We start from the raw sequence: 288358 nt of genomic DNA, 5'->3' as shown, positions 1-288358 counted from the left end.
ACTACCACAACTCATCACATGTTGATTAACATTAATGCAAGCATTTTGTAGTATGGCTATAATCACTTTAGACTCACAGATAGACTATGCTGAGCAGAACAACTGTAGTTAACTGTTGTGGTGTCTGTAGTCTTAATTCTAGTCTAACAATCTCCCCAGCCATTTCAATTCAGCTGAAAGAAAGCCTGCAAACAACCTGAAATGCTTTAATAATAATAATAATAATAATAATAATAATGCTAGAAGAAAACTTCAGAAATCATCCAGTCCACCCTCCTACTCTTGTATTTTTGAAAATCTCAAAGCTGTTGATCAAAATGATATGGGAGGGGCTTTTTTATTGGCATAAGGATAATTATCACATTAATTCTTTGCCTATCAACAGACAAAGCGTGTATGTGGGGGGATTAATTCACTAAAGTAGTTACTTCCCTTTCAAGCTGACAGAAAGTCAGAAAACTTTTTAATAGTGCTTTTCCTCCTTGCTTGTTTCTTTGTATAAGGCACTGCAGTCTGCTTGTTTTACAAAATCATATTTGTTAAGTGTCATTTACCCTAGTTTTGCTACAAAATTGTTTAGGAGTCTCAGACTGTTATGGCCTAAGCTCCACTCAAAGTGAATCATCAGTGACAAGCAAGCTTTAAAAATGAGATACTTCTAGGTCAGCCAAAACCAGAAAACCAATCCTTCCCTCCCCAAAACACTTGAAACAAATTGGCAATTACAGCAATTGTAATGATTTTTCATATATTAAGCTTTCCGTCTCTTGATTCTTAGTTAATTAGTTCTCCAGCACTGAAGAGGTTTCTGCCGTAAATAAAATGTCTAATTTTAAAGTAAACAAAGAGAGATAAAAAAGCAAATACTTCTTAACCACCCCCCTCTTTCTCTCTCTCTTAAAAGGAAAAAAACTTTGCTAGAGAACCACTAACTTCCATGAGGGAGTTTTCTAGGCTGCAAATTAACAGTCCCTCCCTAACTCCCAGGAAGGCTCTGAGGATTAAAGTTTATAAAACGCATTGAACATGGAAAGGCCACTGTGAGGTAGTATCACAGCATTCCTATTACCTAGCTTATATCTCTGTCTTTTTGCAGAACTACTAGAGCTTTTTTTAACGCCATTTCACAAAGATTTCAACTCAACCTTTTATGAAAGGAGAACTATAAATAACCTCTTAGATTAAAACCCTTAACAGCTGAGAAGGCTGGAAAGGGAGGTAGATAATATCCACCTTTCAGTACTACAAATTGGGGCTGGAAGGGCTTAATTACCAAGATATACTTAAGAACACACTAAGGGCTGCTATAAAAATTACTCCAATTACAGCAGCTCCACAGACATCGCTCCACCTGGGAGAGAGGAAACCATCGCTTCTATCTCTTTCCACATACCTCTCCTGTACCCCATGCTAATAAAGGGCATCATGAACACACAGCAGCTTCACGCCATGCAACAGTTCTGCTGCACGTGTAAAGTCCTTTCTCCCAGGTGGCTTAACAGAACCTTTCACACCAGACAAGCCAAGGATTTGGCTGCTTTTGTTTTCACTTTGAAATCTCAAAGTGGAGATACACTGCTTGCATAACCTAAGGCAGCAAAAAAATTTCAGCCAATGTGTTGGCTTAGAAGTCTCTCAGGCAGAAAGAGATACTTTTAACCCATGATTTGGATTTGAATGTGGAATTCACGATTTCATATGAATTACACACTCATTGTCCTGAAATGGAGAATTCATGGTTTTCCTTATGATTTCATCTGTGATGATGTATTCTTATTTATGATGTCATTAATGATTTTTATAATTACAAATAAATATGCAATTCACAATGATTGTTCAGGGAAATAATTTCTGCTAACAGTCAAGAAGTCCTTGTGGTTTCAGTACTCCTGCGCTAAGCTTTTTGCAATGGTGCTTAACTGGATATTTGAAGTTCCTTCATATATTGTACCTGAAATCAGAAGAAAATAAATTAGAAGACTATAAAACCACAGTGAGTATATGAAAAGAGACCAAGATATTGTTCTAACAGTCCAGTCAGAACATTTACAATTACGAAGTGATGACTTACGGACCAAGTTCTAGAAACAGAATTATTTACATAAATGTTCATATTTTATTATCTGCAACAATTAAAATACTCTTCCGCTGGTACAATATAATGACAAGATGCTTTCCTGAAAAGCAATTCCTAAATAACGAACAAAAGTTAAGTATTTACAAATGCTATCAGCAATAAAAGTCAAAGGGTAATATTGTTAGAAATGTCAAACTGTTAGGCCCAAGAATTATACTAGTAAACAAGGAAGTCTTGAAAATAAAACTCCACATAGGTTCAGATCTTAAAGCTGAAGAAAGTATTTTCAATTTTTTTGAACTGGAATTTTCTTAATAGAATGAGAGACAATGTGTGTCTCTGTATTTTATTGGTATCTAATGAAACATTTTAACTAGCCTTACATACACAAGTATATATACCTAAAGATTTACCTTCTTATATCTGAGCCTTTGAATCAGTGTTGATTACAGTCTCACTTAAAAAAAATATCTTAAAAAGCTAGCCAGTCATTCATCCCCAGACTTTAATACTACTAATGCTACAAGAAATACTTGTTAAGAAACTATCACTCACCTATCTTGCAGTCACGGTAGTACTTTTCTATTGGATAATTTTTTGTGAATCCAACACCACCCATCCATTCAATACATTTACTTGTTGTCAGTGTTGCAACCTATGAAAATAGTTTCAGAGTTACAATTTCAGGATTCAACTTCATGCAGGTGGTAGTAAATTTTATTCTTTGTGGCTATTTAAAGTGAAAACAAAACAGCAATTAAAGCAGCTACTAGAACAAGTGGGAAGAGGAAGGACTGATATTTTTGTATTCATCTTATTTATGCAAGTTATTTTAGAATAAAAATGACATTTTTCTAAATCAGAGGACATCAAGAATTCAATAACCTTTATTGCAACAGTTCACATGCTGCACTATGAAAAAGACTAGCAGTGGTATGCAAGACAGCAATTAAACAGAGGCAGAAGCAATCCAGTTTTGAATCACATTAAGACCCACAGTTGTGACTGGCAGAGTTGAAACGGTCACAAATGAAGTCTCACCATGCCACTTCTTTAGCCACAAAAAGAGAATTCTGAGAAAATGCAATCTCTCTAGATGAGCAAAAATACTAATTCACTTTCTCTTTTAATGTTGCCTGGTTTTCAAAATTTTATTTAGGTGCGTGAGCAGTTCATTCTTTAGTGGCCTTCTTGACACTCCATACGTGGACTGAGAATGAGGAACAAGGTAAAAGTACATCCACAGATCTCACAGCAAAACATGAATTGAAAGTTATACATTCAGTAACAGAAGAAACTTTTAAACAGCAGTGAAATAAATCTACTGAATAAAGAGACTGTAAGGTACCTCAGCAGTGTAGTATTTGGCCATGCTGGCCTCCTTTATGAATGGCCTTCCTGTTTCTGCAAGACGGGCTGCGTTGTAGGTCAGCAACCTTGCTGCCTCCAACTGCGTGGCCACCTGAGCTATCTGATGTTGCATCCCCTGTAATAAGCACGCCGCAAGTCAGACACAACTGCTATCTAATACTCAACTGGAATTTCTAGCAAGAACCATTCTTTTCACCAAGGAACATACCTACACTCTAAAATAAAAATACAAAATCTAGATGGTCTAGTAAGTCTGCATGTCTCTGCATCTATGACATCGGTTTTGGAAAACCTCTGGACCACCAAAGTCCTTTTAGGAACGGCACTCCCATTTTCTCCTTCCCTCTTCTTGGATTCAGGAGCATTGGGGAACTTCTTGCCTGACTGGCTGGACAGGAGGATTCAACAGGAACCTATCTGCACCCATGAATATCAAGGAAAATTTCAGCCAAATCTTAACATTCTCCTCAGCACTGCAGAGACACACGTAGGTCAAACCTGTATTTTTATTTTGCGTCTGTCTATTGAGAACATTCATACATTAACAAGGCTAGTTCCCTGATGAGCTTAACCGAGAAAGACTGCAAAAAAGTAGCTGTTAAATAAAGTGGAGAACTAACAAGGTGACAACCCCTTCTTCCCATATTCCATAGCCATGAGACAAGAGTTAGGATCAGCATTAAAGTATAGAGGACATGACTGATGAATGAATTCAAAGAGAAGGAAAAAGGTGATGGAGCTGACGTCTAAATGGTAGATATTACAAATGAATGGGTTTATTTAAGGAGACCCAAACATGATGACTGAAAACGAACATTTAGTAGCCTAACTTGGTCCTAAACCACAATGAAATCTTTCATCTTATTAGAACATTAACACTGCTCCCTAAAATTTGCAAAAATATAAATGCAGGTCAAAATAACAAAATGATTCAGCAATTATAAATTCCATTTCCCATTCAAAAGACACAGTTCCAATAATTTCCTAGATATCTGTGGGTGCTTCCTAAAATTTGTATAAATTATGAGTAGTACTAATGTTCCTTCTCTTCAGCTGAGATGTAGGTTTCTTTTAACAAGAAAATTACTACAGTAATTACAATTATATATCTTCCTTATTAAACTATACATCATTTTTGCAACAAAGAGTCTTTTTCTATTTAAGATACAGATATTATCATGGAAACTAAACGTCTTTGTATAACACAGGAAATCTAATAATTCAATCAGTTTTCCTCATCTTTTTATAATTTCTAGTGTCTCCAGAAAAAGGCCTTCCCCTACACTCATGAAAGGGTATAAAAACTAGAACACATTCAACATACTGTGATATTAAAATCAGAAGAGAAAGCAGTTCCAGGTATATTATTTTCAAAGGCAGTGAATATATTATCAAGTAAAAGGAGTTATGTTAATAATGTTTTGAAGATTTAAATGATTTCTACGGTACTTGCAAAGGCACATAGCACTGAATTTATATATTTTACATGGCAGATGAATGGTCATCCAAAATTATTCTGAAAAATTCTCAAATATTGAGAAGTAGAGACATGACACAAGGTGGAGCATAAATTATGCAAATTGGATTACTCATTTTACTGACTTCACCTACTGTGGTAACTACTACTCTCTTGGAGGACACTTCCCATGTGTTCACTAACAAGTACCTGGAAATCGAATACGCTTTTCCCAAACTGGACTCTCTCCTTCGTATAGGGAATCGTATGGTCGAAACACCCTTGTGCCAGTCCTAACATCTGTAAGAAATAAGACATATTGAGGTGAGTTAGGACAAAAAAAACCCCAAATTTTGAGGAATAAGCCTATTCCATACTATTCAATACCTGAAAGAAACTTTCTTACTAAAGGCAAAATATTTCTGAAAACACTATCACTAATTTTTGAACAGATGTTATAGGTCAAATATGGTTGCACAAATATTAAGTGTTTCTGGCAAAATTCTTAATTACATGGGAAAATTACTGTAAACTAAAGATCTATAGATCTACATTATGCCATTAAAGGAAAACTAATTTGGATTATTATTCAAAGCTATTTTCATAATCAAAATAATTTCTCATTTTATAGAAGACACTAGACAGAAATAGCAATTTATTTCAGAAGTTGGAAAATTTGTATAGTGGAAGGAGAGATAACATTTGTTCCAGCATTTTTGAGAAAAAAACCCCAACTCAACAGAACAATTTTAGAAGAGCCATTGTCTTTTCACACACTCTTTTCACTTGGCAGCAAAGACAGCAAAACACAATTGTTATCTTGGAGGATAATATCTGGGAAAACTACATACAAACATTTACAAAGTAACTCACACCTACACTAGTGTCTGATTTGTTAGCCTCAGGAAACATTATGAAATCTGGAAAGCAAACTGGTTTTACTTTTTTTTTTAACTACCAAATTTCGAGAAGTGTATTCCATTCTAAACAAGACAGTAAAGAAAGGACCCCACCTTTCATATATTTGGGAATACATAGCTATTAGTAAATAAGATCAGTTGGTTTCATTATATAACTACTATCCACCTGAATGCATTCTTTCTACCTAGTTTCTTTCCTAGGAAAAACAAAGATAGGAAATCAGATTAGGGGAAGCATCAGAGAAGTTAAAAAAAAAAAGGAGGGGGGGAATGAATGGCATGAAGAACTATCAAAAAGCAAGGTAACAGTATATGGTAAAATTGGAATCTCATAAAACTTTTCTAAGTCAAGATGGGATACTACAACATGGCAGTCAGCTGTCATATCAACCAGCTTAAAATATGTTTAATGATGTACAATAGTGTATGGGTATTTTTGGATAAACCCACATATTAAGCTGAAAGCCAAGGTCCCCAAGAAGGTAAAAACATGACTCTGGGTTCAGACATCTATTCCTTAATCATTTAAGGCTCTAGAAAAAACCCACAATACATAGGAAAATTAGTATGTGGGAAAAGAACATAATACAGTCTGCTGCTAATCAGCTGTACTACCAGATTTGTTGCCTTCTCATATAAACTCATACAGACAAACCAACTATATCAACTTCAGCACCTGTAGCAATATACGCAGCTACCTTGCACTAAAACTATCTGACACTGTTTTCACAGCCACAATTACATTTTATAAGATGTTCATTATCTTTTAAAACTATTACTACTGCAAAACTAAATTCAATACTACAGGGCTTTAGAACTGCTGTTCTTGTCCATTCAAGTCCTTTTCTCTTCATTTGAAGGTGCCACGAAAGTAGTAACTAAGATATAACAACTACCTGACCTTACCTTTTAATTAGGTTATAACTGTAACTTGGAGTAATTAAAAGTAAAATCCAGACCATGTATTTTACTGCCAGAGCCTCTATATTATTTATATCTATGGGAACAACGGGGCCCACAGCCCTAGTTTTTAAATGCCATATCAGACAAAGCTTAATCACAGATAATCTACAGGAATGATGGAAGAGCCAACCCATTTAGCAACATAGTATACTGCCATGTGGAAATTTCATGAAGATGATTACTTCTGGTCTGTCTGCAAACTTGGGCAAAAGATAAGGGAGATTGGTACTATAGACATATTACACCCTATACAGCACAATTACATCCACAACAAAGTAGAAACAAAAAAAGATTACTTTCAAAAGTAAATTAAAAATATAAAAACTCTTCGTAAGTCATTTTATTATAGGGCTGAGCCTGATTTCCATTGAAATCAGCAGCAATCTGAGATCCAAAGTGAGTTTATAACAAAATACAACACTCTGAAGTAACTCCAAGGTCAGCAAATATTTTCCTCTAAGATGCCATAAGGTGCAATTTTCAAACACAACAATGAACTATGACACTTCCGCTATTAAAAAAAACATATTTATTTTAAAAATAAGTTGTTGGGAAAACATCAGTTAGCATAAGGTTGCATTTGGCAATCCCATACAATCACACCTGGAAGTATTATTATTAAACATTTCAGTGTGTTATATTTTCTAAATCTAGCTTTCTTTGTAAAATAAATTTGCATAATGGAAGATAAAAATGTTGATATATTTCAGTAGCAATAAGTTAACCACCAAAGACAAACTAATTGCCATTTAATGTTTTCTAAATCTATTGGTTATGTCACTGAAGGAGAATTTTACCACTTACAGTTGTTTTAGTATTTTACTGTAACTTAGATACAGGAATAGTGACATCTAGTGGCAATTTAGTTTTTAATAAAGTATTTTCTAAAGTTTATTCTTATTAACTTTAAATATTTTGTAATGGTCAATCCAAATTCAAAGTTATATACTGGTTGTATTCAGTATTAAACAAAATTACCCACCTGTGCAGCAATACCTATTCTGCCAGTATTTAGCATTCCAATTGCATACTTATAGCCTTGTCCAACCTGTCCCAGGATATTGGTCTCAGGAACCTAAAGAATAAAACCACTCAGTTATTCCTCTTCTGTTCTGCTTTGCAACTGCTGGTATGGATCACAGGTGAATCAATGTACATGTTTTATTTAATGTTCCTCATAAGTGAAGGCATAAAACATAAACCAGACATTTGATTCCCAGAATATCTGATTAGAACATTTTCTGATTCATGTGATTATAAACTGATGACTTAGAAAAACTGTATCAAAATTTAAGAAACCCAACCCCCCTCAAGACTTCTGTGAAAGAATAGGGAGGAAAAAGTTAAAATATGCCAAACAATTAGTATGCCTAAAGAAAAAAAATATACTAGGAATTTAGTTAACATTCTTTCCTTATCTGTAGTTGAGTTCCAATTATACACAAATTATGCTTCAATAGCTGAACAACTTACAATACCTTAACATTTTCAAATGTTACTGGGCAGGTAGAAGACGCTCTGATTCCAAGCTTGTCCTCCTTCTTCCCCACATGTAGTCCCTCTGTGTCGCGATCTACTATGAAGCAAGTAATTCCCCTGTATCCCTAGGATGAATTAAAAAATAATCAAGAACTGGCTTTTATACTAATATGACCAAATGGTGGTCTAAATATCTCATTCCACTACTGAAATTATACACCTGCTTAATACTATACTACTAAATAAAACACTGGCACCATCATCTGTTCCCTCTATGTCTGCTACTTATGGCTTAACAAAGGCCAGAGATACTTTCCTGTTAAAATATTCCACATGGAAAACATAATCAGAACAACATTAAAAGTTCTCTTGATAAGACAGGGGACTGGTATTACATAAACAAAACAGACAGGACTGTGGTGCCTGTCTGTAATGGAAATCACTGGGAAAGCAAGTTATTGCTGTGCAGTGAAGTTACTGCTTGCTGTTGGAACGTATGTCACAGGCAAACATTGGACTGCAAGAAGACATTGGGTACCTTTAGATTAAAGTTGTCAAATGAGTAATGGCTCTCAACCCATCTGTCAGATGATACTATAGGATGCAAGGTTTTACTTAAGCTCAATTACTTCAGCTACTTTTCTCATGGAATGCTGCACATATACTCTTCCTTTTAAGGTCATCCAAAGTAAGAGCACTGACTGATGAGACTGGCGTCACTAGGAACTGTGCATGAATATTCAAAGTGCAGCAAAACTGTTAGTATTTTAACAGACCTCATCTAACAGAATTGGTGCACTCATTCTCCTTGTGATTCCAGTTTTCAGAACATTGGTACCACTGTCTCTTCACTTTAGAGAGGTAGTGGGAATATAATTGCGTAGTCTGAAATCATTATGATTGTTATCAAAAAGCTCCAAGAGTTGATTTCGTATTCAGATAATGATCTGGACAGGACACTAAATAATGCAAGTAACAACACTTAGATTGTATAGGCAATCTAAATTCTGGCAGCTCCTACAGGCTTACAATCTTCATATCTTTGATGCCTTAAACTAGATTCTTGAAGTACAAAACGGTGATTCCTGAGAGCTGCCAGTTTTTCTTTTTCTCTCTATGTAACTCTTACTCCTAGTTCTCTCTCCTTTCCACCACTCATTCTTTTTCCCCCAGCCAGAACCACAGCAGCCTCTGTTATGCAACATACTACAGACAAACTTGCGAGGTGTTTCTGGCCATGTTTCCATCTCTTCCTGTCCCTAACGTCCACATTACCTCTTCTCACTAAGCGGGTAACACTGAGACAGGAAAAGTCCTGTGGTTCCTCTCAAAGAGTTCCCTTTTATTAGAGAGGAGGCTGCTGTTTCAATCTCACCTCAATGACAGCCCATCTCACCAAATGAGAGCTGCTACTGCAGAGTGTACGTTTCAGTACACAGTTCTACACTGGTCTGTTCTCTCATTTAAACTGACGTCAGCTGTTATTTAATCTTTGAGCAGCACTGACTTTTAATCTCCCTCTTGAATATTCAAAAGCAAATTTCTAACTTCAAGCAGACAAGTTATTATATAATTTTAAAACGTTACACTAATACAGAAGAAACAACTCCAGATTATATGGCAATGCACAGCAGTTGACAAATATAGAAACTGGCTTATCAAATATATTTTCATTGTATGTAGTACTCAAATCACCCACCAGCTTGTGAAGAGATGAATAAAAATTCAGAAAGTGATACGGTGTTAAACTGTTTAATACAATGAAAGAAAAACCTCTCTTCTTATTTAGTCAAAACCTGAAATTTTAGTTTTAAAAATAAATATCTTCAAGTTAAATTTTTAAGAAAGAGATACTGGAAGAAGTTTAAAAAATAAATCAAAGTTCTAAACAATTTAGTTTTGTATTTGATTATTACTCTACTGTATTGATATAGCACATTTTAAAGCCTGCAGCTGACTTTTCTGAATCGACTACCTATACGCAAATTGGTGACAAAACTTCAAACATGCATATTCAGCTACATATTTTTTCACCTGAACATACTTTGCTGTTGTATTCTTGTTAGTTTTCCAGTGCATGTAGCCTAAGCTCTCTTTTGCCTTTCAACAACAGCAACTTGTCAGTTAAGTCAGAAGGGTTGGAAAGACTTAAGATTATCTGTTCTTCTGTTACTCAGAATAATACGAATGCATGCTGTGCTCTCCATCTAAGCAATTATGATTCTGACATTTTTATTTTCCCTGGTGGGAGGAATTTATTAAATTGCTCAGCAAGTTCTCAGTTTTTGTTGGGAAATATTTTTAAAGGTTTGCTGTCAGCTAGGAAAAGGTTCAAAGAATATTAACCTTTAACATCAGATTATTAATATAAAAATCCATAGTTTCATACATCATTAGCTGTCACTGAAATGCATCTATTCTTTAGCAACTTACTAAGGATGGATCTGTATTTGCCATCACAAAGAAAACTCCTGCATGTTCTGCTAAGCTAATCCACATCTTTGAGCCATTGATAATATAGTAGTCTCCTTTCTTTTCAGCCCGAGTCTTCAAAGAAAATGCATCACTGCCAGATCCAGCCTCCGAAAGACAGAAACTGCCTATCTGTCAATTGAAGGGAAAATTTAATTTCAATTTTTACTGAAAATATAGGCACAACATATAACAAATTCTACAACAAAAATAGTTATAAACAAGCACAAGTCTCTTCAAACATTTTAATCTATTGCATCAAAGTAACTAAGTTTCAGATATGGAGATTAAGAATAGAAACACTATGTAATTACATGTCTCTCAAAGTCAACTGCTTCAAAGTTCTCTTCCACAGCAAATTAAATTTTAATGAAACTAATAAGTGCCTTTCCACTTTTACGTCTCAGCTACTGACGACAGGACGTATCTATATCATCTCAGCTCTAACCAGTGTTTGAAAGTTCACACGTATTTTCCAATGCTGCGGTCACCCATTTAGTTACTGAAAAAAACCACTTACTATCATTACTTAACTATTAAAAATTATATTATAGTTTAGTAAAGTGAGAATGTGACTCACTGTATCTTTAGCAACTCTGGGCAAGTAAGTTCTCTTTTGTTCTTCTGTTCCATATGTGGTAAACAACTTATTTGTTAGTGTATTTTGGAGTTCACATAGAAGAGCTACGGCTGGATCAACTTTGGCCAATTCTTCTACCACCAATATGATTGAAAAAAATGAAGCTCCAGTTCCTCCATATTCTTCCCCCAGCTCAATACTCATCAGCTGCAACATAAATAGATCAATCTGTTGGTTTCCTGTCCACAACTTGTTAGTCCAAGCTGATACTTAAGAGATTAAAATGAAAACCACAGAACATAAGTATTTCCAGACCCTTCCCCAAAGACCTGTTTTCCTTCAATACCCTAAACAAACTAACAATTCTTCACAGAAGCTGACAGTCAATTCATGCAAGAAATAACATGTCCAGTATACAGGCCAATCATCACCCTAGTTTGATTACCATTTCCAGAACAATTGTAATCTCAACAGAAGTCTAATATTTAGCATTGTCATTGTACAAAATGACATTCTAAACATGTACAAGCTTTATGTTTGATAGCAGGAAAGGCTAAATTGCATCCAGGAACGAACATCAGGATATCTGCAACACAAGTCCTTGTGGTTGCCCATTAAGGACACAGAGGACTCCTGATACCCTTTCCCAGCAATGCTTATTGGAGTCATGGCAATTCCAGCATTCTACGCAATTGCACTTAGCCAATTTAAAAAAAAAAAAAAAAAAAAAAAAAAAGGGGTGGGGGAAAGACAAGAAACTCAAAGCAAAGATGAAGAATGTGGTACAGCAGAGGGAGAGATGGAAATAATATTACAGTAAAAGATGGAGAGTGATAATGCAGTAAAAAAGAAGAGAAAGTTGCCTTGCTGTTGATAAATCCAAATTTTTAAATGATTCATTAGTTCACTTGAGTTATAGCCCTCAATTTTTTAATCTAAATATCTGAAAAATGCACAGCTAGATTCATAAAATGATCTCACTTTCTGAATAAAAGATTAAGTAAAAGTGTGCAGACCCCTTGTTCAAACAATCCCTGTATTACAGAGTCTTCCATTTTCGAATTCTCATCCATTTTTTGCACCAAAGGTGCAACTCGTTCCTGAGCAAATTTTGTCACTGTAATGAAGAGAAGAAAGAAAGAGTGTAAATATTCTAACACTCTCCTTGAAGATCAATATAACAGTAATGTGGTACTTCTAACAGGTTATGAATGTATTCCCTGACTCTCCCAGACGAGTTAATAAAAGGACAAAAAGTTGCCCAAGTGAAACAAGGTGATGTGCCGCAAGGCTCAATTATAATTGCTTTCTGAACTCATCTGCAATCCTCTAAACCAAAACAAATACTTCCTATAAATTCAGAAACTTTGAAAGCATCTCAGCAACACTTATGTAACATTGGTTGACCAAAAAAATTATGTAAAATATTTCGAATACATCCCTTATTTGTTTAGCTGTATCATATTTCTTTATAAATTAAACCTGCAGTTTGGGAAGATGGTCTCAGGCTTTAAAGCATGTTATTTTGAGTGCACAAAATCCTGTATGAATGTTTCTGTTTAATCTGAGCCTTTTATAAGCTCTCTCCCAGATATGCAGGTCCTCACTCTTTCACCTTTGCTCTGAGGATCCCTTCTGAAACACTGTCTTCTTCGTGCAAGCCTGGCTGCATTGCAGACACTCACATCACATCTGTCACCGTTCTGGCTATACATGAAATCTCTGAAAACCGGCAGGGCAGTTAACTGTAGCTGAACTAAACACCTCAGAAAGGGCACTAGTCAATGCCAGGCAACTTCACTTCGGAAACAGCAAGCTTTAAACAGTTAATATTTATTTATGCAAAGTAAACTGCACTGTGGTATGTGGAACTGTGCTATGGTAACATGGAAAAAGAACATTACATTTTTCTCTTGTGAACTATAGCAGTTTTAAAATTAAGCACAATCCCACACAACAATGTCAACACTTAACTAGAATTAAATACTGAAAAGAAATTTTAAAGCTAAAATTTCCCTTCTAGTTGGACTTTCTGAATTTTAACTACACAGATAATAGGTACCCATATTTTTCAGCATTGTTTCCTCTTCGGTGAATGTTTGAAGCGGAGCACAGACAACTCCATCACTGGCTAGATTTGGCATGAGTTCCGATTTGGAGGATCTAAAGACACATGGAGAAGCTCTCCAAGGAGCCAAGTATGCTGGCATATTTCTTTTCAGCTGTTGACAACAAATACAGAACATGCAAACAGTTAATAGAATTTGTATTTGTATACAGACAGCAATACACAATTTTACCCAGTGTTTTTATTCAGTAAACGATTAGGAAATACAATTTACATTCAATGTCTAGTTTGAAAGTTTTTGAGAAGATATACCCCCCCGCCAAGCAGTGTCCTAAAGAAAATATCCCTTAATTATTCTTCTTTCAACCCCAAGCAATTTTCTTTCTGGAAGTTTGCTAACACAATGTTATGCTACAAACTATTCACAAACATTAATTTTAGCAATTTTTGGTGTTTACAAGCAAATAAACCCTGCTGATAGTATTTATTTTTATAGATGATTTTGCAAGTCTGCTGCAATATTCATAGTAGTAAATGTATATTTTGATAGAATTAATATCTTCATTAACAAATATGATAAGAGTAAATGTGAAATAGACTTAAGAATGCTTTTTACAGAAGACCTGTCAACTTTTAATGATAGACTTAGCTTTCTCCCCGGTTTTCTAGGGACCAGCAACTCTTGTTTCTAAAGCAATCTGATAGCACTTCATCTGGATTATTGCTATTTTGCTGTGAAAGGGCACAACTTCCAACAGCATCGTAGATTTTTGTATTCAAACTGAGTTCTTATCCACCACAATGATTTTCAGAATAAGCACACATTTCATAGACAAAGCCCTGGCATTTGAATGCCTCTGTACATTTCTGTACAGTTAGTTTAAATCCTACAGTTAGTATGTTGATAGTACTATGTAACTAATAATTAATGTGTCTTATTTGGTTGATTTATTTAGAAAGTAGAGGAAGGAACTAAAATTGAGTAATTTATGCTTAAACTCTCCCCATTTGTCCACAATATACAACAATTCAAAATGATATGAAGAAGCACTGGTTATCCAACCAAGAGAGCAGAGGTATTACGAGCATTTTACTATAAGGGAAATGGTGGTAAGCATATGAGGCACAAGGCACAAAAATGAACAGAACAGACAGTGGCTTTTGGAAGCAAGATATGCATAGTGATTGTCAGGTGGGTGAACATAGATAATGTGACAGGTAACTAATTTTGTACCTTGGAGAACTATAAACTACTTAGCATTCAAAGACTTACTCAAGTAGATAACACCAGGCTTAAGAAAGGAACACATTTAGTTTGAACATTAATATACTTTCCAATGACAGAATAATTTCTTAGGATTTTAAAAAAAGTTAGCATAATGAATATGATCTGGCTTAAAAAGTAACAGGCTAACAGTAGCTAAACTCCTGCAAAATGTATTCCTGAAAAGCCCTATTAAAAAAGAAGCACAGTTCGACTGACTGATCTCAAAAGAGGCAAGACAGAGAAATGACTTCGCTCTCACAGCTCCCAGAACGCAACTTATTCTGTGGCTAACGTCTACAGATCAGATCTTTGCTACAGATATCTGTCACTATTGCTACTGTCAGTCTAAAGTGTGGAGATATTAATGTCTAAGACAACTGCTGATACAAACCCCCAGTAGACACAGCTGTGCCATAATGTATATATGAGCATATGCCTGCCAACATGCATTTTTGCCAACACACGCTCTTAACCCTACAGTGAGCAGACTGACTGGCTGTGCTGTAACCAGACTGCTATTTAGCTCACAGAATGCAGGACAATTTTGCAATGCACACTGTGATAGCAGCATTCCTCAAAAAACGGCAGAAACTTTGGAGTCAGGAAGTAAAAATTCCTTTGATCCTTCCAACAATTCACTCTCTTTCATGTTGGCTTTCAACACTTGTCATCTCCCTGGCTGAAGAACTGATGTAAAACAGATCTACAGACTCTTCTTGTCTTAGAGACAAGATGCGTAAGTCTATTACGGTAAGGAAACTCCGACTTCTGCACAACCAGTCGTGCATGACAGAAAAAACAGTAAGAAGTGGCGATATAGAAAACAAATATTGCTGTGAATATTCAATGTTCACTCACATTCAACACCCCTGGTCACATAAAACAAATACTGATTAGTGGGGCTGATTCATGAACACAAAGTTCAGATGATCAGCAATAGCTGCAACACTTTCAAATGAAGACTTAAGTTACTGGAGCCACTGTAGGTCTTCACAGAAAAATAAAACAGGAGTTGCCTTAATAGAGATAAAATCCAAGGCAACCATGTTCTGGAAGCTGTCAGTCAGGAATGGATTATTCACAGAACATCCAGCTATGGTAGGATCACTCAACACCCAGATGTGCAAGACCATTAAGAATCCTCCAGCGTAAGTCCATATTCTTAGCAAGGTCTGAGAAGGAAAAACTTGAGCGTGCACAGACACATATATATATATATTTAACACAGTATGCTTCCTGAGCAGTTGTAGGATTACAAATCACACGTATTTCCTGCTTCTTCTACTACTTTATTTCCAAGTACAAAGAAAAGAGCATTTTTCTTTCATGGTGGCATAACCAAAGATGAATCACTGAGAATATTTCACCAGTACTAAGCAAGAGCTGTCAGGAAAAATACAGTGCCTTCTTAAGAATACAAAACTTTTCAAAAAGCTGCAAGTAGGTACAATCAGTAGCCAATAAGCCAGTACTTTTGAAACAACTGGTAGCACGCTGGGATTACCTCTACTTTAATTTGATGGCACCTGACACTTGCATGCAGAATTATCGACCATGCAGGTGAACACATCACTAAACGCATGCAGAGGACTCTGCTCCATGCAAAGTGGGAAGTACAGATCTTGTAGACCACAAAAACCCCACAGATTTTTCTCACATGCTTTCAGGAAAATGTGAAGCTGGACAAATTTGATTAAAAACAGTTCAGCAAGGTCAAGCACAAGCACATGGGGCTGTTTTGGTGTGATACTGCCAAATGCCTGGCTAGAAAGTAGAAGCTTTGAAACACAGTAAAGAGCTCAGTGTTTGTTACAGGTTACAGCCACCATAGCAGGCCCGCTCTTAGCAACAATGCCAAAGGTTTTGAGAAAGTTAGTGCCCACAGGAACTGTCCCTTCGTTCACTTAGCCTCCCTCCCCCTTAGTAGAAACCACCCCAGGCTTTCTCCCCTCCCCGAGCTTTCACTCGGAGGTTCTTCCACTGCAACCAACCCACTTGAGAGTCGTAAAGTGTCCTACTGCGGCAGGAGAAACAAAGGCAAACCTTCGCGTACATATGCAGATAGGGTTTGATAAACGCTTGTTTGATACCCAGTTGAGATGGTGCTAGAGGACAAAAGGAATATGCATAACAAGGTTACCTTGAAAAGTCTTAAAACCAGTAGGAAGGCCCCAAGGGATGGGACCTACATCGGCAACACCCACACACAGAACAGCAGCCAACAAGTATGCCAGAGTAATAGCGCAGTGTAGAAATGTTTTATTTCAACTTTTAGATTAAAAAAAAAAAATCAAGTCACTACATTATTGTTTGCATTTTTAGTCTTAGAAGTCACGCAGTCATATAGTATTACGACCTTTCAGATAGTTATTTAAAGTGCACGTATGTTACTGCTTTGATACTGCTTCCCTGCTTTTTTTCCCCTTCTTTTTCTGTAGGTAAGGTAGTGATTTATGCTGCCACAAGATTCAGACTGCTTGCCCTACTAAACACATGTATTTGAAAATTGGTTTCTGGGTTGCTGATAACATTGATTTTTCTGTTTATCTCAATTCTTACGTCCACCTCAGCTCTTTAAAGATCGGTTCTTTTGGCTCCCTACTGTCTGTTTTACAATCTAAAATGAGATTTTAATGCTGGTGGACCTGGCAGCAGCATTAAGATATAAATAAAAAAAGGCCAAAGCAATGTACTTTCCTAAGCTCACTTGGCTTTCCTTGATGATTTCCACTCCTGTACCTGTCCTAGCCATCTTCCAGACAGCTCCTGCTTCTCAGCAGAGAAGCTCCATCACTGGAAGCTTGCTTGCCCTCATTTATAGGGTTGGTTTTCTTTACTTCAGCTGTCACAACACATCCACAAACTGCAGGAGGAGGTCCCAGGCCAGCACGCCTTCTCACTCTGCACAGAAAAAGCGTGTGTGCGGCACAAACCCAGGTTTTCCGCTTGTTTCCTTTGTCTTTTGATTACCCCTACAGTGCCACAAGTCTGTTTAGATAACCAAAGGAGACATCAAAGCACCTCTGCTGCTAGGACTGTGCTGCCTCCTCACAGGCATATCTGCCACGGGCTGCTCCAACTACAAGCCGTTTCACAAGACTTGCAAGAACTTTTTTTAACAAGAAGTTACCTAATACCACCCCTCCATATTAAAAAAAAAAAAAAAAAAAAAAAAAAAAGGCGCCAGACAGAAGTGGGCCTTCCCAGCTGCACAGCTGCATTTAGACCGGCCGAGCAGACCCCGCACCCCGCCAGCTCCGAGCCCCCCAGCGAGCGGCTCCCCCAGCGGGGAGCCGGGCTCCCGCAGCCCGCCCTCGTCCCCACAGGAGGGACCGGAGAGCCGCGTAACGGAGACGCGGAGGGCCTCCCCGGCAAGCGCCACGCACCGGCGGCCCCTCTAGCAGCCTTAACCGGCGGTCTGAGGTGACAGGCGATGAGAAGCGAGGCGGGATCCCCCCCCCTCCCTCAAACTCGGACCCCCCCGGCCCGCCGCTCCCTCAGACGCCCGGCGCGGTTCAGGGGACCCACCCCTCTCCCGCCCTCAGGCGCCCCGCTTCACCTTCGTGCAGTTCCTCAGCCAACCGCCCGCCGCCGCCATCTTGCCGCCCCCGGTGCCACGCCCCCCGCCGCGTTCTCGCGAGGCTGCGGTGGGCCGGGCCGGGCCGCGGGAGCCACAACAAACATGGCGGCAGCGGCGGCGGCAACGGGCGGCGGCCGCGGCGCGGGGTGGCGGCGGTGAGTAGTCGCCCTTCTCCTTCTTCCCCCTTACGCCGTAGAAGGGGTAGCTCGGCGGCAGCATGACCCGCAATCCTCCCTTCCTTCCCCGGGGCGGTGGCAGCGGTCCGCCGTGACACGCTCTGCCCGCCCCGCGGCGTCCCCGCTGGGGCCTCCCTTTAGCGTGAGGGGGACGGGCGGGAGCGCCTCACCGGGGGAGGCTGCTGTCGGTTCGGGCGGGTGAGGAGAGCCGTGCTGCCGGTGCAGCCCCTCGGCTTCCCCCTTGTTTTGAAGCCGGGACGACGACGAGGACGACGAACGACCCGTGACCGTGTGGCTTCCCGCCCACGCGTGAAGGCGGCGTGGGTCGGAGAAAGGTGGAGGAAGCCGGAGGGGTTCGTGCGCGGTCTGGCGTGGAAAGGGGGTGGCGGAGCAACCGGCGATTTTCCGTGGCTGGTGACAGGTCGTAGGGCTCGGCCCGGCAACCGCCAACGCTGCGATTCCTCTTCCCACGCAGAAAACTCCTTCAGAAGGAGCAGGAAGGGCTTGGATAGAGTTTGGGATCCTTCCTCTTTGTTTTTTTTTAATTTGAAGTCATTTGTAGTGGAACATGTGAGACTGGGGCAGAGACAAGCCCCCTCTCCTCCCCCCCCCCCCCCCCCTTAATTCCTTAAAAGAAAACAGGGTGCATACATGTGCCCGTAGTCATTTTATTCTCTTATAATTACTGCGGTATGAGTTCTTACTGTGTGTGTTAAACTACTGGTTTTTCTCTGAATTATTTTCTTTAGTATAATTCTCTAAGCAAAATATTTGCAACACCTTTCATCCTAGCACATCCTATGGCACTTCTTAGACGATAAACTTAGTACACATCAGCACTGGAACTGGTGTTAAATCCAGCAGTTGAGCCCATGTAGAAAACGAATAACCGGTATTCTACCTGTCAGTGTACAAAGCTGGAGAAGATGTAGTTGTCTATGTAGAAAATGTTCTGTGTAAGTAGAACTTGAGGAACATCTGGTGTGATCAGCCCTTTGAGTGCCTGAAACGTGAGCTGGTCTGCTCAGGTTTCTAATAATTAGAATTGCATTTACTGGTTTGCAGTAGTGACATAGCAAGCATCTGATCTGTATCCTTCTCCCTGAAAAGGAGAACAGCTGGTTGTATACCTACAAAAAATACCACGTAAAATCACAAAAGGTTCTTTTGTGCACACAAATATAGAGGTTTGAGGCAGTGCTTAAATTGTGGTGACTCACCTACATTGACATAAAAAAAAAGGATGAATGTTTTCAGATTAAATCAATGAGGAAGAGAAAGGAAGTTTTATGCAGTTGATCACCAAAATAAGATCTTTTCCCCAATCAGATTTTTAAAATTTTCTGTAATTTTCTTTAAATGTCATTATAAAAGTAATTGATGACATAAGTTTTTGTGCCTTACACAAAGGGATACACGGATTCTTCTGTGAAAATACGGACCTTTAACATTGTTTCATGTTGAACCAATCAACATTTAGAGTGGTTTAATATTAAATTGTTTTTTCTTATTATAATTTGGCGAAAGTTGACCTGGTCAGGACTTTACATTACATTGTTCTGTTTTTCTCTTCCATATCTTTAATTCATATCCTGGTATCTTTGTTTTATTGCAGGAGACACCAACAAATGGAATACAAATTAACTTAAGCCTACACGAGGCTGGTGACACCTGAAAGAGGGTAGGCAAAATTGATATGTAAAGATGTGTTGAAAACTAACTTAATGGTGTTAATAATGATAGTAGTTGAGCACAGTTAGGTATGATGTGAAAGAACATACTCATCTGGATGCTAGAAATGAACTAACACTTGTAAATAACTTTGAAAATACAAGAGGATGTGTTTAAATGTGGTCTTGAACTCAGGACTTGAGTTTTTGTCGGTCACCTGATGCCTTGTTTAGTAGCTATTGGAAAATGAAAAGATACTGCAAATGTAGCATTATAAATTATTTCTGATTATAATCTGCAGAATGGTAATGTGACTGACTCATTGTCCTCTTTCCAACTGAATCCTAAATTCTGTCTTCACAAATTCATTGCAAATTGACACTCTAGCGGTTTGTCATTTACAGTCCCAGAAAAGACCATGACCAGTGACTTCTAATGAATAATTTTCCTATTTCAATGCAAAATAATGAAATGGATTAAGAGTTTTATGCAGGATAGGAAACTAAAATCTTGGGAGAACTCTGAAATACTGCTTTCTATAAGGCTTCTTTCCATTTTTGCTGATCAGCGACATTTGCTTGGTTTCCCAACATTACAGTTACCGTAACTGACTTAGCCAACTCTGGGATTTTTTGAAGCCATGTGTTCACCAGAGGAACTATTCAAATGATCAGTGAGATAGAAGTGTCTTTCAGTGAGATAGATGAAGGAGTGGATGCAGTCTTTGAAAAGTTTTTGCTGGAAATGTAATTGTTTTAATAAAACTTACAGCAGTAGAGTGTTAGAACCTGTCTTTCAAAACACACATATTTTTTTCAAGTTTCTTTCTTACAACTCATGGGGGTTGGGAAGAATAATGGACATATGTTTCCTTTTCTTCCTTCCAGGGAAAGTGGAGAAGCTGTGCTCTGTGCTTTCTGTCTGACCTGCTGGGAGTACCTTTTGGAGCATGTTTGCTACTTAACAGGGAACTGAAATTCAGGTATGATCCATTTAAAAAAAAAAAAAAAAGACGACAAGTTGATTTTGATTATTATGTCATTTTATCCCATTTGATACTGTCCTTATGTTACTGTTGCTGAAATCCATTTCCCCAGTCATACTTATTTGGTGATCTTTAATAAGTTAAAAATCCTAAAAAGAATATTCTTATCGTTATCAATTTGTGCATTGATTCATGCTGTATGATAAAAGTAATCCTTCACTTAAAAACAAGGTTTTTAAACTTTTTTATGAATGCATTCAAATTCAATGACACTTGTGTTTTGAAAATATTTTTCCTTCTAGGCACAAGTGGTTGTAAACATAAAGAGGGAATATGGGTGAAAAGAAGCCAGAACCTTTGGACTTTGTAAAAGATTTTCAGGAATATCTTACACAACAGACTCACCATGTAAATATGATTTCTGGATCAGTTAGTGGAGATAAGGAAGTAGAGACTCTTCAGGGAGGTAAGCTAATTTCAGTGCTATCAAATTTTTATTTTTTTTTTGAGAATGACTGCATTGTTTACGTTCCAGATAATTATGGAGGCTATTACAATTGTATGGAGGCATCTCTGATAGTCGTTTTCACATCACAAAAGATACGTATGTACTTTTGTTTTAATCATGGTATGTTGTGTATTTAAAGACCAAGGGCATAGAGAAGCAAAAGTTATTTGGCACAATCTCACAGCAAAATAGATAGTATCCCACTGATGCTTGACTGAAATCTCTTGCGTTATTCACAGCTGGGACAGAAGGTGATCAGAATGGTCTGGATCATCCTTCTGTTGAAGTTTCACTGGATGAGAACTCAGGAATGTTAGTGGATGGGTTTGAAAGGACATTTGATGGAAAGTTAAAGTGTCGATACTGCAACTATGCCAGCAAAGGAACAGCACGGCTTATAGAGCATATCAGAATTCATACAGGTATGAAGTATTCTGCAGTACTTTGCTGTGAGGCATTGTGATACTAACTCAATGGTATGATTTGCAAGTGAGGAGTTGGCATCTTCAAGCAGTGTGATAGTTCTTGGAGTTACTCAACAATTAGAAGCGTTTAGGTTTTTTTAATAGACTGTTTTTTTAAGAGTGTGCCCTGTACCTATTTAAATTATGCAAATTTCTGCTTACATTTATTATTGCAACTATTGAATTTGAAGTAACTATATATGGGAGTAAAGTTTAGTGTGAAAGCATCAGTGTAAATTGAAGGGCCCTAAATGTAACTTTTAGTTTTTCCTTGCTAATCAGAAAAGTGAAAAATGTACATGTTGCCATGTGGAGATTTATAGGGGCTGCTTCTCCTCTGTTGTTTAGCTGTGAAAATACTACTGTTTTGTACAACATTCTAGATGTGGAAGTATAAAACATAGTAATAAGAATAAAGTTTTCAGATTGGTAGAATATTCAAATGTGAAGGCATATTGTCAAATAAGTGATTAATAACAGTAATGAAAAGAAAAAATACTTACTGTGGCTTCTTTAAGAGCATTTGCCACTGTTGGGTTTATAAAGCTGAAAAGCAGAACTCTTAGTAAAGGTTAGAATATCCTAAACCGTTCATGAAGTCAGCTCTGACTTCTTGGCAAATGAGAGAAAACAAACGAAAGGTCCTTGGTGAAGTCTGACTTTGGTGCCTGCCCAGTGTATTACACCAATACAGAAGACTTTATGGCTGTTAACTAGAGTAATAAGAAAAATTGTATTCTGCAAAGAATGGAAGTTTCTACAGGTGTCCAGCCTGGTATGGACTGTCCCAAAACTTTTAAGCATATCGTTTCAGTGGTCTTGGGCAGGTGGCCTTCTGGGACTCCCTTTGAAGGAAATGCATTGTTGTAACTTGGATGTAATTGTAGCTCTCTTCGGGTACGATTATTGTTAATCACATGCTTGCTTTGCTGTGAACCATTGCTTCTACACAGTAACTCCCAGGATGTATTTTGGGGAAGTCAGTGCTCCTTGCACTGGCCCTGCAGTGTTGGCTTGTTTTGACAAGGCATAACAGGATAGAAAATGGCAACCAACTAGAAGTCAAAGAGTTCTGAGGTTTAGACTCTGAAGATCTTGTAAATTCTTCTCTTGTGCTACCATGAGCTACCTCTGTGTGTAGCTGTTGCTGTTTTCAGATTCTCAGTGGAAATTTCATGTAGATCCAATAGTGGATAAAATACTGTGGCTTGTGAACCTGCATTTGACACAGTGTTAATGCTGTGGCTTGCTGCACATCTGCAAAGCAGTGGTGTGTTTTGGAGCATTATTTTTGTCTGGCTTTTCATAAAGCAGTTACAGCTTCACCTACCATTTGCCTCATATGGTCTGTGAACAACAAGAGATCTTTTCTTTTTAACAGCTTTACTCTGCGCAGTGCTATTTCTGAGCTTGTGAAATGAGGATGATGCAGTAGTGGGAGAAACTGTACTGCAGACTTACAGTTCATTTTTAAAAGGTACTTAAAGGTGCAGAAGTAACATCAACTTTAAAATTCCATGTCTTTTCAGTAGCCTGTGGCCTATAGCTATTGCTATCTAAAAACTAGAATCCCCAAGCCCACAGTTACTACTGGCCAGTTGTCAACATGAGCAGATGGACTGCTAGAGCTGTGATGGGAGACACAAATTACTACTTGAAGAAGTTGGTGTTGTGCGTTCGCTGATTCTTGAGAAGTTTTTGATGGCTTTGGTGTGCTTGGGGTTTCTCAAACAGAATGACTGAAATAACGTGTTGTTACTTAATGCCAAATGTCATAAATTATAGCCATACTAGAGAGCAAAAATTCAAATCTTCCTCCTTTAAGTATCAAAGTGTAGTTATTGGTATAGTGTCAGCATTCCTTCTCTTGCTGTAGGAAGTTGCCTACCTTTCTTATACTCTCAGATCTTAGCTTAACAGTTCTTTCGTGTTTTCAGAATGCTTTCTTATCCTGCTGCTACTTCAGGGAGTAGAGGTTGCTAAGTGGCCAGAGGTAGCAGAACAATTCCTGGTGCAGATTATGACCATTTCAGCATGGTTGCAACATAATATATACAAAAGCAAGAAGGATTCCAACCAAGAATTGGGATGCTAAGAAACATCCTCAAAAATCTCTGACCCAGTGGTCATTATTCAGAAGCAAACATTTCATGAGCTACACAAACTCAGTTTTTAGGGCAAAGCGTAATACTTGGGGTTTGTGCCTTGATTAACATTTTGAGTCGTTTCACATGGTCACAGTATATGGTATTGTTAGCATTATACCAGAAGAAAAGAGCTTTACATGTGGGGTGACTATTGTCTCAGTGCAGCTGCAGGTATTCCTGTTATCCGAGGGTATACGCATGACTCGTTTCATCAAAGAAACTCACAAAGGTGCTAGGAAAAGGTAGCCATATCGAAGGCGCACATCGCTCTACTGCAAAATCACACAGTCTGAATTATTTCCATTTTCAGAAAGCTAACTAGCAGTGAGAGAGGGATACAGGGGGTGTCAGCCTATCGTCTACCAAAGAGCTTCAGCAATTTGGACACACCTTCACACAGTGAATGCTTTGTAGCCAGGTTACTGGTTTAAACATGCCTGATGCCTAATGAAATACCAATAACTGTACAATGATAACAGTTCATTTCCCTATAGCAATCTGTTCAGCTTTATAATATAGACAAGAATCTCAGGCTGTCAGGGGTTTATTTGTTTTTCTGTATAGTTTCCCCTTTGCCTTTTTACAATACGTTTCATATCCTTAATTTTAATGCACACTGTGTGGTGTCCTGACGGCAACACCATTTTGGCATTAACTTAACGGCTCTTCGGAAAGCCCCACTTTGTTTCTTTGTACAGAGACAGAGGGCTCCGGAACAAGCAAGGGTTTTTTTGGTGTTGGTTTTTTTTTCTGGTTTTTTTTTTTCCACTTAAGGACAAGGACATCCAAGACCTGAGTGTAGTTTTGCTCAGAAGCATAGTGGGGAAGCTGCAAGGGGCCAAGAGATGGATTGCACGGACTAGGAAGGCTCAGAGTGACTGAATCAGCATTAAAATAGGGAAGTGATAGCTGCCTAGTAGCCTCAGAGCAATGTAAGTAAACAGGTAATGCATCCTGGATAACATGCAAGTGCAGCAAGGTATCTGCGAAAGTAATTATGATCCAGGCATGATCATGCAACCATTATCAAGTGCAACTTACTGCAGAATTAACTTCATGCTGAGTCTGACAGCAGTATAATTAGTAGTTCATCAGCTGTGGTGTATTAAGGGTATGCGCACGGGATGCAAATCTTTATCTCTGTGTAACCAGTTTAGAATGAAATTAGCCCATTCAGATTGACAAATTCTTTGTGAATGCAGGGAGTTTGTCAGCCTTTTTACATCACCGTTTGTACCAAATCTCCAGATCTTTACACATACATTATCTGAATACATTTATATGCTTATGGAGAAATCATGGTTTCAGTTGGTGCAAATAAGGTACCTAGAGGCAGCACAAAAATTGCTTGCTTTCCTCTTGAAGAGCCAGTGATGTAGGAGGAAAGAAAAATCTATTCAGTATCCCAGATTGTGATTCCAAACTGTAGGATGCTCCACATGGGAAGGGCATGCCATCTTATGGGGCCTGTATAGTGCTTGCAATGTAATAGTGGCCCTTGCTCCCTTCAGTCTCTGGGTTTTACAGTTGTTCTAGATGGGTTTTGAAAGCCAAAAACCAGATGTATTGCCCTGTATTTAAAATAGTAGAAAATACTTTTAAAAAAAAAAAAAAGGCTGAAGAGAAGGAGCCCACTCACATTTTTTTGGAGTTTGTCGTGCTGTGTGGCAAGAGAATCGGTTGCTTAACAGTGATTTAGAAATTGACCGGCATTCTAGATAGGAAGATAAGATGATGTTTCATTTCAGCACCTGAACATGCATCAAATCCTTTAGGCATTTCTAACATTGCAGACCTGGATCTAAAAACTCCTAAAAGATCAGTCTATGAACGGAAAATCAAAAGTCCCGAAGTATTATGTTACAGATGTGTTGGCCTGTAATTGTTTGGAAGTTTTCTAAATACTTTTAAAAGTGTTAATGTTATTATCTCTAAATATCATTTAATAGAAGAGGAAAGTTCTAACTATCAGAAAGGAGAATAGCTGGTATTATCATGTCTGAGAGAGCACACAGTTGTCCAGGGCTTAGCTGGCTTTTGTTTTCTTTAATAACTCTTAAGCCACAGGATCCTTTTTCAAAATTCAGTTCTTGAGAGGATGCATGTGTACGTGGGTTATTTAGATAATAGTTCCGGGATGTTTAAAACTAGGAGTGTTTGGAAGATATTGAAAGGATACTCTCCCTCAATGTTTAAACACAGTTACCATTAAGAATGATTACATTTTGGTGGTGCAGACATTCCTGTAGCCAACTGCTTATGTGCTTTATAGGTGAGGTAGAGTTTGGATCCAGTTAAGAGCACTGCACAAACATCACTGCATTCAGTCCTTGGCATCATTGCTGCAATTCCTAGTCAGGTTATCTGTTATGCTAATTCTGGTCACATTTTTTTTCTTACACTTATTGTCACTTGGGTGAGGCAGAGATGTCTAAATTTACTTTTCCACCAAATAACCAGCTAAACTCAAGACTAGCAGTGACTCTGAAGCTGAACTGTTAGATTAGCAGCTCCCATTTAGCTACTTTCTGTTCCATTAAAAACCTTTTTCAGGCACTCTGAGATGCTACAGTTAATCTGTTGTAATTTTCCAGGTGAGAAGCCTCACAGATGCCATTTATGTCCCTTTGCATCAGCTTATGAACGTCATCTGGAAGCTCATATGCGATCGCATACTGGTGAAAAACCATACAAATGTGAATTGTGTTCCTTCCGCTGCAGTGACAGAAGCAACTTATCTCACCACCGCAGACGCAAACATAAAATGGTGCCTGTCAAGGGTACAAGGTCTTCCCTAAGCAGCAAGAAAATGTGGGGGGTTTTGCAGAAGAAGACCAGCAATTTAGGGTACAGCAGAAGAGCATTAATTAATTTGAGTCCACCTTCCATGGTGGTTCAGAAACCAGACTACCTTAATGATTTCACTCATGAAATCCCAAATATCCAGACTGAAGCATATGAGAGCATGACAAAAACAACCCAGAGCAGTGGGTTACCAAGAGATCCGCAAGACCTTATGGTAGATAATCCTTTAAATCAGCTCTCTACATTAGCTGGACAGTTATCTAGCTTGCCACCTGAAAACCAAAATCCAGCCTCTCCTGACGTTGTTTCCTGTCAAGATGAAAAGCCTTTCATGATACAGCAGCCTGCTGCACCTGCAGTAGTTTCAGCTGTGTCAGCAAATATTCCTCAAAGTTCATCTCCAACCAGCCCAGATCCTCGGCCTACACACAATCAACGGAACTATAGCCCCGTGGCAGGTCCCAGCAGTGATCGCAGTGCCCACACCAGTACTCCCAGCATAAGTAACAGTCAACCAAGTACTCCAGCTCCAACCCTTCCGGTTCAGGACCCTCAGCTTCTGCATCACTGCCAACACTGTGACATGTACTTTGCGGACAATATCCTTTATACTATTCACATGGGATGTCATGGATTTGAAAATCCTTTTCAGTGCAACATATGTGGGTGTAAGTGTAAAAATAAGTATGACTTTGCTTGCCATTTTGCAAGAGGCCAACATAGTCAACATTGACTGAGAACGTGCTTTCATTTAGTTTTTTAACATATTACAGTATATTTTTCATACTTGCTGAAGGAAAGCTTGCACATGCCCATAAGGAATCTTCACGTTAGTCAATTCGACAAAGGAGGCAAACTTATTTCTGTGTTGTTGTAAAACTTGCCAGGGAAATTTTGTGTAAGATGTAGTTGTTATTTTATATGTAGCCTTTCAAAAAAGCTGAGTGAGTGCTGTAAGAATTGGAATGCATTTACATGCTTTGGTTGCTAAATTTAAGTTGCTTGCACTTAATCCCAATAAATGTTCTACAAATGTAGAAGCAGAGTGTGTCCTGAAATGTAGGTTGCAATTATCAGACTATTTACTAGGCAAGACAAAATATATTAACCATAAAATACGAAAGGTTAATGCAGTGACACATATGGTTACTTTGGAGACATACTTGTCCTTAGAAACCTAGTTACTCCAAATGGGAAGAACAAACAGAAACAACTTTCACATACAAATTCAATTTGATGTAAAACTTTCTGTAATCTGATGAAGATTAATAATTTAAGTTTTTGCTTAGTATAGTCTAAACTCTTCATGCTAGGGTTCAAACACTAATTTAACTATTATTTTTAAAGCTCATCACAAAACTGGAAGATAACAGGTTATTGTGAATGAAACTCTGGTAGGAAAAAAAGAGTTAAAAGCTTGTCATTCACTAGTTATACAAAAGAAAAATTAAATATGACACCTTATTTTAAACTACACTTACCAAATTTTATGTGTCATTCTTTTTAAAAGGAGGTTATTTTAAACAGTCATAATAAAGAGCTTGTAGAACTAATATATATTCCGTGAGATTTTTAACTGCCTTAAACTAATTTGTACAGATATTTAAAATTTGCACAATTAGACTTCTGTCTTGCTGATAGAAGTTCTAGTAGAAACAAACAAGAGGTTTACAAATTAAAAATCATTTGTTCAGTTTTATCTCGGGCCAAACTACAACTGATAGGTTGCCTGCAGGTTTGAAAGTTGTATAATCTAGTTTATTGTAAACTTCGGCTAACTTGGAAGTCAGTTTGTCTTGTCCTCTCCCCTGGATTTGTTGTCCGTTCAGTGTCCTAGAAATAAGGGGAAGGGCTTCTGGGTTTTCTGAACTGTTCATATAGTAGGGAAAGGAATACCGGCTGACTACATTTGAAGTCATTGTGATTAATAATTGTAGGTGGCAAATGGTAACTAAAGATGTACGTGAAGTCCATTGCACATGTTTATTTTTTTTATACTGTACATCTTACTTTAGAAGCACCTAGGCTAATGGACAGGCACTTTAATGTAAACCTAAATAAAACTTCCTAGCAAAAATTAATGAAAGCTCTTAATGTGCTACACAGGAATTTGTAATGTTTCAAAAAAAAAAAAGTGAAGAACTGTTACTTTTCCCATATTTAGACATGCACTTTTACCTTAGTTTGTCTTACTTGAGACAACTTAAAGCTTCCCTTATATATTCCCCTTTTACTATCAGCAGATTATGTCAGCAAATATGTTTTGTTAAAAGCAGGAAGATTTTATTAATGTTCTGCAAGTCAGAGGTTGGAATCTGAATAGCATACGTTTGGCTTATTCAAATGTATATTGTTATGGGAGCTAAAGCTTCCTGAGGCCAATAGAAAAACTTACAATGACTTCAGTGTAAGATCAACGCAGGAAAAACTACCATTCTGAGAATTTTAGCTTTAGAAGTAATTTTGACTTCAGTGAACTAGAAATTTTCAAACCAAATATGTTTCTCTCTACCTAACTTACCTACTGTTGAATTTTCCGTGCTTAAGTAACCAGCTGAAGGAACTGGATTCTTGGCTGCACGTAGTCTTGTAGTAATGAGGTCAAAAATATGCCATTGAAGTACTTCCAATATAGTGAAGATAAATGATAGCACAGTATCACTCTTAAAAATGTCTTTGGTTTCAGGCCTGGTTCAAAATCCTTTTCAGTGGATTTGTAAAACAGAATGTAATTTCTATTTTTCATAGTGACACTCTTTATAATTCCAAAATATCTCTTTATTGCTTTATACTTTCAAAATTTATTTTAAAAGCAACACTGCAACTCTGTGTGCATAAACATAGAGAGTCCTTTATTTTAAGGACGAAAGTTGATTGAACTGGAATCCAGTTGGAATTTACTGCTCCTATACAGGTTTTGTAACATGACTGTTCTAGTCAAGAGAGTAATGTAGAAACGATAGCTCTCTTTTGATCATGTATTGACACATTCTAAAATCTAAATTTGGTAAAAATACAATATTAGAGCAACAGACGTTAGTGTTGAAGACCATTACAATTAGTAATTGATAGAGGTCACTTTCCTTGCCTTTTGATACGTGAAGCGAGCTTCTATTCCTAGGCTCTAGCAACTCCAAGGAAACTTCTGGAGTGGGGGTGCTCCAAGGAGCACCTTCCAGGACTGAACGATGCCGATCACAACAGCCAAGTTCTCCTTGGTTTGTGGCTCCAGCCTTTCTTCCTCTTGGTATTGGTAGGGAGGTTAACTCCGATGTGCACAGATGTTTGAGATTTTGTCCTTCCATTCCATTTACGTGGTTTCTTGCCCATTAGGACTTTCACTGGCAGTGCCTGTAAACATTACAGACTTTTCTTTTTGTGTTGGCTAATGATTTGGTGATTTAGAAAAATGACTTCTGAATCACGATGCCCCTGAACGAAATTTCAGGTAAGAGAATAGATAGGTCACTAATAGAGGTAGCTGCTAGCAAGAGGAAGCCTGCATGATCTTACTGAAAAGGGGCCCTCATTTAGGAGGGGATCCTCTGTTATGGGGGGAAGGTGGAAGAAAACCCACCCCAAAAGCCCCTAACCCCAGACCTTGCAAATTGTTGTTCAAAAGTATTTTAATAGTGCTGACTTAATACCATTGTTTCTGCCTCAAAGTACCTAAGGAAAAGAAAACGAGCTTGAACACCTATGAACTGTTGAACAATGATAAAAATATTTTTCCTTCTTTCCTTGTGCAAGCTCCTGTTTGCAGGAGGGGGTTCTTAGGCAGCAGCAGGCTTTGGTGTTCATCCCTTGATCTGCAACCAGACCTGCGGGGCAGATCCCTGCTGACTCCCCCCCTGGACTAGGATTCTTAAATTTTCAGCATAATACTGTGTGTTCGGTTGTGCCAAACAGTACCCCGACTATATCTGTTTCCTTCTGTCTACTGAGTAGGATTGGAAGGTGTATTTTCGTATTGGTTTTTCACAATTTTGTACATACTGTTTACTATAATTTAAAGACCAGAATAGTAGTGGAAAATTGTTTTAGAGTATGATCCTGATGATTCCCTTGTACAAGCAGGCCTTGCTGAGTCAAGGAGGGATGCTTGTCAGGAATTGTGGGATCGAGTCCTTGGTTAGTAGGACTTGTCATATTGAGTTCTCCACGTGCTACACTGCACTACCTTGTTTTTGTTATAAAACCCAAATCCTTATATTATAAGGTGACAATTAGCATTTTAACTTGTATTAACAGGGAAGTTTGGGAATGAGCTGAAATTTTTCCATAGCTTGACTCTGTTAAGTTCTGTAGTTGCAAAACATTAACTTGTTGGGGTTTTTGTGTTGTAATAGATTATTTTATGGATTTGTTGACATTTTTAACATGCACTATTTATAGTACTCAATACAGACTTATTGTGAGACTGAATAGTCCGATGAACATGCAGATACTAGACTGAAGATCATAGGATATTATTATCTTGGTTAATACTGAAACCAACTGTAAAGCAGCTAATAGGGAAAAATAGTTGTTTTTTCACAGATACATGTTTAGATGAAGAGGATTTTGACATAAAGTGTTGATTGGCATTTTAACATAAAACTCGGTGCTGGAAGACACACATTCCAACAGTGTTTCCTAGCAAAATGATCTGTTGCTATTTGTTTTGTTCCAGAATGTTGGGGGGGGGGGGGGGTGTTGCTTGTTTGGGTTTTGTTTCTTTTTGACGAAGGGAATGTAATTTAGAAGTCTTCACTGGCAAGTTTTCTATTAATTTTAAGCTTCTTTGAAAATCTACAGCAAATGGATGTTCTGCTGCAGGAAATCTATCCCCTGCTGAAGCATTTTTCATTGAGCAATCTTTGTGTATGTGCTTCTAAGTACCTGCTTTGTTAATAATATGTATTTCAGTGTAAAGAGCATATTTTGTATGCGAAAATGAAACCCGTTAGAGTTGTAAAATAAATTTTATTGTGTAGTGAATGTTTTCAGATGACAAGGTTAATTCTGAAATAACTCGACTATATCTAGTGTAGTTCATGTTGTGAAGCTTTGCTTTTGTAAGATACGAATAAAATAACACTTTCTAATTAAGTCTCCTGTTAATTCTTAATTGCATATGCTTGAACAGGTACAACTGGTGAACTGCTTATGACTAGCTCTGGTCTAGATATGGTAAGGAAGGTAAGCTTACCTCTTGGGTAAGCAAGGAACAGTGCATTTATGTTTCAGTCTGCTTAAGTTGAAAACCAGGACATACTTCTACCCCTTTCCACTGTTAACCCTGCACATCTGGTCATCTTCCAAATCGTTTTTTTCATCATACTCATATTTCCTTCTTATCAAGAGTGCTTCTGTGTCTGAAATGAGAGTTTTTGTCATGGTGAGGTAGTTGTCACTGCATATGGAACTTCTGTGTATGTTGTTATTGGCAACTTTGAAGGTGGCACCAAGTTATAAGTACCTTATGGACACTGGAGTTAATCCCACATGTGTGTACATGCATGCAACTCTCAAGTTTCTGGTTCTTTGCAGTTTTTGTCAGAGAAAGAAGCAGCAAAGCCAAGAGCCATCCATCTCGCTTCTTCCTGTTATACCTTCCTAGACATGTATTCTCTGGCAATGCTCAGGTACCTGTTTGACAGAGCCAAGCCGGTCACCAGCCAAGGTGCTCTTCAAAACCTCAGCTGGAGGAGGCTCTGAGGAAGCTCATCCAGCTTGAAGTTTGTTCCCCCTGTATAAGCAGGGAACAGGACTAGATGACTTCTAAGTGTTCCTCCCAGGCTAACTTTTTCTATGATTCTGTGGAATTTAAATAAAATCTAAGGACAGTTTGTTGTTGGCTTCATCCTCAAAGTGAAACACGGTATGTTAGGCTATTTCTCTTCTATAATGCAGGGAGAGGAGTTATTACAGAAGGCAGGATCCTCCATAGAAGGAAGCTGTATCTCGTAAGATGTTTTCAGCTGTACTGCTGAAAGAGTACTACATTTTAAACACTCTGGAGTTAAATACCAACAGTCTCCGTCACTATTTTAAAATATATTTATTAACTACATTGGTTGCCTCATGTTGGAATGAAGAAGTTACACTTGTAGCAGGCTCAGAACGTTGATTTTGTATGCAACTTTGGTTTTTCAACTCATTTCCTTGCCGCAAGTCTTCCAAAAATTCTGCTTTGAGTTTGTTGAGTTCTTCGGCCAGGCTCTTCATCTCACTTGAGGGCACGTTTTTATCTAAAAGAAAATTAAAGCTGAACTTTTAACTTCATGCTTAAAGACAAAATTTACAGACTTTGACTCGCATTCTACAAACAACTTTGACCAGACTTCTGAAGGCCTGCAGGTCTGGGATTTCTTAACAATTTACCCCAAGGAAATTTCATAGGTTTAGTCCTACGTTGCCAGCTAGCACCTGGAATATGCTACACGTACCTTTTGCGTCCTTCATTGTCTGAGAGATGATGCGTCTGCATGTCTGATCAGCCTGATGGACAGTACTAGCTGCACAGATTGCTCGATCGGCTTCCTACCCAGGGTGACCAACAGGAAGGAAGAATACATGCAAACACATTATATTTGATTTAGACTGTCATCAACTTTTGAAGTACTCTTTGAAAACAAGTAAAATGTTAGCAGCAACTCGGTGACGAGTGCAGTGCACACCTGTTCCTTGCAATGTGGAGGCGGGTATGTACAGCTGGTGACTGACTGCCAGAGACAGATATGTGTGACATTAAGAAGTGAACATTATTTTCCTCAGAGTGATGTGACAGCTCCAAAATCTTTTTACTACCCTAGAACATGTAACAGTATTCTTGAAGGCAGTTCAGTGGCTTAAATTAATAACATGACAGAAGTACCCATTTCAAATAGGATTAACTCTTCTGTGTGTGCTTTTGCAATCAAGAAATGCAGTAGCTATTTCTCAGTTTCTGTCATCATGGTGTTCCGTGTACAATTCGGGAATAACTAACTCATTCACCATCATCTGAAAGAGCTATGACTGTGAAGACAAGCAATGCTACCTTTTGTTCAGTGTTTTCCTCATTTTGCTTCACTGGATTTTCCAAAGCAGCAGCCAGCAAACTAATTATCTGCTCACTAAGAAAACAAACAAAAGAGTAAACCACATTAATCAAACAGCTTCACTGAAAATTTTTCTTTCATTTTGTACCGATGCCTCATCACAGGAAAAAAAGCAAGTTTTCAGTTAAATTCATGAAGCAATCAATGAAATAGTCTTTATACAGCAAGTTAGGTGAAAACCAATTACAGCTAGAACTACAGCAAATTATTTCCAGTCTTATGTTTCAGCCAATTTACATAAACTTTCAACACCAGTTCAGAAGTGCAGTTAGTTTTGAGGTTAACTCTGCGAAGAATGATGGCTGCGAGTTCCCAACAACTGGCATATACTGTGTGTGTAATTGCCTGGCTTCCAAAAATCACCATATGGAATATTTTTTTACATACTGTTTAGATGCAGTAAAAAGCTTCTACCCATCCGTTTATGAAAAGAGTACTTAGTGAAAACCCTAGCATCAATCCAGTAGCATACTTATCCTCTGAAGTGCAATCAAAACTTTTCAGAATGAGGCTGTTCTGTTCCCAAGCATTTTTCTTGAGATCTGGCATTTCTATTCTTCTCGCCATTAAACATATTGTCTGGTCAGGTAACGGATGACTTCTTAGACGATTCCTCTGCAAGCAGCATTCAAGTGGACACTCTAAAAATAACTGGCAGAAGCTCAAGGAATCTAAAAGAAATAAACAGACAATCTTACCTTTAAAGTGCTCAAGTAAAAATTTCTGAGAGCAACAGGCACAAGAAAGGCTTTACACGAATTAGGAACTGCTACACTCGTTTTGAGCCCGAAAAGAATACAAACCTAAAAAGAATACAAACAATTTTACCTTCAAGGCTGCCCAAGTAGTAATTTCTGAGATCAAGATACATAAGAAGGGCTTTAAGCGACCTAGCAATTTCTAATAAAACAGTACTAAAGTTAAGTTGATGCTTACTACACCGTGGGAACCTAGTGATTAAGAGTAACAAATATGCCACAGAAGAACATGCTAGAAGAAAGGCAGTTGAAGCACACCGAACTCCCTACGAAGCTGAAAACGTTCTTACGCATAGCAAGGAAGGGGAATTACATTTGCGAGCCAGCTGGTACACCTCGTATCTCATGCTCTGATAATAAAAATTGTCATCCAAGATCAGGTAGAGCGGCCTAGACGTGGCTGCGAGTGTCCAGGAACGGCCAGCTCCGGCGTCGCTTTCCGCTGAGGAGAGCAGCCCCTGCCCGTGGCAGCAGGCCAGGAAGCGCTCCCAGGCCGGCTGGGCGGCGGTGGCCGGGGCAGAGAGCGGGTCCCCGGTCACCACCGCCCGCAGGAACCGCTCCAGGCACTGCAGCAGCTCCCGCCGGCTCCGCTTCCAGCGGGGCAGCTGCGGAGGAAGGCAGCGGAGGGGTGAAGGCCCCCCGCACCCACCGCCCGCCCCAGGCCCCGCCGCGGGGGCAGCGGCAGCGGCAGCCGGGCGGGAAGGCCCGGCGTGAGGGCAGGGCGGCGCTGCCTAGCAACGGCCGCAGCGAGGCGCCGCGGCTGGCCAATGAGAGCAGAGAGCGGGAAGGAAGAAAACCGCCACTGACCAATGGGGACGGCTCCGCCGGTCCCGCCCCCGGCTCGGGCGGGCCGAAGGCCTCCGGCGGGATGAGCTCGTCGTAGTCGAGGAGAGCGCAGGCCCAGCCCGGCCGCTGCGGCAGGCGGCGGCGCAGGGCGCGGGCCAGGGTGGACTTGCCGGCCGCCGGCAGCCCGCACAGCACGCACAGGCCCACCCGGGCGCGCCCGGCGCCGCTCGGCTGCTCATCCTCCTCCTCCTTCTCCTCCTCCGCCGCCGCCGCCGCCGCCAGCGCCCCGTCCGCCGCTCCCGCGGGCCGCCGCTGCTCTGCGCATGCGCGGGGCCTTCGGCGCGGGCGGGGCGCGGAGGTTCCCTGAGGTGAGCGGCGGGCGGTGTGGAGAGCGGTGTGGGCGTCTGCGCGAAACAGCCGGGTTAACTCGGATTTGTTTCGGTAATAAATTCAGTAACACGCTCTAGCGAACCCACGAGCGTCAGACGGCTGAGCGATGCCGGGTGTGCCCGGCGGTGGTTTTTGTTACCGTCGTAAAATCGAGATACTAGCGAGCGTGCTGACCCTGATGCTTTATTTTAGATTACATTCATGTAGCATTATGTTTGCTAATGAGGCCTAAATGATAGGAATACTTGATGATAACAATTCAAGATTCTGAGGAATTAAGGAAGATGACACCTCTTCGGAGGACGCTCCTTGCCAGTGCGGGTTTTTGCCTGCGATATATTTTGGGTTCTTTTGTCCAGCTCTTCGGTGAAATGGCCATCTAGGGGATTAGAAATATTTTCTTGGTGAGGCCACTCCATAATTTATTCACTCTTTTTGCTAGTTCATATTCCCAAAGTTTGCATGCAAGCAGGGTCAGTGTGTGATTACTCTCCAATGTACAGATCGATCAGTATCCACAGCTTTGTTCTTGCCAGTGAGCTTTTTTCTGCGTGGCAGATTCTTTTCCAGTAGTTGCCATTTTGACAAACTATGTAACTTTACAAATTTTCTCTTAAATCGGTACCGTTTTCCAATTGTCCCATTTAGAGTGACAGAAATTATCGGTTGCTTTTGTAGTGGAACCAGTTTCTAGCAAAAATCGCAAGCTGTAATAACCAGTAAACATTAAAACAATGTTAAGTTGTATAATGTATTTCATGATACACCACATTTTCTATAACAGTAGAGATGGCTCATTTCTCTTAGACACATCATCTACAGAGTTTCTTTCCATTGCTAGTATCCCTACGTGAGCTTACTTTTCCAGACTACCTGAACTGGAAAGTAACGCACAGCTAGTAGGTAATGAGAGGCAGGATCTGGATCCCAGCTTTGATGGGGTTGCACTGAAGGCAAGGCTCAGAGCGATGCATAGGAACTGGCTGTGAGCCTGGCATGCTGGGTACAGCTGCATTCAGCTGGTGGCACACTGCTGAGGGGACGGTCCAGGAGGTAGGCAGACTGCAGACTTCCCAAGAGGACAGTCTATAGTCTCATTTTCACAGCTGCATATGACTAGAGGTGAATAAATTATGTCTGTAAATAACTGAATTTGCTTCTCTTTGGCCTGCAGGTAAGGCTGTTCTTCAGAAGAGTCCCGTTCTCTGATGCTGTTACAAATTTAATCTAACAAGAGTTGAACTTCAGGCTTCTGATTTAAAAAAAACAAGAGGTGAGGTAGAAGACGGACAAATACAGCCAGCAGCAATTAGCAAAATAATGGGATAACATCTGTGTTCAGTGCATCTTAGCACCAAGTCTTTTCCAGAGGTACATGCTTTCAGAAGGTGTTTTGGCTGTGCAAGGAGAGGACTGGAGGATTGCAATCTTTAATTTTTTTCAGAGCAGTTACTTGTCAGAATTGATGAGGGTTCCCAAGAAACTTTTCAGATGGCTGGTCTCGGTGGGACTGCGGGTCTTTGAGGTCCTGAAGCAACTGCAGGGAACTGGGTTTGTACTGGCTGCCTGAAGTGTAGAAAACACATTTTGTGAACTATTTCATGGCTTGAGACAACTGGTATTTCTAAACTGGTTCTTTACCGTTTTTAAACAGTTGTTAGCATTTATACATACATATAACTTTCTCTGCTCCTCCCTTTCCCTTTTCCTCTCCCTCTCCCTAGTAGCATTTACGTGTCCCATTATGCTGTTTTCTATACAAGCAGTAAAACAGCATTTCTCCTTCAAGCATTTAATCTATTATATCTCATATGATGCTGCATGAAAAATCCTCCTAAGCAGGACATGAGGCATTAGGAACTTCGCCTACAATGATGCAGCAATGTAAACATAGCAAACATGAAGAAAAGAAGGTTTTAAATACTACAAACCTCGGGCCAGGAAAATGTGATATGGTAAAAAAATCAGGACTTGACGTGGCAGGCTGGAAAAGATGTTGCAGAAAATCAAGATGACAAAACTCGCAGATTTCAAAGTATGGCTAAATATTCAGTATTAAGCTAGTGGTATTTTAAAACTCATTTTCATTTCCTGTGACATTCTTCATATTCTCTTGCAACATTTTGTTTTGATAATTTTTATTTTATTTTATCAGAACCAGATCCACAGCTTGGCTAAGTAGCTTCTCTGGTATTTGGCCACAGAATTCAATCTTTGGCTGTTCTGCTAAGTAGCAGCCTGTTCCATCCCGTAGTACAGCCCGTGTTGACAGGGCAGGCAATAAAGCTCATACTTACCCATACAGAAATCCTGTCTTAACACATTATAAATTATCATAGAATCATAGAAACGTTTAGGTTGGAAAAGACGTTTAAGATCATTGAGTCCAACCGTCAACCCAACACCACCATGCCCACTAAACCATGTCCTGAAGTGCCTCGTCTACATGTCTTTTGAACACCTATCTTAAATCTTTGAACACTTATACTTGGGAATTCAAATGGTTTTAACACATCAAAAAGCTACAAAGTCATCAGTAACTGTAAGAGAAAAGGCACTGTATAATTTGGATTACTCAATGCGAAATAATGCAAGTATGCATCGATCTTACCTGATTATTTCTTGTGTTATGACTTGGTCTGTTGTTTTGCTTTGGTTGCTCCACATTGTTATCCCTGAAATAAAAACCACATCCATCAGGCAAATCCCTGTTTGGTTTAACTACCTTCAGGGATGCAGTGTTTTTCAAGGGACGAGGCTGTGAAAGACTGAAAGAGTTAATGTCTCAAACATTGTAGTGGGGCAAGTTTTGCTTAAAGATGAACTCTGCCCAGCAAGAAACCAAGGTGAAAAGCAGCTCTGAGCACCCATCAGCACAGACATCAGCAACAGGCCTGGGAGGGTGTGCTGGGGTGGTGCACAGCTCCCTGTTCTGATAAGCTGTTTGGATACAAAGATCAAAAACAATGGTCACATCTGCAGGGAAGGGGAGGTTACTTCCCAAATAACCCCTAAGCCCACTGACCCATTTCCCGAAGGTTACACCTAATCAGCCTAATGAGTTTGAGTGCCTACCCGAAGGAGGGGCAAGGATGATAAAAGGGCATGAACTGAAGCACCAGGTGCGCAAGCCCACCAGAACTGGACCCCTCAGCTGACTGGAGCAATGCTGGACCCAGGACCACTGAAATCTTTCTCTTTCCCTTTTTCTCTCTCTGTCTTATTCTCTTTCATTTTCCACAATCCCTACACCTCATCCCTTTAAGACATAAACCTGTTGACCAAGTCTGGAACTAGGAGTGGATCCAGCCGCCCCCCAGGCTTCTCTCTGAGTAGTAGTCTAGAAAACAAGGGGGTCTGCTCTGAATCTCCTGACCCAATGGGAGAGATCTTATTCCCTGAATTGATGTATATGGTTACCCCAGGTTACATGGTTTGCTGAGAATTTCATGCCAGTTCCTCTTGTGAGAGACCCCACCACTTACTGTTACATGTCCCAAGTTCAGGCTGCTTCTGCCATGAATAAAATGTTCAACTGATTATTTGGTGTGGTTTCACCTTAATTTAGCCCGAGGGAATTCGGAATTCAATAGGACTCCCTGGTCTGTCCAGCCCGGGCCGTGACAGAGGCTACAGCTGAGAGATCTGGATTCTGTTTCTGACTCTGCTCCTTTCTGGCCTTGGCAAATAATTTCAATGTGCTATGCCCCTGTGTCCATGCAATACAGTTATCAATAACAATTAGGAAAGTGCGATGTATTTTGGGAAAAAATGCTTGAGAACTGGCAACTGGAGTATGTGGATTAAACTACCTAATAGCAGGGTACTAGCTATTAAACTACCTACTAATACTATTAGCAGGGAAGTCTTTTTCTTTTAGGAGGTATGGAATTCTTTGAATAGATAAAGAATCTACCTGGCTTGCTAAAATAATCTGGAGCATGCTCTCAAGTGTTGAAATACGCATTTGTAATAAGTACAATACCTGTGTTGTCTTCTACTTTTCCTGCAAAACTTTCTTCTTATTGCATCACGCTTAATTACTGCTAATACAGTAACAATTACTAATGGCAACACAAGGAGGAAAAAAATAAGCAGACCATCCCGAAGTGATGTATCTAGAGAAAAAGAATTGAAATCATGTAAGATAGTAATCTTGCTTAACCTCATATTAAAGCATTTTTTCTGCTAAAAACACCTTTCTGTTGTAAAAACTACAATCTTCAAATTATTATAGATTAAAACTAGTAACTCCACTGAAATTTGTAAAATGCTATGATCAGAAAAGTATGATTTGGCCTTATGTTATCAAAAGTTCTTTCTGCCTTACTCACCCCATGTTGTATGATATACAAACTTTTTCATTTTCCATATATTTTTTCAAGAATTCTAAAGCAGACAAATTCATTTTTCATTTGCTTACTCACAAGTGATCTGCACATCTTCTTTGTCTTCCTAAGCTATTAATAAATACAAAACATTTGCATGGTCTCTCACTGTGAAGGCCAGCAAAATCTACTCCATTTTCCCTTTGTAGAATTTCATGGCTCTTACACAAGCCAACTGCTGCTTGCTGCATGCACCTTGTTAACCCCTCTTGTTGCTGTGAGACCCTTCCCATACATAAAGGCTGCAGGTTTCATTCTCAAGCTATAGTCTTCCTCTATGACATCCATTTTATCAGAACTCTGTTTTAAATACCTAAGTAAATATCCAAATATCTAACTATTTAAAAAATGTAACAGTAATTCTAAGCAACTAATGTATTGCTTTTTCTCTCGGACAAAATAGAGGTCAATTTCTCCCTTGGACCAACTTCCTTGATCTCTTCTTTCTTCTTCAAGTCAGTCCATGATTAAGTGTCCCATGCAGTAGAAAAAAAAAAAGTTGAAAAGAGGCTGAAAAAACCCCTGGGTTTAGTAGATTATTTTATCAGACACTGGGGGCAGAATGAAGGCCAGTTTCAGTAGCTTACCTATGTGAGCTGGACCACTGTCAACACTGCCGCCGTAGCCTGACTGGTCACAGAACGGCGGTGCCCATCTAGAATTGCAGTGGCAGTTACCATTGTTGTTGCACACCTACAGTAGGTACGACAGGGATTAGTCAAATGAACAACACCTTACTGGAAGTGGCCACTTGCATAGTATTGCATAGAATACATGAAGTATTAACTGGGAATAAGCTCTCCCCCTCCATAACATCCCAAAACACTGAGTGATACTGATACCAGAAGTTCATCCTCTATAGAAGTTAACCTTTGTTTTGTTGTTTGCCTGCAATAGAATACAGTACAAAGAACTCAGTTTTACAACCTTTGGACTCCATTTTGATTTTTCATGGAGACATATATAAATCAGGAATCACTAGACTCAAAGGATATTTTCCTTTTACAATTCAACAGCTCAGTAATATCAGAAAATTCCCTAGGGAAATTCAGAAGAAATGTTTTTCAATGTTAGTGCTAAGAGGTTTACAGTATACTGGCAACATGAATTACAGATAAAAAAGCAGACTTAACTTTTAAAACAGATCCGAAAAAAACCAAAGCCATCTGGATGGTTATTGCTTTTATGCAGTGATTTTGCACCTATCTCTGTCTTCTAGAAACAGGGCATGAAAACACCATCTACTCACCCCATTATCATTACACTTCTGCTTTACATCACAGCTGTAGCCCAAATGACTTGCATCAACACATTGAAAATCTACACAGGCCTGAAAAAAGTAATTAGTGTCTTTCAAACACAAAACTTCAAAAAATACTATCCTTTTATAAATATACTATATAAATCTATATGTTTACAAGTCTACAGCTTTTACTTAAATGTCAAGAAAAAGGGATGATAGAATATTCAGTACTTTACAATTTTATAGCTGTATTTGTCTCAGGTTTTCTTAAGTCTGTGGATGCATTTTGATGGAGTAATTTGAATAACTGATAATGTAGTTAGAACTGATTTGTAGCATCCCAGTTTTTTAAGAGCTAATTAATTGTTTGTACATGTATGTGTCAAAAAGCAGATTTTTTGTTATATTACAGCATACAAATAAGAGAGCTATGTAATGCTTTTGAAAGTTAAAAAACTTTCTAATTTCTGGAATATATTCTGTAATGCTGCTGTGATTCATCTTACCTTGTTTTCTCCACAGGCTGTTCCATCATGAACTTGAGCAGGATCAGGGATATCTGATCCTAAGTCAAAGTCAGAAGACCAGCATAAAACACCAGATGCGTTATTGACAACACTCCAAGCAGGAAGATTTTGAAGACTAACAGATGTGCACTGGAGCTTGCCACACAGACTATGCCTGTATTGAATGAATGACACTCAGAGACAAGGTGAACAGAAAAAAAACAGTATCAGTGCAAATATGCCATCCAGTCAAACTTTTTAGCTTGCATTTCAGGGAAATATTCTTTTAAATCTCGTGTTGTAAGAGTTTGTAACAGAATATAGTTTTTACATTGCAGATTTTAGGATTAGTTTTATTTGCTGGTGACTTACTGAACAGGACATTTCTTGTACACTCCACCTCTCATTCCACAGTTTCCAAACCTATCTCCTTTAATATTTGCTTTTTCAAAGCATACATCAGGTGCTTTTCGTGCCCCTGTACAAAAAATAGTGAATCTTAGTAAGCCACTACACTGTCTTAAAAACAGGAGAAAGAAAAAGAAAAATTGGAAATGTCTATTAGGAGACTACAAGTCTTTTTACATTAAATTATAAACATACCTTTTCCATATATAGATTCACATTGTGAGTCAAAACTCTGGCATACTCCATAGTAGCAATATGCCTTCATGTTGTCGCATGGATAACCATTCATGATATAAAAGTCATCTGGACAGTAGGCATTGCTTCCATTGCAGTATTCAGGTAGATCACAGAAATCCATTTTTGGTCTGCACTCTGCTCCTGCCACTTTAAACTAGAACCAGAGAGGAATGCCACCCTACTTTTATTTTGCAACAGCAGAAGTTCTAGCATGAAACAATGACAACTGGGAACCTTCTGTGATTTTAAGGAAGACAAAATAGTTTTTCAGATCAGTATCTAACGAATATCCAAAACTTCCCTCAGTTTCATAAGGGTGTTGCTATAAAGTTTATGAGCTGAGCCTGCAGAGGACTTGGGTAGATCATGCAAATGCACACACAAGTACAAATTAAAAAGCAGCCAACTATCACAGACTTGGGTGAAGCTTGGTGTTGCATAATGGAGATCACTACTACTGAGTCCCCTGATTGCTCATGCCTCCTACAAGGTATGACACAGAGATGACGTTCCATTTCTAAGCTACTGGTCAAGAGTTGTTAGACACAAATTCTCTGCTTACTGTCTCTACTAGTGAATGTAGTTTGATAATGTGAAAATACGTCAAGAGTACTATGATAGCTCTTTTCAAACATTAAAAATTACTCGTAAATAGTATCAATTTAGCTTAGTAACACATAGCCTACCTTGCAATTTTTGCAGCACAGTCCTTGAGCGCATTGCGATCCAGGTGTGAGTTTGCAGGTTGCAGCATCACAGCAAGGGTTAGTACATTCCTGAAGAACAACCATGGACAAGGGGACAAAATGTTTTTACCTTGCTATATAGCTGGGAAGTACATCATCAAACCAAGTGCAGGGACGAACCAAACTTTAAATACACCGTCTCTCTTTCATGTCCTGAGGGCGACAGCATTCTGCTCTAACAGACACCAGCACACAGTTTTGCTGTATTTTTTTACTAGAAGTCATCAGAAAGATACCTGTTTTGATGTGTTGTGGCACAGGGGTATAGGATAGGTTTACACTTTAAATGGACACTAAGAGCAGAACACTTCGGTTTTTAAATAACACTTCTTGTCACCCCTCATCTTATTTTTCCACTACACTAGCAGTTTGATGTAGAGAAATGTTGGTATCTTTTCATGACTTAGAAGAAGGCCTATATGATGGAACCTGAGTTTGTTGGCAGCCTTTCGATTTATTGGTGTCTTTTTTGAGACACCTTTATTTTCTAAAGAATGAGTCAATATATCCCATTGTTTAAAGGACATTTTGGCAATGCAAATATGGCTAACAAAAGTAATTTCTCCCACAGGAGAAGTTTAAGGGTTACAATTAAGAAACCTATAAGTGCTCTACAGAGGGGTAGTCTCTTTTCTGTAACAGAAATATCCATGTTGCTAAAACCAGCACAAAAAACAGTGGTGTTTCTACATACTCTGTACTGAAATGCTTTTCTTTCTTAGGCTTTGGCTCAAAGTTCTGTGAAATCCAGTAGCCCTCAACTGAGTTCATGTCAAAATCAAAGTATGATTTTAGGCTTTTTCTAAAATTTATCCTCATATTGTTTGCAAAAATGTAAATTTAAAAGGAAGACTCCTCAGGTATTAATGCAAATCAGGTATACCAAAAGGCCAGTGTTATACAACAAATATAATATAATATAATATAATATAATATATACAAGTATCCAGTTGAATTTCATTCATTACCTGTGGTTTGCCACAGTCACATTCTTCATTGTTATCGACCACGTTATTACCACACACAGGTTCTTTGTAAATATTACTTGTTTTGGGTGGATTTCTAAGGCAGTTTCCTCCTCCATTTAGAATAAGGTTCTCAAAATCATCAGCACTGCAGGTGCTGAAATTCCTGGATCCACTGGAAAACATAATATTATTTTTTAATTATAAATATTTTGCTTACAGGAAAAAAACACAACTCAAGCCCTTAAAATATTGTCAATCTATAACAAATATTGTGTTTCATAATGCTGGGAGATCATGAGATACTTCATTTATACTTTATTTTGCATTAGAGTACAGTACTAGAAGTTAAAAATACTATGTATAACATAAATGCAAGTACTTTCAGAAGCCAAAGAGACAATCAGATTATCCATTCTGGTGTCCTATATAAAACAGGCCTTAGAAATTCCTTGTCTGTACTGAGTCTAAAAATGCTTGATTAAAAAAATACTTTCCAGAAAGACATTCACCTTAACTTGGAGTCCCTAAGAACTCAGGAATGCAGCTGCTTGTAGTAGTTTTGTCCAGTGTTCAATTGCCCTGATTTATTAATACAAATATGGATAGATAAAATAATATGATCTTTTTCTCTTAAGGGGAAGCCAAAGAACAAATGAACTGAAAGAAACATAAGCTGAGAGATTTTGTTTAAATTAACTGTTAAGAGAATTTGTGCAAAGGATGCATGTTTGCACAAACCCAGTGAATATAAGTAAAGCATTCTCAGCAGGGTAAAAAAAAACAGCAACACACTATCATTAAAAAAAAAAATAATTCAGAAAATCCAAATAAGTTTTTAGGAATGCTACAAATAAAGAATGACTCAATTGGAAAATAGATAACTTTTCAAATAAATTAAAATGATGTCAAGTCCTAAGTCAGTGAATTCACCTCTATGATTAAACTTTTCAAACAACTCCCCATTCACAACAGTTCTTCAAGATTCATGGGAGTTTCATAGGTTATAAGGCATAGTTACTGCAGATAGATAACAATTATTAAAATAAAATAACTGGAAATCTTACTTATCTGTGCTGTGCATAATATAGGATGCAGGACATCTTTTATCATCGTGTTTCATTCCGAGATTATGCCCCAATTCATGTGCAACTACTGTAGCATGACGTAACACATTGTTATGATTCAACTAATAAAGAGAATCAGTGTTAAATAAAAATTGTGAAACTAAAGAAAATACTGTGTTTCCACCTACTAATTTATTCAAGCCACAGAGCTCTCAGAGGCTATGAAGACAGAATACTAAGCTGTATTGCAAAGCAAAAGCAGCAAGAACAGACAGTTTGTCACTGTTTATTTTCAGGTAGGGCCAGATTCTGCTACTCTTCCTGTTCCTTCCATTAGGATCATATTCTGAATAATAAGAGTTGGCAGTTGGACTAGATGATCATTGTAGGTCCCTTCCAACTGGAAGTATTCTATTCTAACACAGTTTATCAGTCATGACACCGATTTCAATGGAGTCTTCAATGACAAATGTACTATTAAAGAACAGACTCTGCTTTTGAGATTGCCCACAATGTTGTGGCATCCATATAGTAAGGACAGGAACCTCTGGACATACAGGTTCTGCCCCAAGGGTGAAGGAGAAGAAAATAGTTTCTTACTAATTTTGCCATATTTAATTTTTTTGCCTGTTTACAGCCTTATTGTGGGGAATTCCAGACACTTGAGAATATAGTGCTTTATGTTCACTTTCTATCCATGTAAAAAGTAAAAAAATACATATTATTTTGTAGCTGTACTCCCATCTTCAAAACACTGTGGTTATGAACTTTAATGGTATATGGATGCACTTTTCTTATGCAACCTTTAGTTAGATGGATTAGAGAAGGCGATAAAAAAATATTTCAGGACTAAATCAGCCAAGTGGACTGGAATGTGATGAAAAGAGAAGAGAGAAATTAGAGAAATTTGGAAATACTCAAAAAAAAAAAAAAGTATAAAATATGTACAAGTCTTTACAAAAGAAATCCCATGAAAGAAACCATACATCTCCAAGCCTAGTCTCCAAGACCAGGGTGACTTGACCAAATAGTTCAGCAGAGTGCACATTATTTATTAGGATTTTCCAAAGGTACCTCTGGGGAAGCAATGTCTGACAGTAGGAGTATCTACAACTCTGGATTTTGTAAATGCACAGAGGAAAGCCTTCAATTGTTCAGGTACCTCTTTGTCCCACTAGCAGCATATCTATGATAGTTTAGCAGCTCCTGTGCAAATTTCTTCCATTAACCACAACATTATGTACTTACAGTGCTGATTGACCCTCCCTGGACTTGTGAGCAGACAGTACCTACAAAAGCCATTCCAATGGATCCATCATAAGAGCCTCTCCCTCTGCAACAAAGCAGTTTGAAGGTGTTGTTGAAAGAGGGGCTGAAAGTTCATGATTTCTACTAAAAGACACTGATGAGTTTGAAACAAATATTGCAAGACAAAATTTGGTCTTCTTGAAGTCGGGAAGAAATTTATCACCATATCAGGGTTTCACCGTAATTAATAATGAATATCTGAATAACAGAGCTTGAAAATAATGATCAATCACCTAAGTTTGCTGTGTCAGTGCCTTTGAGTTCACAGAATCACAGAATGGTTGAGGTTGGAAGTGACCTCTGGAGGTCATCTGGTCCAACCCCTCTGCTCAAGCAGAGCCACCTAGAGTTGATTAACTATAAAGAATTCATTGTAGTTTGTCATTTTGCCAGGTTAAAACAGTTTGGAAGTTGAGTGAATTTTACTCCAGTTATATTTTCATTCATAGACAAACCCCAAATCATATACATTAACAACACTGGCAGCATGGCTAGTTTTTCCACTGAATGAAAACTTACATTATGAGATGGCTAACATCATTTCGTGATCGTTTAAGAAGATCTTTCTGTCTCCAAGAAACAAATCTACTCAGTACATCTCCAGCTGAACCATCCATTACAGATATGTGGTTTGTGTCTGTCCAGATCTCTAATCCAACCAAAACAATCTGGATGTTTAATGCCCTATACATCTGAAAAAACCATAATGATAATTACTGTCCATCAGTCTGTTTCAATTTAATTATAAAAGATTACATCACTAGTACTGAGTAAACAATAAGCTGAACATACTGAGACATAACTTTAGTTTCTTTGAAACTAAATATAAAATATTTGTCTTTATAAACTAAAATATAAAATATTTATAAATTATAAACTAAATAAATATATTTATAATATAAAACTAAATAAGGAAAGAATATATGAATGAAGACAATCTACTTCCTGAAGGCACCTAAACACATCTTTCAGTTGGAGAAGTTGGAAAGACCATGTTCGTTCATTTCCTTAGCTAATTGTCTTCAGGAGAAACTGGGAACAGATGATCAGAGAGCTTATGGAATTGTTCAAAGCGCTGACAGTTTGCTTAATAAAAACCCACAAACATGTGAAATACTCTTCCTAGAAATATAAAACGTACTGGAGACCTCATGTTCCTGGAGCAGTCAAAGTCTGGGAGCACACAGAAATGGTTTAAAAAAATTTGCATCTCCCACCCTGCTTGCACCTCTAAAAGACTTGTGCATAGGTTCATGCTGTGCCTTAAATGTGTTACAAATTTTTGTATAACTTCCAAATACAGTTTCAGAACTGCATTAGCCACTCTTTTGAAAACTATGATAAAGTAGAAACTACTGAATCTAGGCAACTTATCAGACCTACCCCATCAACATAATTAATCAGCTCAACTGTTTCCTTTTGCACCGCAGCAGGATCAGATTTCTTCAGCAAAAACTGTAAAATACCATATGAAAATGTCAGAGAAAAAATTCAATGAAGTAATAAAATGTATTTAGCATTGGATGGTATCATTACCCTGTTGTTATCCACAACCATAAATAATTCCACATAGCTTTTCTGTGGCAGGACAGCTCGCCGCTTCTGCAAATTAGAAAGCACATTAAGTTAACATAACAATTAATGACTGGAAGGTTTTTTACTTATCTTTCTCATGTTTTTCATTTCATGTGTTTATAAAGCTATGATGCATTTTTTAACGTGGTCTCAAAAGTCAATTTGTTTTAGATTTCCAAATAAATATCTGTATGTCAGTAATTCAAATCTGGTCAGACACTGGGATGCATGAGCTGAAAGGCAGCTTTGTGCCTTTCCTGTCATACCCATGACTGTCTTGGGCAGTACTCTGCTCTTCTACTAAAGGATTGCTTCAAGCTATGTTAAATTCCCATTGTGCTGTTCTTCTGTTTCAGGGTTTCCTTAGCAGTACTGCCACCAGTTTGGGGTCCATGAAAACAAAGGCAATACAGAAGTGGTCTGCCAGGCCAAACCCACCTGCAATGACACCATGCCAAAGCAAGAGCTCTGGAGACCCTTGGCTGCTGGAACAGGCTGAGGAGAAGGCTTGGACTCAAGAGAGGAACAGAAAGGTATTTACCCTCAAAAGCTTTTCCCTGCTAGAGGTACTGTTTGATAAAAATGAGTATTTCACTGACTGCTTCACAAACATCTTCTCGTGATGAAGGCTGCCATTCAGCACACCACATCGGAAGGGGATATCCTGCATATCTTCTAACGGGTAAAACACGTGTTCAGATGTGCTGGATGTGTTGAGCGGCTCTATTCCATACCATTTACCATCAATGTAGAGAATTCCTCTAATAATCATAAAAGAATGAAAAATTATTCCACAATTTTCCCGTCATGGTTATGACTAAGTGAGTGAATGACAGCTGGATACTTAAAAACTAGAACTGTTCATACCATTATGTTGAAATAAATTATTATGTTAAACTATCTTAAGGTAGGGGGTAGGTTCAAATGCCCAACAGGATCTCAAAAAACAAAATAGAACTTACTTGAAGTACTTGATCCTACACAAGCGTGGGCTCCTTGAATCAGTTAGCAGGAAAGCCAAATAATTACTAAATGAGTCTGGATAGTGGGTACAGAGCTGATGCAAAGGGTCTCTCTTAGTCCTTATCTCTACTCTCACTCCTAGCCCCATGCAGCTAAAGTAATCTAGCATTTTAGCAAAAGATACCTTCTAAGTTGGAAAGAGAGGCTAAAAGCAATCACCAGGGTGTTTATGAGGGCAACAGCAGTATTGCACTGCTGAGTACAGCTAAGTAGAAAGATTTTGCATTTGTCCATGGCTCAGAAACACCTACCACATGCCCATTTGCTGTACCAGAATCTTTCAGAAGCTATTATCTTGTTCTCCAGAATCTCAAAACTATATTTAGAACAGGAAGTCTCTAGTTAATACCTTGTGAAAGAAGATCCTAAAAAATGTGACTAAAAGGTAACCAAAGGATTTGAGTCAGCGTAAGTCTGCAGACAGCCAAAATGAAATATCTGTTCTGCTTAGGGAGATCCAGCATTACCTGAAGTACCAGTATGTTGACAATTTTATTCTTCATTTAAAGGAATGCCAGGAAATGTCATAATTTATTGTGAGTGGCATCTCACTGTGATGCTATACATGAAAGATATCTGGGTGAACTTTATCCCATTTGCCTCTTCATGCTTGTCAAAAAACCATCAAACTGAACAAGGCTACTACAACCAACAAGTCTATCCAAAGTCCAGCTAAAGAGCCAAGCTCAGTGAACACAGGGAAACATGGGTACACTCTAAGCACATTCTGAATATCTGCACAATTTGTTGTGCGTGGCATCTCATTTTGCCAACTCACATGGACTGATTCCACAGGGATAAACCCCCATCTTTTACGCATTAATCAGGCCCATTTAGGTTTCTCGAATAAATGTAATTTTCTTGTATTTGAAACACAAAAAATTGTTTCAAATTTGGTCAAAACTTTTCCACAGAAATGGTTTTTCTTTTGAAACCTGCCCATTCATAAGACAGAATTGTTTGCAGGAGTGTGTTAAGTTTAGCAAAAGCTTCATCAGCATTTCTTCTAGAGAGGTACTGCTGGTCAAGACATTCACATCAAGTAATAGGGGCCTCAGTTCATGTCTGTGTTCTGCCTATATTTGGATTATGCTCTCTCTCATGTTATCTTTTTCTGTGAAGGAATTTTGGCAAAGGGGAAAAAAGTGGTAGTTGAAGGAAGATATAAAACCTCTAAAGAGTTTCAGCTTCATCAATAGGCGAAATATAAAAAAAAAATTGCAAGATAGGATGGTGTTTTCTCTCCAAGTGTATGTTGAATAGCAACTGCTTTTTGGTACTGCACAATGAATTACTGTGAAGTAAAAAGCAAGAGGTAATACCTAAGGCCATCGCATGTGCTAAGAGCAAGCATCGAGTCAGCAATCCCTTCAATAGTGCCATGATAATAACAGTGTGTCTGAAATGCAACAAAACCACATGATTAATGACAAAATAAGGTTGTTGCCTTCAAATGCAAACTTACTTTCTAACCAGCCTTTTTATTTGCATGACTTTAAGGCTGGCTGTTAAAAATTTACAGAGTTCCCTATTCTAAAAGTAATCCCAGCCTTCTTGGAGTAAAATATTACTTGACATGAGTACCTACAATAGCATTTGGTCCCTTGGTTCTAGGAAACAACCAGCTTTTTAGTTTAACCCATCACCATCATTTAAAAAAGTCTTTTCATCTACGTTGCTCATCCTGTTCTTAAACAGACTTCTTTCAAAGGCTGATCTGAGAAGATCTCCCATGCAGTTTCCCATAAGACTTAATTGCTCCCAATTAAGTCTCACTGAGCTTACATGCAGTTTAAAGTTGAAATTAAATTCAAAAGTATTTGTAAGGCTTGTTTGATACAGGACCTAAAAACTATAGACCTTTGATGCTGCAATTGTACCTTTAATTGCATACTATGCACAGGTGACCTAATCAGGTAGCTCAAATTCAGTCTTGACGTAATCTCCTGGCATCTCCTTTCACACCTTGGAAAACAGTGACGCTGTATCACTGTAAACAGCCCACTCCCTCAAAAGACATAGGACCTTATGTTTTGTATCAGTGGTAACTGTTAAACAGAAATGCTACAAATGTGAAAACTCACAAAAGCCTCTTTCCCAGCAAATATATTTTTCTTCTGTAGATACTTTATGTGCATCACTTGCATTTTCCCTTCCATTGCCAAAAATGTAACCAATTTTCACTGTCCTATTATAGAGATACGAAAACACCCAGAATTAATGGTTGTGCATTTGCTTTTGCTTTGAAAATACGTTTAGATGCATACACACCCTTGTTGTCATCCTTAGTTCTATCAAATTCTTAATATGGCCTTCAATCCATAAAGTTTGAGGAAACTCTGACACAAAAGGGGAATTTTATTATATACGATACCTTGTTTTTTGATTGTGTTGCCTCCAGTTCCCCATTTTTCCCATATGTATATAGCATAAAGTCTTCGCTAACAAGCTTTCTGGAAACAAAAATAAACTACTGCTCTTTTAACAGTCTAGAAAGCAAGAAATAAGTCAAGAATCCTAGTAAGTACTACATTCTGTTAGCAGCACACTCATGCTAAATTACTATTAAAATCCATGGACACGAAACAAAATACCTTAAAATGAGCTGCATTATTTGGAGAATAAGTTATTTTGAAATATTTTAACTAAAATTTCCATAGAGTAGGATCTGAGCAAACTATGTTGCCTCGGGGTCTAGACTATTACAGGCTCAGGAATGAGGAAGAGTAACAGACAAATTTCTTCAAATACAACATGGCTAACAACCCTCCCCCTGCTAATAAAAAGCTAATGCTGAACTGAATTCTAATTTTTCATAAGGATTTTCTGAAAAGTGTTGTGCTGCTAATAAAAAACCTAATCAAAATAAATTGCTTCACAGCTAGAAAAGATATTATTCCCTTTTATTTGCAAGCTAGTACCATAACAGAGATGCTATTTAACAGTCGTTTTGTAATTACTACTATCGGCCATGTAAGTGGTTTCTTCTGAATTTTTTCAGCATATAAATACTTGTCTATATGCAACTAACTCCCAAGATGGTATGATTCCTTAGAACACTCTAGCACATACTTATTTTTCTTCAGTTTTAGGAGATATGTTCCATTTCTGGTTTTAACTGAGTAAGAAAGATTGTCATCTGAATGCTCCTGAAAACAGAACAAAAGATGATACTTAATTAGGTGATTTTCTACTTGGCTGTGTCAGTTCCATGTTTTGTTTGAGAAGAGAGGTCCAGCTACTATGTATGTTTTGAGTATCTACCAAAACACAGATTCCTAATGCTCATGCCTTCTAGATTTCCAAGTCTCAGCAGCACACTCTACATACTTTCCTATGGAAAGTTTAAATGCTATTAATCTATAAATTTTCACGTAGAAGACAGAAGGGCACAGACCCTGTATGCACTCTGCCCAACCACCACATGTTTGATGACACTCCTTATGTAAATCATTGGCAACTGGACGAATGACTCACGGATTCTTCCTTCCTTAATCGATTTGCACAAAGATGACTAATGCTATTTCAGTAACAGTTATTTCAGTAATTGAACTCGATATCTAGGACAAAGGTAAGTTACTGCAGAACTGAAGAATTAAGGCTAAGATTTTTTAACTCATGCATTTAACCTGTGTGACTGTGGGACCATTTCTACAAAGTGAGCATCAGCTCTTTAGGTGCAACGTGATTGAAATCCTCTGGTTATCCAAAGACCAGGTACAATGAGAAAAAGAACATATAGAGCATGGATGTTAGTTCAAGTTCGAGTTCAGCATCTAATCTGACTCAGAGGAAATGGAAATATTCTTCATGTTCCTTTTCACTTCTGTCTTACAAGGCTGTTAATAGGACTGGAAGTTTGAAAGGTGCTAACTTAGAGTGCAATCACAGACCTTTGTGGGAACAAATTTACTCAAAACTAGTTGAAAACACTAAGAATCTGAAGAGATAGTGTGGGGTGCAATTCTTCACAAAAATAATCTCTATATACCATAGACTCTGTGCATTTATGTGTGTGTAATATAGGACAGTATTGTGAAAAACAGCAACATCAGAAGAAAAAAACAGATAGAATAACAAACCTCATGAAAAAATGGGTGATGTGTCTCTCTGCTCGTCAGACTTTGAGGAATAATTATTTCTAATGTAGAAAGTCTGGATGTCTGTTCAGAAGATACACCTAAAAAAAAGTTTGAAATTTCTAAAGAATCTGAAAGGATAAGTAAGACATTATGTTGGCATCTGCACAGTGGTGATTGCCGAAAGACCATTCTGATCTGTCCATAAATGGAGAAAGACCTGATTGCCCATGCTCAGTTTGGTCTATTCTGTCTCTGCTAGAGCTCTTGGATTATGCTGGGAAAATCGCAGAAATCAACATTTTCATTCATGGCTAAGTTACTCTGCATTTCTGAGTGTTTAAACCAAATAGTACGTGGCCTCATTCTCTGCAGAAATGCTGTTTCGACTGTACTCAAGGTTAATGACTACATCATCCCAAACACAACTGATGTAACGTGCTACAAACTGCAAATTCGAGCAAAAGTTTTCTTAAATGGGGTATCCAAAACTGACTGGCAATCTTGGCTTTAACTCTCAGTCTTAGTTACTCACATTATAAACTGGGATAATAGCTCAAATTTTTCTCATTCCTTCCTTAGGCAATATCAAACCAAATCAATTATTGTATGAAAAAACAATCCCTCAACCAATATGACAGTAACATAATAGAGAATCCCAAGAACAAGGAAAAAATAAATAAAAAAATCCTTTCCTGTATTCAGCACGTACTTTGATAGTGATGAAGAAATAGTTTAGGAATGGTCAAACTGGTTTAAAAAAAGTAACTTCAGATTAAAGCTGGGGTTTTCTGGAGCACACAAAGAAAAACTATCAAATGATTTAAACACAATCTTAATTCTCACATATTCTGGATTATTAACTTTGTAACTTTGTTGATAATTTTTGAAACATTTTTTCTTCTGTGACCTACACTTCTAACCTGATGTACCACAGAAAATTTATGCAGCTACCTTCTCTGCCCACCCACCTGTCCCCTCACAGTAATTTTTGAAGTAGCTGGCCAGTTAAAATCAACTGTGCAAGAGATGCTAACATCTCAAATGGAATTAAGTTCCTTCAAGCTTTGTGAAATCACCTCACTGGTGCCAGGAAGACTGTGCTGATCTGTAAATCTACAGCAAGGGTCTCTAGGAGTGGCTGATGGACCTATAGTACAATTATTTTGAATGGTGGATCCAACTTTGCCAGGCTGTTTCAGAACTTCACTAGGCAGAGAACTGGAGAATATTGTATCTCCAGAAGAATAAATTCAGTCCTTAAATACTCTGGGGAATGTTTTTTATTGGTTACAGAGCCATTTGCTGTGGGCTCACCTTCTAGCTACGGCTAGGTCCTGCACTTGCTCATCTTCTCCCTTTTGCTCGTGTCTCTACTTCCTTCTGTCCTTTCCTTGATTAAATCAACTCCCCCTTTAGCCCTCTCCTTCCATTTAAATCCCTTTACTCATATTCCTTTCTCCATTGCCCTGAATGAGGAATACTTACAGTTGTCCTCTGGGTATAATTCTGCTACCTGCTGAGTGTATAATCTTGGCTCACCGTGCTTGCCTCCTGCCATTGCCTATCGCTGCATTTTGTTCATTCCAGCAACAGTTAAACCTTTGCAAAAGGTCTGTAGCCTTTTACGTTATATCGGAACCATCTCCAGAACATCATGCTAATGCAGGAAGCTAAAGATAAGAAGTCTGCTGAGTATCTGGTTTCAAGTAAGCAGTTTTGTAAGGACAAAAACAACGACCAGTGACTTTTTTTAAAATTGTGTGAACTTGAATTCATCTTCCTTTTTCTTGTCTGCTCCTCAGTCTGGTTTGAGTGTTGACTCTGATCAACAGAGACTCAACCATTGCTTTTAAACATGTTACAGAATCAACAATAACATGGGTTTTAACAATGAAAGTGGTTTCTTCCTTCTTAAATTGGTCTTTCATAAGGAAACAAAGAGATTTCTTCTCATTTATAGTAGCACAAGGTCACCCTCAGCCTCCCACGTTTCTGTGAAAGGACTTCATAATTGCAAAGAAGACACAGAATCACCCATCCAAAGCAAGGAGGAGGATTCTTCAGTGTAATGACGATCTCTACCTGTTAGATAACATCAGGATTTTTAAAAGCTAGTTGCAGGTAGCATATGTTTACCATTAAAGACTGCCATTGCAATCAAAATGTAGGAGTTGCTATTAACAAACAGGTTTGCAAAAAAATACCAGCACTCAATATTTACTTCTGACTTTGCTCTTAATCTTCAATAATTTTATTATCTAAATTACAAAATCCATTCTGTTTCATGAGTTAAGTATATGTTGAACTAACAGTGGAAATGCAGTTCTAACAATTTAAATTTTGACACCTGAAAGCAGGAAACCACCTTTAATGCAAGTCATAAAAATATCACTTTCTAAGAAATATTTCAGGTGTTAAATCTAAACTTAAAATCTGAAGCCAAATCATAAATGGAAATGAGCTAATGAAGAACTAAAACAAAACTGTAGGAATTTCCTTCGCATTACCAAAGATCAAAATCTTTTTCTCCAGTCTTTACTGTCGATGAGAGCGACAGTAACTGCAGTTGTCACAACCAGTGTCCGGTAAAGATGATGTATTTACATACCTACTACATCCTGGAGAAAAAAAAAAAAAAACAAAACACAAAGAGCTCAGCTATAAAAAGCTTCAATCTGTAATCTTTTCCAGACACCTCTTTGTTGAACAAGATTTTGTCAATTGGCAGGTCAGCTAAAGCCTAATACCTGGGGAGACCAGTGACTCGATTTGAAAGGAGTGCATCATTAAAATCAGGACCAGAGAGTACAAGAAGACTTGGAGAAACTTTCTAAATACATAACAAAAACTGAAAGCTTACCTTTTATCCAAGAGGGTTTTCCAGTTAAAGTTAGTCCAAAAGTGAACAAAAATAGGCTGTGTTTTAACATGACTAGATTTCCCGGAGAAACTACTACAGTATCCGAGCAGACACCTGTACCTGGCTCTTAGCTGCTCTACACAGGCAAACTAGAAGAACGAGAACCGTCTGCTCTGAAGGTAAACAACAGAAAAAGCAGTCCGATACTACATCTGTGCTAAGGAAACGGGAAGTAAAATTTAATCCATTAGGCTTGCAAAAAAACTGGTTAGACAGCTTAACGCAAATAAAAAGCAGCACATTCTTAAGTGCTGATTGGAGAAAGAGCGCCAACCCATGCCCGGATCAAACTGGTTTATTCTAAAGGATTTTGATACCATGGTGAGATCATAAGAGATTAGAAACATAAAATATTGCTACCAGTGGATACAATGTTTAGGATGTTTATACTGGCTATTGTCAGCTCAGTAAAAAACTCTAGTATAAAACAATCTACTCCTTGAAATTTCAGCTTGTTGTTTTCCATTGTTTTCATCTTTAAAAATATAAAAAATACAATGCATACAAACACATGGAAGCCCCACGAACACATGGAAATCCCCCAAACAGGGATTTTACCCCATCTCTTCTATATTAATTATCCTCACCAAAAGTCTGCAATTTTGTGCAGCTCATTGTTCTTCTAGCATCCGAGTAACCTCTGGAGGCATCATGCAATCATATTGTGACCAAAAGCAGAAAATAGACGCTTCTAAAGCTGGATGAATTAGCAATGCATTTCATTAGTATCAAGCACATTTAGAAACTCAAAAAGGAGACTGAGACGACAGTTTTCATGCTAAAACATTTACATTAATTAATTTTAATTAATTCATTAATTAAAACAGAGCAAATCCATTTTTCCATTGCTAGTAGATCACATAAAATAATGGCTTAAGTGGCAAAAAGCAGGGATGCCGACTGCATTTGTAATACCAGCTTGTAGAAAGCCTGTTCAAGTCATATTTTGTATTTTTCACAAACCTAACTAACGTTCCTCAGTCGAGCACTGAGCAGAAGAACTCGATATCCGCGTTCCCTGGGTTTACGCCTGCACCGCAGTGTCAGGGGCAGCTTTCCCCGACTCCAGAAGCCAGCATCCTACTGAAAATTAAATGAACCCAATCTTTTATTTATAGCCTCTCTCCCATATGCGTGCAACTCGGAAGGGAGAATTCCGTCGCTCCGAATTCCGGTCTTTTATCAAGTCCCGTAGCACTGCCAAGCTTTTAAGGCTTCTCCATCTCCGCGAGAGCGCGTTATCTTATTAGAAAAAGGACTAATGCCGGCATTCCCCCACACCGCGGGTGTTACTTCAAACGCGGGGCCGCTCCCCTCCCTCTCAGCCTTTACCCCCCGTGGGCGGGACGCGGGGTGGGCTGGCGGATCCCCTCAGCCCCCACACCCACCACCACCACCACCACCACCCCGGAGGAGCCGAGGCGGTGTAGAGCCCTCTGCTCCTGGAAGGCGGGCTCCGGGCATGGCGGAGGGACGCCCGTTTGACCCGTCCCGTCCCCGCCACAGTCCCCGGGTGCCGCCGGTACCTCAGGAGAGCTTCCCGCCATCCCAACCGCGCATGCGCGGAGCTCCCGAGCCGCCGCCGCCGCCGCCGCCTTGCGCAGGCGCACTCCGCCCGGCGGCCGCCGGGGAGGGTTCCTGTCAGCGTCTCTGCCGCTGTCGCCGCTCGGTTCCGCCCGCGGCGTTGCGATGGCGAGCGGTTGCGCGGCGGAGGAGGCGGCCGCCGCCATCGCTGCCGCCGACCCGTGCTGTGTGGCGGCGGGGTGCTCCTGGCCCTGCGCGCCGCCGGACGGCCTGGCCCGGGCGCTCTGCCTGCGACGAGACGCGGGCGGCGGTGAGGCCAGGTGAGGGCGGTGGCGGCTGAGGGGAACCTCCGCCGCCAACCCGGGGGGCCGCGCCGCCCCGCTGGCTGTTCTCCTCAGGCGGCTGCGGCGAAGGGGGCGGCGTGAGGGGGGGGCCGGGCCTGGGCCTGGGCGGTGGGGTGGGAGCGGGAGCGGGCCTGGGCCTGGCGGGACAACGCGGCCGTGGCGCTTCCCCCAACCCCGCAGCACCGAGGCCGTCGTCGTGGAGAGGCGGACGGGCGGCGGGAGCGAGGCGCCCTGCGAGCTGCATCTGGAGTGCCGGCCCGCCGGCGCCGGGGAGATGGTCTCCGTCGGTATCCTGAGCGAGGCCCGGAACATGGAGGTCTACGTGGGCGAGGAGTACTGCGGGACCGGCCGGGGCGAGAGCCTGGGCGCTGCACGGTCCCCGGGGTGAGTGGCGGCCTCTGGCCGCGGCCCTGGCGGGCACAAGGGGGTGCCTGCAGCAGCGGGAGGCGGCCGTCGACCTGTCTGTGTGTGTGTGGGGGTTGCTCCTGGGTCCCTAACAGCGTCTGGCCCTTCTCTGACTGGCAACGTCGTTCTCTGTCTGTGTATCTGTAAGGTGCTCCTACTAGTAAAGACCTGATGTCTGCACCACGAAAGCCACCCGGTTTGGTCTTTCTGGAAGGTCTCTGCAAACCTGGTGAACGGGCACAGGCACTGCAGGCGCCTGGGATAACCCTGGTGTTCTCCTCACAGTTACAGGTGGCTTGCGCGAATGCTGCCTCCTTGATAAAGATAAAAAGCTGCAGTTACGCTAGTTACCTTTTTGTTCTTCTGTAATTAGCGAAACGTTCAATTCAGTAAGTTATAAAGTGCCACTCTGAAATTCTGCTGGGTAAGACTACAGAAGGAGTTAGGGCAGGTGCAACATTTCTGTATCGTTCAGTCTTTCTGGACAACAGATTTGCTCATCTCTTCAGCAGATCTATTTTAGTTGATCTTTACAAAAGATCTCCTGTCTATTTGATACATACTCATCTCGCACTTTTAAGAACAAGAGAGAAAATAAAAAAAACAAAGAAGAATTTCTTTTCCCCTTCAATGCTTCCTTCCATGCTTTGCCAGGGGAATTAAAGCAATGTCTTCTGTTTTGTTTTTAAGTCGTTACATGGCACATCTGCTGCTTAATTAGCTAAATAAAAACGGCCAACTCAGAGTCTCAGGGAAGATGTGTGAATAACGTACTGAACCTCAAAAGCTTCCCTAGTAGATAATGTACGTACACATACAAATCCTTTTTTACATACGTATCTGATAAGATTCTGTACAAGTTGCATAGAAGCATTAAAACTGCTATACCGCATTAGAAATATGTTCTAGTCGTTCTTGTTTCTTATCTAAATATTTACTGATACAGAGTATTTCTACTAAAGAAAAAAGTACTTTATATAGTGATGTCACAGCTCGTTTATTTTATTTTTTCTAGCGAAACTGAAAAGGTTACTTTATACCAAAAGTACCTTAAGTTTGAATGCCCTGCTGCCTCCTGTAGAATTAAGGTAGGGAGTTGAACAGAATTGTTTTATTTTTCTTCGTCTTTTTAATCACTTAATTGACTAAATTGCATTGCTCTTACTCAAGTTATTGTTTTTATACGCTTTATTGCTTCATATAATCACTTAAAAATCTCTTAGGTAGTACTTTGTCTTGACAGAGTTCTCCTTTTAAATTTGTATCACACTTTTCTTGTGAAGACTTATACGAGAGAGACAGTACAGTCTTAGAGGAAAAAAACTTCATAAACCAGATAAACTGCAGATAATCAACAGTTGCTATGTAATTAGAATTGTTAACTCTGATGGGGTTAAACAAACTTATGAAAATCTGTATGGCCACTGCTCTTAAGTGGTTAGAAGATCAAGGCCTGGTTTATCTTTGAGTCATGCAGACCACCTCTGTTACAGTCAGAATTTTCCAAAGAGTTCTAGCAAGGAGAAATCGGCTTAATTTCCCTGGAAAAGAGTTCAACATTGTTTTTCCCAAGACTCAAAGAATAATGCATTGTCCCATACATACAAAGAAAACATGAAACTATTTTTTCCCTAACCAAAATATTTTTTCTTCTTCTTGCAATAGCTGCTCTCCATTGGTGAGAAACAAAGAGTACTCATCAGTAAAATAATTGTTCAAGTGAAAGCAGTGTCTGCAAAACTAGCAACTGATTTTCCTTCACTAGGCTCAAGCATAGATCTAGACAGAGTGCAAACTATAATGGAGTCTATGGGATCTAAGTTGTCTCCAGGTGCTCAGCAACTCATGGACATGGTCCGATGTCAGCAGAAAGTAAGTCACTCTGCTTTTCCGTAAACATAAATAGTACTGGTCTGTGACCATACCTTCTGTAACGGTTAAGCTGATTTGATGAAGAAGATTTTTTTATTTTATTTTTTTTTAACCCATTTGCCTTTCTGCCAATTTAATCCTGGTTTAACTATTGCCACCCTTAAATGAGGGCAGTGAATAAAGATTGTGTACTCAGGGAATCACTGTGCATACATCAAGTCCAGAGTTAAAAACTCTGTGTCATCATCGTTTCAAACTTCACTGCCACCCTACTCTCCTTTTGTTCGTTTCCGTTGTCGCTGCTTGTCAAGGATGGTGGGCATGTTCACTGTAATGTCTGGGGTGTAGGTTAGATGGGCCAGTTTGTCTCCTTTATGGTTATTAAAAGGGTGTCACCTTCAACTAAAGGGAACGTGCTGTTACAGATTGTTTATTTGATTTAGATTCTAGTCCTGCAAAGTAGGCTATTTCAGCAGAATCCTGAATCCATCTGATGTTAAAAATTTTCTGTTCTGGGGACATAGCATGGCAAAAATGAAGTCAGTAAAACTGTTTTGTTACTTAGAAACTGACAAGATACTTAATGCGTAATATGTACAGGGAAAATATTTTCCTATGCTTTTTCCTAAGAATAGAATTCAGAACTACTTGTAAAATCTTTATAACTCAGCATTCTACTGCTGTGATGTAAGGTATCTATTGCTATTATTGTATAATTTCCAGTATATTTTAATACTTAAATATTAATTGTATTGTTTTTCTTTCCATCAGAACAGTCTACCTCTTGGAGACAAACTTAATTGGATCTTTGGGAAAAATTCAGACTTTGGAGGTGACCACGCAATAGATGGATTGCGCAGTGCAGCTATTCAGACATTGCTAGATCAATCAGTCAGTGAACCTTTGCCTGTTAAAAAGCAGTTAACAAGTGAAACAATATGTGAAGACGTAAAAATAAGTCATGATCTGAACACACAGGTACCCGAAAGAGGGAATACTTTTGATTCTGATGGACTTACTACCCAGCAAAATACAGTTGACCTCAGAAATGATTTTAAAGTCATGAGATCTTTGCATATGCAGGAACAAGTGAGCGAAACCCCAAATGTAGCTAATCCACAGGTGCTTCTTCCTTTTCTTCAAAACTTATGTAGTCAGGTAAATCGTCTTCGGCTAAAAGATGGCGATAGGCATTTTGGTAAAAATACAGTGACTAAAGAGGAAGGCATCCAGTGTGTTGGGTAAGTTAAGTTTCGTAAACTTATTAAAGTAGTAGTTTGACTGTATTTATTGACAAGTTTAAAAAATAAACAAGATCATCATGTAAGCATTTTATTCTCATTAACAGCAATTGTGAATCTTAAAATATGTGGTTTTGAAGGCTGTGTGGCGATGAACATGATTACAATTAATTTTTCAGATGACCTGCTTGAATATAGGAGATTTTTCAGAAGAAATCGCATAATTTGTTACTAAACTGTTTGTGTCTTTTTTGCCTCCATTTCACATTTTATGATTTAAAAAAGAAAGTATGGTCTTTCTGCAATTTCATATACATTTAGTTTGTCTTTCTTGTATGTTCCTACATTTTCATTTTGACTACTTCTACCTCCTAATTCTTATCTCTTCCTTTCTTCACACTGTGCGCCATGATCTTTCTGCTGTATTCAGTGTATCTCATCCCACCCATCTTTCCTGTCCCTCCTCATTTGTTGGCATTTACAGTGCAAACTTCGTAGTAGTAGAGCACCCAGTTTGATACCTAAGGAGCAATAGAAATGGCAAGATGTAGGAATTGGGGTTCTAACAAAGCCTGAATATCTCCAGCTCCTGGGAAAGCGCAGTATTTTTAAAGAATGCAGATGCAAAAATAAAGAATTGCATAGTTTGTATAACTCTTGAAATACTTCAGCTGAGAAGAATAAAGTCTGCCATACTGACAGAATTTGAACTCTGTGTATACTGTTGAGTTGCATGGATTTTGTCGTACATAAATAAGCTGTCTGAGCCTTTGAAAAAATCAGGTTGAAAGAAGATGGCTATATACCCTAGCATGTTTCTAAAAAAACCTCCTGAGATTTAAAATGTGGCAGGTGGGCAAGGTATTTTACTTGTGCTAAAAACCTAATACCTTCTGAAGTTTATCATCTAATAAATGAGATTTTAAATTTAAAAGAAGTTCAAGTGCCCAGATCTCTATCATGCTCCTTGCCGTTAAGAAATAGGTTATACTTATTCTTATATTTGCTCTTTTCACAGGGTAGAACAACAGCCTATTTGCTCCTATTTGGAAAAGATTATCTCAAAAAATATGGATCTGATGGAGAAAAGACTAATGGACTATATTGATCGCCAAATCCAGGCTCTTCAGACTCATATAGATAACAAAATGGTTCTTTTAATGGACTTGGTTCAGAACTCAAAGCCAAACAAAATTTCACAAGCGCACTATGATTCTAACGAAGGGTTCTCTAATGGAGAGAGATAGATGTATATAGATATAGGACTTCAGTGTAAGTACTTTAAAGGCAATTATACTTTACAAAGCTTAGTATTTATGGAGTTACAACTGTAAAGAACCTCAGTGTTGTTGACTTGCATTTTGTTACTGTAATTCTATCCACTATTGTACACATTTGCTAGTTTTATGAAAGTTCTTAAGAATGTGTGGTTTTTTCCTAAATATAAGAATTTTGTATGCCCTTTGTGGCTTATTTATTTAAAGAGCATTGTTAAAAGCCGTATGAAACAGTTTCCCAGTTTCAGTTCGAACAATGGAGAAGTACTCTAAATAAACTGAGTTACAGCTTATCTTTTTACCTATGTGTAATCAGTTCACTTTTTTGTTGTCTTGATTTTTTGTGTGTGTGTGTAACATGTTACCAGTAGAACAGAATGTAGGTTTTTTGTGCTTTTAGTTTATTTTAACGGCACTCCTGTGAAGATGTTTATTACTCCATCTATAAGAGGAAGGGTAGTACTGGCATTGCCGAACTTAGACTGTTTAAGGAGTCAGGTTTAGAGAGACAGGCTAACTTGAGCTAACTTTGAAAGCCTTGCTGGCTGTACAGGCACCTAAGTTAGGAATCTAGGCTCCTCAAGTGATGCCTAAAACAAGACTGTCATATACTTTTTCCCTCCTTAGTTAATTGAGCCATGCAGGAACAACTGAAATGAATGTATACTTGCAGACTTCTATTTATCCGTGTTTCATTATCCTAAGAAATGTAAGTACTTCATTCGTGGTTCCTCTCAAAGGGATTTTTTTGCCAGATAGAATGTGCTGGGGTAGGTAGGATCTGCTGCATTTCACCAGCCTTAGGCCAGAGAATTAGCCTTATTGCATCGTATTTACTTCAGCCTGTTGGGATCAGTTCTGCTGTCACTTGGGGAGGTAGAAATGTGACTTGGAAGTCCCTCTTGTGGAAGGTCAAGCTTCATTCTTCATTCTCTTTATTGCTCTTTGAATTCTGGGGTGCACCTTTTCACTTGGACTGTATAGAGACTTAATGGTAAACTCCTAGTTTGTATTCGGTGTCTTAAAATGCATTGAGCAAAAGCTGTTGATGGGGAAGCAAGTGTTGACTGAGCAAGCACCATAGGCATGTACAATCCGGTATCTTTATCTAGTCTATCTAGTATTTTCTTCTGAAAACTGATGTCTTTTGAAGACTGTCAGATCTTGATGGTAGCATCCCACAGGAGGAGATTTTTGAAGAGAGGGTAGTTTGCTTTGAACAGACATCTCGCGGTTGTCCCTCAGCTTAACTCATGCCAGGTGCAGTTTCAGAGTGATTCAAAAAGATAAAAAGATAATTTTTATTTTTGAAGAAAAAAGGACCTAAGTTATCTTGTACTTTACAAGTCCCTTTAGACCTGTAAAGTTAGTTTTTAGTTCCTTTATAAGAAACACCCTCCCTGATGTAGACACTTACATGCTTTTTCATCTCGGTGATTTAAGATAGAGTACTAGGTTGAGAGGTTTTAATTACAAAAAAAGTTGAAATGTGTTTCCAAGCATTGTTGTGTTCCAAGGCTGTTAGTTTATTGATTTTTTTGTTTGGTTTGGGGTTTTTTCCCTCTCCCCTCTTTGGGTGTCAAATCTGAATGGAAGTTGACGCAAATTCAGAATATCCTGAAGTAGTTAATATGAGCTCTGGATTTTTTGGTAGCTGTATCCTGTTTGGCGATTGTGGTATTTTAGTATCACAGCTACCACAATGATAACATTTGAAATTAAAACCACAAATGAAAGAGTGTAGAAGTTGTATTGTTGCAGGTTCAGGGTTTCTTCAGGATCTGTTTTAGTGAGGGATTCTGCGTAGAGAAAAAATAAAGTGGGATGTTCAGAGTTTGGAATACCATGTCATTTCAATGAAAATTAAACAAGCATTTTTTTTCAGATATTTCTGTTCTGAGGAGTTGACCCACACCAATTGCAAATTCTGAATCTGTAGTACTGAAGAGTTGTAAAAATTTGTAATAATCACGCAGAAGAGCATTGCAACGTTAACAGATTCTTTGTTATTGCTGTAGCCAAGTTTCTGCCAAGCAGTGCTGCCATTATCTTTAGAACCGGATAGATGGGAGACATATTGCTGAAGCAAAGCTGGGCAACAAAGAAACTTGTTGTTCTAACTCTGTCCCTTCTAATGGTTTACTAGCTGGTCCTTGGTAAAACTCATTATTTTCTGTAAATCATGAAAGATACTGTGAGAATTAATCTATATTTTATAATGCTTTGAGTGTGATTTATTTGCACTTGCATCCTTTTCACATTATTCGTGTATCCAGTTTCTAGCATATGGATGCAAAGTCTTTCACTATTAAAAGAGAAGGGAACATGTTTAAAATGCTGCTAGAGTTCAAAGAGGTTAATAATTATTTTAAAAAGGAAGAAAATGTTTATTGCTATTAAGAGTGTGATTAATACTTCTTAGATCTGACACCTGAAAGCATATGGCACATTGTTCTAACTTCTATTGAGCACAAAGCTTCACCTGAGAAAAGCACAATGAGCACAGTGGGAGTACCAATACAGGCTTTTAAAAATAGCTTTTCCATGTTTTGTAGTCTATGTTAGCTGTCTACTCATCTAGACCACTGTAAAGCAGACTGCAAATTGTGCGAAAGAGTATGTCAGATGGGGGCACTAAAGCTTAGTTGTCTTAAACAGCTTTGCTGCTCTAATTTAAAAGCATGGTGGTTTTGTGTTCTGCTCCAGTGGCTGTCCTCGTCATATTTTTGTTCTAATAGGCAATATGTACAGTGTGAGGATTTAACCTAGTGTGGAGTAAGTCATCTGTGTTTATCATCTGGCATTGCTTTTCTGTAGTACCAACAAGTAAAACTGAGTGAAATTGAGTGGACTGTTAGAAGATGCGTGGGTTGTAACAAAGCCTGGCTCTTATTTGGAATGCGTTCTTTAAGTAGTCTGTGTCTTTGGGAAATGAGCCCTGGTCCTTTTGTATGCCTCATCAAAAACTGTCACATTTGAAAATCTGAAATATTTTCTTTCATAACTTTTTCTGAACACATAGTCAGATTCTGCATGCACTGCTTTTATAACTAGGAGTGAATGCTGCTTTTTCTACTTCGAACGGCACACCTTAATCTAAAAAGCCATCAGTCTGTCGGTTTGAACGGTATTTCTGTGATCTCACAAAACTTTGTTGTGTGATCTCACACAAGCTTTGTTGAACCTGTTTCTCTGGTGCCACGTTAGTTTTGAACTAGTGTAATTCACTTATTTCATCAGTGGAACGAAGGTAACGGATTTACACCAAAGAAGAGCTTAAATCAGGGTCTTAATTTATGTATTCCTCTTACCTGAGTGATCAGCAGACCTGAGATCTCTTTTCAGGCGGATGGGTCCTACTATGGTATTAGTTTTCCACGTGTATGCAGAAATAGCTCTTTTTTGCCTGGAGATACAGCCTTCAGTACAGCGAGAGTTTGGGGTTTTGCTGTCACAAATTAAAATATCACACTGGAGATAAACAGATGGAGAGCTCTGCAGGAACCTGAAGGCATTAAATTTGAATCTTCCATAGTGTTCAAGTGGTGGGTAGGTTACCACAGTGTCATCTTTATTGCAGCTGCAACAGAATTTACAGAGTTGTTAAAGTAGTCCACATACAATAATCATTCTTGCTAACTACTGTTAACTGTAACCACAGCATTTTAACTAGGGCATTATTTTTACATGTGGGCACACAGTGCTGTGCTTTTTTGCCTCTGCCCAGTGCAATGTGGTGCTTGTTTTAACTAGCTCTGTTTATGTAATGCCTTTAAATTTCTGTGAAATTGGCTTCCAACCACAGTGTACTAAAGAAGGTAAGTGGAAGAGAGACAAAAGAACTACCCTTGACATTTAGATTATATTTCCTCACATATTAGGAGACAGTCAAAATAATTTAGGGTCTTACCCGCTTCTGATCAAGTCGTACGTTAGCGATCCAAAATCGGGTTGTGGAGATGCTACACAGGTATCGACAAACACCAAAAGATTTGCGTCAGTGGAATGAAGACTGACTTGAGCAAAAAGGGTTTGGTTCAAGTCTACGTAGTACGGGGACTCGGATACAGGCTTGGAGAATGTATCTGAATCATAGAATGACATGCTAACGCTGTATTTTCCCACAGCAGTTGTGTTTTGGATTATATTATTTTTTGTTATGTAAATGACTTCTAAGGTTGAATTGTTTTCCATTTTGCATTTTGCAATGATCTGTATGCTTTTTTGACGGGTGATAATATTGCCAGTTGCAGAGAGAGATATGATGTTGGTGTAAGTGATGCTATGACCTTCATCCTGTAAATGGAATCATACGAAGTGCTCAGTTGTGATTACACGAGCGGTGCTGCTGAAAGCAGTTGTACTAAAGTTACAAAGCTACCCAGCTACGTTTATCAGAGGCTCGAGCTACCTTTGAAATGTGAAACAGGTTGCAACCAAAAAACTGTTATCAACCCTCCTCCTGTTTTTTCAAAACGCTGAACCAGCCTGTGCAGCAAAAAGATTAAGGAATACTGCACGGAGTGTGGAAAGTCCCACAGCTATGCTTCGGTCACCCTTATCAAAACAATGCTATGAACTAGCTCTTGGGAGTCTTCACATCTTGGGGTTTTTCCCCTTTCCTTGTGACGCCATGACAAGTGCCAGCTGTATCACTTGCAGGGAATGTTTGAGTTGCGTACCTAACATTGTGCTACTTCTGATAAACTGGGTCGGAGAGGGAATGAAATACTTGGGGTGAATTTGTGTGGACTCCCCTGGACTTCCTTCAAAAGGCTCATTGATCATCAGGCTCTTAAAGAGGAAAAAGGTTCTTTCTACTTCAAGACTGGAAATCAGTAATGGGATGAGCTAAGTGAAAGTAAATCAGCTTGTTCACATGATATTCATAAACTGCTTTTACAAGCTCTTATCATTCATAAGCTTTTGTTAGGTTATTCACAGAACTTTTTCTCTCTTTACCTTTTTAGTTGTTCCACAGCTGGTTAATGGGAAAGAAAAGATCACTGAATCTGTTACAGCTGGACTGCAAGATGGATCATTCAGACGTAGGTGACTTTCATTATAACCAAGGGAGGTCAGATAAGACTTGCTCAGAACAATTCTCATGCTATCTGAAGAGCACGTAAGGAGTGCTGCCATTGAAAGAGAAATTAAAAAAACACAAAACCACCATGTTACCACAAACTGCTGCAGTCAGTTCTCAATTGGTCTAGGCACTTGAACCTGTTGCATGGTTCTTGATTTGTCAGTTTGAAATGGCTCATGCACGTTTAAGGTCATGCAGAAGTTGGAACAAAATTTCATGCTCGACTTAAAAAATGTTAGGTAAGCAAAACCATATAAAACTCATGCTGAAAGTTTAATTTTAAACCCGGAAACATAGAATGAATTTCCCTTTACAAAAGGGAAAAGGAATCAAAGTGCTAGTGCAGAACGGTGGGTGAGGAAATTGATTTATGGCAGACATCGAGGTTTTAGAGGTTTGTTTTCCACCTCTGTTAATGAGAGGATGGGCATGCAAACATGGAGCGAATAAGGATAATGGTCAAGCTCTGGGGGAAAGGAAATTGCAACACATCTAAACCCTGTTTGTCTAACCAATGCAGACCATTTTCCTGAGTATCTCAAGGAACAAAACCATTTAAACTTAACCAGTCAAAAAAAGTTTATCTCGGCATCTCTAGGATGGTAACAATGCCTGCTTTGTCCAAACCAAGGAAAAACTGAGATTTTCAGTGGTGCCAGCCAGAAAAAAGGACCAAAAAGTGAAAGAACAGGCTTTCTTTCGCAGATGGGTTTGGTGATAACTTATGCTCCATAGGTGAGATGATGCGGGATTTTTGTATGTAAAGAGGGTTAATGACTACCAATAAAAAGACTTAAATCCTTAGTATCAAACATCAGTTCTTGATATTTGTAAGGGAAGGGAAGAATCACATGTGAGAACAAGAAACAGCATCCTATTCATGTAGCGAGGGTACTTACTGTTGGGCTCCGCAGGAGCGAGCAGTGGAGTGCTGGTATACTGAGCAGAAAATCCTCTGTAGGAGTTGGCATAGTCTGTAGATAACACAACTGTCATAACATTTGAAGAAGATTCAAATGTGGGCTGAGCAAGACCACATACTTTTCCTATTAAGCCAGTATTAGTGGTGAGGCCATCATAGACTGCTGTGAAATCAAATTGGCAGTTTCGGTCTAGTTCCAGGCTGTAGACAGAGAAAAAATAGTTACAGGGAAACCTGAGTGTAGAGAACATTGCTCATACTGGATAGAGGATCCAGTGCAGATAAAGTGTCTGATGAATTCCAGTTGACTGAAAAAACAGAATGGAGAATAAAAGAACACATAAATAGACATTATTAAAACCAAATAAATCATGGAAATCCCTCAAAGGCAAGAAATGTTTAATAAGAGTGTGATTCTGCTCCCATCGAAATAACAAACATTTTGCTGTAGCTCTCCACAGAAGCTGCATCAGCTATGTTTTTATAGCTCTGATACTGTATATATTGATTGCTATTTATTTACTGAATGTAACCACACCTTCAAATACATATTTTTTTATATGTATGTAAATAATCCTGTATCCTAAAGAGCTTTTAAAGTGTAGGGTTGACTTAAGCAGGTCTCTGAAGCCTCTTGTGTATGTCACTAGAGGAAGGTTCTTGCCCTTTTTATGGATCTGCATGAGAGCTTATCTTGGTGCTTGCCACCCTTGATGAAAAGCACCAGCTGTACCGCGGTGGGTGGATGCCTCCAGAACAACATCTCCGTTCCTGATGGACCAGCAGATGGACCCTGAGCAGGACTGGTGAGAGCATACACGATGCGCGGAGTTCATCTTCTCAGAGGGCAGTGGTCAAGGTAACTATTTCCTATAAAATCCTATATGTTTAATACTGAATTCTTATACAGCATTCTGCTGTCTGAATATCTCCAGAAATGTTCTTGAAGATATCGCCCTTTGAATTACCTTGGTCTTGAGACTTTCCTCCATGCACAGTGTCCACTGGTGCAGGGAAAGCCAAAAAAGGGCTACCGGGCTGCTACGTATGGGAGACCAACCCTGATAAAGTGCAATATGGGTCAGGAAAATCCATGCCAGTGTGGTCTCCTTATGCCAATGCATCCATTAGCATTTATACCTGGAGGTACTTAAGCCAGTGCTACGTTACCTTCTTTGCCCAACGGCCAGCAATATTAAGGAAGACATACTTTGGGCAATGTTTGCTTTCTTCTTCTTTTGACCCTCAGTTCTAAATTGCAATTACAGTACACGTGATGGTTTTAAACATGTGCCTTATGTAGCAAAAGCTTTATTTGTACTGGTGGATTTAAATTCAGGGCATGCAGGCTAGCTTAAAATGGCCCTGCGCCTCGTGGCTGGTCACCTGAAATGCTTTCTGCGTTCCACTGACTGGCACTGCGGTAGCTATAGGGTAGCGTATGGTGATGGGGAACACGTTGCAATTACTTTATCATAAGAGTCAGCAAAGCACGTTTTAAAAGTGTATACATGTTGTAAAAGTTTGAAAGCACTTCTGGTTTCTGTATTTAAAAGTAATGCTTTTAAACAGAATGAAAGAAGACTAATAGAGCATTAGGGCATTTACTCACAAAAAATCCTGGAACTGTAAGTTTATCTTCGAGTTTTTTGCTGTTTGTATGTGCCAGACACAGTACGTAAATTCAGGGTAACGTTCTGGGTAGTTAGGGCTGGTAAGTGTCCCATTGGGACCAGTTAATTGTCCTCCACAATTTTCAATTTCTGAAAAGAAGAGTAGATATATTGGTAACATAACAGTATATGTAATGAGCCATAGAAAAATAAATTAAAGACCTGAAGTTACGTAACTAGCAGGATTGTTTCTTGAGGATTCCATTCCTTTGGAAATGATTAAAGGTACTAAAGATAAAACTTCTATAGAGAATGTCAGGTCAGGTGGATGTTACAAAATGAAGCCTGTTGTCACTATGGTATATCTGTGAGGCACAGTGCAATGACATCTGAGATGGCTGTAGATAAGTTAGCTTTGATACCGTGAGCAATTATTTATATCTACGTTTTGGGTAAATTAGGTGCCATCTTGAAAAACTGGTAATGAAGATGCTACACCAACCAAAAGGAACCCTGAGAAACTTTATATATTAGAGAAATCTGTGAGACCTTGGCCATGATCTATATGGAAGTGCAAAATTTTAAACTCTGAGAGAGATTTTAATTGACACGCAAAGGCATAGTAAAATGAAGTCAGCGGAAACCTCAGAAAGACAAATGTAGACTAGAAATAGGGCTCAATATTTCAGCAGCAAAGTTAAGCACTGGAGCAGCATAGAATAGGATGTGGTAACTACTCTGTAAAATTGAAGCTTTTAAGAGCTTAATACCATGTCACTCAGATCAGCAGAAGCAAAGGAACTGGTCGCAAGCCAAGACTGATTTTGTCCGAGCTATTCTTACCTTTTAAGGAAAAATGTAAGAAGCTTGTTGAATGAAAATCCTTACTGATTTCTGTGACCTGTACTCGGCAGGAGTTCTGACTACGTGGTCGTACTCTCTTTCTGGGTAAACGCTATAATATTTGCAAACTGAGTAAATTTAGTAGAAGCCTGTAAGTAAAAGTAGAGTTCCATAATCCTGCCTTTGCAATCATTTTTTCTGAGTAAAATTTAACTTTTTAGGCTCTCTGCAAGTGCACTGTTTTGCTGCCTCTTTCCTTTCACTGATTTTCCCCCACACCATTCTCTAAGGCCTGAAGAACTGAGTGAGACTGATTAAAGATTCTGTTAATAGTCTGTAATTGCAGTCCTAAACTTTCCCTTAATGGCAATGTTTCTTTTAATGGTATAATTCAAATGGTATTTAATGACTTACTTTTTTCTGGTGAAAAGTAGTAATAGAAGACAAAGAAGTTCCGTGTGAAAGCCATGGAATTTGTAGTTATATGAAAAGTTAAACTGTCTGAAGACGATTGAAGTACCGGGACTGCATCAGTGTCGTTACATATTTGTCCAAGAAGAGGTGAATTTGTTGAGGGACCATCATATACTTTAATACTTTCTGTTTCACAGCTTGAAGAAGGAGCAAATCTATTGAAAAAACACAGTGAGAACTACCTAAGCTCACTGATAGATACACAGGCTCATAGATAGATACACAAGCGGCGTTCCTCAGGGGTCGGTATTGGGACCGGTGCTGTTTAACATCTTTGTTGGTGACATGGACAGTGAGATTGAGCGCACCCTCAGCAAGTTTGCCGATGACACCAAGCTGTGTGGTGCGGTCGACACGCTGGAGGGGAGGGATGCCGTCCAGAGGGACCTGGGCAGCCTTGAGAGGTGGGCCCGTGCCAACCTCATGAAGTGCAGCAAGGCCAAGCGCAAGGTCCTGCACGTGGGTCGGGGTAATCTCAAGCACAAATACAGGCTGGGCGATGAGTGGATTTAAGAGTAGCCGTGCAGAGAAGGACTTGGGGTTATTAGTGGATGAAAAAACTGAATATGACCCGGAAATGTGTGCTTGCAGCCCAGAAAGCCAACTGTGTCCTGGGCTGCATCAAGAGAGATTCTGCCCCTCTACTCTGCTCTCGTGAGACCCCACCTGCGTTCAGCTCTGGGTCCCCAACATTAGAAGGACCTGGACCTGTTGGAGCAGGTCCAGATGAGGGCCACGAAGATGATCGGAGGGCTGGAGCACCTCTCCTATGAGGACAGGCTGAGCGAGTTGGGGTTGTTCAGGCTGGAGAAGAGAAGGCTCCGGGGAGACCTTAGAGCAGCCTGCCAGTGCCTACAGGGGGGCTACAAGAGAGATGGGGAGGGACTTTTTGCAAGGGCCTGTAGGGATAGGACATGGGGTAATGGTTTTAAACTGAAAGAGGGCAGATTTAGATTAGGTATTAGGAAGAAATTCTTCACTGTGAGGGTGGTGAGGCACTGGCACGGGTTGCCCAGAGAAGCTGTGGATGCCCCATCCCTGGAAGCGTTCCAGCCCAGGCTGGATGGGGCTTGGAGCAATCTGGTCTAGTGGAAGGTGTCCCTGCCCATGGCAGGGGGTTGGAACGAGATGATCTTTAAGGTCCCTTCCAACCCAAACCATTCTATGATTCATTGGAGTCCACAATGCAGATTCAATACGGAGAAATATTTGGATGCAAAATTATTCTGTGCTGTATTCTAATGGAGTGAAACAGTACAAAAGCATCTGGAGGAAATACTTACTTAAAATGGGAGAAAATGAGCCTAATTGTTTGATTGACATTCCTCTGAATTTGCCAGACACAGTTTGCATTTGCTTTTAGTTGAATCTTTAATGCTTTGTTGAGCTCGTGAAGTGAAGCACCACAGCGAGATACACCTAGTGAAGAACAGCAACAACAAAAATCAGCTTGCAAGGTTCTCTCTCAAGTTTCCTCTTGTGATAATGTTTCATCCTACACTATGCAAAGGCTCTGGGACAGTCCATTGTGAAACAGACATGCAAAATGTTGTACTATTTATTTTTTTGCATTTATATTACTGCAGTTTATGAAACGTGAAGCATTAAATAGTAAAAGAATATTAGAAAATACTTTTTATCCTAATTTTCCTAGTAGCAGAGAAAAGGGTAGGTAGGGGAACACGTATCACAGATGAAGCCAGTGGCAAAACTGGAAATGCCAAGTCATATGGGACACCTCAGCAACACTCTTCAGCAAGGTTTGTTGCCACAAGCATTTCAAGCCTCTGGTCTTCCCACTACACTCGATTCCTAAAGATCATTGAATCCAGGTCAGACTTTCAGCCCTTGACTTAAAAGCATTTGAAAACCTATGCTCAGAGAATCCAAAAGACTTTTCGGATTTGAGCTTCTGAAGGAGCATGTGTAGGATTACTGTGTATTTACTGCTGCATACAATTCTCATCCTCCATCTCTAAACAGGTACTGCTAAACACGAGAAGCTTTGGAGAATGGCAAGGAAGATGATCGAAAGTTCAGAATAGCTTCCAGACAAGGGATAATTAAATGGACTGAAGTATTTTAGGTCAGAAAGGGGAGAACTAGTGGGGAAAGGAGGTGCTAGAGGTCTGTAAATTGATGGAGAGCTTTAATATGAAATATTCTCTTCCAATACAGTAACTCAGTGGCCTGGAATGAAACCAGTCAGTTGTGGTTTTGAAACAAAAGGAACTGGCTCTTTGCACGTGGATCTTTGCTGCAGGGTGATGTGGATGGTAAAAGTAAAACATAGAACAGCCAAATCCGTGAAAGAAAAAGCCTTTGGTAACTATTAAACACAAAGAGCATTTCCTCTGTTTCAGAAGTCCTGAACCACATTTGCTGGTGACTGGGAGAGTATTCTGGGGAAGTATTACGCAGAATATGCATATTCTTGCCTGACCAGTCTCTGTTGACTGTTTCTGGGTTCAGGACGTGGGGCTAGCTGGACTTCAACCCTGTTCTTTTGTGAAAAAACCCACAAACCAACCATGGTTGACATCACTGACGTCACTTAATAAGTTATGGAGTAGTTGCAGTAATGGCCATTGTATAGGAAACTTTAGAGAAAGTTTATAATCCAGTTTGAGCATAACATCTCCTTTCTCCTTTAATATTAATCTAAAAAGAATAGTCTAAAACAGCAGGAAGAATGCCCTATACGGTGTATGCGGTCCCAGGTAAAAAGGTCAGACTCTCTGATGACCTCCAGTGGGAAAAGAAAGGTTTAGGAGAGACCTTTCTCGTCACCTGTGAAACCTCCTAATTGTAAAAGCATTACAAGGTCAGCCCTACCATCCCTCTGCGTCCCTCTGGACTGTTCTGTAGCCCAGCATCACTAGATCAGCTCTGCAGCAATACTTCATTATTGTACAGTAGCTACCCACCATTAATCAGGGAAATTGCTGATCTGAGCACAGAATGGTGATCCTAAATTGAGCAAGACATGACTCTTTATTGCTTCTGATTGAACAAAGGAAAAAAATAAACAAATCTCTTTTAAAAAGCAACCATTTCCCAGTTAAGTCACTTTATTCCTGTTACTCCAATATAGTATTAATCTATAAATGCAAATTTCTGTTCCAGAGTAAAAATCTCTTAAAAATCAAGTTCTTAAGTTAAAAATTTGCCATAGGCAGTCATATATTGATTTTTAAAATTATTTACCATTTTTAACTCTTGCTGGCATATTCGGGTGTTACTATTGTGCAGCAGTACATTAAAAGAAGATGCACTTTTAGGGATATGTTAACATTTTTTTCCCTTCAGTTGCCTATAAAATACCTATTGTGCAAAACCTAATAAAATTTCACAGGTGAAAAAAAAGACTAGATTTCCATACCCGTGTATTCAATTGAGTTGTCTTCAGCGAGAGCTAGAGCAGCGAAGAGAAGCAGGAGAAGGAACTGTCTGAGCACCTGCATTTTGATGGCAGCTAGGGTGGTTAGGCTTTTCCAACTTTTATACCCCCTGCTATTTCATAATCATCTCGTATTACGCGGTATCATGGAGGGAGGGCTTAATCTCTCAGTTACTGTTTCTTTTTAACAGATATAAATGAGAAAGTAACAGGTGTGCCCATTTTTTTTAATATGTACTGCGTGGAGTATGTTTAACTGTGCTTTTGTTGGCTCTTGTGGGTTCAAAGCACGTTTTTCGGTTGCTTTCATTGAGCGTCTGTTTGGGTGTGTTGACGTGAGCAGGAATGTTCTGGAAGGGATTGACAGACTCCCTTGGGAGACACATTCAGCAGTTTGCTCTTAGCGCTGCTCAGCAGGAGCTTGGGTTTTCCCACCTTCATTTTGACACCTTCCCTTTAGATTACACTGGGCAAATCATTCCCTGTCCTCACTGAGGATTCCTCAGGTTGAAAAGTGCAACTATCACAGTAGAGTTGTCATAAGTAATAATTTCCCATTGCTGAAACATTCGTGGATGAACAAGGCCAGATTCGTGTTAGTCCCAGGTTTAAAAGAAGATTGCACTGCACCCACTTTGCACGTAAAAGTTTCTTAGTCCCACAGCAGCAGCTACCAAAAAAAGGAATCAGCCTTTCCTTCCCAAGGTGAGGAAACAAGCACAGTCCTAAGAGCCTCAATTCCTTCTAGCACGAGGCTATTGAGTATCTGTTCCAATGTATTTACGCTACTTTGGCTGTCTTTCCATAAGGACCAAAGCTCTTGAAATCCAGGCTATTTCTTACTGCAGGAGCGGATTCCCAATCTTTAAAGCTTCTCGAGGTTGTGATAGTGCCAGTGCCACAGCTGTGCTGTTACCCTGACCTTTTCGGTGCTGTACCCGTGTGATTCTTTCCAATACAGAGAGCAGGTATCCTACAGCTGTGCAAACAGGTGTTCTGGCAAGCTTACTAGAAAAGTCAAATTGCAACGCAGACTTTCTTGAAACAGATCCAGGTGCTTTCCTTCCATAAACCCAATTTTTTTTGGTACAAACCCATATTTTTTTTCTTTTATAAACAAACTGAAATATGATGCATCTGTAATGATCCTATATTTCTAATCTCAGACCTATGCCTTCTTTACAATTCTCTCTGATTTTTAACTCACTTGAAGGATTTTGAATGCAACTCTCTTCATCATGACAACGTACCTATCCTGTCTTTAAACGTGGAGGCATTGAATACATGTATAAAGTTGCTGCATAGCGTTTGAATTCCCTTTAGCTTCTGGAAATGCTAAATTTGCATTTACTCTGTATAGCCTTTCGTTTCTTAAACCCACACGCATACTTGCAAGGAATTTTCAAATGCTAACATCCATTTTGTATGCCTTCAATGCCTGAACTGGCGTGTGGAGCCCCGCCAATCAACGCTGTGTCCATCAGAACCAAGAAAAAAATACCTCTGGCTACGGCAGCCTGGTAAGTTACTCTGGTAGTTACAGGTTGGTAGTCAAACTGTTTGGATTTACTTGTATACGAACGATTAGGAAATTTTCTTGCGCTGGAGATGATATGAAGGGACTAGACCCCTAAGCAGTGGCCCAGTGTTTCCGAAGGGCTGAGCCCGTGCTCACATTTGAGCCTGGCTGGCAGCTCCATCTTGTCTCTGAGTGTTCAAACTGTTTTCAAATCTTGTGTGTTAAGCCCAGGTTGAGGTAGTGTGATGTGTTCAGATATCAGGTAACGCTGAAATATTAATGGCCCACTTTGCATTTCCTCTCCTACCTCAAAAGAAAACGGCCAGCAAGTCTTCCTGAAAGTCCTTTAAGATGAGAATGACTGTGGGGAAGGTGTTTTACTATAGCAGATCCTTAGAAGAAATTAGCGTGCACTTTAGTACAAAGCAGCAAGGATTCAGCTGTTGTGACACTGTTATTTACAGGCACTTTCTCTCACTGCCGGCAGCCGGGAGTACAACAGCAGGGAAAATGTGATTTCAAGCACTTTAAACCGTTACTTGTGCGAAGCAGAGCAGCAGGGTTACCAGGGTGACGGAGTTTTGTATGAACGAAGTGTGATTAGGAAATACTCTGACTCAGGACGGGCATTACGGTCGTGCAGGATGAGGGTTTTGGCGGTGAGCCTGCTCAGGCAGTGCCAAGGCTTAACCACCAGGTGAGAGAGTAGATCTGGAGCCTTCATGGGACATCTGCGTGATTTTGGCAGTTGAGAGCTGGCTAAGTTATCCATGGAGAAGCTGAGTTTCAGAATGACTCTAGTCCCTGTTTTGAAGGGATGAAGCATAAAAGTTGCTGAAAAAAGTGGATTTTTTTGTTTTGTTTTGGCCTTGTGCGGCACAGCCTCGAGATGCTAGGCTTCCTTATTCAGTACAGGGCATCTCATTATGAGGTTGAGTAATCTGCACATGCTCGCCATATGAAAACTGAGTATTGGCCTTAAAGATGCTTTTCACAGGCTGAGTTCACCAGAATGTCCATATTTAATTAATCTCTTTCCCTGAGATGACTGATGTACTCCTGTACAGTTCTGCAATCGGCAAGATGTGTTTCTCTATTATGAACTGAAAATTATTAATTTCCTTTTTTTTTCTTTCACTAAGTCATTCCAAGGAGGACAATTTAACATTAAAGTGCAGAAACACTTTCTTGGCTCAAAGTGATATCATTTGAACAGCTATTGAAAGAAAAAGGATGAAGCAAATGCTTATAATGAAGTAAATTTACATGTACAATTTTTTTATAGTTCTAATCTCCAGTAATAAAACCCGACATATGGAAAGATTATAATAGTTTATAGGTATTGCAGAGAGTGTATCTCCATACATGTACAATATTTTTTCCAAATATTTTTGAGTTCCTATTTAAGGTAATTGCTCAGACATTACTGGTTAGGAGGGATGCTTATCCTTTCATTTATGTCTCTTTGAGAGCTCAGAAAACAGCCCTGTGACATGTGCATCTGTAATGCGGGTTAATCTTCCTTAAATGCCCAGTATTCGAGTTATTTGGTACAATGGGGAGAACTGGAAGAACTGTGAGGGAGAAACAAGTCTTGATGAGAAAAAATCAGCCAGCTGATCCAAGCATTCTTTGTCACTGAGAGCGTTTACTGAAGTTTAGGGTTTTACAAATCTGGAATATAGATCCAGAAGATCTAAAATTAAGGAACACAGGTACAGCTAAGATTAAAATACCTTTAGATTTACACCCCTTAGTATAATGTATTTGATAGAAATTAGCAGCAGATGTGCAACACACTGATCACCTATAAAAGTGATCAACATAATGTTACGATTAGAAGAAGCATTACTGGGGCTGTTATTATCTGGGGACGGTAATAATAATGACGCTGTCACTTGCGCTTCTTTTGCCTCTTGTCAGATAGCCCTGGTAGAGTTGGGAAGAATAACTGTATCTGTTGCATGCTAATACTTTGCACTGTAGGCAAACTCTTTGGTATACGGGAGCTCTGAACGTGAACCGGAAAATCCGCTTGCCTGGTGAATAGTAGTTCCCACAGGTTGGGTCCCTTACACACCTGAGAAAAGAAAAATGAAAAAAACCCCACGTATAATTGTCATACAAAAATTGTGATGTGGTCACTAAGCCCATTTGTTTCATTGGTTGAAAGAAACTTTCCTTCAGAAATTTCTAACTGTGATGTTAATCATAATTCACAGCACAGAACTCCTGATCACAGATGCAGCTATATGGAACTTAAATATGTATGTTGGTTTAATATGTAACACAACATATATACCACACATGTATGTAGATGTATAAATATAAAACACCTGATGGAATTTTAAAATATGTGAGAAAGAGTTACTGTGTAGGCCTTTTATCTTTCCAGTTTTTTTGTATTTCAACTTTAGGATTTCTGAAGAGCTATGAAGAAGCAATTCCATATCCCAAATCAACCAAACCCCCTTTAATCAGATGCTTCATCCTTCTCTAATTTTTTTATATAATTTGTGAAATACCTTCTGAGAATTTATACTCATTCTTCTTCCCTAGCAGAATATTAAGGTGAATTAAGCATAAAAAGCCAACTAACAAAACTGTGTGTTCTTATCCTAATAGCTAGTTCATTTAAAAGCCTGCTGCTCCTTGCAAGCAGGTACCTCAAATGTGTTTCAGGACTGGGTATCTTTGGTGGTTGTATTTGTTGTTGTCCGTATGAAGTCAATCACACATGAGGAACTATTTTGAAATGGTTGTTGAGATATTATCCTTACTCTCTTTTGACTAAATCAGATGCCACAGTCATAAAATCATGAGGATTTGGAGAGAGCACACATGCGTCTGTAAATAACATCAGATTTGGCTCTGTGCGGTAGAGGGTAGCACGAACAAACAAATCCTGGTTTGGCTGAACATAGTATGACGAAGCCCTCTCTGACTTTGAAAAAGATGGTGAATCATAAAAGGCAAACTTGACAATAAATCATCTAGATGGAGTTTCCCGGTCTGGAGACTGTAACAGTGGCTATCGTTCGGCCACCAGCATTCCTGTGTGTTTTGCAGTCGAGGTTTGGCAAGAGAGTTTGTATTTTGGGGGTAAAAGGTGCCAGAAATGGATCCTTCCACTGTGTTGGAACAGGTCATGGCTTGATGGGCCAGGAGTTTGGAGCTGCAAAGTATGGCAGAAATGTTTTCCTGAATGTCTCTAGAAAGTCGGGAAACCTAAGGGGTAACAGGGCTCAGCTGTCCATGCTGGGAGGATCCTGGGCCACCCGAGGTGGCCCAACCGCGGGTCCCAGCTGAGGACATTGCCGGGTTGTGAGAAAGTCTGCAGAGGTGTGTGCGAGATAAGAGAGGTGAAATTACTGACGAATCAGTTACTATTGATTTAGGTTCAGTTAGTAGCTCAAGGACTCGAGAGGGAAAAGACCAACATGGAGAGGTAGAAAGTCTTAAAGGGAAAAAACCATGGAGGAAGACAGTTGAGCGCAGCGGAAGGTCTGTTTCAAGGAACCATGGAGGAAGACCGACCCTTCCACGCCTGACCGTCACCTGGCTGGCAAAGGTTTGTTGGGAGTCTCCTCCGTGTGGTGAGCACGCTAACGCCCAGCTTGTCAAATCCTGCTCTCTGTTGTATGTCGGAGGGAACACGCCATCGCTTTGCATGTCGCAGCTGTACATAACCCATGTGCAGAGTGTCTTTCTTTTGGGGACATTTAGCAGCATAAAGTGACTTGACGAGGGAGGGTTACGAAAGGGGAGCGGGGTGGGGAAGTGTGTGAAGTGGTGAAGGTTGATAATATATAATTTAGAATAATGAACCTTTAGAAACATGATTTTGTTTTGGTGTTAATATAACATTCATCTATGCTCTGGATGTTCCATAACAACTTCCTGAGTGTTGGCATTTGCAAAGTCATGGGGGGGCACCAGGTGGTAATAATCTTTAAAAATATTTTTGAAATTTTTTTTTCATAAATAATTTTGGTAACGTCTTGGCACATGATAATTTAAAAAAAATACTTTCCTACCAGCCTTCTTGTGCCACAGCTGTTGTATAGCATGTGAAACATGGCATAGGAGTTGATCCTAGGTCTGCATCGGGGGTTGCTCAGGTGTCTGTTCCCTGCACGGTAGCCTCCGGCATTGGTGTAGGGTCTTCTGGGGGTCACTGTTATGAGAATTCCCTTCCCTAACTCTTGTATCAATCAGTCTTTAGAGGATTAAAGTGTATTAACAAAGTTAATAGTTAATTAGTTCTCATTATAAACTGTAACGTAATGAGGTAGTGGAATTTTACTGGAGATTCCAGTATTGATCATGCTTAATTAAAACAAACTAAAGGACATCCTGGCCCTGGAATGAAGGACTTTGCTTCGTGGAAGCTTAGAGCTGTACATGAAGGATTCCACTGGACAGGCAAGATAACGCCAGCATCCCAGCCCCTCTGACATGTCTTTGAAACTCTCCCAGCATCATCTGGCATCATAGATCAGTAACTCCAGCAAGACTGACTCCAGGGACATCTGGATCAATAGACAGGCAGCAAGGATGCTGCAGAAATAGAATTGTTTTGCAAAGTTTTACTATGATTAGTGATTGGTAGTGTGGGTATGAGCGATTAGTCAAATTGCGTTGGAAGTGGACGTTTGACGGGTGTAAGAACCCACTGTAAAACCACATTTGGGGTGCCCCAGTTTGGCTGGGACAGCTCATGTGCGTGAATAAATACTTACCCTTGTAATCTTACACTTTGCAGCCCAGGCCTCATCGGTTGGCACAGGCCAGCTAAGAATCTTAGTAACATCATCCGCATGTATTTAGGCAGATAAGTAAGGTCTGCTGGAAAAGAAGAAATGCAATGTTAATAAAGCATATGTAAGCATAGAGTAATATGCAGCATGTAATTAAATACTAGTACTCTTTGCAAATGCGAATGTGGGCCTTGCTGCCGTACCTGGAAGTAGCAGCTGAATGGAGAGGACCTGAATTTCTCTTTTTTTGATGGTGTACACATAAGCCAGCACAACCCCTTGACACCTACCAGGAAGGATGGTTTGGCTGCCAGCCCCTGTATCAGGGGCACGTGGTCCCAGGGTAAACTGTGGCATCCCCAAGCTCTCTGCCTGCTCCCAGCCTCTCCCGCTTCCCCCTTTCTTCTGCACTCAGACACCCTCTGCCATTAATCTGCCAGGCTTCCCCACCTCACATCTCTTACCCAGCATATACTGCCCTTAGGAAGAGAAATTGTTAACAAGAAGAAAGAATGAGAATACCTTACCTGGGTTTATAGGTGCTGGGTCTGTTTTCAGATGGGCTTTTAATAAAAAAAAAATATTATTTTTTTTTTTAAAAAAGTGAGACTGAATTAGGAAAATGTGTGCTTTTATGTAATCAATTAATATACATTGTAATCAGCTGAATGCATTAAGACTAGGAAATGTTAGTAGCAACAGTTCTGAGGAATAGAGTTGTCATGGGCAAAAGGCTTGTATTAAGTGTAGGGGCTTGAATACTAAAGATGACATATTACTCGCATTTAAGGGAATATGATTTAATTCTGTTTTTCCTTTATGTAGGCAGACAGTCCCATGCTCAAATGCATGCTTTGCATCTGAAGTTTAGTCTCCTGTATGTTGTCAACACAAGTCTGCATGTTTTACTGAGGCAGCTGAGTGCCCTTTACCAATGTGTAGCTGATAGGGCCAGACTTCAAAAGAAAACCTTAGTCTGCTATCTAAGCATCTGAGGCAGAATATTTTCAATTAATGAGCAGAACTTGCAATTCAAATTTTTCAAAAGATAAATCCCATTGTAGAAAACTAAGGTTCAAACCAAATACCACTGAATGTCAGAAGGATTCCCACTGACTCAACTTCGAGTGGGGGTGCAGGGAAGCTGACTTTCTAGGAGTGCGATCATCTTGACCAAATTTGAATTTGTATTGGTGTAGTGTGCCTGCCCCAGTGGTTTCCCCTTCCCTAGTACTTTCATCAGTGCGAGTATTTCTCCCAGATCAATACCACCAGCATTTTCTGTCCCTTAATTTGTATTGAAGCCAAAGGAATTATTCCCAAAGTTAAATACTAGATCCATGAGAGTATGGACACAGTGGAGACAGGGAGCCATGCCAACACATCATCAGATCATGACTTTGATAGAGAACTAAGGATGTAAACCAGAGTAATGCTGCATTACTTACAAGTGGTAATGGCTGCTGCTTCAGGAGTTGGAGAGGCTGGTAGAGTGGATGAGTTTGTTACTATGAGAAGAGAAATATGAAATTAAACATCGTCCATATTTTAAATACATTAAAGACTCACATGAAAAAAGGTAAACTGCTCACCATGGTTCAAGAAATGACCAGGAACACCTGTTTTTTCAGCTGTTGTGGACTCAGTCGGGACTGTCAAAGAGAAAGTAAAAGCCACGCTTCAGTAACTGTTCCATTATTGTGTGAGCAAAACAAGGGCTGTTAATGGGGAGGGAATCGGTTTACTCCCAGGATCAAGCATTAGACCAGTTCTACTAAAGCTAAAGCCATTCCTACCTGCTGCTTCAGGTGTCGTGTCTTCTGCAGGGGCTGATCCCAGGCATGAGAGAAAACAAAACCGCAGGTTAGACGTTGTCCCAGCACTGGGTAGGCACGAGTGTATTGTGTCTGTATGGCAAGGTTTTGGTGGCAGGGAGGCTACAGGGGTGGTTTTGTGAGAAGCTGCTAGAAGCTTCCCCCATGTCTGACAGAGCCAACGCCAGCCGGCTCCAAGTCGGACCCACCACTAGCCAAGGCCAAGCCCAAGCCCATCAGCGACAGTGGTAGCACCTCTGCTATAACAGATTTAAGAAGGAAAAAAAGTTGCAGGGCACACAGAAACAGCAGCCAGAAAGAAGAATGAGAACACGTGAGAGCCCCAGCCCTGCAGCCCCCCAGGTCAGTGCAGAAGGAGGGGAGGAGATGCTCCAGGCGCCGGAGCAGAGATTCCCCTGCAGCCCGTGGGGATGAAGACCACGGTGAGGCAGGCTGTCCCCCTGCAGCCCAGGGAGCTCCATGGGGGAGCAGATCTCCACCTGCAGCCTGGGGAGGACCCCACGCCGGAGCAGGGGAAGAGTGAGGAGTCCTCCCCCTGAGGAGGAGGAAGGAGCAGCAGAGACAACGTGAGATGAACTGACCCCAAACCCCATTCCCCGTCCCCCTGCGCTGCTGGCGGGGAGGAGGGAGAGAAAACCAGGAGTGAGTTGAGCCTGGGAAGAAGGGAGGGTTGGGGGAAAGGTGTTTTAAGATTTAGTGGGTTTTTTTCTCATTATCCTACTCTGATTTGATTGGCAATAAATTAAGTTAATTTTCCCCAAGTCGAGTCTGTTTTCCCCGTGATGGTAGTTGGTGAGTGATCTCTCCCTGTCCTTATCTCCACCCACAAGCCTTTCATTATATTTTCTCTCCCCTGTCCAGCTGAGGAGGACAGTGATAGAGTAGTTTTGGTGGGCACCAGCCATCCAGCCAGGGTCAACCCACCCCAGTGAGGTACCCGAACCACGGGAGGCCTGCAGGTCTCATTCGAGAGGTGATCAGCCACAGCACCTGGAAGATGCTGCTGCTGCAGCATCATGGTTAAATCCATGAGAATACGCACACAGTGGAGACAAGGAGCCAGTAAATACAAGATCAGAACTTGAGCAGACAACCAAGCACGTAAGCCAGAGTAACGCTGTATTACTTACGGGTGGTAATGTCTGCTGGTTCAGGAGTCGGAGTGACTGTTACTGTGAGAAAGAAAAGAAGAAATAAATTTTGTCTGCATTTTAATTGTATATTTTTGCCCCGAAACATCTCATGATGCCACGTGAGCAACTGGGAAGCCCTTGGCTGCATGGCTGAACGCGGCCCAAGCATCGCTGCCTACGGCCGTGAAAATAGAGCTGCGGCGGCACGGCGGCACGCATCTCCTCTGCAAAACCCTGCAGCGAGACCCTGAGCTTGGGCAGGGAAACAAATAACGTGGCTGGACGGGGCATGGCTCTGGCAGCCAGTGTTGCCTTGCCAGGAAGGCAGGTAGTCTGCTAAATCCTGAACCGAGACTGAAAATGTGAGTGTCTGAATTTCTTGACTCGGTCCCGGAGCGCTGTGTGAGCCAGGGATCCTGCTGCCCGTCATGGTCTGGCAGTACCGCTGCTCACTGCCGTTCAATAAGTGACCAGAAATAAATACCTGCTGTTTCAGTCGTTGTGGACTCGGTCGGGACTGTCAAAGAGAAAATAAAAGCCGCACTTCAGTAATTTTTCCAATACTGAGTGAGCAAAGCATAGACTGACAAAGCAAAGCAGCGTTATCATTTAGATGTAATTAGGCCTGATATACCGAGATCCCCAATTTACCCCATAATTTGGCATTTGTGTAAACGAGCTTGCGGTATTTCTACCGCCCTTGAGGGTGGATGGAAACCATATGTGTGGTTCTGTGTATCTCCACAGAGGCAAAAGAGCTCCGTGTGGCAGGACACCTCTGTCCGCAGATCCCACCAGTTGGTGTTCACCTGAGCGCCTTGAATTCCTCAGGGCTAACGATGCCGTAAAGGCTCTATCACCTCCGAGAAAGCATGAATTTTGGCTCAGTGGTGCTCAAGTCCAGGGGAATCAGCACTCTGCTGTGGGATAAGTTGCATTTGACTAAACCTGAGATAAATAAACAAACGCTGAAGTACTCCATACCTTTTGGTTCATGTACAATAAGCTCCGGAGGGACTGTCAGGAGAGAAAATAAAAACCATCAAAAGAAGGAAAGCCAGATCAATGCTTTCAGTTATAAAGTGAGACAAGCAGCAGGGCAGTCAGGGCTCTCCCCAAAACCGTGACTGAGGTTATGCTTTGTGAAGAAGCCTTGGAGAAGGCTGCAGGTGTTTCTGCCAGGCTATTTTCACTGCCACCCCATGCAACGAGTACGTCTGTCGACAGAGGGGGCAGAGAAGCAAACCTGGTGGGGACAGGTATAATTTCCATCCTGCGTCCTCACCCAGGCTGAAATCCAGTATAAATTGCTGTTTGCAGTGAGGTAGCTCCACCACTGCAAGATCTGCATGAGCCTAGCAGATGAGCTGTCCGGAACTCCTTTTAAAATTAAATAAATTACGTGCAGCTTGGGAAGGTTAATTGGGAAACAAGCATTTTGTTCTGTAAATTATTAAAATGTTTAAGCGAGTATGGCTTGTGCTGCAATACAGCCTCTTGATACATCGGAGGAGAAATGTCTTGCAGTGTGCTGGATTGAGCAGGACCGAGTGAATTAGGAATGTGGGCTGATAGTCTGAACACGATTTCTCCTGAAATGCTTCTCCTGGGGCTTGCAGCTTATGTACAGCACATCAAAGATTTGTTGCAATTGTTTCTCAAATATTCATTGTAATTATTTGTCAGTAACCAACAACCAAGAACAGTGCATGGTAGTAGAAAAAGGGGAGAAGAGAAAAAAATTACAAAAATAAAATCAAAGTGAAAATATGGGCCTTTTCAGAGGGGTACAGAAGCCTTATTCACTTCTTCAGGAATGCGTAAGTCCCACAGCTATTGTTGTTCATTATATCATTATAATACAGTATGACAGCACAGCGTGAGTATCACTTCCCTATAGGATCTCACTTTCTCTTGGACAGAAACAGCGGAGTCCACAAAGATGCAGTGGCCTGCCAGCCTACACTGATGGCTAGCGTCAGACACACCACATTCACCCAGTGCCAGAACCTCCAACAAAACAATTTCCACCTGCATCCTCAGCTGGCAGGAATTTTCTTCCTTTTCCTCAATAGACTTCACATAAATATGATGCAGATCTTTGAAAATGAGTACAAATTCATAAAGAGAAGAAAATACGTTTATAAAATTGCAAGTCTGACACAAGTACTTTGAGGGTCTTAGGCAAATAATCTTTGTCCCCAAAGCAGAGTCCAGGTTGGTCCGCCAAAACTTACTGGTGGTCCTCTCTGGAGGAAAATGCCTATAGCTCCACTTTTCCCTCTCTGCTTCCCCCAGACCTGGGTAGAGAAATCCCTTGGTGGAAGGAGGAGATGGCCCCAGGATGTTTGGAGCCCACAGGGGCTGGTCCCACCTGTGACCAGGGTGCCCGTGGCCATCCTTCTTGGCTCTCATCAGCCTCCCCTTTCCCTCCACGGCCGCTGCCAAGGGTCCCCATTCCCACAGTGGCTCCAAGCCTGCACCAAGCTCTTCCCTTCACCCATAGCAGCTTGCATGCATGGCTTAGGAAACTTAATTCACGTTAAATGAAATGGAAAAGGTGAATACCTTCACAAATAACACCAGCGTCTTCCTTGTGGTAGCAGTCGTGCGTGCCCAGCCCCCCGTGAGAGCAGTGCTCCAGGGAGGACTCATCCCCTCTGCACGCCACGTTGTCCAGGAGAATATCTCCGGTGCCTTCCCCAAAAAAGGCTTCGATTTTGGCCGAGACAGCCTTTCCGCAGCCCAGCTGCCTGCACACAACCGTGGCATCCTTCATGTCCCAGCCATCATCGCAGACGGTTGCCCAGCTCCCGTTGTGAAAGACTTCGAGGCGTCCCGAGCACACATCCCGTCCCTTAACCAGTCTCAGGGACATGTCTTGGAAAAGCAGAAGGAAATGCATGGACACTCAGCCTCAGAAAAGGGCTTTCCAGGTGCATTTATCGAATAGCAAAAGCCAACTTTGTTGTGTTGCACAGAAAGTGGCAAAACCATGAAATTAATCTTATTGTAACAAGCCACACTGTGTCAGTTCATCAGCTGTGATAAATCCTTACTCTCATAGTGTGCCATATATACCTGGGAGTAAATATAAAGATTTTTTTCTCTTTTGGGCTCCGATGTATATGTCTGTAGCTAACAAAACCATTCCTATCAATACCAATATTCTTTAATAGCAAAACTCCTAAATAAGCCTCAGGTATCTCAGAAATTCATCTTACATGCATTTAGTTGCTTTGAAATTTTTACCTATAAAATTTTTGCCTTCCTACCAGTGCTTGAGTTACTATATATAATATATCAGCTGTGAAAGCTTTGCAAGACCCATCTAGGGAGAACTCACCAGCTGGAATGGTCTCTGTTGTGACCGGGGAAGTATCTGGCTCTAGGAAAGGAAATAGAAAAGTTAATTTCTAGTTTTACTACAGAGGATGCGTAATAACCTTCTGCAGTTACTATGTGAAAAAAAAGAAACCAGTGGTCATATAGAGCAACTCATTCATCTCTGGAAGCATCATCACTAAAAGGGAAAAGGCTGCAAAGCCTTTTTTAAATGTCAGGTGTTAATGGTTGCAGTTACCTTGCAGGTGTAAGCTATAATTGTTTTAGGTGTGGGACATACTCACCAAACAGACACATCTGCTAGGGTTGTGTGTTTAACTCTGCTTGAGGTCTTTACTAAATAAACTAACTCTATTAAAAATTTGCTTTGATTTTTTTTCCCCAGGGGAAGTTATCCCTAGGATAAGCTGTAAACCAGCATTCTTTGTGCCAGGTCTCATCCACAACCCCTTTCACCCAGTTAGGTTTCACCTTGGACATTTCAGGCTCATAGAACGCCTGCCACGTGGATGAGCTTTGGCCGTGGACCACCACTTGTCGTAACACCGACAGAGGCTGCAGTGCCTCGGGCTCTCCAGCTACACATGTGTTTCCAGTCAGAATACAGAATTGCTGGAAAACTGGGAACTGATTAAGAAAATCCTAAAGGAAGTTACTGAAAATAATTTCCTACTAAATATGGGAAAAGGAAATTTGATTTACTAATCTTAGTTCATAATTTATGAAATCAGGACTAGGAGGACTGAAATATAGTAGTGATGATGTAAAATTATGATTCAAATAGTAATGCACAAAGCAGTCAGGTAATAGAGTAGGAAATGGCATCAGATACGATTGAAAATGATATTCCAGGTAGCCAAAGGATTTGAGAATTAAAATAAAAAAATTAAACCACAAACCTGTGTGAATAAACTGCATGAGTTAACAAAAAGAAAAAAAGTGGTAAAACACAGAAATTCTCGTAGGTCTTGGTTTCACGCCTGAAACAATTCCACTGATGGAAACAAGTTGTGCATCAAAATCTTAGCTGCAGGCAAGCTCTCGTTGCTCGCGAAGCAATAATTTCCCCGAGTCGTGCTCGCGTACCTGCGCAAATGACGCCGGCGTCCTCTTTATGTCGGCAGTTGTGGACGGCGATGCCTCTGTGGGAGCAGTCCCACAGGTTGTCTTCATCCCCTCTGCACCGCACGTCATCGAGGAGGATTTCCCCAGAGCCCGGACCGAACCGGGCTTCAGACACAGCTACCAGGGCTTCTCCGCACCCCAGCCTCCTGCACACCACTGTGGCGTCCGCCAGGTCCCAGCCGTCGTCGCAGACCGTTCCCCAGCCGCCGTCGTGATAGAGTTCGACGCGCCCCGAGCATCTCCCGTCGCCGTCCGCCAGTCGCAGGGTGGAGATACCTGCGGCGGAGAAAGAGCCCGTCCAGAGCATCAGTGGCGTTTGGCCGAGGCGGTGGCACGGCCCGTCTTCGGGGCAAGTGCCACCCCAGGGGAGACAGGAGCAGGTAGCCTGCAACGGAGTCTGCTCTGGCAAAGGACCCTCCCCTGAATTTCAGTGCCGTCGTGGGATAGATATTATAAATGCTCGAACCCATCTTTCTACATGCCCAATGGGCACGGACACCGTCCTCTTCCAGAATGTGCTCATCTCTGGGGAAAATGATCCTCACCTGGGCGGCTAGCTGCCACCTCTCCCCGCTTTGTGCAACAAAGGGAAGGTTTTCTACCTTTTCTTTGCCATCATTCTCAGCTGTACTGTAGAGCTGTCTAAAGGATGAACACAAATACCCAGAGCCAACCTTTTCCTGGGATACCTCGCAATCTAAGTTTCTTCCTTTAAATATCGCCTGGTTCAGCTTCTTTTCCCATCCTTGCTAACCCTCTGGCATAACAGATGGTTGGCACAGCGTCATTTCCCCAGAATAGTAGCAGAGCTATTTCTACAGACCAGGCTCATTTCTGAGAGCTGGGTACTTATGGAATACTCCACACATTTATCTCACTTTCAGAGGGAAAAGCTTTTAGGGATCTGAAGTTCCAAATTAGTTTTATGGGCCTGGAGTGTATTTTTCTTTTAGAGAAAGAAATCAGAGACACTGCCGACAACGTAATTGAGTTCCTCCTAGTTTGTGGCCATCATAAACTGTACCACGTATACACACCTGTCTTACTCCTTGGTGGGTCAGTGATTACAAGGTTTTCATTTTGGGACATTTTGCTGTCACCTGGCAGCCATTTGTAACCAACTAATTCACATCCATTCAGAATGAGGGCCATGTTTCCTAGGACTCTTTTTCTCCTTAATTCTCCTTAATTCCTTTTTGCTGACCATGATCAAAGCTCCTTCCATCCAAATACCATGCTTATCATTTACTTCTGCAAAAGTTGGCTGTAAAGAAATGCCAGCACAATGTGCTTGGCTCGCTTCCCAAGAGCTAGGTCAAATATGATTTCAGGGAGAAAAAATGATAACTGAGACAAAAGACAATTAACCTGTTGATCTAGGCATTGAGTATGCACCAGGGAAGGTGAAAGTTGTGAAATAAAATGTTTAAGAACTGGACTATGGTAGCTATCTAAATCCAGGTGGGAATAGTGAGAAAGAGACAGATTTAAAATTCTATATCCAGATCCAGATCTTGACTTAAATTACAGGCAGAAATAAATTTGTTGCGATCCAACTGATATTACAAAAGGCTTTATAGTGAGGGAGGCATCTTTTTTGTTAGTTTCTAAGTCAATGAAGTATTTCATTAATCTGAAATATCAACATCAATCTGAAATTTTGGGGGCACATTTTCAGAAAATAAAGGACTAAGTAGCAGTCCCAAGGATCTTTAATGTATTCTTGTGGGGTTGTCTACAGACAGCTGAAAGGCAACTTTTTACTTTCAGCAAATTAATAAAAGAATCGATGTTTGTATCTCTTCAAAGTCAATGCTTTGTGTCAAAGCTTTAAAGAGCTGAATTTAGGTTATGTGGGAAGTGTCTTTCACTTTTCTGAAGAGGGGCTTTGGAGAGGATGGCCACCAGTTCCTCTGGCTCCCTGGAGTCCACAGAAAGCTAGAAGAGCAGCTGTAGGCACTACAGAAAAGGTCCATCAAGAAAAGAACTTAGAATATAGTGTCCCACACATTTTTTTGCGTGTCTTGAAAATATCTGTCAAGTCCAGAGGCAAAGTACACATAGTCATCTCCCCTGGTGGAGATTTGCGTAGGAGTTTAAAACCTACCCACGCTACCAATTTCCGCTTGATTAGAAGAGGAGGCAGGACAGCATGTGGTGGATAGGAAGGTCCCAGCTCAGCTGACGGCTTATGCAAAATGGGCCTGTCTGGTGAAATTCTGGTTTTAAGATTTTTTAATACCTAAGAAATTATTTCCTAGATTCACTAAGACAGTTCATTCATTAAAAAACTTGCAAAGCATGTTACAGAAAAGATGCCAGAAGAAGAGTTTCCCCCACAAAGAGAATGGGAAAAGGTGGGAGATCAGGGACTTTCTGAGCCCCGGATGGTGCCTTGTGGGATGATGCAGGACAAAGACGTTGTTGCTCCTAAAGGATTCAAGGCACACAGGTTGTATCTGACGGTTCCTTACCTTCGCTCAGCGTGGGTGACGGTGTTGGAGTTGTTGATGGCTCAGTACTGTCTATGACTGCGGTAGATGTGATCAAGTTGTCCTTTTCTAGCACACAATGACCTGTTGAAGCTTTGAGGAAGAAACAAGAGGAACAATGAACACTAATGACCAAAGATGAATATGAGCCAGAATTAAATTTTTGGTTAAAATTGTCTGGATTTGTCATTTTGCCAGAAAAGTGTGCAAACAGAGGAAGCTTTGTTTCAGAGAACAAACACGGACTTATCCCTCGTTCTTCTACCTGAGTCTCTATCACCACATAATACCATGATAAATGAATATTTAAAATTTGGATTTTTAAGGTTCTTAGCCACTGGAGCAGGAAGCAATGTATTCCTAGCCCTCTTCATTAAAACTTCATGGCATACATTTTCCATACAATATGGCTTCTCCTTAGCTCCCTTACTTAGACTCAAAATTGATTTTGCAACTACAACTTTGTCTTTGTAAGCTGTGCTTAGGATTCCTGGTGTAGATACTCCCTCAGTGTCTTCATTTACTGCAGTGGGTGCAAAGGAGGAATGCAGAGATGTTGAAGGGACTGTGAGAGAGCTGAGGAAATACATTACCGGAGAAAACCAGCAATCAGTGATAGAAACTGGAGCTGATGATTGCTGATATGGTTTTGATTATGTCCTTGAAGGAAGAGTGAATTGGATTGTAATCTCTAAAATCTGGTAATTTGAGTCAAAACTTCAAGCGAATAATCACCCAGGTAAGGTGATATTTTGTTACTATTGACAACAAGGATCTGGGCGGCAGATCTGGGGGCTTAGGCAGCAGGCATCAAGTGAACTTTCTGCTGATGTTCTCCACAGGCAGCTCCACAGCACAAAACAACTACAGCGTGGTGTGCTTTACACTCTCCCATCATTAGTTCCTTGGTGAGAGAGTCCAACGGGGATGAGTGGGAAAGCGTAGAGAACCAGGTGGTGGCATCTCCATCTTTAAGATCGGGAAAGAATTGTCAAAGATTATTGAATCTGTAAAGTGAAGATGTCCCAGTCTGATTTAATGGTCGATGCTCTCCACTTCCCAGAAAAAAGCGTTGATATTCGGGCACTTCTGCTGATAGCTAAATTGTACCAAGAGCACAAGCGGCTTAAAGCTCCAAATTGTCCATCATTACATGTCTCTCGGACTTTGACAGCCCAACATTTTAGAAATGAAGGGTTTAGAAGCTGGATTCTTTTTGCACTTAGATGGAGCAGTTTACCGATACTAAACTTCATACAGTTACTGCAACCCTACCAACGTAATCTAGCTTAAACAAACTTGAACACTATTATGATTCTTATTAGATTTTTATGGCACAGTGTCTGTTCTTACCTTCAGTAGCTGTGCAAGTGGTTTCTGGAGCTGAGGGACTACTGTCTCCTGTAAGTGTGGTGGGTGAGATGGATGATTCTGCAGTATTTTCAGAGGCTGTGAGAAGAAGGAAGAAACATGGAAACGAGAGGCAGAGAGCATTCCGGAAAGGCTCAATGACTGAATTCAGCTCTTGATGAGTTTAATTGCCTCCAGGCTTTCTGGAAAAGGGAGTCTGTGTATGAGCTCTCTTCCACATCCCCTGGCATGGCTCAGGAATGGGTCTTCATGTTAATGCTTTGCATTACAAGCATCAAAAAGTTTCAGACTTCTTTCACTGAGACCGAGGAAAGCGAAAGGGGTGTGAGAAGCAAAACCAGAAATGAGTGTTTGAACTTGGCAGGGACATTTATTGCTATATAGTTTCCCAACACTGCAACGAGGCATGTCTTGTCAACTTTTTCAGAAAATAAAGGACTGATTAATTAACAGTCCCAAGGATCTTTAATGTATTCTTGTGGGGTTGTCTACAGACGGATGAAAGGCAACTTTTTTACTTTCAGCAAATTAATAAAAGAAAAGAATCGATATTTGTATATCTTCAAAGTCAATGCTTTGTGCTTAGTTAAGTGTCGAATATAATGAAAGGAGTCAGTGAGCACCTAGTTTTCCTGAGACTTTAACACAAACAACAGTTTACCGCACACCATAGATATATAAGATGAAATTGTTTGCTCACATACTTGGTTGAGCAGACATAGGCAAAGCACTTAATAGAGGCACATAGTTGCATAGCAATGAGGGTATTATTAGGAAACCATATATACCATGTATGTATTAAGTTCCTTAAACCTGCATAATAGCCAACAGATCACTCATTTCAGAAATTCACGTTCAGCTTCCGAAAGCCATGCAGATCAAAGTCAATCTTGAGGGACAACATTAATTTCTCAGTTTCACTGGTGTGTGCAAAGGAGTGCAAACTTCTTTCATTCAGCTGGAATAGAGCCCAGGCTGAATAAGTAAGCTAAGCCGCAAAATCTGATCAAAACTCTGTAAAATATTCTTCAAAGTAGGAAAGTTTTCATTTCTATCCTTTTGAAGGTCAGATGACTGGCAGGAAAAAGGTAGAAAAACACTGAAATTTCTTCTTCACTGTGCTGAAGATTTGTCTGTTCATATCTAAGATGTTTGTAGAAATTAGGGTGGATAGATCCTAGATCTTGAACATGAAAATATTGTTCAAAATAAGGTTAACGAGAGGAGCAGTAAGCAAATCCCTATTACACTTTCCAGTGCTGCTACCACTGGAACTGAGTCACAGCTCAGAACTTCAGACAGCACAGATAATAAGGCTGTAGAAGACAAGCAGTGTTTAAAAAAAAGTTATAGAGAGGAGTTATCAGTTGCCTTGCTAATTGTTTATCATGTTATGCAGCATCTTGGACTAACAGATGGTATGGGTGTTAAACAGCAGCCAGAGCTACCAAACCGTAATGAGATCCTCAGCCCTTGCCACTGAAACTGGAACGGGACAGATAGAGTAGCAGAAGGAAAGGCAAGATCTGTGCGCTCTCTGGAGGACACGATGAGAATTCAAAATGATCTTCATAAACTGAATAAATGTCAAAAATCAGCAAGCTGAAATTCAATAAAGACAGGTGGAATGGGCTGCTCACTGGAAAGAGAAAACCAATGCACAAAGGCAAAATCATCCTTTCAGCTGGCACCGAAGGACCACAGAAAAACTAGAAGTTGGTAATGTTAACGCTACAGTGAGCCGGTTCAGTCTCAGTCTTGCTCTCAGAGTGATATGTCGGAGCTACTTATTCTCCTTGGTGCTAAAGAGACCTCAGCTGCTCAGACGGTGATTGCACATTTAAGAAAGATAGAGATAACAGGGAGAGCTTGGATGAAAGAATCAAGAATATAAGAGGCTTGAAACTCATGAGCTCTGAGGAAAGCTTTAAAGAGCTGAATTTAGGTTATGTGGGAAGTGTCTTTCACTTTTCTGAAGAGGGGCTTTGGAGAGGATGGCCACCAGTTCCTCTGGCTCCCTGGAGTCCACAGAAAGCTAGAAGAGCAGCTGTAGGCACTACAGAAAAGGTCCATCAAGAAAAGAACTTAGAATATAGTGTCCCACACATTTTTTTGCGTGTCTTGAAAATATCTGTCAAGTCCAGAGGCAAAGTACACATAGTCATCTCCCCTGGTGGAGATTTGCGTAGGAGTTTAAAACCTACCCACGCTACCAATTTCCGCTTGATTAGAAGAGGAGGCAGGACAGCATGTGGTGGATAGGAAGGTCCCAGCTCAGCTGACGGCTTATGCAAAATGGGCCTGTCTGGTGAAATTCTGGTTTTAAGATTTTTTAATACCTAAGAAATTATTTCCTAGATTCACTAAGACAGTTCATTCATTAAAAAACTTGCAAAGCATGTTACAGAAAAGATGCCAGAAGAAGAGTTTCCCCCACAAAGAGAATGGGAAAAGGTGGGAGATCAGGGACTTTCTGAGCCCCGGATGGTGCCTTGTGGGATGATGCAGGACAAAGACGTTGTTGCTCCTAAAGGATTCAAGGCACACAGGTTGTATCTGACGGTTCCTTACCTTCGCTCAGCGTGGGTGACGGTGTTGGAGTTGTTGATGGCTCAGTACTGTCTATGACTGCGGTAGATGTGATCAAGTTGTCCTTTTCTAGCACACAATGACCTGTTGAAGCTTTGAGGAAGAAACAAGAGGAACAATGAACACTAATGACCAAAGATGAATATGAGCCAGAATTAAATTTTTGGTTAAAATTGTCTGGATTTGTCATTTTGCCAGAAAAGTGTGCAAACAGAGGAAGCTTTGTTTCAGAGAACAAACACGGACTTATCCCTCGTTCTTCTACCTGAGTCTCTATCACCACATAATACCATGATAAATGAATATTTAAAATTTGGATTTTTAAGGTTCTTAGCCACTGGAGCAGGAAGCAATGTATTCCTAGCCCTCTTCATTAAAACTTCATGGCATACATTTTCCATACAATATGGCTTCTCCTTAGCTCCCTTACTTAGACTCAAAATTGATTTTGCAACTACAACTTTGTCTTTGTAAGCTGTGCTTAGGATTCCTGGTGTAGATACTCCCTCAGTGTCTTCATTTACTGCAGTGGGTGCAAAGGAGGAATGCAGAGATGTTGAAGGGACTGTGAGAGAGCTGAGGAAATACATTACCGGAGAAAACCAGCAATCAGTGATAGAAACTGGAGCTGATGATTGCTGATATGGTTTTGATTATGTCCTTGAAGGAAGAGTGAATTGGATTGTAATCTCTAAAATCTGGTAATTTGAGTCAAAACTTCAAGCGAATAATCACCCAGGTAAGGTGATATTTTGTTACTATTGACAACAAGGATCTGGGCGGCAGATCTGGGGGCTTAGGCAGCAGGCATCAAGTGAACTTTCTGCTGATGTTCTCCACAGGCAGCTCCACAGCACAAAACAACTACAGCGTGGTGTGCTTTACACTCTCCCATCATTAGTTCCTTGGTGAGAGAGTCCAACGGGGATGAGTGGGAAAGCGTAGAGAACCAGGTGGTGGCATCTCCATCTTTAAGATCGGGAAAGAATTGTCAAAGATTATTGAATCTGTAAAGTGAAGATGTCCCAGTCTGATTTAATGGTCGATGCTCTCCACTTCCCAGAAAAAAGCGTTGATATTCGGGCACTTCTGCTGATAGCTAAATTGTACCAAGAGCACAAGCGGCTTAAAGCTCCAAATTGTCCATCATTACATGTCTCTCGGACTTTGACAGCCCAACATTTTAGAAATGAAGGGTTTAGAAGCTGGATTCTTTTTGCACTTAGATGGAGCAGTTTACCGATACTAAACTTCATACAGTTACTGCAACCCTACCAACGTAATCTAGCTTAAACAAACTTGAACACTATTATGATTCTTATTAGATTTTTATGGCACAGTGTCTGTTCTTACCTTCAGTAGCTGTGCAAGTGGTTTCTGGAGCTGAGGGACTACTGTCTCCTGTAAGTGTGGTGGGTGAGATGGATGATTCTGCAGTATTTTCAGAGGCTGTGAGAAGAAGGAAGAAACATGGAAACGAGAGGCAGAGAGCATTCCGGAAAGGCTCAATGACTGAATTCAGCTCTTGATGAGTTTAATTGCCTCCAGGCTTTCTGGAAAAGGGAGTCTGTGTATGAGCTCTCTTCCACATCCCCTGGCATGGCTCAGGAATGGGTCTTCATGTTAATGCTTTGCATTACAAGCATCAAAAAGTTTCAGACTTCTCTCACTGAGACCGAGGAAAGCGAAAGGAGCGTGAGAAGCAAAACCAGAAATGAGTGTTTGAACTTGGCAGGGACATTTATTGCTATATAGTTTCCCAACACTGCAACGAGGCATGCCTTGTCAACTTTATTAAGAAGTACAAAAAGTGAAATACCAAAGGGCATTCTGGTTCTATAGAGCGAAATGTTTATTACAGCTCTTCCTGGCTTATCCCACTGAACGTCTTTCTCCCAGGGTTACACTAGTCATTGGAGAAAGGAGGGAGAGGCCATTAAGACTGATACTGAAATACCGCTTTTCCTGCAATTGTCCACCAGATCTCCTTGCCCTGTTCCTAGGAGGTGGGAGCGGTGCCGAAGAGGGGAGGGATGCTGGAGGGAGAGCCAGTTCTCTGCTGGGCTGAGCCTGCAACGTCCTGGGCCCCAGGTTGGGAGAAGCTGAGTCTGAGCTGAGAAATCCTCGGGAGGGAGTACAGCACCTGCTGTTCATCCTGGACTGACTTGATAAGAAAGCCTAAGCCTGGAGGCTTATAAATTGTTTAGAATCCAGATAGGTAATGTTACAAACGGTGAGAAAAGTAGGCTGGGTGGCTTTTTCTGGAGTCATGCTTCTTAAAGAAATAAATTAATGATTTCCTTCAGACTCTGTGGTTCAAATTCTGCACCGTTCAGCTTCCCCTGAAGCAGGCTTTGCATCTAGCATTTGCAGCTCTCGACTGGAGTAGCGGTGGCAGTGTCAGTGACAGCCTGCCCGTGCTGCCAAAAAGCCAGCGGGTTGGTACCAAGCAGCTGAAGTTCATAGACAAGCATCAGCTGCACCGGGAGATGGTGATTTCCCAACATTTCTTGGCATCTCTACTGACGTCCCCTCCTAACCAAAACTCCTAACTACGTTTTTCTAACATGCCGCATGCTGTGCAAATGCCCTTTACCTGTCTGCAGCGTAGTCAGGGTTTCTGGTGTCTTGGTTTCCTCTGGGATGGCGGTGGAAGCAAGGGAGGCACCTGTGCTAACAAAGGAGGCTACAAGGATAAGAAATTAAATGGTTGCAAGTAGCAATTAAAAGCACAAAGGTGATTTGAGGAGCTTGTGACTTGCTTTAGGTCTCAGGCTTGATAAGAAACTGTGCTATCAGTCTGCTAAATAACTGGAGAGGCAGAGGTCCGACTGAGGGAGGGGAGCGCAAATGCCTGGCTGTGCTCCTTAATGTTTCTGGAGTTTTTATGGATTATAGACACACAAAATCACAATGAGTTGGACACTTTTGCTTTACAAAATTTTCTGTGTCATAATTATAGCTACAAGCTCAGAGGTATTAATCATTAAATGCATATATTCCTGATATGTCCTGACAGCCTGACATTTTTCAAGTGAAAATTTTGTAAGGGTGTTGTTCCTTCACAGAGTTATTTAATTTGTAGTTGTCTGCTATGAATATTTTACAGATTTATATGGTCACATCTTAATTTAGCTGAAAAACCTGAATTAACAGAATATTTGTATTAAATAGCACTTGCAAAATGGCTGTTCTTGCCTTTATAAACTGTGGTTGGGATTTTGGGAGCTGATGTGGCAATTTCCTCTGTGACAATAGTGGATGCGGAAGGTGTAACGAGGCCAAAAGAAAGTTGAGGAAATACAAAGAAGAGGAGAGATTGGCAGCAACTAGGAGTGAAGATGTGAACTGAAATCTTGATGAAAGTAAGTAGATTTGGGCTTTGCAGGACAGCGAGTCAATGCATAGCCTTTTATTTTTGCTGAAAAACAGACTTTCACCTTCATTTAATATTTAATAATAAAGATGGATATTTCTGACTGCATTCTTTTACTACTAGAGATGCAATAGTCGTTTGGAAAGATGCAAAGTGGCCATTGTTAGGGGAAATAAAGAATGAAATTTGCCTTGTGCTTTGGAAGTGACTATCAGCACGCAAGCATGCCTCACCTTCCTCGAGGGTGGTCAAGGTCCCTGGAGCAGACGGTGTCTCAGCCCCTCCTGGGCTTGGGCTGGATGCAGAGGAGGGATCTGCAGAGATGGCCAGGGGAGGGGGAGATATGTTACTAATCAGAATCACCAGCACGTAAAAGGAAGACATTTCAAGGATCTCTGAAATCATTAATACTTCAGGCATCATGGAAAAAAGAAAGTTAGTTTCTTGGACTTAAACTTTTGGTAATGTGGCTCAGAAGAACTTCTTCCAAGCAATAATTATAAGTGAACTTGGGAGGCAGATGCAACCGGTGCACCTCTCAGCAGGGTATAAACACACCTTATTTCCATTCTACCTTTGCACTAGTTTAAGAACCAGGAAAAATTAATCGAGATTATCTAAAGAATTGAAGGTGAAAAAAATATCTGGGTAAGAGTGCCTCATATAAATTGCTTACTAAATATTAGATGAGTGGCAAATACAGTTCCTATGGGCTATCCAAAGAACAGAAATAATGATACAGTAGATGAATAAATAATAATTTGGAGCAATAACTAGTAATTCAGAGCATGTACCCTTCTAGAATACTGTGTACCAAGGAGCTGTAATCACATGATTTCTGAGTTAAAAATTAGTCTCTGGGCACTTGGGGAGACTGCAAAGAGCTAATGGACTTATGTCTCAAAAGCCCTGCCCTACCTGACGGTGCAACTGTGGAGCATGCCACACCTGTGCACATCAAAAAAATGCAAAAACATTCTGAATCAACATTCTTTGCATACTAAACTCAAAACATAGCACTGTACCAGCTACTAGGAAGACAACTAACTCTATCCCAGCTGAAACCAGGACACATCCTTATGGTGTCCACGGTTATGTGTGCTCCAGCCAGCGTGCTGACGGTCCCAAAGGTAAGATTCAGTTCCACTACACTGCACATCATCCAGGTGGATGTCAACTCTGCCAGGGCCAAAGTAAGACTGTCCCAAGACACAGACAGCTTCACCACAATCAAGTTGTCTGCATACAACCCTCCGCTGTTCGTACTGAAGGGATCACCACAAATTGTCCCCCATTTGCCTTCATGGTAAACTTCAACCCTCCCTGCTCATCAGTTCCCCCCCAGATACCAGTTACAGTTGTGGATCTCCTGAAACTAAAACAAAAATTGTCAGGTAAATATCTCAGGATATCTAAACTTCTTATTTCTAAGCTTGCATCCCCACCCGTGCAGGGATGGGCTGCCCAGAGTTTCAGTGTCCCCAGTACTCGGGGCTTACTGGGGCAAGCCTGCAGCGTGCAAAGCAGTACAGGGCAGGGAGCTGAGCAGCAGAGCCCAAACCAGTGTGGTTAATTCAGCCCCCTTCGCATGGCTACAGGACCAGACCTGTCATGGTAGGTTATCGTTGGCTGTGCTGGCGAGATAACCAGCTCACCCAGAGCTGGCTCGTGTAACTCTACAGGTGTGCCCGGTATGTTCATGCTCAGGACCATGTCTCACCCTCTTTCTTACCTTTGGGGTTAAATTTGCCTTTTATCCATTTCAAAAATTTGTTCCATAGTAAGTTCTGACCTCCAGTTTCTGAGCCTTCCGGTGAGTTCCACCACGCACCACTTGCTGTGGGGATAAGAAAACATATTAGCATTGGTGTAACATATCACAATTCTACGTCTATTTTATGTTTTGCTGTGAGATTGTACCCGATGTGTGTCGATACAGTTAGATACAGTAAGTGTTGGCGTGTGATGTGTTTTCGAAGCAATCCTGCGGTTCCTCCCTGTGTCTGGAAGGACATGCTCTTTTCCTCATAGTTCAGTGGAAGATGACTGTAGAGGACCTTATTTCACAGCACCACAAAGAGCGAAGGGATCTGACCCCAGAAATCCCCGTGTACATCCTTCACCTTCAGTGAAGACATGGGCTTCTGGGAGCTGAGCTCTGCCAAATTTCACTGGGGCAGTGAAAGGGTTACTTACCTTTGCCATATGCGATTACCTCAATAACGGGGAGGCTGTGGACCATTTCTCTGTGCAGACCATGACAGTTGTTTTGGCTGGCAGCCCAGCATGTTAGCTTAAATCTTTGGAAAGCCTTGCTCAGGTCTGTGTGGGAAGCCCAACTTTGACTAACTCTACAGTGAAGAGTATACTATACACTACTTATTGTATTTAAAAATGTACGTTTGATTAAACCAGACTGTGGCATCATGGTTCAGATACCAGGGGATGAAATGGTCTTCCAAAACAAGATACAAACCTGATCATGTGGTTTTAATAATCTATAGTTTTAGTCACATAAATACCTTTGGAAAATCTACTTCTACTCACTGAAAGGAAAAAGGATTTAGGCTGCCAGGGGGTCAAAGTAATGTTTTCAAATGGCAGCTTTTTAAAATAATATCCTTGCTCTTTTGGAATTAGCATGCTCTGAAGAGCTGTGCCTGATTCAATCACTAAAATCAGGAGAAATTTCATTTGGGGATTTTTATTTTTATTTTCAAATTGGCATTTGATCTTCAGACACTCACTTTCACAGACTTTTCAGTGATACTAAAGTCTTGGGTTTGCAAGGATCTTAAGTGATTTTTCCAGTCAAAGTTAATCCAGTCTACATCAGGTCAAATCAAAGACAAAAGTGAACCTATGAAATAAGGACAAAGATTGTTGGGTTGCTGAAGTGCTGGGATTTGACCACCTTCTTGAAATGCAGCTAGTCCTCTTTGATGCTGAACTTCCCTCTGGATTGCCTTTGCTCTTGTCATAAATAATTCAATATAGCCAATCCCTTAATCTACACTCCATGAAATTATCTGTTTTTGTAAAGGATTGACAAGACTTTATTCATGGTGTCCATGCTGATAATTAAAGATCAAAGCACCTCATTCAAACTAGCAAGATTATAAGGCAGGTTTGGAGTTACTGTTGTTTGAAGTTTGAAGGAGCCTGGCACTACAGTAAAGTATATTTCCACCTGGGTCTGGCAGGCTGCTCTGTGTTTCTTTTTCTCTCTCTACATTTTTAAATGTACAGTATAGAAGAATTTAAATTCAAAACTAGAATATTAGAAGAGGAACATTTAGAGAAAAACTTCCCCAAACTATTGCCCTCATAGAAGAGACAGAAAGAAAATATTCTTCAGCACCTCCAGTTTTGGAATATAACCTATGGATTTGATCTGAATCTTTGAATTAGAAGATAAATTAAACCAACAATTTTATGGTACAGCAATATTGCTTGTCAGCAATATTCTAGGAGACTCTTTGCCACCAGTATTCCAGGAAACTCTTTGCCACCACTTCCCAGCAAGCCAGTTTGTATTTGTAACTAATTCTCTCTCTAACATTTCCCTGAAAGCACAAAAATATATTACGTACATTACCTGGTTCAGATAGAAGAGTAGCACTTAACACCAGCAACCAAGTGAGACTCACTTGAAGGTCCATTTTCACCGCGGTTGTCTGTTCTGACCCAATGAAGTTTCAGAATTTATACTAAATGGGTTCTGGTCTACACCAAAGGTGTGTGCTGTGCAATTTGATCCTTCTTCCTGAACTTCCAGATCAATGCCAAGGAAGTGATTTACTGAGTATTTTCATTTCACAGGGTACATCCCGACATCCGGATAAGGAGATCCAGACCACAGCGCTGTTCCGGAATGGCTACCGGGATCTTCCCAAACACTCCCCAGGCCCCTTTGTGGCCGTATGTTTGATGACGTGGTTGTTCCAGGAAGCAGTGATTTACTTTTGGATATTAGCCTGTTTGGTAAGGATTCTCATATCACCGGTTAAATCAATTTCCAATTTACAACCATACTAAATCAGATTAAATTAGGGTGAGAATTGTGCCAAAAGAAGATTAGCAACCTAAAAATGTCAGGAAAGTCTCAACAAAACTCTCTCTGTCTGCTACAGATCACTGCTGTAAGAAGTAGTTTCTATGCTTTTTCATACTCCTCTGACTCCTCTTTAACCCGGGACTAGATCCCTCCAGCATGTTTCAGACCTTGCAGTTATCTCGCTCTCACTTGCAGCCTACAGAGCAGCAAAACGGCTGTAAGAGATATTGGCCAAGGCATGGTTGGGTAAGAACTGGTTTTGGGGGTAAATAAGTAGGGCTAAACTATAGCAACCAAGGAAATGGACTGAAATAGGCCCAGAGGGTGCTAAATTAAGGTAAAACTGTGTTAAGGAGTCTGTATGTAATGGTAGCTGGTAGCTATTAGCAGCTACCGTTCAATGGTAGCTTTTCAGATTAGGTGTCTTGCATGAAAAAAGGGAATCTCACCTAGAAAGGCCATCCTATACAGCTGGAAAAGATTGGCCTCTAGCAAAGCCACGGATCCAGAAGAATCCCTCCAGCCACACAGTCATCTCCTTGGCATGAGGTGGTGATGTGACCTCTGATACCTCAAAGGATGCCTCCAGCTCTACCTCACTCTGTACTGTCAAGGACAAGACGGGTCTCAGCTAGAGAGAGAAAAAAAGCAAAGCTATATTTTCTTAGCCGATTTAAAAATGAACTTCAATTCTTTCTTTCCACGAATACTTTTCTTGTTTTCTTAGCACAGTACGATATGTGATATCTATCTAGATATCCATGTTTTTACCCTCACAGTACCTTCTTGAGCAAAAACCGTCATGTCAAGTATCTCAACTCCTAGTTCCATGGGGGTGTACTACTTGAATTCAGTGTAATCTCGTGAAGTGACTAAGTGGGTTTATGGTAGAACCTTATCAATGTATTTCTATCCACACAGCTCTAAGCTGGGCCTGAATAATATAGTATGTAGCAGTTTTCTTTCCTGGCAGCAATTAAGCTATTTTATACAAACATTTTTCACTTTTGAATGAAAAAGGAATTTTAGAAACAGTCCAAAACTCCAACTGAAATCTCATTAAGATCTTATTCTCAAAACAATGTCAAACAAATTCATTATGTCTTGTGATTTGACCCAGATCTAAGTGCTCTGGATTTCAAGATTTGGATCTGAACAATGTCACGTAGAAGGCACAGAAGTCTGATATACCTGTGCCACTTCAGTGCACTTCATATCCATCTTATAACAAAATTGTTTCTTTGGCTGCTGCTGGACTTTCAATAATACTCTCTCTGGGAAGTGTAGAGTCCTGTAGAAATAGCTAACGTGTCAGTCTGCTGACTCAGCCAAACAGTGTGCTCAGCAGTAAAGCTACTTGTCCAAGAAATCCCATGCAGCAGGAGCATGGGTGTTAATGGGAAGTGGGGACATAATTCACATTAGCTAGTTGTAGGCATCTAATCTATTTATAAACTAAGCTCTTAATCAGTGGCATTTCAGTGCACCTCTATTTGGAGACTTGATATAGGGATAGGAAAATATGGGGAACATGGCTGAATGCGAGTATCTTGAATATGAAGGAGCATCAAGATTTGCTTTTTTCAGCATTCCTCAGTCTCTTTTATAAAACACTTCCCAAAGAGGACATTAGTCCCAGTGAACATGCGGAAGGCTGAGGAGTCTGCTACCCAGCTCTCGCCTAGTGAGGCTGGATCTCACCTTCGGCTCTTTTACACCATATCTAAGAAGCGATGGTGGTAGGTGCCAATGCTAGCAGGGGCAGAAGATTCGTACAGCTAATCTGTAGTGATAGGTGACAAAGAATGACCAGCCTCCACATTAAACATTGCAGCTCCTGTCATGGGCGTTGAAGGTGCCATTGGAAAGGAGATGGCAAGACTTCAGTCCCAAGCTAAGCAAGCAGACCGATCCTGCGTGGCAAGAACCAGCAGTGATGACAGTAGGGCTGACTTTTGTGGTCTTGGAATAGCAAAGCTGTTTCCCAGAATACCTTCTTAAAGATATCTATTGAAATTTGCTCATAGAAAATGAACGGCATTCATCTGCAGTGAAATACCCTTTATGCTGGAGCTTGCTGTTAAGCTTTCCTCATGGAGTGATGGAGCTTTGCTGCATCGGCAAAACTGCCCCTCCCTGGAAATAGCTTCTTCCAGCTTTTTCTAGCTACGTACGAATTTCAGTGTGTATTTCGTATTGTGTGTCCTGTGTACACACAGAGGTACATACGTTCGTATATGTGACATGTGCGCCGTAAGACACCTTCTGCTAAGGATCAAGTTATCCATGTGGTCATGCTGCTCTGCAGCTCTGACCCGGCAACTTTTCCAGCATTTGCAAACAGAAGTAGGCTCACCAAAGGCATTTAAACATCTAATTTTCATGTGTTATAATTTCCATAAGGATCTGAGTCTAACATAGTTTGGGGGACTAAAAGCAATGGGAAAAGGCAAAGCTGTTCTGGAGGCTCTTGCCACTGGAGGGCAGCGAGGCACTGTCCTTAGGGAGGGAGCACGGTTTTTGGATAAGATGGTCTAACACCACAGGGCTTTTGTAGGGTCCATAGAGAGGCCTCCACTCTAGCAAATACCTTTAAAAGTCAGCAGAGTTGAAAATAAACGTGTGCAAAAGGGACAGCTAGAAACAGCAGGACAGTTGTTTCCATTCACCTGTCTCTTGCCAAGGCGGGAGGGTATGTCTCTGCCCAAACGGAGATGAGGGAGAAAGTCTGGCCCACCTCAGACATCCATCTATTTCATCTTCCCTTGCAGCTCTTCACTCCTTATCACTGAAAGATGTTATAAAGCATGACACCTGATAGCTCTCATATCTAATATTGGCAAAGAATTTCACTGAAGTGTCTTTGAAGGAATAAACTAGGACTGACTGCCTTTCTCCTATACGTGTATTTCTTGTACAAGTACTTATTTGTATTTCTTCTCCCCTGAAAAAAAGAAATTACTAATGTATGCGGACTCACAAAACGGTGCACTTTTTTCTGTGCTATAGTAATGTATTTGTTATTGCTTTAAATATACTTAACGCACTTTCGAGAAGGTTTCTTATGAAACAAATCCTAGGTTTTGCTGAACCCGTCACATTCCCAACAGCCTGTTAATGGCCATGTTCAGTGCCCTGCCACAGCAGAGGTGTTTGCAGTGCCATACAGAAACAGCCCTGGAAGCTCTCAGCTAGTGGGGCTGAGGGACCAGCGCGCCGAAATCTAGATCCCCACACAAGTGAACTCATCTGCCCCTTCAGGGCTGTTCTGGGGTGACAAAGGAAATAACATTTCTCTCAGGTCATGAAACCCCTTTGGTAAGGACCTGCTTAGCTGTTTGAAAAATAGTGTCTTTTGAAGCATGATGAAAAACGATTTAGTTAAATATAATAAGGACAAGCCAAAACACTGATTTCAGAAGAAATGTCACGCTTTGTTTCATCAGTTTTACCTTTTGTTTCTCCAAGCAGAGAAGGACCAACTTCAAAGGAACTTCTGAAGTCTTCAAGATGTACATATAAATGAAGGTTCCTTATTTTTTCTACTTTGAAAAACACCTGGAAACAAACATGGGAATGAAATAATACATTCCGCAAGGCGGAAAATATGCACAAGAAAAAGTGAGCAAGCAGAGGAGCCAAAGATGACTGTCTTCTCTTTTCCCAGCTCCAATCCCTGCCGCCTCACGGGCAGCAGAATTACCTGATAACAGCAGTCCGTGTGCTACGTACACACATATCTCTGCACACCTCAGGTTAGAGGTGTCTGCGTGCAACGTGTGTGCTCAAAGGATGATGAAAAGCTGTTGTACACCTTTGTGGTATGATCTGCATTTGGAAATGCAATATTCTGTTGAGGTTTGGAGACCCTGGGTATGTGCCTGGTTGCTTGCTCCTATTAAGGCCCCTGATGTATATTCACTGCTGCTGTTAGCCGTGCCACCTATGTGAAGCTGTGTAATGCCCTAATATTTGTTGCTTAGCTGTCCAGACATATTCTCAATTATAATTTAAATGCCTATTCTTTCAATGCATTTTTTTTTTCATATTTTCTCTCTGTCAGCCATTCCACTAAATTCAACCCCAATAAGTTCTGAAGTGAAAAGTATTTTTGTTCTGAAGCGAAAGGTATTTTTGCACATTGAAGAATGAATAGGGAAAAGGGCAAAGCCTAGGTGAAGTAAATCACATCCCCAATAACATAACCTTCAAACAGGTTCCCCTCATTTATGGTGAATTTATTGGTAAAGCAAAGCCGAAACTTTACATGTGAAGCCATCTTCTATGGACAAAACTGAGTATTGACTGCTGGCTCCGGCTTCCCAGTCCCAGAGGAGAATTGCCTTGGGATAAGGATGTCACCGTCCAGCCTGCGGAAGCCTCAGTCCACCCCTGTGAATCCTGCAAGGGAAAATCTTTGTCAGAGATGAAGGCTATGCCAATGTAAATGGGTTTCGGTGATCTTGGCTCTGCACACAGTAGGACAGGTCATTTCATCCTGTTACACAGCTAAGGCTTTGTGTCAACAGGGGTTGCTTATCTTGGTGTGTGCTGCATTCTTGCAGCTTTTCCTGCTTTTCACATTCACGTGGACAGTGGTATAGTCTTAATAAAGAGATTTTCTCAGCTTCTAGCAAATCCCTTCCATCTCGGCAGGTACCACAGGTGGGGGTCACACAGAGTACCAGTGCCGGTGACTGCCTCCAGCACCCTTGAAGCATTTGTTATTACAAAAATGGAAGTGGCCTTCTAGTGCATTGGGGGTGCCAGGGACTGGGGTGTGAGTAATACTGCCTTTAAACTTCTTTTATGTAGATTTCGATAGTAAAATCAATGCAGTAAGAAATGGGAATTGAAGCGCACAGTGTAACCGAATTGCTAACTCTGTCAAAGTCTGATTCCTTCAAGAAGTAAGATCCATTTATGAAAGCTACATTTTGATTTAGAACCTCATCTTCTGAGAGTTTGGTGATACCATAACAATTTGTCAGGATTCTGATTCAGAAACATCTCTATATAAGAATAATCAATACATTACTGTTAAAAAGTGCACAGAGACAACACAAAACCCAGCACATAAATGACCAACCCCCAACCCTAACAACTCCAAATTAAAGTCATCAAAGTTCAAATCACAGAAAAGGAGAGAGGAGTACCCTGAGCCAATGTTTCCACTGATTTTGATTAATTGACTCCTTCTCATACTCCTTCTTATGAGTGGTGTTCAATTAAGGGAAAAAAAAACCAATTAGGGAAATTCACAAATACTTCTCTGGAGAAAACACTGGGAGATGTGCCTACATAAAACTCAAGGATTTTTTACGCAATATTAGAGCCCTAGTAGAGGACTTCAGCAGAGTCTTTGCATGGTTCCTGCTGTCCATCAGCCTCAGTGGCACCTCTGAGAAAGCAAAGAGAATGGGTTTGGCAGTTTGATTTTCCTCAGGAAATGAATGTAGCAGTGCTCTCGGTCTTGATTCATAAGGCTGCTGAATATACTAGATGTAGGTGCAAAGCTGCATCAAATTTTGATACATATTTACTGGAAATAATAATGATAAATAGAACTGATGCTGACCTAGCTTAGTTTTATGAATTACTAAAGAAAGATGATGAAAAGAGTAATTAACAAAATAAAGAAGCTGAATTAGTAGAGAAAATAAACAACAGGAAACAATCAAGCTCACTACCTCAGTTAATTAGGAAAACTTTCTTCCCTGCGTGAGCCCTCAGTGGCTTGGATGTAAGAGGAAAAAAGTGCACTTAAAGAGATGTGTAGATCTTCTCTGTCCGTACACTGCTATTTTCCACGGTGCAGGCTTGTACACGTAAGGCTGTGCAAGCACAGAGGCACTAGGTATGGGAGCTATTAAGGGAGCAGCGAGGAGTGCTTCAGTGGGACATCTTGGAGTGACACCTTCTGCTGCCCCAGGAGCCTGTCTGCCCCAGGGAACAGCGTCGGGTGGTGGTGATGGGTGTAAGAGGTTGACAAGGCATGAGCGTGCTCTCCGGAGGAACTATGTGAAAAAGAAGATATCGTGTTTAACTGGGACATTTTGGGCAACTAATGCAGTTAGAGAATAGTATGGAAAAAAGAAGTAGTAAGCAATGTTACGCAATGGAAGCATTTATTACTTATTTCTATCTTATGGGCTGCAATGTATGTTTGCAGCCCAGAGAGCCAACCGTATCCTGGGCTGCATCAAGAGAAGCGTGACCGGCAGGTCGAGGGAGGGGATTCTGCCCCTCTGCTCCGCTCTGGTGAGACCCCACCTGCAGTTCTGCCTTCAGCTCTGGGTCCCTCAACATTAGATGGACCTGGACCTGGTGGAGCAAGTCCCGAGGAGGGCCACGAAGATGATCGGAGGGCTGGAGCACCTCTCCTATGAGGACAGGCTGAGCGAGTTGGGGTTGTTCAGGCTGGAGAAGAGAAGGCTCCGGGGAGACCTTAGAGCAGCCTGCCAGTGCCTACGGGGGGGCTACAAGAGAGATGGGGAGGGACTTTTTACAAGGGCCTGTAGGGATAGGACACGGGGTAATGGCTTTACACTGAAAGAGGGTAGATTTAGGTTAGATATAAAGAAGAAACTCTTCACTGTGAGGGTGGTGAGGCACTGGCACGGGTTGCCCAGAGAAGCTGTGGCTGCCAGTTACTGTGGATGCCAGTTACTGTTTTAATCTTCCCCGTTACTCCAGTAATTTTGTCTTTATAAGGTTACTTATATTTTTAAAATGCATAATAGCGTATATTTTGCAAATACAGTAACGTGTCTCATGAAAGATGTTTTTCTACATCACATAAAGAAATTTCTAGTTAGTTTACGATTCTCATGAGCAATCAGTTGAATTCAGTTTTAGTCAGGAAGGAATGGGAATGGCAAGAAGTATAAACTTCTGAAGGGCATTATACTCTACCAAAAAAAAAAAAAAAAAATAATGTAACTGTCCTGCTCCTTAGAGTTTATCATTTGGAGATTTTGAGTGTGGGGGCTAATGTGTGGGTTATGGTACTCTCTATTTGCTGAAATGCAGGGGAATAGTTTGGGATGTCCTGAAGAGTCTGGCAATGATTTTGGTAGTTTAGTTCCCTTTTGCTGAGCACCAGAATCCCAATCCAGCAGGTGTGTATAACATGCTGTTGATCGTTGACGTCAATAAACCAGACGTTATCTGCACAGATAACCAGAAGTTATCTGATGAAAAGAGTTATTGACGAACATCCGTTATGGAAGCACTGCCAGATGAGACCTTCACCCCCTTGGCATTGCACCTCATCCAGGAGGATTTCCCCTGTGCCGTCACCAAAATGAGCTTCTTCCAGAGCTGCAGAACATCTGTTCTACCCATTCACTAGCCTCAGGGGCAATTCTTTGGAAAAGCTGAGAATAGCGTAGCAGAAGGTCACTGCCATCAGCATTTCACTTATTGAATTAAAAATTGAATGCATGTGGCCCCTTAGGGATTACTTTTGCACTGTGTGGCTTCCAGCTGAAGATCTGCACAGTGAAGAGCACGTGTTACCCCTTGGCTCTGAACTATTTCCAGATTATTACCTGCATTGATTAATATTATTCCCAAAGCTCCCGGAAACTGTGTCACAGACAAACACCTCGCTATACAGAACAGATCTGCTGACACTGGTGTATCCAAAGCCATAATTCAGACCTAGGCTGTGTCTAAACTCTAGGCTGTGACTAACATGCTACACATATGCAGCTCACCATGTTTTTACCAAATTCCCACACCTGCTTGCTGGGGTCCCCTTTCAGTGTGTCATTATATTTTTGTCCAAGCCCCTCCAGTGCACTAAAAAAAATGACTGACTTACCATTATGTATTTTCTCCTGCAATGCATTAAAATACAACACAATACAAGTCTTTTCTACATCACATTAAAAAAAATAATTAAAATATTTGGTGGCATCTTTAATCCTCAAGCCCGCTAAACACCCATGATGTCTACTGGTTTGAGTGCGTTTTCATACAGGTTACAAAATTTGCCAATGTTGATTTTAGAGGAAAACACAAGAGAGACAGAGGTAGTGCTGAGTAGCATAAGGCACAGTACCTGACCCCTGCAGACATCCTCCATACAGCAGTAGCATCTGAATAGCGGTCAGCATGGGACTCATGTTAACCAGGTTCCCTGTAATGCTGATAAAACATGTTTCAGAATTTATAAGCATGTAGATTTAAAGGGGCGTGCTCTGCAGTTTGACCAGCCTTATTTATTTTAAGTAAGTTAGTGATTTCATACAATGGAGATACTTTTAACTTTTAAAAACATTGTCTTAATTTTTTTTGGCAAGAGTTTGTTTCTAATAGCTTGATTTTTCAATTATCTTAATTATTGTTTGAAGCCCTTCTCTTCTACGGGACCAGTGGTTAAACCCTCCCCTTGGCATATCCAATGGCAGCCACTGGCCCAAGAGGAGCCAGCTGCATGCAGCCAGGGAGGAAAATTAGTGATGCCAAGCAAAAAATGATGACAGATTTTTTTTTCACCTCTCAGTTTCTCCTCTGTCCTGAAGTCGAGCTGGGGGTGGCTGTGTCGCCCCATCCCCTTGCAGACCAGACCCTCCCAGCCCACATCCATGGTGGTGGCTCTGCCCAGGCTCCTTCGGGGTGGCTCTGTGGGCTGAGACGGTCGCAGGGATTTGCGGCATCTCCCACCCTGGACTGCTTGTGCTGTCCGGGAGCCTGGACAGGGTGAGTCCCAGCAAGAAAAGCCCTGGCTGGTGCACCTCTTGGGGCAGGGTTACCACGAGCTGGCTGAGGTCTCAGCCCCAGGCTCCCCTCAAAACTGTACAAATTCCAGTCTGTATTCCAAACAGTTAATTTTCAGCTCGATCTGTAAGTGTCATCCCAGCTGTCACACTTCACAGCCTTCAGGAAGCATCTCATGTGATGCCTGGATTAATCTTTGCAGTGTTGGCAGAGAGTAGTCCACTTGTCTTCCTCAACAATGCGTTCCTTAGAGAAATCCAGTGAACTTTTATGAAACAAAGAAGGCTTGTTTCGCACTGGCAAGGCTCAGATCAAGTGTTTACATGCCCAGTGTGCAGCTTTCAAATGCACGCTGCCCAAGCTGCCCAAGAGCTCTAAAAGAAACTGAAGCAACAGGTTTTGGCCACCCTCCTGCAACTGGGGCTTCACAGTTGGCTTTCTGAGCCTGAAACTAGGGATGGCAGGATCCAGCATTTTGGAAAGAAGGCCTGGTTTTGCCACATTAATATTGTCATCCTCCCTGCCACCACTTTGCATGGGAGAACAGAGCCCTCACGTCAGCGTAACTCAATTTTCATCATATCTCATGCAAAAAAAGCTCTGCTCTAATCCAGGCTTAGCAATGGAAAGTGGTGGCAACTAATGCCAAATGCTTCAGAAACACCTCAACATCACTAGCCGAACCTGTGTATAAACCTTTGTAACCAGGTAACTGCAGCAAACGAGAAGCCCTCAAGTTGGCGTCCTGCTGTGCTAACAACTGGTCAGGCACAGAAGAAAGGTCGGTCTTTGTACGGAGTGCCTAATTTTACTCAGTGCCTAAATTAAAGAGCGATAAGCAGAATTTACGAGGGAGATAAGGCAAGGTGTAACAAGATCTTGACATGTACCAGGAATATATCTGCATGGTTTTCAAGGAGCAGGGGTGAGAGGGAGCAAAAAGAAGAAAGAAAGAAAAAAATCATATGAGACGTCTACTAAAACCGTAAGAGGCTTCATCCCCATTCCAGTCGATGAGTTTCTTTGCAACCTCTGAGGCTAACCAGGCAACAATCACCTGACTGCAACTGGTCAAAACCCACATTTTGTCTATTCTAGTCACTCACACACCCACAGAAAACTGCCTTAGACTCAACAGGTTTGCATGACTATGTCTGAGGACAAAATACAGCTCTCATGGTCTTCATACAGAAAGAGGAGGAAAGACAGAATCCATCTCTCTGAAACTATAGTTACTGAAAACTGAAAAAAAAAACCCAAACCAAAACGAAGACAGTCATTCAATCTTGGCAGGCTTTTTAGAACAGCAGCAGTCCAATTAATTTCTACATTACAGCCTGTGATTAATTCACTTATTTCAGAAAGAAGAAGGAAAAATCTGCTTGGATGGGTACCAGGTGATTCAGGGCAAAAGAGGTGATCCAAGTGTTATTCTAGGAAATGAAAACAAATCTCAGTCCCGCTGACCTAGCTAGGTCACTGATGAGTTTCCTCAGCTAGGCATGATTTTGTTAAAATATGCTTTTTTTGTGTCATAGCTCTTGAGCCCGAGATTGAAAATCTAAAATACACAAGCTGCTGTGAGAATTTTAACATCTCCTTAGTTTTTTCCAGCTAAATATGAAAAAACCTGCCAAACAAATAAAAATTAAATTAAAAAAAAAACCCAACATGAAAAAACCCCTACTAAAATAAAGAAACCCTCTTCTCCTTGTAACATAAGGCTTTTAACAGAAATTGCGCAAAAAAATCTGGTTGGGTTCAAGGATGCTGGACAACAAAAGACCGCAACTCTTTTTTACCTTGAACTTGTCACAAACGAAGGGCAGTGGTGGGTCAGTCTGAAGAAATGCATTTGCTGTTTCTTCTGAGTTTATAAGTGTGGTGGACAATTCAGCAACCCAGCTGCAGTGGCAGTCTGCCTGGTTTCCCATTCAATTCTAGTACAATCCTGTTAAAAAGCTGGCCTGTCATTGGCGAGTCTGATGGAGCTATTAAAAAAATTAAAATTATCAGTCAAGTGAAAGTGATCCTCAGAGTATATTCATTTAGTTATTTAGTTGGAATTTGATGCAAGCATTCAGTCTCAGGCATTGAAGGACACCTAAGCCAGAACTGTGAGCTGAAGGTTATGCTTAGCTGCTTAATTCAGCTTGATGTCAATGAATATCAGCGGGCTTCTATGGCAAGGCATGGGGAGAAAGTAATGAAAACAAGAAAAATTTTGTTTCTTACACATACCCTGCAAACCCAAATTAGCTTTTTTTAGTCTTAGTCTACATGGGGGTTTGTTATTAACAACTGGAAAACAAAATCTACTTGCTAGCTATGAGATACAGAAACGAAACGATGTTTATTTATACCCAGTTCTAACTATTTTTATAGTATGTTCCTAGGAAGGACTACAGAGTTGAATTATCTGCTTCATACTCCAAAATTAGAACAGAAAGATAAACAAGATACCAAAGCACAGGAAATTCAGCATACAAACAAGTAAACAAGGACTTTGTTTCTGAGTTTTGCTTTAACCCCAGTGCTGGCCAAACAGGTTGCGTGGTAACACTGGGAACAGCGCAATGGCAGGAACCTACGGAGTCTGTACAATAGTTATACCAAAAAAGGGGTATGTATTTGAAACCAAATTGCTATGGATCCATTCTCTTTCCATGAAAAAAACCTTCTCAAGTGCCACTTCAGGAGAGTTGTTCAGGAATCTGCTGTTTCTTTGGAGTTAAGAATACTTGCAGCCACATGGCCTGGATATACGTGGTGTAATTCAGTCATTATCCTCTCCCAACACAGCTCATGCTACATAGATTGACATTTGTAAGGTATTTTAGCATGGTGTTGCAAACAACGTGTTTAGTTGGTGCTGAGACTGTTGGTTGAGTACGTACTACTCAGTGAAAAAGTACATACTACACGGTTGAGTAGTGACAGACACACTAGGAAAAAATTAAATAGCTTAATACCAAAGTCAGTTATTCAAAGCAAAAACCTGCCAAGCGATGGTCGGTGTGTTCTTCTCTGAGGGTGAAGGAGGTGACAACAACAAGCCTAAGTGCAGCCTCCAGAAAAAAGAGCAAAGGCAGTGGCCTCCACGCGCTCCTGGTTCTTGACATCCTTGTGTTTGCAGGCACCAGGCTTCACCATGTGGTTGGCATAGCACTGATCCCCCACAAAATGAATAAACAAAAAAAAACAAAACAAAAGGCTAAATAAACAATTTTCACTTACCTTTTGGCTTTAATTCTCTGTATTTTCAACTAGGACATGAAAGGCATAAATCCCAGGTCTTGCTTTTCATGTTTTCATGCACCAATGGTAAATGTTTATGTGGGATTCAGCTGTTTGCATTTTCAGCATATTTCAGCCTGATTTATGAGTGCAAACAACACACTGTGAAAGGCTGGGTAAGTTCTGAGAAGGCAAACTCCTCACAACCACAAAGCATACCACCATGGGAAGGAAATTAAATCATTTTATTGTGATCAGCAACCAAAAGTATTAAAAATTGAACAAAACTCTTCCCTCTGGAAAGCAGTTGTGAAATGTCTTTCGATGTTTAAATGACATTTTGGTAAAACCTGAAATGTGTCCTGGCTGAGATTCAATCTTCTGGATGAGATTTACGGTTTTGTCAATGGAAAGGCTTCCAATTGATTTGACAAGCCTTTAGATCAGATTGTGTGATTCAGCCTTAATTATTGCAAACAAAACACCTGCAACAGGTCAGTATCTTTTGAATGTGGATTTATTTAATCTAGAAAAGTGAAAACTTAGTGGAAAAACATCAATCTTCAACTAGTAAAATGCACCTAAAGAGAAAGGGGAGAAAATTACTCCCCATGGCCAGGAGGGACAGGGCAAGAACTAATGGGCTTGACCAGCAACGGTGAAAATTGAGGATAGACGTTGCGAAAAGCCTTGTCAACAGTGATGCTAATTTCAATAGTGAGTCTAGTTAAGCATGAGAAGAGATTGCCTAGGCAAGTTAGGGAAATGTCTGGTGGGAAGATGTTGGGCTGAGGTGGTGGTGCTGAGGGTGCAGAGGGAAGATCTGGCTGATGTGCTTTTTATGTTTTGGGCGAGCAGCAGTGCCCGTGGCCGAGGAAGAGGTGGCGCACGTGTGGCTGGCACGGACGATGGAGACAGCAGCAGGGACCTAGCAGCCCTGTGGGAAACAGGCTGTGGTGTTCATGGGGACAAGTACCGCAAGGTGGAGCAAGAAGGAGACCAGGGCTATAGCAGGGATCTCAGGAGCAGGAGGTGTGCATCATGAGATAACAGAAATCAGAAGAGAAAAGAGCAACGGTAGTTGCACTAAAATGGTTGGGGAACTTTTTCTAGACCTCTCAGGGCACGATGATTTCTGTGCTCTGTTGCTTCTCAGACTTGCAAATATGTCTATCATCAATGAGGAACCAAGGAGGCCTTCATGGCCTTCCCTGTGAGGTTTGGACATTTGTTTTACCTTTGCTGCTAGATTTTATTTTTTACCTACCTTTTACAGTTTAACTCTATTAAAATGCCTTGCTGTAGCCTCACACGCAGAGGTGTGCCCAACACTCATACAAAACAGAGGTACCTCACACCTCTTCACAGCAGTATGTAGAAGTGTTTCAAAAACGCGGTCCCTCTCTGGAAGGAAAAAGGAGACCTGGGTACCCAGGACATGAAGAAGGCTGAGGTACTCAATGACTTTTTTGCCTCAGTCTTCACCAGCAAATGTTCCAGCCGCACCGCCCAAGTCGCAGAAGGCAAAGGCAGGGACTGGGAGAATGAAGAACCACCAACTGTAGGAGAAGATCAGGTTCGAGACCGTCTAAGGAACCTGAAGGTGCACAAGTCCATGGGACTTGACAAGATGCATCCGTGGGTCCTGAGGGAGCTGGCGGATGAAGTGGCTAAGCCACTATCCGTCATATTGGAGAAGTCGTGGCAGTCCAGTGAAGTTCCCGGTGACTGGAAAAGGGGGAAAGGCAACCCCTATTTTTAAAAAGGGTAAAAAGGAAGACCCAGGGAACTACAGGCCAGTCAGCCTCACTGGAGGGAAAGCTTTCTCTCCAATAACATGGAGAAACACATTGGCTGTAGAGGACAGTTATTCCTCACTGACATGTAGGGGAAACTCCTGTCACCTTTCCTGAAGCCTTCACCTTTGGTGATGCTGTGGGAATAGCGGTGGATGTGGGGCCTGCTTGGACGGGAGAGGATGCTCAGGGAGTTAATCAGCCATCTGCTTCAGAGGGAACACAGGAGTGGGGGAAATGCAGATAGGCAGGTCCTTAGAAGTCCCCTGAACAATGTGGGTCATTTTGCTTTTGTGTGTGACACACAGGAGAAAGTAATAGAAACCAAAAGAAAAGGCATTTCTGAATCAAGAGTCAGCAATCCGGCTTCCTAGAGCCAGATATTTTCTGTGAATTTCTGCATATGCAGAAAGAAAAAGAATTGGCTCATTCCTTTTGTAACCCACATTAAGATATTTAGAAATTTCCTATGTAGTATTTCAGAAACGGGGGCTCAGTCCATCGCTTGGCGAATTTTTAATCCAACAGACCACACTCTTCAACACAGTAAAACATTCATTTGTATTTTAGTCACAGAGACATTAATTTGAAAGGCAAAAAAAAATTACTGCTTTGTAAACACTCCTCCCTTTGATTTTAAATTACACTGCTCACGTAACAGATCACTTTTGCTTGGAAATCTCTGCATTTTATAAGTAAGCATAGATCCATTATTGTTTCAATGAGAAATTTAGCATTAAAAGCAATGCTCAAAATAATTAGAATATTGTACAGACACAACTCCAAATGCCATGGCAAGATCAATTTTTACATTTCCTTTCCAGACATGACCTATTACCTCTCCCCAAATTAAATCTTCCTCCCTTTTAATAAGCCTTGAAATATTTATTGATACCTCACTCATATTTTCTCTCCAGCTCACAAAATTTCGAGGCATTGGATAAATGGTCTTAGAAGGATGTAAGAAGAGAATTAAAGTGGAGAAAAACAATAAAATGATTGTACCAAACAACTTGTGACATGAGTGTTGGAATTATTTTTTAATCTTTTAAGAGGTGTTAGGATTACAAAGTTATTCTAAAGCATTGTAACAGGCTAGGATTCATTGTAGATAAAGATATCACAGCTTCTTACAAATGCCACATATGTGACTGTCGTCAACGAAGCATTTTGTTGGCTCGTAATATGTGATGTTCCCCTGTAGTCATTTAGTGGATGATGCTGACTTTTGATCTCACATCACCACATGGGAAAGCGGTTTCTTCAGTGCAGTTCTTGCAAGAAAACCGGCAAGAACAAAAACGACAACTGCCAGGACGGCGGCAACAGCAATGACCGGCGCGAGGGGATTATCAGCAGCAGCGGGAACCGCCTGGGGACGTGGCTCGGAAGAGTCCAGCCCTGTGAGTGGAGGTAGAGGGGGTTTGATCTCAGTATATTAAAGATCAGGGCACAAAGAGCTGCTGCGTTAAAAGGGATGGATCCCAGATCAGGGTCACAAAGAAGCTAACTTCTTACAAATTCATTGCTTTAGACTATTTGAACAGGCTTTGTATTAGCAGGGATGACAACTTGGCTTTGTATTAGCAGGGATGACAACTTAACTAACTAAGCAAACTTCCTAAGCAGAAGACAACTGAGGGAATTAAATATTTCTCAAGAAGGCTGGGAGTTTGCTCCCAGCAGGCCTTCACGTTACACAAGCAGACTGGAGCTAATTAGTTCAATGGAGTTATAGCACTAAAATAGATTACATGCTACCTCTCCTTTGGGATAGGCAAAGCAGTTATACTTTTTATACATGCAGGTGAAAACAGGGGGATTGCAAGGTGTTGAAAGAAGAAGAGAGTTGTAGACATTTGGATCAGCCAAACAATCCCTTTCTTTTTATGGCAAAGTTAGTAAAAGCAGATTTCAGTGACAGATGTCAGAAACGCAGAGCTATGGCTTTTCTTGAAGCCCAAAGTAGTCTTAGAGTAAATACGGGAGAAACTTATTTGTCTTTACCAGTATTCCTACTCTGAGCATCCCCTTCTCGAAGCTGAAGTGGTCCAACAACGACCTTCACTTCTTCCTTGACAGAACTTGTATCTCTCTTGGACCTGTTAATACAGCCCCGGTAGCAGCGGGAGGAATAGTCACCCAGCCTGCACACCACCAGCTCACACTGCAGGTACACTAACGTATGGCGGCGGATGAACTCAAAGGCATTAAATTTGAACCGAGCAAAGTGGCTGTAGGGGGAGTAGTATGTGGTGTAGGAAGAATCTCTAACACATCTAGGAAGAAATGAAAATGAGAATTAGTCTTCATGGACACACACATGTACATTTCTGCAAAAATAAACAGATTAAAACAAAATTATATCATAGCCAGGTACTAAAAGCAAAATGGGATAAAAATGCAACTTCTATAGCATAGCATACGCTTTTAAAATATAGACTTATTTTAGTCCTATGAAGCAGCTAGAGCATTGGTAACTCTTAATTTTCTAAGAGAAAGAGACTGTAAGTGGTGAAGGGGGGAGAACAGCCTCTTACTAATGTCTGTGCTATACGAGGCATAAAAAAATGAGTCTAATGCTTGACCTCGTTTTACTAAAATAAAATAGGACTACAGATTCCTGCTGCCAGTTTTCACTATCTCAACTCATCTACCTCAATCCCACTACTTTGAATTTTGCATATAGGACAAGGATGAAGTCAGTGAAACGAAATGTTAGTAAGGTCTAATGTCATTTCTTATTTCCAGGCTCATACTGTAAAAATAAAAAATTGGACCCCTTTAAACAGTCTGTTGGTAATGAGATCTAAACCAATTCAGACTGGCTCTATTCTTTTAATTAAATGCAGAAAGGGTATCACAGCTATGCTTCTAACGACTTGAGAAAGCTCTTACCCATCCTTGATTATATCATAGGCCAGAGTGTTAAAATCATGCCGATCAGGTGATGCCACGCATGTGTCCACAAACACAATCAGATTTGGGTCAGAGCTGTGAAGATAAGCTTGAAGGTACAAATCTTGGTTCAACTCAATGTAGTATGGAGAGTCGTGCACTTGCCACAAGAATGATGAGGAATCATAAAAAGTGATGTTCATGTCATATCTTCCAAACTGAACTTCATTCACATCTATGGTATCCTCAGCTACATACATTATTTGCATCCGTGTGTTTTGTAGCATTTTGCAACTGATATGTAAGTGGATATTCTTTTTCCTCTTGATTAGGTACCCAGAAGATGTAATTTTGATCATGTTGGAATAGTTGATTGTATCATTGTTCTCCTGTTTAACATGTAATTTAAAATGAGGAATTGCATTTTTGTCACGTTCCATGTTCTAAATTTTGATAGAGTAATATGCAATTTAAAAATGTAGATCAATCTTAAACTCGTTAAGCCAAAAAGCTTGATGTTAGTCTTTTCTGCTCACACAGTGTAAAAAAACTTGCTGAAGTATGTAATTAAACAGAAATCAGTGGAGAAAAACTCTGTTAAACCCAAGGCATTGAACATCTGTATAAAACACTAACCATGTAGTAGTGCACCGTCATCCCAAACCTGCCTGGCACTTACAAGACTACATCTACTTTAAATCATGGAAAGTTCATATAACTTCCTCCCATGCTTTCCTCCCTAGAAGCTCATTTCTATTAAGCGTGGGGATTCCCTAAGGCATGGAAAGCTAAAGCACTAAAAACCTTCAGGTCTTGTTGGTTCACTTCTTAGCACTGTGGACCACAATGGCCCTTTCATGATTTTTCAAAGCGGGTCCTGCAATTCAGCGTGGACAATGGTGAGCGTACCTCTCGTACTGTCCCACAGCTGTTGTAGGGAATGTTGAATATAACCTCACGTGACGTGATTCTTGGTTTACAGTGACTGTCGTTCAGGGTGACCATCTGCGCCGAGTAGCCTTGAGACTGGAGATAGTCTCTGCTCACCACTGCATGCATGTAGTCTGGCAAGCACAGAAGGGCTGGTAGAAGAAGAAGAAACAATATAATAGTGACTTCTGGAATTTGTTAATGATTAAATGTTGGAATTGAACAAAAGATTGGTTTTTTCTAAATTTAGAAGGTACGCAGTTCACACCAAGCCATCATATTTCACACCCATCATTTAATTTCCCCAATATCTTTAAATACACACAATTATTTATTTTGCAAGCAAAAGCAATAAACAGGCTTGCAGGTTGAGAAACACCAACGGGGAACTTACTAGTGTTGTGATCTGTTGGAATGGAGGAGTAGTAAGCCTGAAACCCTCTGAAGGTGTATCTGGAATCGCTGTGAAAGCGAACGGTCATCATGTTTGAAGAGGATATGTACGTGGGAAAGGAGCCAGAACAAAGTCTCCCAAGAAGCGGGGAAGAGTGTGGAGGTCCGTCGTAGACTTCAACATAGTCATACCGGCATCTGTGGCTTTGCATCCTGGTGAGCAAATGTCAGCACCTTGTCAGATGTGTTTCAGAAACTCTGATTTAACTGCCTAACACGTGATAAAATCTTTCAGCACTTAAAGTTTTCACAACAGAGGTTTTATTTGTTTTGGATGTAGCTGTTGCAGAAAATTGTGAGCAGAGAATACTACAATAATCCGTATTTTGTTCTAGTCTTCCAACTGCTGGATGTTATCGAAAGTACCTTTAAAATTGGGAAGGTTGCCTGTTCAAATAAGTTATCAGACTTCTCAAGTAAGTTTTGACTTTGTTATTTGCCCAGGGAATCAATGTTTTACTTACGCGATATCTCTAAATGTGAGCATAACGCGGAAATTGTTCTCCACTTGTATTTCCCACATGCAGTCAGCATTGTTTGGATAACTTCCAGGGTAGAAGGGACTCTGCAGCATCCCAGAGGAATTTGAGAATGAGCCACCACAAAAATAAGGCGCTGCTGAAAGAAATGGAAGAGAATTTTCTTACAGTGACCTCTACAAAATTGTACTTGACCTGTATGAGTCTCATCTGCAGCTGCTGAAAAGCAGGTCTCCCGCTGACTGCTGGTGATATTCTGTATAACCCAAATCAAAACAAATATTTGGTTTTGCTTTAGGTTTACTTTCATGTTGGATTTGGGATCCTGTGTTACGTCCATGGTGTCAGACCACCCTCTTCAGGCTGGGCTGGTAACACCTTGATGCTTTCTGCTCTGGTCTCTCCTTTCTGCAGTGGAGATCTGATTCTGGGAGGTGTCATGACAGTCAAAATGGAAGTACCTTCCTGAAGAGACAGCATCCCCTTGGTTACTCTGCTGCTTCTCTTTATTCCTCTAAGGACTTTGGAGGATAAATAAGTTGCAAGCCTTCTAGGAAACTCTGATTTTATGGTCTCAGACTGAAAAAAAGCACTCCAGGCTGCTGGGCCAAGTCTTAAATATATCTCATTTCTCCTATAAGCATAGCTGCAAAAATCTTTCATGTTCCTGCCAGCATGAATGGCATTTAATTCTTATGTTAAATACACAGATAATCCTAAAAGTTTCCCTATATGAAGGTAAGCACAAGCTCTGAACTTAATTCCTACAACATGTGACACGTAAAAACAACACCCCTCCATTTGATGTTCCTGCACAGTGATAGCCCCCCATGCAGCAGACTCCTCTCTGCCTCAGGATTTTGGAATTTTCGGGCTATTCCAAGCATGGGACCATCAGCTGTACCGAGACACTGCCCATTTCTTGGATCAGACTGGATGGGCTCTCAGGCACCTTCACTTTCATACCTTTTTCTACTGTGAACGGTCAAGCTCTAAACCTAAAATCTGCTTTCTAATGCAAAAGTAGCAGGCTGAAGACCATAACAGCTCTAGTAAGCAGAAGAGCAAAAAATTACCCATTGGACACAGCTTCTCTGACAAACGACCTGTGACTATGAATGCAAATGGAGAACATTTCAATGAAACCAGTATAATTTTGAAAAAGAAGCTACATTTTTTAAGGAAACTCTAAAAGAAGACAAATTAAATTATACCATCAGGGAAGTAGATAAAACACAGATGGAAAAAGAAAAAAATTCTGGAGAAAAAATTATTTATGAGTGCTGTATAGAAATAATAACAATAAGGAAACTGTAGCATGCACGCAAAAAATTAATGGCAATAAAATTACACTGTGCATGTAGTCCTGGCATGGTTTGATGTCGTTGCCCTTTAGATCATCAGTTCTGACCAAAGTACATATAACACACTGCCACTGGTGATGTGTGTGGTTAAAAAAGTTAGAGATTTAGACAACATCTCCTAAGCCTTGACCAAGATGAAGAGCACAGCGAGGAAATGGCTTATCCACCCCCAACCAGTATAACCGCAAAATAAGCATCACTGAGACGCAAGGGGACAGAACAGCCTGTCTAAGAATTATCATGCAAGTTTAAGGTGATATTGCCATAGAAACAAAAATTATATTCAAAAAGCCCAACAGGGAGACAGCCCACAAATAAAAAACTTTGAGAAGAGCCAAAGAAGAGCATTACCTGATGGAGGTGTTGGAGTGACTGTAGGAGCTGTGGTGTGGAGGAAGAAGAACCTCAGTGAGATGTGTTGCTCAGGAGAAAGGTGCTGGGACACAGGCACGGCCCCACCTCAGAGCATAGGGTACCGCGATGGGGATTGTGTCAAGGAGGGAATGGGGACACGGGGGACAGGGCTCAGAGGGCCATGAGCTCCGCGGTAGAGCTGGTGGGCTCTGGTGCCCACGCACCTGCGCAGACGACGCTGGCGTCCTCCACGTGCCTGCAGTTGTGCACGCCCCAGCCGTTGTGCCTGCACATCTGGAGGGAGGACTCATCCCCGCGGCACTGCACGTCGTCCAGAAAGATGTTCCCGGAGCCGAGGCCGAAGCGCGCGTTGCCCGGGGCGGCCGTGGGCTGGCCGCAGCCCAGCTGCCGGCACACCACCTGGGCATCACTCAGGTCCCACAGGTCGTCGCACACCGTCCCCCAGCTGCTGCCGCCGTACACCTCCACGCGGCCCTCGCAGCCGTTCCTCCCACCGGCGAGACGCAGGAGGACACCTGGGACACGGCGCAAGGCACTGGGTTGGGGTCCCAACAGCCCAGCACCCAGGGTCCCCACCTGCCTGGTTGTTTTGGAGATTGGGGCAGCATGCTTGTGGCAATGGATGGCCATGGCCATGGCCATGGCAAAGGCCAGGGAATGGAAATCGAAATGAAATGCAAATGCAAATGGAAGCCTGTCACAAGCCAGCCTGTCCCTCCTCTTCTCCTCTCGTGCTGGGCTAGGGCTCGCTGCAAGGCTGGGAATAAAGTGAGTGGGCATGAATTACCTGTAGTGTACGTCCAGTCAACAGGAGGGCTTGAATACTCAGCTGCAAGGAAGAAGATGGAGTGAATGAAAGGGCAGCGATTGCAGCAGGTTCGTGGGAATGGATGACTGTGGCAATGGATAGCCATGGAAATGGCCATGGAAATGGCCATGGAAATGGAAATGGAAATGCAAGACTGGAGCACTAATGTGGGGAGAGACAGTGGGGCTCAATCCTGGCAATGAGTTAGAATCCCATCAGCCTTGCACCTGTGGTCCCCACCTTGCTGGCAGTTTTGGAGATTTGGGCACAACGACCATGAGCTGGTGTCATGCAGACCTGAAGGGATCCGGGGAGAGCAGTGGCTGAGCAAAGACCCTGGGTGTGCAGAGGGCAGATGCACAATGGGCAGGGACCTGCTGGGGAGGATCTACCGGAGGTTCCTGGGGGCACTGGGGGCTGCTTGTGCATGGGGGTATTTACAGAAAACCCCTTGTACACCTTGAGTGTGGCCCATCCCCTGCGGGGCGCCACTCATGCAGCCTGGAGATGTCACGGGCAGAGGGGAGCAGCAGCCCTGCACTGGACAGGTACAAGCCAGCACATCCCCCCTGTTCTCCTCTCGTGCTGGGCTGGGGCTCGCTGCAAGGCTGGGAATAAGGTAGGTGGGCATGAATTACCTGTGGTGTACGTCCATTCAGCAGGAGTGCTTGGAGGCATAGCTGCAAGGAAGAAGATGGAGTGAATGAAAGGGCAGTGATTGCAGCAGGGTTGTGGCAATGGATGGCCATGGCCAAAGCAAAAGCCACGGTCATGGAAATGGAAATGGAAACACAAGGCTGGAGCACTAATGGGAGCGAGTCCATGTTGCTTTATCCTGTCATTTGCCCTTCAGACATCTGCTTGATGTGTCACCAGTCCTGTCCCACCCTCCCCAAACTGCGATCCTGCAATCCTGCTCTTTGACCCTGCACTGGGCACCTCCACCTGCGAGCACGGAGAGCCCGCTGTGCCCTCCGTGTGCAAGAATGGGGCTTTTGCATGGCATGGGCTCCAGCAGCAGGCGGCAAAAGCCCCCAGCCTCACTGCTCTGCCCTGGCTCTGCCGAGGGAGGTAAGATCATCTGCTCCCAGGGCAGGTCACCGAAACCTGCCCGGAGTTACCTGCGGTAGAGCTGGTGGGCTCTGGTGCCCACGCACCTGCGCAGACGACGCTGGCGTCCTCCACGTGCCTGCAGTTGTGCACGCCCCAGCCGTTGTGCCTGCACATCTGGAGGGAGGACTCATCCCCGCGGCACTGCACGTCGTCCAGAAAGATGTTCCCGGAGCCGAGGCCGAAGCGCGCGTTGCCCGGGGCGGCCGTGGGCTGGCCGCAGCCCAGCTGCCGGCACACCACCTGGGCATCACTCAGGTCCCACAGGTCGTCGCACACCGTCCCCCAGCTGCTGCCGCCGTACACCTCCACGCGGCCCTCGCAGCCGTTCCTCCCACCGGAGAGACGCAGGAGGACACCTGGGACACGGCGCAAGGCACTGGGTCGGGGTCCCAACAGCCCAGCACCCAGGGTCCCCACCTGCCTGGTTGTTTTGGAGATTGGGGCAGCACGCTTGTGGCAATGGATGGCCATGGCCATGGCAAAGGCCAGGGAATGGAAATCGAAATGAAATGCAAATGCAAATGCAAATGCAAGCCTGTCACAAGCCAGCCTGTCCCCCCTCTTCTCCTCTCGTGCTGGGCTGGGGCTCGCTGCAAGGCTGGGAATAAGGTGGGTGGGCATGAATTACCTGTGGTGTACATCCATTCAGCAGGAGTGCTTGGAGGCATAGCTGCAAGGAAGAAGATGGGGTGAATGAAATAGCAGTGATTGCAGCAGGCTTGTGGCAATGGATGGCCATGTCCATGGCCATGGCAAAGACCATGCACATGGAAATGCAAATGGAAATGAAATGGCAATGGAAATAAAAATGCAAATGCAAGCATCCCACAAGCAAGCCTGTCCCCCCTCTTCTCCTCTCGTGCTGGGCTGGGGCTCGCTGCAAGACTGGGAATAAGGTGGGTGGGCATGAATTACCTGTGGTGTACGTCCATTCAGCAGGAGTGCTTGGAGGCATAGCTGCAAGGAAGAAGATGGGGTGAATGAAAGGGCAGTGATTGCAGCAGGCATGTGGCAATGGATGGCCATGGCCATGGCCATGGCAAAGGCCGTTAACATGGAAATGCAAATGGAAATGAAATAGAAATGCAAATGCAAGCCTGTCACAAGCTAACCTGTCCCTCCTCTTCTCCTCTTGTGCTGGGCTAGGGCTCACTGCAAGGCTGGGAATAAAGTGAGTGGGCATGAATTACCTGTAGTGTACGTCCAGTCAACAGGAGGGCTTGAATATTCAGCTGCAAGGAAGAAGATGGAGTGAATGAAAGGGCAGTGAATGCAGCAGGGTTGTGGCAATGCATGGAAATGGCCATGGCCATGGCAAAGGCCAGGGACATGGAAATGCAAATGGAAATGAAATGGAAATGCAAATGCAAATGTAAGCCTCTCAGAAGGCAGCCTGTCCCCCCTCTTCTCCTCTCCTGCTGGGCTGGGGCTCGCTTCAAGGCTAGGAATAAGGTAGGTGGGCATGAATTACCTGTAGAGTACGTCCATTCAGCAGGAGGGGTTGTATATGCAGCTGCAAGGAAGAAGATGGAGTGAATGAAAGGGCAGTGATTGCAGCAGGCTTGTGGCAATGGATGGCCATGGCCAAAGCAAAAGCCATGGTCATTGACATGGCAATGGAAACGCAAGGCTGGAGCACTAATGGGCGCGAGTCCATGTTGCCTTATCCTGTCATCCGCCCTCCAGACACCAGATTAATGTGTCACCAGTCCTGTCCCATCCTCCCCAAACTGCGATCCTGCAATCCTGCTCTTTGACCCTGCACTGGGCACGTCCACCTGCGAGCACGGAGATCCCGCTGTGCCCTCCGTGTGCAAGAATGGGGCTTTTGCACGGCACGGGCTCCAGCAGCAGGCGGCAAAAGCCCCCAGCCTCACTGCTCTGCCCTGGCTCTGCCGAGGGAGGTAAGATCATCTGCTCCCAGGGCAGGTCACCGGAACCTGCCCGGAGTTACCTGCGGTAGAGCTGGTGGGCTCTGGTGCCCACGCACCTGCGCAGACAACGCTGGCGTCCTCCACGTGCCTGCAGTTGTGCACGCCCCAGCCGTTGTGCCTGCACATCTGGAGGGAGGACTCGTCCCCGCGGCACTGCACGTCGTCCAGAAAGATGTTCCTGGAGCCGAGGCCGAAGCGCGCGTTGCCCGGGGCGGCCGTGGGCTGGCCGCAGCCCAGCTGCCGGCACACCACCTGGGCATCACTCAGGTCCCACAGGTCGTCGCACACCGTCCCCCAGCTGCTGCCGCCGTACACCTCCACACGGCCCTCGCAGCGGTTCCTCCCACCGGAGAGACGCAGGAGGACACCTGGGACACGGTGCAAGGCACTGGGTCGGGGTCCCAACAGCCCAGCACCCAGGGTCCGCACCTCCCCGGTTGATTTGGAGATTGGGGCAGCACGCTTGTGGCAATGGATGGCCATGGCCATGGCATAGGCCAGGGAATGGAAATCGAAATGAAATGCAAATGCAAATGCAAATGGAAGCCTGTCACAAGCCAGCCTGTCCCCCCTCTTCTCCTCTCGTGCTGGGCTGGGGCTCGCTGCAAGGCTGGGAATAAGGTGGGTGGGCATGAATTACCTGTGGTTGTCGTCCATTCAGCAGGAGTGCTTGGAGGCATAGCTGCAAGGAAGAAGATGGAGTGAATGAAAGGGCAGTTATTGCAGCAGGCATGTGGCAATGGATGGCCATGGCCATGGCCATGGCAAAGCCTGTTTACATGGAAATGCAAATGGAAATGAAATAGAAATGCAAATGCAAGCCTGTCACAAGCAACCTGTCCCCCCTCTTCTCCTCTCGTGCTGGGCTAGGGCTCACTGCAAGGCTGGGAATAAAGTGAGTGGGCATGAATTACCTGTAGTGTACGTCCAGTAAAAAGGAGGGCTTGAATATTCAGCTGCAAGGAAGAAGATGGAGTGAATGAAAGGGCAGTGATTGCAGCAGGGTTGTGGCAATGCATGGAAATGGCCATGGCCATGGCAAAGGCCAGGGACATGGAAATGCAAATGGAAATGAAATGGAAATGCAAATGCAAATGTAAGCCTCTCATAAGGCAGCCTGACCCCCCTCTTCTCTCCTGCTGGGCTAGGGCTCGCTTCAAGGCTAGGAATAAGGTAGGTGGGAATGAATTACCTGTAGCGTACGTCCATTCAGCAGGAGGGGTTGTATATGCAGCTGCAAGGAAGAAGATGGAGTGAATGAAAGGGCAGTGATTGCAGCAGGCTTGTGGCAATGGATGGCCATGGCCATAGCAAAAGCCATGGTCATTGACATGGCAATGGAAACGCAAGGCTGGAGCACTAATGGGCGCGAGTCCATGTTGCCTTATCCTGTCATTCGCCCTCCAGACACCAGATTAATGTGTCACCAGTCCTGTCCCACCCTCCCCAAACTGCGATCCTGCAATCCTGCTCTTTGACCCTGCACTGGGCACCTCCACCTGCGAGCACGGAGATCCCGCTGTGCCCTCCGTGTGCAAGAATGGGACTTTTGCACGGCACGGGCTCCAGCAGCAGGCGGCAAAAGCCCCCAGCCTCACTGCTCTGCCCTGGCTCTGCCGAGGGAGGTAAGATCATCTGCTCCCAGGGCAGGTCACCGAAACCTGCCCGGAGTTACCTGCGGTAGAGCTGGTGGGCTCTGGTGCCCACGCACCTGCGCAGATGACGCTGGCGTCCTCCACGTGCCCGCAGTTGTGCACGCCCCAGCCGTTGTGCCTGCACATCTGGAGGGAGGACTCGTCCCCGCGGCACTGCACGTCGTCCAGAAAGATGTTCCCGGAGCCGAGGCCGAAGCGCGCGTTGCCCGGGGCGGCCGTGGGCTGGCCGCAGCCCAGCTGCCGGCACACCACCTGGGCATCACTCAGGTCCCACAGGTCGTCGCACACCGTCCCCCAGCTGCTGCCGCCGTACACCTCCACACGGCCCTCGCAGCGGTTCCTCCCACCGGAGAGACGCAGGAGGACACCTGGGACACGGCGCAAGGCACTGGGTCGGGGTCCCAACAGCCCAGCACCCAGGGTCCCCACCTGCCTGGTTGTTTTGGAGATTGGGGCAGCACGCTTGTGGCAATGGATGGCCATGGCCATGGCCATGGCAAAGGCCAGGGAATGGAAATCGAAATGAAATGCAAATGCAAATGCAAATGCAAGCCTGTCACAAGCCAGCCTGTCCCCCCTCTTCTCCTCTCGTGCTGGGCTGGGGCTTGCTGCAAGGCTGGGAATAAGGTGGGTGGGCATGAATTACCTGTGGTGTACGTCCATTCAGCAGGAGTGCTTGGAGGCATAGCTGCAAGGAAGAAGATGGGGTGAATGAAATAGCAGTAATTGCAGCAGGCTTGTGGCAATGGATGGCCATGTCCATGGCCATGGCAAAGACCATGCACATGGAAATGCAAATGGAAATGAAATGGCAATGGAAATAAAAATGCAAATGCAAGCATCCCACAAGCAAGCCTGTCCCCCCTCTTCTCCTCTTGTGCTGGACTGGGGCTCGCTGCAAGACTGGGAATGAGGTGGGTGGGCATGAATTACCTGTGGTGTACGTCCATTCAGCAGGAGTGCTTGGAGGCATAGCTGCAAGGAAGAAGATGGGGTGAATGAAAGGGCAGTGATTGCAGCAGGCATGTGGCAATGGATGGCCATGGCCATGGCCATGGCAAAGGCCGTTAACATGGAAATGCAAATGGAAATGAAATAGAAATGCAAATGCAAGCCTGTCACAAGCCAACCTGTCCCCCCTCTTCTCCTCTTGTGCTGGGCTAGGGCTCACTGCAAGGCTGGGAATAAAGTGAGTGGGCATGAATTACCTGTAGTGTACGTCCAGTCAACAGGAGGGCTTGAATATTCAGCTGCAAGGAAGAAGATGGAGTGAATGAAAGGGCAGTGATTGCAGCAGGGTTGTGGCAATGCATGGAAATGGCCATGGCCATGGCAAAGGCCATGGACATGGAAATGCAAATGGAAATGAAATGGAAATGCAAATGCAAATGTAAGCCTCTCATAAGGCAGCCTGTCCCCCCTCTTCTCCTCTCCTGCTGGGCTAGGGCTCGCTTCAAGGCTAGGAATAAGGTAGGTGGGAATGAATTACCTGTAGTGTACGTCCATTCAGCAGGAGGGGTTGTATATGCAGCTGCAAGGAAGAAGATGGAGTGAATGAAAGGGCAGTGATTGCAGCAGGCTTGTGGCAATGGATGGCCATGGCCAAAGCAAAAGCCATGGTCATTGACATGGCAATGGAAACGCAAGGCTGGAGCACTAATGGGCGCGAGTCCATGTTGCCTTATCCTGTCATCTGCCCTCCAGACACCAGATTAATGTGTCACCAGTCCTGTCCCATCCTCCCCAAACTGCGATCCTGCAATCCTGCTCTTTGACCCTGCACTGGGCACCTCCACCTGTGAGCACGGAGAGCCCGCTGTGCCCTCCGTGTGCAAGAATGGGGCTTTTGCACGGCACGGGCTCCAGCAGCAGGCGGCAAAAGCCCCCAACCTCACTGCTCTGCCCTGGCTCTGCCGAGGGAGGTAAGATCATCTGCTCCCAGGGCAGGTCACCGGAACCTGCCCGGAGTTACCTGCGGTAGAGCTGGTGGGCTCTGGTGCCCACGCACCTGCGCAGACGACGCTGGCGTCCTCCACGTGCCTGCAGTTGTGCACGCCCCAGCCGTTGTGCCTGCACATCTGGAGGGAGGACTCGTCCCCGCGGCACTGCACGTCGTCCAGAAAGATGTTCCCGGAGCCGAGGCCGAAGCGCGCGTTGCCCGGGGCGGCCGTGGGCTGGCCGCAGCCCAGCTGCCGGCACACCACCTGGGCATCACTCAGGTCCCACAGGTCGTCGCACACCGTCCCCCAGCTGCTGCCGCCGTACACCTCCACGCGGCCCTCGCAGCCGTTCCTCCCACCGGAGAGACGCAGGAGGAGACCTGGGACACGGTGCAAGGCACTGGTTTGGGGTCCCAACAGCCCAGCATCCAGGGTCCCCACCTCCCCGGTTGTTTTGGAGATTGGGGCAGCACGCTTGTGGCAATGGATGGCCATGGCCATGGCCATGGCAAAGGCCAGGGAATGGAAATCGAAATGAAATGCAAATGCAAATGCAAATGGAAGCCTGTCACAAGCCAGCCTGTCCCCCCTCTTCTCCTCTCGTGCTGGGCTGGGGCTCGCTGCAAGGCTGGGAATAAGGTGGGTGGGCATGAATTACCTGTGGTGTACATCCATTCAGCAGGAGTGCTTGGAGGCATAGCTGCAAGGAAGATGATGGGGTGAATGAAATAGCAGTGATTGCAGCAGGCTTGTGGCAATGGATGGCCATGTCCATGGCCATGGCAAAGACCATGCACATGGAAATGCAAATGGAAATGAAATGGCAATGGAAATAAAAATGCAAATGCAAGCATCCCACAAGCAAGCCTGTCCCCCCTCTTCTCCTCTTGTGCTGGACTGGGGCTCGCTGCAAGGCTGGGAATGAGGTGGGTGGGCATGAATTACCTGTGGTTGTCGTCCATTCAGCAGGAGTGCTTGGAGGCATAGCTGCAAGGAAGAAGATGGGGTGAATGAAAGGGCAGTGATTGCAGCAGGCATGTGGCAATGGATGGCCATGGCCATGGCCATGGCAAAGGCTGTTTACATGGAAATGCAAATGGAAATGAAATAGAAATGCAAATGCAAGCCTGTCACAAGCCAACCTGTCCCCCCTCTTCTCCTCTCGTGCTGGGCTAGGGCTCACTGCAAGGCTGGGAATAAAGTGAGTGGGCATGAATTACCTGTAGTGTACGTCCAGTCAACAGGAGGGCTTGAATATTCAGCTGTAAGGAAGAAGATGGAGTGAATGAAAGGGCAGTGATTGCAGCAGGGTTGTGGCAATGCATGGACATGGCCATGGCCATGGCAAAGGCCAGGGACGTGGAAATGCAAATGGAAATGAAATGGAAATGCAAATGCAAATGCAAATGTAAGCCTCTCAGAAGGCAGCCTGTCCCCCCTCTTCTCCTCTCCTGCTGGGCTGGGGCTCGCTTCAAGGCTAGGAATAAGGTAGGTGGGCATGAATTACCTGTAGAGTACGTCCATTCAGCAGGAGGGGTTGTATATGCAGCTGCAAGGAAGAAGATGGAGTGAATGAAAGGGCAGTGATTGCAGCAGGCTTGTGGCAATGGATGGCCATGGCCAAAGCAAAAGCCATGGTCATTGACATGGCAATGGAAACGCAAGGCTGGAGCACTAATGGGCGCGAGTCCATGTTGCCTTATCCTGTCATCCGCCCTCCAGACACCAGATTAATGTGTCACCAGTCCTGTCCCATCCTCCCCAAACTGCGATCCTGCAATCCTGCTCTTTGACCCTGCACTGGGCACGTCCACCTGCGAGCACGGAGATCCCGCTGTGCCCTCCGTGTGCAAGAATGGGGCTTTTGCACGGCACGGGCTCCAGCAGCAGGCGGCAAAAGCCCCCAGCCTCACTGCTCTGCCCTGGCTCTGCCGAGGGAGGTAAGATCATCTGCTCCCAGGGCAGGTCACCGGAACCTGCCCGGAGTTACCTGCGGTAGAGCTGGTGGGCTCTGGTGCCCACGCACCTGCGCAGACGACGCTGGCGTCCTCCACGTGCCTGCAGTTGTGCACGCCCCAGCCGTTGTGCCTGCACATCTGGAGGGAGGACTCGTCCCCGCGGCACTGCACGTCGTCCAGAAAGATATTCCCGGAGCCGAGGCCGAAGCGCGCGTTGCCCGGGGCGGCCGTGGGCTGGCCGCAGCCCAGCTGCCGGCACACCACCTGGGCATCACTCAGGTCCCACAGGTCGTCGCACACCGTCCCCCAGCTGCTGCCGCCGTACACCTCCACGCGGCCCTCGCAGCGGTTCCTCCCACCGGAGAGACGCAGGAGGACACCTGGGACACGGCGCAAGGCACTGGGTCGGGGTCCTGCCAGCCCAGCACCCAAGGTTTGCAGTTGGGGTCCTACAGCAGGGAGCCTGTATGGTTGCTGCAAGGCCAGGGATAGGTCTGCTGGGCGTGAATTACCTGTTGAATACAGCCCATCTGTGGTCGACACTGCAGCTACAGATGCAAGGAAGAATTTGGTGTCAATGAAAAAGTCTCTGAACTCAGTCAGCGCATGTCATGCACCCCAAAGTAGCCTGCCTTCAGGGAACCTCTATGCTATGGCACTTCTCATCATGCGGACGTCTTTTATTCAATCAAAATGACCATCTTGACTTCTCTGTTTCACACAGTCACGTACTCCCAGGGCAGGAACCCCATGCCCGTGGAGGTCTAACATGAATGAAAAAATACTTGATGCATTAGCTTTCTCTTTTCCAGTTACATCCTAAATCCCAGAGCCTGACTAGGAAATAGCTATGGTACTACCTGTGCAGGGGCTGGAAGGGGAAAGGCAGAATGATCGCCTGGTGCAATAGCCCCAGTCGCAGTGAGAGGAATTCCCTCCCTGAACAGTTTCCTTCATCAGCAATGGCTATAGAGGTCCTGGCCTTAAGTCCCCCACCCCCCCCCCCCCCCCAGTTTACCCTGCTCTGCTTGCACCCTCACTGTGGACTTGGGTGCGAGAAATGGTCTAACTGGAGTGGCCTAAGGGTGGGGGACTCCCTCCAGTGAAAACAGGTCTGGGAAGGGAGATCGGGGCACTAAGAAGATCCCTGATGGTGGACAGGGTTACCTGGTGTGCTGTCCTCTGCTCTGCTAGCTGTTGTTGCTGTGGTGGTCATCTCTGCTGTGGTGGTCGTCTCTGCTGTGGTGGTCGTCTCTGCTAGGGTGGTCGTCTCTGCTAGGGTGGTCGTCTTTGCTGTGGTGGTTATTGGCACTCCGGTGGTCTCTGCTAGGGAGGACGTCTCTAGTAGGGAGGTCATTAGTGCTGTGGTGGTTGTCTCCACTAGGGAGGTCATTGGTGCTGTGGTGGTCATCTCCGCTGGAGAGGATGTCTCCATTAGGGATGCTGTGGTGGTCATCTCTGCTACGGAGATTGTCTCTGCTGTGGGGGTTGTTGGTGTTGTGGTGGTTGTCTCCACTAGGGACACCGTCTCCAGCATGGGATTTGTTAATGCTGTCGTGCTCATCTCCAGTAGGGAGGTTGTCTCCCCTATGAGGGTCGTTGCTGCTGTGATGGTTGTCTCTGCTAGAGAGGTCATTGGTTCTGCGGTGGTTGTCTCCTCTATAGAGGTCATCTCTGCTGTGGAGGCATTCTCCAGTGCTGAGGTTGTTGGCACTGTGGAGGTCATCGGCACTGTGGTGGTCTTTCCTGTGAATACGGAAGGAAAATGCCACCCACATGAGGACCATGCTTGGGCAATGGGTACCTCTGTGTGTTAGCTACAAGCTCAGTTCCTCAAGGATGAAGCAAAATCAAGACAAATTACTCTGATGGCATACTCCATCTTGACTGGGGTCAATGGAGAGAATGGAAGTAGGCAACAGCCAATTGAAAATTTTTCCTGAAAGTCATATTTCCAGATGGTGACAGCAGGGAAAGGTACTGATGTGGCATCTGCTCCCAGCCACAGGACACCATGGCCCAGACACAGCTGGAGACTGTCCTCTGCAAGCTCCTGCCATGGAGCTGGGAGTTGTAGGGTTGCTGCCAGCAGCAGGGCTTGGACCTGTCCCCATTGCAAACGCCCTTCTGCAGAGGCTCAGGTCATCCCCAAGAGCAGCCCGGGCAGTGGTCCTGGGGTGGTGCTTGGTGCAAGGCCAGGAGTGGATCAGGCCAGCATGAATCACCTCTTGAATATGGCCAGTCTGTTGTAGGCATTGGAGCTACGAATGCAAGCAAGAAATAAATGGCACTTAAAAAGACACTGAACATGGCGCACAGATGGTAATAGAGGTATTGCAGCAAGTTTTGTTGTTTTCTTCTAAGTGCAAAACACTGATGTAGCTAGCGTTTTCTTCTAGCATGAATTCAGCTCTCTAGGCTCTTCCTCTTTGAGAAAATGCAGAATACTGCAATATATATGTAAAACACCTGAACAACTTGTTGTCATCAGCTATGTCTCAGTTCATGATGATCTGTTGTTAATACAGGAGAAAATAATACAAATTAACTACCTTTTCTTAAAAAATAAGGGGAAAGTAAAATCAGAAAACAGCAAGGTGACAGAGTACTCAAAATGGATGGATACTTGTAAAGGAAAAGAATATTAATGGACCTAAGCTTGAAAGAATACTTGAAAAATACAGAAACAATGGAAAGTGAGTTGTTAGCTATGACAGTTTGGGTTGTGACTGTGTAATTATTATTGCCCATAACGAATACATTAAGGCTTGCTATAAGAAGAGTTTCACCTCACCCCATTCCTCTGCAACGAACATTGCCTATCAGACATAGCTTTGCCTCTAATTTTGACTTGTTTCCTTATTCTCTTTGTCACTGCTGGGTGGTTAGATGGAATAAGTTCTGCGTAATGCAATGCGTCTCTGATCTTTGGGTTTTTAATTGCTTTGCATGGAATGAGCAAGCACAGTTTGTATACTACGCTAGTGAGGAAAACATGAGTCCATGCTGGCTCTGCAGGGTCAGCAGAGTGAAAAGACAGGGTTGCTGGAAGATCAGACTCTGCTTCCTGAGAACAAACCTTTTCAGAGGGAGTGTGCCCTTCCACGGATGGAAAATTCTTCATAATAAAGTAGAAAGAAAGGTTAGATGTATATCTGGTAGAGGTTTTCACTATATGTCTTGAATGAATGAAATGTTATCTCAGGAGAGAATGTCTGCATCCCCCCATGCCGACACACATGTATTGAGTGCAATTTATAGCAAAAGTATTTAGAAAAGAAAAAATGTGACGGCACCTGAACAGACAACACCAGCATCTTCATAGTGGTCACAGTTGTGCCTCCTCCATCCAGAGTGATTACAACGCCACAAGAAGACCTCATTTCCATTGCACTTCACATTGTCCAGCAGGATCTCGCCTGAGCCTTGCCCAAAGTAAGCGCTGCCTGGAGCTGCAATGGCCCGGCCGCATCCCAGCTGCCTGCACACAACCTGGGCATCGGAAAGGTCCCAGAAATCATCACAAACTGTCCCCGGCCGTCCTTTGTAATAGAGCTCAACGCGACCTTCACATCTGTGCCTTCCGTTCACCAGCCGGAGACGGGTCACTTTGGGGGAGAGGGGATTGAGCACAAACACAGTCAGACACATAATCTGGAAGTGACATTAAGAAGTCATCTATCCTGTCCTCTTGGCCCATCGATCCTAGTAGGTGCTTGCCTAGCCCAACAGTAGATGCTTGTGAAGACAGAGCTGATACACACCTTTTTTCTTCCTCTCTTCCAGATTTCCAAATCAGCTGCACACATTTCATGCAAGATTTCTACAGAAAATTTAGACAGCAACCTGAGCATAAACTATTTCAGCAAGAAAGGAAATTCTTTAATAATAAGAAAAGCAAAATAGGAAAGCAAAGGAGAGAAAATGAATTTCAGTATCTGAATGAAGTCTAAGTAAAACTCTATTAAGAAAATAGCACTAAATTTTTTTCACTTTGTTAATAGGGATAAAATTGCATGTTTTGAGAACACATTTCATGTTTATATGTTTCTTTCATTCATTGTTGTCAAAATATTTTATGCTAAAGAACAAGGAGATGTCATAATTTGCATTGAATCCTACTGGAATTTAGGACATACAGCAGAGCTTTCCTGCCCTCAACCTGTGTCTTACCAGAAGGGTGTACGTGTAGCACTTCTACGTGATGTACAAAGCCTCTGCTGACCTGGGTGCCGGGGGTGAAAGCAGAGCAGTGGGTCAAGCAGATCATTGAGGCTTCAGGGACACAACAAAATGCAGCTTGGACAGCCAAGAACATGACTTTTTCCTGTGCTCGTTGGGCTGCTACAGTGCTGCCATATAAAAAAATCCATGCAGATAAATTGCATTTCATGAGATATTATGCATTACTGAAGGACAACAAGTGGTGCACTACTTTTCTTAAAGTGATGTCAGAATTAGGCAAAATTAATCCTTCAGAAAAACTACAGAATTTTAGAGAAAACAATAGCCATTCTTTATTTTTCTCCCTGGTTTATGCAATTTAACTAGAATTTCTCTTCTTCCTCTAAAATTTTTAGGAGAATTTTAGGGACCTAGAGTCCCCACATCACAACCAAATCCTATAGTTTTTAAGAGTAATTTTAGTGGAAGAATTCCACTAAGTGTTCAACAGAATGGACAATAGTCTTAATGGGATTATAAAAATTTCGATAAGAATCCAGTGGCTTTATTTCTTATATGCCAGTAAAATGTTACTAGAGTTTGAAATAATACCTAATAAACCATCACGTAGACATCTTATTACTGCATTAATTCAGGTAAAGCCCATCTGCTTTCCAGTTTGAGTTGTCTTGTTTAGACATTCTTCGGTGAACAGTATGAAAATTCTGATTTGAGAGATCCATTTTTGGTGAAGAAGTTTATTAAAAACGTTACCACAAATTGTAAGTGAGCAAATAAATGTTGTAACCTAAGATTTGCAGTATTTATACTTTGGATATCAAAACATGCACGCCACACTTGTTACACTTCACATTTCTGCCAAATACCTTCTTAGCTTGTTGTTAAACACTGAATAAGTCATCCAAAGCAAAACAACTCTGAGAAGTTAACAGCTCCAGGATTTCTTCACTTCATCTAATTCTTTGCTGTTGGACTAGAAGAACAGTCAAGACAGCGTCCAAACTAATTTTGTCCCTATTTGTATGCATTTAACTGGCAGTTCAAAGGGAGAAGCTACAAAAGTGCCCCTTGTCTTAAATCTGATTTGTTTCTTCAAACATCTACTTGGACGTGTACATTTTTGAGCCACACTCATAGGATTTTTGCAAAGTGAAACAGCAAACCTGGCAAAAAGTCAGAGTGGGATTAGGAAATTAAAGCCGATCTAAAACAGTTTTATTTGCTTTCATTCAGGGTCTGTCACCGCCGTGACAGCATAACCATGGGGCGTGTAATTGGATAGATTCTGTCCTGCCTCACGCGATAAAGGTGTCGAAAAGACAAAAGCCTGTGGTCATACGAATACAGCACTTACTCTGACCCAGGAGACAGAGACAGGGGCTGGGGAATGAAGCCAAGAGGAGAGAGAAGAACTAGAGCAGCCAGAGTGAGATGGCTTATCACCAGGCAAGCAGAGGACAGGTGAAGAAAACTGGATGAGGGGGATGATGGCAATATAAATTATCATACTAATGCTTAAATAGCTAGTTAGAAAAATCATCTGCAATTATTCTAGAATACGCATAGAACTGTTTAGCTAAAAGTCACCTAAGTCACTTCAGAGAGAGAAACTAGTCACGTCAGGAAAAAGTCAATGACAAAAAAAAGTTGAACCAAAAGCATTTCATGTCTTTCGTTATTTTTAGATGTTCCTGATTTATCCACAGTGCTAGATTATGAAAACTAACTTCTTGTTATATATCGTTAAACTGTACATAAGATCAAGAAGAATCAAATAATACAAGCAATATTGAATATATAACATATGTATGCATGCAAATACTCTGGAATAAATATACATTAAAAAAAAAAAAAAAAAAAAAGAATTCTTCCATAATTCTTAGATCAGGTTTCTGGAACTGGAAGAATGGCTCGTTCATTACATACTTACAGACACAATTCTTGCAATGATACAAGGCACTAAGACAAGTATGACCCTGTGGCAGCAAAACAAACTCTACTAAATGGTTTAAATCATTGTCATTCACTATGATGATTAGTTCATAATCTTAGTAAAACAAAATTGTACTTTCATCTCTTTCATCCAATTTCCCCTTTAATCTTTTGCCCAAACCAATGCCAGCATGAATGTAATTTCTGTTCGTGGAATCAGCAAAGAGGACCCTAAGCAGTCTTTATATTTTTTTTATGCGCCCTGGAACAAGTCTAAGTGCTTTACCTGATTTGGTCTCCAGAACAGTGATACCTAACAAGAGTAGCCATGTCAAAATCATAGTGATACCCATCTCATCAAGTGTTGTTGACAGAAGGAACCATCAGAATATATAGTCTCTATTTCTGAAGGGGAGTGGCTCTATAGGTTTCCCTTTCTACAGGAGAACAATGAAACAACCACAGTCCTATGATCTGAAACAAAAATATGTTTGATTTGTTATTTAAGATTTTGTAACTTCCTGGGTTTTGCAGAAAGATAATATCTCAAGAGTAACATTTTCCACTCCCTGGAAGGAAATATTTATGCTACCATAGGTTTCACAAACATCTCATTGTACAAGGAAAATGAGCTCCTATCCAAAGATACCTTTCAATTCTGGCTGATGAATCTCTGTATTTTTCTTTTATGGGGAGATTCTTTGGCAGGTCTGGGGAAGGTAGTGGAATCTTGAAACTTAAATAGGCTTCCTCCACAAAGTAATAAAAAAGCTTCATAACTTGGTGCCAGCTGGTGTGGCAAGTCTCCCTGGGGAGCCATGAATGTCTTAAAGCTTTGGAATACTTTAAATGAAATAAGATAAGACCTGGTGGCCCTGTTCAAGAATGACTGGGGAGTTTCTGAAGAACCTTGCAGTTGAAGTCAACACCTCCAGCCCCAATATGAACACATTCCTTTTTGGCACTTTTAAGTTCAAGTCAAAACTCTGTTCACTGAGAGACTGTTAGATTGCAAGAAAGTGTCAAGAGAATCAGGGTCAGCTGATAACTTTTTGTGAAAACTCTGCAGAAAAATCAGTGGATTTTGCATAGTGACAATTACAGCTATGTCATTCTTTGAAGAATGAATCCAAAGCCTTTCCACAACATGAAATAATGTTTCATTCTCATTCATCACTCTCTTGCCAGAATGGTTACTTTCCTCTGTTTCTGTGTTTTAACCATTTAGCTAGAAAAAGCTGATGACCATTCTAACACTGAAGAGCCAGTATTTTGTTCTTCATCTGATTCCTACATCTACAGCCATCACGTCTTGGATGGCATGTGGCTTTATCAGGAGTTAAAATTTGTGGCACAATTGCTGCCATATACAAATTTATTGCCTCCAGGGGCAGTCATCAAGGATGAAGACTGAAGTCCAGGAGCCCAAGGAAAAGAGGATGACTTAGAAGGTCTTTCCACAAAGGCCAGCATTATTGGAATGGAAGAAGGAAGTGCAAAACAAGAGGCCAAAGATAATGTTGGAAGCCTTGAAAGTGAGCATTGAGAAGGGTAAATATGTTTCTTCTTTATACAAACAGCCACATTCGCACATGAATGAGGAAACATACGCAACACCTGGTATTCACTATTCATATTCTTCTGGTTTTGACATCTTGGCAAGAAGCAGAAAAAATCCAGTATATTTGACTGACCAATCAAACACTGCAAGCTGTGAAGCGAGAGTAAGTGATGGATAGCAATTCTTCTTCAAGCCCTTGTAATAACTGAAAAGGGTGGGGAGGAAGGGGAACATGAAAGTGATTCCCAGGTGGTTCAAGTGAAAAAAAAAGTCAAACTATCCAGGTAAATGAACAACACTGATTAATTAATTCTTCAGTACATTCTACAGTAATTAATTCTTCACTACAAACTTCAAAGATCTAGATATTTCTAGAGATCTTGATTATTAGACCATCTCTGCACATAGATAAATAATATGATATTAGATAAATGTTATGTTCCAATTAATTAATTAATGCAAATACCATACAGGACATGTTTTCATCCTTCCCATTGGCTACTTAAGTGTCTTGCAGCAACACATTTTTGTTCTGTAGGACTTCTTCTGGCAGCTCGAAGTGTTTCTGAGCTCATTACTCTGTGAAAGAAGCTCCACTGAGTTTTGAAAACACTTCCTCTTCTGCTGATTATTGTTGGGAGACTTCTGCAGACATACTGAAAACCGTTAAAAGGACAAAGAATATTAATCAGCTTTCCCGCATGACTACAAGAAAGCACCTAAACTGGAATAAGGATATCCACAGACATCTGCACAAAGGAATGGTAGTTTGAATCCATGTGTTATGATCCAATGAGGCAGCTTAGTCTCATTTATTGGGTTCCTTGACGGCCTCTTGGGCTCTGGTGCCTGTGTCATGTGAAGCATGTCATTGCAAATCAATTTGCATTTGTTCAATGGTGAGGATGCAAGTGGATCAGAACTGTCTACTGCTGAGAGTTGAATCCAGTGGATTTACTGGTAGAAGATTTCCTGAATTGGGGGGGAGGCAGGGCTTGGGAAGGAAGGTTTGTGGCAGAGAGATCATCCACCAGGTACATGCGCTTTAGAAGCATGACACTTTTGTCATCATCAGATCTGGTTTTCTTGAATCCTGCATTTCTGTCATACTCGTGGCTCAAGGAAGATGGACAGAAATAAGGAGGATGAGTCTGAGGCACCAACTACTTGAACAGTTTAGCCTTGTTTTCTACAGCAACATTTAATATGGAAACCACTGAACCACGGGCTTCTACCTGGCATTCTGATACAATCTTGGTATATCTCCATCTGGGACCCCTGGCACAGACATAGTATGGGAAGACTCAACTCAGAACAGCACAGGTGCACATTGGAGGCACCAACAGCCGAGGTCTAGGATCTTTCTGCTTGTCTGATCACAATAATATTCAGAGACTAGGAGAAGTAGAAGAAGTGCCATCAAGCTATGCCCTGAAAAATGGTGGGGTAGCAACACCACAGCAGCAAAACCACAGTAGGAGCAGGGGCAGGAGAGAAAACAGCACCTCTGGGAAGAGCAGAGGGGAAGGTCCTCTTCTAGAGAGGTAGGAAAGCCCAATCCCAGTCCCTCCTTGTATGGTCCCTTCTCCACAGCATGGAGAGGGGATGAGAGGCCTGCCTGGGGTCACCAGGAAAAGGCAGCTTGAAGGAAAAAGTGGTACAGTCTGTAACGATGATTCCCATCAGAGCTGCCCACATCCTCCTCGTCAGGTCAGGATGTCAGCCTAGAGTACAGCTCACCTTCCTTACACGTCACTACTTTGTCTCTGACTCACCTCACATATAGTACTTTATACTGTTCCCAACGAACGTTCCTCTTCCATAGCTGGCCGGAAAACAGGAAAGTCTAAAGAGGAGCATTTCTCAATCAAATACCAATGACCTTTCCACCTGTAGTAAGTAGCTTCTTCTAAACAGATGCTTCCTTTATTATTTTTTTTTATTTTATTTTCTCATGGGGATAGGAGACAGGTCACACTTCCTTATGGCAACTTACGTACATTCTCTCCCGCCCCCCCATTACAGGTGTAGAAATGCGTAAGAACAAGAGTAGAAATCATTGTTTGGCAAAGTCACTTTGTCAAAAGCCACATTCCCCTATCTGATAGTGCCTTAGCTAGGGGTTCACACACATAGGTGGTACGTTTGAAAGTACACAAAAAAAGTATTGCTCAAAAAGCGTTTTCTTTCTTGCTTTTTTTAATTACACATTTACATAACAGATTTGATTATATTTGTCCTCTATAAACAAATCTTATAAATGGCCTACATTTTCTCAGAGAAACATGTAATTGTGAGGAATCATACCCCCCAAAGTAAGGAATGTTGTACAGCCCTTGTGCATTTTCACATATGGCTCATTATTGAGATATTTTTGCCTCAAAGAAACCTTTTTCTTGGACTACTTTCCAGAGTATCTCATGGTGTTTGCCCTGGGTTCAGCTGGGATAGAGCTAATTTTTACAAGAAGCTGGGAGGGGGCACAGCCAGGACAGTTGACCTGAACTAGCCAAGGGGATATTCAATACCATATGATGTCATGCTCAGTATATAACTGGGGGAGCTGGCCTGGGGGAGGAGGGATCGTGGCTTGGGAACAGGCTGAGCATTGGGTTCTGGGTGGTGAGCAATTGCCTTGAGCATCACTCGCTTTACACGTTCTTTTATAGGTATTATTATTGTTATTAGTTCTTCCCTCTTTGTGTTGGTCTGTTAAACTGTCCTTATCTCAACCCATGAGGTTTTACCTTTTTCTCCTGATTCTCCTCCCCATCCCACTGGAAGAGTGGACACGAGTGAACGAGCATGGTGCTTAGGTGTCAGCTGGGCTAGCATTGAAGATGGTGGCTAATTTGGATGCTGGGATGGAAGAATCAACCTTTCTTTACATCTTAGGGATATTTAGACTTGAGGATTTTAAAGCCAGGCTGCTTTATAAGTTCAGTTCATGGTAACACAGGGTGTTATCTTGGTACAGTACACTCTTCAGACAAGATCTGGATGATGGAATAGTCAAGTAAGAGTTTCCTCTACACAGATTGTAAAACTGCATAGTGAAGCAGATGGCTGGTGAAAATATCCTTCCACCTGCAAGTCTTGGGTTGCTTCTCACATTATCTGGTACGGGATGGGTTCCTGTATTTTACGCTTCAAAAGAAATCCTCCCACTGTGAGAACAGCAGCTACCAGCACCATGGCGGTCACAGCCAGAGGCACGTGGGAGCTGGCAGCAGGCGCTGAGCTCTGAGAATCCCCTTTTGCCTGGATATCAGAGGCCAGCTCTGTGCATAAAAGAGAAAAAGAGAGGTTTACATTTGTTTTCCTGAGCTAGTTAATCTCAAAGGTAGTTAGGTAAAGGGAACTCGAATTACAATCTTGCAGTCTGGATCTGATCAGAAGCCAAATTGTTTTATTGCACATTGTTTCACAAACGATTCTGTGGCCATGCCAAACAAGTAAAGGTTATGGCAAGAAGTTAAAGAGCCACTAAAAGTTTGTAATGATGACACTCTAAGACAACAAGATGCTGTTTTCTGATAGTGGAAACAGCAGCTACAGGACACAGGCAAACAACATTTCCAAAGGGACCTACAGATTGGTTGCTAATAAATAAGAGACATGCCAATCAGGCACAGACAGCTTTGAAAAATTAGTATAAATCCAGCAGGGCGAAGAGTTACATCTCATCCCTCTTCCCACAGAACTGAATCAATTGCTATTTGACATGTGCAGAACAAATAATGGATCTAAACTATGATAGGAAGTAGCTTGTAAACCTTATATAACAATTTCATTAAAAAAAAAAAAAAATCCCCGTAAGAATTATATCAGTGTTGTGAATAAACCAGCAAAGGTATATTTCAGAGCTGGATTTCGTGTCTGAACTGACATGCAAACATACAGTAAGTAATATAGAGAGTCTTATGTTATTTAAGTTATTTAAACTTACCAGTGTTCCTGTTCCCAGCCTGAGCTTCCCGAAGCTGGACAGGTCCAATAACAACATTCACTTTTTGCTGGGAAGAACCTGCATTCCTCTTGAACCTACTAACACAGCCTTGATAGCAGCGGGAAGAGTAGTCACTGTACCTGCACACCACCAACTTACACTGCAGGTAAACTGATGGGTAGCGATTGATAAATGAAAAAGAATTAAATGAAAACCGAGCAACATCATTGTATGGTGAATAGTGAAAAGAGTAGGTAGAATCCTTAACACACCTGGAAAGATATAAAATTAACAGATTAGTTATTGTTAATAGAAACACTATTACACTATCTCTGTGCAATACGTTTTGAGTTTAAATATAAAACCAGAAGGTAAGAGTATAAAAGAATTCAAAAGGATAAAAAAAAAAAAAAAAAGGTGGGTTTTTTTAGCAAAAAGAGAAATTAAGAGAAAAAACCGAGTAAGAGTGGCAGTGATTTCTACCACAATAATGTATACAGCACAGAAATATCAGAGCTCAACATAGTTCGTGTAGACATGAATAGCTGAAAAATAACTAGTGGTTCAGCTGGTTTCTGTGTTTCAGGTGAGGACCTGTTTTGCATTTACAAACAGGATTACCTGTCTGCAAAGAGGGACCTGCAGGTTTTTGCAGAAACAGCAAGGGCCCTTTTCTATTCTGGAAGGACAAAACTAATTCCAATACACATCTTTTATTGGGAAATGAACATGCTTTTTGGTCCTTCAGTGTTTGTAGAGTACCTTGCTTGAGGAATCTCAACACCTGACAGAGATCTTCAGATGTTTCACAGAGCACGTTGCTAGATGAACCTTCCCGTCAATGAGTTTCACTTTCTGGCAATTACTAGCCTTAGAAGTTACCTAACTTACTTCATACTCATTCTGGTCTAATTTAACCACCATGAAAAATATCACAATATTTCACCCACAATTGCTACCCCAGAATATTTCAAAGTTGTCTTTAACTATATTTGTGCTCGTTTCACTAATAAATACACTAAGGATTCTAAGTCCTCTCATTCTTAATTTATTTTATACTGCAGTAATATCCCAACATACCTGATATTTATAGACAGATATTACTGACTTTAGATTCAGTAAATACATTTGCTTTTGGCACAGATCCATGTCACATGAATAAAAATTAACTGGAAAATTAGCAGAATCTATTTGCCCCATCTCCCTCGTGAGTATCCTGCTCACAAAGGTAGACAATATTTCTGTGTCTGGCTTAATGAATAAGTGTTTTTATAGAGAAAATAAAAAGAAACCCCAACAAGAGGAAAAAACCTTCCTAAGATTCACATAAAGCATAAAAGGTAAGACATGCACGCAGTAGGCAGGAGGCACTGTGTCACTTCATTAGCCTGTCACAAGCCTGACTTCCAGCTTAGCAGTAGGTTACTACACTGCTAAAGTTACTGATGTGAATGCCATCCCAGGATGCAGAGAAATTCCAATCCCACCAACCACAGAAGTGAAATAAACCAGCACGAGCCTTTCATTCCTGGAACAAAATGGGACACTGAAAGCCACACTTTTATGCTTCTAGCTCCCTGTTAGTTTTGCATTCTTTACGAGACTCCACAACTATTCCTTTTCAAATGAAAAGGCACTTTTTGTATTGAATCAAGCAAAATGTTTTTAGAATAGCAAGGAAAGGCTAAGGAATTTCTCTTCTTTATGAACAGAGTGTTTTGTATTCTAGTCATGATGCTACAAAATTCTAATTCTGATTTATGGAAATGTAGAGCCATTGACATCCCTATATTTCATGCATCTATTTCAGAAACAAATTCAGACCTCCGTTTCTACACTGCCTCCTTGAGTGAAATCTCAGTGCTTGACTGCAACTTCTGAATGGCATTTCTTTGTCATACTATATTTTATTCAGGCTTTGCCAAAAAGTCTTTCTTAGAATTATATTTGTATTGAGAATTGCAACCAATGTACACTGGCCCTAAGCCAACTCTTTCATAAATTAAGCTTTCAGAACTATGCATGCAGATACTTTTTAAGTAATTCTTGGTTCTTACCCACTTCTGACCAATTCATAGGTCAGAGTTCTAAAATTGCTAGGATCAGGTGATGCCACACATGTGTCCACAAACACCACCAGACTTGGGTCAGAGTTGTGAAGAGAAGCTTGAAGGAACAAATTCTGATTCAGGTCAACGTAGTATGGAAAGTCACGCACTGGCCACAGGAAAGATGAGGAATTGTAGAATGTCAAGTTCACGTCGTATCTGCCATACTGGGTTTCACTGACATCAGCGACATCACTGGTGTCATTGGCAATGTACGTTACTTGCACCCAGGTGTTCTGGAGCATTTTGCAGTTGAAGTGCAAGTGAAGGTCCTTTTGCCTCTTGATGATGTAAGCAGAAGCATGCGCTTTTATCACATTGGAGTAGGTGATAGTTTCATTGTTGCCCTATTTGACACATTAGACGAGGACAAAATTATCACATGTAGTCATGTTCACAGTGCTTACTATGAACTTCTGTATGTGCCAGGCCTAGCATTAGTCAGAAAGAACATGTAATACCCAGAAAACCCAAGCATTCTGGATGGGATTGTTCACTTAACTGTCTCCTATATTTTGTTCTCTAGAACAGCACTCTGAAATAGATACAGGGATTACCTAAACCCTGGGAAGGATAAGTAGGAATGTTTAACAAACCTTAGCCTCCAGAAACACATGCTTCTTTTCTGTGTTCTGAATACCTGTGGGCTACAACACCCTTTGCGATTCATGACAATTTTCCAAATGTCTATTAAATTCCCATGCCCAGACTTGGAGAGCTCTCCAAAATATGTTGACACCAACCTGTCTACGTGTACCACAGCCGTTGTATGGAATGTTGAATATAACCTCGGTTGATGTAATTGTTGGTCTACAGTAAGGGTCAGACAGGCTGACGTTCGACACCGAGTAGCCCTGTGACTGGAGATAGTGTCTGTCTACAGCTGCGCGCATGTAGGTTGTCAAGCACACAAGGGCTAGGGAAGAAAATATGAATTATTCATAATTTCAGGCACTTGATAATACTTGCATGTTACAACTTCAACAAATGCAATAGCTGCTACCATTTAGGGAAGAGAATTCATAAGCCAAACCACTTATTTTTACACCTTAGATTTAGATACAAATAAGCAACAGACTCTGACAAACTTCAGCTGACCTTCAGTTACTCTCCTGACAAAAATATGTAGCTTAAAATAGGCTTTTACTGAGACCTTGAGCCTGTATCACCACTCACACTAATTGCTAAGAAGTGGGAGTTTTCCTGAGTAAGTATCCAAAGGCTTTTGTGGAAGGTGTAGAACTAAATATGCAGACTGCCTTTCAGAAACACTACTTGGGTGGGAGGGGATCCTGAAACCATCTCCATGATGGTTCACTGAGTCCATGACATGAAAAGCAATGATACCAGGGAGAGTTCAACCTTTGGTAGAGACAGATATCTGATGACAGGGTCCTACTGGCAACACACAGCCTCTTGAAAGGCAGTTAAAAAGACAACAGAGCCAAATGTGATGGCTATCACTTGTGCCTGGGGAAGTTGTGAGTGCACATTAGATAAACTTTCCCACTGGGACTGCAGGACAGTACTGGAGCAGGTCACCTAAAAGAAGTGGCTTTGAACATTTAATCCTTTGAATGTTTCTAGAGACTCAGCTATACAAATTCATAATGGACCTGGCCTGGTGTTGGCAATAGCTCTGCTTTGAATAGTTGAACTAGGAAGCCTCCAAAGGGCCTTTCTAACCAATGTTACTATGATTCTATGAAAATCTGTCCACAAAGGTAGTAAAAATATATCTGAATAATGATGTGATAAGAAGAAATATGAATTTAGACTGGCCAACATAGAAAACATGTAAAGGCAATTAATTTGATACTTGAAGAATTTTTTTAAAATGAAAAAATAATTATTGTCTGAAAGTGATTGGGTAATAACCAGTTATGAAATACAAGTAGGAATGTTATCTATGTGAAATTTCTGCAACAACATTAACAAATACTTATTTAGCAAATAAAATCAGAACAGAATCATAGAATGGTTTGGGTTGGAAGGGACCTTAAAGATCACCTAGTTCCAGCCCCCCCTGCCATGGGCAGGGACACCTTCCACTAGACCAGGTTGTTCCAAGCCCCATCCAGCCTGGCCTTGAACACTGCCAGGGATGGGGCAGCCACAGCTTCTCTGGGCAACCTGTGCCAGTGCCTCACCACCCTCACAGTGAAGAATTTCTTCCTAATACCTAATCTAAATCTGCCCTCTTTCAGTTTAAAACTATTACCCCATGTCCTATCCCTACAGGCCCTTGCAAAAAGTCCCTCCCCATCTCTCTTGTAGCCCCCCCGTAGGCACTGGCAGGCTGCTCTAAGGTCTCCCCGGAGCCTTCTCTTCTCCAGCCTGAACAACCCCAACTCGCTCAGCCTGTCCTCATAGGAGAGGTGCTCCAGCCCTCCGATCATCTTCGTGGCCCTCATCTGGACTTGCTCCACCAGGTCCAGGTCCTTCTAATGTTGAGGGACCCAGAGCTGAAGGCAGAACTGCAGGTGGGGTCTCACCAGAGCGGAGTAGAGGGGCAGAATCCCCTCCCTTGACCTGCTGGTCACGCTTCTTTTGATGCAGCCCAGGATACAGTTGGCTTTCTGGGCTGCAAGCACACATTGCTGGGTCATGTTGAGCTTCTTGTCAACCAACACCCCCAAGTCCTTCTCCGCAGGGCTGCTCTCAATCCACTCATTGCCCAGCCTGTATTTGTGCTTGGGGTTGCCCCGACCCATGTGCAGGATGTTGCACTTGGCCTTGAACCTCATGAGGTTTGCATGAGCCCACCTCTCAAGCCTGTCCAGGTCCCTCTGGACGGCATCCCTCCCCTCCAGCATGTCAACTGCACCACACAGCTTGGTGCCATCGGCAAACTTGCTGAGGGTGCACTCAATCTCACTGTCCATGTTACCAACAAAAATGTTAAATAGCGTTGGTCCCAGTACTGACCCCTGCAGAATGCCACTCGTCACTGCTGTCCACTTGGACATCGAGCCGTTGACCACAACAATTTGAATGTGACTATCCAGCCAATTCCTTCTCCACCAAGTGGTCCATCCATCAAATCCACATCTCTCTAATGTAGAGACAAGGATGTCAAGTGGGACAGCATCCAATGCTTCGCACAGCTCCAGGTAGATGATGTTAGTTGCTCTTCCCTTATCCATCAACACTGTAACCCCGTCATAGAAGGCCACCAAATTTGTCAGGCATGATTTGCCCTTAGTGAAGCCATGTTAGCTGGTATAAAAACTTCTGTGCAAAGAAAACATTACAAACAGAATAGAAACTTACTGGTGGTCTGGTCTGCTGGAAAGGACCGATACTCAGCACGAAATCCTCTACTGGAATATCTGGAGTCACTGTGAAATCTGACAGTCATAAAGTTTGAGGATGATGTATACGTGAGATGAGAACTAGAACAAATTCTTCCCAGCAGGGGAGAAGTATTGGGTGGCCCATCAAAGATCTCAATATAGTCATTCTGGCATCCGCCTTGCAACCTGAGGAAGAAACATGAATATATAATAAAATACATTTAGTAAACTTTGGTTTTTAAGTGCTGAAAAAACAATAAACTAAGATACTGCACTCACACAATTCCCATGTAATATTTCTACTTCACTTATAAGCATGGGAAATGTGCTTGGGAACTGTGACTGTAGTTGAGATTTGGGATCCATTTATTGTCCAAGCAGAAATTGGTTTACTTACTGAATACTTCCAAAGGTAAGCATAATGCGGAAATTATCCTTTACTTGTATTTGCCACAAACAATCTGCATTATCTGGATAATTCGAAGGATAAGAAGGACTCTGAAGTGTTCCAAAGGAATCAAAAAGTAAGCCACCACAAACATATTTTCTAGCTTTAAAAAAAAAAAAGAAAGAAAATAAGATATAGATGTAATTAATTTAGATATACTTCTGATCAAATGAAAATATATTTTATGTATCCAAGCCATAGCAACAGGAGGTTAAATCTCCACAGAAACGGAAATGTTCTACTACTGTCATTCAGGATACAAGTGTGATGATCTCTTTGAAGAATGCTGACTCTCCCTTGCTATTTTGCATGTGGTTACCTTAAAGCATACAAGAATGAGCAAAAGCAAGAGGTACTAGCCCAAATAACATAAAAATGATGGAACAAAGAAAAGACAATTTCCTACAAAATCCACAGAGTCTGAAATTCACCTGCAACAACATAATCAGACAGACATGGGGGACCAGTATGTAGCATTTAAACAGTTGGAATCAATTATGATTTTTACCAAAAATATTACAATGTGCAAATGATACAACTCCAACCTTTAAACTAATAACTAATGCACCTCCAAAGAAATGCATTGGACAGATGGTAAAATCAGACGTACCTGGAGTAGTTGATAGTGGACTGGTAACAGTGGTCGAGGTTCCGGCATCTGTGGGGAAGGAAGAGAAAGAAGCAGGTGAGGACCTTGTGGGTGAAGGAGCACAGCCAGGTTTTCTCCCAGCACTGGGGATGGTGGTGACACGCTGTCAGATGGACAATGGAGAGCTTGGGGGTCTCCGCAGGGTGGTCTGCTGTGGTAGGAGCAATGAAAACCACAACCTTTGAACACATCTCCAACGCACACCTTACTGCGGCCAACAAGGGCCACTTTTGAAAGCTTCCTGGTATTTAGGAAGGAAAAGCAACAGTACCTGAGCAAACAACACCGGCATCTTCATAGTGGCCACAGTTGTGGACGCCCCAGCCACGGTGGCTGCACTGGAAGAGGGAGGACTCGTTCCCTGTGCAGTGCACATCATCCAGGTAGATATTGCCAGTGCCTTGCCCAAAGTAGGCATTTGATGGTGCAGAAACAGCAAAGCCACATCCCAGCTGCCTGCACACGACATTGGCATCGTTCAGGTCCCAGTTGTCATCACAGACGGTGCCCTGGCGCCCGTTCTGGTAAATCTCTACGCGCCCCTCGCACCGGTTCCTGCCGTTCACCAGGCTCAGGGAGGCACCTTGGAAAGAAGGAGACAGGGAAAAAATGGGAAACCCCTCTAGCATTGGCAATGCTCAAGGAGACTGAGGCCAGCAGGACTGCCACCCTCTGCTTGATTAGGCTGTGTGTTTCCCCGGCTCTACTCTCCCATGGAGAAGAGCAAGCCCACCCTGTGAGCCCCTAACTGCTACCGCCAAATGTAGTGGCCAGAAAAAACATGACAAATTAAGGCCCACCTGGAGGAATGGATTGCGTGAAGCTGGGAACAGTGGTCGTGGTGGTGCCACCTGTAGGGAAGGAAGAGAAAGAAGCAGGTGAGGACCTTGTGGGTGAAGGAGCACAGCCAGGTTTTCTCCCAGCACTGGGGATGGTGGTGACACCCTGTCGGATGGGCAATGGAGAGCTTGGGGGTCTCCGCAGGGTGGTCTTCCGTGGTAGGAGCAATGAAAACCACAATCTTTGAACACATCTCCAACGCACACATTGCTGTGGCCAACAAGGGGCACTTTTGAAAGCTTCCTGGTATTTAGGAAGGAAAAGCAACAGTACCTGAGCAAACAACACCGGCATCTTCACTGTGGCCACAGTTGTGGACGCCCCAGCCACGGTGGCTGCACTGGAAGAGGGAGGACTCATTCCCTGTGCAGTGCACATCATCCAGGTAGATATTGCCAGTGCCTTGCCCAAAGTAGGCATTTGATGGTGCAGAAACAGCAAAGCCACATCCCAGCTGCCTGCACACGACATTGGCATCGTTCAGGTCCCAGTTGTCATCACAGACGGTGCCCTGGCGCCCATTCTGGTAAATCTCTACGCGCCCCTCGCACCGGTTCCTGCCGTTCACCAGGCTCAGGGAGGCACCTTGGAAAGAAGGAGACAGGGAAAACATGGGAAAACCTTCTAGCATTAGCAGTGCTCGAGGAGATTGAGGCCAGCAGGACTGCCACCCTCTGCTTGATTAGGCTGTGTGTTTCCCCGGCTCTACTCTCCCATGGAGAAGAGCAAGCCCACCCTGTGAGCCCCTAACTGCTACCGCCAAAAGCAGTGGCCAGAAAAGACATGACAAATTAAGGCCCACCTGGAGGAATGGATTGCGTGAAGCTGGGTGTGCTCTTGGCGCTGACACCTATAGGGAAGGAAGAGAAAGAAGCAGGTGAGGACCTTGTGGGTGAAGGAGCACAGCCGGGTTTTCTCCCAGCACTGGGGATGGTGGTGACACCCTGTCAGATGGGCGAGGGAGAGCCTGGGGATCTCCGCAGGGCGGACTTCTTATTGTAAATATCTGGTTTTAGTGAGTGACAAAATTTGACAATGCAAGTGATAAACAAATTCAGATGAGATATTCAGCTTCATCAGGGGCCCAACTTAAATGCCTCTATGCAAACGCACGTAGCATGGGGAGTCAACAAGAGCAGTCAGAGGCGTGCACACGCTTGCAGGGCTATGATCTTCTTGGTATCACGGAGACGTGGTGGGATGGCTCCTGTGAGCAGAGTGTTGGAATGGAAGCATACAGGCTCTTGAGGAAGGGCAAGCAGGGGAGATGAGGAGGGGGTGTCACCCTCCATGTCAATGACCTGCTGGATTGCATGAAGCTCCACCTGGGGATGGATGAGGAGCTGACCGAGAGCCTATGGGTCAGGATTAAAGGGAGGACAGGGACAGGTGACATTGTAGTGGGGGTCTGCTACAGCCCACCCAACCAGGAAGATGGAGTGGATGAGGCCCTCTATAGGCAGAGAGGAGCAGCCTCACGTTCACAAGCCCTGGTCCTCATGGGGGACTTCAACCACCCTGATATCTATTGGAGGCACAACACAGCAAGGCATAAGCAATCCAGGAGGTTCCTGGATTTGTTGATGATGGCTTCCTTCTCCAAGCAATAGAGGAGACAATGAGGAGAGGTGCTATGCTGGACCTTGTTCTCACCAACAAGGAGAGGCTGGTGGGGAACGTAAAGCTCCAGGGCAGCCTTGGCTGCAGTGACCCTGAAATGGTGGAGTTCAAGATCCTTCGGGCAGCGAGGAGGGCGCACAGCAAGCTCGCTACCCTGGACTTCAGGAGAACAGACTTTGGCCTCTTAAGGGATCTGCTTGGTAGAGTACTGTGGGATAGAGCCCTGGAGCGAAGATGATTTCCCACAAAACCAAGAGAGTTTGAAATTCACCTGCAACAACAGAATCAGCCAGACATGGGGGACCAGTATGTAGCATTTAAGCAGTTGGAACCAATTATGATTTTTACCAAAAGTATTACAATATTCAAATGATACAACTCCAACCTATAAACTAGTAACTAATACACCTCCAAAGGAATGCATCTGACAGATGGTAAAAGCAGACGTACATGGAACAGTTGGTGTAGTGGTAATAGCGGTCGAGGTTCCGGCATCTGTGGGGAAGGAAGAGAAAGAAGCAGGTGAGGACCTTGTGGGTGAAGGAGCACAGCCAGGTTTTCTCCCAGCACTGGGGATGGTGGTGACACCCTGTCAGATGGGCGATGGGGACTTTGGGGTCTCCGCAGGGTGGTCTTCCGTGGTGGGGCAACAAAACCCACAACCCTTGAACACATCTCCAACGCACACCTTACTGCGGACAACAAGGGCCACTTTTGAAAGCTTCCTGGTATTTAGGAAGGAAAAGCAACAGTACCTGAGCACACAACACCGGCATCTTCACTGTGGCCACAGTTGTGGACGCCCCAGCCACGGTGGCTGCACTGGAAGAGGGAGGACTCGTTCCCTGTGCAGTGCACATCATCCAGGTAGATATTGCCAGTGCCTTGCCCAAAGTAGGCATTTGATGGTGCAGAAACAGCAAAGCCACATCCCAGCTGCCTGCACACGACATTGGCATCGTTCAGGTCCCAGTTGTCATCACAGACGGTGCCCTGGCGCCCGTTCTGGTAAATCTCTACGCGCCCCTCGCACCGGTTCCTGCCGTTCACCAGGCTCAGGGAGGCACCTTGGAAAGAAGGAGACAGGGAAAACATGGGAAAACCTTCTAGCATTAGCAGTGCTCGAGGAGATTGAGGCCAGCAGGACTGCCACCCTCTGCTTGATTAGGCTGTGTGTTTCCCCGGCTCTACTCTCCCATGGAGAAGAGCAAGCCCACCCTGTGAGCCCCTAACTGCTACCGCCAAAAGCAGTGGCCAGAAAAGACATGACAAATTAAGGCCCACCTGGAGGAATGGATTGCGTGAAGCTGGGAACAGTGGTCGTGGTGGTGCCACCTGTAGGGAAGGAAGAGAAAGAAGCAGGTGAGGACCTTGTGGGTGAAGGAGCACAGCCAGGTTTTCTCCCAGCACTGGGGATGGTGGTGACACCCTGTCAGATGGGCGATGGAGACTTTGTCTTCTTAAGGGATCTGCTTGGTAGAGTACCATGGGATAGAGCCCCAGAGGGAAGAGGTGCCAATGGAAAGCTCATTAATATTTAAGGGTCACCTTCTCCAAACTCAGGAGTAATTCATCCCAAGAAAGAGAAGTCAGACAAAAAATGCCAGGACGCCTGTATTGATGAACAAGGAGGTCTTGATCAAACTGAAACACAAAAACAAAGCCTACAGAGGATGGAAACAAGACAGGTAGCCTGGGAATAATACAGACAAATTGAGCAGCCAGGGATCAGGTTAGGAAAGCTAAAGCTCTGTGTCCTGGGTTCAGCTGGGATAGAGTTAATTTTTACAGGAACCTGGGAGGTGGGGGCATAGCCGGGGCAGCTGACCTGGACTAGCCAAGGAGCTATTCCATACCATGTGCCATCATGCTCAGTCTATAAATGGGGAGCGGGCCGGGGGGTGCTCTCTGTTTTCGGTGGGGGAAGTGGCGGAGCGTCGGGTCCCCGGTGGTGAGCAGTTGCACTGTGCATCACTCTTTTTGTATACTTTTTCATTAGTGCCGTTGTTGTTGTTGTAATCTCTTTGTGTTTGTCCCAGTAAACTGCCTTTATCTCAACCCTCGAAGTTCCAGTTTCTTTTTCTTTTTCTCTCCTCCGTCTCCTCCCCATCCCACCGGAGGGGGGCGGAGGAGTGAGCGAGCGGCTGCGTGGTCCTTTGATACCGGCCGGGCTGAAACCACGACACCCTGATTCAATTAAATCTGGGCAGGGATGTCAAGGGCAATAAGAAAGGCTTCTGTAGGTATGTCGGTGGTAAAAGGAAGAGTAGGGAAAATGTGAGCCCTCTCTGGAAGGAAAAAGGAGACCTGGGTACCCAGGACATGAAGAAGGCTGAGGTACTCAATGACTTTTTTGCCTCAGTCTTCACCAGCAAATGTTCCAGCCGCACCGCCCAAGTCGCAGAAGGCAAAGGCAGGGACTGGGAGAATGAAGAACCACCAACTGTAGGAGAAGATCAGGTTCGAGACCGTCTAAGGAACCTGAAGGTGCACAAGTCCATGGGACTTGACAAGATGCATCCGTGGGTCCTGAGGGAGCTGGCGGATGAAGTGGCTAAGCCACTATCCGTCATATTGGAGAAGTCGTGGCAGTCCAGTGAAGTTCCCGGTGACTGGAAAAGGGGGAAAGGCAACCCCTATTTTTAAAAAGGGTAAAAAGGAAGACCCAGGGAACTACAGGCCAGTCAGTCTGATATCTGTTCCCGGCAAGATGATGGAGTGGCTAATATACTCAAAAGACAGAAGGAAGGGCAGTGCTGCACCATAAGGTCAATCAGCATGAGAGAACGTCTTACAAAGCGTCATACAAGCATCACAGTGAAGTGTGTTCTCGTATGCTAAAACTGTGGTGCAAGGTCTGTGGGAAACAAGAGGTAATTAGTGGTGCCATATTCCACAAGGGCTTGGTAGCCTCCCAAAATGATCTTTTCAATTAATAAAAGGCTGCAAACAGAGACAACTGAGGCCAAATCTGTCATCTAGCAAACCGGTTTTTCATATGCGTAGGGTTGGATTAACATTCTGTCAGACTAAAGAGAATAGTTTGCATTTTTTACTAATATTTGAATTTTTTCTGGTAATACTTAGTGTGTAGTTGCTAGCAGTAATGGACAGAAGGTGCTGGGAGCTAAATAAATCAAGCATTGCACAGACTTATTGTCATCATAATAAAAAGAGACAAAGTTTACAGAAAGATGTGACTGGGTGGAAGTAATATAGAATATTTGTGGTGTTTCCTTAAACCTGTGCTTCTAATTTGAAATACCAACAGTATTTTAAGTTGTGAAACACCCGTTGTTTATCTGCAACTGGTTTTTTTTTTCTGTAAACTTAAATGTGTAGTGAAAAAAATGTGAAACAAGTATAAAGAAAACTTGCATAAGGTACTCATTTCATATCCAATAGGAAAAATGTATTCATTATTTTCACATAAAAATAAAGTAGTGACATGCTTAGCCGTGGTCCATGGTCTGATACAGCATTTTAGAAGTGTTGTGCATTTCTCAGGCCTTTTTTATTTTGAGTAGCATACACAAAATACTTGGTAATTCCCACACATTCAAGAAGTGACTATACTGTGAGACAGGTATCAGGCTTTAACATAAAATGAACAGCAAACAGTGATCACTATATAAATTCCTCCTTCACTTCCAGGCTGGGTCATGTAAACTCTATTGGGCTTCATGATTAAAATATATGTTCTTGTAGTAGGGGAAACTTTTGGAAAGCCAGAGTAATTTTCAGTAAGTAATGGTTTGTGCATTCTACAAAATTGCACAGCTTGATTTAAAACCCAAATGCTCCCTTCAACCTTCCCCAATGGCGTGCTTTGCTTTAAGAAATGATATATAAAGCCATGGGTTTGAGTCACACTGTTATGTTTATATAACGTATGGTGTATTCAAATAATCCCTCATCTGAATAATAGTCTGTAATTCATTGTGGATGTGAGTCAGGCTGCCTACAAAAATTTCAAACACTGGCTTGCTTTTTGTGTCACTTTTGGGGCTTCCTTGTTCGGTTATTTTTATTTTTCTAAATGTCTCTTATTCTGATTTCATTGAATTAGTTTCTGTTTCTCTGTTTTCTATTGTTATTATTCAAGCACTTAGTACTGTCTTTGTAAAAGCAGTGGGCAAAATAAGCAACACAGTCTATAGCCCTCATATCCTGGGGGATATGATGGATGTTGTTTTCTTATTTATAGCTGCAAAGAACAGTAGACAGACAGGTATCCTGATCAGAAAAAATTCCTAGCAGGAGCATAACACTTCAGATCTCTTCTCTGAAAGACGAGTGAGAGTTATGCCTTTTTTTTTTTTTTTTTTTTTGCCTTGCTCTTACAAGTGCTTGTGCCTGAATTAAAGCAGGGAAGTCACCTTGCCAAGGCAAAGTGAGAGAGGCTGGCAGGCATGACACAACTCAAGAGGTGTTTGCTAGGAATAGTAAAGCCAAGAAATTATCCCTGTAAAACATCAGTAATATTCAGAAAGTCCTCAGAAATAGCAAATATTGGTTTCTGAGAAAACCCAGCACTCTTCTGATCTGCATGTGTAAATGTGCAGACTGGATTGTTACAGTCTCCAGGTTTTTATTCCACATACATGAAATTCTCAAGGACACAACTGTGAGCAAAATACACACCTCTTGAACTTTGTGATACCGTACAGGATATCAACTGTGTCTTACTGTTGTGCTCCCATTAAATTATATAAATTTAAATAAGTATTGGTTGGTTCCATGTGCATCTGCAAGGCTGAATTTTAAGTCTTTTAAAGCAAATGTGCATTGCAGCCAAAGAAACTATATTCCCTCTTAATTCCATACTGAAAACTGCAGATTTATAGGAACAGTCTTTCAGCAGTATTTTCATAGCAGTATTTTTTTCATTTGGTTTAAACTATGCTACAAGACACTACTGCAAACCAGTTAGCAATATTAATTTCATTGCACTAGATTTACTTCAACATGAATAATAGTTAATCATGATATTGATTGGCTCATGTTTTTAATAAGACAACATGATGCTATCTAATTTCAGTCTGTCTTACTCCTAATCTTTGCACAAAGTTGATTATACTAGCATGTGAATTACATGTATGGAACCAGTGTAGAGGAGAAAGACCTTCCCTTTTTCCTACCTTTTTTGGAAGGATGTTCTTTAAAGATTTTAAGTGGCTTACCTGAGGTGGCATCCAGGAGTGCTGCATTTAAGAAGAACAACCACAGCAAGTTCTTGGTGGTAACCATCTTGTCAAGAGATGGCAATAAAGAAAATCACCAGAATTTATACTCTGCACCTGTAAAAGAGTGAAGGTCCCAAGGTCAGTCTAGCCCATGTTATGTCTGATTTCTTATGCAATATTTTATGACTACCTGACCTTTACAGAATGATTATATATGAATGGTAAAGTTTCCATTTCCTGGAAAATTTGTGCTACTGCCCTTATTATACATTATCTTAACTGTATGTGCAGGCCCAGCATTACCTTTGGAACCAGACCAGTGAATCTATGTGTTTCTTTGTCCCCACGATCCCAATTTTATTTATTTACTGCCTGTAGCAAATTACTTAATTAAGCAGACTGTAACGCATTGCAAGGTGAGGCAGCAAATTCATAGCAGGCTTTCTGATAAATCCATCAGCAGAGAGACCTGGTCTCATAAATGAGCACTCCCCAGGGCTCAGTACTGGGACCAGTTCAGTTCAGTATCTGTATCAGTGATCTGGACGAGGGGATCGAGTGCACCCGCAGTAAGTTTGCAGGTGACACCAAGTTGGGTGGGAGGGTTGATCTGCTCGAGGGTAAGGAAGGCTCTACAGAGGGATCTGGACAGGCTGGATCGATGGGCCGAGGCCAGTTGTAGGAGGTTGAACAAGGCCACGGGCCGGGTCCTGCACCTGGGTCACAACAACCCCACGCAGCGCTACAGGCCTGGGGAAGAGCGGCTGGAAAGCTGCCCGGCGGAAAAGGACCTGGGGGTGCTGGTCGACAGCCGGCTGAATGTGAGCCGGCCGTGTGCCCAGGTGGCCAAGAAGGCCGACGGCATCCCGGCCCGTATCAGAAACAGGGTGGCCAGCAGGAGCAGGGAGGTGATGATGGTCCCCCTGTACTGGGCACTGGTGAGGCCGCCCCTCGAGTCCTGTGTGCAGGTTTGGGCCCCTCACTGCAGGAAAGACATGGAGGTGCTGGAGCGTGTCCAGAGGAGGGCAACGGAGCTGGTGAGGGGCCTGGAGCACAAGTCCTGTGAGGAGGAACTGGGGCTGTTTAGTCTGGAGAGAAGGAGGCCGAGGGGAGACCTGATCGCTCTCTGCAACTGCCTGAGAGGAGGGTGTGGGGAGGTGGGGGTCGGTCTCTTCTCCCAAGTAACAAGCGTCAGGACAAGAGGAAATGGCCTCAAGTTGCAGCAGGGGAGGTTTAGATTGGATATTAGGAAAAATTTCCTTGCTGAAAGGGTTGTAAGGCATTGGAACAGGCTGCCCAGGGAAGTGGTGGAGTCACCATCCCTGGAGGTATTTAAAAGATGCATAGATGTGGTGCTTAGGGACATGGTTTAGTGGGCATGGTGGTGTTGGGTTGACGTTTGGACTTGATGATCTTAAAGGTCTTTTCCAACCTAAAGGATTCTATGATTCTATTTTTATATTTCTGATGGTTTCCACTTGAAATTACAGGCTTGTTTCCCTGCTGCTTGTACACAAACAGCACATAATAAATGGGATTATGTCAGGTATCAGTAGTAAATTAATGCCAGCTATTTGTAACATACCCTAAGTGGACCTCATCTGGGAGCCTCTGTTGAGTTTGCTCTGCTTTACCAATGTCTTCCCTCAATCTACTGCTGTGCTCCTTAGCTGCGTTTGTCAACAAGACTTTCTTCAATTCTTTGAATTACAAAGTTTGTAAAAAGGGAAAGAAGTATGGGTTGAGGTAAAATCAAAAGTGCTGTTGAACAGGTTTCCTTGGTTGGTCTAAGTGAGTCTTAATGGAGTTACAGATCACTTAGGGCGCAACAGCCCATAATCCTGTCCTGCTAATCCGTTCACTGGAGTCGCTATATTGCACTTCTGCTGTTTTACCTCATCTGATGAGGAGAAATACAGGCCAGCTAGAAACAGGTCAATTGTTGGTCTAATATTCTATTCATTATGCTTCATCCAGGCTGTACCTATCTGTTCAATTTGGCTATGATACAAACAGCAACCAAACTGCAATAGTTGACATAACTTGTGATTCCTTCTGGTGCATTCCAAATTTCCTCCTGCAGAAAAGCTCAGCTTGGGTCTAGAGACAAAGGGAATATAGAGTCATCTTTCTGCAGAGGTTCACAGTGCTAGAATAGGGGAAGGAAAGACAAAAGACCAGAGTCCAGAAACAGAATCAGAAGCTATCAAAGCAGTCGCTGAGGAAAGCAAACAAACCGGAGGACAATGGTAAATACAACTGATTGTATTCATATGTTAATAAAGAAATGTAAGCCTGAACATTGCTATTCACAGCTCTACTGTTCCTCACTTCCTGACAAAAGCAAAAACAATACCATGTGCTCAGTGGAGTGATCACACACTGTCATTAGGAAGGGGCTATGGGATCATAATCCCTCCTCTAAATTCTTGGAAAAAAAAGACCTTTGTACAGACCAAGAAGCTGACGCAGCTGGAAAGCCGTCTTGCAGAAAAGGGCCTGTGGGTCCTGGTGAACAAATTGACCAGGAGCCAGCAATGTGCCCTTGCAGCAAAGACAGCCAGTGGCATCCTGCCGCTGCGTTCAGAAGAGCGTTGCCAGCACGTCAATGGAGATGATCCTCCCCCTCTGCTCAGCACTGCTGGGACACACGTGGGGTGCAGGTTCCAGTTCTGGGCTTCCCAGAACAGGAGAGACATGGACATACTGGCACATGTCTAGCAGAGGGCCACTAAGATGATTAAGGGACTGGAGCATCTCTCACACAAGGAGAGGCCCAGAGAAAAGAAGGCTCATCAATGTGTATAAATATCTCATGGGATGGAGTAAAGACAAAGCCAGATCCATCTTAGTGGTGCCTGGTGGCAGGATGAGAAGCGATGGGCGTGAACTGAAGTACAGTAAATTCCATTTAAACACAAGAAAAAAGAATTTCACTGTGAGGGTGGTCAAGCAGTGGAACAGGTTGCCCAGCGAGGTTATAGATTCTTCTGTTTTTCAAGATATTCAAACCCAACTGGACACAGTCCTGAGCAACTTGCTTTCTCTGACCCCTCTTTGAGCAAGGGGAAGGAGTAGAGGATCTCCAGATCATCCAGCTTTAGCTGGTTTGTGACAGACACCGTGAATAGAAAATTTATGGATGATGTCAAGGAGATTCATGAACAGAAGAGGACTAAATGTGCTGTGGTTAAATTTATCTACAACAATTAAATCTGCTAGCATGGTTCTTTAACACAAACTTGCTGTCAGAGTTCTTGCCAGGCCTCACCAATTCCAGCTTACTGGCACAATTCTGACATTTGTGGTAAATGTCCTTTAACTTATAAGAGGACCTACGTCTTCAGGTTTGAGAACAGGCACCTTTGATTTGCAGCTGCTAAAATGCCAGCATCCTCTGTACAAAATATGCCTTAGATTACTTCTCTTTTCTATTGCACGTACTGACATCAGAGCAGCAGGAAGTTTGCTGCAACACAAAGTACCATAAAAAACCTGCAGATAACGTGATGTATGAGGCTGTATTCCTGATAGCATATCATCAATCCATTGCTGTTCACACATCAGGAGGAAATAGAAACTATTGCCTTCGCTCTTGAACCACGAATCACTGAGACAGAATGTATGGCATTGAATTTGTCTTACCATAACACAAAAGATGTAAGGCACAGGAAACCTAAAGAAGTTTGTCCAAGAAAATCAGCCTCAGTTCACTCATGATATCTTCTATCAGAGCTCAGCTGTTTGCCGGAACAAGTGTTCGCTAAATTATACTGTTATACTTGGATTAAAAAAAAGAGTTATCTTTTCTATGCAATTTCAATTAAAAATGCAGGTCCAAACTATGAAAGATTGAATTTTTCAAACACAGTTGTCATTTTTAGTGGCACTTAGAGCTGTTAAAGACTATAGAAAGCTCTGCCATCTCCTTTGATCAAACATTTTCTTTCAGTCTGAGAAAGAAAAAATGAAAAGATTTTACTTACTATAATACTCTGTGTTCTACATCCATGAACAGATTTTCTGATCTGTGCTTCTTGCAAGAGGGAGTTTGAACGCATCATTCTTCCCATTGATCCTTTGTATCTGCCCAGGAATGCTCTGCAGGACTTAAGTTCTTATGTATGTTCCCATTCATTTCATGCTATACACAGATGGGTAATATGCCATCAGGAGAGTACCCAGTATTTCTCAGACTTTTACTCTTAGTCTGCTTTGCTTTGTCCCTACAACAGGAGAAAGGTTCAGTTTTAAGTCTAAGAAAGTAGCAAAAATAAGTATCAGAAATTTTATGAAGAGCTATATACAGGTGAAATAAATGTGTACTCCATGCATATCTAAGTCTAACATTTGGATAGTGTCCTGGTTGGATAGGCTCTCATATCCACAAAACAATCCAGAAAAGCTAAAGCAATTTTGAATTGAGAGTTTGCAGCAACATCCCATTTCTTGAATGCTGTTCTCCATTTTGAACTGATTCTTTCTGCTTGTAGCAGAAAAGTCAATAGCCAAGTTTTAGCTTGTATGTAACTTCATTGTCACCTCTGGCTGCCAGCACATTTGCATTTGAAATCTGGGTACAGCCATATTGGGTAGCGTAGAATGATTTTTCTTGCCTTGTTCAGACTTAGTCAGGCAGAAATATAGAGACTGTATACAGCCTTTTGACGGTTTTCTTGAGGCTGGGCATTTTAGGCACCTATATAATTCTGCATATGCCTATATGGCAGCTGCTGTTCAGCTAGGTGGCTGATTGCCCCCATCTGGTATGAAGAGTTGAATATACACCCTTAATCCTTTTGTAGAGCTGTTTACACTTCTTATTAAATAGCATACATACCAAAAGATGAACATACATCCTGCTAAATTCGTAAGTACATTTCTATAAAGACTTCAAGCGATGGATTACCAACTCCAGTGGCAGGCGACACCGTTTGATTTGGTCACGCCTAAAACAACAGTCCAATCTTGCCTCTTTTACTGTTCCTTGCAATTACTTCCTTGTTTAATAGCCACCCATTTCATGCTATTTTCACTTGTTTTACAGTTTTACTACATTTGCTTTCTCACTGCCCACTCCCCTATTTGATTTAAATTCTTCTGTAGATCTCTAGTCTGCTTTAATTTCTGTGCACTGCTCAGCTTGTGGCTCCCACATTGGGCCTGGTACTGTCCTGTAAGATTGCAAGACCTCTGGCAAAAGCAGGATAAAGCATGGAAGAGATGGCTGGCAGCACCTACTCAATGGCTGAGCAGAATTTCACAGTGCTTATCGTTAATTATTGATACATCATTCATACATTTTTTGGACACTTGTGTTCTGTGAGCTTCTCCGCACTGTCTTCTAGTTTCAAGGAACTTCCTACATTTGCAGACGCTGGACAGCCAGGGTCCAACGGAGGTGATGTGGGAATATGTAGCACAGCTGTCTCCCAGTGACATGCCCGGGACGTGGAAAGTACAAGTAGCCTTCGAGGATGCAAGCCAAGCTGCAAGCCACTGCTCCCAGCGTATGTATTGTGCTGCAGACCCGCACCTCTCGCATGACACGATACATGTGTATTTTGGTCTCATAATGAATGAATGTCCTCAACAATCTGAGCAGTCTACATTTGAAGGGTTTCTGGAAAAGAGCATGAGTACAACCTCGGTGAATTCTTCTCATGGGCCATATCTGCTCTTGTCTTGCACTACCCTGCAGCTGCATTCTTTCCTACTGCTTTAAATCTGATCCTCAAGCCTGTTTTTTGCCTTCCAGCCTCTTTTTATGCTCCTCTAATCAAACCATCCTTAGTTCTTTAAAGAATTTTTAGTTGAGTTATTTTTGGTCTTCAAGTAATGCCAGTTTCCTTTCTAAGCTTTACTGAGATAAAATGTACCAGATGTGGGGGAGCCTGAGGCAGCTGGCTACTGAAAGAGAAGGTGTGAACCGAGAAGACAACTTGTCTCCAAGACTTCCAACTCTCTCCAACGTTACCATCTGTTCACCTCCATGCCTTGACCTTGCCTTCAAACCAAAAGAAGGACCAGCAGGAAGGAAATGATGCTGTTAGTTGCCAAAGGGAACTGTTCGAGGAAAGTCATCGCTTCACGTGCAAAAGTACATAGATGCATTGCCATGGTTTAACCCCAGCCGGCAACTAAGCACCACACAGCCACTCACTCACTCCACCCTGGTGGGATGGGGGAGAGAATCGGAAGAGTAAAAGTGAGAAAACGCATCAGTTGAGACAAAGACAGTATAATAAGTAAAGCAAAAGCTGCACACGCAAGCAAAGCAAAAGAAGGAATTAGTTCACTACTTCCCATGGGCAGGCTGGTGTTCAGCCATCTCCAGGAAAGAAGGGCTCCATCACGCGCAACCGTTACTTGGGAAGACAAATGCCATCACTCTGAACGTCCCTCCCTTCCTTCTTCTTGCCCCAGCTTTATATGCTGAGCATGACGTCCTATGGTCTGGGGCAACCCTAGGGTCTGCTGGGGTCAGCTGTCCCGGCTGTGTCATCTCCCAACTTCTTGTGCCCCCCCAGCCTCCTCCCTGGTGGGGTGGGGTGAGAAGCAGAAAGGCCTTCACTCTGGGTAAGCACTGCTCAGCAGTAGTGAAAATATCCCTGAATAATCCACACTGTTTTCAGCACAAATCCAAAACCTAGCCCCATACTAGCTACTTACGAAGAAAATTAACTCTACTCCAGCCAAAACCACCACATGCATGAAAAGCCACATGCACTCAAAATGTCCATTGCAGGTGGTATACTGCAGGGGTGTTCTATGGGATTTACATATAAACCCAAGGGAAGTATGTAGGGAAGTAATATGCATTTCTTTCTGTGAGAAAGGTTGCATCAATATAAGACACAGAAGTCAGTCATTTAGCAGTTTCACAGTCATTGCTTCTCAGCAGCAATCCGCTTATAATGTGTTGCACAACTTTTATGCTACTTTGCAGCTGATACGAACTGATAAACAGCAAAGTCCTCCTACAGAAAGCTAAAAGTGACCTGTATATACCATTTTGTCTAAATGCTTTTAACCATTCCAGCTCCTTTCAGGAATGTGTTTCCACGTCTGGTTTTAGCTAGCCTCCATATTTTTCCCTTTGTTCTCACAACTTGACAACAATAGCATATTTCTGAAACCTTTTAATGACCCTGTGAATTTTGAAAATGTATTTAAAACTAATTCTCCGGCCACAATATGGTATCTTTGTCAAGGACTCTTTGTTCATCCTGTATACCTGACAGAACTTGTCACCATCCAAAAATTTATCTTAAAGCACTTTTTCTTCTGGTTAAATGCAAGGAAAAAGCTGAATTAAGCTACTTAAAATTTAATACATTTTATTTACTTGCAATGTTATTGGATAAAAAAAGTGTTGCTAAATTTTTGGTATGTATGGTGTTTAAAGAAATTAAAAAGCTAATAGAGTAAGAATTCCTTTTTGTGACATAACTGTGGTACTGAAATCCAGTCCCATGTCTCATCATGTTTATGTTTCAAGTACACATATGTGCAGAGAAACACCTGTGGTTCTAAGGGAGAGAAAAACCACATTAAAGTTACTTAATGCTTTTAATCCTAAAGAAGCCAACTTTGATTCCCAAAGATATGTCTACAGTGCTAGCCAGTGCTGGTTTTGATGATTTCTCCACTCATCCCGGTTCATGCAAAGTCTTCCCAAAGATTCCTGAACTGGTAGCCTGGACAGCAGATGTCTACATTGTGCTGCTCAGTGCTGTCTCTCTTTCCGGAATTTTATCTTCCTTCAGACATTAAAAACCAGAAGAAACAAAGGACCATAATGGAAAAGTCAGGTTTACTGCTTTTAGATTTTCTCTGCTCAAGGTCCCAAACATTTATACCTTTCATACAAAGGTTGTGCACCTTGATTTGTCATTTAAAGTAGATCTAGATTGTTGTTTGTATCTATCATATTTCTTAACACTTCTTAATACTTTGCATTGCATTTCTTCCTTGCACTAATCAAAGATCTGGAAGGATCGAGCAGTTTGACTTAGGAATGTGTAGTTTTAAGTTAAAATCTGCACCAAAGAAAAAATAATCAATTAAAAAAAAAAATTTCTTCATATCTCCAGTCTAATACCCACTGCAACACGATATAGTTTTCTGAGCTGTATGTTTTATTTTCTCTGAATCACAAATGTAGCAAGATAGAATGCAAAGTGCAGTATATGCTGTTTCCTTTTACTTCCTTTTTTTCCCCACCTAACTGGGCAGATCATTTCTGCCAGTGTGCTTTTTATAGTATGAGGGGTGCCCAATGTGATAATCTGAGGCAACAGGAGCATAGCATTTGCTAAATGGATGGGCAATGACAAATATAAATACACTTCACCTTTACCCCCCATTACTAGGCATTGTATAATAATTAGTAGACAGGGAAAAGAAGTCAGTGAATTTTGCCACACTAGATGAAGCCAATTTTACAGATATATTGCTGTATTAGATATTGCACAATGTATTGACATTTAACTGGGAGCTAAGATGGGTCATTAAAATTAAATATTTGAATTAGCAACAAAACTTTGCAAATGTTTAAATAAGCTATGTGCATAACTTTTCTGCTATGAATAGTCTCCCAAAATCTTTGGAAATTATCAAGGTTGTTAAATGTTTGCCTTAACCTCTGCAAGATCAGGCCTTCGATACACTTTGCAAAATCCATTCTGAAGATATTTGCTGAAATGCTTACTGCTCAACTGATGCACTCAGCTCATAAATTTCACAACGAGGCTGCATATTGAGGGCAACATACCTCAACTTTCACATTGGAAAACTCCCAAAGGCCAAACCAGGCTGTGCTATGCCTTTCTGCAGAGCCTGGCACAACTGGGGCATGACCATACCCATGCCAAGCAGTAGGTTTTGTTCTTTAGCGTGAACAGAAAATATAGCAATGCCCTCGGGTAGTCTGAGCAAGTGATAAGGTCTGCCCAGTGGGCTCCAGGCTGTGTTTGCCATTACATAAATAAACAAGAATTAGTATAAAGAAGAGAGCTTAGGAATTGGCCACAGCATAATGCGTGGGCAGGCACTGGCTACATTAACTGACTGCCCAAGTGCTCACAGCCTGAAAGGCTAGGCAAGGCTTAGCTGCCTAACCCAGTCATTTTGGACCTTGCAAACATATCTTTTTTAGGTAAGAACTGTGTATTGGTCTATTTGTCTAAAAAAAATCCAGAAAGAAAAAAGGGAAAAGGTGGTGGAGACACCTTAAAGTGAGGTGGTATAAAATATCTTATGGCTTTCATTGACATTCAGTTTTATTAGATTGACTGTAAGCTCAACAGATATGGTCCAAGAACAGTGTGGATCTATAGAAATGTTTAAAATACTCTAAAAAGATTCTGCATTGTGTTTGCAAGTTATCTAAGAATCCCATACAACTCATCTCCCGTATGACCTTTTTTTTTTTTTCCTAGGATTTCACTGTGCTGCAACTGCCTTTGGCTTTGGCATTCTCTGGTTCACATGAGTACAATAACACAATGAATCTACTCTGTCTTGTCATAAGGATACATGAGTCATCTCTTAAAAGAGAAAAAGACAATAGCCATTGACTTATTCCATTGTGCCCTTTGTAGCTGCCACCCTACAGCATAGGAAGACTGGTGTAGTTTTGAATCAATAAGCTAAGCTAAGAATAGTAATAATATACGCTTTTACTGAACTGACAAGAAGCCCTGAAAGAGAAATAAATACTCATACAAGCTTTTTCAAGTGAAAATTAGCAAAGCACTTAAGGAAAGAATGATTAAAAAAAGAATATGTAAGAATAGATGTTAGTTATTACAATCATTATTTATATTTCCTAAGAGCATTTCAATGGCTATACGAGTTGACCTAAAATTTGAGATTTGATATATGGATTGAGGAGATTCACCATACATAACCAAGGAATGGTGGAAAAAACTTTCGACTTTACTGCAAATATGACAGTGTAAATATCACTATAGGGATGCTCATATCTTTTCTATTCATCACCAGTATTTAAGAGAGGGGAAAATTATGGAGACATTTGGGATTCTGCTGCAATTATATAGGTTATAGTTTCATGATAACAGAAATTTATTATAGCCCTTTAGCTAATCCACATAATTTGGTCTTAAACATTAAGTCCTTGTGAATCATTAAATTCTCATCCAGTTCAGTCCTCAGTCTATGTTATCTTTTAGCCCTCTTCTCCAGAAACCTTCCACAGAAAAATTTCCTCCAGCTTTATGCAATTACATTATCACAGTGGTAATGTGATAAGTCAAAAGGCATTGAAGCCTTATCTAGGTTTTTCCCCTTGGGAAGTTTTGAACAATTTCAAGAACAAGAGGCTGTAACAGTAGCTCAGTTTGCCCATTCAGAGCTCCAATTACACATAAGAAGGTTACTCTTGCTCTCCCCAGTATCCTAAGCTTTTAAATTGTAGAATCATAGAATTGTTTAGGTTGGAAAAGACCTTTAAAATCATTGAGGCCAACTATTAATGTAACACTGCCAAGTCCACCACTAAACCATGTCCCTAAGCTCATCTACACATCTTTTAAATAACTCCAGGGATGGTGACTCTATTACTTCTGTCAGAAGCCTGTTCCAATGCCTTACAACCCTTTCAGTAAAGAAATTTTTCCTAATATCCAATCTAAACCTCACCTGGCACAACTTGAGGCCATTTCCTCTTGTCTTATCGCTTGTTACTTGGGAGAAGAGACCGACCCCCACCTCCCCACACCCTCCTCTCAGGCAGTTGCAGAGAGCGATCAGGTCTCCCCTCGGCCTCCTTCTCTCCAGACTAAACAGCCCCAGTTCCTCCTCACAGGACTTGTGCTCCAGGCCCCTCACCAGCTCCGTTGCCCTCCTCTGGACACGCTCCAGCACCTCCATGTCTTTCCTGCAGTGAGGGGCCCAAACCTGCACACAGGACTCGAGGGGCGGCCTCACCAGTGCCCAGTACAGGGGGACCATCATCACCTCCCTGCTCCTGCTGGCCACCCTGTTTCTGACACGGGCCGGGATGCCGTCGGCCTTCTTGGCCACCTGGGCACACGGCCGGCTCACATTCAGCCGGCTGTCGACCAGCACCCCCAGGTCCTTTTCCGCCGGGCAGCTTTCCAGCCGCTCTTCCCCAGGCCTGTAGCGCTGCGTGGGGTTGTTGTGACCCAGGTGCAGGACCCGGCCCGTGGCCTTGTTCAACCTCCTACAACTGGCCTCGGCCCATCGATCCAGCCTGTCCAGATCCCTCTGTAGAGCCTTCCTACCCTCGAGCAGATCAACCCTCCCACCCAACTTGGTGTCACCTGCAAACTTACTGCGGGTGCACTCGATCCCCTCGTCCAGATCACTGATACAGATATTGAACTGAACTGGCCCCAGTACTGAGCCCTGGGGAGCACCGCTGGTGACTGGCCACCAACTGGATTTAACTCCATTCACCACAACTCTTTGGGCTCAACCATCCAACCCGTTTTTTACCCAGCAAAGCATACACGCGTCTAAGCCATGAGCAGCCATTTTCTCCAGGAGAATGCTGTGGAAAATGATGTCAAAGGCTTCACTGAAGTCCAGGTAGACAAAATCCACAGCCTTTCCCTCATCCACTAAGCAGGTCACCTTGCCACAGAAGGAGATCAGGTTAGTCAAGCAGGTCCTGCCTTTCCTGAAGCCATGCTGGCTGGGCCTGATCCCCTGGTTGTCCCATACGTGCCGTGTGATGGCACTGAAGATGATCTGCTCCATAACCTTCCCCAGCACCGAGGTCAGGCTGACAGGCCTGTAGTTCCCCAAATCCTTCTTCTGGCCCTTCTTGTAGGTGGGTGCCACACTGGATAAATTCCAGTCCGCTGGGACCTCCCCAGCTAGCCAGGACTGCTGGGAAATGATGGAACGTGGCTTGGTGAGCACTTCCACCAGCTCCCTCAGCACCCTTGGGTGGATCCCATGCAGCCCCATAGACTTGTGCCGGTCTAAGTGGTGTAGCAGGTTGCTAACCATTTTCCTTGGATTACTGGGACTTCATTCTTCTCCTTGTCCCTGCCATCCAGCTCAGGGGGCTAGGTACCCCAAGGGCAACTGGTCTTACTATTAAAGATTGGGGCAAAGGCAGCATTAAGTACCTCAGCTTTTTCCTCATCCTTTGTCACTATGTTTCACCTCACATCCAATAAAAGACGGAAATTCTCCTTAGCCGTCCTTTTGTTCCTAATGTATTTATAGAAACTTTTTATTGTCTTTTACAGCAGTAGCCAGATTAAGTTCTAATTGGGCTTTGGCCCTTCTAATTTTCTCCCTGCATAATCTCACGACATCCTTGTAGTCCTCCTGAGCTGCCTGCCCCTTCTTCCAAAGGTCATAAATATTGCAGTAAAGATACCAAAGGTCTGTTGACTCAGGTGGAGCTGACCTGAGAGTCACCATTGAAGTCCACTTCCACCTGTCTTGGCCACAGTCCAGGGCCAGCCTTGATCATACAAAATCCAGCACTAAGGATGGAAATGCGCTTTCCAGAGATGTCAAAGCAAAGCTGCTCTGCAGGGAGGGCTCCTATGAGGGCTCCGTTGCTGACAGCATCGTGCTCTGCCTCTGCTGTGTCCCGTCTTGCGCCGTGGTCACCAAAGGCAGAGCAGGAGAGCAGCCCAGCTCCTGCAGGCAGACACAGGCAGGGGACAAGGAAACACAACACTTCTTCAAGGTACCAACTTCTTCAAAGATCTTTCTAGAAGCTGCCTACTGATGACCCAGCCTGTTGTGTGTCTACATACCTAGAGTTTGTGTGCTTTTCTGAAGGTGAATTATCCATGTCTGAGATATGTCACTGATACCTCTGATAATAACAATCCGCAGTGAACTGGCCATAGCCATTCAGTCTATTTGACATTTTAAGCTGCGGTGTGTATGTATGTGTGTTATATTTTGGGTCAATCCATCCCCTTTCCACCAGTAAACCCCAAATGCCCGTGTTCATTAATCAGTTAAAATCTAACTTAATATGTGCAGTATTCACACTATTCCATTAAAAAAAAAAATAAAAAAAAAAAAAAAAAAAAAAAGACAAGAGATTCAGGAGCTCAAAGGCAGTTCTGTTTGTAATTGTAATGCACAAGAGCTTACCCATTCCTGATTGTACCATAGGTTGTAAAATTGTGCGGTATGGAAGATGTCACATGTGTCCACAAAATAACATCAGGTTTGGATCAGAGCTGTGCAGGTAAGCTTCAAGGAATAAATTCTGATTGATATCAATATAGTATGGTGAGTCCTCCAGTGGCCATGAGAAGGATGCAGAATGATAAAACGTAAGGTTTACATCATATCTGCCATACCGCATTTCATTTACTTCAAAATTGTCCTCCACAACATACATTATTTGTGCCCATGTGCTCTGGAGCATTTTGCAGTTGACGTGCAAGTGAAGATTTTTATTCCTCGTGATTGCAGTACCAGAAGAGGATCCTCTAATAAGGTTGGAATAGATTATTGTATTGTTGTTTCCCTGTTTGGCATACAAAATAAAATGCAAAATTAATTCATGTAGTCAGGTTTCCTATTATGCATTCTAAACTTTGCTGTATCCTTACAGCAATGTTCATAGTAAATGCATTATTTCCCAGGAAGTCTGCCGTGGAGTAGTCTGAATGTAGTAATTTCTGTTCTCAAGATAAGAACTTGTAATCTACATGTAATATTCAGTGCCTACAATGTGGGCCTAGAAAACTATTCACATTAAATGCAGACATAACTGAATTATATATAACCTGTACAATGCTTTGAACATTAAATCCCTGAAGGTTCAGGTCCAGCACCGTATTTAAGCTGAAATCTGTCTTAAAACAGGATTGGTCATATTTAGTAAAAGCTTTGGACCTTTTTAACCACACACTCAGGTTGGGACCTTGAAAATGCCAAGTATTTGCTTCCTTACAGACTTTATTCCTTAGGAGATCAATAACAGGCTATAAGTAAATGCTCTGGCAGCAGATGCAGGAAATACGAGTGCTAATAAACTTTATCCCCCAGGAGAGGGAAAGGCAGCCCATAATCACCAGGACACTTCCAGTCCCTGCAGACCCCAGTATAGCTTTCAATTTGTGCTGATTTCCAAAATGAATTCTTTGGTTTGAATTTTTACACACTCATGATATTTGCACATTTTGCTGAAACATTTAAAGTCATACCTCTCTCACTGTGCCGCAGCGAGTGTATGGTATATCGCATATAACACACTCTGATGTCATGTTGGGTTTGCAGTAGGGGTCGTTCAAGGTGAGATTCTGAGCAGAGTAGCCTTGTGTCTGAAGGTAGTATCTGCTCACAGCTACATGCGTGTACTCTGGCAAACACAGCAGTGCTAGTGGATGGCAAAGTGAATCTGTTACAAGCTTATTGAAGTGACCGAAAAAGGTTATAAGTTGTGAATTAAATGAACAATATCTTTTGCAGAGGCAGCTGATATTGCAGAAGGAGTTCAGAATCCAAACCGTATACTTGCATCTCTATGAAAAGCTACAGATCTAATTTAAAATAATGTGAAATGGGTGATTCATTGAAGCAGTACAACATGATTAACAACCAGTGAATTCGCAAATAATTGAGAAACAGGTTTCTGCTTTAAACATGAACTTACTAGTGCACTGATCTGCTGGAGTGGAATAACAGTCAGCCTGAAACCCTCTGTATGTGTATTGAGAGTTACTATAAAAATCTGACAGTCAGCAGGTTTGAGGAAGACGTGTACACGTGAAAAGAACCAGAACAAAATTTCCCGAGGAGAGGAGAGGTATGGAGTGGCCCATTATAGAGTTCCATGTAGTCAGACAGGCATCTGCCACCTTCCATCCTGGGGAGCAAACATGACTATTCAGTTAAATGCTTTGGTTTGGGTTTTTTGGGGGTTTGTTTTTGTTTTTTTTTTTAACTCAGATTAACTGTTCATAGCAGAAGAGTACATTTTACTGATATGACTGTCAAATCTTGGGAACAGAAATTACAGACCCCAAGTTCTGTCTTATTAGGTGCCAGCCACATTATTGACTAAATAAACAAAAATTAATACAATTTTCATCTCAGAGGTATTAAAAGCTTTGAAAAAGATCCTTAAAATCAAGCACCTGTCTGCTTAGTAAGCCCAGGGTGTTGATCCCATACATTCATCTTCCCAAGTAATAAATTTTTACTTACTGAACATCTATAATTGTGAGTGTGACACGGAAGTTGCTCCTTACTTCTATTTCCCAAACACAGTTGGCACTGTTCAGATAATTTCTGGGGTAAAATGGACTCTGTAATGTACCAGATGGAGAGGAAAGCGAGCCACCACAAGAATAATCTGCAGAGAATAACGCTCAAGGGCATCACCACTGTGGCACTATGAAGACCAGCACCAAACCTCTCTCGCAGAAGAAGCAGCGGCTCAACAGCAAAGGATTCCAAGTGATCCCGCATCTCCCTGAGTGTCAGAGATGTTACCCAGGGTCTGTAAGTGCAGCGCACATTTGGGTTTTGTGCTCTGATGCAGACGGAGCATCCCAGAGGCAGAGCAGTCCAAGGAGAAGGATAATGTAACCAGAAATCTCTGTTTACCCGTTGGTGGAGGCACCGTTAGTCCCGAGTCTGGAAAAGGAGAAAACCAGAGGGCATGAGGCACTCAGACCCCTCGGAGAACATGCTATAAACTCATGGAGAGCTACAGAGGGACCCATGGGGAGGGTGCCCTGGCTCAAAACCAACCCCCTCCTCACACCCTGCTCTGCGTGCAAGCCGTCGCCCAAATCTCAGGTCTCCTGAGCACAGTCTGAAAGAGCAGCCACGGTGCTCTCTCTGAAACATAGGCCCCTGCATTGGGGACCCGCTGCTGCCCTGCAGAGCACAGAGCAAGGGCTGGCCAGCCTTGCCCAGCCTGACATAAACTCCAGGTGGGTTTTCTTCAGGAAAATGCCACCAAAATGAAAAAAACCCACCTGAGCATATGAGAGAAGTGTCCCCGTGATAACAGACAGAGTATTTTTCTTTGTAAGGGCAATACCACAAGTAGCTTTCAGAACCCGCACAATTCAGCTCCGTTATCATGTACGAGCCTGAGCCGCTCAAAGGGAAATAATAGCGATCACGCCAAGAGGTGAGCTGCAGCCAAGCCGCCTGCACGCAGCCTCGGCGTCTTGCATGTCCTACAGGTATCCACACGCTTTCAGCCAGGCTCCGAAATAGAAGACTTCCACATTGCCTGCACATCTGTTCAGGCCACAGGTCTCTTCCAGAGACATAAAACCCTTGGTCAGGCCAGCAGTGTTCTGGTTTCAGATAATGACATCTGACAGGAGAGCACAGGCTCCCACGTCCTCCTCGGGGAACAGCTGCCCACGACACCCGGCGGCATTCACCCGCAGCACAGCTCAGGGTGCTGAGCCTTCTCGGGCTCCCACGCTGGGGGACGGACGGAGAGGCTGGGGCAGCAGCGGGCAGGTACGTCCCTGTGCCCAGGGCCACGATGAGGACTCTGGCAGACAGACTCACCATCAGCTATGACTTCAACTGGGGAGGAGAACAAGCAGAAAAAACCCACATGGGGAGCAAGTGTATTAGGACAAACCTTTTGGGAGCTGTCAGGGTGCTTTATCCTTTCCCCAGTGAAAAGCACAAGTGATAGAAGATCACTTTCTTCCTAACAAGGATGCAGGCTTCTGGGGGACAGAGCCATCCCCGAAATCCTGGCTCCCAAATAACTTTGTTCTTGCACACACCCCCGGTCCCACCATAAAGCACACATGAGCTTTTTCATTACACAAATTTCTTCCCAGGAATAAATATGATGGTAAAAATATAAAGCTATCACTATCATATAAAGTAAAAATCAGATTATTTCTACTTACAAGCAGTGGTCTTAGGTGTTGTTGGGAGAGCTTTACTTATCTCTTCTACAGAAGAAAAAAACATACAAGATACCATATGGGGAGGTCAACAAGGGAAATACAGTTTGAAACTTCCCCAAACACCATTCCAGCCTCTAGCAATTTGTGGCTGATGAACTTTAGATCCAAGAGGTTTCTTTCTATTTTAGTAGACCTCAGCAGTTTTTTCCCTCTATGAATCATCAAATCTCTTTGTGAACCCACCAAAACCTGCAACTGGCCCGGAGAGTGCCAGGAGCCCTCGAAGAGAGAAGACTCTCTCTCTGCTTTGAACAAGGCATCTGCCGGTTTCATCTGATCAGAAGTTGATGGCTTTGCTTCTTGCATGAGAATAGACTGTGAACAACTATCTCCTCCTCCCCTCCTCCATACCAGCAACAACTAAGCTACCCCAAAAATCTTAACAGAAATGAAGATGACAGAAAACTACCTGGGGAGATGGTCAGAGCAAGGCCAGTGAGGGAGGGAGGCCGCACATCCCATTATCTTCCTTCATTTTGCACAGCTGCAGGCAAAAAGGGGGTCTCCAAAAGCTACCTGTGATGGGTTTTTCTCACTTTCCCACCACATTTAAGCTACTCTCCTTCCCTTCGTGATTTCATCCGTACCTCGCTGGTGGCATAAACTCTGCGTCAGAGAAGAGTTTTCCCTGCTAAGGCTCCTGCACAGGACACTTGGTGGAAAGCCCTCCAGATGGCACCACCAGATCAAAGGTGTCCCGTGGGACAGGGCTCCTGGAGGCAGAGAAGGGTGATCTTCCTAGTGTTTTCTTTCATCTAACCTAGAGAGTTAGGTTTTCCGAAATAGGGCTTTATGGGGTTATTCAAACCCTGGGGGAGAAGGACAGTGTATAGACCACCATTACCCTTCTGCATCAGGGCTGACAACTGTCCAAATGTCCTCTCGGAGAAATGTTTAAAAGGATTTAAAATAAGTGAGTTTGGCTGTGTAAAAACTGGTTTCAAAATATAAATTGAGTTGTTCCAGTGTTTGACTTATTTTAATAATCGCAGTTACTGAAACAAAACTGGTTTTCATATTGCTTTAATCACAGTGTCACTACATTACTTTATAAGAATTGCAGTTCTGAAAAAGATGAGCTGATGGATGTATGTGTGAGCACACAAAGGGAAAGCAGGTTTTTGCTTTTGGTTCATTAGTCCAAGTCAAGTTCATTTCAGAACTTTATGTTTGAAAGAGGTAGGGATGGAAAGACAGCAGCTATGGCAAACACATTTGATCTGTATCCGTGCCCTCCTTCCCGCACAAAGAATGCGACAGCAGCTGCTTAAAAAGAAATGCCTTGTTTCTCACAGCACCATGCTGACACTCTGCTCAGCCAGGGAACCCTCACCTGAAAAAGGGGAAAGTGTTTTTTGAACACAGAAAGACTATTTTGTCCTGTTTGCAGCATCCTCCCTCGCATCAGGCCCACTGGTATTTGTATCGGTCCCCAAAGGGATGAAAGTGGCCTGGCAGATCACTGTCTCTGCAACCAACTCAAATTACACTAGTAACAGGAATTAGACTATGGGGAATTCAAATAATATAAAATTACAGTAATTCCTATTATATTCTAATAATTATGATAGTAATAGGAACAGGGACATGTGCCATACTTGTTTTATCTAGGGCACTCTGTTATTAAAGACCAGTGTGTTATTTGTAACAATATACTTAATCAAATACAAACCACATGGTTCAAAGAGCACCTCACGGTCCTTAAAATAAACATGCATTTCATGCAGAAAATACATATCAGTCTTTAAATTCAGTACCACAATACAAAGATTCAGAAAATTATATCAGTGGCTTTACAGTATATTCATTTGAATTTCCTTTACTAGTCTCTTTACGAAAATGGTGAGAACAGCAATTTAAATTCATTAAGCATTTTGAGGAAAAGCTTTTGAATTAATGGGTATAACGATTGATTTGCTCAGCTCATAGGTTTGACCTGCTCATGGTTTCTGAAAGAACTAAGCTCTGCTGCTAAATCCTCTTTTACCCTTAGATCTCAACATTAGCCTGATGCAACGCAACTGTCCTGGCCCAGAACCCCCACCGCCCAAATTCAACCTGATACAGCAGAGGAGAGAAAAAAGATCAAAAGGAGAAATGAAGCACAAATTCCATAGTTGAAAGGGGAAAAAAGAAAGGATTACTTTGTTAGACATGCAAACAGTTCATTGACTATGTAAACACGGGTAGTCTTCTCTTATGGTTTTGTAAGCCAGGTGGGAGAAGTGGTCATTCAGAGGGATGGAAGGAAGTAAGGGAGGTGGCTTGGTAAACAGGTTGGGCAGCTGTTGCATACCTGGAACAATGAAAGAAAAGCAAAACCAGATTAAAACCATTGAAAACTCAACACAAGTTGTTAATATTTGAATGGAAAAGGACAAGATGTGAGACAACTCCAAAGATTAAGTCTGAGGCAAGCCAGGGTGGCTGGTCCACACAGGCCCCAAGAAGTTGCGATGGCAAGCATCACTTCACGGCCATTCCGCTCAAGGACTGCCATTCACCGCATGGAGCTCAGCACCTCAGTTCCTCTCTCCCTGGATAAAAAGAAAACAAGTGTCATGGATTGACCTTTGCCGGCTGCAAGATGCCTACCAAGCCCCTCTCCCATTCCTCCTCAACAAGGCAGGAGGAAAAAATAAGGTGAAAAACCTCATGGGTCGAGATAAGGACAGGGAAATCACTTACTGTCACAAGGAAAACAGATTCAACTTGGAGAAAAATAATTTCATTTATCGCCAATTAAAATAGATTTGGATAGCAAGAAACAGATAAATTAAAACAACACCTCCCCAACTCCCTGTTTTCCTAGGCTCAACTTCACTCCTTCATTCCTGACTCCGGTACCTCCCCCCTCGCTGAGCAGTGCAGGGGGAATAAGGGGAATGGGGTGCTGCGGTCAGTCCTTAGCAGTTTGTCAGTGCTCCTCTGTCCTCCTCACTCTTTTCCTCTGCTCCAGTGTGGGTCCTTCCCATGGGCTGCAGTCCTTCAGGATAAACCTGCTTCACCATGAGGTTTCCATGACCACAGCTCCTTCAGGAAATGTCCCCTTGCTCCAGGATAGGGCCCTCCACGGGCTGTGGGGCAACCTCAGCTCCGGCACCCGGAGCACCTCCTCCCCTTCCATCTTCTTTAACCTTGGCGTTCACAGGGCTGTTCCTCACACTTTTCCTCCCCCGAGTCCTCATTCCCTGCATGGCATTTTGCTCTTTCTTAAATATATTTTCCCAGCGTGGCTCAGCTGTGCCCTGAGGTGGGGCTGCTGCAGAGCTGGCTGGAACACACCGAAGTGCCAGAGACACTGGCTCAGACATCAAGACGCTAGCTGGCACACGATGAAACCACCCCTTCCATTTACCATACTGGATTGCGTTTGCTTCATTTGCAGTGGTCACTGCATGGTCCCTGATACTGCAGGAAAAAAAATCCAAAGAGCCAGTAGCAAAATAGTACTCTGGTATTGATGTGGGGTTTTGCACAAAATGACCTTACTTCCCACCAGGTAGGATGGCTGATGTTTGTTGAGTCTTGGTTCATTTTGCCAGTAATGGAACTTGATGAGGGTGTGTTAAAACAATAGCTTCAGTTTGGATCCATACTTGCTTTAAAAGTCAACTATGCGATGCAATGTTTGTCTTTTGGGTGGGAGAAAGAATGCAAGTTGTTCACACTTTTTTATTAATTATTATTCTTGATCAGTTTGCACTAACTCCTTTAAATTGAACTGATACCGTAATTTCCATCGCAGCATCAATGTTGCTTCCCTAGCGAGGGGCAGAAAGCAGGTACCAATCACTCACCCCAAGCTGAGACAGCCTCCATGGCCCACACCTTCCCCTGGTCCCTCTCCTTTCTCCCCATCTGTTCACTTTCCTCGCACCTCTGTCCAAAGCTTTGTTTACACAGGTGTTACCAAAGCGAATTCCAAGGCTGGAATGGTTTCGTTGCATAACGAAATCAAGATGTATGATTAAGCTATGTTTGCTTGGAACAGTGAAGTTTGATTCAGTCAGCAGCTGGAGACAGCCATGCAGCCTGGCCATGGGAATATTGGCTTCTCTCCTCGTACAAAGGCCTCCTGCCACCCCTCTGCTGCTCTTGCTTCCAGTAATGGTCATTTCTCAGTAGCCGTTAAGGAACAAATGTGTACAAGTAACGTGGCGCATCTGACAATTTGTAAACAATAGAATATGATGTCAAATTGACTGTCCTTGTAGAAGACCTGCTTGCACTCCTCAGTCCCCATCCTCCCCGGCTGCTTTGTTCGGCCATACAGCCCTTTAACACCGCACAGATTCCCTCAGCGCCACTTCTGCAAGCTTGTTCTTCGGTTCACCCCTTGTTTTTCATGTTACACAGTTCTGGCTGTGTTCACTGTGGATGTCTGAGAGCCCACACACAGCTAGAACAGAAGTGATTAAAGATCTTTCTCGCTTGCCATGTAAGCTGTCCACAGCTGTGGACATAAACTGCATAAACACTGCAGTCCCCCCGCCATGGTTACATGGGGGGTCTCCTCTATTCATTCCTCTTACGCACCTTCTTTCTCCTGGCTTGCTGTTCCTTTCCCACCCCTTTCCTCTCTGCTCCATTGCTGGCTCCTTCTTTCCCAAGAGGAATGGCGTTTAAGATCCACACTAGTAGCTCACAGGAGGGCACCGTGCAGGAGAGCAGCGAGTGTTTGGCCCAGACCTGTGCCCTGTGTGTTACAGGGGAGAGTACCCAGGTGAGCAGGTGAGGACAGCTCTTCATGAGAGTCAAGAGCTGCATAAGGAAATAATTGTATTGATCTTATGATACTCGGGATCTATGACACGTTCCTGAACAGTAACCGTATTCCTGGCTGCAGTGAATACTTTTGAAAAATGGGGAGAAAAAAACGCTCATCAAAAATTCAGGTCAAGTTCAGCAAACAATTTCATTTAAGCAAAACGTTAAAGCGTAAAAAATTTCTGTTCTGTACCTGTCATAATGGAATGTTTCAAATAAAGTTGTTGGAAATTAACCCAATCCATTTTTTAAAATCTGAGGAACCCGAGAGCAAAACTACACCGTTCCTCTGAGGCAGTGTAAGACCGCAACTGAAAAATTTATTATTCACCAGCTCTGCTCTTACTGAACTGCTTGCCCATGCCTGGAAGAGATGCTGAACCATTGAGGAAGAGATTACCTGGGAAAGGTGCTAGATGGTGATGAAAGACACAAAACCTGTGCCTAGTCTCCATTTTGTGTTCCTGTTGGTTGCCCCTCATCTGCTTCCAGCTCCCTTCCCTCTCCCAGACCTCCACTGACTCCAACCCATCCCACCTAATGAACACCAACTTCTTCTTCACGCCCAAGCGAGGTACACAAGCTCATTACCACATTTGAACCCAACAAGATCTGTTTACCAGAGGTCTGTATGAGATAACAGTAACAAAACGCTTTGACCTTACAACAAAGGGACAGCTTGCAGAGCAGGAACTGTTTGATTGCTGTTTATTTTCTAGTAAAACCCACCCCAATATGTTATACAGCACGAGTTACTCCTTATATGAACATACACTCTTCACTCCTTAAATCAACACCCTCAGACCTACAGCTGGTAAAGGCAGGTAAAGGCTCAATGGCAAAGGAAAAATAAATGAAAAATATAATCTCGGAGAATATCCTTGTCACTGTGAAGTCTCAACACCAAGGTTTACATAGCAGTTATTGGAACAGAGATGATAACGGGACTAGAACTGAGGCTTGCACGCTTTTAAGCAGCCTTTAGCCACTGCTAAAAAGCTGCTTCTTACCCTGCAATTCCTTGTGTCTGGCGCCATGCAGGTAGAAGCATGGAGAACTCTCCTACCCTGGCCAACTGAGAGTCAAGTGTTTAGTTTGGTTTTCTGGGATGAGATAGATGGATTCGACCCCCTCTCACCTTGGGCACTTCCGTGCTGAAGAGACTAACTCTTAAGCCATTTTAAGATGGGAACCACCCATGCTCAGGAAGAAAATGGCTTCTACTTTCCCATCTGCAAGTAGCCTCACCCAGCCATAGCACACGTGGCACCACCATTTCAGACCTTTTAGGCAGGTACTAAACGTCTGAGTCCTAATAATCAAATTTAAGCACCTCCAAAGTTGGTGGCAACTGATGCCAGCAAGAGATGGGGAAGGGCAGTTCAGCTTCCATCCATCCAAGATCTCCCTTGAAACTTGCCTTAAGCTTGTGGAACAAACTTGATCTAATACCCAACAAAACAGCAGAAGTTGAAAAAAGCAAGCAGTGGCTTGCAGGAGGAGGAAACGATCTTATTGTTTGCTGCACACAGAAAGGAAAATAATTAGTAGAATGATCCATTAAACCTCAACCCCATAAAATTTCACTGAAGAGTAAAAACGTTACCATAAACCTAAGGGTAACCAGAAGCATTTGAACAAAATGCTATCACTGCTAGTTCTAAACTTAGCAGTTATGATTCCTTTTCCCTATATGACTTGTAATTCCAGCAAATACTTCTGCTTTCCTGACAAAATAAATAAGACCACAGTCAGATGAAAAGTCAAAGCCAAGGACATTTCTATTAAAAAGGAGAGACGGTGCCCATAAAGACATTTAAAAGAAAAAAAGGAAACCACAACAATATGCTTCATGAGGGGAACAACTGTTTGACCAGCACAAACACGTGACCGAATTCTGCGGTTGTGTCCTCCTTTATCATTGTAACGTGTTTTCCAAAATACCGCATAGTACTTGCCAAGTGTTCTCCAGCCTTCCGAGTACTCGGAGCAATATTTGGAGGCAAGTTTTACTTCCAACACCAAATGCCAGAAATTCAGATATTTAAGGCTCCACCCCGGGATTCTCCCACTCGGAGAAGCCCAAGCGCTTACTGAAGCCATGAATGACCAACAGCACCCAAATACAGGTCCCTGCTCTGAAGGACCAGACCCTGGCCACGGCTCCAGCCTGGCACTGATGCTCTTGGTGGAGACAGCCCCAGCTCTCCTTACGCCTGCACTGCCCTTCTACGGGATGTTTGGGATCAGATCAAGGCGCTTTTTCTCTGCCTTGGGTTTCTGTGCCACTTCCCATTCCTTGTTCTTCAGAGTTGCTACATAGTGTCTGGGAATAATTTTCTGTGGCCTTTGTTTTAACTAAATTTATCATATTTCTTTGCTGAAGCAGACTTTCCTGGAAGAGCAATGTCGCTGCTGTAGCTGAGGGCTGGCAAGGGTCTGATTCAGAAACAGAAGCAGTTCCCAACCCTATTCCCTGCAGGGCAGCAGTTATAAGAATTGCAAACACCATTTTATAAAAAACATACAAGCAGCATATCACAATAATGAGGTGCCAGGCAAAATTCAGAGGCAAAATCCTCCCAGAAAACCGTGTTTCTTACCAACACCCAGCCCTACCTGACCCTTCAAATAGGACTTTGAGTCCCAAGGGAACTCCAGGGTGGTGCCACCCCACCCGTTGCACCATCCATCTGCCCAGTATCACCCTGATCTGCTTCACTTTCAACGACACCTGCAACAACAGGACACCTTCGCCAGGTTCCCATTTGAGATGTACCACAGGATGGCTCAAACAACACAAAAAGAGGGGGAAAAAAAAAGTCATAATAAGATGTATTTTTGTAAATACAAGGCTGGCTGACTCCTGCAAAGCCCACCCCAGACTGTACATCTTGTTGCCTTTCTGAGCAATGCTCACTTCCATAGAAGAACCTGTATACGCTTGACTTGGACATCAGTTCATCTTCGAAAGACTGTACTAACTCTTCTGAGTTCTTATCGCCTGGGAGAAATGCACGCAAAGAAAACAGACTTAAGAAAATGAATTGTCATAGAACAAATTTTAATGTAGGCATCCTGATATCCAGAAGCTAACCTTAAGTTTGGTAGGTTGCTTGAATTGTTTTCCTGTAATAAGTGCAAATTTCAAGTTTTAGTAGTAGTAGCATAGTTAACATAATATAACACATGGATGTAATTTTGACCAAAGGGGTTTGCACAGGCAATTATTGTATTTGAATGTATAATTACTGGTTGATTCTATATAACAGGATTTACAATTACATAAAATAAGTGGTTAATAGCAAGTTATAGTTATTTGATGGTTATATAAAAGTTACATAAAGCTTTCCCTACAGTAAAAACTGGATATCATGACACCTGGATCAAGACAGAGAAAATAAATATGCTTGATTTCTGTTTAAGCAAGTCTAGCATTTCTGTGATAAAGATGAGAAAGTACATGTTGCCTTGTTCAGTTTATCTGATGGCCAACAACTACGTGGTATAGCTGCAGCTGCAGGGGAAATCCTGTTATGTATAAAGATTTTCTAATATGGGAGATTGTATGTGATACCCTAACTTGTGAGGGAAACAGCTGAAGAAAAAGTCAGAGCTACAAAAGACTAGTTCAATCAGCACAGACAGCTTGCAGAAGTACCGAAGAGCAGATAGACTGCCAAGAAAGAAAACTATCCCACCAGAAAACATGTTATTTGCAGTAATATGGATAGTATATTTTTTTATATATATATCTATTTGTATACTGTGTGTAATTTAATATGGAAGGTATGTAGAACCGAGCAGTAAACATAAGATTCTTTGATAACGTTTTACTGCTGAGATGGTGTGAATAATGAGAAATGAGACGCAAAGGCCTCCCTGTTCTCATGAAATCACACATAAAATTGCAATATCTCTTCTTGAAAATGGATTAATAATTTACTGAAAAAACCCTGTAAATCGTATTATACATTCATCAACTTATTGCTACGTATCCACATTGGATCAAAACAATACCGCTAACTATTTAACGTAAACAAGGTAAGTCTATTTGGATGGTGCTAACGCTCAGCGGACACGGTGCCACAGACACGCGGGGTACACGAGCGCTGTGAGCCAGCACAGCAGCTCCTGGAGAGGGGAACTGGGTGCCAAAACCAGGCTGGAACTTCAAACCCTCACAGACTGAAGCCAGAGTTGAAGAATAAATATTATCTTATATAAAATCACTTCACCATAGCCACAGACAAATGAATTTTCAGTCTCTCCCGAGTTGCTGGAAGGTGTAGCTGGACCACTGTATGTAGCTGCACTTTATCCATATGGCTGCAAGTGCTGCCCTCTGGCCAGGCGCTTCACTTCAAGAAGGATTTGTATCAACTGAAAAGAGCCCAGTAACGAAGACAGGTACGGAAAAGGTGACCAGAAATAAAAAGAGATTAAAATAATTGCTGAGGACAATCATCCTCTGTCTTCAGAGGAGAAAAAGCCCAAAGGGGGAATGTGATAACAGTATTCAAATATACAATAAGTTGCTGAAAAGAGGAAGCAGGCAACATGTGATGTCCATGCTTATAGCAGACAGGGTAAGTAGTAAAGCTTTTCAGTAACAACCTGAAAGATTACTCAGTGTCAGGAAAAAACCTAACCGTACAGCTGATGGGAGTCAGCAAATTTATGGAAACCTCAGGCAGAACCGATTCAGGTGCAAATGACTGGACTGTGCACAGATGATGCGTCACCTCTCCAGCCGTGTATGCCATGGTGATAAATGTGAGATTGGAGGAACATCCCTAGTGACTTGTCAGGCAACAGTCCTGAAGTTGTTCTGCTGTACAGCGAGGACTGAGCTGGTGACACGAGGCTCCAAATGAGATGGAATGGCAAGGTATTTAAAGCTATCTTCCTATCTTGAGCTGTAGCAAGAGTGAAGCTGTAGTATCTAGCATTTCTAGTAACAAATCAAATGACACTATGAACATCTGTGGCATGGGATTTGATTTGCTCTTACTGGTTTTTCCTCCAGGACAGAAAACAGTGTTAAGCAGAGAGCTTTACTAGACTAGCTTTTAATAAAATATATATATATAGAGAAAAAAAATTACTCTGTTCTTCAGGCAGTAAAGCAAGTTGAGCAGAGGAAGCCCTTGCACGTGATGGCAAGATTTGCAGCGGCCCTCAGCGCTTGCAGGAAATCATTGCACAGGCTGGAACTGATCCCAGCAGAGCTCTTCCTTCTGCACAGCACTCCTGCCTTCTCTTGGGAAGTGCTTTTTCATTAAACATACCAAAAAACCCACTTAGCTGAGGATAAATAAAAGCAAAACTACTGGATTGCAAGAAAGAAGTAAGATGTTTCATCGTTTCAGTATACTATTTTCCTTTACGTAAGTCTGTATATGTATTAGTAACATTTACGTGGTTGTAAACCCTTTTCTGTTACACATCAATGAAATACTCATCTCCTGCTAACCATGCTGGTGAAATGCAGCATTCTTTTGCCAACTCAAACCTTCAAAAGGAAGGTTTTCTTTCAAGATCCCAGCCTGCAATTCAAACAAGACAGATCCTTCTCAACCACAGATGATGACTAACCCTGCTGCTTACTTTCATAAGCCCCATCTCATACGTGGGAGAAGCAACGCTGCGATCGTGCTGCCACAACTGCATTCAGCAAGTCCAATTGCACTTAAGCTCTCAGCCTCCCCTGGCCTCAGCGGTACCCTTCTTTTCAGGCAAAATACTGTCTCTGATCATGTTTTCCGATTCAGATGTGAGCAAATGTACTCTTATTCTTCAGTTAATTAGAGACCGGCTTTATTACAGGTTTGTTTTGCACTAGAGAGTGACAGCTAGAGCTTCTTTTCTATTTACCCGACTTGCAGGTTTGGGGTTTTTTTCCCAAAGAGCAAAGCTGTACAGGATTTTAAACCAGTCACAGCATCCTGAAACTTTCTAGTTTTCCAGTCTGGACTGTCAATTCTCCTTCCTTGCCAGACACATGAACTCACCCGAGACGCAGACAAAATCTACCCTTTCCTTAGCAGACCTGCCCAGTTCCTCAGAAAATTGGAATCAACTCTGTTACGAGAACAACTTTCAGCAATTCTTTCTGAACGGACACTAAGTTCAGACTTCCGTGGACATCTGCTTTTCCCCCTGCATCACCGTCCTCCTGGGGAGGTCACTGCCGCTCAGCCCCGCTGTACACAGCACCAGCTCCAACTGCTTGGCCATCACAGCGACAAATCCTTTGGACAAAGGTGTGCGCAGCTTCCACAGAGGATAGTGTTGAGTTTTTTAGCTTCAATTCGCCCCCTCGTGGACTTACCTGACCAGAGGTTCTTTAAAATACCTATTTAAGTGTAGGACCCCAGCTGTAGGGTCAGCCCTGTGGGCTGCTGCTCCTCTCTCAGCTTTTGGGGAGCTTTGGGAAATAGGGGCAGCCAGGCAGACACAGCTTAAATCACAGCTTTCTCAATCAGTAACACCTTAGACCTGTATTTTCCTCTGCAGAGCAGCGATCTGCACCATCAGCTCCATTCCAGAGGGGAAAGGCAGGCTACGCTTCTGCTGGAAGCTGCCCTAACCCGTGAACAGGAGACAGAAGAAATGCGGCAACCCCGTGTGTGCCGTCTGCCCCAAAAACTCAACAGGGGCAAACAGGTTGATGCAGAACTTCGCTTCTTGTGCGAGTGCTGATAGAGTCATCAGCTGGAAAAGATCTGAGTTTGCAAGGTTACCTTGGAGTTCAAAAGAAGATGGGATGAATGAGTCCTAAGTAACGGTGGTTAAACTCTGCATGCTATGGGGCTTCAAAGGAAAGCAAGGGAGCACATAAAAATGCAAACTGCAGGATCAGATTCAGTGCTGTGATAAGCCTGTTTGGTTTAATAGCAGTTAAAAGTATAAGCCTAAGAAAAAAAATAGTGAATGTGAATTAAGGTTATGAAAGAAATGGAACGGAGGAAGAGAAGGGAGACTGGTCTCGTTTTATTAGTAAGATGGACCAACTGCTTTAATTATTCAGGGAAGGTATTTGTACATGAGTCTTTGACTAGAAAACCCTTTCAGTACTTTAAAAAAATAAAAATCAACTGACGCGGTTTTCCATAACCACTCTTCATCTCAACTGACTTAAACAATTTTCTGTTTTTCAGAGTCACTCATGGGAAGTCGCTGCGTGGAAGAGGTAGACCATTTGAGCCATGTCTGTGCAATGAGCCCAGCAACAACAGGTACAGATAAACCAAGCAGCTGCCATCGCATGGTGCTCTAATGCCATAGACTGAGGCAGATACGTGCCCTTCTTGATGCTTCGATAGCTTTGTACCCACACCCACTATAAGATGGTAATTCACATAAGCGGCAGTTTTCTAGCAGGTTCAGGAGATCGGTTAATTGCTACCACTTAGAGCGACAGCCACAGAAACCTGAAGGAGCATGTTCCAGCAGCGATACACTGCTGTAACGTAGTCCATTTCTCTCAGATATTCACACTGCAAACTTTCTGAAAATCACCGTGCATAAACACTGAACAGAAAAGGAATGGACAGAAAAAAAAAAAAAGTTCCTCTCCAGCACGTCTTGCAGTATTTCCAAGCTATAAAAGTTCATTCTTTACCAAATTCAGTAAATTTAACTCCCATGCTTTAGCTCTGACTCATTTTCTCTCTAATAAATTCCTAATTATTATCCGCTTCCTCAGAGAGTTTGTGGGGACAGATACTGCAGTACCCTGACCGCTAAATATAACCATGAAAACTGGAGGAAAACTTCCCAGAAAATGCAGATAGATTAAATTGATGAGCTGCTCCGGTAGCTTCTTTCCTCACTTTCTCCGTCAAATTACATAGGCTCTGGTTTTAGCAGTGATTTTGTGCAATAAATAACACTTAACCAATCAATGTATTGCATATATACAGAGTAAGAGTACAAGGAGGCTAAACTGGCTGAAATCCTGAGGCCCAGTGGGTCCAGCCCTGACTTCCCAGCATCTTGCACAAGAGACTGGAGTTTGAGGGTTGAAAATAAAAATAGATGGGGTGTGTGTCAGACATCTGTACAGCCCAGCTGGACACACAGTGCAGGATGTACAGATGCACAGCACACCACAAATGTAAAATCAGCAAAGCTGCCTGCTACGCATTTCTATACAGTCAAGAATGACAACGGCCTTCGCGTTATGAGTGATGCTACCAATCCCTTCACCTCCAGATCACTTTATCAGATGCTGGTCAAATTTGGGGGTCCGGATGGGAGGTTGCTGAGCTGAGGTTTGCATCCTGAAGTTGAGGATAGAGCAAAGTGAAGCAGACCTTCGCCATCACTTCTCTGCCCGGCTACTTCCTCTCTCTTCGGGAATTTTCTGCCTCTCCGTGTGAAGAAAGCCTCAAAGCAGCTCGCTGACATTTAACTTCAAACTCTGACTTAATGTCAGCCCCGGCTGTGACTTTGGTTTCCTTTTGCCGGCAGTCATCAGCAGTACTAATGGGGAGGGAGTTAGAGCAAAGGGAAGGGGGAAACTGAGTAAAGGATGCCAAGTCACATCCATGTTTTCTGGGTGGAAGAGGAAACAGTGGGAAGTAATACAGGAATTTAGGAACAGGGGGAATAATCTCAAATATAATTCAATCAAGGAGATCCCCGGAACCTCACCAGTGACCTACCATCGCGTGCAAAGAAATACTCAGTGGCACTCATCGTTCACTGCCCTAGATTGGTGACTAATAACTTCTTGATCACCACTATTTCTCCTGGATATCTGCAACTCCAGCTTTAATCGCTTCTACAGTATTTTTCTGATATACAATAAGAACATGCATATAATCTAATGCCCTACTAGATGTCTGTCTCACTGTAATTTGGACAGATGTGGTTCTAAAAACACCCTCAGCTTCCTTAACATAAATACAAGAGTTATGGGGAGGGATGGGGAGAGAAAAAAAAAAAAAAGAAAAAAAAAAAGTCCTCTGGTATTGAAACCACAGGACCTTACTGCCTGGCATATAAGCCACAGAAACCAGACAATTGTTAGTCATGATAATTTCTTTTAGAGCTCAAGACATTTCCCTCATGGAATAAGTGAACTTATTAGCTTTTCAAAACTACCTCTGAGTGTAGCCACATGTAGCCATCTACTCAGCATCACATATGCAGCAATTCCAGTTTCCATTTCAGACATTCCAAAATACTGAAAATCAAGCCAGAATTTCCCCGATTTAGCGTCCAACATTTGCTCAAATTTCCAGGAAACTGATATTTATACAAACTGTGCCAAAACTATTCTGTACAAAGTATTTTCAATTGCACTTTGGAAAAGATCTGAGTGTTGAAGCAACAAAGAATAAAAACCATTCCAAATCTATAACCCAATAATACATCAAAAATACATGCTAATTAATTGTATTAAAGACAAACTTTGCTTCTGAGCCTCTGCTTATCAGTAATCTTATTTTAAATACTTAAACACGTAGAGACAATTTTGATTGTAAGAAACCATCTGGGTAGCTGCAAACATGGTTGGATACTGGAAGAGTAAATTCTAAACATTTTTCAGGATATGCATGTGGTTATGGATATCTGATGCAAAAAAAAATTATAAATAAAAAAAGATAAATCAGAAAATAACTTTCAAATATATGATGGAAAGTGAGTGGCTGCAGTAAGAGACCGTTGTGCGTCCCACTAGATGGAGCTACGGGCTAGAAATCTGGTCGAATATTTCACTAATCCCAGTGGTGCAGGAAAACCACTGAACAGCAGTCAAGTTCATTTGCCTCTTTCCTAATGCACACACAAAACCTGAGCCGTTGTCCTGAGGCATTTATGCCTCACAGTAGTATCTATGTAAAGCACAGGCATAAAGATGTGCTGTGCTAGCTGTTGTTGCAAGGACATCAGCGGTAAGCTCAAAGTGGCTAGCTAGAAACCAAGCAAAAATATTAATGGTTTAGCATATTAAGAGACCGCAATAACAAACAACAGGAACAAAGAGAATCAACCAGCTCTGTAAATTATGCAACCACTTGTTTTGAAATAAAAAGGCAGATGAAAAATAACTTCTGTTTTAAACACAATTCCCTGGCTTTGGGGCTTTAGCTTAATTTTTGCTAGTTGGGTCCAGTAGCAGAGAAGGCAGGTGATTTTTTATTTCATTTTTGCTGAGAGCTGTATGTCACCCCACTACGCACTACACAGGGGATGTTCAACAAAATACAATACCACTTCAACAGGAAGCTGAAACATTAATCAACATCAGTAAGATGAACTTCCAGTGCAAATATACTACAAAGCAACTCCGCAAGATCATTCTACTTTGCATCTTTCATGCTAGAAAGTATTGCAGACCTTCAGCACTTGGCACTGTAATATCTTGGCAGATTTTCAGACATGGGTGATTTACCACAGTGACGGAACAAGTAAATCAGTAATGAGGTGTTCAGTCATGTCAAGGGTCAATACGCTGTACGGCTGTGTAAATTTATAGTGATCCAGGGGAATAAGGGCAGGCGCTGGTGCTCGGGGATACAGAGGCTCCCCAAATTGGGATAAACTGGCTGAAACAGAACTGAAACACAGCTGGAGGGAGAAAGAACACTGTCAGGGATCCAGGTCTAGAGGATTTCTTGCTGTAATTGTGTGGAATGATAAACTGCCAGCTACCCAGTTGAAGAGTTTTACTAAGAAGCAGGTTCCAAAAGAAGAGTGTGTTTAGGAATGACAGTCACCAAAAGTTGTCTATAGCCCTTGCATTTATTCTCTGAGATACATATTTCAACAGAGGAAAGGAAAGGCTGCTTAGCCTATTGTTTAACGCAATGAGTAATTACACTGTAATTAAATGTAGTTGATTGTTTTGCTTCACAGTAAGACAATCCCATTCGCTACCCAAGCTTGAAGGGCATCCATAAATACATGCATAAAGATTAGTCTCTATGTTAGAGGAATGCCCAATATCCTAGTCAAAACCAGGTCCTATCATATGCACACCGGCACTCAAGATTGTGAATAAAACAGCCTGTTTGAAAGAGCTTAAGACCAGATCTACAACAGTTACAAACAACCCGATATCTGAACTAGAATGGTATAGGATCTGTGATCCACAATATGACCATTTCTATAGTGGGCAAACAGATTTCAGGCATTGGTGAAATTGTAATTAAAACAATAAGGAAAATGTATTAAACATCTGGAAGACAGGCAATCTGCAATAGCCAATATGACAAATTCGAGCCAGCCATGCTAAGAAAAACAGATGCACAAGAGCGCAAATACAAGCACATACTGAAAAATAAGTGTTTTGGTTTATGATGATAAAAAGGAGACCATCAGGACATCCTTTCAGGCAGATGTGCTGTTCAAAGAAAAACACTCCACAGGGGGAAGTAAAATGAATCACTCACAAGAAGTACTGTTGAATTCTTTTAATAACACTAGGAAAATATCATAGTATTAAAATCCTGCACGGGATCCTCAAAAGGTTATTTTGGTTGGGATTTCTTTGTGTTTATAAACCAAACTTTTTTTCCCCCAATTGTGTTTTCTTTTAAACCAACTACTCCTTTACAATGGTATTTCCAGTTAAAACACAGCTAACCTATAAATACCTGAATACCACAACACACATTGTGTGCATGGGTTTTGTTTAAATCTTAGCGGAAATAATGGTAAATCTATCCAACACAGGGAAGCAAACGTCGATTTGTTAAGCGGGGAATGTAACAGCCAGTAAAGAATACATTGCATACATAATACAGAAGGAAAAAAATTATCATCTGGAGTATGTGAAATTACACTGATTTTGCACCTTAAACCTATTAGAAGTTACTCTGTTGGCCAATACTAATCCACTGAACAAGCAGAATGTTGGTCAGAAGTCTAACGTTTCCTGTACCAGCACAGAGAGAATATAAGCAGTCCAATGCTGTTAAAAGAAAACATGAAATCCAGCTCATGTTTCTGGTTAGGGATCGATTTCTTCAGGAACTACTGTTAACATAACATCTTCGTTGCCCCTGCGTACAACCATGTTCAACGTACTGTCCTTTTTAATAATGTCACTGACATCACTGGCTGAACTTATCGACTGTCCATTGATGCTTATAATCACATCGTTGTCCTTCAGGCCACCACTGAAAATACAAAGCAGCAATGTATTATTATAATTGCCATTTTATTGTCTTTACAATATTGTTTAAAAAAAAAAAAAAATTGCTGCATTTTTCCTATTTCCCACCCAACGGCAGTTGCACAGAGACACAGCAGGCATGGAAAAAGCAATCAGAATTTATGAAGCGGTGAAGATTACAATACAATGCAGAAACCTCAGAAATCAGATGGAGGTACAAGCTTGATGAATCCCATATTTCACTGCCTTCAAAGGAATTCACTATTGCAAATAGTGCAGTAATTTTGCAATAAGGATCCTAGATGATGATTCAGTAGAAGAGATAGAGGCATATTCTTCTTTTAAAATAATTGCAACAAGGCACTTGTTTTAGAGAGGAAATTTTCTAAGCTTTTATTCACGTATACATAGCAAAGCAATTTGAGTGGTACTTTGTGTAACGCATGAGGAATTTTGGTCCCAGATCCATGCTGTTCTCCATACACAGGTTACTAACAGCCACTTCACCTTACCTTCATGCTTTAAACCTGAGCAGAATAACACATGTAGCAATCTAGCGCAGTCACCAAAAACGCATGCGTGTCCTTCCACTCATCTGCCTGCCCGCAGCCCCCAGAATCCCTTCTCCTGACCTCAGCACCATATGCAAACCGAAACCAAAACCCTCCTGACTCAAAGCAGGACGGGGCAGCACGGCAAGGCTCCCCTGCCCGGGGCCGCGGGTCTCTCCCAGCGCTGGCTGAGACTGCTGCCAGGACCAAGAAACGGGGTGGTGAGGGATACCATCGACCACATCATCTTGCCCGGTCTTGCACAACGATCTGGCTCCAAGTTATGGAAATATTAACCAAGTAACCAGATCAGACATGATTCAGCCCTTCAGCATAACCCTTCTTCACAAAACCACAGAGCAGTCATCAGCCTTTTCCGCCCGCAGAAAACGCCTTACATGAGTGTCTCCTGCAAGCAGGATGCCTTGGCCAACGTTTGCGACAAATCTGGTTGCCTACCGAAGGCACGACTTAAAACATTTCCATGGGAGAAACCATTCTAGATTATCTCGGTCTCTCAGGCAGCCTCTCCTCTCAACTCATACCCAGGAGAAGGTCGCTGCAGAACTGCTCTGATCCCCTACCAGCACGGCTACACAACGAGCATTGGAAAGGAAATCAGCGGAACAGGGAAACCCACTGACAAGGGAACTCTAGCAGGGGAGACATAGCAAACATGGGCTGCATTTTAATTGCCAGGCCAGCCTTCAGATGAAGCATCCTTATTTGAGTTTGCCTTCAAGTTATGAGGCTACATACATTGCCTCACATTTCTTCTACCTCTCTAGTGCCCTTCTCCCACTCTCTGTGATTCTCCATACTCCTGTAATGATTTTTCTGCACCTTCAGATTGGGCCTGCATGCCAAGGCAGTAAATCCAGTCCCACACTGGAGCAGTCACATTATTCCTACGCTAGCTGCAATTTCATTTCACATCACAGACATACACCACTATTCTGCACGAACAGCGCTGCCAACAAGAATTACCTACAAAACGCAGCAATAATTTAGAGAGCATGCTAGACAGCTAACACTGTGTATCTTACAGTGGCATCCAGACTGCAACAAACAGACATCATCCAACCATCCTTGCAGTCTTCTGAAGAGACAACATACGCTTGCTCCAAGGAGCTTTCTGCCTACGTGCCTCTGGTGCTACACACGCCTCTTTGTCACCACAAAGATTTACTCTTCTCTTAAATGATCTCTAGTTTCAGAAAATGAATAAAGTTTCCCATTTCCTACCCTGGATTTCTGAGCGGTTTCATATCAAACAAACTCTGAAAGGAAAGTGTCTCCAGCAGGAGCCAGCCAGACCAGTGCCAGCGACCACAGACCAGATGCCGTACTTCAGCCAGGCATCTCATGAAGCGTGGTACCAACCAGCAGCTGAGCTTCTGAGCAAATACTGAATAATACAAAGAAAAAGATCAGTTGTCCAAAAGCAAAAGCTCCTCCCAATAACATGACTCCTCCCAAAGCTCTCACATGGAAGAGAATCTCCTGCCAAGAGAGTATTTCTCCCCCAGTGGAGACACGCCAGGAGAGCTGGTGGGTTTGCCCAACACTGAGGTGCTTGGGCCGAGATGGACACGTCTTCACACGGTGGATGCAAAGCTTCTCCCTCACTCTCCTACAGGAGTGACCGGCAGGGCCATGGGGAGCGTGCACAAGCAAACATCTTTATTCAGCACTGGCATCAGTACAACAGACGTCTTGGAAGCAATTGCTGAGAAAAATGAAAATTGAGTTTTCACGCCCACTGAATCCTTGCCCTTTCAGCTGGGAACGCTGACAGGGCTTTGCTGCAATACCCTGATACGTTTGCAATATTACCCATTGGGGACCGGACTAAAACCACAAACCCATTTCCAGCAGACAACCTAATAGCTATCAGATGGTTGTAATTTTGTTAATTTAGCATAATCAAGATAGTGAGTTAAGCAGGGAACGTTCTCTATCATTACCCCCTTAAATCAGTGGCAGTGGTTTTGAGAAAAAAGTACTTCAACTTACGCTTCAGCTGGTGTTTCTGGAATTACTTCAATAACATAGGCCCCAGAGACAACATCAGGAAAGTCTTTATGGCGATCCTTCAGCTCTCTAGCTTTGCTGGAAAACGAAGAAACAGCAACAAAAATATTTTGACAAGATGGGAAAAAAAAAAAATCACGCATTTTCACTTAAAGTCACTTAGCATTCACTAGCTGAGGTATTTGATACAAGTTGATGTGACGTTTCAAAATTAATTTTAACCCTTACAAGTATTTCAAGAATTATTACACTTTTTGCATTCATACAGCTTTTTAATGCCCATTTCTGGTAAAGGCAATAATTTCAATAGATACTGAGGATCAGATTTAAAACATTTCAAAACTTGGCCATTACTTCAGAACTAGCAGATCCTGAACACCTAAAAAAAGCCCCTTCTGGTTTCAATGCTTTGTTATTACATCCATGATCCTGCACATGGGAGAACTGGTTACTTCTATGGGACTGCTCATGTGTCTTTTCAGGTTTGAGTATGAATAAGCAAGTCCACACAAAAGCTTCATTTTACATTAAGTGAATTGTTTAATGAAAATAATTTTATAGAAATGGAAATACGCACGTAGCTGCTGTAATTCTTGAAAACATACGGTCCTGTTTTCTCCTTGACCCACACGACAGCACAGGACAGAAAATAACAACAGTAATAGAGCCCCAGAACAAATTAACAATTGCTAGCTATTCTCTTCTGAAGCATTAAGGAAAAGAAAAAGCCAGGGAGTTGTTTAAAAACTAGCTCATACAAGAGTCTACAGGACAGTTCAACCATGTAGCAGATGCAGAGAAAAAGGTAGCAAAAGGGGCTGTGAGCTGTCACCAGCACCTACAGAGGCACTCGCTGCTGGTTCAAACCTCCTGGTTCTTTCTGCAGATCATGAGCTTGATCCAAACGCATGCAGTGACCACACTTCGGGAAGGTGAGGAACCACTGCTTTTACTTACCTGGGAGTCAGGGACATCATTCGTATGCCAATGTATTTCTTTTTGGTTATAGCTTTTCCTACAAAAAGGAAAACAGGTCTCAATCACTTGCTCTTACCAAAAGAGCCTCAAAGGCTGTTGACTTTCTGGTTTACCTTCAAACTGGTGAAGTACAGTACCTTTAGCTTGTCTGTCATGGGATTCAGTTAGGAACTTTTTTATTTTATCCGATGGGATAGCAAAGGAGATCCCTGCTGTAACTTTTAATGTATTAATTCCAATGACTTCACCATCCTGAAGAAGTAAGAAATTGTTATTAGCAACTGTGAAACATCTCAAAGAGAAATGGATGATTTCTTCCAAGCAATCACAAAGACAAATTCACATAACACACTCTGTAGCTGGTTTTCAATTTTCTAAATGGTCTCTTTAAGTCTAGGTTTTTGGAGTCTATTGATAAACAACTGTTCTACGGTTTTGGAAAACTGATGTGGATATTCATCTTGCCACTAGCAGAAGAGCGATCAGAATTGGGCAGCTCTCCTGCTTGCAGCAGATGAGCAGCACATTCTACAGCCAATTTTGGTCTGTTTATTTCAGCAGGCACCTCAGGAAGTATGGCGCCAACTGGTTCTGAGCAAATATTGCATAATAATATAAAGAAAAATGACAGTTCACCAAAATCAAAGATTTGCTGGTAATGTGACTCCAAGAGAAAGTTTCAGATAAAACATCTCTGCTGTCACCTGATGATTCGAGCAATTCTGAAATCTCAGCAGCTTCTTTCCCTGATCTATCCCCGATTAAAAACTATCCAACTACAATTTTTTTAAACGGAGGTTACTGGTGCTGAAATTGTACTGCAAGTCGGGTGAAAAAAAATTGCCGAATCTCCAAGGCAGAAACTCTGACTCGTTCTTTCTTCCAATTTGTGCCGTCCCTCATTGAGGACCGCTGCCTCTCCTCTGCTCGACCCCATGTGCCCCCATCCGAGAGCTCCCACACAGCAGTTAGGTTTTGCAACCTGCTTCCGTTTTTCTCTCTTGGGCTTATACACAGCTGCTGCAAGGTCAGCTCTGACCACGTCCTACAATATCAGCAAATAAACCCTAATATCCTGATAAATATGGGGGGGGTTTCAACCCCCTCAGTGTGATTCAAAATAAAGGGGTAGGTATGTTTTTGAACCATTAAGCTGAGTTTCAGTATACAAAAAAAAGATATTGCTGGCTGCATGGTATACAGTGAAGGCAAACACCTCAACTTTATATTCTGCTTTTCACTTACTGCAAGGCATGGGCAAAAAAAATTAGGCATTACACTTGCTCAAAACTATGCAAACCGTAAACATCTTAAATACTGAAATCCAAGCATATCTTATGATTTGCCAACATAAACACAGACAAGTGATTCGTAAGAACTATGTGAATTTTGTGTAGTCAGCCAGATATTGAAAGCTCTGAATCACACTTCTGGTGTGGGGTTTTGTTTGCTTGTTGGTTTGGGTGGGGGTTTTTGTTTTGTTTTTAAAATAAAAAGTAAAAAGTAATAAGCTTGACACTAAGCAAACTTAAAGAAACTCTTACCAGATTTACTAGGGGTCCTCCAGAGTTTCCATACTGAAAATAAACATATGGCAAGAACATGTTTTAATATCTACCTCTTAATACATGGCAAGCACAACATAAAAGAAATTTTTGAAATATTTCTGTAGTAATTTTTTCATTGTCTATTAAATACGTGCAATAGGACAGTCTTAACTTCCAAACCCATTAACTACCCTTAATATCACCTCTTTTAGCTGAGCTTTGCAAATGCTTAATCCTTCTTCTCTTGCCAGAGTAAGTTCAGAAAGCCAAGGTTTTTCTTTTGTTTTAATAGTACCACACTAGCAATTTAGAAGATTTTAGCACAGCTCTGGGAGCTGTTAGCGAAGATTTCTTACAAGGCCAACAGTAGAAGTACAAAACCTATTGTTTTGCCTTAAAGCAGAAACAAACTCGAATCCTTAAACTAAGCTTGGCTTCTTTTTTAGCAAACAAATGATGGATTTCGAAAAGATATTTATTTGCCAGAGAATATTGCCTCCTCCCTTGTAATTCGTAAGAATTTTGAAGTGAAGGCAGATATTGTACTTGGGGTGGTTCCTTGGGGGATTTTTAAACAACAATCAAGTGCTGTGGCAACGCAGATGTCCATATTTACATGGACAAGAGAAAAGCTAACTATGTTCACTGTTCTTCAGAATTTTCAGAGTAACTATTAATGAAATCTAAGAGCTGAAGGGGACAAGGCTCAGAGCGGGACATACGTTGATGATGGCATCAGTCTGAATATAGTCCATATCGGAGTTTCGGAGCCCCAGCTCCTTCCCTCCACGCTGAGTGGTACTAACGATCCCTGTAGTCACTGTGTTTTGAAGCGAAAATGGACTTCCAATCGCGACCACGAATTCTCCTGGCCTCAAGTCTGCAGACTGACCAAGCAGAAGAACTGGTAATTTACCCTACAAATAAAAATAAAATAAATTAAAAAAACAAACAAACATCAAATGTTGTTAAGACACTTCTACATCCATAGAACAAATTCCACAGAAACATGAATACGTTAATAGAGCAAAGGAAAAAAAGAGAGGCTTTTATCCCTTGGGGATTTTGCTTGCTCTGTTTCTTTTCAGTATTTATGTTGCTCTGTACAGAAACATCTCAATGAACTTCTCCTCCAAAGAGTGGGCTCTTTAGACTCTAGTACTTTTTCCACAACAGGTATCCATTAATCAAAAACAATTAAAAGACCAAAGGAATATTTATGCTCTGCTGTACAAAGCAAACATCTGATGATACCAGGAATGAGCTGTTTCCAACAGCTTCTTGGAATAATTAGCCAACAGCTGCTGAAATAAAAATAATGTATTAAGAGTGAACACTAAAGACTCATGAAAGCAACAGCCAAAGTGTATCAAACATGCATATGTATAGTTAAAAGCCTTTTATATTCTCAAAAGACACCAGCTAATGTTTCATCTTACTTTTTTTTTTTCAATGGAGTATCCTTCTAAATAATTACATTGCCTCCTACATACACTGATGTCTTCTAAAGGTGTTAGGATTTAAAGACTTTCTGGGATTTTTCTGTTATGACAGTAGGGGATACCATTATCGTTTCCTTTCAAGATCTTATCTCTAATATAAACATATTAACTATCACATTATTGAAGACATTCCCACTAAGACACAAAACATTCTTAAAATCCAGCATCAATAGAGATCACTGCAATTTACAGCAATTAAAAAAAAAAAGAAGAGAGAAGGTTGGATCCACACACCCTTGCCAATGCAATGGATCAAGGGAACCGACTATGGTTTCTCCGAGACATGTTGTATCTGCACAGGCACCGAACTGGCTGGATAACAGATGATTCAACTGGACCAACAACCTCCCCGCTGCAGCAATCCGAAAACAGTTGGGAAGTTCTTAAGGTCTGTTACTCACCAAGTAATTAAGGGTGTTCTGAAACAGAACATATTTCAAATAAATACTTTGCCTTTATTTATCACCTGCCTGCAAAATACGCATTGAGCTCCACTTCTTTGCTTCGTATTTTTAAAAATCAGTCTTTACCCTGCCAGTGATGTTACAAATTTTCTAATCCTCTTATGTTTAACCTGTTGTCCAAATGATCCTGACCCTTTCCAGGTATTTAATCATGTCACTAGACTATTTCTATTAGCATCAACGGACCTGGACATGTATAAATTCAGGTTTCAACTTAAGGATTTGGAGGATTAGGACGTTACCCAACCCTAAATCAAAACAGAGGAAGTCTCAAGGGATGCATCTTTTGCTTGGCAAACATAACTTTAACACAGCTTTCCTCCAAGCTTGCCCCACGTCAAAAATTCTTTCCTTTGCTCAACAAACCCGACCCCAAAAGGAAAAAGGCATTAGTGTAAACCTTCAGAACAGGCCAGTGATTCTAGATGCAGTGGAAGCCCCACCTAGAGATTCACTTAACCAATTTCCAAGGACTGGGTAACATAGTCACTTTATTAAAAATCAGGGTACCTTCAAGGTATTCTTGAGCTGTGTACCTAAAATGGAGGTACAAATTGGCTTAATACTCCTTCTTGCAATTCATTCCTTCCAGAAAACTTGTAAAGATGCCTTTTTCATCCCATACCTGTTCCAAAGCACACAGATTTATGCACCTCTACTTGACAGGATCCAAAAGGTATATACTGTGTGCTCTTGCAGCAAAGAAACAAGGTAATATTTAGTATGCCTTGATTATTTGTACATATTCCCAAGTTAGTGATAACTTTGCTTCAGAAGTTAGTAAGAGCTGAATCATTATTAAATTTTGACAAAAAAGGGAAATACTACGTGTTTAAATTTGAAATCAAGAGCTAGCTCTTTAGGAGTCTTTTGTCATCAGCTGTTTGAAAGCCTGTATCGATAAGTCACTCTTAGAGACAAAAATCCAGTAACATAAACTAACCCAAATGCCCGTCACTTTGTATTTTTTCACCTACAGTTTTATTTCAAATGTCCTAGGATATATGCAGTGTCTATAAAGTAGAAAGTAAAAAATAAAGGCATCGGTCATCACTATATGCTGCTGCAAATACAGAAGTTATGGTTTTAATATTTAACAAGCCAGGTCCTGTGTATCCTTTATCCAACCTTGTTACAATTCCACCAGCAAAATTTTACTCAGATGAGCAGATTGTTTCGATAAAACTCATTGCCAAATCTCAGACAGGATAAGATGCTCAGTGGAAACTTATCGTTCAGTCTCAGACAGCAAGAAAATAATTAACCAACTGCTTGTTAAACCAAATCAGTTGGAAGAGCAACAGAATAGGCAATACAGTAAGGAGAAAAACATTTCCCTTTCTAAGTATCTTTCAGAGGAAAGTTTTCACAACCAGCAATGCCCTAATAACTACTAAATAATGACTATCCCTGGACCCTATCAGTGCCACAGCCATAGATAAACCCAACCAAGGCTGTGGCTTAATTCTTGGAAGGATTGAACGGTGATATCCAGTTTCCCCATCGCATTTGCAGCACAGCAGACAAGCAGCAACATCCCAAGGCAACGCTGCTGAGTGGTTCATCATCTCAGACCACAGCCCTGACTCCAAGGGACCTCTCCAGTACAGCAGGGAAGAGGCAGCTACGATTAGCTGTGCTGGGAAGCATGTAGTATATGCAACACAAACAGCCCCATATGGGTATTGTTTGGATAGAGAGAGCATGCTGGCCCTTCCTTCTCTCGCCAGATGCTATTAAGCTTACGTAGCACGTGTTTTCAAGATGTTGTTGGTCAAGAAGCGCATCTCTTTTTGGCACTGCTTTTCCTTATTTAAAAAAAAAACAACCAAAACAACACAAAAAGTGGCTTTTGTTTGTATCCCAGTGCACTTAAAACAGATACTTCATAGAGAAAGAGGACATTTATCAGAAATGAAACATGGACAAGCAAAAGAAAACAGATTATTTTTTTTTCCCATTAATAGAAAAAAAAAAAAGACTGGTCATGTACAAAGTTAAAGATTTATACAATGTTCCTGAGTTATAAAAACAGTCACAAAGCCAAAATCGCATTTGGCAGCAGAAAGAAAATACATGAACAATCTCTGACTAATACAATTACTTTTGATTGTGCTGAGTTTTCAAGCCTATGCCTATACTACCTAGGCTTCAGTTCAAAGTCTAATGCTGTATGGATTGGCTGTGGGTCACCCATGTGATTCAACATGCCTTCTGGAAAGAGTCTGGCTAACCTTCCCTTTCCTAGGAACAAGAATCAATTGCTAAAATTGCCTTGTTCTGCACATATTACGAAACATAGCTTTGGAAAATGTGTTCTCTGTTTCTTATGATTTTGCAGTGTGGTGCAGAGCACACTAACAGCACTGCATGTAAACACTCTTGTTAGTGCCTCTGCAAGTAAATGCCATGAAGAATTGGTCATGATGAGTGTACGCATTGTAGTGGCTTTAAATTTGGGGGTTTCTCTCTAAAAAAGCTTAAAAATAACATTGCCACATTCAGAACTAAACTTTCCACTATCAAAAAACCCCAAGTATTCATTTAAATTGTAGAGGTGGTTGTCAAGTGAAATCAGTATAAAACCAATCAAAATCCCTGGGCATCAAGTGATCGAATGGGAAGTATATCCTTCTACAGTCCACAAGAGGAGCGTTGGAAACGCAGGGCAAGCACTTGTAGCAGCGTTGTAACCTGAATCGTATCAGAACACCTTGCCTGTGCCCTCACACCCTTCCACTGGCAAGCTCTTGCCTGGGATGTTAAGACAGTCCTTGTAAACTAAGCTTAAGTACTTGGGTCTGGGGCCCTTAATAACTATACTTAATAAAATGGGCATCCTTTAATTTTTACATAACATCTGATGGTCATCAGGACGATGCAACTATTGTCACAACTCATGATTCTCTTCAGTTAACTATAGATTTGCCACAACAGTTAATTAAAATCCCAGGCAAACGAGCATGCCTTGCAGCACAATGAACGGGGAGCCAGAAACACCCAGCACCTAACCCCAGCTTTCCCAGTGACTCACTGCATGACCTTGGGCAACACATAACATCTTTTCTTTCCCTCCGATTTTCATTTGATGAAGCCTCAGGGCTCTGCTGGGATCTGTGTTTACTCAATAAAACAAATCTGCAAGCAGGCTTTCTGCGAGTACACAGAAATAGGACTAAACATGCAAAACCATAAGTGGCACATGACTCACTGTTTACACCCAGCCAGAGAAGGAGCCATTAATTAGCGTTAATATTTTAAGCCTTTCTCATCCCAAAGAGCTTCAGACATTTTTATACATGGATTTGGCTCAAACCCTGGATAAACATCACTCCCACGAAATGGATTCGTGGATTTCACAAGAAACAGCTTCATCCAACAGTAAGATGCAGCTATTGTTGCACGAGAGATTAGGACAAGTGTAGAAGAAAAGCATCATCAGCTGGGAGTTGGATTTTCATCTGATGTACATTACCAGCGTAGCTCGAGTCAGGTAAAATAAGCAGAGCCTGGACGAATCAGCTCTGCAACTAGAAGAGGCAGGCAGCATGCAACCACCAGCAAGCATGGCCAGTGCCAGAGAAAAATAAAAACCAAGAGACAGACGGCCATAACCAGTAAGTGTTTCAGTTGGAACTTTTTCATCCATGAAACAAGTGAATCTGTCTCTATGTTGGCACAGAAAGCAAGTAAATCCCTTCTCTGCACTGTAATCCCCTTCGTTTGTGGAAGGAAGATCACGAATATGCATGAAGCTGTTTGCAGTCCAATCATTCTTCTGATGAAGAGGAGACAAATGTTCTGTTCTGAGTTCAATTTGTGTTAAATAGCAACAGATTTCCTTCATACTTTTTATTTTTAGGTGGAAAAGAAACAGATGCTTGTATAGTACGCTAATTCAGCTGTAAGAACTCTGGCAAGATATGTAACGTCCCTAGGAATTGCATTTCTGTTCTCATTAATGAAACTATTTAACTTTCAGAATACGTTATGGCAAAATAAAAACGCAGGCCATGAGCATACAAAAACGTAGAGTATCATCTACAATCTAGAAGCTGCTTGACAAAACGCCAAAGAAAATTAAAACCCCAAGCTGAACGCATTACAAGCCTCCAAAAGTATTTCATCTATAGTTAGAAAAACAAAACTGACTCTCCTTATCTAAATATGGAGCATGGGAAGCTTGCAGAAAAAAAAGAAAAAAGGATGAAGCGTTGTTTTGCTACGTCACCATGATTTCAATTACCTGGCAAGATATTGCTGCTCTCCTTTAAAGTAAAATAAAATACTCTGGTGCTGGCAGACCCACCCTGGAGGTGTGTGAGCATTCTCCTTCATGGGGAGTTGGACCAGCGCATCGTCCCCACAGCGAGGGCTACTAGGAGATGAGGATGGCAGGAAACAACTGCTGCCTAAACTGAGGAGTAAACAGGAGTTAACATCCAAGCTTTTTACAAGCTATTTCATTTCTATGGGTCCTGAAGACTTCTGGAACCAATATGTGGGCTTCCTCAGGCTCTCAAGAGGAAGCAACGCAATATCCAGTGACAGATTTCAAAGTAAAACAGCATTTTAGAAAAGCCACTTACATCTGGAATTCAAGTAGTTTGGTTTTTCAAAATGTGGGCTATTAAAATATTGATACACAAACAGGAAAGTTTGCTTTCCTGCTTCCTCCAGTTTGTACACACAGGGGAAAAAAAGCAAATCCCCTCTGACCACAAAGATACAGACACTGCATTGCCTCACGAAACCACCGAAGGAATGAGGGCAGAAGGTCTTGTTGATTTAAAAGCGTCAAACTAAGTGGTTATTACTAAGATGCAGGGAAAACCTTAAGCAAAACGGTGAAATACCACCGCAAATTAGAGACTGGTCACAAACCCACTACTTCTGTACCATGTAGATGCCAAATCCCGCCTGGGATACAGAAGGCAGTAAACTGGTCACGCTGAGGAACAAAAATCTTCAGACCCTGGCATGCCTTCTGTGACATAGGTGCTACTTCAGAGTCAGTGAAAAGTGTCTCATGGCTGGTTCTTAAGCATGTAGGAAGAAGATACACTTCAAAATAAAGCAGTTCACCATGCTCCCCTCTTCTGTACTCACTGTCAAAACATAGGTACCTGCCACAGAGATCATCTCTGCAGGCAGAGTCCAATTTCCAGGGGTGAAAGGGGTCTCGAGGCAAAACCCACCTCCATCTTCCACTATTTTTGGCTTCCAGCTCGATTTGGATGAGGGCACAGGGCTCTTTTCTAATTCTGCCCTCCATTAACCCCAACATTGTCCATTAAACCACCCTAAAATTTTCTTTCCTCCTCCTGGTGTTTTCAGCAGCTGCATCACACATTCTCATTTAACAAAGTAGTTACTTGTCTTGTGATGAATTTCATAAGCAAGCTCTGCCAGCTCAAAAGCATCTGTTAGCTTTGCAGTGTTGTGCAATACTTTTGATGGATTTCAGGCTCACTGCAGTATCACGCGTGCCACACAGGGTGGATTATTTCACCAGCCTCTGCCTATGCTGCCAAAGTCCAAATTTTTCTAGGGAAGTTTTATAAATTTTGCATGTTCATATCCAAATTGTCTGCAACTGCGCTGTTTCTTTCTAGTATTGCCGTCTCCTCAAAGCTGTTTCCATTTGGAAGGGTAGTTATATCGCATTCACGTTTACCATACTTGACTCCAGTCTTACTTCCTACTTTCAACACTTCAGCAAACTGTTGTGTCTCACTACGGACACAAGAAATACAGTTTCTCTCCTGTACAGACTGTAAAATTAAGTGTATTTTAGGATTAGAAGAACAACTCCAAGATTTCTGTTCCTCATTGACTGCAACATGTTTTTCCATGGAGAAGAATTTAATCAGGGAAACAGTTCATCCTTACTGGTGCCCAGATTTTACCACCCTCTTTCATTTCCTATTGCACTCAGCAAAGCCAAATTAGTTCTAGTAATGTCTTTGGCCAGATGTTCACACCTTAAAGAAAAACAGCATGCAAGCTGCTGCAAAATCTTAACAGTTTTAGGAATACCAGCTGACAGCCTAAGCTCATACTTCAAGCCCAGCTCTGTTCCTAACCACAGAGGCATTCTTCAGCCTTCAGATCCTGCCTTAACATGCCACACAAAAACAGAAGAAAAAAAAAAATTCTGCATCTTTGATATCATCTTCAAATAATTTATTCAAAAGGAAGAACTTCACCTCTTACTTCAGAAAAATTCTTAGGGATGGTTTTCATGCTATACCCAGATTTTTAAAGGGTTATTTGTACCATCAAATTGACTTCTTTAGTCATCAAATACATATCAACTTCAACAAGTTACTACCTCTGTGATTTTAAAAAGCCTTTTATGAATCTGGATGATTGCAAGGCATTTCAGTACAAAAAGGAAAGCTCAAACACTGAACTTGAATGGATAAATAAAAATGTCACATGAAAGTTCAGTGATAAAGTCAACTTTTCAGCTGACCGCATTTCCATTTTAACTTTTTGTGAACACTTAAAATTTTGCATTTCTATGTCTCCAAGTGCAACACATCATGTCCTGCAAATAGAGGTGCCTCAGTACTCACCTTGGATTGGCATTTCCCAGTGCCACGTCACTAGAGCTAGCTGGAAAACTGGTCTTCCATCCCCCAAAAACCCCAAGCAATACTTTCCCCAAGTCTTCTCAAAATTATCCTGAGATGCAACAGCCAGGGGCCGGGGGGGGAACAACATACGAGGTACTGGGTTGTACAACTGACAGGACACTTACCAAGGGTATGTCAGACCCAAGTTTATATCCATATTCTACCTAATTTAGAGCAGAGATGGGAAATTTGATCTCCTGCTACCCAGATGGATGTGCTAAGCTGACATTACACAAGGAAGACAGCAGGGGACCTGCTCACCTCCTTCAGCAAGAGCTCAGCCTCCAGGCACTGAGGCACTTCCCAAAGTTTCATTAAAACCAAGACTTTTTCTCATAGACAACTGAATATTATTAACAGGTCAATCCCTCCCCTCTCCACCTCCAAAAAGAAAAATGTAGCTGATTTGGCTCTAGATAGCTCTAAGACAGAAAAAGTGCTCCTGCCTTAAAGAATTTGCAAGTATATATAAACGAATTAGGTTGCAATGCTGATGTGCTGTTAGCAAAACAGGGTCACAACCACATTCAAAAATTAAATTGCTGGAAGAAGAAGATTACTATCATTTAATTACACAGCAGTAATTTTTAAAAAAGAAGAGTATCTGCCATCTCGCAAGTTATAACTAGAATCGCTAATTCCAGTCCTGTTTAGCAGTGGTTTCCACTATAGGCAACTCATCTGGCTGCATTCTCTTTTTTCCAAGCTGCTTCCAGTCTTCCATGTTCTCTCTTCCCGCAAGCAGCTTACCAGGGAAATTTTGGAGCTATTTCTTTACGGTATCAAATAACATAAAACTCTACATCTGCCCTCTTCTTAAGTCCTCAAAATGATCTGTCACATCAGTTCAATGTCTCCTCTCTTTGACACACCAGCTTCTCTCTTTTCTGAAGCTCACCTTCTATTGCTTGAAGTCCTTTCCTTCTCACCATCATTTTCCGGTCTACTTTCCCAACTATGTTGTGCAGAATTCCAATTTTAAAACACTTTTCCAGGTGCCCTTCACTCCCTGCCACATGCTACTCAGCCTCATGCTGTCAGTTCTCATCCTGGGGATCTTTCTCTTTGCTTTGTTACTGCAGATCTGCTTTTGCTTATTTTAAGATAATATTGAGAAAAGAAGCAATTGGTAAATGTGTACATAGGTTACCTCAGGAAAATGGAGGTAAAAACAACATGGCAAAACTCATTCTTGGTATTGTTAAGGTCTTCTGCCATGTTGCTGTTAAGAAGCTTTTAAATAAGAAAAAAGGAGAGAGCTTTTAAATTACAAAGGTGGCAAGGGAGCAGCAGGAGCACTTCACATCTTGGGTCATCCAAGAGTTCTGCATTAGATGTCTGGTTTAGTCATAAACTCTGGCACAAACACTTTTGACCTCACTGGGGAATAGGTCTGAACTAAAACAACAGTGCAAGATCTACACATTTTTGAGTCATGTGTTTCAAATGAGACATTCTTGCCTGTTAAATTTGGAGGTGATTAACTAATAGTCCAAACAAGGGAAACAAATATGAGCAGCACCCCAAGCAATCACATGCATCTAATTGCATCTACATTACACAGTATTTCAACATAATATTGCACTTGCGCTACATTGTCGACGTGCGCAGAACCGCCTGACAGCTTTCCTGCTGTTGCAGGAGGCAGAGTAACACTGACAGCCATATGTTTGAGATGAAGGGAGACTACGGATGGGAAGTTGCATTCCCATTTGTTCAGAAAGCCACTTGCAGTATAAGAGCATCTTTCCAAGCTGGCTTTAATTTGCAAGTTCAAGCTAATTCCTACGATATTTTCCATTTTAGTATCTACATAAGCGTGGTACTTCAGAGGGACAAACGCATCCTCTAAAAGCAACTTGTGACTTCAGTATAGGCACACAAGAAAGACTAATACGTCCCTCTACCAACCACAAGGGAACATCCACATTTCTTCTCAGACGGAGAATTATATTAGCCGATGTGTATGTAAACCAGCCAGCAAACCATGTTGTTGATTTTTATTTTGAGGACGCGTACCAAAGTGCTACATACTTGCTTGCACTACATTGAGAGGTGATAAAGTTAACCAGTACCAACCCCAAACTTGGCTTTTGAAAATGTGTATCCACCTAGCTCAAATATTCTCTGTATACTTAGACGACTAAACTACCAGCCTTTCCTTCAAACATGAAAATTAGCAATAGCTTTTGGAAAGGAGGATACTAAATTAAGAGGATTAAAATGCGTCTTACTTTAACAACTCACCTGAGAATCTATTTTAATTAGTGCAATGTCAGCTTTTTCATCAACATCTTTAATTTTAGCTTCATATGTTTCACCATTCTTCAGCTCCACCTTCACACGGTTTTTGTTGGTGACAACATGGGCGTTTGTCACTATCAGTCCGTCTTCTGAGACAATGAACCCTGAACCACTGGCAACAGGAATCTCCCTCTTTGAATAAGGAAGTCTAAAAGACATGGGAAAGAAACATTTATTGCTGCAGAAAGTTGAAAGATCACAAATCACTCCAAATAACACGCAGCCAAAAAGAGTTTGGTGGGTTTTAATGCTCTAGGATATCTGCTGTTACTTACTATCATTAACAAGACAATGCACATGCATTAGTTTAACTTTTTTTTTTTTGCCAGAACTATTAAATTATCTTTAATTCTTAAGCATGACAAACATTTATCATCTCAAAAACCTCTTTGCTATTACATAGCATCAGTCAATGTTTCTGGCACACTGGCAGCTGTTTTCAAGAATTCAAAAATCAAAACTAGGCGTCTTGTTTACTTGCGAAATAATTCAATGTGAACCACAGCAGGAGCTATCTTCTCCACCACATCTGCAATAAAGTTGTATTTGTGCCGCAGGCTATTAGGATGTTCTTGGCCTGAAATAGAAACAGAAAACATGTCATGAGTTCTTCAAGTGACAGGAGAAGGGTCATTGCAAAACACCTGAATCAAAAAAAGCCCCGCTCCTCCCTTTGTGAAAGGCATCTTGTACTTGGATCCCTCCATTACTGCTCTCTCCGCTTTTCTTGATGGCCTATTTAGCCTGTATGGTCTTCTCAGATCAAACAAATGGGGTCTGTTCCTCTGCCAAAACAGGCCTGCTCAGGATTTTTGAATTCTTACGCTGCTGCGTTTGTAAAACGCCGAGGACAATGAGGTCCTGCCCCCAGCATAAGCCTACAGCAGCCGCTGTGGAAGTTTAACTCGGGTACGAGGTTTGCACAGCCTCTCCCACCAGTGTGCCTGCACGGCTTGAACCACCAGCCTCTGTCCGGCACCTAAAGGTGGATGCATGCTACGTACGCTCTATGCAACCCTACTCAAGGCATCCTTTCCACTGATACCACCTGTGGTCCATCAACTCCACTCATGAGCCGATCCCATGTACTTTGGAGTTACCGAACGACCCTCAAGGCTATAAAATAGATAACGTGCAGGAAAACAATGGGACCACAAAGCTCTGCATTCCTGGGCAGTGCTGTAACACAAAAGCTCGTGGTCACTGAGTATTCAAGAGAGGTCAGTGGGATTTTCAAAAGCAACTGGATACCAAACTCCTATTGTGGCCATCAGAAAACCTGTCTGCACCATCAGATGTCTAAAATTTCTGGAAAAAAACTCACAATTCTGACACAGCTTCCCTTTCTCAAGTAGTTCAGCGGCATTTTTTTTTTTTTTTCCCAAATTGGGAGCAACTAAGCAATTGGAACACCCCAAAGAGTTCTTTTGTATTTCCCTAGAGGCAAGAAACACCCTTTGTTTTCATTAGTCTTCCCATTTTATCTGATGCTTCCATCTCATATTATAAAAGCAAAAGCCAAATGTGCAATTGACTTTCAGATGAGTATTAAAGTGCTGTGCTGCTCCCATCCATCTTTGCCATTTGGCTTCTAAATCCGTCCAGAGATTAAAGCAGTAAGCAGCTTGTGGATGCTGTAAGTGCCTGTGATGGTGTAACAGGACGATTGATTTGCAGAATTGTAGGAGAGGCAGGACTATCCTATAAAAATATTCCCAACACTGATACCTGAATGACCTTCACTATCTGAAAACCAGACTGGAAAACTATGCAAAGTTTTAAGTACATACTGGAGGCAAAAAGAGATTCAGAGGAACAACTTGGGAACAAAACATTGCTGCTTTTAATACTAATCAGACACCAGTTTGATTCATGGGTGAACAACTGGTTTCAGGTGACTTACCAATGCCAGCTAGCATACACTGCCTTCATGAGAGGGGCGGATGCTCAACCCAACACTATCTAATCACTCAAGAACATGTTTTATTCCCATTATAACCTGTGAAGCATCTCAAGGGCTTTTAAATGCAATCAGACATGAACAGCAGCTACAGCAGTAACAACATAATCCGCTATGCAGTTTCAGATCACAGTTCAGAGACGTTAATCTGCTTTATGAAGCAGGAATGTTGATCAGGAAACTTGTGTCCTCACCTACTCTTCTCCTCAAAACCATTCTGTGCGTTCTCTGATTTACGCATGAGCTGTTGTCCTTGGACTTTTATGCCAGAAAGGCAAAAGGCCTTGCCGAGTGACTAACATCAATTTACCAAAGGATTTACATTCTCTTTATTAGAAATATTTGGTATCAAATGAACAATGCCATTGCTATAAAGCTGACAACTGTAACGGGAGTGTTTTGGAAAACTGGTAGGAGAATGGGAACTGCAGCTTGGAAGTATTCCCTCGCATTAAATAGGAGCTTTGACAGATTATCAGATTGGATTAACGCGATGTTGGGATAAAACTCCACAGGGCACTACTGTATCCATCAATATGCTTTTTGATCACTGCTTATAAAATGATTTAATCTCAGTTACAATGCTGTAGACATTCAAAGGTCACATCCTGCCCTTGAAAAAGAAAGCTCCCACGGAAGAGGGAACTGCACAGGAAACACACAGCTTTTTTTATGCCTTCAATCTTTTTTGCATTTAGCTATTCAAGAAAAGAAAGGATGCCTAAGCTGTACATGGTAAGACTACTAATACTTGATCTGAGAGAGCTGCCTTCACTTTGAGTGGGAGGCTACAAACGCCAAAATTGCAGAAGTGACAGTATTTTGCGTATAATTCACCTCCTTGCGCAGTCCCAAACTAAGCTGCACAGTTAAAAGGTGAAAATTTCACAGTCTGAAAAAGTTAGATAATAAATACTGATTCATGGCATACTGACCTAAAAAGCTTACAACAGCTTGCCACGCCTGTCTATTGCTTATGTATTAGGAATTCTTGCATTGTGTAACACAGTTTTGCAACAGGTCTTGAACAACTGCCCATTTAAATGGAAAACATACCTTTTTAAAGCAAATAAACAAAAGTCAAACTACCATTCAGATGAATTCATTGATGAATGCTAACAAAAAATAAATCCTATCAACTGCTCTTTACCATCATGGGATGACACAAAATCTGAAGGCTATAGTGAAAGCATTAATATGTTGAAAATTTCTCCTATCAAAAAATGAGACCGAAGTGGACACGTGTGCATGCATAGCATTTGCCCATTACGTACACACTTAATGCTCACCATAGCTAATTGCTCTTTGGGATTACCGAGCAATGCACGTGGGAGCTGAGAGGTGCACTTATCATTCCTATAAGCAACCACCACCACGTAAATTTTTATCTTAGATTTGAATTACCAGAAGACACAGGCTACTATGTGGAAGCCTAAATTGCCATAAAACCGCCAATAATACAAACCTAATATGAGCAGATGCTCATTCCTCAACCACCATATGGTAGTTTCCAGCCATCACCAGCCACTGTAGAAGACAGCGGTGAAATTCAGAACTTCCTCAGGAGATACTTTCTTCTTCTAACATACGTATTTTCCACCTGTACTGATAGTTCAGGGTCTTAGTAGAAAACACAGGTTTAAGGGTGGAATGGGTATCATGCAACATTCTCCAAGTTTCCAGGTTTTAAAAGCTGGAGACTGCAGTGGTTTAGTGGACTGTGCTTGACTATTAAGCAACAAAAAAGCAATAGCTTTAAGTTTTGATTGATGATATGGTTTTGACTATTTAATCCCCAGTACATGTGTATTCACATACACACATCCAACCACAACATTCATCCTGACTAAGAGGTACCCCACAAGCAGGTGGCCAGCTCTTTACTTCCATGCTTAAATTGGTCCCAAAAATGTAGTTTTCTCAGCTCAAGAGTACTTCTTTGGTTATACTGGTTTGGTATAACCAGTGTTGAATTCATGAGAATAAAGCTTCCCCAATTTTCTGGCCTTTTTCTTTAAACCACACCCTTCTGGAGCTTTGTTCTTAGTACACCATTTTCTTTTTTTTTTTTTTTGTTTTTTTTTTGTTTTGTTTTGTATTTGGTGTTGGAGATTTTTGTGGCGTTTTTCTGTTTGTTTTGGTTTGTTTGTGTTTTTTTTTTAATTTTAAGTCATTGAGAGGTGGCCTTGAATAAAGCTCTGGCACCTAAATACCATCAGGCTTCAATGTTCAGATCTTTGCAGACTGTTCCTCTTTCTATTTATATGCTGTGATTATTGTGTTTTGTAATGTTTTTTCTGAACTATTGCACAATGCCCTAAATGCCCATGAGCATGGTTAAGAAAACTTTATTAATGACATTATAAAGATGATGGTTGTGAATTCAGTTGATGATCAAAAACTGACTTAAAAAAAACATAAATAGGTTACAGCATGAAAAATTCCCGAGGCAACTAATTCTTCAGGGACTTCAAAGGTGTGCTGGCTGTCAGCCCTTGAATGAAAAGGAAAATCTCTGCCAACTGACATTAAGAGGGCTAGTATCAGTAAACAAACTGCTAGGAGGCAAGACGGAATACCAAGCCATGGAAAAAAAGCACACCCAGCTGTAAACAACTGAAATAATATGCTTTTTGGCTCATCTTTGTGAAACCAAATTAAGATCTAGGTGCTGATTAGGTCATTACTCAAAGTGGCATTGATGCTTTAATGCTTACGATTCATACATGCTGCTTTTGGTAATATTTTGAGCTAAACTGATGAGATGCTTTGGAGATAGAAATCTTATAAAAGTAACCTCTCCCCTTCAGTTGTGAGAACTGTATCTGCTGTTCTGGAAGGTCTTCTCTCAGCGTAGGTCCACCTCTCATGAGAGCAGGTCTTCACACAAAGCTTTAGGTACGTCTTGGTCAGAAATGGATCTTTTTCCCACCCAGTTTTCTTACGTTTTCCCCTTTCAAACAAGGGGGTTCTGCTCCCATCCATCGGGACCAGCTCAGCTCCCTGCCCATTCTCCTCTGCTTCCCGACTGCATCCAATGCAGCTAGCCTGGGCTTAAGGCATCTCAACGCTCCTGTGTCTCCTTTCCAGGGTCTGAAGTTAGAACCAACACGGTTATCATCCCATTCAATGGGACTTTTTGTCTTGGACACAGGGAGGGGGAAAAAGGACACCCCAGTAAACACCAGCAAGCCTCTCCCTCCTACCCTTACCTGGTGTGACCACCCCAGATATTCTCAAGTCCTAAGTCAAAAAGCTCAGATTCAGTCTGGAATCAAGCCTTCAATTTCCTTAAAAACAGCAAGAAACTTTCACTCCCATTAAGATTAAAAAAAACCAAACCAAACAAACCAAAAAACAAACTTCCCATGAAACAGTAAGCATCCAAGACAGCTGCAACTGTCAGTATTTGTAATTTTATAACTGTTAAAGAGGATACTCCTATGCAAATTGCAAGGAGGGTGGAGCACCACCTCCAGGTTCATCATTAAAGATGCTTCATATTGGAAAAGTGCAACACCCCATCCTTCCAGGGGAACGAAATTAAAATACCCTTTGGGTTTGCTTCATGCTTGTACCCAAGCAGCAGCACGCTCAGCCAGGAGGGCTGTTTCACCCCTGCCCCGTTCATCAGACCCAGCGTTACCATCTCAACTGGTGGGGTCCCATGGTCTGCTAACATCAGCCCGGTGCTGGTGGAAGAAAATGGGGATTGGATCCAGGGATCTATGGTTAATCTACCTTTTCCCATTAACTCTATAATGATCACAAGCGTGTAAATCCTTGCCCAGTAACACAGAGTACAAGCATAGCCAACACAACCTGCTGAAGTTTATGGGCTAACTAAATGTATTAAGCTACCCAGGTTGCTGAAAATAGATAATTGCTTCCTCCTGTACTCGCTGCTTAATGTTATATTCAGATACACAATCCCAGGTGCATACGCAGACTAGAGTCTGAAAGAACATCTTGGGTTTGGGTTTCTCTGCAGAATGAAACCAGAAGGGCTTAAGTACTCACGAAACCTCTGGGCTGGCAGAACCGGCGACTACTAACCCAAACCGCAAGACTGTAAAGTTTTACTTGGAAAACTTCCACCCTCCCAAATAAAACTCCAACCGCTGGTGTTTGTACAAACTCCTGTTCATGTCATACAGGAAAACGTTAAAACCTCTGACGCTACTATGGAAACAAAAACTGCAGCAAATGTGCTTAGCTCACACTGAAAATGGTGGTATCAGCAAGCTCCACTGGAGAGACACAAGGAAAAAGTGATATATGGGGATCTGCTGCCACGCTTTTTTTTTTTAAATTACATAAAACTGCAAGCCTAAATATTCCGCTTCCTATTCAAGGATAAATTGTGTAATACACCAAAAAAGGATATTACGCAATGAAAACACTTAAGAAAACAAGAAACATTCTACGTATCGTAGACGATTTGCTTAAGAACAACTTCTAGATCAATGGAGGGAATTTTGAGAGGTCTAAACCACAGCATCTTGCTCATAAAGCTATTGCATCAGTTATTTTTTCCCTGTATAATCGAAAGAGAAACTAAACACATTTCACAGATTTCAGAGAAGAAAATCTGTATTACTGTGACATGCCTAAAAACAAAAATATTTTCATAGCACTAAATAATGGAGAGACATTGAGCATTTTATTCTACCAAATAGTAAACTGCACAAATCTGGTATTCACTTAAAATATTTCCTGCAGCAAGAACCACTGCAAGATTAAAGTGAGGATTTAAAGTAAAATTGCTTTTTGGCAGGAATGCAAACTTGCAAAGGGACAATAAAGTCCATTTTCATCATCATAATATTTAGATGACCGACTCTTTCTTGACAACCTTTAACGAGGACTGTCACATACACCAGAGATTTTGCAAATAGCAGGCTTTGAAATTTGTATTTCCCCTACTAATCCAAAAGCCTGAAGCCATTAATTTTAATCACTGATTTTAAACAAACAAACAGGCTGCCAAGCTAAACAAAATAGGGAATCTATACAAAAGTTTGTAGAACAAAACAGCTCTCAAATTAATGATAACACAAAACAGTTTTCAGACCAGTGTGTGGTTGCTCATATAACATAGCACGTTTGAGTACAGAAACGAAGGTGAATAAATTGCACGTTTTAGCTGATATTCCCAAGAACAAAAGCTGACCTTACTGATTTTCAGGGAAAAGGGTGTGAAAGAGTAGACAAACCCCAACCAAGCAGCAGGACGGTCCTACCGGTGGTGCAGAGGCTGCTGCGATGCACTGGATAGCTTGGTCTCTGCACGCATCTTGTTCCCAACTACTGGCCACAAATTAATGCTTACCCCGCTCAGAGTTTAAGAGGGTAAAGTATTGAAAATGCAAATGTGTGAATAAGTAAAAGCAGATATTGGTAACACATGAATGGCCATGGTACATGAACAGTATGACACATACAGAGCTCTTCTGCACTTACAAAACAAGAAAAACAACAAAGTATGTCAAGATAACTAAATTGTAAAGCACAGAGTCTTCAGGAAACTTTAGTCCAACCTCTTTGGTCCAGCTTCTTTCTTAGTATGAAACAGACCTCTTTGGCACCCAGTCCCAACGTAATTCAAGATTTTCTTGTCACTGAAAACGGTCAATGTCCTTGGGCAATGTGCCTCCAGCTTTCTTGTATCAAGTTCCTATACAACTTCAGATATAAAACTTAACATTTTAGTAGAACAGCAACTGTTCCTACCACTTGTCTATGAGGCAGAATAAGGAGTAAATGAATCAGAGAGAGAGCATCTTCTATTGCAACTCAACTACTGAATTGCTAGACAGATGTCAAATGGTTGGAACATTGCGCAGAAGGGGGAAGACCCAGGAAGGATGCGTGCATCTTGGCGTTACTCAGTCTCTACGCGACTTGTGAAAAGAAATTGGAATCCTCAGCGTCTTAGATTTACCTTTAAAAATGGGCATAACCCCTGTTTCATCTCATGGGACTAGTCTCGAGCTTTAGCAACCCTTGAAGAACCTCACAGGGAGAAAATGTGTACATAAAAACGTCCAGAAATGCCAGAAATTCTTCTATAAACCAAGCGCACTGGCTGCCCCTGCAAAAAAGTCTCACAATTATAGTAGTAGCGAGCAAAAGCAATAGACTCTCAAACTGATGAGGATAAAAAGCAATTTGGTGTAAGCAGGGAGGGCAGGAATCCAGAGTGGAGCGACAGCTCCATCTAACACAACAGGAAACTGCGATTCCTTCTGTAAACACCAGCGGTGAGGTGGGAGGAAACCCAACTTCTACATAAACAGCCAGGCTGGAGCCCCGGGACGGAGGAACGCAGCCCTGTGAGGAGGAACACGCTGTTCCCGGAGCAGCATTGCCATATTAATACAATACCGAGGCTGGGCTCATTGGAGGAGGTGAAAAATTAATGGCAAGTCAGCAGCCCTCTGACAAAGATGCTCGGCTTGGGGTGGTCGTGCCAGCAGCGCTCCCCACGCTTGTACTGGTCTGTCTGGGGGATGAGGAGGGAAGGCAGGGTGCAGGCAGATAGATGCTCAGACACACGCACACACACAAAAAAACCCCAACAAAAACAAAGGTGAAGAGCAATTCAGGACAAGGGCAAAGAGTGCTGAGCTCGAAAACATCATTAACAGTAGTCCTGTCTGAACTGGAAACATCAAGAAATGTAAGTCAGGTAGTTATGGAAAAGAGTCTGCCTGATTTCCTGCAGACAGATGAAAAGAATATTTCAGTCAACAGGTTAAAGCAGACATGGTATTCTCTTCCCTGCAGAAGGCTGAAAATACAACAGATGAGTCAGGAATAATTTCTCCTCTCCTTTTTCCAGCCCTGCTCAGTTTACGTCCCCTCCGACTTGGGTCATCACCCTGCTCTACCTCCCAGCTCCACTCATCCCAGGCAGAGAACCAGCAAAACAACCTCAAAACGTCTATTAAGTAACAAGGACGTGGTAATTCCTATATCCTTCATGTAACCAACAGCTGTCTGATCTTGAAAATTCCTCCTAACATTATAATGCCATTAAGGTCTCATTTTAAGTATGTGAGAAACTTTCACACTGCATCTTTAGAAGAAATCCCTGCTTAAGAGAGACTTAGTTTCAACTTCCAAGAACCCTGGTATGAAGACACCAGGGAATAAAAACAAGTTCTTGTTTTCATGCTTTTTAAACATTTTTTCCTCTAACGAGAAACCTAAAAAAAGCCTCTTAAGATGCAAGCCTAAAAAAAACCTCCGAAGATGCCGCTTCTCTGCAGCTGGAGAAGGCATTGATTTCACCACTTGGCTGTGGCAGGACTCTTCTTACAGTGACACAGAGATGATAGGCAAAAAGACCAAATCTATAGGAAAAACTTCAAAACAGTAATTAAACACAAACCTCCCTCCTACTCTGGAGCTTTGTAACTGTGCAATACATAAATCCAGCATAACTATATCGCTAAAGCCACAATATCTACATATTGAAGAAATCCCTCAGCCTCTGACAGTATTTTCTACAGCCATCTTAAGAATCGCTCTAAGACCGTCCAGATTTGTTTTAATGTAGACATCAGAAATCAATGAGTGTGTGGGAAATGAACCTGGAGTAACGCAGACAGTACTTCCATCATCCCATTTTGGGAACTACAGAAAGGAGGTGGCACTGCCACTGGTGAGACAGCCACCGTCACACAGCGCCCTGCCCCACTGCATCTGTAGTTTCTCCCTAAAGGTTAAAAGAAGAGCAGGTTTCTATTTCACTCTCTCAAATAGGCATATTTTTACGCTATTTAGAGTTCCAATTATCATATTCACAGCTCCCCTATCAACATTAGCTATTTACATAGTGGCTTTTTAACCTGCACATCTATTCTTCTTTATTTTATGGATTATCTGAATATTTTTCATATTTTATTTATAAGTGGTCTCTGCTTGCCCACTTTTACTGTCTGAATACAAAAGAAAACAAGGGTCAGCCAAGTTTTACCTTTATAAATAGAGGTCTACATACAGATCTCTGATACAGAATGGGCAGACATATCGAACAGTGCGTATCTTGTCCTGGAAAACAGGAATGAATTGTCCCTTTAGCACCACAAATGTTGAAGTATGAGATTCCTGGGGGGGTTGTGTTTATTTTGGGGTTGGGATGGTAGGAGGGGAGAGAGTAGTTTGGGTTTCTCTTCCTTATTAGTGCTCCTCGGTCCACCCACTTCTCTCCTCCAAAATTACTGTCTGCAGATGCAGATTGACAGATCATCGATGCTGTTTGCAGAATGAAGCCAAAACTACAGTCTGCAAGTTTAAGAAATAGAGTAATGGAAAAGAAAAGTAATGGAAAATGGAGCAGCAATGCTGGCAAGGGGCAGAAAAAAAATGAGCAGGGACTCATAAAACCTCACTTTGCTCTCAGCTCCGCTACTGGCGTACTGGCTGACCTTGAGCAAAGCTCTTTATCTTCCCCTGCCCTAGATTCACTATCTGTAAAATGGCGTAACAACGTTGGCCTCTGGAAAAACGTCATGAGCTTCTCCTAATGCTCTGCTATGTAAACCATTTCAAATTTTAGACCATTGGATAACTTCTATACACGGTTACTAGATTTAATATGCATTGTCAGGAAAAATACGTGCAAATCCAATTGCTATCAGAAACGTGAAGTGTTTCTTTAATTTGATGAGCTCCATCTCATCAATATTTCTGGTAACAAGCCTGTAAAACTAGCTATAGGAACTATTCACTGCATACCCTTCCCTCCCATCTCACCAAAAAGGCAGCTTTACAAGAGCGGGGAGATGGAAAGACTGAGAAGCCCTGATAGAACTTGATAGGAAAAAAATGACAGACACAAGAACAAGGTTTGGTTAACTAGTAACACCGAAAATTTTAACTGAGTGCCTATAGCATAGCTATGCCATGACTCTCAGCACAGCCCCAGCACTGGTGCCATTAACACGCCACTGCTCGCACCGACAGGACCAGCTACCATCCTGGTGCCAGCCTGTGGAGCTAGTGTGCAATAAAAGCAGAGGCTAATGGATCTACTTGCTCATTACGCACACGTACGTTTTTTTTTTTCTGCAGTGTGTGTGCCTACACGTGCACAAGTTTTTGTCTCCAGAAACAAGCTCTGGGCAGAGCACTCGCAACAAATTGCACAACCCAACTGGCGTCCAGCCTTCTGCTTCCGTCTTACCAGCGCACCAGCGTATCTGATGTTAACCCAGAAATTCAAGAGCTACTCCGTCTGGCTGCCTAATTCATCTTCAGTCACTAAAATACAGTAGCCAAGATCATCTCAATTCACTAAACTTAAAAAGAAAATAACTAGTCACCTGTGTTCTGTCTTCTAAGTTTAAGATACAAGTGCTTCCTGTTACCTACAGATAGGAGGTCAACATCATCAGTTAGTATAAGATCAATGCATTATTTTATAGCCTTTTGATATAGGGGAGTTGAAACTTACTTTTTAGTCATATTCTTCTCTTTGAGGCAGGCGAACTAATTTGGGAATCACAATGACCTGTATGTATCTAGAAGGCAAAATAAAGCCTTTCTTTTTTTCTATATGTGGAACACATCCTCCAAAATAATACTAGATATTCATTTGGGCCCAGTTATAAACGCTGTGGGGACTTGCTGCCAAGTCCAGCCAGGGATCCTAGAGGCCCCAGCAGTTTATGGGAGTGAGGAATGACTTTATTTACAACAAAAGTTAAGTTCCACAGTACCCCAGTTTCTATTTCTAACGTTGCTTTCTTTCACTCCAAGCGCACGTAAATTCACATTTGAAAAATATTTTCCAGCTTCTCCTATTTCTTGGACGGCAGAGTCTTTCCTTTAACTGCTCAGGACAGGCTGCCTCCATCACATCCAAACTCCACTTAATAGGACTCCTGCTTACTCATGGCTTTAAGTATTCCTCTCCAGTCCACAGGTACCTTTAAATTTCAAAGCCCAGAAGATGAAAGGATTGAATCTTTCCTTGTTCCAAATCTGTATTTACTGACTTGACTGTTTGAAGTCTAGAGACTACACAGAATTACTGCCGGCTCCCCAGGAAGGAAATCTAGATGTGGAGAGGGGAAAAGGTGAGCTTCTTCAGACAAACCACTTCTTACAGTTCCCTCTTCTCAGAGCTGAATACTTGGCTTTGGAAGCGCTTTTTAATCCCACACTTGGGGATTGGTTCTCTTCTGAAAATATGTTGCTCTTTATTTCCATTGCCTTCAGCTGCCTCTTCCCTCCCTCCCTCCCTCCTCTTCTCCTGCTGCTGCAAAAGAGACTGAGGAAAGTCAGAAGATAATGACTTTCAGACCACCCAAACACAGCAACTGAGGGACATGAAGGCAGCTAAAAAAAATTAACGGCACCGGAGCGCTCATTTGTGCATCCAGTTCCTCAACACCTGGTCCTCCCAGGTCATTTTTAATAGACTCAACACGTGCCAAGTAACCTGTGAAGGTCTCCCAACGTTTCTTCAGCGCACTCACCATCATCACATGCCTGTTGTTATCTTTCGGGAAACAGCTGAAAGCCTAGTTCATAACAACAGTATCAACTTCCCTCTTGATAAATACCTGGCTCAGCTCCTGACCTTCCCAGATTTCTCAGCTGAGTTTTTCTTCCTGCCCTGATTATTCATTCCTGCAACGCTTAGCGCTGCCAGCCTTATCTGTACTACAGCCAAAGGAATTCAGGCAGGTCCACCTACTGCTCTCTCCCATCCTCTGCTGCATGGATCTCTCATTCTTACACTGTTTTTAAAGGACTCAATGACAAATGGTTTATTGACCGCGGAGGTCCTTCTCTTCTGCCAGATAATTACGCAGAGTCACTTGGATGCAATTTCACCTGGTGCATTTCAAAATACAAAGTCAGCTGTTCTGCAAGAAACTGAGTTCAAGGGATGGATTATTTTTTTTCTTCCCTCCCCTCCATCTCTGGAACAATTAAATGATAATGTGATGAAGAGAAATAGCAAAGCCTGTATCTGCTAGTGATATCCACCTTTCCAGAACTGAGAGTTACCCCTAAACTCACCTCTGCCTTCCCCCAAAGCAAGCAGTAATGACCTGCTTAATCTAAACCAGAAGAGCTCACATCAAACTCCAGATATGACATCATGGTGTGAGCATGCCTGTGACAGAGAAGCATGAACCGCCTGTGACAGATCCTAGCGTGCTGAGGTTACTGGGATACCACATTAGACATGGTGAGCCTCATAAAAATATGAAAACATAAAAATCCGGTTCAAAAAGGGGCAGAGGAAAGTCAGGAACTGAGAGCAACCACGAGGAACTTTGTTATTTTTAGTCTGGTTAAAGGCGAAAGGACAAATCCAGGTTAGTTTGTATTTTACAGTGTGAAGAGCACAACGTGGAGAGAAGGGCATGCTGTCCTAAAATGCCTGCCAGCATCTGCCGGGGGAAGCGAGGAAGGGAAGGAAGGCTGGTTTAAATTGTGTGTTGAATATCCCAAGACTTCTTCCCTTGGTCAGTGGGAAGGATTCAAGAGGACCAAAAACATATTTGCAGAAGAAAAAAGAAAACATCCTCCCAGCACACCGAACCTCATCACACAGAATATTGAGGTCTCGTCACACTGACCTCACTCCTGGGCGTGGGATGCTCTTTACACAGTCATGGTTTCTGCTCAGAGGACGTTCACCTCTTTTCTTCATATTTTCATCAGTACCAACCCACGCTGCACTGCCCCAGCACGCACTTTGCAGGCCCAAATGCCTTCTACCGACATGTCTCACGTCCTTCGCGGAAAGGGAAGATTTCTTTTGTGAAAGCTGCAGCTCGGCAGCCCTGCCCAGGCTGGTGCAGAAACGGCTCGCTGGTGCTGCAAGCGCTCATCTGCCAGAGTTTTTGATATGAAAAGCAGGGCTACGTCACCTGCCAGAGGGAAGATCTGCCCAGGGCACCCTGGGGAGGCTGCCCACCACTGTGGCAGGACAAGTACCACCAGTTGTTGCACCACTGGTTACTGGTTACGCAGGAGGGGAGAGCTGGAAAGGGCGCATCGCCCCAGATGGGGACACAGCACTAATGAAAGGGGTCGATCAGCCACCACACGGTGTGTCACCCTGCTCATCGCCTGACTCCAACAGAGGTGAGCCCAAGCAGGGCGCGCTTCAGCCCTGCTCCCATCCCGTGCGCTCACCGTACTAGTTTAACTGATGTTATTTCCTGGCTAAAAAACACAGCCAGGCTTTCCCCTCTCCCCTAGCTGCTCCTGGGGTTTCTCCAAACAGAACCTGTTTTGTCCTTTCTGCGTGTCTGGCTTGCAGGGCGAGCCGCGGGACGATCCTGCACCCCGGAGCACATCACCACGGTGCAGGAGACCAGCTCAGCACCTGGGTGCCACATGGCTGCACCCTGCCAGCACCCATCCTTCTCACCAGTGTTCAGGGCCAAGGGTAGAGTAAGCTCCGAAGCATATGAAGTTTTTCTTGAGTTTTTTAAGACTCACGATTCCCATTTTGCATAGGAAGACATCCCCCTTATGCATATGCAGAGCCAGAGCAACCTTCCCCTGCCTCTCCCACATCCTCTCATAAACACGCCCGGTATTTGAACAAATGCACAGAGAATCACTGAAGGACAAAAGCAGCACCGGGAGTGGACTGTAGAGGATGAAAATTGAAAAAGACAGAAAGTTTCACTTTATCTGAGATACACAGTATCGTACTTGACCAGCTACTAAAACGACGTGAAACTTAACAAAAAAGTGCTTTCCAAACACTTTCCCTGCATCCCCATTCCCTGGTTTCCCTGGGCTGTTGCACTGTATTCACCAATTTATATACATATGTTGCTATGAAAGCATAAAAATATTTTACCAAAGGTAACTCCATCTCTAGGTAGCAAAAGCACTCCTGGAAATGAACTCAAAATAAAATTAAAAATTAACAACTCTAAGGAGTCACATATTAGGCGGTCACTTTCCGAAACAGTGGTTCAATTTGCCTCCAGGGAACAGCGCTTTACAGCCTACTCTCCATTTCTTTTTATTTTAGGTTCTTTACATATGAAAAAAAGCTTTGCTTTCAGCAATGTTTGCTCTGGTCTGGGGATAAACATGTGCTCCTGGTCAGCTTCTCTAGCACCTTCCTTTTGTCCCTAGCGATACAGAAAGCAAGCATCATTCCAACCAGAGGTGCAACAGGGCAAAACGATTGTCTGGATGTACACATGATGTATCCACTACAGTGGAGTTTTCCTATACAAGACCTATATGCAGCCTATGCATTTTCCGTACAACCTACCAGAGGCACGTTTTACTCTTCAGCTCAAACACAGCCCGAATTCTGCAAATGTTCAGCAGAGAAGACTGAGAGAACAGTATTGGTTTCGTGAACTGAGAATAAAAATCACAAGGCATTATGTTATACTGGAGATCAGGAAACTGTAGCGTGAAAGCTTTAATTGTCTCCAACATCAGTAAATGCCAGCAATGTTCCACAGAGCACAACGCAGCTTTGAAACTGAGGGGAAAAGCAGCGGTACAAAAAATCGATTGTATCGATACCAAAGTTGTAAGTTTGATCCGTAATGCAGAATCAGTATTTTGCCCAAACTGAACGTACAGTTGCTATGCATCAGAATATTCTTCTGCTGAAGAGATGATGACTAGATCTAGAAAAAGATTTGCTTTCAAAGAAAGAAGTGCAGAAACGGTACAACCTAAACCAAAAAAACCCCAATCCTCCGTGACACAGCACTGACTTACTACTAACTTCAGAAATAAAGCCTTAATTCACACTCATTTTTACGTATTACCCCCTAAACGTGCCGAATGGCTTGGAAACAATATGCAGCCTTAGCTTAGAAGGTTTAAGCCAGCCTGTGTCAGGGGCTGCATCTTGTACAGGTCATCCCCTGTTCATCCCCCAGCACGGTTTTGCCTTGCGGTGCCACATCCCGTCTTCATCATTCCTGCAAGACTGAACACTTCAGCGGGCTGTTCGCTCCGGCAACTCCATCTGCAGAGCCACAGTTTCATAACCCAGCAATGTGTCTTTACATGGTTTACAAATAATTAGCATCCGTCCTGCGGCTCCGAGTACACTCCGGTTACGCCCGACTCGACCAAAACAACTAAATAATAATAATACTGAAGGAAAAACACTACTAGCTATATTGTTACCTCTCGACGGCCACTCCCATCCTCCTCCAAAAAAAAAAAAAACCTCACCAAAACCCAAACAAACCCCAAAGTCAGCTGAACACGCTGTTTAGTTACAAGCATCCCCCTCTCCAGCGAATCTATTATTAATAATCAGAGCGCATCTGCTAAAACGGGCAAAGGCGGCCAGCTGCCTGCTCTGCCGACACGGACACGCCGCGCTCATTTGCTGCCATCGGGTTTTAACAGCTTCTTACATTCCTGGCTTTATTTCCCGGGGCATTTCTCCGTGACAAAGCGCCTGGGTGGGAGGGAGAGCGCTCAAATATTTCTCCAAACTTTGCCGGACCCGGGTCCTCGTCCCTACCGGCTTCTGGAGCTTTGAAACCAGTTCCCCCCCCCCAGTTTGCACGGGTTCTCTGGGGGGGGGGGGGGGGGGAGGGAGCTTTTAAAGTTGGCTATAGGGCTGTTTTTCCCCTGTCGGCTCGGCAGCCGAAGACAAACAGCGCATTCTTGCTCTAGTTTCTCACTGGACTCGGAATACCAAACTGGAGCCAAAGCCAGCCCTTTTTTTTTTTTTTTTTTTTTTTTTTTGGTCCTCACCAACCGGGAGCTGTTCGCTCCCTTCCCCTCTCCCGAAAAAGGACGCACCGGGGGGGGGGGGGGGGGGACGGGACGACACGACCCCGAACCGAGGGTCCTCACCCGGGACGATGGGACCAAACCCCGGGGTCCGGGACCTCACACCCCCCCACCACCCCAGTCCCCCGTCCCACTCCCTGCCCCTTACCCTGCCCGCAGGCTCCGCGCTGGATGGCGATGATGGGCGGCTGTCGGAGCCGTTCGGCGCGGCGGCTGGCGGCCCGCAGCTGGCAAGGGCTGGCGTAGGTGACGGCGTCGCTCCCGCAAACCGGCTCGCTGCTGGAGCACAGGCAGCGCCCGGCGGCCGCCCGTTTGCGGACGGTGGCCGAAGCCGGCACGCCGCCGGGGGTTACGACGCATTGAAGCCCCTCACCGCAAGGCGGTCCCCCCCCGCCGCCGGGCCCGCCGCAGGGTTCGCCCTCCTCAGCCCCACAGACGCGGCAACAACCGCAGGCGTCCAGCACGGCACCGCCGGGGCAGGAGGAGGGCAGAGGAGGGCAGCGGGACCGCTCGCAGCGCTCCGGGCAGGCTGGCGGCGGGGCGGCTGTGGAGGCGGCGGGCAGCAGTGCCGCCAGCAGCAGGCTCCAGCCCCACAGCGGCATGGCGGCGGGGAGAGAGAGGCTGAGGCGAGGTGAGGAGCGGAGCCGGTGAGGGCGGCGAGGCGGGCGGGCGGCTTTTAGCCGTGAGGAGAAAGGCGGGGGGGCGGGGGGGGGGGAAACCGTGAGGGGCGGGCGGCGGGGCGGGGCGGCGGGAACGGCCTCCTCCAGGCCCTGACACCCCAACCGGGGCCGTGACACCCCCCCGGGGGCCGTGACACCCACCCCGGGCAGTAACACACCCCCCCGGGGTCGTGACACCCCTCCCCGGTCGTGACACACCACCACCACCACCCCCCCCACCCCCCCCCCCCGGGCTGTGGCATCCCTCACGCCCGGCAGCCAGACCCCTTCTCCCCCCTCGCCTTTTTGGGGCAAATTGAAGGGAAATGTTAAAACTTAGCCGTGGAAAGGGGGATAACAAGGGGGTGGGGGGGTTGAGCACTCTTCCCCGCTTCAGGAATTACGGGAAGGGGTAGCTAAAAAAGGAAGGGCCGGTGATTTCTCTGGCTGCTAAGGCGGCGGGTGGAAGAGCAGATAAGGAGGGCAGGGCCGCCAGTCGGTCCCCCGGTAGGAAAAGTGAAACGGTCCATGCAAATGTATGCAAATGCAGGGCATCCCCCGCCGGGAACGCCCGGTACTCCCGCCGGCGGCGGGCTGAGAAATTCCCGGCCCCGGAGGAGGAGGAGGAAGAGGAGGAGGAGGAGGAAGTCAGCTCCTGCCGGGTGGCTTCTGCTCCCCCCTTCGCTGCTCCAGAGATCCTCGGAGCCTCAGGGCAAGGTGGGTGCTAGCAATTAGCAGAAGGTTAATCAGCCGGCAGGAAAAAAAAAAAGAAAGAAAAAAAAAAGCTGATCCAATTTGCCTGGCAGCTGTGCAACGGCCAGAACCTATAGACAGAGGCCTTCTCGCCATATGCTCTTTTAGAGCGCACAAGGCAGTTTAATCACACTTTCTACAGAAAAAGAGATAATTTCCAAAGCTGGTAGGGAAAGGTATAACAAGAACTAATAGTTGGAAATGGAGCACGGCCGGTTTTTCAATTACAAGCCGATTAAACTTTTGAACAGACTACCAGCCTGTGATTATTTAAGTGTATCTTTATCAGGCACCCGATAACCAAGGGCCTAACGAACTTTACAAACCACTAGGCAAGATGAAATGCTGTTAACTGTTAAGCTGAGCTGCAACTAAGAAACTGAGGGTGCCAGCGACTACGTTAATACAGAAGGATACAAAGTCTTTTCCCCTGCAAAAAGTGGAATAATCTTAGAGCCACCCGAGCAGGTGGAAGCGCAGCATCCCAAGTGTCAGGATTCAAACCTAATTGTTCCAGAGAACAATATAAAAATCTTATCAAAGTGTGACCACAAACCCACAAATGTGCAAAACTTACTTAACTGCTTGGTTTAGTACCTGAGGATGGGAAACCACGTAGACTCCAACGTTGCCAATAAAAGCTCCAGTACCAACCCCTTACATCTGCTGTTTTCCAGTAATGCTGTGCAAGAAAAGAGATTTCAGGAGAATTACTTCACTTCTGAAGTGACCAAAATAGTACAGTAGTAATCTGGAACAACTCACAGCAAAATTCCTTAGTATTAAAATCATTACAGTGTTAAAAAGTCTAAGAAAAAGCTGAAAAATGTTTACAATTTTAAATATTTTTAAAATGTGTGTATATATATAAAAAATATGGATAGATACCATGGTAGCGTTTCCAAATTATTTATTGTTTATCCATTATTTATTGGCTACTTTTAATAAGTTTCGGGGTTTCAGGTTTTTTTCCCCCCCTTTTAAACAAAGACAAGTCTTTAAGGAAAGATGAATAGTTTATAGGAAAAAAATATATAGGTTCAGAAAAGCTCTTATAAGCTTCTATTTAGAAGCAGAAGCAAAATACTCAAAGACCGGTGAATTACTGTGGGGTTTAGTCCTACCCCACCCAGAAAGGTTATCTGCTTTTCTATCACATTGCCTTTGTCAGATAACTTACTGTTTGAAGCCCTTGGAGCCTTATCTCCGTAGGCAGGAAAAAATCACAGGTAGTGGGAAACCTCCTTGTTCAGTCTTCCTCTCTCCGTGGATGTTTCTGTCTTTTTTAGCTTGGTATCCTTTGACATCAGTCATTCTAGGGAGCAAAGGCAAGGCATGAAGAGAGGCTCAAAATAGATTAACAAAAGCCCTGTTGACAGAACCCCCCTTGGAATAGTTATAATTTAGTAAATCAGTACCCTAGTCCAAAATCTAAATAAAGCAAACGCATCCTTGCCTCAAGAAAGGAGTTATTAATCCATGAAAGTATCAACTGTTCATCTTATAAAGTTTGCAAATCTTCAGCTACATATATAACTACTTCAAGAACTACTACAAGTTTATGGTGTTCTCGCACAAAAGCTTGAAAGTATATTTATCTTTTCTGTGATGTATGATTATTTTTTTGCACAAATCACCCAGCACTATCAGCTTCAACCTCTTTGACAGACTACTGAAGACCTGTGATACACTAGCCAATATTTTTTCCTAAACAAACAGAACAGAAAAGGGAAGTACATTTGTTGATAGACAGACAAGAGTTAAACACCGCAAAGGAAATAAAATATATCCCAAGGTCTTAAGTGAAAACCATCAATTAGCAGTTGACTTCTAATTAATTAGCAGAGACTAGTATTGAGGACCTTCTGCTGTTATGTTTTTTGTTTCTTAAACCAGGTAAGGATGTGAACCTTAATCTGAGTATTAAAATATAATTTTTTTTATAATACAAATTTTATAGGTTTCACATGGGTACACACACAACTGAAAATAAACACCTCACTTTCCAGAATAACCGAGATAAGTCTTTGAGGGTTTCATAACCTAATTTACTGACAAATATATTTGTTAATTACCCATCTAATCTGCGTAGAAGTGCGTTACACCTGAAAGGCACTGTAAACCCAGAAATAATTATTACTATGGGTAATTAATAAATAATTGCCCATAGTAACGTTTCCACACAGAATGGCTGTCCACGCCAGCAGACATTTATCAATACTCAGAGACACCAAAACTGTGGTCTGAAAAATACTTACACTTGAGAGACTTACTAGTAAAATATTTCATCTCCTACTTTTCAAAGGGAACTCGATGATAGGAGGCTGCATCTAGAGATCACATGCTACAAATTCTTCTGAAGGTATGAAAGTTTGGCCACTGCTGTCGGCGATCCAGAATTTGGCCCGACATTCAGGCTCAGCCCTGCTCTCGGTAGCGGTCAGGACAGAAGAGATCAGCCTTTCCTGCAGCATGACCGTATGTTTGTATTACCTGTTATGAAAACAAGTTTTCCTGGATGCCCGCGAAGATGTTCGCCACGTCACCCAAGATGTATCATTTACCGCCTTTGAAATTTCAGTTTCAGAAAGCAGCAGAACACCTTGTGTTAAGAGCTGCTACCTCCAGTGGTTTCCTTTCTTACATTGCCACTGCACAGGGGGGTGCTGAGGAGGTGGCTTTGGAGTAAGCACCTGGGCACACCTGGGAAGGGTGGGAAGCAAGGAGCAAGTAAAGGATGGAGAAAAAAAAAGAGTACACTTGGCAGGAGAAAAAGGGGTTAACGTTACAGTCTGGGGCTAGAAGGGTCCTGGCCAGAAAAGAGGATTGGGGAAGTTTGAGATGACCAGAATGCCTATATTCTGAGCAAACTTAAACAGCTTGGACTTCGCAGAAAGCTTTTCTAGGTTTATTATGACTGCGTTATCGTTTTGCTTTGTTCATTAATGGCTTTCTCCCAGATTTTCTAGGGGAAAATTTATGCTGGCCTAAATACTTTTGGCCAGGGTGTAACACCCCTACCCCCACCTCCCAAAACCCCAGGACTTCTCTGCTTTGCAGGACTTCTCTGTTTTGTTAAACAAATATTTACTTTTTATTTAATTAAAAAATAAAAGCTTTTAAAAAACATATGCTGGATTCATCGCTACATACAGAAAAAGTGCCATTACTCTGAAAGAGAATGGCTGCAAACCAGGGAGTTTAAAACTACATACTCTTTTCCAGATGTGAATTCAGCCCTGGTGCTTGACAAGCATAGCTGCTGGCATTATTTACAAAATAAATGAATGATCAGGGTGCCTCACAGGAAACCAAGCAACTGCCCCAAGAAACTATTGCTAATCTGAACAAATTAAATATGTATTTGTATACACGTGGGTTTTTTCCCCTCGATGTCAGAGGGCAATCCTACAACTAGGAGTACAAGTATTACACTACAGGCAGGGACTGTAAAACAAACGTTGAAGCTTCATAATTTACTTTATAGAAAATGAATGCACTGCTACGAAAGCATACAGTTGACACCCACCTGTTGAGAAAAGATATTACTTAGGTGTCCCGATGGGCTTAGTTATCATCAGGAGAATGGGGGCATTAGGAATGTAGTCCAACAGAGTGGTTTAAATTCTTAAAAGATGTGTTCACTATGCATAGATATGCAAAATTACAGTGTCATTTTAAATGTAAATCCCTAATTACAGTGTCAAAGGTACCACTTTGAAGAACAATATTCGACTACTACTGCACCATTACACAGTGCCTTTACAAATGAGTACCAGGTTCTTTTTCTCAGAGAGGTTGCACAGAAAATCTGAAGCGAGAAAACAAGGCAGACATTTGGGACATGATTCAGTTAGAATAGGACTCAATGCTTAATTTTCCAGAGAGTAGCCTTCATTACTTCAATGGAAGATCTCAGAAGCACTTTTAGCAGCTTACTGGCTTGGAGCATCAAATAGTTATATAGATTGTGGTCCAAAATACAGATGAAGATACTAAATAAAACTGATAAAACTATACATAGCAGAGAGAGCTTCTATTTTTTATTTCATTTTAACTTTTAGACTAAAAATTTCCCCTTCTTTCATTTCTTCCCTCAGACTGATATGGACTCTTTATAAGAACAGTAATATTTCTGACCCACACCTTCACAGAGCACCTTTTTGGCGTGCTCATTAATTTCTCCATCCATTATAATATATATTATAAAGCCTATATACTATACATACTATAAAGCCTAAAAAAATTAGCCTTTGAATATCAACATTTTCTACTAATACAGCCATTTTTATGACGGGCAATACTCTGTGATGCCACATGCACTTTTAACTCATTTCTGTATAGAATTTTGACTTCTGAACATATATATGCAATTGCAAAACCTCAAAGTCAAAAAGTAAAATTATTAACATGGCAGCTCAGTTAGTAAAGAACAAAGTTTCAAACTGTTTTGGTCCCCTTCAAATTGTAGACCCAATTACCCTGCTCTACCTCCAAACTCTTTGTCTCGCATTACTTTGCCTACCAAAAGCAGAGATAGTTCCTTTCCAGTCCAGTAGTTGAAGAGTCTGTACTCCCAGGAGACATTTTAAAGGTCCTTCTGACCAGCTGCATCGCTCTAGATAATCAGTTTCCCAGGTACGTTCCAGAAATATTAAACTGCGGTAATTGAAAGTCAGCTAGCTCAGCTCTAGACCTCTTAGTACAGAAAGTTACTGCCTTCCACTGCTAGACATAGGCACGTCTTTCAAGCAATAATTAATATTTTCAGCCTGCATGTTTTATACAATCATCTAACATACGTATATACACAGATACTTGCTTCTCATTCAAAAAAGGCTACTCTTATGAGACTGAATTACTATCTAGCTATTAGCAATAGGTTTCTCTTGTACTAGTTTATCACAGGAAAACATCAGAAATGTCATTTATTTTGTTAATGCTGGGGTTTGAGTTTTGCTACTTTGGAGAATTTTCATACTACAAAGTGTCAGTTCCTCAATTTCTTCCATTTCAACGATTTTTTACTATCCTCTGATTGCCTGCAATTGCTTTCCACAGTCAGTAGCATCACGAGAAGCTTCATGCTTTCATTATTCACTGGACAAGCTAACAGATTATTCACTTTTTTCTTATAACATCATAGCTTCCTCAGGAGTAAATCAGTATTGTAAACAAAAGCTACAGGGAGAAAGGGATATTTGGTTTTGTCTTCAACCAATTTGCTGCCACAGTTATTCAAAGCTTACAAGGAGCAAGTGTTTAAAAAAAACCAACAAACAGACAACCCAACTTTAAGTAGTCCTGTGACTTAAAAACTGCAGTTTCAAGATGGATTTTTAAGATGCAGAAATATACTTAAAAAGTAAATGCCTGACTTGAGTAAGTTTTAAAGCTAGAGCACGACCTCTAGGTGGTGCTGACATCCTGTTATTCCATGAGGTTAAGGCACATGCCAGTTTATTAAACTATGTTCTGCCCTTTGGCAGTTATCTTCAGGCACGTGGACTGCAGAATTAGCAGTTACAATTTCTCTAAGTTTCTTATTCTAACACAGGGGGTCTAAATCTATAACCATAAGGAATAACTCAATCCCCTCTTCAGTAAAGGGGCAACAGCAAGCACACAGCAAATGAAAACATGCAAGACAGCAGGGAGTAAGACAGAGAGCACCCAGGTCATTTCAGTGACCACAGTTCAGGTCTCAACTGGCTGGGAAAGGTAACTAAGATTTTTAGGAAAATAATTAGAGGATCAAAAAGTTGAAAGCTAAACAGCAGAGATGCATGCGGTAAGATAGAACTAGAAATGGTATTTTCAGCTCCTTTAAATGAGTTTGAGTTGCAACCAGTAATTGCATTTTATTCTCACATTTATTACTAGGAAGAATAAACTGTATTGCTGTACATGGATTAGTATCCAACTTGGCATGTCAAGGACCTTATGGAAACTTCAGCTCCATACTGCTGCAATTGGGCTGCTTTTGGAACTTAGTGATGTTAGGATAAAACTGAAAATGTCTAGTTTAAATGGAGATGGCCTATCAAAGGTACAATCGTATACACATTTCATACCAACTCTGGCCTGTGGTGCAACTGGTTAAAACGGAAGCTTCAAGACACTCAGTGCAGTGACTCCTCTAGAAGTCATATGTTACAGAGTAAAAAGTTGGGGCCAACGGCATGCACACTTTGATACTAGTTTAACTGGAGATGTGTACATACCTGAAATAATTCACAGTCAGAAGATGTCGCAGTCAAACTGGAATTTGGGTAACTGTGTACAGCCTATATAAAATACCTTATTCAATTACTGTTCTTTATCTGAAGCTTGCATCCCGTTGAGACAGACCGATTAAACGTGCTGCTTCACAAAAGGGAAAAACGGACTTGAGAAATGCAGTCACTCAAGTGTGATGACATCATACTGTCTACCATACAGACAGTGAGGTGCTTCCAGATGTCATATAGGTGCCGTTATTTCAGGAAAGCATTTTTGATGGAGAACCTTTCTTATGCAATGGTATAAAACCAGAAGAGTGCATGTTACATTTCGTCCTCCTGGGGTGTTTTTTTTACCCTTTCAGATGGTGCCTGAGTGTTTCCAAATGGTTAACTTGACATTACTATGCATCACCTCTTCCCTTCCATTGATGCAAAAGAAACCTGATCGATTTCCCTTGCATAACATCTAAAAATTCCACAGAAGAAACTGGGAACAGTAAAAGAAAGACAGCTCATTCTGTTAAATTTCTTTCTTAGGCTACACAATCTGATCAGATTTGAAGAATTAAAAAGACGTTAGAGCTGGATAAAAGATAATCTGACCTCTTACATGCTAAAAAGGACTATATTGTTCTGATAAAATATTTAACACAGTGCAAGGAAACTCAGTCAGATGTTATTTTAAGTTACCCAAACTGATTTATTGACAATTTAAATGTGACATATTTACAGCACTGTTTCTAAAATAATTTAACAATTTTCATAGATTTATAAAAGTACTGATAAATAGGAGACCCTGACAATTACCAACCACAAATATTTCCCTGTGCTACTGAACTACAACAGTAGTTCTTTTCTTTTTTCTTTTTTTTTTTTTTTTCCTCTTTTTGTAAGTCCCATAATGGAGCTGCTTTACCTCCACCCAATGTGTAAAATTGCCAATACCAAAATATAATAAAATGAACATGCAGTGTGAAAGCTGTACCAGAGCAAGTGATTTCAGATGTTAGACTACAGTAAAAATATTTCAATGCAAAGTGTCTTCCACACAGAATGTATTTATGAAAAAAATAAGCTTTTAAAGAGCTATTGTTTTCTCTTTATAGAAGTTAAAACCTACAATACTAGTACAGACATTTACAGTAACTTCCAATTCTGTGGTAGTTTTCACATATATCTAAAGAGTCAAACAAAACCAGTAATTTACAAACACCACTGTCTTAAGACAGTGGTTAGTTAGCTTATGGATAAAAAAAGGTGCTGATATAATTTAAAGTTTTGAAATTAGATGGTATCTCATTCTTATGTGACACCAATTATTCTATCCTTGGATCAACAAATTATTGTGGTAAAGCCATCCATATCTCTCAAGCAGGAAGTCAGTTTGGAAGTTGGAGAGAAGATGGACTTGTACGGTATCTATCTTAGGTTCCAGTAGACAAAAAGTATCGCAAAGCTGGACAATCTGAATCACAATAAGCAGCAGCATGAGATATTTGTGGGGTTTTGATTAAAGCAAACATTTTTTAAAAATGATGAAAAGTACACATCTAATCCAATACTTGAAATGTAAAGGTTTTCATTTGCATCACTGAAGCCCCATAACACAATGTACACAAACAACTATTCATTTTTTAAAAACATATTGCACAGCTAGTAGGTGCAATACCAGAACACTGGTATCCCTAGCATAAGTCTTCTATTTTAAATAGCTGTTTCGAACTACGCTATTCAGAACAACTCCAAGCCAACGTTCAAAACCATTAAGAATGGTTTGTGTACATAACTAATTCAAAAGTGTTTCAACAATGTGAGAAAAAACACAGGCACTTAAGATTATTAGTGCACCAAAAGTTATAGGCCACAATTGCATGACTATGAACAGTTCAGTACCAATAATGACAAGACTAAACGAGGAGGTCTTCCACTGATCAATATAGAAACAAGAACTGTTCACAAAGCACTGATAAGAAAACCATTCTCAAAACAGTTATCAAACGATACATTTAGACATTTTAAAAAAAGATTGCTGCAAAGCCTAATGTAACACAATATAAACCCTTACTTGGTTCAAAAGATCTAAAGTGTCCAAATTTGAAAGTCCAATTTCTCTTCTTCCCCCCTCCAAAACACCATTACATGCAGTCCATGAAAATCCAAATGTGCAAAAAGTTATAACCCACCTTTAGGAGTGCATCAAAAAATAGGCTGACTATTCAAAATATTATTTTAGTGGAAATTCTACAGCACCATAATTAGAATTCCAAGGGAGTTCAGAATTCTTGTTCTGATAACAAATCAGTTGACACTGTTGATCCTAAAGAAGAGAAGAAACATTTTCTGCATTTCCTGGTATCTGAAAGTCGTGGAGAGAAAAATTCTCATCCTGGCCTAAAATCTTACTGTAGTTCAAAATGAAATTAAATAATCACATTTGTTGGCAGTAAGTTCTCCACAATATAACACGAGTTATAAATTTAGTAAATTTGACAGATTAGGAATGACAAATTGCTGGTACCTTGCTTACTTGCAGAAGTACTTTTTTGTTTTTGTCTTTTTTTTTTATTCCCTAAATTGTGCAGTTTGGCCCCTCCCTAGTAAGTGATTTACTGTCAGGCTTTGAGAAAACGCATAAGGTCCATTTCTGACCCTCAGCTGAAAGGCAATATACAAACACATTATATATACACGTGTGCACAGAAACACACACATACATATATAAAAATCAGTGTTCCGGTTTTTTGTTCTCATTTCCTAAAATTTTCTTTGGTTAAAAGTCCGAGCAAGGAAATCAGAGGACCGAACAAATGGATCATTCTCCAAACACTTCCATCACTACACATCACTAACTGGAAGGCTTGCATCATCCAGATCCACAAGGCCAGGATCCTGTTCCTGAGTGCCATTTTTACTTTGGGGTTCCAAGAGGACCCGTTCAGTCACTTTGGGAGCTGATTCTCTTGGAGCGACAACCTGGATCTTGTAGCTCCCTGGCTTGGCCTTGGTAAAAGATTCGTGAAATCCTCGCTTCTCCAAGGCAGGGTATTTGGCGTGAGGGTTTGGGACCAGAGGGCTGCCGTGAGCGGCTGTGGAATGTGAGGTGGCTGGGGCTGGGATGGCAGAACGGAGAGCATGGTTGGGTTCGGAAGAAGACTCGGTATGCTCCTGGAAAAAAAGAGCACATGTCAGAAGAAGTAACTGACGTCATGTTGGAAAGATGCAATTTCAGATTTCACTCAGAAAAAAATTCAAGGCAGAAAATACACAAAGCGAAGCATCAGCCACAGCAGCAGGAGGCAGGTGCTTTCTCAAGGTGGTGTATTATTAAATGTGAGCTTACAGCAGTATGTGACAGCAACATCAGTTTCTTCGTTTGAGGAAATTAAATTTCTCAAATCAAGCTCAGCGTCTCTTTAGACTTTATAATATAGTCCAGCAAACTGAGGCTTCTCATTTTACTAAGATGCTAAATAACCTTTTGAAGATAACACTTTAAAGGCCATTGAAAGTGACATCTTTCCAAGAGAAAAATGTATTCAAAGGTATTCATATACATCAGGCACTCTTATCCTAAATCAATGCACATGTTACAGTTCCCTCTTCTTGGGGTACCAATCTCCCGAATTGTTCCAGAGACCAAACAAAAATAGTAACTATTTTATGCTATCAAGACTGTGTAACAATTTCCAAAGTTAATGGAAACTGATCTTTAAGCTATTCCTTCTAATTGTCAAGTTATTTTCTTGTGTTTATTATTAACTGCCATTCTGTTGACCTTTACATAACTCTATTAGATTGATCCTGTGAAAATTATCTTCCACCATTTACTTAGTGATAGAAAGAAGTTCCCAGACTACCTAGGAATGATTTAGATGTCTAAAGCATAGGCACAGAGTGCCATTTTAGATGTCCCAGGATATCCTCCCTGACCTCCAGCTGCATCTCCTGAACAAAAAATTCCTCAGGTTCTTCATCGTACCTATCAGCTCTGTAAGGATGTCTCACATACCTAAGGATATCTAAACCAGCGCTGGATACAGTGTTAAATGATATGATCAAAATGATGTGCGATGATGCAGTGAATACTTTGCTCTGCATGCATTAGGAGCTGCAGCTGCTGCCACTTCTGCCATCACCAGTGTTAGTACGTGAACTAAAGAAATCTGTGAACCCATGTGCGTACACAAATCGAGTCACTTTTCAAGCACATTTGTTAGCGAAAAAACCATCACAGATGTGTGTCCAAGATGCAAATATACATCCTAAATGAAACACTTATTTCTTCACAGCAGTTTTCCAAGTTTCTTTTCGAATGCTATGACATGCATTCATAAATTTAATCATAATGGATTCCCCCAAGTACTACTGTATTTCTTTTTGTAAATGAACTAATATAATTGGGTGAAGGAGCTGTGCAACTTTTTTTTGGACTTCAGTTTTGTGTTCAATCTCAGTGAAGTGTTTCACATTTTTTACATTGCCTTATTTCATACTTGACCTGATACTCCACTTTAAGAAAAATATTTGATTTAGGAGAACATATGATTCAGCGATTTCCCTACTATTCTTCTTATTATTAATAATTTTAGTTCAACAAATAGGACAAAAATAAGGGATATTAGGACAAGGTCTCTATAATAAACTTTTTGCTAAATTGAACTGAAGGATGCTCAGATTTTACTACCCACACTGACTGTAATTTCACAGTTAAGAGACTATGCTGCTGCACTACTCCTAAGGTGTACTGCTTTGAACAGCGTACTGATTATACATTATAATGCTTCTACGTTTGAACTAATAATTTCATGCAGAGACTTATAAGCCATGCAAATCAGGCTACAAGATTATCCTTCCAATTACTAGAGTTATGACGTGCATTTTTTTGTGTGCACGCATCTGTATTAGTTTGTGGGTAGCTTAAATTTAATTTGCTTTTGCGCAGTTTCAAAAAATGTAAAGTAAAATGGAAATATGAACTCTCATGCAAATTAGGTATAATACTTTCCTATTAAAATGACATCATATAACTTACGTTTAAACATACAGTATGCTTTGAAGTATAAATACATGTTTTTGCCATTTTTAATTTCCAATTATTTTAAAAGTATGAAAAAACAGTGCAAACCTGTAAGTGAATGATATAATTTATGAGTTAGTTTTCAGTAATGGTAATGGCAACAGGTAGCATTATTTTTATTTTTTTATAGTGCAAATTAGTCTCTAGTCCTAGCCCTCCGTTAAGAAGGCAAGTTTACATGAGAGCCCACATACGTGCTGCATTCACCAGTTCTTGATGTATACCTCTGTATACAAGGATTCGACAGCCTTCTGGCCTGCCGCATCTGGAACACAGTGCAAAGCTAAGATTAGAGTAACCTATACTTGGGGAAAGAAGAGAAGAGAGGGGAAAAAGAAGTGATGCAGACAGTAATAGCTAGATTGATCAGTTAGCCCCACAAAAAAAGCATACACAAGGAAGAGTTATCTGCATATTTTCATTCCCCCAAAAAGAAACAAAATTTCCGATAGGAAATTTTATTTAAAAGCCTGAAGCAGCTCCCAGCTGCAAAAAATAATTGAGAGCTTAGATTGAATTAACAGAAACACAGTATCAATGCAAATGTGTAGTCAAAAGCCAGATTTCAATTATCAGATTTCAGATTATGGGGGTAATGATATATTCAGCTTATTACAAAACATCCCATAGCCAGAAAATGAAAACCATAGCTTGTAACATCTGAACTGTAAAGTATTCCATGTTAAATCTGGACATACTTGGAGACACTGTGACACTACAGTAACGTTCACTGTTCACAAGTTAATGTACTTTGTACTGAACATCTAATACAGTTTAAATGCAAGTATATATGAAATGTTAGCATCCACACGACTTCACAAATATTAAGATTTGTCACAGTGCCTCAGTTCAGTAATGCTAGATTGTGTTCACACTAGGTTTCCAACAGCAAAAACTAATTCATGCGAGCAGAGATCTCTTAGAGAAGTTACTTTAAATTTGAATCTGTATCTGCAACAGAATAAATTATCAACAACAGAGAATGACAATTTAGTAGCTAAGAGCTGTTAAAAACAAATCAGGATATTGTCATTTGATTGCAAAATTCAGCAATTAGCAGGAACACCTCGCAGGAATTAGAAAGCTTCAATTTTACTCCCAAACTAGTAGTAGTGACAAAGATCACACTGAACTCAGAAGATTTTTTTTTTTACTAGGTTAGCACTTGCATTATCTATGCGTTCAAGACAATACAATGCACAAAGTTACATACAGGTAAGACTAAAATAAGTGTTCAATTAACAACGCAAAGTATTTTATGCCAGTCTGTATGGAAGTTCATGCAAAGGTGCTGCATTACTACAGGACAGGATAGAGGACAGGCGAAAGGAAAAAACAACTAGAACTTCATGTGCACAAATGAATATCAACTAATCACATTTTCTCTGAGGTTCAGAATAACATACGGAAGCTGCTGATCTTCCAGGTCCCCGCTGTGCTACAATGGCCCCAGAAATTGCTTTTATCCAACTGTGCATATCTTCTGGACTGTCCGCCTGGATTGAACAATATGCATTACATTTAATATAATCAACTCTCAACTTTCCCGGTGTCCTGACCATCTGCATAAAAATGACAGCCTTACCCTACTTTAGTAGTCTGTTATTTAAAGCCAGAGGGACTTCCATTTCTTAAACCAGACATTTCTTAAAATCTTGCCCTGAATTTACTATTATATGTATATGGTTCTATAGAATAACAAGCAAGAAATAAGTATTTTCATACTATTTGCATATTCCAGACTCTAATTCTTACTTTCAGCAAAATATAAATCAAATGCCCACGGAAATTCTTACAGGAGATCTGCCGACCCCTCGTAGCAGACTTTGGTCAATGACATAACTTCTGTACTTCTCAGTCACTGTTGCACTTCACTTCTATGAGGTATTTACTGAAGAGTTACAGTCAAATAAAAATCAGTCTCTGTCAGGGGTCAGCTGAACATTTACTTAGAACAACAATCCAACAAAGATGTAATAGATTAACAGTGAATACCAAGGGTGTACGTATCTGGGATAAAGACAGATAAAAAGCTAAAGCTATCTCCTAATTAGGTTGCAGCTTTATTAAACTAGCACATCCACCCAGCAAGATATATCTGCAACATGTCACCCAATTATGTTCTGCTATAGGACAGCTCAAACTCAGCACCTGGCACCACCGCTTGTATTGGTGTATTGGGTTTGCGTGGCAAGGTTTTGGTAGTGGAGGGGCTACAGAGGTGGCTGCTGTGAGAAGCTGCTAGAAGCTTCCCCCATGTCCAACAGAGCCAACGCCAGCTGACTCCAAGACGGACCCGCTGCTGGCCAAGGCCGAGCCCATCAGTGACGGGGGGGAACTCCTCTGGGAGAACAGATTTAAAAAGGGGGAAAAAAAACCTGTGCAACTGCAGCCAGAGAGAGGAGTGGGAAGATGTGAGAGCCCCAGCCCTGCAGACCCCCAGGTCAGTGCAGAAGGAGGGGAGGAGATGCTCCAGGCGCCGGAGCAGAGATTCCCCTGCAGCCCATGGGGATGAAGACCACGGTGAGGCAGGCTGTCCCCCTGCAGCCCAGGGAGGTCCACGGGGGAGCAGATCTCCACCTGCAGCCCAGGGAGGACCCCACGCCGGAGCAGGGGGATGCCTGAAGGAGGCTGGGACCCCGTGGGAAGCCCGCGCTGGAGCAGTCTGTCCCTGAAGCACTGCAGCCTGTGGGAAGGAGCCACATTGGGAAGTTTGTGGAGGACTGTCTCCCGTGGGAGGGACCCAACGCTGAAGCAGGGGAAGAGTGAGGAGTCCTCCCCCTGAGGAAGAAGGAGCAGCAGAGACAAAGTGATGAACTGATCACAACGCCCATTCCCCTGTGCCGCTGTGGGGAAGGAGGTGGAAAAATCGGGAGTGGAGTTAAGCCTGGGAAGAAGGGAGGGGTGGGGGGGAAGGTGTTCTAAGATGTGGTTTTATTTCTCATTACCCTGCTCTGGTTTGATTGGCAATAAATTAATTTTCCCCAAGTCAAGTCTGTTTTGCCCATGACAGTAATTGGTGAGTGATCTCTCCCTGTCCTTTCCTCGACCCATGAGCATTTAGTTTTATTTTCTCTCCCCTGTCCAGCTGGGGAGGTAAGCAAGTGGCTTTGGTGGGCACCTGGCACCCAGCCAGCGTCAGCCCACATAACTGGGCTACACAGGCCTTTCTGATCCTACAAGAGAAACTCAAAACTTATTTACAGTACCATAAGCATCCCATTCCCACACAGCTAGGAAAAACAAGTCTGTGTGATTTGTATGATATCCAAACATTTAGAAGGTGACATGGTTAAGGATGCAGTGAATAAAGTACATATGGATGCATATTACCAAATAGGTACTGAAATCTAAATGTTGCTGTGCTTTAGGAGATATTTTAATGTGGCAACTAACTGGAAACTGAGAACGCAAGTGCTATACATAAAAATTCAGTACTTCAAAATAAAAGACAAAATACTGAGTTGATCCTACAGAATCTGAAGACCCAAATGCCAACAAAATCCCATTAGGGTTTATTGTTTTCATACACTACCAACATAACACTTGCTGTTATGTGGAATATTTCTTACATGTATCTTTCTGAAATACGAGGATCACATTCCCTCTGAAAAATCATGGCATAGTTAAATGCCACTTTAAAAGAAAAATAGCAGCTCTTCTTCGTTTTGATTATAGTAGTCTCTTGGTTTTGCCCAAAGTTTAAAAAAAGAAATTACCTGTACATAAAAGGTTCGAGAAGTTGTTACAATTTCAAAGAGATTGTCTCTCATCATTATATCACTGTAAATGAAACACACAAAAATACTTCAACAGCAAGTACGACTTTCTATTTTAAAAAGACTCTAGGACATGTGGAGAATTAGAGCATTTGCTGCCTGAAGACCTTTGTATTTCTTTATCGCTCTACTGTTGGTTTTTTTGGTAAATATCAACTAGAAAAAGAAAACCAGCATCTCTTATTCATCTTAGTCCCAAGACTCAATTTATCAGCGGCATGCGTGCTACTATATATATATTTCTAATTGGAACATTCTAAACCATATCATGTTAAGTTTAAAAATATTTAATGTTCTAGTCAAATTTCTGCAAAATTTCACATTCATATTTTGTTATGTCTTCGCAAAGTATTAGTCCTAAGCAGTAGCCTGCTAAAACCAAGAAAATCTACTACGAAGACCATTAACTCCTTAGTATATTGCCATTTGGTGGGAGGGAAACAGCAGGAAGAAGAGCATTCTCATCTAAATTCAGACATTTAACATAAGGTAATGTCCTCTAAAGGTTTAGCGATTATATAAGCAGAATAGAGACTCCTAAAATTGCTGCCTCAGATCAGAGAGCACCCATGCATCTCTAACTCATGATTGCATGATACTCCTTTGTTCCACCCTTATCCAATGCATTTACATTCTACTGAATGTTACAAGTTTGAAACACACACTAGTGCAGAACCCTCAAAACCAGTTTTATACACAAAACTACTTGCGCATCACACATGTATACATTAACTGAAATTATTAAAAATTTCTCCATTGTTTCCAATGAGCAGTCTGGCCATGACAAAGCAGTGTACTACATCCCATGTAACCACACTGGTGTTCCTGTCCTCACCTTTGCTTGCATTCCTGAACTTTATGAACCTCCTTAAGTGGTATAACCCTGAGAGGTTCCTTTTCCTGGAGGAAAAAAAAAAAAAAGCGGAAATATTTCGGTAGAGCATATCTAACAACTAGAATATAATCAAAAAGCCAGAGTTTAAGACAGTTGATGGGACCAGACTTACATAAATGAGACTTTCAAGGCAGTCACTTATGCAAAAGGTGATATTAACCAAAATTTAATTTGCTTCTGTAAGTATTAAACCAGCCATGGCACTTGCAACGAAGAGGAGGCAAAAATCAAGAAGTAAAAAACCCAAAAGCATTCATTCACTTTACCATAATGGAGACAACCAGTCCTGTCCCCTTCCCCTAACTAGATCAGAAAATTCAATCTAGTCTCAAGCAGCTTATTTCAGTAAAATCGTTATTATATTAATTTACTATGAAATGCTACAAGATGCTTTGTTAATTGTACTGTGTGACATGGCTTTAAATAAGATGAATTGTATCCTATACTTAATACAATTGAAAATAATCAAAGAAATCAATCGCACCAAAGCCTGTAAAAGAGCAAGTATTCTTAAAGCATATGAAAATTCTGTTACCGTAACAAAAATAAGTGTTACAATTCTGTCAAAGTTTCACACAACAGGAAGAAAAGTGAGAACATTTAAACAGAAATACTCTCACTTTTGCCATGACAACGTAATGTCATACATACTATTATTTTCCTGTGGTTTTTGCAGTAAAAACACAAACAACTTACTTTACCTCCTAATGTGTTTTCTTTAAGCAATGTTACAATGGACTACTTCAGCTGGCTTCAGCTTATAGACAAAACAAAAGCTGTCAACTCTGGAACGATTACTTTCTCTACAATTTCTATTACATACACTTAAGAGATTTATGTTGTTATAGCAAACGGCGAATGTCACCCAAATATAACCATCCTCAAATGTCAGTTTTCATTAGATCACTTGTCTCTATAGCAGATCAGATGTACAGAGTTTAAAACTCAATGTTTTCAGTTATACTTCCCCTCTTCCCCCTCTCCTCTCCCTACATTCACTCATCCATTACAACAGTTTTCAAAGTAATACATCAAATGTGAATGGCAAGATCATCCTTGGAATACAGACACCTGTTGCAGGGAAGACCTCAGCTCAGAAATTATAATTTTCAGAGTCTGATATTGCCTGTATTCCACTATGCTCCACCTGAAGACTGACAGGGGTTCTTCCTCAAACTGAAAAGAGATCATTAACAGGAAGGGATGGGCCACGACACTGAACAACAAAAAAATGCCCAGAATCTACACATTTTTCAATTAAAAAAAAACAACAAAAACTCAAACATTTTTTTACACTTTTGAGAGCAGAGAACTCAAATTTCTACAAATGCAGAACAACAGCACCTCGAGAGTCATTTGAAGTACTGGTGAGCAGGCTGGCTGTCAAGACAAACTAACTTCAAGAAAGAGCCATACTTGACTGAAGTCTGCGGCTATTGGGAACTGAAGTCCAATAGGAAGAAGTTCTCCAGAATTAAATGTCTGATGCTACACTAGCTGAATATGACCTCCATGCCATAGCCACAAATGCATGACAAACAATCACTCTTGAACTTTTTTCCTATCTTTGTATTAGTCTCATTAGGAACAGGAGATCGTACACATTGCTGAAAGAAATCATTCACCGCTTGAAATCTTCAGAAGAGAGAATTTTGTGTTTGTATAACATAAATAAAAGTCTGATGGACATACAGTTAAGTTGTTGCAGGTGTTTTCTTCTTGGTGGGCTGCATCCTGTGAAAGTTTTGCTCTTTCCAGTATGGATTAAATGTCTCTCCAACATGTATGTTTCAGAGAAGGCAGATGCTAATTGTTTAAAAAACTATATGAAACATGATTATCATTATTAGGTTTCCTAACCATGGAATTCTTTGGTTAACCAATAAAAGGACACTATATTCTCTATCTATTCAGTACGTATTTCCCTGGAGAGGGATGACTCTTAAAATGGAAAAAAAATAATTTCAGTAAAAATTGTGAAGCAGGATCTACTTCCCTGTTGTCTGACAGCTGCTCAGTCCAGTACCTTCCTCAAACTGCAGCAAGGGGATATTAGCCTGAAGAGTAGAGGACACTACAAGACTTTATATTGTTCAAAACAGTTAAATTGGAAAGGAGCACTATAAAATTCTAAAAGCATATGCATTTCTACCATCTTTCTAGTATACTCTCACACAGTACAATTCTTCACTGAATTAGAATTTGCTTGTGAGCAATCTGCACTCAGATTTATTTTTTTTAAATAAAAATAGAAGGTTTATTATGGGCAATGAGTCAGAATTGTGTTATGTTGACAGTTTAACAAAGATAACGATGCAAGATCAAACTCCTGCTATTGTTGTATACTCCCTCATTAAAAGTAAAGCAGAAGTTCTCTTCAGAAACAGCCTGAAATTCGGCTTCTTGACATTTTACATCTTACAGTTGGCCTGTAAACTCAATTTTCCTTAATTTATAATACTCTACAACTTAGACTTCATTCCTTAGGTAGGTTTTCTCATGTTTGGTAAGTGTGTGATTCCTTTTGGGGGAAAACAGACTGTCTCCAGTACCAGCCACTTCATTTTTAAATGAAGCCTGAAGGCACTTAACATTTGGTCAAAATTGGTCAAAAGGTTGATGAGTGATGAGTGGGGAAGAAAGATCACGAAACCAAAACAAACTCTGTAAGCGTTGCTTCTGAACAACAGAGTTCTTTGCCTGCCTTGGCTGCCCTGGTGAAACAAGTGTGTGGGAAAAGATCCCATCATTTGTATGACAAAACACCCCATAATTCTAACTTTAAATTAAGAATTGCAAGATTAGTTTTGTCTCTACACATAATGATCAGCTGTTTCAAGAACACAATTAATTATATGTGAGTACAAAGTGACATAAGATACTAATACAAAAATCAGGGTGATTGTAGAATATAACCTGTTACTGTTCTTCAGTGCCCTACAGACAGGTTTCCAAACAGAAGACTGAAGTCCAAATTAACAGCCACCCTATTAATTTTTTGTCCTTCCCAAACATGAAAAGTTACTACAGCACAGAGTTAAGAGTTGCACAGCACATTTTTCAAATACAAGCATATTTCTTTATATTTTCTCACAACTATCACCAGAAAATAACACATATTTGGAAACTTACCAGTTCAGACTTGAAATATCCTATTGTGTTTTCATCTAACTGAAAGTATCTTCTCTTCCAGTTCTTCATCTGTTAAAGGAAAATAAAGAAATATTTATGTATTTTACACATAAAATAAAAATATACTTACATGTTATATATTACTCATTTATATATTTATAAATAATAATAATTTATAAATAATAATTTATGAATAATATATTTATATATTTATAAATATATTTATATATTTATAATTCTAGTTTACATGTATAATATTATATTGTATAATTCCTATTTATTTATTATTATTCATCTATAATATTTATAATTCACATATATTTTTAATATATATATATTTATGTCATGTGTATATAGCTATATCTAGTGCCCCGAAAAGAATTCTGCAAGACTCTGCCCAGTGAATATATTTTTTCAAACTGCAAAAATTAAAAATTCTGGAAGCTACTCTTTTCTATTATAAGAATTTTTCAACAATCTCCACCAAAACTGTAGCAACTCAGCAGCACAAATACCCCACAAGAAATGTTAAGACAGTACGTTAAAGGTTTCTAGTTTATTTTTAACTAAAAAAAAGGAATGTTACAAAAAGAAGCTTCATAATCCAAGATAAAATGAGACTGAGAACTCACGAAGCATGCATATCTTCCTTAATCTGAACTATTTGTTCCTGCTTTTAGCAAGGCATCATGTGAACAGTTCCACTTGTGTTAATCAGTCTGACAAGTTGTGTAATTCTTCCTCTGAACTGAAAAATTAGCTTTTTCTAAACATTTTAGTGATTTTAAAAGCATGCAGACACTGAACTTCTGCCTTAATTTAGATGCTTCTAGCAAGTGAAGTAAGGATCTCTACATCAGTGTAGAGCAGAAGAATTCCTAGTTGCATGCACTAACCATAATGTGAAAGTCTCTGTGCACACAACTTTTCCTCTCCAAAACATCTCCAACAATGTAACACTGAAGAAAGTCATGAAAAGAAGTAATACAGACATAAATTACATGCTACGGGATGATAAGTTTTATCTTTAGCCATCCTTAATATTGTCAGTAGTGCTAAAGTTATTGGTAATTATGTCTTTTTTTTTAAATCATCTACTTGATAAGTATAACTATCACCTTGGGACCTTTGTTCTTGATTAAACACACTGATCTTAAACACTTACCACTGCTCCTTGTTTTACACAGTAGCCAGCTTTGATGATAGCATTATCTGGGGGATGCTTAGCAGTGAAATAAGGAAGGTGACTTTGTGACCGTTTCAGGTAATTCCTGTCAGCCCCGTCACTGCACTCACTGATTTCTTCTTTCTAGAAAAAAAGCAGGGAAGTTCAGAATACTCTGTTTTTTCTAAAGGTCAAAGAATAACCGTACTAGTTATAATAGGAAATAATTGCATCATCCCATGCTTACAAATCCCATTTCCAATTTGCTTGAAAGGATAAAAAATTTCAGCTGATTTCCAGAGACAAGTCATGAGACTCTCCAAGGGCTCTGGTTGAATACTTGCAAGCTCCATTTAGAAACTAAACTAAGAAAGTGCTGAGTATTCTCAAACAATATTGACAGACACTCAATGAAGAATGCTACAGGATGCTACAGGCCTAAAACCAAGATATATGCATGTATTTAGTGCAGACTTGTTCTGTGTTTTTAAGGGCAAAACACTAGAGGTGGCTGCAGCAAAGAAAAAGCTATTTCTAGGACTGTAAAACACCAGAATTCACCAACTTTTTAAATGCAGTTCAGGTGTATACATGTCATTTACATGGTATTAATCCCATCTGGAACTCTCTTCAGCTCAAGGATCTTCTAGAAACAGATACAGGTCTATATCTTTAATGCTGCATAGATTCTTCTTCCATGAACTTGTCCAATCTGTCAAACTCAGGAAAGTTTCTTGCATGCATGCCACCTTTTGGCAAGCACTACCTTATGTTTTATTATGCATGGAAAGAAGAACTACTTCCCTTTGTTTCACCTGGTTACACCATTAGCTTTGTTTAAAAGCCCATAGCTCTCAAACTGGAAAAGACAGTTTATACCATCCACTCCTGCCAGTTTTGATTTTGTAGAGCTCTTATATCCTCCTTTAGTTATTTCTTTAGCACACGGAAGACTACTAGCCTAGTCAATTGTTCCTCATATGGAGATCATTCCACATGGACCAATCATACGTGAAATTTTTCTCTGAACCTTTCCAGTTCTAGTTTAAGATAAGAACAAAACTGGACACAGTAATCAAGGTCTGGTCAAAGACAGCATTTATACAGCAACGAAGATTTTTCTGGTTTGCTCCTTATTCTTTCTCTAGTAACTCCTAACATTTGTGGCGTTTTTCCTTCACTGTTACCAAACACCAAGATGATGTTTTCATAGTATGACTGTAACTCTTACCTCTCACTCAAGTGGAAATGGTTATTTCACAATCTAGTTTTTTCTATAAAAAGTAGGATTGTTTTTTCCAGAATCCCTTGCATCACATTTATTTTCACTGAATTTCACTTGCTATCTTATTTGTCCACACACGCTATTTCATAAGGCCCTTCTGCAACAATTTAATCTGCTGTCATCCTTACTCCCTCTAATAACATAGTGCATATATAATCAGCTGATTTAATCACCTCCTTTTTTGCTCACTTTTCCTGGCAGTTAAAAAGACGGAACTTTGGCATTGTTAACACCAACAATTCATTTGACACACACGCACACAAAGACGTTTTAAGCATACTAACTGATATCTGTAAGCAAAAATCAATACTCAAGTAATTCTTTATAGTCTTGTATAATTATCTATAATCTTTTATAAAGGGAATAAAGTACTCCAAAAGCCCCAGTCAGTATCAATAAAAGGTGCACATCAAAGTTTAAGTCCTCTGCTCAAGGTGAGAAGCTGACAGCTATATTGTGACACATTACCTATTCCCACCTGTCAAACAAAGCTTCCTCTATCAATAATAGCCCATTTGTTTTAAGAGTATTTATTACCTGGGTAGGTGTAATGATAGGAACACCGCCAACAATTTCTGTCCTGTATGAGACTTGCTTCTTTCCACCTGGGCTTTCAGCTTGGCGGTTTGCATTATCCATTTGACAGAGAGGATCAGACTGCTTTGGTACCTGAAAGTGGAATATGATAATTAACGTAAGTTTTATAAAGACCTAAAAAAGCCCTTATCATTACTCAAGAATTTTTAATTTGTCTTCAGCAGGATTTAACAAATGTTCTCTAATTGTAAAAGGCTAGAAATATCTTACATGAAAACTTGTTGCAATGGCTATGCTTTACTTCTAAAAAGAAAACTGGTGCCAATAAAGACATTTCACCAGGTGTCTTGAAATCTAAAAATCAATTCCCAGCTTTGCTGTGCTATACTTGATCTTCAACAAGCACTGCTAATTTGTAGAAGAACTGGTTCTTTATTTTTCACTTGCTTCCAGTTTTAGTAATAAGTGCTTTAGACTGGAGACGCCCCAGTGCCTGTAGAGCTAGCAGTAAGGCCATAAGCAACAGGGCTACAGTATTAAGACTTCTGTCAAATAGGATGCCTGATCAGTATGATATTTGCACTCACATTCCAATACTTGGCATGAAGACTGTGTGTACTGCCTCCACTAACCCTACATATATTGCTAAATTCAACAAAATGACCCTAAATACCATTAACTATTAGGTAATTCTCTCAAATGTGGAACTAAAGCAATCAAAATACCACAGAAATTGAATTTCCCCAGTAAGTGTTTTGATCTAAAATGTGTACCCAAATTCCTGAGTTTGTGCAAGCAGTAAACATCTGTAACCTAAGAAATGCACTAACTGGCTACCTAAGACATTTCCATTTATAATCTCCTTTCATCCCTAATATTCATATAGTAAATCTGAAGTGACTTCAACAAGAAGAGATCAAGAGACTTACACCAAAATATCCTAGCCAGCAACCTACTGGATATTTACACAGGACATCCAAATTCCTTCAGAAAGAAGGGACACACAAATTGTCTTTACACAGTGAATTACTATGCAAGACTGTGGCACATTCAGAACTTGAAATTGAACCAATCTAGACAAAAACAAAGCTACTTTATAGTCTGCTGTGATTCTAGTTCCTATGCCCAGGACTGCTTATTTAAAAAACATAAAAACAAAACCCAAAAAGCCCACAAAAAACCCCAGCCTGCAAAGAAGTACACAAACAGTCCTGAGAGCACCAATGTCAGCCAAGTGAAGGTGGCACTCGGCAGCTTGCTCAGCTGTGGCGTCAGGCTCCTTCTCTCACTTCCACCATCACCTTAGCCTTGCACAACACCCAGCTTCGCTAGCACAGGTGAAAGGTGACACCATTCACAGCCAAATCTGGCACTGAAGGACAGGACATTCTCCTAGTGCACAGAGCTCATGGGCCTCAGCCTTTCAGGAGAAGGGGCTTGTAGCTACAGCTTTACAGGTGCTTCAGCCGTCACAAACTCCTACTTAAAATGTTACAGACCAAACCCACATCCACCTTCTCGTATGAATGCATTTTCAAACAGTACTCATAAATAAGGTACATAACATGCCAGACTGCAAAGGTTCATAGTTACTTGAAATTATCAGCACTCAGAGTATTAAAAAATGCAATGACTCTTGGAGGATTACAACCTACAGCAAGTAATGCTCATATGAAAATTAATAATTGAATTATCTTAATTATTTGATTAAATAATTGGCCATACTAAATAACCTCTGAACAGATTAACAGTTCAAAGGTTTGTTTCTTCAAAGACAAAATATACTAATGGTTCCACCAGTTAAACATATGATAAAACAGCTTTCAGACTAAATTCTAATTTGATGCAATTAATTCTTTATTCACCCTATTTCTTGAACTGGAAACAATTCAAGCCTGGTTGCGGTGTGTCCTCATGAAAAACCCAAGTGAGAAGGCTTTGTGTTTCTGGGGGTTTTTATTTATTATTATTAGCAACATTTTTGTAACTCCAAAGAAAGGGCTACATTAAAATAATGCAAACAACTCATAGCAACATGCTTAGATGTTTCTAAAAATGAGAAAGTTACTGACAACAAATATGAATGTGTGCACCCATGCTCAGAACCTCTTCTTCATAAGGGTATGCTCTCAAAACAGTTCATGCCATCACTTCCCTGAAACTGGAAAAAAAACCACCTTAACTTCTGCCTCCTGAAAATCAGACTGAGGTAATACGTGGGGTTTTCTATCATGTGATAACAAGCTGTCCTGGTACAAACCAGAAAAGTAATTCAACACTTTTCAGAAGAGTGCATTAATGTTTCTTTGAATGGATATTACTTGAAACCAGGAGAGAGCCTTTGGAACATGGCATGATGTGTTTGCTCGTTATTTTAGTGATTAAGAAATACAAACTTTTGACACCAGGCAAATGTACGTGTATCTTTTCATTGCTTGCAAATGTCTTCTGGATATTTCAATTAGTATTAAAGGTGTATGGTTAATTTTAATTTATTAGAAACCACCATATGCTGTAATGAAAAAGATAATCACATTTTTGTCCAATTTTCAAAGCAAAAATTAAAATAAAGTCAAGTTTAGGGGGAGTTCTGTATAGTTTCTCCAAGTCTTGGAAAGCCAAGCCAAGACTTGTTTGTAGAGATAAAAAGACTACTCTAGCATAAAAACTGGAGACAAAGGTTACATTTAAGCACATTGAGACAGTCACCATTTGAAAGCATTGCTAAATATCAACTAAACCACTTACTGTGATTTTGGTAGCTTTGTTCAGAACATTTACCCATTCAACTAGGTCCTGCTGATCATTGGCTTGTAGAAAGTATTTTCTCATCCCTGCATTCATAACTGTTAAAAACCATTATGAAAAGTTAACAACACCGCAATTTAAGAGCAAACTTAACACCGTCAAAGAGATTTGATTTCAGATGGAAAATCCAGTTGAAGTATTTAAGCTCTCTGCTGCATTTCTTTTTAGAAAGTCCTAAGAAACATACATCTACCCGACAGGCTTGCTTTATTCTAAAAAACCCTATTTTTTTTTTTTTAAGCTCTCCACTTAAACAGCATCATACAGAACTTGTTAAATGATTTTTTTTTTTTATTACATAGAAATAAAGCCTTGAATTTTATCAGAATTTTCTACAGCTCCATTTCCCTTTTCTCAATTTCCATAAGCAACAAAGTTTTATACTTGGGGACTTCTACAGTTACTCCTTTTCATCCTCTGACCAATATCTGTTATCCTTGGCAACGAACTCATTAACATGACTATGACCACTGATTTTTATTCTTCTTTTTAATTTATGGAGAAATTGGTATTGATTACTAAGTATATGATGCTCAGGAAATAAACAACTTCAAAATATCCAGAACATAAAACTTTATTTTACTTTAGTGACTTGGCAGAGAAAGGATATTTTTAGTAAGTTTATGTATCTACCTGGCAACACCTAGCATACCTTTATGCAAAAAGGACAAACATATTTCTGTTTAACAGTGGAAAAAATAATCATGGCTAGTTTTCTCACAAATTCTAAGAACTTATCCTGAAATTAATTTTAAGGTGAACAGCAACTAAAACCTTCCCAGAACTTTGAAGCATTGCAGATGAAATCTGAACAGATTTTGCTGCTCTACCCATAGCATAACAGTTCTTCAGGTCATCACCAACAGCAAACACATGCCAGAAACAGGTACTTTTTACTCTTCTATCATCTTTCTCCCCAAAGTCAATGGTTCAAAGCAAACATTATTAGATGCAAATATAAATTCACAATACAGAACTGTATTATGAGTTGACTGAAACAACTCCTGCTATTTAAATAAAAAGACAATAAATGTAAATTTTTCCTCTAAAAAGTATCAAAAACACTTTAATAAACCAGAAATATTAAAAGCTTTCAGGCAGTATCTTGGATCATTACAGCTTTATAGAGCTGGCCCACTGATAGGAGCAACTTTACAGCTGATGAAGACAAACACCTCTACACATGCATGTGCAGAGGAATCTGTAGATGGCACTGAATTGACACACTAGATACTACTCTAGAATCCCTGATTCCCTACACGTGGAGGTAATTTACCAAGTGTTTCATGAGCTCTAACACAGAGACTGCACAAGTCCAGTGGAGCTGCCTTCTCTGGGCCTATACAATACTGCACATGGCAAAGGACACCTTAACCAACTGTCATAAAACCTTCAGGCATTTCCAGTACCTTCATCTCAGCTAAAACTCTTATGTGAATGCAGCCATAAACAATGGTTATTCATAAATAGAGCAGAGGCTGATTCCAGTCTCTGCACATACTTTTGTGAATGCCAATTGCTTGTGAAAAAAATCTGGAATTATGGTAAATTCTGGACAAATTACTTATAAGAAAAATCTAAAAAGACCACCATAAGGGGCTTTTATGATTATCTAAAGCTTTCCTCAAGTTTAAACAAGTTTAAGTATCAATAAACCTAGAAGGTACCCCAATCAAGTTATTTTTCTTTGGTACAGCAATAGAGCCTGAAATTTAATGTAAAAGGCATTGGCTGACAGTATTTTTAGATCAATTAAACAAACTCTTTTATCAGTAATACAGATAAATTACTTGTCTTCATAGCTGACAGGCATGCCATGTTTCTGAAAACATCCATCATTTTTGATTAGCTTATTAATGCCTGAAAAATTTAAACATCTGAAAAACAACTCTCACCTACTCCTCATCAAGCTGTGATATGAAAAGCCACAAAAAACATGAAGAAGCTAACATTTCCCTCATACTAAAGAAGAAACAGTGAATCCAAACTATTAAAAAAAATCAGCTGTAGCTAGTAAAAGAATTGCAGAACATTATCTTTGTTTCAAATTTCTGAAGAATGTACTTGATGCACATGCCGCATGCAAGAACTTACCAAAACAGAATTCTGCCTTTGGCCTTAGCTTAGTTGCATCGCTAACCTAGTAGGGAAATTAAGATTATAAATATAACTGTGCATACAAAATATACATCAGCTATCACAAATTTTTTTCTCTTTCAAGTGGCTAAATTTGAAGATTAGCAGCATAGCAAGCTTGTTAGGTAAAAAGATATACAGATATAACAAAAAATACTATATAAAATTCAGTTCAAGACATGCAACCTATGGCAAGAAGACAGTTTAAGCTCTATGTTCCATTCCTTAAGTTTAAGGATTCATTACCAGGCAAATCATGAAATCTGAAAACATAACACTTCTACTTGCATTTTGAAGTTCTATGTCTCAACTGAACTAAATATTCAAGGACATTTCATACTGTCAAGAACATCAGTTGTATTGTGGTTCACCAACAAAAAAGAGTAATAGCCACTTTTTTCTTTTTTTACATTATAGAGCTTGTCTATCAAGGGTGGGGGAGAAGGCAAAGCAGTCTCTTTCATCAAAACCTTTTTTTGGCCAGAAACAAACAAAAAAACCCGTACTACTAACTAGAAAAACAATGGAAAGTTAGAGCGTCTGCACAGGAGGCACACTTGAGCTGCCTTCAAAGGTACACACAGGTGAAATGGCACAGGTGACCACCCCTGCTCCCACTAAAACCAACATACAAGAGTTCAGATTTCTTAAGATGAGAACTATGAGGGTTGGGGCAAAGTAAGCATAGGAGGAGGAGACCAGGAAGGACATAAGCAGGTCTCCACAGACATTTCTCTACTCATGATATAACCAGCATCAATATCTTTCACAAGAATAAAAAAAAAATTTAAAAAACCACCAAACAAAAAAACACCAAAACAAGGAAGGTGGGAAGATACAGTATGACAAGAAAAGCAAAGGAAGGATGAGAAATAAGCAGAAAGACAAGAGAAGATCAATTATTTTTCTGCTACAAATTGAACCATGGAGTCTTAGTTCACAGTTTTCTTCCAGACATATTTGGAAGTGAGCGTACACAGAGTAATGAACTAAATACTTTCTAGAAATTTTCCTGCTCTATCTATTAAAGATCATTATTACTTGCAAACTATCACACCCAAACACTTATCTGCTGCTTCATAAATGGCCTGTCTTTTCTCCAAGACCAATGGAATTCAAATACTCATAAAGAACTGAAATATACAGTTCAGAAATATTAATTCTATGCAGCACAAAGAGCTCCCATTTGAAATCACAGAAGAAACCTAGGCAACACCGTAATTAGTCTGTTCTTATTTTAACCTGATACTATTGAAGTGTTTGTAACACATCTCTAAGAATCAGGAGCAGCACACAAGCAAAAAGCTTCCCATGCACTATGTAAGAGGCATTTAGAATTGTCTAAAGTTAGGGCCTTCAGAAGTGGCCCTTGGTAGTTATCACTAAAAACTTAACAACAAGTGTCTTAAATACTATCCTACCTTTGAAATATAGGTAAGTTTAATGACTCCAACAGGTGGAGATCCAGAGGGAAGATTCTGAAACAAATCATATGTTACAAAGTGAAACTTGTTTATTCTCATATCACAGTCAGTGTTTACGCATAAAAAGCAAATAATTCCACAAACAAAAAGAAAATCCTACCTGTTTTTATAGACAATACACAATGTATGCTTGAAACAGGATCTAAACTACTTGTTTATTATACACACATCTGTTAATCAACTAAAAACAGAAAGACTGCTAGAAACAATACAAATAGTAATTGTTTCAGAAGTTTATGTATTTTACTAGAGGAAAAAGGATTCTTGCAGGTCTGCATCCAGGAAATCCGGAAAGAATACTTTTTCCTTAACAGATGTTGGCATCTTATGTATTTGCCCAGAGCAGGCGGAAAGGACAAGAAGTGACATTCATCTATTATGTCAGATACTTCAAAGGGCATCTCACATTTTCCAAAACAGATTGAAAAATCATAGTCTTTTCATTTAATATTAAAGTTATTGCAGGGAAATACCATGACACTTCCTAACACTGCAGTTAAGCCTAAGTATATTTACAATCCAAAAAGGAGCTGTCCGTTCTTTCTACATCCTTGCTTAACATACTAGTCTTAACATTTACGTTACTATTCACAATCAGCTAGTAGCCCAGAAATACAACAGTTAAAGCATTGAGAATCACAAAACACAGCTAACTTTTATTAACTGTTTCTGATGAAACAGTCCTCCTAATTTTATTCCTTTAAATAGAGCATTGTTTTGCATACACTTTTTTCCATTACAATTTTTACTTTAAAAATGGCCCTTTAGGTTACGGTACCATCCTTCATACTCCAGACTTCCCCAGAGACCATAAGAACGGTACTGCATCTGCTTGCTGATCCCTTCCCCAGCTAGAGTGCTCTTCATCATTCCATAGGGCCTTATGAACTTCTACATTGCAAAGAGGAGCCTAATGCTACCCACAGAGTCAGAAAGGCAGATAAATAATTGGTTTATACTACATTCATATTTCAAAGGTAAGAAGTAGGTTAGGTTTACTATAGACTGCTAACACTGAAACTTAAAAAAACAAAAGGTGTTCCCATTCTGCCAAAAAAAATCAATTTAAGTTTTACTTTATCAGAATGATTTTGATCCCAGCATACACCAGTTTTATAATCTTTATATTAGGATAATAATGTGTGGTTAATGGTGGACTTAAAAACCGTTATTTCTTTGAACAGCTGAATTGGTTTTCAGATGCAAATAAAGCACTTCTATCAGCAACAGAGGGCCCAGTGAAGTTCTGCACTGTCGTGGTTTAACCCCAGCCAGCAACTAAGCTCCACTCAGCCGCTCACTCACTTCCCCTCTTCAGCTGGACAGGAGAGAGCAAATACAACGAAAGGCTCATGGGTCAAGGTAAGGACAGGGAGAGATCACTCACCAATTACCGTCATGGGCAAAGTAGACTTGACTTGGGGAAATTGGTTTAATTTATTGCCAAACCAGAGCAGGGTAATGAGAAATAAAACCAAACCTTAAAACACCATCCCCCAACCCCACAGGGACAGGGAATGGGGGTTGTGGTCAGTTCATCTCACGTTGTCTCTGCCGCTCCTTCCTCCTCCTCAGGGGGAGGACTCCTCACTCTTCCCCTGCTCCGGCGTGGGGTCCTCCCTGGGCTGCAGGTGGAGATCTGCTCCCCCGTGGAGCTCCCTGGGCTGCAGGCGGACAGCCTGCCTCACCGTGGTCTTCCCCACGGGCTGCAGGGGAATCTCTGCTCCGACGCCTGGAGCATCTCCTCCCCTCCTTCTGCACTGACCTGGGGGGCTGCAGGGCTGGGGCTCTCACATCTTCCCACTCCTCTCTCCCGGCTGCTGCTGTGCAGCAGTTTTTCCCCCTTCTTAAATCTGTTCTCCCAGAGGAGTTACCCCCATCACTGATGGGCTTGGCCTTGGCCAGCAGCGGGTCCGTCTTGGAGTCAGCTGGCATTGGCTCTGTTGGACATGGGGGAAGCTTCTAGCAGCTTCTCACAGCAGCCACCCCTGTAGCCCGTCCCCAAAACCTTGCCACGCAAACCCAATACATGCACACACCGTAGACTCATCCTGTATGAAGGGTTTCATCGCTTCAAGGATTAAGAATGGTCTCCACATATTGGCTCTATAAAAACTCTGTTGTTCTTGAAAACTAAAGCATTGGAAGAAAATAAAAAAGCTTCAACTTGCCTTTTGCAAGGCACCCTTTCATTTGTACATGAATAATAACACACAAAAAAAGGGTAAGAAATCCTAAACTAAAAACTTTAAGAGGTGTGCACTGCAAATATCATTAGTCTTAAAACTTCTGAAGAATTGTAATTTCTACAGCATTTCCAGCTTTTGCCCACATGCCCTGGTTATATCAGGGGAAACTGAAAAAAAGAATTGCTTCATATCACTCACTGAGATCAAATGTTTGAAGTCTCTCTTATTTCCAGAAATGCTTTCTTTTTTCTCCTCAGCAGGGACTGCTAAATGCTTCAGTCACAAGTCACATTCATCGAGCTGCCCATCCTTTAAGCTGTTTTTTCATTAGTTCCTTTGAACAGTAGACTACTATTGCATTTTAACTCTGGTCTTCCTGGCAGAACGGTACACAAATATTCTTCTGGCAGACAGTTGTCAGCTGACCTAGATCCTACGCTTTCACTGTCTCTGTACCCAAACCTTAAGGAATTATCTGTTGTCCCCTATGCTAGAAAACACACTGATGTGTGTACATTGTAAAAGTAGCTTTTACATAAAGGATGCCCTCCACCATGATGGATAAAAGCTTTCCTCATACATATGCCAATCACACTGTATTGAAATTGCAAGCATCATCAGAAATTGCTTTTCAATGACTGATTCTGTTGTGGTAAAGTAATATGAAACAGCTAGTTGACCCACACAATGCAAGGAAAACTACATACTTCCACACAAGGTTAAAAGTGCATTACAAGACCTGTGCCGTGAAACTAGTATGTGATTCGGTTCATCTGCTTATATTACATGGCACTACCTAGTGCCTGCAAGAACCTGTAATGCACACTCAAGACACTTAACAGAAAATAAATATAGCACATCATGATTCAAAACTAATGACTGATCTATACATGGGATCAAATTCAAATTCCCATCTGATCCCTAAATCTCCTGTCAATACTTAGAATGTTGGCAATTAAACAGAAATATGAACTCTATTTTTTCTTTAAAAGACTGCATGTATTAGCAAAGAAGAAACACTAATTTACAGTTATTTCACTTCTGTAACTTCTCCCCTCCCCGCTCCCAGCTTCCAGGTCCGGAAACTAATACTAAACCCCATTTTTCTTATGTAAATTTGTTAAAAAAACATCTGAAAAAGTGGAAATTGATAGAAGCCAGGAAACTATTACCAAGGACATCTCACCTGTGGGTTATCCATGTACCACACCAGACTGTCTTCTCGTGTGTCCAGAATGAAGTACCGCCGCAGAAATTTCCCACTATTCTCATTTTCTTCAATATCTAGGAAACCACAAATGCGATTCTGACGATCCACATAAGGCATTTCTGACCCTGAACATCACACTGCAGAACAAAAAGCACTGAAGTTAAGCAAAGTTCCTCGTTACTAATTTTAAGACTGTTCTGTGCCTACCCATGACATTTTGAGCAGTTTCAACTAATAGCTTAAAGAAGTTTCTGCAGAAGAGTAAGTGAAGCGTAGCTGTTTCCCCTCCCACTATCACCACTGAATTTTTAGATAGGTCTTTCTTACTTCTTTAAAGCATATACTTAGGGTATCTAATACTCTAAGTGCAAAGATACAAGTAGTAAATAGCAGATGAACATTAAGACTAGCTTTTACAGGATCACTAAAGAATAATCAAAGATTCTTCTTCACAACTTGCACGAAGTTGAGATAATGCTAGGTTTACACTTCCTTCTTTGACATTGCCTTTCATGGTCAAGAAAGGATCTGTCAGCAGCCCTACTGTCCAACGTGATTTTTCATAGTTTGCTTAGGCAAATACAACAAAAAGGCTTTTAGAAACATTGTTCACTTTTTTCTTTTCTCCTACAAAAAGAACTTCATGTCTAACAATGTCCAAGAACAGACATCTTTTCATCCTTATACATTAAATAGTCAAAATGAAGTTGTATGTGCAGCAACAGACATGAACACACTTGCTAGTGCAAAACTGAAATCCTCATGCACATGGTACTAAGTTTGAGGGTGGTAGGCTTTTTTTTTATTTTGGGTTTTGGGTTTGGGGTTTTTTTGTATTTTTTTGTTTTGCTTAAATAAATAAAAATCTGTACTGCTGACCACCTATTTCCATTTTGCCTGCTTCACCTTTTATGGCTCTGTCTTACCGCAGCCTATTGCATCATTTTTTTTACTTCCTTTTATTTTATGGGACAGTCGTTTTACCTTAGGAGCCAGCCTTGTAAGACCAAAGATAAATTTGCATAATCATCTAAAAATGGCAATAAACCAACATTTAAATATGATAAAAATCAGGTCGATGCTAATCTTTCCCAGAGCACGAAAGAAACAATTCAGTCTTATTTACATTTTGTTACAAAACTCAGAAATAGTACATATCCAAAAATATTAACATGAGGCGTAGAAGGTTTAAGCACTTCATATTTTTGTCACATCTTCCAGCTTTCCCCGTGTAGTACGGGAAGTTTCTTTTTAATATTTCTTGAAATTGTTTACCTTTACTATTTCCTTGCTTAAAGTTATTTGTTTTAAATATAGTTATATACACACACAATGAGGCAGACACCTGGTAACTATCTGTACCTAGCTATTTTAGCAAATACCACAGCAAAACATGACATATGGTTAAGTACATTTTAAAGTATTTATTTTGGGGAATCAGATATACACATAACATAAGTATATATTTATTTGGGGGGATCAGATACACAAACATGTAGATATATGCTTGTATTTACAGTTGTCATTTTATATGACTAATTAGAATACTAGTCAAATTTTGCTTCAACCAGTTTCAGAAACAATTTTTTTTTTAAATCTTCTATCATGATTTTGATACCATACTAGAAGAATTTCTAGTAAACAGTTTTAAGTCATTTAACTCAATCTGTAAAATAACTAACCCTTTTTGTGCCCAACACCAAACTAATCCTCTGGTGTGAACTCAAGTCTGATACATTAAGTTTGGCATCAGGGACCAGATCTAACAATCTCAGTTCAGTAGTATTTGCAAAAAGTTGAAGAGATTGCAATATCATAGTGATGACGGACTATCAAATATGTTAGTGGTTTGATTTTTGTTATATAAACTATTAAATTCTAAAGTTAAATGCATTTTTGTGGAGAAAAGTGAACACACTTTTGTTTGAGATGCGAGACACTTTCTAAATAGCTACAAGGACATTATATGTATATAAGCCTTCCAGTAAGTGCTTGACTGATTTGCTTTTCTTTCTACCTCCAATAGGTAAAAAAGTCTCCATAATTAAGGTATGCAACAATGGTTTAAATCTCCAAAGGCATAGGTTTGTTCTTCAAAAAAGTAACAAAATTTACTAAGGTAATCTAAATTTTATTGGTATGTTCCTCACAATTTAAATATAACAGATCTAAGACAAGTTCTGTAACCAAGATATAGTTATAAGTAACAGCAAAAACAAACACTTGAGCACTCTTAAGAAAATGTCATAATCATAACGAACATTCATCAGTAATTCACATGCTGGCTCTTGTGATCACTTTACACTGAAGCAACATCTCACTATAAACACATCTGTAGCTAAGGGCAAACTTGAGGGTAGCTGTTCTCTAAATTATACCTCTAAGCTGGCAAAACTTGGCATCACACATTGTTTTCATTTAAATGAATATAAAAATTGTCATTTAGCAGTATTGTCCTAAGTTGTCTCAGGTGGTCCCTCAACAAATATACAGCACTTCAGGGACACCATTTCATCTTAATATCAACAGTTTATGAAGCCCAGAAAAGCCTTGTGCCTAAAAAAAGCAAATATTGATGGCTGGTTTCCTGTGTGAGCAGGCTTAAGCTGTGTTCTCTGCAGATGTGAAGAGCATGAAACAAGGAAAACTTGTTTTTGAAACAAGGTACAAATTGATAAAGAATCCTTGCATAAAACCAACTGAATTTTCAAAGCACTCTTCCCCTATAGGAGAAGCTATGTTTCAAAGAAAAATGAAAGGAGGATACTCATAATGCTCCATTATGAGCATACAATCAGCTAAAGTTGAACCACTCCAATACTTCTTTTTTTCCCAGGGCAAAAGACAAAATTCAGAAGCTTTCTCTTATTTGTCAATAAACCAATTTTTCACAGAAAAAAACCCTAAATTCACACAGATTTTCTATTTCTAAGTACTACTAGCTGATTTCTAGCCTACAAAATGATACTATTTGCAGTTCCTTTGTCTCCTGATGAAAATAGAGCATAAATTATAATTAATTTAAAAACTTAAGTTGTACAGCTGCTGTTTTCTTCAGATTAGTTCAAAATTCCTCACGGGATTACTGATATCTACCAGACTAATGCTCTTAAAAAATAAGAGATAAAAACTCTTACTCTAACTTTATTATAAAATTGAAATCGAACATAAAATCATGCAATTGTTTTCCATTTTTAAAAGTCTGCTTCTACCACATTACACCTTGGCACGATTCCACTGTAAATTAATACCAATTCTATTCAGCATTCATTAACGAACCACAATTTGTAATGCACATTAAAAAAATAATCAATTTGTGCCTTTCCTCCAGTTACTAAAGCAACTGAACACACATGACAAAACCACTGCTATGACACCCTTCCTGGCAACTCTAGACAGACCAAAAAAAGCACAGACAACGGAATTACCGCATTACTTCTAAAGGTTCATAAAAGGAATTGCAGAACTCCATTAATTCCTCAGCGTAGGAAATCTGGCTGGAAGACCACCAGCCTAACAATTCACCAGAACTTCAACTTAGAAGTGTCTTCAGAATACGATCCTGTCTTACATAGATATGATTTTTTTTTCCATGAACTTATTATTTCAGGCAATTCTAAAATAAAGATCTCCAAGTCTGTGTATGTTTTACAGCTCTTATTACATGCACACTTAGTTATTTTCTGCAGCAGAATCTGCAGTACAAGACAGTGTAATAACTCTTCTGCTCACTTTTAGAATCAAGTATTATAAAAAGATCATGAGTTCTTAGAGAGAAAAGCTGAAGGCATCAAACCTGTACCAGATTATACAACTTCATTTTAGTTTGCCTTGCCTCCCCAGAGGGAGGGGGGGTGGGGGGCAGGGAAGGGAGGAGACATGGGTCAGTGACATAGTGCTACTTCAGAAAAAATATCCCTGTGGCCCATTTCCTCTTGGTTCTCGCCATAATCCACTAGAAGCTAAAATATTTTTGAAAACCCATTTTGTGGTATATATTGACATTCATATGTAAGAATTCAGAAAACTCTCAGCTCCTTAAAATTCCTTCTTGGAGGGTTGTGGTATAATCCAAATAGGAGGTCTCACTTATTTTTGAAGTCTTACATCCCTCTTTCCTGTGGCGGTGTACTAATTTAAGTAGGTACATACCTCATCAGCCCAGCTTCTCTCAGATTTCCTCTCTCGCTGCTCTTTTCCTCTGGGGTACACCATATACTAACAATCCTCAACATTTGTATCACAAACTGAAGGCTGCCTGGCTTCCTAGGCACAGCTATAAATAAAAATCACAGATCACCTTCTCCCAGTCTATAACTGTAAATGCATGACTGCACTACTAGAACCTGCAGAGGCACACAAGCATCTCGTTTTCACCATTTATATCAGACTGCTTAAATGCTCCTACATTAATTTCTATTTTTAGTTTCACACCAGCACCTGTTCTTGAGTTCACCTCCTTTACAGTTTGGTTGCAGCCTCCGTATCTTCAAGTACAAAGTACATACAAGACTATTAAAGTGGCATGCACGGTAACACTTCTATGGCCCAATCTCTCCTCTGACAACTAACACTCGATTTCCACAAGTAGGCATAAACCATGGACCGCTGGCTTACTAGAGGAAGTAGAACTTCATATGAATAAATGACCATGCAATAGGCTTTGCACTACCCACATGAAAGCTTGATTAAGAAATACAGCAAGAGGAGGACTGTTCCTTAATACCTTTTAGCTTTACTTTACATGTGTTTTCCCCCAGCTTTGTGTATAATTTTATTATTATTTTTATTTCTTTAGAGTAACACTTCTACTTCCTGCTCTATTACTGTATGGACATTTTGAACTTTGGATTTAATTTACCACCGGAGATGACTTTGGGGTTCTTTTTCTATTAGCTAAAAAGATTAAGAAACATACATTACCTACTTAGTCATCTCTATGAAATGATGAACAACATTCGTAAAACTACACTTGATAAATACAAAATGATGCCATGAGTCATGCCCATCCCTCCTCCCCACCTCCCTTTTTAAGCTCTACTATTTACACTAGCTCCATCACCGCAAAGGGAAGGAAAGCATCCCCAGCAATCTCCAGTCCTCCCTGCAGTTCCAGGGACAGCTTAATTATTGAGTGCTCTTGGCTTTTGCCTAGGCAATTACTATCAGCTTCCTGCTGTAAATCAGCTACTCTCCAGTTGGTCATCTCTCTTACTGGCCATTTACTCCATTTACTGACTCCCAAGGGTAAGGGATGAGTTCAGACTGCCCTGCTTATACCTTGAAGAACACAGCAATGAAAGCTTTCCTTCTTGCATACATCCAGGACAACAAAGGCAGGGGGCAGGGACCCAACCCTGAGACAGCCAGCTCCGAACAGCCTCTGAAAACAAGTCACATCAATCTTCCTGGACAGTTGTTCAAACTTCTTCATTTTCAACCCCTTGAAAACCTTCCAGCAGAGGCCCAACACTGTATAGATAATTTAAACTGAAAGACAACGCCTCTGCTCATCTTTCACAAACCCCTTAAAGCCACAATTTCCTAAGCACCCAAAACATGGCAGGAAAAACACTAATCCAGGAGCTGGAGAGACGACTTGGGTACAATTCTGATGACAACCAAAGGTAATTTAGGATTGACTGTTTTAAAATGACACACTGAGCTTTTCTATTCCCCAAAGATCCTTCACTGATTCGTTTTTGTTCTGGAGGGCACAAAAGACATTGTACACTTCTGTTAAACAGAGAAGTCACAACTTTGATTTGCTAGAAGCGTATGAAACTATTATCAGCATTTTAACTACACCTACAAATGTGAACTGGAAGTCTCCAGGACATGCTGCCCCCTAAATTTAGATTCCTTCTTTAAAGTGGTCAAGAAGGAGGAAAAAAGCAGATGCAAAAGGCCAGTATTCACCTGAAAGAGAACTCCTAAGCATAAGAAGTTAATATTCAAAATGGAAAAAAAAAAAAAAAAATTAATAAGTACCAGCAGCATTGACCTCTCCTACCCCTGATCCAACTATGAGGCAAATCAAACAATACATCCCACCCCCAGTACCTAATCCAACCTCCAACCAGGCCACAAAATAGAAGAATCATCGTTTGCAGTGATGAATCATCTAACAAAACCAGCAGTCTTATCTTGCACTTAAGTCTTACTCAGTCATCATTCTGTCTTCAAAACACATCTGTTCTGCTGTTTTGCAGGAAGACTTGTTAAATCAGGATAACCCAACTGTTCCCTTCTTTTCCAGTGTACCTCAGCAAGTCAAGTGACTATAATTTTACCCCATACTATCTACTACTTAAATGATACAGCATTAATCCCAGGTGCTTTCAACATCCACATATAATGAACATTTATTAAAATATACATTTTACAACTGAAATGCAGCAAAGCATACAGTTTGATATACCTTCTTTCAGTACAGATTGAATCCAGTAAAACCTGCAACACCCCAGTTATACCCCTTGGTATAATAATATGCCAATGAGAAACAGTTGGCTCAAACTGAAGTGAGAAACAACTGAGATGAAGTTAACCACAAAAGATGCATGCAATTAATGAACACAGACCACTGCCTCCCTCTCTACTACACTGGCAGTTAAGGTTTTTCACCGCCATTTCGGTCTGCCTCCCAACTCCAGACACACTGCTTGCCAGAAAGCCGCAATCATTCACCACAGACGACGACATCAATCCATGCACAAGCTCTTCATCTTTAGGCTAAACTGCAGTAAAGTTACCTTTGTCTAGGTAAAAAATTCCGTATGTTTTAGGGGAAGATTGGAGTTCTGAGGAAAATGTTCTCAAGTTATCTGAATCCATTGTGCACTGGCCTATTTCAAATACTGATCTCCAAGTTTCCCGATGGAACAGACTGGTACTTCCTCAAAGACTTTTGCAGGAATTTCTGTAAGTGATGTTTCATGCTCTTCATCGAACTACTTTCCTCCATTTTTAGCTATCTACAATAGCAGCCAAAAGCTTTGGGATATGATGAAATGAGGAAATGCACTGCACAAGATGCAAAATCCCTCTCTATCACCAATCTCTTAAGACAGCCAAAACAAAAAACTTCACCTATTAATGGTTTTTGCCTAGCTAAAACAAGTATTTTAATTGTCCCTCTAAATGCACTGAGCTAACGCAAATAGAAGGAAGCTCCTGTGCAATGAGGCCATTCTAAAAGACACTCTTGAAATTTATCTATTAATAACTTATGAGTGATGACTAGCCTAGAAAGCAATAAAGTAAAATAACAAAGTTAAAAGACAATGAAAGAATATGTTCAATAACACAAAGTTTTCACAACAGTCAGAAGTACAGTTTTCATCACTTCATATTAAGTCTAAATAATAAAAAGTTACTCAAAATGAGATATAACCAGAGATGAGTACAAGAGAGGAAAACAAAATATAGTTACATTAAGTTACTTTGACTTATCTCATACAATCCTCAAAACAAATTTTTAAAAGCTTATTAATTTCAGTTACAGACTAGTTAAAATGCTTAATAATGCACGTTCAGAGTTGATTACTATTTACTGTTATTTTTAATGTTATTATGGGCCTTTTCAAAACTGTAAGTGTATGCTGCATGTAAAACTCCAAACATGACAAATTAAGTCCTTGTTCTTGAAAATGCTTACATGATTAGTCTATAGAAATTGTTCCATTCATGAGAACTAAACCAAATTAAAAATTAAGCAGTGTGTAAGGACATTACTTATTAGGATTGCTTATTATTACTAGTTACTTATCAGTAAAAAAAAAATGTTTAATTTCCATGACCAGTACCGGTTTAATCTAGGCCAACCACTCTGAGAACTCAAATTCCACACACTGCCAGCTATTTCAAATTCAACCCAAACTCGTCTTCAAATATGAAAGGACAGGAGTCTCAAAAGCATCCCAATGACTCTGAAACACAAAACTATCTCCATCAACCTACAAATCCTGATGAAACTTATTTGACTCGAGGAAGTTCAATACAAAAAGAAGATGAGGCTGGTTTAAAAAAAAAGTTTGCCATTTTTGAGCCAGTGTTGCTGATTTTCACTGTGAATGCTGGGTACAAACTCACCAGCAGAAACATAGACCTTCTACCTGCGAAGTACACAAAAAAATCCAAAGGCCAACTGGTTAGGAAATTAACAAGTTGAAAATACCTTCTTCAGTTTTCACAGTGTACTCTTTACATTGTTAAAAAAATAGCAGCAGGTACAAGAGTGTGTTAAAGTAATTTTGAAAGTACTACTTAAAAAAATATAAATCTGCCTCAGTAGCACCAAGACATTGTGCTGAAAACATTGGGTAGGAGCCAAACAGAAGGAAACCTAAGAGAGCATTGCAATAGTAAAAGATTACATTTTACATAGTTCCAATGGGAAGTTCCAAATTTAAATACAAGAATATCATGCTGAGATTAATTCCATTAAACTGTACATATATCAGACACTAAAGCGAGCTCTGAATAGCTGATAGCTGTGAACTGTGATTTCACATTACATATGTCTACTAGTAACACAGCATATTACAGGCCATCTGAACACAAACTTAAGACAACATTTAACAATTTTGTCTACAGTGAGCTCAGAACATAGCAAGCAAGCATATTTTTGAATGCTCGTAACCAAACTGTGGAGTCTAACAAGGACTGTAAGTAGCATGATTTTTCAATTCATTTGAAGTATCAAATAATGAAAAGAACACTATCAGGTGAATACTTGGTTTGACCTTTTTTAAAAATGTAAAAGGATTTAATGAAACCAAAGAAAGTAACTGATTATCAAATTTGATTTTTACAGATCTAATTTAGCAAATTCAATGCAGAATAAAAAAATGCAACAGTTCATCAACATTAATACTTTGGGAAGGTAAACTGTTGCCATTAAGATTTCACCTCACTTATTTTAATACTGTGGGACTTGATGGTGCAGACCATGTTCAGTTCATTGCATAAGCCACTACGTGGGCCAAAATTCCCGCTACTGTGAAGACTAGGTATCTCCTCCAGAATCCAGCTTGCTTATCAATCATGTTAGTACTAGATAAGGATTCACAGAGATTAGGACTAATCTCAGAGTTTATCAGTAAGTGCAAGTTTAGTGAAAGTTCTTCAGGAAGAATCAGGCTTTGTCTGTTTCATGTAAGTGACCCAATACTCATTTACAGAACACATGCCAGCTCCTGTTTACCATGGTGAAAAAATTAAGGAGGAAAAATCAAAGCAGGAGAAAATTAAGCTCCCATGAAATGGCAAGGTTTTCAGGTCATTACCTCCCCCTGCTCTGCTTTTTTATACTTCTTAAATTAAGAAAATGAAATGCCACTCTGCTATATATAATAAAAGTCTCACCTGACACAGAGAGAAACCCCATAAAGATAAAAGCTTATCTGCAATGATAGGTTTTGTAGAATAGTGCCACCACGCTAAAACTTCACTTGAAGCATACTTCACCATAACCTCTCCCACAATTCATTTCCAGCAGCCTTGCTCCTTGGAAGCAAGCTGTGAGCCCAACAAATTGTCCTCACACCAGGTACAGCCCATGTGTGGTTGCTGACCTTCTTCCTTACCTTTCTTCTTATTTGTGCGGTGACAAAAATACCAGTTTACAGCACAGCTGTTGTTCTGCATTGACACTGGTGTTTCTCCAAGCATAAATTACGATGCATATGGAGAATAACAATGCTCCACCTACAGAGTAATCCCAATACTACCAGGAAGTCATCAGGCTTCTGGCACTTTGCAGGATTGCTGCCTGACCTATACACAGCAAGACGGAAATACTCCAGAAGAATCACAAATCCTGTGTATGTGCAACAACATGCCTGGAAATCCTGAACTTACCATGAGTATGCAACACACTGGTTTTCCACATACTGGACTGCAGCCTTCCCCCAAGAAGGGAGCAAATGGATCTCCCTAAGAAATCCTGCTCCTCCACCCAAAAATCAGGCCACCAGCACAAATTAGCAAGACAATATAAATAAATCACAGCACCTACAGTGAACCCGATTTAAGGAAGAGAAAAAAAAAGATTAATGAGAAAAAAAAAAATAACCAAAGCCTGAAATCCTGAATAAGCAGGAACACTTCTGAAGCAAGAACATCCTTTAAGCACTGCTACCACCTAACTTTGCAGCACCAGTGAACATACAGGCACTGAGTCTACCAACTATGGAAATAACTTGCCAGATTAATTATGAGTACAGCCTAAGTTTCCATTTGTTATTATAAGCCTCCCTAAAGAGTTAACCAATATATTTAATAACATCTTTTGAAGTGCAGTTTTAAGAGGACTGCTCAGTCTTACAACAAACCTGACATGTAACTGTTTTAGTGCTTAACAGAAGAACACGTAATTAAGTCACTAGTCTGAACAAGTTCAAACATATTTTCTTGGACATGGGATGAAAATGTGGTGGGTACCAAAGCTCCCATGGAGAGCATACACATCAAAACAATTACATATTAAACTAATGAATTTATCGCCTATCTGTCAGTATAGAGAAACTGTTCCTGGGAGTGTTGACTCTCAACAATGAAAACACGTTTGCAAAGCTTGATAATTGCTGTCTAGTCTACACTTTCAGTTTACAGCAATGGCAATGCTGTCTTGTATTTCCACCAGAAGGATTTTAAATCCAAAATACTTTTAGCTCTATAAAGTTACTGAACACAGTGCTCTTCAGAGGTGACTGCAAATTCTTTCCCCCCTTGGAGGAGTGGGGAAGTAGAGAAGCTATCTTCTCAACCTCTTTCACGTGGAAAGTCAGTAAATTGGACTGAATTTAAGAGATTCTGCCTATCATGCCAGCAGAACAAATGAACAAAATTGACAGCTAAAACATTTGGATGTAATGGTTAGCTAGAATTAAAAGCACTTTCCAAAGAAGATAACAGTTGACAGAGGAACAGAGACAGCTTTGCTATTGTTCCCCATGTGGCAGAATCATAACAGAAAAAAGATTTGCCTGGTTCATTCAGGTATTTTAAGCATTTATTTTTTTTTAATATACTTTGTTAAACAAAGCAATGCAGTGCTCCTTAAAGTTTTAAGAACTTGCTTTCTCTGTTTTTAACTGATCCAAGAGATTTCCAGTCAGAACTCCCCCCCCCGCCCTTATTTTTCTGATTTTACTCTGTCTGCCAGGAGCTTACCCCTAGCAGTCTCTTCAACCTCTTCCTCCTAGCACAACGGAGCTATATGGCCCACATTACTACCACACCTGAACACATCAAAACCTGACTGACATATCCTTCTAACACTTCTGCGATGCAGCGAGTTGCTACTGCTCTGCAGTTTCAGTATGAGAACGGAGGGACAGAGAAGCAGCTTGTCCCAGGCCACACAGGAAGCTTTTGGCAACACAAGTGAGCTGAACCTGTTTCCCAAGTCCCAGAGCAAGCAACCTCACCATCAAACCACCTTTCTTCTACATAAAATACCTGAAACTATTCAGATTTTCAAGGCAAAGGCATATGTTCAAACCTGAAAACTGTTTAAACTGTTGAATGCCACGAATGTCTACCAGACCTGCAACTCCCTACTCATGCAGATAACATCTGTTAAAAGTAAGTGGCTCATACAGTTCTGCAACAGAAAGCTTAATAAGTTCCTTCTCCAAGATTAAAGAAACACCTACACGTTCTAGATGCTTCTGCAAGTCCCTGGAGGGAGAAAATGCTGCTTAGTGCTGAGACAATGAACCAAGCTTCCTTCCTCAACAGCAACAAAACCCTGCTGCTTTACCTAGCACTAACAGGAAAGTGTTATTTATAAAATTGAGCCATATACAAATACGTATCTAAATGTTTCTCAAAGTTAGGCTACAGCATGTATCAAGATGACCTTAGACTTATAAATTTTCAAAGTCCTAATTTGAGAGATCAGTGTAACAGTAGAAAAAAAATTTTGAAACAGGTCAGCCATATCTCCCATTCCAATTCATGTCAGTCATTCCGTGCATTACAGTGGAACTTCAAAACCTGAACTTGAACCATACTTGTTACTCTGACCTTTTCAGCAGTCAATTTTTTTAAAGCAGCTACATTATTTCTGTATGTCAGTAAGCTCACTAGAATTTTGATGTTTATGTTTCTTACCTAATTTTATAAAGCATTGAGAGCAACGCTTCTAGCCACGTCTTGTTGCATTTAGGCTCAAAACCAAAAGAATGCATGTACTGACTGCTGTATTTCTTGTATCGTTTGTCTCCTGGTGATATCTACAGCACTTGCTCCACTTTGTAAAAATGTTTTATGCTAAAGCTGGTTACCTAAATTCCCATAGTTTGGCACTGAAGTAAGTTACTATCCTGTATTTTCATGCAATTATACAACTGCACAAAGGTTTATTTGGCTCCAAACCCCAGTAAGTATTTTCTAAGAATGTTTCTATTGTTCATAATTATCGGGGGGGGGGGGGGGGGGGGGGGGGAACGGGGGGGACGGGGACGACAGACCTACAAAAAATCCCAAACCATCTTGCAAGAAAGATACTTGCTGTTGTATCACAAGTCATTGTTTAGACAAATACTGACTTACACAGCTGGATACAAGAAAGAGCACACCACAGCATGCAAGGAAACTTTTCACTTACAACATGCACTCACTTCTCAATGCTCCCAATTTGCTGCATTTTGAAGGAACTACATTTACTATGATAACTGTCAGCTTAAATAACCAGGAACATTTAGTAATAAAGACATCAATGGAATTCTAAATCTACTAAAATAGATTAAGAATTTTGCAGGCCTGGCATTTTGGGCTATGTCCAACACTACACTGGAGACTGCATTACAAGTAGAGATCTGTTCACATTTCAGTAACGTCCTCAAGTTTTTTCTAATGTTACAGTCAATAAAAACTGACTTTTGCACTTCCTCTCTTCTACACTAACTCTCTGTCAGACAGTCAGCCTTTATTATTTCTGCCGATATAGCTCTCTTGCCTTCTGAAATAAGCCACAGCTAGCTGGAAAAACCAAGGCCTTTTCCTGCATTCAGGTCTTTTCTTCATATACATACCTTCCTTATTTCCCATGTGTTTGTCTGCCTTCTGTCACTCAGTTACTGCTCCCGAGGAAGAATAAATACAGGGGCAGAGAAGGAGGAGGAAAAGCATTAAGATGCTTCCTATTTTCTTCATATGCTGGTTCTTCTTTGTCTATTCTCTAATTTATATCAAAGCATCTGCTCCTCTGAAACATTTAAACACTGCAATATACCTCTCAGTGACCTACTGTGCATCTTTATTTCTGTCCTTGAAATGCATAGCTATATAATGAAACATAAGGCCAACTGTAGTTATAAAATACAGAAATACCTTAAGAAAATAGATTTCATCTCTGCAATCTACTAACTTGAAATTAAATTTTCTACACTAACAAAATAAAATCTCAATGTTTAATACTGCAAAAGAAACCACGAGAGTCACGGAAAGTTTTACTTTTTATGCAAAGCTCTTCTCCAGCAGTCTAGTATTCAGTGATATCTAGGGTACACAAAACCCCCATGTATTATCTCTTTAATTATCCCCTTCTGCAGCATCAGTGCTTATTTATCCCTGAATTAAAATGCTCTCTTCCATATATCAACCTGGCTAAGAATCTCTCCCTACTATGAGAGATTTCAGCCCACTTTTAACACTTACGCATGTGACAAACAGGAAAACAGCACTTCTACGCTTCTCTGACAGTTTTATGTATCATTACCTGTGTGACTCTGTCAAGTCAAGTAAAAATAACAACCAGAAGCAGGAGACAAGACTGCAGGGACCTAAAAGGCAAGTTCACTGTTCCAAACCCACTGTTAACTTCATAGAATGCAGTGAGCGTCCTGTGAATTTATCTTACATGAAGCCTCATGAGAACAAGTGATAAAACTTGAAGAAGTCTCTTAGACATAACTGGATTAATAGACCTTCTCAAGGACTACTGAATTTGCTTTGAAGTTGCACTTGTAACTCAGTTGTGAAATAAACTGATACAAGACTTCATCATACTTCATAACTACTTTCAAATCAAAAGTATTAAAACCCCCCATCCTTGAAAGTGCAGTATTGTAAACTCATTAAGACAGAGTAACTCATCATAGAGCAAACAGCCAAAGTTACCATGCACAGCTCCATCTCAGTAAAGACTGTGTTTGTGCTGCATCATAATGAGCACAGCCCAAGTATAAAAAAGAAGTGGACAAATCAAACAAAAAAAAATCCTGCTGGAGTCAACAGTGAGAAGCTATTCCTGGCACCTCACAGGCCCAAACTGTATGATCAAATATGGCTCTGCCTTCCAGTGTCATATATGGGATTGGATAATGGGAAGAGAACAGAAAATTTATCTTTACAGACATTATGGCCTCTTTTAGGAAAGTAAGCAATTTGCCAGAAGGCAACAAAAAAGCTGATACCATTCAGCTTACTATATGCAGGGATGTCTAGTAGTCTCTTTAAAAGTACTATGCTTTTGCAAGAAGGTGAAGCATGGAGAGATCTAGCTCTTAAGAATCTAAAAAAAAAAGTAATTCTCCCTCTCAGCTTTACTCAGATAAGCAACACCGTTTTACTCACACCTAATTTGTAATGCTCTACCTAACAAATTAATAACTGTTTCCCCACTTGAATATAAACTGTTCTTTTTGCTTGTTTATAAACTAACACAGTACATTGATTAGTGAAGATTAGAGGGGTTTTTTTAAAAAAGGCCTCAAAACAGGAGCCTGTTCCCCAAAGAGAAATTGTGGTCCTCTTGATGTTACTTTGCAAACGTTTTATGCAATAATACAATGCCTTTTATGAAGGTTATGCATTAGTTACACCTAAGGGAATTGCATAATACATACAGCATTTAAGCCTGTGTTAAGTTAGTAAGCATGTCAAATGCCCATCTGGAATTTTACATGTGCTAAAACCTGCAAATATGACAATATCAGTTACAGTTTAACGTTCATTTATAGTCGAGTTATCCATTTAAAGACGCTTTAGGTAAATAACCAGCCCAGGTTACAACTAAGCTAGAACACACCTCAGAGGCGCAGGCTTGCACTGCTAGCAGAGGCAACAGCTTTCCAAAACAGCCCTCTTCAGAACTAGCACCTTCGAGAGCTGAAACCAAACCAGCCACTAAACGTTAGCCGTCCCAAACACGCTCGGCTCTCCCTGAAGCCGCAGCTTGGGATTTCTAATAGGAAAAGCGAGCAAAACCGAGAGAGGCCCGGCTTGGCAGCCGAGCAGGCGGGGTGCTGGGGGAGCCCACACCCTCGCAGGCACCATCATCACTGCAGGGCTCTGCCCAGATAAGATCGCTCCTTCCCATCATGCTCAAAGAACGAAGTTGAGAAGAAGAGAGAAGAAGAATAAAATAAAAAAAATATTACGGGTAGTGAGATCATCCTCTTACCTCTGGGGATGTGACAGAGCCCTGACTGCTTTACCAGGGCAATTATGCCACGGCCTCCTATGCGCTGCCCCCGAGGTGAAACACGGGGAGAGCCCCCACGCCAAGGCGGCGGCCTCGAGGGAAAACGAAAAGGAAGGAGGAGGGGAGGGAGGAGGGAAGGGAACGGCACGAAGCGGCTCCGACGGAGGAGCGACACAAAGGCAGAGCCGTCGAGGGGACAGGACGGTGCCCTGCCCGCCCAAGCACCAGCCGAGCACGGAAGGGAGAGCATCAGCCAGGCGCCTTCCCCGACGGGCCGGGCCGGGCAGCCCCGCCGCCTCAGCTGCCTGCACCCCCCCCCCCCCGGCCCCGCCTCATCGCCCCCGCCCCGGGCCGAGGCACTTACTGGAGTCCAGGGCAGTCCGGGAGTCCCCCGTGAGGAGAGCCGGGCGGCGCGGGGACCCGCCGCCTCCTGCCGCGCTCCCCTCCCGGCCCGGCCCGGCTCGGCTCGGCTCGTCCCGGCGCGGCGGGCGGCCCTCTCTCTTCCCGCCCCCTCCCCCCTCAGAAGTAACTTCGCCGCCGCCGCCGCCACTACCGACCGCGGCGACACCGCCGAGGCCCCCGCCCCGCCGTGCGCATGCGCCGCAGCCCCACCTCCCGGGCGGCACCGGGTGGGAGGGAGGGTGGTACCGCGGAGCCTCCTGGGATATGTAGTGCGATGGGGGCTAGGCGTCGCAATGCCTGACGGGAGTTGTAGTCCGCGGCGGGGCCTGGTGCGGGCCGGGAGGCAGCTGCTGAGGCGCGGCCGGCGGTGAGGGTCGGCCCTGGGGCCTTACGTGTGACGCCGCTGAAAGTCGTTTTTCTGCAGCTGTGCTCTTGAAGATGCGGTTACCGTGGCCTTCGTAGTAGATTTGGCGGAGAGGGACCGGCAGAAGAGGAATTACCCGTCTGGAGGTGTGGAGACTCTTCCCCCTCACGTCTCTGCTCGCAGGAGGCTTGTCGCTTCAGGTGTTACCTCAAAGCTTTTTGAAGCCATCGGTCACTATCGTTCTAGAGGCGAATAACAATTTCCAGTAATGACATGTAACCAGTTGTAATGGGAGGTTACTTCTCTTCTAAGCATATACTAAATTTAAACCCCAATACTTAGGGTTTTCTGAACTACTAATAGGGAAATTTTTTTTTCCTAGCTTAAAGCAGTGATATCTCTAAAAATAGAAGTCATCTGAACTCAGCCGTTGCCTGTAAATACATCTTTGTTTCAAGCTGGCATTTAACAACCGTACTTCACAGAGAAACAAAAGCTGTAATCAGAGCACAACAATAAAAGCTGAAGTCAGCCGCAAACAATGCCGTACCATTCCCATGGCAACTTTTTCCTATCAAACCCTGGCTAGGTCCCACACTCTGCAGCTGCACCAGCCAGAAGCTTTTCAATCTGGACTCCCATTCACAATTATTCGTACATTTTTTTTGATGATTTTCACTTAACACTGTTTTACTGGAGTTAATGTAAGACAATTAACAGTAGCCATCACCGCATCCCTCCCCCGCTTAGGTCCCGAGTTGACATTTCTCATGCTGACAGAACTATCATGACTGTGGCAGCTCATTAAACGACTGCAGGATGCGGCCCGCCATTGTGCTGCATGTGGAAGAGCCCTTTGCAAAAACGATATGCCCTTTTTGCAATCAAAAAGCCATGCAATCAAAAGCCTTTTCATAACGCACGTGCAGAAGGTGGCAGACGGAAAACCATGGCATTTGACAGTCTGCAAGAACTTTCTCCGGCCTTCCAAACGAGGTTTGAATAACGATGCATTGTGATAATAGGACTCAGGAAAGGAGAAAAGAAGATGAACACATTTAAAAGAGGGAATATATTATACTGGAATCGGGTAGCAAACCTCATATTGTAGCTTACCATATTTTCCACCATGGAAGACTATTGCAACCTTCCTTTCAAGATGGTCTAATTCTTCTGACGTTTGCAATTTAGTCAGGAGAAAATAATGTATGTAAAGAGCTATCTTTGCTTAAGCTGAGGTACAAACTTTTTAAAATAGCCAAATTCTGTTGGTTGCACGGTTCACAAAAGTATAGTCACAAGATATGTGTGTGGGGAACCAAAAAATGAAGAGCTCAGCCATTGACCAGTGTGAGATGGAGAAGTCAGCTGCCTCTGACACCCATCCCTCCATACCCAGTGCATGGCTCTGCCAGTCTCCTCTCCCCAGACATACAGACTTCTGAATGCTTTTAAAATTGGCTATAAACCTTCTATCTATTATCCCTGTAATGCTGAAGAAGAAATACTCTGTGGCTAACTCGTATACTGAAACACATCAGTTTACAGCTGTGCCTGGAACACATGTATATTGATCTCTACGCTTGCCATAAATTTGGTAGTCAATAATAAAAAGCCTTGAAGTCAGGCACTGTGGGTCAGATCCTTGAAGTCAATATCAGCAGGCTAACTTAAAGCAGCCTTCTATCCTGCTCAGCATTTTCTTGTTCGTGAACATTTAATTCAGTGGATACAACTGTGAAGAACCTACTGGGAGTCCCTATACTCTCCTGCAAAACAAACATGAAATTTTGAAATAATAACACAGATTTAATTCGAGTGAGCATTGCTGCTGTTGACATAATCCCTGAGTTTAGTTTTTCCTCTCCCCATTGAATTAGGACCACTGCTTATTCCTTCCTACCCCGTGTGGCAAAGGAGCGAGGACATGTCCTTCAGAGCCTTTGAGAGTATTGTGCAGATAAACCAGACTGATCTTACACAAGGTTAGTACAGGTTCACAGTATTTAATACCTCCTTTAACCTTTTCCTCTGTTTTCACATAATGATTTTAAAGGATGAAAAGAAGGTTGAAGGCAAAGTTTTTTTTCCTCCATGAATTACACACACAGTTCAGGTGAGCACAACAGGGCACACTGTCTACGCTAAACCATTTAGGTATCAATCTTTGATGTCCAAGACCACCATGTGTATAGAAACATAAGTATAGTCAACTCTAATGCCTTGATTTAAAACAAAACTTTCTTTCGGCAAGAAGCTGCTCACAGCTGCAGTGTTATGGTGTGTACTGTCCACTACTGGCACACAGGCTACTTAAAGCTCAGCTGAGCTCACTGATTTCCAGGCAATCCCATATTTTCAGTATTCTTTTCTGTTGAGTGTGCAAATGTAACAACTGAAAGAAATTGTGGTGACAGACAGATAGACTTCAAATCTGAAGTGATTAGGTCATGCAGATACTTTCCCATTCTTCCGCAATACAAAGTAGGTGCACGAAGATTACAAAGGACAGAATCTATTTTTTTACCCACCCTGCAATTTCTACAAATTTTCAGGATTAAAATCTGTACTGGCTTCTGCCCATGCAATGCCACTGACTTCAATTTAGAAACTGGCTTGGAGCACAGTATATTCCAGCAGGATTATGAGACAGGCACTTATTTCCTCTCCAGTTGTCTCTATTCATAGTTTTCCAAAGCTGGCAGGTATTCTCACAAGAGTCTTCATGCCTGGCAAAAAATAGTGGCAGGCCCCTTCGTACAGATCCTTTAGTCACGAGCTGCTTGTGATTCTCATCACTGAAATGGGTAAGAGAGTTTGGATATCAATTCCTGCTGGGATTCCAGATACTCAAAAATGAAGTCTATAATAAACATTTGGTGGGTGACCTGCGGCAATATGCACCTTTAAGAGCAAGTGTTTATTTCACAAGGTATGGAAACTCACATATGGCAGAACATATGTGTACAACAGTAATTCCCAAAGGAGTAACAGGTATCTATCTATCTATATATGTATATGCAAATATACAGATATAAATACACATATCATACATATACCCTGTATATATAAATACACATCCTGCATGTCTTGGCAATGAAGCACAAATATTCAACAATTCCAAAATATCCCAATTCTTAACTTTTCTAATTGTATTTTCACGATGGTTAATTTTATTCAGCAGAGGAAGTTCAGCAACTTTATACATACGCAGAAATAAAGAACTATGAACAAAACCTCACTTCATTGCTCTAAAGAAATTAATTCTGCCTTAGACAAAACCGTTTTGTTAAAACTAACAGTTATGTTACAGTGGAAAACAGGAAAAAGCCTGGCCAGTGAATTACTAAGTGTAGAGCAAAATGCTCTCACTATATTCTTTTTTTATGAGTTCAATATTGCAAATTCCATCCACATGCAGTATGCGTCCTGTGCACTATTTTAAGAGGGGTGTTACTGAACTCAATGGGACTACTTTTCTTAGAAGCTATGATCAGGCAAGGTCATTACTCTGCTGACACCTTCAGTGTTAGCAACCAAGGAAACCTTTTCAGTCATTAAACTTTATCCAGAGGATAAATATCTGAGGTTTTGGCCATGGCATGGATTGATTAGGTAATATTTATTACCTGATTAAATTATTTGGCATAAGTTAGAGATAGACAAAAATTCTCCGGGGTTCCTCTCAGTATGACCTGGGGAAGAACCACCCCTTGTACCTCAGGGTTGCCAGTCACTGTGACTTCAAACACGTGAGCAAGATGGAGTGTAAAAAACAAGGTTGTCTTCTCCACCTCAGGAGTACACCCTTGTTCACCTCCGGTTAGGGACAGTTTCTGAAGCTTGACAAGTTAACAACACTGATCCCCAAGCTGTCCCTAGCTAACGGGTAGTGATGGAAAAACATCCTCTCCATCCCTGCGGGTAATTAGCTAAAGCACTGAAGAAGGAGGTTTCCCTACTGTCATTGCCTTACAGCAAAACTGTGTGATGGGGACCTTGAGGGCAACACAGGCAAACCTCTTCCCTTCACGCCTCCCAGGGGGAGGAAAGGAGCAGAAGCATTACAATCCTTGCACGTATAAGCAGAGAGTTTAACTCAAAAGCCGCTTTAAAGCATATTTACAATATGCATTTTAAAGCCTCTAAGTGAGAGCCAAAACATCTCTTCTGATGAAATTATGTTGACAGAGCTTGGAAATTTAATCTCACATGGAAGTTGAATTCATTAAGCTTCAGCTGCCAGTCATTGGATCTTGTTATTAATTTGATACTGAGGTAGAAAAGTGCCCTGATGTAACTGCTGTGTATAAGTACTGACACACAGTGATGAAGTAATTTCTCAGCCTTTTAAGTACTCCATTTCCCTGAAAGTCATATTTAAACACTTTGAGTTCGTTAGCACTAGGATTTTAATATTATTATGTTGCAGTTGTTTTCCTCATTCCTATGTGCGTAGCATTATACTAAAATACATATGATGGTTCTTCATTTTCTGTCAAACTGTGCATTTTTATTTCTCTTCCATTTTTAGATATAAAGTTTATTACTGAAAAACAAAAAGCCCTTCCCCCACGCTTTATTCTATTTTAGCCCCAAACCACTCCACATTAAAAAAAATGTGAATTGCCTTTAAAATATAGTGTCTCTGCAATAAAAAGGTTGAAATGTTGTCTTCAGTTGAGGACTATCTCTTTCATTCCAAAGCTTAAAAGACGAGAGCTTAATCTTCTTCAGAAAAGGGCGTATTCTGCACTGAAATATATGCAAAGCGCCCAGAGGGCTTTCAGCTTGCACGGTTGTTGGAGTCACTTACTTAGCTCAGGACGGTGCTTTGCTTCTGTCTGTCGTTGGGCTCAGCAGCGGCATACCCTAGAGAAAGCCAACATTCAATGCTTTAATGGTCTTGGGATGACAATAGAAGGTCAGGACGCGTGAGTTCGCTTTCTGGCAGTGTCACAGATGCGATGCTGTTCCTTCAGCAGATATCCTTTACCAGATGCTGGTTAGCAATATACAACTTCCCTTGTAAAGTGTTTGAGGTCTGCGTATGAAAGTATACAACAATGTAAACATGATTTATTACTAGAAAAAGTGTTACTCTATTGGAGCACACAGAATGTGAGACAGAGGCAATGAGATACACTTTTTCTTTTTTGTTTCACTATGTACTATATTACAGAGATAATTTACATTTATATTAGATAGTATGGCACAGAGCAAAACAGACGGTTGAAGCTGCTCTCATTTGTACTTTTACCCGGAGCCATAACATAATACTTCACCGTAAGAACTCAGAGTGACAGTCTTAAGTCACGGTCCATGATGGGTGGAAGTAAGAAAGTTTTCATTCAGTTATAGCAAGATCCCAAAGTACGTTGCAATGCCCTGCCCTCGGCACACCCTTCTGACTTAGCTATGGCTAATCTAATGTTAGATTTCCCATGATGGGGAGTCACTAGGTGATGGCACTCAGGGTTTCTCCATCTGGCTGTGCCAGGCTGCAGATTGAGGAGGTGTGCCAGGTGGTGAGAGCCCCACTGCTGGTGCCACCAGCCCTCGACCCCTCTTGTCGGTACCCACTTATGGATGTGCTCCTCCAGCATGGAACAGTCCCCACTGGGATGCCCACATAAGTGGCAGAGTCTTAGACCAAGGGTTTTAATAGGAAGAACAACTCTGCAGGTGGAGATACAAGCAGCAGCATCTAAAAATGTGCTGTTTAACATTAAAGGAGTAACGACAGGGGCTTCCAGTACAAGGTCAAAAATGCCTCAGCCCCATGACATACAGCACAGCAGCAGCACAAGCTCATTTGATCATTTCAGATGGGTTCAACAATTTTCCCAGCTTACTTCTGCCCTGGCAGGCATCGTGCCAGATCAGGTATCACCTGGTGCTCTGCAGCGGGCATGGAGGTGGCATTAAAGCCGAACGCTGGTGTGAGCTCCAACGCGGACGCCGTGGCTCATTCGGCTGTAATGCAATTGTGCGCCGACACAGCCTAATCCTGACCCAGTCTGTGCTGGTGCAGGATGTGGAGCTCAGCCTGAGGAACACCTCTCCAGTTAGGCTCGGTCCCACTCTCGGAGCAGCCACCCTCTGACAATCCCTGGGGATGGACTGGGCACGTGGGTCATCTCTGCACACACCCAGATAAACATTAGCCCTGCTCAGGAAGCAGCAAGCATCAAGAGAAAGGTTGGTCTGGCTTCTCACACCGGGGCAGGTTAAGGCACTGCAGGAGCTGTTCTCCTTTGGAAGCAAAATTCAGCATTGCCTTCAGCGCAGAGTACATAGCTTTTTCTGGTTCAAGATCGGTGTGTCAGCTTCATAAGCCTTAAGGATATATGCTTGAAACGTGTTTTACTTTGTAAAAGCAAAGAGCTTTCTTGTTTTCTGTATAGTCAGGGAAAAATTTGCAGGGCTGGGAAGTAGCTGATATTGGTGGCCATTAAAAAATGTACAAGAATTGAAGTTTATGGAGACCCTGGTTAAGAAGTAACGTTGTAACTTTTAAGCTCATAAGATAAAATGAAAGAAGCAATTATTAAAGATTTATTAAAAGATAAGGGTATCTCTATATAATCCACCATATTACATTACACAATTTCAAATAGATAACAAAAATAACAACTCTGTGCCTACATTTAAAAAGGAAAATAGAAACATTGGTTAACATTTCAGAGTATCTAGAAGGAATGCAAAAATCTTTGAATGTTTAGGTTTAGAAAATGTGTAAAATTACGAGGTTCTAGTGACATTCCCAAATTCCAGCTTTTTAGCCTGTTGATGTCCCCTTCCCAGGTTGTTCCTTGAATGCTGTTTTACATCTTCTTCAGAAAAAAATATTTTGTAATGTCTTAGGTTGATTTCTGAGCAGAATAACTGAGCTCACTTCAGCACTAATCACTCCTGTAAGTTACTTGGGTGAAATACCTGTTGTCCTTCTAGGACAATCCCCATTTTTCCTACCTCATTGCTTCTGAGGAGCTCCCAGTATCTCCCAGCATAATTTGCTTTTTATACCTCCCTTTGTGACATCCTGCAAACTCCGCTGCCTTCAGTAATGTCACTTTTTATTTACGTTGGAGGAAAGATTAAAATTGACCATTGGGATTAAAGCATCTAGAAATTTGGTCCCGAACTCGACCAAATTTCAGTGTTTGTAACTTCCAACTGCTATAATTTTTCATATAGGAATCCAAAGTCTTTGCACATTGTATATATTATGCAATGGTTTACTGATATAAACTGATTGTGAATATTTTGTCATCAAAAGCTGCCCAACTCAAGTCTTACCAACTTAAAATACTTGTGTCTTTATTCCATTCTCTCTAGGATTTACACTTTTATTGAAGTCAGTGCAAGAATAAGGCTTTTTTAGTATGTTCTTACGGTAACGGATGCAGTTATGACATTGTCTATAAAATCTTCTGCTGCCAACAGTACCTATCCAGAAGCCACCCTGAACAGATAACTGCTGATGGGGGAGACAGCGGGAGCCGGAGCCAGAGCCAGCTCCAGCCCCACCAAGGTCTGGAACGGGGTTTTCACCGAGATAGAGCCCCTGTGCCTCAGGCACAGTGAGTACCCCCCACGGGGTACAGAGGCAATCATGGCCTCTCCTTCTTGGCCCCCAAGGACACTTTAGGAGACAACAGTTTTTCTCTGGAGCCCTTTTTCTGAGCCCTGTTGCCATCAACGAGTACACCCAGGGCTGAACATGGACGAAATTGAACCACTGCTGAAAATTATTTAACTGACAATGCACCCAGCACCACTCCAGATATTGCTCTAGCTTGTCTGGCTTTTCAGCATTTCCTTTCTCTCCACAGATTCTTCCACTCTTGCTAAAACCAGCTCCACAGGTTGTGGCAATAGTTTCAAGGGGTTGTGTAAACAGCAGCATTGCCAGGTCATCTGCGCCTCTGCTCAGCCGGTGGCAATGCTGGCGTCTCTGCTCCCTGCAATCTGTCATCCTAAAGTAGACAGAGGTTGACATTTGTTCTCATGGTGAATGCTACCTTTGCCGTCAAGCTACCGCGCTCATCCAGCCATAATTTATTGAAGTTAGCTAGTTGGCTTTATATTTCAAAGGGAGAGACCCTATTTCCATGGTAACCAGATTGGATTTTTCTTTCTTCTGATATCTGGAACGGCAGCATTTCCAGAAGGGGTATTGGGCTGCTCTGTGACATTTTAGGATTTTTTATTATTCTGTAGACAGCTGGGCTATGAAATGCATCAATCTTTTTTCTATGACTGAGTGCAGTTCTGGTATTAATGATGAAAAGCTGGCTGGTTCTGTCAGTCCTGTTTTGTCTTGGAGAAAAGAAAACAGAAATGACTTATCCTTTGGATCATTCGGTAGGCTCATCGCACCTTAGAACCATTTGAAAGCAACCATAATGGCATGGGCCATGTGTCTGACTGGGAATGACTTCACTACTATGAAAATACCTCTGTAGATGTTAAATAATGTCTTATGTACCACTAGCACAAGGATGAATTAAGATTAGAAAGGAGTAAGGTAGAGCTGATGCAGGGGAAAAAAGATAAATATCTGATGGCTATTAAAATGCGTATCTTTCTTTTTACAGAGATTAATTGAGTTATAGTTTTGTTAAAAGCATCTTTCAGTTTTGTTAAAAGCAATAAGAACCCAACAGAAGTATCTTATGGTCCTGTATTAATTATTAACCAGCAAGAGTAATCAAAATCATTAAATAAATTTGGCTCTCTCCATTACAAGCATAGCAGTGTTGTTCGCAGTGGCAGACCATGGCCAGATCTGACATTTCTAAGGGAAAAACGAGGGGGCAAAATAGAGTAGCTGTTTTTTGTGGCACATGCTGGGAGAGAGCAGAGGTGAACCCATGCTGGGGTGCAGCCCTGAGCTGTGCTGGGGCACAAACCTGCCCCTTGGGGAACAGCCCCACAGGGTTGTCTTATGTAGCTGCAAGTAACGGCATGCTTATCTGCCAACTTCCAAGCCCATAAATTGTTTTACAGTTTGAGGCCAGCGGGTAAAAAAGTGTTCCATTCGCTTAACAGCAAACGGTTCCCTTGTTTGGAGTTATACTGTCATTTATTCCTTTTGTGCCCCTTTCATTTGAGAAGTCCTCAACCATCGCTGCCAGAGACTGGGGAATTTCAGCGTTGCTTCTCCTGGGCGAGGCTGGGAACACAGTACGGAGCTGGCTCTTTGATCTGCAGGAGTGGTGGTATTCACAGCGATGGGCACCAGCCTGGACCGGTGCCTGTCTGCTGGGGAAGCATCCTCCTCCTTTGAGGTTAGGGAGCTGTCTAAGCACTGGCCGCCCCTGGCTCCTGTGCCCTTCATTAGAGTTGTTTAAATGAAGAGACTCCTGTGAATGCTATAAAACTGCAGTTTACTGAGAAATCAAGGACCAGTGGGCTGTGATAGGAAGCCAATTTAGTCCAGAAAATGCGAGAGCCGCGATAAGGAAGAACAAAGGACAAAAGGAAAAAAGGCAGAAATCATGGCTAACAATTATATGACTAACCCACTCACTCCTCTGCAACGATTAAACATTAAACTCCCACAAGTTAAGTAAACAAAAAAAATACCCTCTGAATTCCCCTAAGGCTTTGTCTTTGTAGCAAGGTCTGGATTTGAGGGACGAGAGCAGCCGCATCCTCTGCTGAGCTCCCCTCTGCCCTGGAGGTGCTGTCGGTAACAGGGCTGTCTCTGCCCTGGCTGTCCTCAGCTTGGGGTGCCTAGCATGCTGTGCCTATAGCTCCCATACCATCCCCATAGATGCAGCAGAGGCTCTGTCCCTCTGCAGAGCAAGGGGCTCCACCTTATCTGCATGGGTCCTAGCCCAAAGAGGCAAAATGGTACCTCTTTTTTTTCCTACAAAGGAATATCTTGGGTTTACCTCTCCTTAGCTGTTATAACCCCACTAGCTTGTCCTCCTTGGGCTTCATTTTATTCATCGGGCGGATCCCAGGCGCATGCAGATTGCCTGTAGCCTGAAATTTGGCTTTTGCTACTTATCGCGTCCTCTGTTTGCCAGCCCAACTTTAATTATTCTGACTAACTTCAAAAAGCTGAACGAGATTTAAAATCATCCCGGATTACAAAGCAAGGAACCAAATTTACTTTTACAGAGCAGCCTTGCCAAAACAAAGACCGCAAAAGTGGTTCTCTCATAGGTGGACTCAACCACCACTTTTATCAAAGAAAGGAACGGAGCAGCTGGCTTCCCACGCGGCTCCTGTCCCAGCTCCGGCTCCCGTCCTCGCAGAAACCCAGCTTCCCTCGGGAATGCAGCGCAAGCATGCACAGGCATGCCGGAGCGAGCAACACGCAAACGAATCTTTCTTTCCAGGGTCCCACAATACGCTTGCTTAATGAAAAGCTCAGCTTTCCACCTCTGCTTTGGTCTGCCGCCTGTGTTTGTGTTGCAGGCTGTAAATGGGGGCAGCAGGAGTTGCTGAGATTGTGATTCAGTTTTTTCCTGTGGACAGCAGTGAGTCACTGCAAGGAGGGTAGGGGATGGATTACTGGCAAGGAAGGCTCTGAGGTGCTATTATCCCAGAGACGTGTTTGGGGGCAGCTGGAGAAAAGGGGATTGAAAGTCCCCAGTTGCTGACAACAAAGGCTTTCCCACTGCAGCATCTCCACTGCTGTCTGAGCAGCTGTGCAGCAATCAGGTACCCAGGAAGGTCTGGGGCCAGGGTAAGACTCTGTGAAAGAGCTACAATATAATTCCAATTCACCACTTTTAGGCACGTAGAGTAGGTAAACCAAGATGCCCTGGCTGCACACTTGTTCACAAATACACCGACTTTGTTAAATCGCCACGATAAATCTACACACACAAAAGGTCAGACGTGCAAAAAGGATTTCTGTTTGCAAAATCTGAAAATATCCCAACCCTGAAGCTCATCTCTGAACACCATCACTTGGAAGGGAACAAGGCATCCGAAATCAAAATTAGAAGTATGTTATCAGTCATAAATGTTTATTTCTTCAATGCTGTGGCCAAACCCATGTGGCACTTACAATCTATGCCTGGCTGATATAAATGCGGCTGTAGCGTAATGGGACTATTCCTCAGCAGAACTAAAGGTAAGGCTAGGCAATTGCAACTGGTCGAGTTATTAGACACAATAAGTTGATTCAGCCACATGAAGGACTAGCTTAAAATAATGTATTTTTTAATGTTTGCAATAGGCTATGGGCCTGTTTGCAGCTAGGGAATATGATTCAGTGAAAGAGAAGTGGCATATTAAGCTCAACTCCTTGAACAAATGTGTGTGCAAATAACAGTGGTGGATTAAGGACTTAGTTTTAACAAGTAAAAATGTAGAGCTCTAAGGGAGTTAGAGAGCGGAACAGAGGAAAAGTAAATGTAAAGGTAAAATAGGAGAGGAAAGGAAGAGAACAGGGAGAAGAAAAAAAAAAAAAAAAAAGAAAGACATTATGGCACAGAGGAGATTACCAGGAAGAAAACAAAACCTAACGGAGACTGGGTTGTCCCCTTTCAGATGGAGATGGTGAAATGAAAAAAACCTCATTGGAACCTAAAGCGGTCACTTCAGTTCAGCTCCCCTGGAGAGCCTCATAAAATCAGCACAACGTACCCAAAGATACGGAAAACGGTGAGTACCGCTGCTGTGTAATCTGTTTTCTTTCATTTGATGGAGGTCATGACTTTGATATTTTCCACCAGACTGGCCCAATTTGGGTGTCGGGCTGTTTGTTTGTTTACAAATAGAGAAATGTCTCTGACATCTGTCTGCATTCTCCTAGCAGCTACCTCATGTTTTTTGCAACTTCCCAGCCTTGCCCACGGACCTTTCTTGGAAGGTTAGTTTAGTTTGTGTTCGTTAGAACACCCTTTAGCTGAACTCACTTAACACCAAAATGACAAAATTGCAATGGATGAAAACTGTCTTAGCCTTTACGTAATGTTTTGCTAATTTTAACAGACAGGTTGAGTTGTAGAAACCGGTAGGGATGCTGAAGAACCATGAAGAGATTACATAGTCAGATATTTCTGGAAACGTCTAGATTTCTAGAAATACACATGAAATCATAACGAGATCAGAGTGCAGCTGTGCAGAGAAGAGGCAACTCTTTTTTCACCTCCATCATCAGGCCAAAATTATTCCAACGCCAGTTGGAGAAGTGATGCAGTCGCTTGGTTTTACAGCAGCTAGAGCAGGAACCTGTGAAATGGCCACAAGCTGGGGCTGGGGCTGGGTATTAATGAGTCCCTTGAGCCCTTGGAACAGCTCCTGGCTCATCCCTGTGTGCATCCTGCAGCAGGTTCAACCTGCAGCTCACCTCCTGGGGCATTCCTTGGGCTTACCTGGTGCCACTGCAGGAAACAGAATTAATTTGAGAAATACGTGGAAACTACAAGGTCAAAGCCTCGAGCAGAAATTTTGCGAAGAAACAAGCTGTTCTCTGCGCAGCCAAGTAATAACCTTACGGATTTTGTGTCTGACCCTTATCCCCATGCTGTGAGGCTCCCAGCTCCTTCCCATGTCCTCCTGGCTGTCCCCTGGGGTGGCCTGGGGCTGCAGGCAGCTGCCCAGTGGGCAGGATCACAGCCAAGCACCATGTGTCCTCTCCGCCAGCATCCCAACAGACATCTCTCCTCCCTGCCCCCTGCCAATTTTTATCGTGTGGGCAGGGATGTCATTATCTTTGGGATTCGTTAGGCTCTCACAAATTTGATTTTAATTAGCCAGTGGGTTCTGAATTATGACAAAACATGTTTTAGCTTTAATTCTGCTTTAGAATTGGCTTCTGTGTAAGAACACATGAAAAGTGATGTGTGTGAGCTTGGGAGCTTACTACCTACACAATTTATCTACTAACGGCTATCCCTAAATGTTTTACATTTCCTATAATATGTCAATGTTATAATTGTACAGCTAATTGAACAGGGGTTTTATTGAACTGTCTCTGGGAACAGTTTACACTTAAATACTCAGCCAACTGTTAAGTGCTAAAGCTTTTACAGAAATGATTGCCTTAAATTTTCTTTCAAAATTGTGATTTAGTGCAAGCACACTGCCATTCTTTTAGCAAGCAAAATATAAACTTTATCCTGTAGAAATGTGCACATGGTCTTTGGCAGACTGTTTTCCTGACCTCAGAATTACCATGAAACATGCATTTTAAATACTGAGAATCTTGAGAGTAAATGTATTTACAGGAATGAAAGCCTGACCAGAATGATAAATGAATCAGGCTTGATCAGAAATAAACAGTGACCTATTCATAGCTGTTTCAAAAAGGCAAGAATTTTGCAGATGTTGTTAGGTCAAGTTATATAAAAAGACAGTTTATAATGAGCAGAACGTGTGTGCTAAATTCAAGGGAAGTCTTCACAGACACATGTTTTTCCCATAGCTATGTGACTTTATTCCCCAGTGGCGTGGCTTCATTTTGGTACATGCTCCTTTTCATCTCTGACCATTGCACCATCCCCTTGGTGGCGGGACTGCTGGAGAGCACAGTGAGAACTTGGCGAGACACGGGAAACTGAAGTTTAGGCTTAAATCCCTTAAGACATCCCAATCCATATTCATGGGAGGGATGCCCAGTGCCGAGCAAAACCAGCCCCGGGAACATGCGCGATGGCCGGCACGGGGGTGACTGCTGCACCGCTCAGATTTTAGGCAAGGTCAGACATTATTCTGACATATGCATCAGTGCCC

At 41.7% G+C, this 288358-nt stretch overlaps 9 protein-coding genes and 1 long non-coding RNA gene across 25 annotated transcripts in view; 3 read left to right on the top strand and 7 right to left on the bottom strand.

Annotated features, from left to right (window-relative positions):
• Positions 1–18304, bottom strand: part of ACADSB (acyl-CoA dehydrogenase short/branched chain) — an 18823-nt gene extending 519 nt beyond the window's left edge. The window contains exons 1-11 of one of the 3 annotated variants that reach the window (XM_049809562.1): positions 18213–18304; positions 13381–13540; positions 12335–12435; positions 11319–11525; positions 10700–10870; positions 8266–8391; positions 7770–7862; positions 5115–5204; positions 3426–3563; positions 2633–2732; positions 1–1951 (exon numbers count right to left, since the gene is read on the bottom strand). The exon at positions 1–1951 is cut by the window's left edge and continues 519 nt beyond it. In XM_049809562.1, the coding sequence (XP_049665519.1) occupies positions 1881–1951; positions 2633–2732; positions 3426–3563; positions 5115–5204; positions 7770–7862; positions 8266–8391; positions 10700–10870; positions 11319–11525; positions 12335–12435; positions 13381–13540; positions 18213–18251 (1296 nt within the window). In that variant the 5' untranslated portion in view covers positions 18252–18304 and the 3' untranslated portion in view covers positions 1–1880. Of the gene's footprint in view, positions 1952–2632; positions 2733–3425; positions 3564–5114; positions 5205–7769; positions 7863–8265; positions 8392–10699; positions 10871–11318; positions 11526–12299; positions 12436–13380; positions 13541–18212 lie in introns of those variants that run through there. The other 2 variants (XM_049809563.1, XM_049809564.1) reach the window with 2 other exon arrangements.
• Position 18305: 1 nt separating this feature from the next.
• Positions 18306–29083, top strand: IKZF5 (IKAROS family zinc finger 5). 3 transcript variants are annotated; one of them, XM_049809566.1, is made up of 6 exons: positions 18306–18388; positions 20025–20090; positions 20968–21062; positions 21368–21531; positions 21813–21995; positions 26779–29083. In XM_049809566.1, exons 4-6 carry the CDS (start codon positions 21399–21401, stop codon positions 27720–27722), a joined length of 1260 nt encoding a protein of 419 aa, XP_049665523.1. In that variant the 5' UTR covers positions 18306–18388; positions 20025–20090; positions 20968–21062; positions 21368–21398; the 3' UTR covers positions 27723–29083. The 3 variants fall into 3 exon arrangements, with proteins under 3 accessions (XP_049665523.1, XP_049665524.1, XP_049665525.1); XM_049809567.1 differs by lacking the exon at positions 18306–18388 and adding an exon at positions 18409–18744; XM_049809568.1 differs by lacking the exon at positions 18306–18388 and adding an exon at positions 19151–19365.
• Positions 29084–33013: 3930 nt separating this feature from the next.
• PSTK (phosphoseryl-tRNA kinase) lies at positions 33014–36652 on the bottom strand. The gene is made up of 7 exons (XM_049811262.1): positions 36634–36652; positions 35640–35881; positions 35146–35437; positions 34547–34745; positions 34014–34089; positions 33421–33514; positions 33014–33222 (listed from the first exon to the last, which is right to left on the bottom strand). Exons 1-7 carry the CDS (start codon positions 36650–36652, stop codon positions 33017–33019), a joined length of 1128 nt encoding a protein of 375 aa, XP_049667219.1. The 3' UTR covers positions 33014–33016.
• A 617-nt stretch (positions 36653–37269) lies between these two features.
• On the top strand, positions 37270–56419 carry LOC126042458 (uncharacterized). Of its 2 annotated transcripts, XR_007507160.1 has the most exons (5): positions 37270–37379; positions 42162–42351; positions 46819–46922; positions 48808–48984; positions 56285–56419. It is a non-coding gene; the product is annotated as an uncharacterized LOC126042458 (long non-coding RNA). The 2 variants fall into 2 exon arrangements; XR_007507159.1 differs by lacking the exon at positions 46819–46922.
• On the bottom strand, positions 37377–56521 carry LOC126042457 (disintegrin and metalloproteinase domain-containing protein 9-like). Its single transcript, XM_049809561.1, has 22 exons — positions 56417–56521; positions 53557–53654; positions 52547–52623; positions 51849–51927; positions 50797–50873; positions 48993–49212; positions 48413–48478; positions 48260–48331; positions 47396–47568; positions 46817–46901; positions 45569–45690; positions 44505–44676; positions 43477–43566; positions 42749–42944; positions 42518–42623; positions 42146–42320; positions 41646–41726; positions 40984–41089; positions 39994–40126; positions 38620–38683; positions 37940–37992; positions 37377–37574 (listed from the first exon to the last, which is right to left on the bottom strand). The coding sequence occupies exons 1-22, from the start codon at positions 56484–56486 to the stop codon at positions 37496–37498; spliced, it is 2394 nt and encodes a 797-aa protein (XP_049665518.1). The 5' UTR covers positions 56487–56521; the 3' UTR covers positions 37377–37495.
• A 1608-nt stretch (positions 56522–58129) lies between these two features.
• C9H10orf88 (chromosome 9 C10orf88 homolog) lies at positions 58130–63440 on the top strand. The gene is made up of 6 exons (XM_049810883.1): positions 58130–58320; positions 58525–58728; positions 59765–59837; positions 60415–60621; positions 61393–61862; positions 62881–63440. Exons 1-6 carry the CDS (start codon positions 58166–58168, stop codon positions 63107–63109), a joined length of 1338 nt encoding a protein of 445 aa, XP_049666840.1. The 5' UTR covers positions 58130–58165; the 3' UTR covers positions 63110–63440.
• A 1325-nt stretch (positions 63441–64765) lies between these two features.
• On the bottom strand, positions 64766–92279 carry CUZD1 (CUB and zona pellucida like domains 1). Its single transcript, XM_049811260.1, has 22 exons — positions 92120–92279; positions 91672–91782; positions 89159–89473; positions 88074–88115; positions 87296–87607; positions 86692–86826; positions 85712–85744; positions 84725–84766; positions 83556–83588; positions 83379–83411; positions 83208–83267; positions 82287–82322; positions 81742–81847; positions 78898–79079; positions 73364–73499; positions 72021–72235; positions 70763–70913; positions 69128–69351; positions 68102–68274; positions 67050–67435; positions 66451–66719; positions 64766–64938 (listed from the first exon to the last, which is right to left on the bottom strand). Exons 1-22 carry the CDS (start codon positions 92277–92279, stop codon positions 64766–64768), a joined length of 3327 nt encoding a protein of 1108 aa, XP_049667217.1.
• A 25797-nt stretch (positions 92280–118076) lies between these two features.
• LOC126043212 (deleted in malignant brain tumors 1 protein-like) lies at positions 118077–158587 on the bottom strand. The gene is given in 25 exon segments (XM_049811259.1): positions 118077–118243; positions 118850–119121; positions 119741–120129; positions 120650–120822; positions 121065–121276; positions 121588–121738; positions 123318–123347; positions 123545–124090; positions 124788–124829; positions 125271–125852; positions 126178–126219; positions 126453–126494; positions 127217–127798; positions 128872–129239; positions 130856–131411; positions 131737–131778; positions 132782–133297; positions 133917–134495; positions 136046–136357; positions 137182–137188; positions 151144–151539; positions 151986–152341; positions 153043–153072; positions 154093–154404; positions 158521–158587. Coding segments are annotated over 25 exon segments (6771 nt in total).
• A 32379-nt stretch (positions 158588–190966) lies between these two features.
• HTRA1 (HtrA serine peptidase 1) lies at positions 190967–225795 on the bottom strand. 2 transcript variants are annotated; one of them, XM_049810723.1, is made up of 10 exons: positions 225265–225795; positions 208859–208958; positions 208325–208529; positions 198193–198387; positions 197468–197500; positions 196061–196175; positions 195903–195960; positions 195523–195564; positions 194928–195023; positions 190967–192364 (listed from the first exon to the last, which is right to left on the bottom strand). In XM_049810723.1, the coding sequence occupies exons 1-10, from the start codon at positions 225716–225718 to the stop codon at positions 192196–192198; spliced, it is 1467 nt and encodes a 488-aa protein (XP_049666680.1). In that variant the 5' UTR covers positions 225719–225795; the 3' UTR covers positions 190967–192195. The 2 variants fall into 2 exon arrangements, with proteins under 2 accessions (XP_049666680.1, XP_049666681.1); XM_049810724.1 differs by lacking the exon at positions 195523–195564.
• Positions 225796–233443: 7648 nt separating this feature from the next.
• PLEKHA1 (pleckstrin homology domain containing A1) lies at positions 233444–274423 on the bottom strand. Of its 10 annotated transcripts, none has more exons than XM_049810524.1 (13): positions 274250–274423; positions 258426–258586; positions 254988–255044; positions 253525–253570; positions 251371–251468; positions 248623–248754; positions 246801–246944; positions 245636–245704; positions 242444–242508; positions 241549–241612; positions 239208–239325; positions 238054–238094; positions 233444–235917 (listed from the first exon to the last, which is right to left on the bottom strand). In XM_049810524.1, the coding sequence occupies exons 2-13, from the start codon at positions 258564–258566 to the stop codon at positions 235588–235590; spliced, it is 1305 nt and encodes a 434-aa protein (XP_049666481.1). In that variant the 5' UTR covers positions 258567–258586; positions 274250–274423; the 3' UTR covers positions 233444–235587. The 10 variants fall into 10 exon arrangements, 9 of the variants coding, with proteins under 9 accessions (XP_049666481.1, XP_049666480.1, XP_049666482.1 ...); XM_049810523.1 differs by having other exon boundaries at positions 238054–238128; positions 239236–239325; XM_049810526.1 differs by having other exon boundaries at positions 235569–235917; positions 238024–238094; positions 239236–239325.
• Positions 274424–288358: the final 13935 nt, after the last annotated feature.

The sequence above is a fragment of the Accipiter gentilis genome, chromosome 9 (assembly GCF_929443795.1).
Source record: "Accipiter gentilis chromosome 9, bAccGen1.1, whole genome shotgun sequence".
In the NCBI taxonomy this organism is placed as follows: domain Eukaryota; kingdom Metazoa; phylum Chordata; class Aves; order Accipitriformes; family Accipitridae; genus Astur; species Astur gentilis.
Note: the sequence above shows the minus strand (reverse complement) of the source record. Positions and strands in the feature narration are given on the sequence as shown.

Excerpts from the sequence above, each read along its gene's own strand:
- PLEKHA1 (XM_049810523.1), bottom strand. The coding sequence starts at position 258,566 with ATGCCTTATGTGGATCGTCAGAATCGCATTTGTGGTTTCCTAGATATT. Across the intron at positions 255,045-258,425 it reads GGTACATGGATAACCCACAG|AATCTTCCCTCTGGATCTCC; the intron begins GTGAGATGTCCT and ends GATTTGTTTCAG. Across the intron at positions 242,509-245,635 it reads GATATTTCAAGTCTGAACTG|GAAAAGGAACCTCTCAGGGT; the intron begins GTAAGTTTCCAA and ends TTTTTCCTCCAG.
- CUZD1 (XM_049811260.1), bottom strand. The coding sequence starts at position 92,279 with ATGTATTTCCTCAGCTCTCTCACAGTCCCTTCAACATCTCTGCATTCC. Across the intron at positions 83,589-84,724 it reads ACCAGCAGACATTACCACCC|CCCCTGCAGAAGACACGACA; the intron begins GTAAGTAATACA and ends GCCTGGGATCAG. Across the intron at positions 70,914-72,020 it reads CTACTTTTCACCAGAAAAAA|AAATTGAAAATTGTGGAGGA; the intron begins GTAAGTCATTAA and ends TCTTCTTTTCAG.
- PSTK (XM_049811262.1), bottom strand. Across the intron at positions 34,746-35,145 it reads GTACCAGCTGGCTCGCAAAT|ATTCCTTGAGCTTCTGCCAG; the intron begins GTAATTCCCCTT and ends TATTTCTTTTAG. Across the intron at positions 33,515-34,013 it reads AGGAAAACACTGAACAAAAG|GAAGCCGATCGAGCAATCTG; the intron begins GTAGCATTGCTT and ends CACCCTGGGTAG.
- HTRA1 (XM_049810723.1), bottom strand. The coding sequence starts at position 225,718 with ATGCCGCTGTGGGGCTGGAGCCTGCTGCTGGCGGCACTGCTGCCCGCC. Across the intron at positions 196,176-197,467 it reads GAGGACCCCTAGTAAATCTG|GATGGTGAAGTCATTGGAAT; the intron begins GTAAGAGTTTCT and ends TTACTTCTTCAG. Across the intron at positions 195,961-196,060 it reads CCATGACAGACAAGCTAAAG|GAAAAGCTATAACCAAAAAG; the intron begins GTACTGTACTTC and ends TCCTTTTTGTAG.
- IKZF5 (XM_049809566.1), top strand. The coding sequence starts at position 21,399 with ATGGGTGAAAAGAAGCCAGAACCTTTGGACTTTGTAAAAGATTTTCAG. Across the intron at positions 21,532-21,812 it reads AGTAGAGACTCTTCAGGGAG|CTGGGACAGAAGGTGATCAG; the intron begins GTAAGCTAATTT and ends CGTTATTCACAG. Across the intron at positions 21,996-26,778 it reads GCATATCAGAATTCATACAG|GTGAGAAGCCTCACAGATGC; the intron begins GTATGAAGTATT and ends GTAATTTTCCAG.
- C9H10orf88 (XM_049810883.1), top strand. The coding sequence starts at position 58,166 with ATGGCGAGCGGTTGCGCGGCGGAGGAGGCGGCCGCCGCCATCGCTGCC. Across the intron at positions 60,622-61,392 it reads TGGTCCGATGTCAGCAGAAA|AACAGTCTACCTCTTGGAGA; the intron begins GTAAGTCACTCT and ends TCTTTCCATCAG. Across the intron at positions 61,863-62,880 it reads GAAGGCATCCAGTGTGTTGG|GGTAGAACAACAGCCTATTT; the intron begins GTAAGTTAAGTT and ends CTCTTTTCACAG.
- LOC126042457 (XM_049809561.1), bottom strand. The coding sequence starts at position 56,486 with ATGTTAAAACACAGCCTATTTTTGTTCACTTTTGGACTAACTTTAACT. Across the intron at positions 53,655-56,416 it reads AAAACCCTCTTGGATAAAAG|GTGTATCTTCTGAACAGACA; the intron begins GTAAGCTTTCAG and ends ACTTTTTTTTAG. Across the intron at positions 37,993-38,619 it reads ATAACACAAGAAATAATCAG|CCTGCCACGTCAAGTCCTGA; the intron begins GTAAGATCGATG and ends CATCTTTTCCAG.